The 283,301-nt window shown below is 31.6% G+C and overlaps 10 protein-coding genes across 13 annotated transcripts; 5 read left to right on the top strand and 5 right to left on the bottom strand.

Annotated features, from left to right (window-relative positions):
• The first annotated feature begins 6,730 nt into the window (after nt 1-6,730).
• Nucleotides 6,731-20,332, top strand: LOC137932498 (putative inorganic phosphate cotransporter). Of its 3 annotated transcripts, none has more exons than XM_068776141.1 (9): nt 6,731-6,778; nt 12,777-12,823; nt 13,490-13,713; nt 15,217-15,453; nt 16,402-16,608; nt 17,066-17,239; nt 18,006-18,222; nt 19,030-19,268; nt 20,019-20,331. In XM_068776141.1, exons 2-9 carry the CDS (start codon nt 12,790-12,792, stop codon nt 20,232-20,234), a joined length of 1,548 nt encoding a protein of 515 aa, XP_068632242.1. In that variant the 5' UTR covers nt 6,731-6,778; nt 12,777-12,789; the 3' UTR covers nt 20,235-20,331. The 3 variants fall into 3 exon arrangements, with proteins under 3 accessions (XP_068632242.1, XP_068632243.1, XP_068632241.1); XM_068776142.1 differs by lacking the exon at nt 6,731-6,778 and adding an exon at nt 8,431-8,449 and having other exon boundaries at nt 20,019-20,332; XM_068776140.1 differs by lacking the exon at nt 6,731-6,778 and adding an exon at nt 8,486-8,523 and having other exon boundaries at nt 20,019-20,332.
• A 7,250-nt stretch (nt 20,333-27,582) lies between these two features.
• LOC137932500 (putative inorganic phosphate cotransporter) lies at nt 27,583-36,937 on the top strand. Its single transcript, XM_068776143.1, has 8 exons — nt 27,583-27,683; nt 28,221-28,426; nt 30,632-30,871; nt 32,957-33,166; nt 33,729-33,896; nt 34,128-34,344; nt 34,793-35,031; nt 36,688-36,937. Exons 1-8 carry the CDS (start codon nt 27,647-27,649, stop codon nt 36,916-36,918), a joined length of 1,548 nt encoding a protein of 515 aa, XP_068632244.1. The 5' UTR covers nt 27,583-27,646; the 3' UTR covers nt 36,919-36,937.
• A 24,404-nt stretch (nt 36,938-61,341) lies between these two features.
• Nucleotides 61,342-75,940, top strand: LOC137932079 (putative inorganic phosphate cotransporter). The gene is made up of 9 exons (XM_068775641.1): nt 61,342-61,421; nt 61,861-62,060; nt 63,425-63,661; nt 66,417-66,626; nt 68,125-68,292; nt 68,931-69,147; nt 70,732-70,853; nt 71,172-71,288; nt 74,952-75,940. The coding sequence occupies exons 1-9, from the start codon at nt 61,388-61,390 to the stop codon at nt 75,159-75,161; spliced, it is 1,515 nt and encodes a 504-aa protein (XP_068631742.1). The 5' UTR covers nt 61,342-61,387; the 3' UTR covers nt 75,162-75,940.
• Nucleotides 75,941-85,130: 9,190 nt separating this feature from the next.
• Nucleotides 85,131-101,603, top strand: LOC137932060 (putative inorganic phosphate cotransporter). The gene is made up of 10 exons (XM_068775619.1): nt 85,131-85,344; nt 89,211-89,347; nt 93,851-94,047; nt 95,648-95,884; nt 96,316-96,525; nt 96,639-96,806; nt 97,882-98,098; nt 99,184-99,305; nt 100,206-100,322; nt 100,985-101,603. Exons 2-10 carry the CDS (start codon nt 89,245-89,247, stop codon nt 101,210-101,212), a joined length of 1,599 nt encoding a protein of 532 aa, XP_068631720.1. The 5' UTR covers nt 85,131-85,344; nt 89,211-89,244; the 3' UTR covers nt 101,213-101,603.
• A 3,315-nt stretch (nt 101,604-104,918) lies between these two features.
• Nucleotides 104,919-111,340, bottom strand: LOC137932312 (cilia- and flagella-associated protein 184-like). The gene is made up of 9 exons (XM_068775917.1): nt 111,326-111,340; nt 110,986-111,076; nt 110,354-110,531; nt 109,974-110,097; nt 109,487-109,633; nt 108,707-108,908; nt 107,724-107,899; nt 105,399-105,503; nt 104,919-105,041 (listed from the first exon to the last, which is right to left on the bottom strand). The coding sequence occupies exons 1-9, from the start codon at nt 111,338-111,340 to the stop codon at nt 104,919-104,921; spliced, it is 1,161 nt and encodes a 386-aa protein (XP_068632018.1).
• A 3,418-nt stretch (nt 111,341-114,758) lies between these two features.
• Nucleotides 114,759-144,856, bottom strand: LOC137932389 (uncharacterized). Its single transcript, XM_068775993.1, has 7 exons — nt 144,607-144,856; nt 132,536-132,732; nt 131,229-131,411; nt 118,557-118,634; nt 117,687-117,824; nt 116,932-117,028; nt 114,759-115,902 (listed from the first exon to the last, which is right to left on the bottom strand). The coding sequence occupies exons 2-7, from the start codon at nt 132,714-132,716 to the stop codon at nt 115,749-115,751; spliced, it is 831 nt and encodes a 276-aa protein (XP_068632094.1). The 5' UTR covers nt 132,717-132,732; nt 144,607-144,856; the 3' UTR covers nt 114,759-115,748.
• A 612-nt stretch (nt 144,857-145,468) lies between these two features.
• On the top strand, nt 145,469-154,925 carry LOC137932309 (protein I'm not dead yet-like). Its single transcript, XM_068775915.1, has 15 exons — nt 145,469-145,473; nt 146,386-146,521; nt 147,320-147,472; nt 147,926-148,041; nt 148,546-148,660; nt 148,912-149,014; nt 149,556-149,616; nt 149,998-150,123; nt 150,867-150,981; nt 151,242-151,354; nt 151,748-151,839; nt 152,699-152,791; nt 153,906-154,099; nt 154,545-154,682; nt 154,806-154,925. Exons 1-15 carry the CDS (start codon nt 145,469-145,471, stop codon nt 154,923-154,925), a joined length of 1,680 nt encoding a protein of 559 aa, XP_068632016.1.
• Nucleotides 154,926-155,248: 323 nt separating this feature from the next.
• Nucleotides 155,249-164,754, bottom strand: LOC137932308 (protein I'm not dead yet-like). The gene is made up of 15 exons (XM_068775914.1): nt 164,687-164,754; nt 164,057-164,183; nt 163,792-163,944; nt 163,149-163,264; nt 162,409-162,523; nt 161,771-161,873; nt 161,625-161,685; nt 160,633-160,758; nt 160,446-160,560; nt 159,239-159,354; nt 158,990-159,081; nt 157,312-157,404; nt 157,026-157,225; nt 155,702-155,839; nt 155,249-155,368 (listed from the first exon to the last, which is right to left on the bottom strand). The coding sequence occupies exons 1-15, from the start codon at nt 164,752-164,754 to the stop codon at nt 155,249-155,251; spliced, it is 1,743 nt and encodes a 580-aa protein (XP_068632015.1).
• Nucleotides 164,755-166,397: 1,643 nt separating this feature from the next.
• Nucleotides 166,398-174,416, bottom strand: LOC137932307 (protein I'm not dead yet-like). The gene is made up of 15 exons (XM_068775912.1): nt 174,409-174,416; nt 174,063-174,195; nt 173,785-173,937; nt 173,592-173,716; nt 173,405-173,516; nt 172,709-172,787; nt 172,084-172,144; nt 170,529-170,654; nt 170,041-170,143; nt 169,491-169,606; nt 169,325-169,416; nt 169,142-169,237; nt 168,397-168,593; nt 168,012-168,167; nt 166,398-166,613 (listed from the first exon to the last, which is right to left on the bottom strand). The coding sequence occupies exons 1-15, from the start codon at nt 174,414-174,416 to the stop codon at nt 166,398-166,400; spliced, it is 1,773 nt and encodes a 590-aa protein (XP_068632013.1).
• A 2,202-nt stretch (nt 174,417-176,618) lies between these two features.
• stg1 (stargazin-like protein) lies at nt 176,619-269,985 on the bottom strand. 2 transcript variants are annotated; one of them, XM_068776020.1, is made up of 6 exons: nt 269,909-269,985; nt 183,809-183,932; nt 181,745-181,983; nt 179,386-179,478; nt 178,387-178,527; nt 176,619-177,568 (listed from the first exon to the last, which is right to left on the bottom strand). In XM_068776020.1, the coding sequence occupies exons 2-6, from the start codon at nt 183,913-183,915 to the stop codon at nt 176,781-176,783; spliced, it is 1,368 nt and encodes a 455-aa protein (XP_068632121.1). In that variant the 5' UTR covers nt 183,916-183,932; nt 269,909-269,985; the 3' UTR covers nt 176,619-176,780. The 2 variants fall into 2 exon arrangements, with proteins under 2 accessions (XP_068632121.1, XP_068632122.1); XM_068776021.1 differs by lacking the exon at nt 269,909-269,985 and adding an exon at nt 263,455-263,542.
• Nucleotides 269,986-283,301: the final 13,316 nt, after the last annotated feature.

The raw sequence follows: 283,301 nt of genomic DNA, 5'->3' as shown, positions 1-283,301 counted from the left end.
TTTCCAATTTCCAATTCAAAGATTTAATTTTAAAATAAATTTGTTTCGGTGGACGTTGGATTGAAAATTATTTTTGTACGAATGAATGATAATTTTTTATATTTTTCGAATGTGGCATTGAGTTCCCGAAGCGGCAAAACATACATAATTTAGTATATTACTAAATAATGTAAATAGCATATACAAATAACGAGAAACTTTGATCAGTTATGTTCAGTGAAAGTAAGACGGTAATCTTAAATAGGAATGTTGATATATTTTAATTTTGTCAATTTAAATAGTTGTACGATGAAGTCTGTGTAGGTTTACAAAGTTGTTTTGTATTATATGCTAGTACTATTTCTATCTATTTATAATTAGGATGTTTTGGTTAATGAATATTGCATGTTAAGGCAACGTGTTTGTATAACGTATTTTATATTCTTTCTTTAGAGTATGGACTTATTAATTTTTCTAAAATTCATTTTTGAATAAATATAGATGCTCAAATCTTTATTTTATTCATAATATGAAAACAGATGAACAATTTTTAATTAATGGAATACAAGAGATTATTAGTTTTTAAAAAGTATTGTCACAAAAAAATTTAAGTTGACTACTAATTTTTTTTGTTAAAAGATTTCATGTTGGTCCTTATTCTAAGATTTATTTAGATATTATTTCATCAATATTTATCGAGAACATTTCACCATTTTATGTCATTACAAGTCTGATAAAATTTGAAATATTTCTTTTAAAATTTAAATTACTATGTAAAAAAAATAGTGATATTAATTCAAAGTAAAAACATTACATAAGTTTAAATTTCAGTAGGACTCATTGTAGAAAATCACAATTTTATTTTTTCTTAAATCTTTTTAAAAATATGTCGGGATTGTAAAACCCAGTAACGAGGCACAGAGCTATTTTTGTATCGATACTAATAAAACTTAAAGTTGTAATAAACCACGTCACCAATATAGTTATAAAATTTGTACAAAGGAACATTTATTTCAAGCTATAGCAAATTAAATTGGATAGATCATTGTTAACATTGTAAATTTTTCCTTACACTTTGCTCGCACTTCTCGAAGGAGTTTTTTTTACTACCTTTGGACCTATACCTAGAAACCAACTTTACGATACTTTTCAAACTAAAACCATTAACATAGCGCCGATAACTTTTTGTTTACAATAACGATGTCATCGCAGATCAGGTCAAGTATTCATACCATACCATATTGAGAAAAAAATATAACTCACCAGTTTAAATACTGTTATGTCAGACAGTCTCCATTCGTTTCATTTTTTCGCGAAATACGGAACAAACAATTACTCTGTTATTGTGGTATACTTTTATGACAGAATTTTACTTTTTTTAAATCTTCACGAAACTTGTCTCATGTTATATATATATAAAAAAAAACATTTCAATTATGGTCATACATCATTTAATACTTTTAACTCACATGGCAACCGTTTTTTTTAATAAAATTTTGTGTTGGTTAAAACATGTTAAGTGTTTTTTTATGTATATATGTGCAAGCAAAACATACTTATAATTTATTAATGAAAAATAGACTTCATTTTTATCATGTATTTATTACTTTTTAGGTCTTAATTGAACAATTCATAGTAAATAGATTTTCGATTCGTAACAATAGTACTAGAATTCTTTTATTATTAAAAGTTTATAATCTCTGGTAAGCTTAATTTACATGTGAATTATTTTTTGCAAAATTCTATGAACACTGTGGATTCGCTTGACTTTTTGTTTATCATATACATCGCAAGGGCATCCACAGCTCAGCATGTGTTGAAATTGGATCAGTAAAATTTCATAACTTAACAAAATAGTTGATGCGAGTGAATAATCACAAAACTCTTAAAGCCACTTCAAACATAGCTGTCATTCAATTGATCATATGTTAAATCCTTTTAGATCGATTTAGAGTTGTGTAAACATTATTTATAAGTGGTTCAAACGAGTCGGGTTTGTTTGTAAAAGGTTTTATCGTTATTCAAGGGAGCATTATCAACTTTGTGTGTTACCTAATTGGCAAAGTGACAATTTATGAAGTGTTTATGTTAAAACGTGTGTTTGTCTGGAGTGTTTGGTGTATCGTATATATAATGCTGATTGAATTTTCTTGTCTGCAAAATTATCTTGAAGTGCCCTTGTGGCCGGGGGCCCGGCGAACTGCTCGCAGAATTTAGCTCTAAGACAAAAATTACATACATATTGTACATTGTGAACATACAAGTAATTAATATTCTAATAAATAAGGAAATGGTAAAGTAATCTTATTGTAAACTAGCATTAATCGAACAAGAAACTTATTATCATAACATTTTTGTGTTTTATTTCATATTGTCATAACCCCACAGAATTTTTCCAAAATACATGTACACATTTTTACCAATCGTTTCGTTGCACGTTGAAAAAATTATCTAATCGCAATGGCTGATTTAGGCCTGCCAAGCATAATATGTTAACCTTTTATTTAACATTTTTATTAATTCTGATGCTGTTACAAAATTTATTTAAATTCATGATGGAAAGGGAAAAGATGATCTTCAGAATACAGTTTGCGTTCCGGATTCTACGACCTCTAGAACTAGGATATCAATTTTGGTATGGGAAAGGATATTTACGTCTTTTGAATAAAAATAAAGGGCTGGCGGGCGGTGCACTTTATTGCACGTCTACCGCTACGTAGCGGAAGTAGCTATATATTAGTCCTTTTCTTACTCAACCTTATTTGACTATTTTGTAATAAGAGAATTAAAGTTACTTTGTGTACATTACATACAAGCTTTTCCGACAGACTTAATACTGCTAGAAATTTTTGGCCTGTCACATTATAGTAAAAATAAATGATTATAACATATTTCAGGGCAATCACTTAATACAGGTTGACCGTAAATAGGTGTGAAAGCCTTAAACCTTTTTTCTAACAGATGTGCGATATATTTGCCCCTTAAAGCTTTTATATGTATAAATGACCGATAAAGTTGTCAAATGACTAATTAAATTTTAGTCTGTCAAACGCGCGAAGTTCTTAGCGAACTAAATTTATAATAATAATAATATAATTTTTTGCAGTAAATTTTATTAAATTTAACAAGTTTGTACAGATATTTTATTTTCTTTTTCATAACAATCTTCTATAAATTATAATGAAACTTACGAACAAACGTAACTATCAAGCCCTTCTCAAGTTATAAGGACCAAGGGAAATGGAAATTTATTTGATGTATACAGACATAGCCTAAATTCAAATAGCTTTATAATAAATATTGCAGAAAGATCTTCTTTTGACTATAACATACTAACCAATTCAGCAACAAGGGCAGTGGTAATTCACTCTTTGTGCATTTATTAAATAGGAATGTCACTGCTTATCAAGAAGTTTCCAGAGGATGGCAGCAGCGTCCTTTACGTATCATAATATTATACTGCAAACTGAACATAGTAACCAAACTTTAAAACCTGTTTGTTCTCGTCATGTTTTGACTTAAATTATGAAAGTTTTTTTAATATTAATAGAACCATCAAAACCTTATTACAGTTAAACAATTACGCATTACTTAGCGCTGGAGCAGCGTCTTAACAGTTCAGTCCGATATGATTTCAGTGACATCTATTCCTCAAACATTACTCTTAATTTTCTTATCTGTAAAATAAATCACAATATTTTTAAATGACGTGTAATAAAAAAGGTAAAAACCTTACGCGATATGATACGTTAGAAAGATATAGGCAAGATAATAAGGACCCGAATGATGATTTTATCTCGACATTCGATAGAAATTAAGTGTTGGGTTTTATCAGAAAAAGTAGGTTTTATATAAGAAGGGAAATTACAGAGCTCAAGGTCTCTAATCATTATGTCTTATATTTTATCTAATGTTTTTATTCCTTCAGTATAACACGTTCACATCGTATTGAATGTGAATTAAAATATTGATTTAAACTAGTTAAAATTAATATTAAACGGATACTATTTAATTGTTTGTAATCGGATAAGTAGTAGCGATTTTAAATAATTTCGTTTATTTTACTGTAAGAGGTTTTTTTTTAAAAAAAACATATTAAAATTTCCTTTATATGATTGTGAATACATGGTTGTTATACCAAAAGTTTTTTGCGCTTTATGGTCAACTTTATGGCTTCATGTATATTTGGTAGACATCCACTATAGTTTTTCTCAAATCTGAATCTATTGTCTTATTGCTGTTTACAGATTCCATGGGCTAGAAGAGACAAAGCGCGGAAGGCGGTTACCCTAAACTTCGTTCACGTAACTTAGCTCTAATAGCCTTTAAAATTACAGATCGGGCCCCTAAATCACATTTATGAAAATTTGGTGATAGATTTTTAGGACGCCAAGCTCCTAAGGTCGTCTAAAAAAACAGGCGCTTCATGGAATGGCCTAGCCTAACGGTTTCAAAGGGTATCTACAGTTAAACTATTACTTTAAACGCATCCCGAATCAAATGTGCCGAAAAGGGCCGAATATTAACCTTTTTGGTTACTATTATTGTCTGGATAACATTGCTCTCACTCCGGAAAACGTAAGTGCCGGGACGAAGAAGGGGCGAAAGAAACTCTAGCAACAGTTCTGTCTAGGATAATCGGGTGTGCTATTGTATTCAAGGGTAACTCATTTTAAAATAGACGATCGTTTTCAGTATTTACTGACAGATAGGACTTGATGACTAGACAAAATTGCTTTTTCGGCAACATAGCTAGGACTTTAGCTAGATAGTCGACTAGGCACGATGGATAGACTAGGCAGCGATAATCTTTCCTTTTAGTAAGGTAGCTTGTTTTTCGTCTAATTTCTAAAACATAATTCTAAGAATTCTACTGAGAAAGATAGCTTTGATCCAGTCATACTCAAGATAACCTACAAGATAGGGCACGTGCTTTGTTATTCTTTTTATCAAGAATGACGCTACTATCAACAATTGATTATGTCCTGTTAAACCCCTTTTGAAATTATCACAAGACGTATGAGAAATACACAATGTATTTTGTTATTGTTTGTTTGTTGCAAATATTTATTATATAAATTATTAGAGCTATGTCTGTGAAATTAAATACTGCGAAACGTGTTGATTTATTTTTGTTTTTGAATAGTTAGAAGATTCAAGAGCATTTAATAAAAAAATGACTCTGATCTTGTAATGTGATTTATGCTTTGAAATACCTAGTAGCAACATAGTATAAGGTAAAGAGTATTTATAATATTATTAAAAATCAGAAGATTTTTGTTTTACATAAAATAAATATTTTCATCTTATAGCCCTAATAAAGTTGGCTTACAGACTTGAACGACCTAGCTTTATAAGTTCCAGGCTCAACTCTTTTAATTACTGACGACTGGGCTGAACATATAGCGCACAGAGCAGAAGGCTGCTGGAGCCTTAAGCTTTTGAAGTTGAGACCGCGGACTGGCAAATGCAGGGTTCAAAGTCCACCCATAAGGTCCTGATCGACGAAAAAAGCTGTATGCAGAATGATTCCAACCAGCCTATTTGGAAATCTAAAAAGGAGACGTCCAGAAATGGACGCCCTTGGTTGAATGATGATGATGTTGATAGTCTACTTTTCACTCCCCAGGCCCTACTAGCGTTGGCCGCTCTACCAGACAAGTTAAATCTTCTTTTTTCCTCCCAAAAGTACAATACTTCTTACATGGTTTATGCCACTCAGGACTCAAAAGAAGCACAAAGCAACACAAGACTCAAAAGAGCGATTGTAATACACGGACGAGTAACAGCTTTTCTGACATCCCTGCATTACATTGATCAAATCAATTAATTATTGTTAAATCTTTGGCCCCTCGGCTAATGATAATTCGACCTTGAAAGATATTTATCCCATAAAGGTTACACAACTGTTGCAATTTGTTTTTATCCAGTGGTTAATGAAGAGAACCTATTGATTTTTTTCTCCTTTCGCGAATCGCATTGCATAGCATAAACAAGGCAGTGGAAACCATTGCTACTTCGTTGCTCATTAGGCTGGTAGAGCCCACTTGGAGCCATTTGGATGCAGATTATTACTTAGTATTCATGGAAAACGCCAAAGCTAGAGACGTATTGTATGGTTCAAGTATTTGGAAACTTAGCTCAATATGAGTACCAAAAGGAAAGATGAAAGAAGGTTAAATATAGCTGAACTTCGATAAACGATGGCACCACACAAAGAGGATGGGTTTATATTAAAGCACTATGCTACTGAGAACAGAATCTAATAGCCGCTCTTTATAATCTACTAAGCCAAAATATTTTTTTAAACGTAATAAAGGATAAAATTTAATTGACACAAAATTGTACCTTCGAAGAGTAATGAGAGAGATTGCAATAAGTCTCGAGTAAAAGAATCTTAAGAGTTTCATCTTATATCAAAAAGGTCTTCTGAATAAAATTAATTAATAAAATTAAATTTACTTTTATATTATAATATTGCAATGCATAGTCATATGGTAATATTTTAGAGTTTGATGATGTGATAGTTCTTTTATGGCCTTTGGAATTTTGATATAAAAACTAATAGACTAAGTAAACTTCAACTAGTGTCCGTTGACAACAAAATATAAATAAGTTAAGGGGGGGTAATAGCAATAAAATCGGCGTTATATCAAACACATCCAATGAAGACGATAACGTCAATCATTTTGATAAAGGGATAAGTATCCGAAAACTACGCAAAACTACGCGAAAGAGATCACTCAGGGCTGTTTCTCTTACAAAGAAGATCGATCCGCATGAGACAAAGAACAAAATAGTAAGTGAATATGAAATTTTGTTTATAATATAAATTTAAAATGAAAATATTTCATTAAATAATACTTTTTAATTAATAGGGATTTGATAAATGAGAAGAATATATTTTGCTCCATCAATATTTTTTTAAATAATTTTTCAAATAAATTAGTGAATAATTTAAGTACTTGGTTCATTAGTAATTGAGATATATGGGAATCCTGAATTTTTACCTGATCAAAAACAATTTTATAATAATATTAATGAGATATTTTTCTATGCATTATTTTCTACTTATACTATTTCATAATATAGAAATAATATACTATATTTTTAAATTTATGACAAAATCCTTTCAAGTTAAAAAAATAATTACTAAAGTGTTAGCGAAAAAGTTATATATTTTAACGATTAAAAAAATAAACATTGTCGCATCGCATTATCGCGTAAAAAAAAGTCGCAGAATAAATAATTAATCACAAAACGTAAATCAAATATTTTAGCAAAGAACGTATGAATATCATCACAATTTACATTTTGTTATATAAATATTTGGTATTTTAGACAAACTAGTAAGACTAATATTGCATTACGCCTGGTTTTACTTATTTTTAATAACTTAAATTAACTTTAAAAAGATTTATTTTGAGGAGGGTGATTGGTAATAGGTGTAAAACCTTTAATTTTCTTTCAATTAATGTATTCTTAATTCAATCAATTTTTTCTAATCATCGGTTTTATAATTAATAAATAACCTAATCATGATATAGTAAATAAAATCGACTTTAAAGTTCAGATTTTTATTTGTTTCATTGGTTATATTTACTATTTGCCCTTACAGATTTTTTACTATCAGAAGTTATTAGACTATCGCATTCCAATATAATAAAAAATAATGTAACATATTTTGGAGTCACATTGCATCGGGCAGTTGAAAACAGTCGTTAAAGTTTAAAATCATTTTGCTGAACGCTGAAAGCTGAAGTTCATATTTAAGCCCCATTTATGCTTTTGCACCCTCAACCAATCACCCTATAAGAAGCTAAATATTATAAGCTAAATTAACTTTACAATATTGACTAAGTTAACTATATTGTTTACCAGCGTATTTGCAGCGTAATTATACTGCAGAGATAAAATTCAGCTTTAATTTGTAGAGAACTGGAACTTTAAAAATAAATTTTCGAGTTTTGTTGCATATCTATACATTATTACTCGTTTTTGATTGATGAAACAAAACATTTCCCTTTTTAAAAATATTTGTTACGGCTACTAAATTGACACTCCAAGGATAAGCCTAAATATATAATTTCTTAAAGGCCTGTGATAAATGTAACCTTTTTTCCATGTTCGATAGAGTTCCGGGTTACATTTTAACACTACGAAAATAAGTTAACTCATTGGTCTTCATTAGTATTTAATTTTTTAATGATATTCCGAAATTTATCTTAACCTTATTAGTCAAACGTTTTGTTTATCCTTAACAAAACCAAATATACGTAAAATGTTTATAGCGAAATTAAATCGCCAATAAGAATTTGTCGTTAATTTAGTCCTGTTAGATGACTTTACACCATACTACGCGATGTTCAGTCAAGGCACTGTCGTGTACAACCTCACACGTTGATTATTCATTTTATATTACCATTCAAAAACTACACATCTTGGTAAAGAATTGTATTAGGGGTTATGTGTAAGTCACGGATTTATTTTAAAGTGTAAAGTGAGTACACTTTATTATTCTAAAAAATCACGACGACTTGCAATGTGAGTATTTTTTTAAAGATTTTATCAAACAATGTTTCATAATACTAAAAATTTTTTGTGTCCTTGAGATTTTTGTACGCCTACGCATCAAAAACTATTTATCTTTATTGACATATGTAAAGACAATAAAGATAGCAAATCCGACAAATATTATCTAAGAATGTTGTTAATCTGACATAAACATGTGATTTGATTTTAATGATCCCATATCATAGTAAAATCATAATTGAAATTTTAAATATCATGAATATTATCTTTCAGCATTATAGCAAGAAAGCGTTTTTTTTTTTTAATTTTTCTCTTTAATACGCTAGCGTAATCAACCTGCAACATACAGAGAGACATAATAATTAGAAACAAGAGCTCAACAAAATATAAACTAGTTTTGATTTTAATAAAAAAAAAAAAAAATAAAAACAATTTTCGGTGATTCTAAAGATGAGACTGGTGATCGATCTTGCGTACGATTTTAACTCGTTAAAAGAAAAACTTCCTCATAATCTTACATTTTCATTATGCTACTCGAGACCAATGTGTCGACAATTTAAAATTCAAAACTCAGTTGATAACTGCGATTCGTAAAATTTTCATGTGATATGAATCCTTTGCAGTGCAGTGCAGTTATATAAATGAAAGTATATGTGATTGTATAATATTAAAAAAATACCCTTAAAGTTAGCAAGGCATGGGTTTATTTATCCTCATGAGGGCAGGAAATATACCATAATTGTCACATTCAGCAGGCGGGTTGGCGATCGCAGTGTGGTATTATGGTATACAGAGAACGCTGCTGTTCATTCTCTAGAAACTTGTTTGCGAGCAGCGGCAATTCTTTATAATTTATGCACAAAGTGTAAATTATATAAGATTTTATCCCGGAATCAAACTCTTGCTACCATTGCTCGTATTGATTAAGCTAATAGGCGTGTGTATATAGCTCTTTGGATGTGAATGTGTGTACATAGCTGACTCGGCGAACTATTAAATGCGCAATGTTTCTATAGCTATTATATTTTGTAGAAATTATTATGTTTCAGTGCAATTTTAAAATTTTATGAGTAGGAATTTTCTGTGAAGCATTATAAAATTTTACATGAAAAACGTTAAGGGAAATTGGTAATCGTTTTCGACTTACGTCATCGCAAAGGGAAACATAGATTTATTTCTATGTATGAATAAATAATATAGATTGCAGTATGGTCATAAAACATGATTATAGGTAATAGGAGAACGCATTATAAACAATATAAATAGGAAGGATTTAGCTTATGAAAGTTTTGATTTAGTTGGTTCATTGTAACGTGCTCATTTTGCATTTAAAAAAAATCATATTCTTAGTTTAATTTAACCTGAAAGCATTTTATTATTACGGGAGCAGTCAATATCTATTACGTATTACACAGGTGACGATGCAAACAGAAATTTCCGTCAGTATTTGACATTGGTACTTTAAAAAGTATGATCATCAATCTTATCGTATTGATACAGATCGATAGTAGAAAATTACGTTCTTCTTTTATTTGTTTATAAAATTTTCATTCATGCTGGATCTATAACAGTATTTTGAATAAAATGTATGTTCACTAAGTCTTATAGGTATTAAATATTTATTATTTTCAAATTACTTATTGATCTGTCTTTAATAAAATCAATTTGAACCATTTATTTTCGCTTGTTTTTTATATTTTTTAATATTTCCACATACTATGTTATTATTGATGGCAGAAGCATTACTGGAGTTTCTTCCACCCCTTATCTCGGCTGAAATCTAGAAATTTATTAACATTATTATCTATGTAGGATAATTTATGTAAGTCATGAGAAGAGTGCTAGAAGAGCCAAATCTAAAAGAAACCAAAATTAGATTTTGTTTTCCCCATAAATGTATCCTTCAATTTGAAGCTACGAGTGTTCCAAACGCGTCCTAAATAGAAAAGAGTCTACATCCAATTGAAACAGGTTTTTTTGTGTTTACTTTTATAATATCCTTAATATACCGTATTAAGGATGGTGGTCTGCAATTCACTTCGATGTTTTATTATTATTTAACTAACTCCTGAATAGATTTTTAACAGGTTTTATTTGATAAACTTCTTGAATTTTTTACATTATAATTGTCACTAATCGAGTCATAGTTCTGCCTCGTCAAGCGTTCTGAGTATTCTGCCTCTTCACTCCCAGTAACGCAGTTAATGTCATTGGGAAAAAGTGATTCTGTTTAATAGTGAATTATAAGGCTTGTAAAGTGCAATATAAGCTTCTGCGGTTCTTCAAGATAAGGCACAAGCTGCTAGAAAATTTTACACTCTCAACACTAGGTGTAGGAGTGACACTAGGAAGACTAGGTACCAGGGCTTAGCTGGTTGTAAATAAGGTCGACGAATAGAGCGACGGTTAATTAAACTACTTAAGCGATTTAACTGGACCCTTACAATTTATAATGATATTATTATATCCGATTCGTTCTAAACTTGATTTGGTTTATGATTTAGAAATTCAAATTTTTATGACAATTTTCACGTTCGATTTTATAAAGTTATAAAAATATTTTCGGTATTAATTAATATATGTTTATTAAGGTACGACCCAGACATACTTTAATCGGAACATCAGCTTAAGTATGTCTTGGTCGTGTTTTATTTTAATTAATGAATGCTTACGTCGATGACATTATTCCAATAAGAAAACATGTAACAGAACAAGGTAACGCGTGTGTAATGTAAAAGTATCTTTATTACTTTACTGGATTTTACGATATAAAAGCTGTGATCCTACGGTAAATGAGGTAATCTTACCTTAAACATATAAGGATAAATACTCGTCGATTTTTAAGATTATTTGCATGTAATCTTTAAAAATTATTAATACGATATAATTTTGTTGGAGGCTCATCTGATATTAATGAATTACACTGGTAAAGAGTACTAACCTTTTTACGTTAGTTGTTAACATTGTTTAATATTATATGGACTTCGGATCGGTATTATTATGCAATAAATTAAGTAAATGAAAGGAAAACTTATTAGAATATTATCATTATTATTAAACATGCAAGCACATTGCCCCACTCAAGGTTGAAGTATATATACATAAGATAAAAATGGAAATAAATATTAGAAGAAACATACCTCTTATGAATTCAACACAAGTTATGTAAATTAAAAAACGTTTACATAAATCTAATTTTGTTAATGTTGGTCTTCCATCATTCGATGCTTTTTTTTAGTATTTTGGCAAGTAAGAAAGTTAATATTTTTAGACTGAAAGAAAGATCCCAATCTAATTTCATAACATTAAAAGTGTATATTCATATTAACTATAATTTAATTAATCTTGTGGCGTTCCTTCTATTGGAATACACATATACATATGCCATTTCTCAAATTGAGAGTAAGGAACTGTGATGCAAGGCCGCAACACATTGGATGTTAGATAAATTTCGAAAATTTATTCTTCTCGACATTAATTGTTACCAAAAACAATGTTCTTAAGTACGACAATATAAATACAGGAATCGAAGTTGTACCAAAATAAGTCTTCAATAAGCTGCCACCGCTCAAGAGAATTATTTAGCAATTTCATTTTACTCGTGACCTATATATTTACATTGAATTACTTATTTTACAATTTTATAATTTCAAAGTAAAACAAAAACAAATTTTAAGCAATAAAGAATAAGAAGTATATTAAAGAAGCCTCAATAAAAAAATAATACCGTTAAGAAAGAAAAACTAAAGGTTTTTTGTAGTGAGGTTCATGTAGGAACATTTCGCAGCATAACGAAGGAATCACGTAACTTTAATTTTTTTAAACGATGGAGTTTTAATCTTGTGTCAGATTTGACAAACCTTGCTTGAAAAAAAATCTTTTAACCGAATGGCGACCTTTCCGCCTTTTGTTTTCCGGTAACGATAATTCATTGAGCGTTGTGCAGACGTGAACATGATTAATGATTTTGTGGTCCATAAATTTACAACAAAATGAACTTTATTCTTGAAACGATAGCGATTAAAATCGCATGTAGAAGTACAACAACTTAAAACTGAACTTATTCGCTCGGGTACACACCATCGGTACATTTTTTCCCTATTAACTTTTCATCAAATAGTCGTCTTTGTGGCGTCTCGCAAATACTATTGTTTTAGCGACCAAAAGTGACAGTTGTTGCTCATTAAATAAACCGTTGATACAAACATTAATATGGTGTCTAATGAAAAGAATATATTTAATAAGAGTGAATTTGTTGATTTCAGGCACAAGGACAAAATGCTTAAAGGATGGAGACTCGTTTTATCAAAACGTGAGTAATTTTTTTCAACCTTATTTAAATCACGAGACAAGGTTTAATTGCTGAAATATAAAATAAGATACATTATTAATTTTTTTTTAAATGATAATGTAAGGTTTATTCGCTTTTACCATATATACACATAAAATAACATTTTCACTTATTTATTGAGAAAATTAATATTTTCTTTGAATTATTTCTTTGAAAAATTTTATTTTTAAAGTCGTAGATAATTTTATAAAGTTATTTAATTTGAATGTTGATCTAACTATGCGAATAATTATTTAAAAATTAAAATTATTTATTATACAGACAGAAAGATAACAAAAATTTTGAATCTCGTAGGGATGTTTGGTAGAAAATATTTCAAAAACATTAAATCTGCGCTTTGTGACACTTTTAAATTAAATTAAAAAAATGTAAATAATTTTTTTTTAATTGGTAAAAACTTTGGATTTAAGATAGTTTTATGATGAGTGTAAATGTATCCAGAATTATTACGTTATACCAACTGCAGTAAATATTTACATTATATGCATATCAGGTAGACAATGGTTATTTAAGACTTAAATGTATGACGTTATCGCAAATATAGTAGTTCTTATAAATTACACATTTAATTTCTCTAAAGTTCAATATTATGTTAATGTATACCTGTAAAGTATATTTCTATTTTAGTGTTTATAATACCCCAGCGGTATGTATTGGCTATAATGGCTTTGCTAGCTATCGCCAATGCTTACACAATGCGAGTATGCTTGAATCTCGCCATCACGCAAATGGTGAAAAAGACAGTAGCAGTTGAAGGCGATGCACATTATGACCCGGACGCGTGTCCCGACATGAATGTTGTCACAAACACCAGCGTAACCGTCCTTCAAAATTATTACAGACAAGAGGAAGTAAGTACCGTTTGTAGTAATAGTTTTATAGCTCCTTTGTCTTATATGAAGGCGATGTAAGTATTTATTGTGTACATAGATAAATAGTTTATTACATTCTGATCCCACCTAATGTTACATCAAAAGTGCATTCTGTTGCGTTATATAGGATATTGTAATAGCAAACTCACTGTAACTTTTGAATAATAGTTTTTAAGATACAGACTATAAATCTTTATTTTACAAAAAGTCTGCGAAACTCTTCAATTCAATGTAGTGCAAACGGAAGCATTGTCTCGTAATTACTTTTCTGTTAGATCACAGATCACAGATGCCCCTGTTAAATAGCGGCAAAAAATAAAAGATACCATTTACAGTTGGTAGGAGTCTATAAGAGACTGTGTTGATGAAATTAAATATGAAAGCAATAATATCGTAATAATACAGTGCTGCTGAATTCTATTAAAATTATTCAGCTTATGCAATGCTTATGCAAAGGTTATTCTTGCCAATTATCATGTTACTATCACTGACCTAGGCGTCAAAAATCATCGTCATCATTATATCATCCTTTCAAGCATAGGAAGTCCTCGACATGGACGATGTCTATTTCCTCTGATGGATATAGGCCTTCTCCATACATTTCTAATAGGATCGATAAGAAGCGATCAACCTGGACTAGGTTACCAGACTACCTTAAGATTGTACGCTACGTCATTTACCGGTCTGTGGTCTCCACCCCCGAACTTTACCAGTCCTGGGCGCTATTTGATTCAGAAATATCAATTATTGTAATGTGCGCAGTATCGCTATTTTTTAAAAAGATAAATCAAAGTAACAGTTAGTAATTTTACTGGTTATTTTACCCATCAAACTACGTTTACTTCTATTTATATATGTGTTCGTCAATGTAAATTATATAAAAAAAATATTTATTGAAAAAGTAAAAGACTGAAGGAGAAACCTCTTGACGCGATGAGATAAACGCACGTGCGAAATTACGTGATATGTTTTTATCTAAATTCTAGTTAAATACATTATCTTGAAATATGATTAAATGTCATACGGATCTCTGGCTGTAGTGTTTGCTACTACGACACACGATGACATGATATATTACGTGAATAAAAACAAAAATGAGAAGGCTGCATTCCAAATATTAAATGAGATAATAGAAATATTTTGTGTCAAAAAACGTTACAGATTAATAAAAGACATGTTAGGTCAGGTCACTCTACTCTAATTTGTGAAACACTGATACAAAAATTAAAAAGAAAAACTGTTTTCATTGTGTATTTAATTTTTAATTGTCGTAATTTACCTGTGGTAAATTCTAAAGAAAAATTCTTGAAACCTAGAATTCGAAATAATGATGATGCGATTTGTTTATAAAAATAATTTCTGGTTTTCATTAATTTTTTATATACAGTTAACATCTTTTTATTATTAGATTTCGATACACGAACTTTGACAAGTAACATATAGAATGAAAAACCCTTAAAAAATGATTCCTGTTATTCGTAGGTCGTTCTTTTTGAATGGAGTGAAGCAACACAAGGTTTGCTTCTCAGCGCATTCTACTACGGCTATGTCTTAACACATATTCCTGGCGGTATGTTGGCGGAGCGTTATGGAGGCAAATGGGTGCTCGGACTTGGCTTATTGTCAACTGCAATCTGTACCTTTATTACTCCTATTACCGTCAAACTCGGTGGAGCAACTGCACTCTTCATACTCAGGGTCGTTGAAGGTTTTGGAGAGGTAATTTTTTTGTTACTAATTATTCATTTTCATCCGCTGGTACGACTATTCTATTGTACTCTTAGGTTAGTTTCGTCCGGAATGCAATTAAATATTAGGTTGAGGTTTCGCGTTTTATGTAATTAAACATCACTTTAGTAGATTATCAAGTCAAGTACGAGAAAAAACTCCACGACAACTGTCATTAATATTATGATCTCTAACAGTTCTTAGAATTATGCTAATATTATTCATTATAATATAGCTAATATTCAAATGATTTTATAGCTGCTTTTTTTTCGTTCTCGATATAATTATCGCGTATTAAAGCGTCCAAATCAATAAAATAAAATCAATGAAAAGCTAGTTTTATTACACTTTTTTAGTAGTTTTCATGTTCTATATATTATTACAACGAAAGAATGTAATAATATAGAACGTGAAAATTTGTCAACAAATTTATCGAAGATGTGCCTATAAATATACGGTTATCCATCATTTATTTAATCATCATTCTTTCTGTCGTAGAACGTCAACTGTTAGTCATAGGCTTTTTCCATGGATTTCCAATATGACCTGTCGGAAGCGACCTATATTCAGCGTCTTCCGACTGACTTGTACAAGGTCAGTCAAACCTATGGGCGGTCGTCCTATGCTGCGATTATCGCTCCGTGGTCTCCGCTTCAGAATCTTATGCATCTGCGCCAATAACACAGTTTGAAAATCCGCTGAGCTATAATATCCTTTACTTTCGTTCGCCTACGAGCTTTTTCATACCTTATTCCATCTGATAGAGATTTTTTGAACTTAGCCAGCTTCATGCCTCGGAATAATTAGAAATTTATATCCATGAATTAAAAAAGTTGGGGTAAAGAATACAGATTGTAAAAATACACGAATTACGGGGAAGAATTACTATACTTACCCAATCTAAAATATCATTGTTGAATTAATTTATTGATATTTCAGGGCCCAACAATGCCTGCTTTAATGGCGATGGTTTCAAGGTGGTCGCCAAAGGAAGAAAGAGCTCGAATGGGAGCAATCGTGTTCGGTGGTGCACAGATTGGTAATATTGCTGGGTCATACTTCTCCGGTCTAATCATGCACGAGGGCACTTGGGAAAATGTGTTCTATTTATTCGGAGGACTAGGCCTAGTGTGGTTCTTGTTGTGGGTGTGTATTAGAAAATTTTTATTTTATATCATTTTTTTATAAAGTGATACCTAATATTCCAGGTCTATAGTATTTTCTTCAAGGTTTAATTTTTTTGGTTTTTTACCTTATATAAGACTTGGTGTTATCTATTAGGGGAATCGGAAAGTAATTTGCTTTCTTAAGTTAAATTCACACGACAACATTTTTAACAATTTTTATTTCTAATCAACAACATATTCGCCTTCCATATTAACAATATTTTCCCATCTAGTATACAAATTTTCAATGCCGGAGCGGTAAAAATCAATCGGTTTTTCTGTAAAATATGTAATATATTTCTTTAACCTTTTTAACGGTCCCATTACTAATTAAAATCATGCATATTAACAGATAAAAAAATAGATCAGAAAAGATCGTTTCTACTTTTGCACTATGATTTAGTTTTATGAATAATTAAAATTTGATTTTTTTACAGACGGTCCTCTGCTACAGTACACCGAATACTCATCCGTATATATCAGACAGTGAAAAGAAATTTTTGAACGAAAATGTTGATTCGCTCATACATAGCAAGAAGCAGGACTTGGACCCGGTCCCGTGGAAAGCGCTTCTAAGATCAGTACCACTTTGGTCTCTCATTATTGCAGCAGTAAGTCAATCAATTATTATAACTAATACTATTTTTATAAGTTTCTATTTTATTGAACCTATGTGCATATATTTAGGGTAATTTTATACGGATTATAGCTGTAAAAGTTTTAAAGAGATCAACAACCGATTTGGCATCAAAAAGCTCTAAAATCTTTTAAACCTATTTGCAATCGCATTGTTTAAAGTGATTACTCTGAAATTTGTAACAATAAATATTTTTTACTATTAAAATGCGACAGGCCTAGTAGTACAACCCTAAATTGTAATATTTAATATTCAGAATTTTGAAAAAGCTTTTTATACGCTATCTTATTTAATAAGGTGTACCATAGTATATATTGTAAAAGTAGCATTGACATTGTAAACAGATAAAATAAATAGTAACCCCCTGATCATGATAGAATTAACTTGTGTTATGAGCACTGATAATTGTATTTAATAATATAAATAAACTTAACAATTAACTATATGCAACAAATACACGAAGGAAAATTTTCACATATACTAACTACTAAAGTAAACGTAAATTCTGTGTGTTTGTATGTATGTGGGGATGTCGTTACAGTTATAAAAGATTTTGATTAAAGGTTCTGTATTTTCATAGTTAAGATCAAGGAGACCGACATAAAGTTTTTTTTACATAAATAATTAATGACAGCATAAACATTAGATACTGTTAATTTACTGTTAAATTACTGTCAAATTACATTAGCGTTGAAAGAAGTTAATATCATAATAACAAAATATTTTGTGTGTTTTAATAGATCGGTCACGACTGGGGTTACTTCACGATGGTCACAGATCTGCCTAAATACATGACCGATGTTCTAAAATTCAATATTAAATCAGCTGGCTTATTATCTGCAATACCTTATGTTGCTATGTGGATCGCATCGTTCTTCTTTGGACTTTTATGTGACTTCTGCGTTAAGAAAGGCTACCATAATATTAGAAATGCCCGGAAAATTTACACTACAATTGGTGAGTATTCCGCTGAAATAACTTTTCTCCTTTTTTAACTTTTAATAGGAGCCAATTTTTTTTAAAGAGCCGTTCTGAACTTTAAAAACTTGTATTTCAAATTAACGAAATAAGATACTTAACTTTAATTTTTCTGATATTCTGTAGTACATTTTAGAAAATATGATTACAAGTTCCCGCGTTAGCTGCATTGGATACTATATCTGTCGTAAAATTTACTTATTTATTTCATATTTAATAAAACTTGAAGTGTTCGATATAAAATATATTTTTTATTTCAACGCAGCGAGCTAATTACTTTTGGTTGCATAAAATCTAACCGAAGAGCTAGTTAATATTATCATTTCGTGTTATTAAGTCATTTATGTGCTGATATTTGACTACGATACTGAATTAGGAAAGAGTAGAAGCATAGACAAAAGACAGTCCAGCATATACAGTTCGGCGATTGGCAAATTGAAGTGACAGAAGGCAAGCGTCATAGCGCGCAGAACAGATGGCCGTTGGGCCTTTGAGATTCCAGACTTAAGATCATGCGCTGTTAAGACCAGAGTAGAATATCCACTCACAAGGTGGGCAGGTGACAAAAGTTGTCAAAAGACGTTGAATGCAGTACGCTTTTAACTGTACGTATTGGAAATCTCTGGGAGAGGTTTATATCCAATAGTTGACGTTCTACAACTGACAAAAAGTGTTTTCATAATGTATTAATTGTAAAAAATTAACTTTAAACATGATGTTATTCGGTTCTATTTAATGTACCTACAACATAAACGGCCAAGTCATTAAAAACTATTTAAATTTTAGCGGCGACGGGTCCCGGAATTTGCATTATCCTCGCTTCATATTCTGGCTGCGACACTACTTTAGCAGTTTTTTGGTTCATTTTTGCGATGACACTCATGGGCGCTTACTACAGTGGAATGAAGATCAATGCTCTCGATATTACGCCTAACTACGCTGGTACTACTACCGCCATGGTTAACGGTATTGCGGCAATCTCCGGCATAATATCACCATATTTGATAGGTTTATTGACACCAGATGTAAGTAACATTTTTGAAGATCTATATTTGTTTAGTCTCTTATCTCTCATTAAGGTTCTGGGATGGGGAACACGACCCGTTCCAGTTACAGGCTGGATGCAAGCAGATACGAACCGTCTCTATTGAAAATCTATGGGGAAGTTTATGTCCAGCAGTGGGCGTTCTTCTGCCTTTACTTTCAACAATATCGAACAGGGGCCCGCGGACACAATTTGCGAACTATTTATTTCAAATTCACTTTCAAGTTAATTATGAATTAATTATTAATACGTAACATACTTTAAATGGAAATTTTTTAAATTACATTCTAAAATTATTTACGTTTTCATAAATAAATGCAAAATACTGAAAATTATAACGCAATGAAAATAATAAAAAATAACGTAAAGAAATATAAAATTAAACAATTTTCGAGTAAAGAAATAATACCACTGTTTTTTATAATTTTAGAATATTTATTAAATATTACCTCTTAGTTATCAAACTCGTCAATTTTTTCGTACAATGTACTATTTTTTCTTCACTTGAAGTAATCATCAACATTAAATGCAATTAATATTTGGAAAACAAATTGTTGTGTTTTTTTTTTTTAAAAACTAACAGATATGTTAATTAATGAAATGTCTATTTAGTGATGCCAATTTTTGTAAAAGAAATATTTAATATTTTAAACAATATGTGATATTATGATTACTTTAAATTATCATTAATACTCCTTATTACTATTATAAAAGTGAATTTTTTTTTCAGTCTACTCTTAAGCAATGGAGGGTTGCCTTTTGGGTTTGTTTAGTGGTACTGGTAGCTACCAACATCGTCTACCTAATTTTTGCGAAAGGCGAACAATTATGGTGGGACGATGTAAAGAAATACGGATACCCGGAGGGATGGAAACACGGTCCGCTACCAACGAAATCAAAAGACACAGAGGAGTCAAATAACAGCGAAAATACGGAAAAAGCGTGATATTTGTGCAAAATATAAATTAAAAATTAGCGTAAGCTTTACTTAAGATTATTTTATTATTTATTGTTATATTTATGAACAAATTAAAAGAAAACTTAATTTCAATTTTGATGCTTTATTAGTGTTTTCCTCGTGTAGGTTTTTTATTTATAACAATTACAATATTTTTTTCCAATGGCTACTTTTGAGAGGGTATTTTAATTAAGATAAAAATACTATTAGCAGCAGTGGTAAACCAGCGGTAGGTAGGGTACTGAGACTTGCGATTGTAAGTCGCGGATTCTCGAGATACAATCATTAAAATTCATACCTTGTCCATTTATTATACAGGTTTGGCATTACTCAGAAATGAAATTCCAAAGAATGAGCAGTGTAGTATAGTAGCGTCCTCTGAATATACGTTACGAAAAAGACGGTGTTATACCAAGCGGTCCCTAACCCGCATACAAAGCGTGGTGATTATGGTATATCTTTCATAAACCTTTTGGGGGAAGCCTATGCCTTGCAGTGAGCGTCTATGGGTTGAACGACGACGATGGTAACCATAAATATGGGTAAATATCAGTACTAGTATACAAATTCGGTTAAATTTAATTAAAACTACGGTGAAAACCAAGGAAAAATGTAGGTAAATAGTCGTTAAATGCGTGGGAAGGCATTTGCAAGTGTGCCTTGCTATGGGCGTCCATCTTAAAATAAAAAGAAGAAATAAAACAAATTAAATATTAAATTAAGAATAATTATTTAATTAAGGTATCGAAAATCAACCTTACAATGTATCATAATAAAAAAATATTTCTCAACAAAGGTGCGTAGTTTGTAAAATACTAATCTTTAGAAGGATGTTTGTCTATGATAATCCATTATCTTTGTCAATGACACTTTGGTTAACTATGTTATTAGGGCACGGAAAATAAACAGACTAATTTTCCTCAATCATTTTGAAGGGTTAGGGATTACTTACGTTTCATTGGAAACGTGTTGTGACATTTTATAAATCTATAGCTTTTATATAGTTCGTCATCCTACGTTTTTAAAATATACGAATATTAAAAATGCTACTTCTAGGCCGTACGGTGACGAAATAAGTGCACGTAGGAAAAAGATAAGTACGATTCTAGGATAAATAATACATGCAGCCTTTTAAGCCGCCAAAGAGATTTAGTTCTTTACTGCTAAATTCATATCAACTTGCCGAATAACTGTGTGGTAGTTCATAATTTCTAACTCGAAACACTTGAATGGTCGTAGTGATCGGAAATGTGCCATGAGAGAAATATATGCAAGAAATTAAAAAGGAAAAAATAAATGATTGGAAGAGCTCTTTTAAATATGAAGTTGAAGGCTGACAGCTTGCGGGTCTCCATTGACGCACTAAGTCGTAATTCTCATAAGAGACGTAGAGTATTCGTAGCCTAGGTTGAAACGGAATTGAAAAGAATTGAGTAGGCTGTTCTGGTTTTTAAAAAAAAAAGAAGAACACGTTATGAATCAAAGAAATTAATTATTAAGAAAGGATAAGAAGTAATTAGTCTGGAAAATAAATAATAATAAACCAATTTATGCAGTCATTTTCTACTGCTTATGAAACAATCTATAACATATAAGTAATTTTTTAACTTAGTCGAGAGATTAAAGACAGCGTAAATGTTTAATACTAGTTGATTTAGTGAAATTATTAAAATTGATCAAAAAAGAGTCTGAGTCCGCGCAAATATTCATCGCATAAGATTAAGTATTTAATACTTAATGATTGATGTTTGAGGAGATTTTAGTAAATGAGAGTTAATCTTTGGGAGTTGGTTTTGTTACTGTGAACATATTGATGCTGTGCGTGATTTTGTTGCAATGTATACAAATCACCAAAAAATTATCAATTTCAGTAAATTGTTCGCCGCTTATATTCAGACTTTGTAACCGCCTCTTTGAGCATTAGCGAATGCATTTAATCGATTAGTCAATACATGCCTATGCAGTTGCTGTAGTAGATTACTAAGAACTACTGCGCTAATAGTTCTAAAGAATGAAAACACTGCAGTCCAAGTTTATGTGATAAACGACGTAATTGAAGTCTCTTATAGTTCAGTTTAAAACCCAGCCATCGTCTTATGGAATAGCTCCATCATATTTGTTTGCGTATCTTTAATGGACTTTATTAGGAACGACAAAAAGTGCAATGTCAGTAGAAAACACTGCTCCGAAAACTAGTTTGTGCTTTTTTTTTTAATGGCCCCCGCTATTGGAAGCCTCTCGTATCTTTAACTTTTTGGGATTAGGGTTAGTAGTTTGTTAAAACTTTCTACGTTTATCGTTCAAATTTACTAATTATAAATATTTTAATTCGCACTCATTTTTTTAAACTATATACGGGCGTATCTTTAACGATCTTCATTAAGTACGATATAGTGTCAAAATAAAATGAAACGAGAAAACCCGAGAAGTAGTTTTTACAAATATTATACGATAATCGTTAAATTTACTAATTATGAAGATTTTAATAAGTTTTTTATTTCTTAAACTATCTGTGGGCGTATTTAAGGCACTTCATTAGGTATTCTGTAAAGTGCAGTAATAAAATAAAATGTTAGGAAAAAACACTAACCCGATAAGTAGCTATTACAAACAGAAAGGTTTTTCAAAAATTTATTGATAATGAAAATATTAATTAATATTTTAGTTTATAAACCGAAACATAAATCTCCAATCTCTGATATATTGACTTTTCTTTTCCTATGTTATGATTATATATTACATTAGTAGTTTCAACTTAGTTCATTCGTTATCAGTGTTTCTTACAATCCTTGTCGTATTAAGTATTCCTCGCCGAGTGGATGCATTTTTTAAGGAAATTTGTGTTTTGTAGTCTGTATAATTTTTTAATAAGTTGAGGAAATTTTATAAATCAAGTGAGGACATTTTTTTTTATTCGTTTTGTCAAGCAATCTGTTACGGACGAGGGCCATCGGTACACGGTTGAGCGACCTTATTTCGGTCAAAGGTGAAAACAGAATAAATCAACCGAAAATTACCGAGCTCTTCCTACCGTATTTTTTTAACATAAAAAGGCATTTGTAGATTAATTTAAATAATTTACCGCTGTTTAAAACTATTTATATCTAGGAATATTATTTTATGTAAGCTCTTCAACAAGTAATCTAATTTTATGTACCTAATAATATCCTATAAAAGGAAGCCGCGTGTTTTATAACTATTTATTAAATGCAACTTATCAGTATTCCTTGGAAGGTAGGTAGTAATTTTTTATCAGAAGCCCTGCTTGCCAAGTTAAATTTAGGAAACAAAAAGTATATCGATAAAATTTTAACTTACTTGTTAGTATTTTACGTTTTGTGAAGAACTAAAAATTGTTTAATTCGCCCTATATTGCTAATCAGATAATTGAAGCAGTAATTAGTGTCTGAATTACCATTTAATTTTATATAAAATAATGTCAATATCTTATCGTGTCCGTGAATATAATTTGTACAAGCTATTATTACACAGCATTTTTTTAATGAAATGACTCTGTAGATAACAACGGTGTGAATTGTTACTTTAAAACATTCTTATAGAAGTTAAATAACGTATTCCTAAAAGACGCATTTTGTTATGGTTTATAATACGATATAATTAATGTTAAGTTTTATGAAAGCCATTGTTAAACATGAAGAACATCTAAGCCTACTATTAATACATTTTTAAATTATAGTAACATGTGATGTAAGCAAACAATATGTGAATGGATTAATCAACAGATTCTGATGCAATTTACAGTAGCAGTTGTATCAAAAATTTTTACTGGTACATGTGAGTCAGAATTACAAAATTATTAAATCTTTGTAAATAATTTTGTGTTTATTATTTTGAATATTTGTTGTTATTTTATCAATTTTTTTACTCATTTTCGACAATTATTTGCTGGATAGTCAAAGTGTATATCATTTTATTATAAGAGTACCACATCTGAAACGTGGTCTCTCACTTGCGGTCATTAGCAATCTTTCAGTCGCTCTACGACTCACGGTTATGCTCGAGATTTTTCTACGAGATCGAATCAGAGATGAGTAGATCGATAGACGAACGAAAGTAACCGGCGTAAACCTGGATCGATAGGTTGAACGTTGATTACTATTCATAAGATGACACACGACCTTGTTAAGGATGCAGGCCGATTGTAAATCAATAGGAGAGGCTATATTCAGCAGTAAACATCCTTCAGCTGAAATGATAATAATGATGAAAATACATTATATAATAATTAGGTGTACACTTTCAGTTGGTAAATTAAAAAATAAACACGAGTAAAAAAAGTGAGATAATGTTAATTCAGGTGTACAAAACAAGTCATGGCATTAATCTGATAATTCGTAGTTGCATTTAACTATATGAACACACAAATAAATTTCAACGATTCGTTTGGTAACAGTCAACGCAAGTGTCATTGTTATATTATTATACAGATCGCCTTTGCTATTTGGTTTACAGTATTTAATATGTGTTACCTAGTATGAGACCCCCAGTGGTGTATTCGTAAGTGCTTGTAAAAGGCTTAAACTTTCAGCTCCCTAATAAATATACTCTTAGCTCTCCAAAGAGATAGTCCAGTGCTGTTGCTTTTCGGTAAGAAGATTAACTATTACTTAACCATCTAGATATAAGTAAAAAGTTCTTCCTGTGAGCTAAAGAAAATTCCAGCTACTCACGGCTTTTTATTTGAAAACCAACGCAGGATGAAGTTTTGTACATCTAAAATTTTAATGTATATAAGAAATTACAAGAATAGGGACCAAATCAGTGATGGACGATCAATTTTAAGTTAAGCAGTGCAGTGTTTCTCGGTAATTTTATATAAACCAATTAATAGCTATATATGCTTTATTAGAAATCGGGTTTCTAAGATCAGAGTTAATAACTATAGTTGATAGCAATCAAAGGATAGGAGAGTCCAAATCAAATATCGGACGACATCAAATTATTCGATAGTGTAAATACTAAGGTGTCTACGAAAAAGAGTGTCCATTTTAGATAGCTTGTGCATTCTAGATTCATATACCCTAACTCGAACGAAGCTGTGATACCCGGAAATGTTAAGCACCGAATAAAAACTGAAATAGCCTTACAGCGGTACGGCGATTTCAGTTAATAAAGTGCGTTTTTTTAAATAAGCAATTTTTATTAGGTAAAGGTAAATTGTAATAATATATTTAGTCTTGCCATAAATATTGTTACAAATAAAAAAATATATATATATACGTAACATTTATTTCAATTAAAGTGTGTTAGTTTAATACATAAATGTTTAGCTTATTCGAAAGAGTCTCCATTAGCTGCTATAAACCTTGAGGCCAGTTATCAATAGCAGTTCTATAGGGAAATTCTTCACTTTCAATCGTATGGATTATTTTAGGGAGTCCAAATTATCACGACTATTTAAAACTGAGCATAAATCATAATCTACTAGATTAAAATCAGGACTAGACGACGGCCAGTCTTCAGCTCTGATGAAATTAGATGTAAGTTTGTAATTTAAAAATGAATGAAATTAATGAAGATTAGGTGGATCGAGCTGTAAGTCCCGGCGCATAGTCTTTCTTCGTCATTGAACATGATGTTATTAAGGGCCTTTAATGCCTTCTCAAAAAGGGTACCTTATTACTCTTGTGCCTTTTTCCATAACTATGGCACTTCTTCTTATCTAATAGCCCGCCGAACAATTGAGAAGTTTCTTTAGAGGTTTCAAAATAAATACGTTCATTTTGTTTGTTAAAGTACTTCATAATTGTAAACATTTTTAATTTTCCTCTTTTTGCGTTCTGCTTAAGTAGTAGTTTAGATTTTAACCCCTCATTCTTAGTTATATTAAGAAAAGACCAGTGCGTTTTGCGTTCTAGGTGCAATTTTCATCTCCCGAGATGAAATCTTTTGCTTTCGGACCGCATTTGTTCGAATTATTTTCCTTACCGAATTGCCCTCCTTTTTCGTACGAACACTATGTGGGCGGCTAGTTCTTTTTCTGTCACAAACAGAGGAGCTTTCATTGTGCCTATCAATCACCAATTGTATTTGGCATCATACCTACGTTATGTGAAGCTATAATAGCGATTCGGTTCTCTTTATCGCCCCTCTCTATTTTAATATTACAAAATATTGTACAACGTGTTAGCGCAAAAATAAGAAGCCATAATGAACAATCATAAAAAAATGACACATTCCAAATTTAAAAGTATTATCTTGTGTATTTTTAATTACAACAGTATTTATTTATGGCCAGACTAAGTATACAGTGGTCTTAACTTTAAATGTTTAAAAATTGAAACATTTGCAATCTAGTTATAATTTAAGAGCAAAGGATGCGGAATTTATTCTGGATATATTTGAAGTTAGACTATTGGCTTTACAGTGTATCGGTTTGAGGTAATAAAGCTACCACGCATTACATTGTTATGGTTGTGCCATATCGCAGTCCATCAAGCGGTCGCTTTGATAGCCTCATAAATTTCTGCTACGAAAAATTTATGTGATTTTCACAACATTGTTCTTTATTAATAAATTTATATACTTTATTACAGTTACAACAATTACAGTTTTGAGCATTGACAATAACACTTGTGTACGTCATGAAAAGAATACCAGAAGAGCCCAATTTGATAAAAACTAGAAACATATAACACCCTCTATAACGTCCTTCAATTTGAAACTACGTTGGTTCTTAGCGCGCCCTAATGTGAGAAGAACCCACAAAATACTCAGACGGGTTCTTCTTGTTGTCACTTTTACTATATCTTTAATACAATAGTTCAGCATTTCATTCTTAAGCTTATCATTACTTAAAACAAAACATCTTTCACTCTATAGCACTATTTTTTTTAAAAATTTTTGTATAATAAATTTCTATATTCTATGACAATAATTTAGGGACATGACTTGGGAGTATATTGGTAAACCGTACACAGTTGCTCACAAAAATAATTAATAATTTTAAAGAGCCTAGAGAAAGTAACAAGCTTGTTCCATTATATACTGGTAACGTTCTGTAGGTCGCAATTTGTCTTAAATTTATCAGTATTCTTATGTCTAGAGGTCAGATTTTTTTCATTAAACTTTTTTCTAGAGACCATTCTTTATGCTTCTCTTTACGATTTTAAAATAATGAAGTAAAAGAATTTTCAAACCGTCGCTTGAACACACCTACTATAACAGTTTACTTTCAATTGGTCTGTTTCGTTTTATCTTTTACGTATAACACATTGTCATCTTATTTCTATCTCAGCGGTAAAGAGTGTTAGTATCAGTATTTACGTTCGTTGAATTTGACAGCTCGTACTTCACATGTTAACGATAGTGAGGATTAAATACATTGAAGTTGCAGTGTTTATTGACGAATCTGCAGTGCTATCCACATATTTTTTTAAATGACTTTAAAAGGATGGAGACTTATTCTAAACAAAGGTATTACTATTTTGGTATTATATAATTGTAATGTAAAAATTTTCATATTTTGTTCGGATACTATAATATATTTAATACTAAAAAAATTCGTCCTTGTGAACAAATTATTCTTGTCCTTTATAGAATTAACACTTTTATCATTGTTTATAAATTATAAAATCTGTTTAAGCACTTCAATATCTTTTTCATGACGGATGGTCACCGTTGCTCCATTGACATTAATGGATTCAACGGGTTTGAGGATTATTTGAGGCGCAGATGCCCTATAGCCTAAACTTTGTTTTAATTAGCAAAGCTAGCTAATACGTTATATTTAGCTCGGGCTGGTATATATTACTTTAACAACAGGAATAGGACATTCCCGTGTTCATAGATCGCTTTGGTTGTCGTTCCTTGAAGTGATTTTGAATGCGTTTTGCATTTCTTTTTAAATTTCAATAATATGCACTAATTATTGTTACGTAGTTTTAGACATAAAAACAATTGTTAGTGACATTCATATTGGCAAATTTGAGACATTTAAATTTTCTCTTTCAGTTATTTTCATACCACAGCGGTATGTACTGGGAATTATGGGTCTGTTTGCCTTGGCAAATTCTTTTACAATGCGAGTTTGCTTAAGTATGACCATAACACAAATGGTTCTTCACGCTGAATCATCTGAACATATAGTTGGAGAGACGTGCCCTGATAACAACGTTGTTAATGTTGCTGAAGGAAGCAACAGTACAGCATTCTTTGGGGTATGCAAATTGCCTCATGGCCTAAGTTCTATTAATCAAAATATATATCAATTACCAACTTCTCTAAAGCGTGCAAATCTTGCGTGAAAAGTTATAGATATTTGTGAAAGAAATCATAAAACCAAAACTCGATTGAGTTATACACTTATTTCATTCACTTGATTCATGTCACGAATCATGACGCGTTTCTAATTGAGTTTCTTTGACATTTTTCTTTTTACTTACACGTACGTGGTCATTATAAAAATTTTTCCAATAAAATTACCCTGCAAGTATAGTTTTGACATTCTTTTTTAACTAAATAAGACAAGTTTCTTATAAGATGATCATAAAACTATGCATAATAACCGATTTTACACCGATATATGTATTCGTCAGTGTTATATTATTGTTCCCTCTGAATAAATAAGGATTATAAAATGTACTTGCACTCTATTAAACCGAAAACCTAATTCGCATCATCTTATGTTACTTATCTTGTCTATGATCTGTACATGTCACTCACATCGTGAGATAAAATCAATATCTGTATCATACATTGCGTAAGAGATATTGCATAGATAAAATTTGGAAAAATAATAGCAGTCTATTAACATAATTTTAGCAGATTAAGCTTTGAGAAAGAAATTAAGGTTATAGAAAAGAATAATTACATTCGAAGCTGCGTGAGTATATGTACCCACGAATAAAAATATGAGCATATTTTTATTTATTTTTTATTTAAGATGGGTAGCCAACATGTTGAACACACATGCTCTTAACACATCATTAACAAAATTTCAAGAGCCACTGCGCCCTAAAATGACCCCCACTTAAATTACGTACTACTGCTTGACGTCAAATTAATTATTTTATATATAGGCCGACACACGCAACAGATCCACAAGTGTTCAAAAATGTAAATCGACAAATCATTATATGAACTACTATTATATACTTCAAAAATGAAAAACTACTCGTATTAAAACACGAGTGGCACTATTTACATTCACAGGTAAACAAATTATTCTTAACTTTATGGCATTGTAAAGATAAATCAAATTTAAATTCTTTTTCGCGAATTTGCTATCATTATCATAATGGAAATGTGCTAAAGTTGCTACATATTTATACGTATGTATTTGTATGTATGTACACCCTAAACTGCCCTTTCCTTCATATCTCTCATCTCCACCCAGAGGTCGTCTGGTAGAGATCGCCTCGAGCGATAAGACCGCCTCTGGTAGCATATAAGTTGTTTCTTTTTATGGTGTTATCTTCTTCATTTATAGTGTAGAAAAAAGTGTTAAAAAATAATATTTAAATATATTTTTATGTTTTGTATACTTTAAAAATATAAACGTTTAAACGTCTCACTACTTATACAACTTGCTATAATTTATAAAGAAAATAGCTATGGTTATTTGAAGAGTTCAAAAAAATCCAGTACTTCTCATGATTAAATTGGCGAAAGGTTACTTTAAACAACAACATTTTTGTGAGTATTCTTTTATATCATGGAAAAATATAAAATTTAAAAAAAAAATGAAATTATTATCGTTTTGTTAGAAAATTACTCGTAAAAGGCGTTGTGTTTTCCACCTATTCACCTAGTGCATCGTGTTGTAAGGAGAAGGAAAGGTTCTCGAAAATGAAGACTAGGGACTGTATTGGCATCTCCACCGATCAGACTCCCCTATCTTACCAAATTTTAAATGAACCCTACTAACGCTGATTTAGAACCTTGTTCCCCAAATAAGCTGATGTTTGCTTATGACAGGCCAAATCTAACAGCAGGATGTATAAAGACTTAGCTGTTAAAACTCACACACCTAGTTTCATCGCTTAAAAATTCACTATGAACTAGGTCGTAGTATTTATTTACTTTAGTTGTGTAGGCTTAAGGAATATTTCTTTCAAATAAAGAGAAAGTTTTAAAATAAAACGTAAGAAGTTTTTGAAGAGTTTGAATATATGTCTTTATTAATTTTATGATTATTTTAAAAAAAAAAAAACAAGTAATTGTCTGTTATACAACTATTATAAGAGGTAACAAGGATGTCATAGTAATCAGTCTAGAATTTTTAACAGCGCAATTATTTTTTATTATAATTAATAGAATTGTTATAATAATTGATAAAGATAACATAAATTAATCTGCTCGGTTAAATTATTATTCTGTAGAAGTCCGCTTCTAGCTTCCTCGTTCGATATTTCTTTTAACAGGGCCGGGAACGTTACGACTGGGACGAAGCGACGCAGGGTTTGCTGCTGAGTGCCTTTTACTACGGGTACGTGATCACCCACTTGCCCGGCGGTCTCTTGGCCGAGAAATTCGGTGGAAAATGGACGCTGGGATTAGGCCTACTGTGTACATCCATAGCAACAGCGCTGACCCCATTGGTGGTGGATATGTGGGGAGCTGTAGGTCTGTTCATAATTCGTGTTGTTGAAGGATTTGGAGAGGTAAGATTTATGTTAACTGTACCATACATTTAAATTTAATATTGCATAGTCAAGCATATACGAAGTAGAAAACAATATATAAAAAATATTTCGCTTTAGTTAAAGTTTCAGAATTCACGAGTAGTTTATACAAAGTTTTTAAAACATTAGAGACACCGGAAAGTAATGTCGTTTCTGCGCATGTCAATATATGATTGTCATTTGGTATTTCATTAAGCACTTGACAGACTTTGTATACTAGATGGCAAAAAGTTGTTGGTAACGAAAACAAAAACTTGTTAAAAATGTAATCGTGTGATTTTAACTTAAGAAAGCAACATTACCGACCTTCGCATAAATATTTTTTCCTTCCTTTAGCTTAAAAATTACAATTATTCTTTAGAGCTGACATTTGGTTCCCTCAGGCATTTTTGAATCGGAATGCTAAAAGCGTATTGAGTGATACTTCAAACTCCATCTGGCCATGCGATTTTAGATCTGCACAGCCTTCTATTCCGGTGAAATAATTAATGTACTGGTCCGAACAGTTTTCTGAAAGACCACTTGAGCTTAATTACTAAAAAAAAGTTTAGTTTAACGGCCCTCCGCGCTGTCCTTAATAATTGTACAAAAAAAATCAATTTAAATTATTAATATATTGAACAATGTATGTCACAGCACTCCATCAAGTACTGAGTGACTATTTTTATTAAATCCTCGGGTCCTCTGGCCTAGTTTAAGGATTTGTCATCTTTTTAGGCGAGGTTCAAAGCGGTGGTCAACTTTATTAATTACTAACAATATTTTGGTGCATAAAGAATGTTTGTCAAAGACTGTGTAGCATCACGATATTATGGACGGATCTATTCCTTGAATACCTGAAACCATTATTGATATGTTTTAAATATGATGTGAAGATGGGTGCAGTGTTACACTGAGTAGTGTGGTAATGTTTTCTGCGTAAATCCATGTTTGGACGCGTTATCTTAAGACAAGAGATAATATTATCCACAGTAGTAATAGAACTGCAGTGGAGGAGTGACAGAACAAAACATGATAATTCTATGTAAATTTTCACAAATATCAAAAGCCGTTAACTACTTTGCCTTTGTGCAATTAAAAAATATGGGTTCTTATGAACAGATAACTGTAAAAGCTTATTACGATTTTTTATTCCCCTTTTTTATTCTAAATTGTGTATCTACTCATATGTAAGAACGAAAATGTTAGGTTCTGATCAAATCTTATGGAAATATCTATACATACGAGTATAATATATTTGTACCACTAGTTTGTTATTATTTGGAAATAACGTTGCAACTTTTAACCTACGTATTATACTATTTATGAAATGTATGACTTTTTTTCCGATTTTGTTTATTTACATTTTTACACATGGAAATATAATTATTTGCGTTCAATTTTCAACAATAGAGGCTATTTCATACAGGAGTAAGCACGATTTAAACCACTCTGGCTTAACGGGACGTAATTTTATAGTATTCTGTCGAATGTTATTGCTTACTTTATTTTACAAAAAGTTATGTTTTGTTCTGTCTTTAGTTATTATGCTATTACATTACGAATTGTCTAAGTAAGCTAAAAAGAGACCTGGAAAGAAACCTCTAATATCAATAAATGGAGGAAGTTCATCTGCATAAGACGGTAGTATTTATTTTGCGGTATTAATTTTATACAGTAGTGTTAAAGTCATACTAAAGAACCTTTACATTATAAGAATGATATAATTCCTACTTATTCTACACTGAATATTTATTTGTGTTATAACACTAACGCGATGACATCTTTAAGAATACATACTTAATGATACTTTTCGAATTCGTCAACTGTATTCGATATGAAAATTTCCATCTAAGTATGAATAAATTATAAGTTTCAATCTTCTTTCTCTTTCTTACTTATGTACATATTAGGTAAAAACATCGGAGCAGTTTTAGCTCATGATTAAGAATCAAGTCTTACAATGCCAGGTTCGGTTTGCTTCCTGATAGAAATGCGCTCATTGTACGAATTATCTTCGACTTTATTCAACGAGGAAAGATCGTGAGTAAACCAACAAATACTAAAAACAGTAATAAATTTCAGGGCCCTGTTACACCTGCGTTTGTACTGTTATTAGCGAGATGGATACCACCCTCAGAACGTTCACGCTTCGGGGCTATGATATTTGGTGGAGCACAAATCGGGAACATATTTGGCCCTTATATTTCCGGCTTACTTTTGGCCGATGGAGGCGATTGGGCTAACGTTTTTTACGTCTTTGGAGGATTGGGAATAATCTGGTTTATATTTTGGGTATGTTAATTACAATATTTTATTTAAAATAATATTTACATAATTGAAACGAAAAAACAATTAGGTACTATCCGCCAACGAAAAAAAAAAATAAATTTGGGTACATAGTTATTATTGATAAAAACTTTATTAAACTGATTAAAATATTATTAAAAATAATGTCATTAAAATATTTCCGACATATGTAAGAAATTCAAATATGTAAGAGTAGATCAGTTTATGAACGAAAATAACCGACATATCCCAGCGGAATGATAAGTGAACATTAAAATGGCAGTAGGCAGGTCAAATAGCGCGTACAATAGATCACCAGTTCTTTCATTGAGACTTAAGCTCAGGAGTGGAGACCGCAACCGACAAGCACAAAGTCGACAAGGTAGTTAAAAGACGCTGGATGCTGATCACTTACATCAGATCCTATTGTAATTCATAGGAATATAGGAGAGACCTATATTCCGCTATGGATGTCCTACGGCTGAATTGATGATATGATAAAGATATAATTTCATCTGTAAAATAATGAATGACAATTTTATGAAAGTCACTATGATGAAAATTTCAGGTCCTTTTGTGCTATAGTACGCCTAATTCCCATCCCTTCATTTCCGACGAAGAGCGAAATTATCTGAACGATAACGTGGCCGCTTCAGGCTTACACAAGAAATTAGATCCGGTTCCATTCAAGGCTTTGATAAGATCTGCTCCGCTTTGGGTTCTCATAATGGCAGCCGTAAGTTGTATTTACAGAATTCTCAACATAAGAATGAGTAGTCTTTTGAAAAAAATTCTTTATGTTTTCATTGTTAATAAGCTTTTTCATCCGTGATCTTACTTGGAGCAAAAAGGTAAACGATCTTCAAGGTTTATTTACTCAATAAAATGTACTAACATATTCTCTATTTAGAAGTTATTATAAAAAATCGTTATAAAAATATCTAAAACTATATCCCGGAATTTACAGATTGGCCACGATTGGGGATATTTTACGATGATAACCGATCTACCAAAATATTTCTCGGACGTACTAAAATTCAATATCAAGGAGACAGGCTTAATGTCTGCCTTGCCCTACATTGCAATGTACATCTGTTCGTTTATATTTGCTGCATTATGTGACCTATGCATTAAGAGAAAATGGCACAGTATTGGAACTGGTAGAAAAATTTACACAACCGTATGTAAGTAATTTTTTTAAGAAATCTTTTTGTATAAATAGTTTATGTTTCGTAATTATTAACAATTAAAACTTTGTGTTCTTGTATAATTATCGCCTTTTTTGCTAGAGTAATTTCTCTTTACTGGCTTGGGTCATATCGCTTCTGTGCCAAGGCTCTGCATGTAGTATAACGCTATTATTTTATAATAAAACACTTGACTCTTAATAATTATATTAATTTACAATACCGTCAATTTCTACTTCAATTGTAAACCATCTTGATTACTTTTTTGACTTATTTTTGAGTTTACTTCTGTCTATATATCAATGTCGCAAAGAGTTTATATCCAATGCGAAATATATATACTTTTATAAGTATTGTAGTTCTGTATCAAAGATAAACAGAGTGAATATATTCCGACAAGTGATTTCCTTGAAATGATTCGTATTGAAATAATTTTCCTCCTTAGCCTCTTCCGTGCCAGCGATTTTTATTATTCTGGCCTCATATTCCGGTTGCAATCGATTGGAGGCTGTTAGCTTGTTTATAGCGTCTATGGCTTTCATGGGAGGATTCTATAGCAGCGTGAAGATAAACGCCATGGACATTGCACCTAATTACGCTGGCACTTGCTCGGCCTTTGTGAATGGTATAGCTGCAATATCCGGTATCATAACTCCTTATTTGATCGGACTGTTGACGCCAGATGTAAGTTTAACCATTGTTTTATTTTAATTATTTCATTATTTATTCTTGTTAAGGTAGTTGAAACACGGTGGAAACAGGCCGATTTCAACCGGTCTTTTTTGGAATCTATAGAGAGGCCTTTGTACACTAGTAGATGTCTTATGGCTGATATGATGATTATAATAAATTAAAGGTGTTACACCACGTGGCATTATATATTGAATGATACAAAGATATGTTTGTCGTTTTATCCTATAGACGCCCACTCTAAGGCATAAGCCTCCCCCAAAGATTTAATGGGGTATATACCATGCTCGCCACGCTTTGCAGGCGGGTTGGCGATCGCAGTATGGTATAATGGTAAGCAATTGATGCAAAGACGTCTTCTGGAAACTTGTATGTAAGCAGTGGAAATCCTATGTAATTAATGTACAAAGTGTGAATTTTATAACATTGTGTTCCGGAAATCGAACCCGCGACCGCAAATGTCTGTCCTTTGCCGCTGAGCTACCACTGCTGAAGTAAAAGATACATTAATATAGGCGAAATAAGTGAATATCATAAAAGAGAATGTATCCTAAAACGACTTAGTTCGACTTATCAATTAGTTTGAATTTTTCACGAAAAACTAATTATATGATATCATAGGACAAAACTTACGAGGTTAATTTTGCTGTAGTCATATTTTTAAAGTAACAAAGTAATGTAAAAAGATATAATTTTATTTTTGACTCGCTGCCTCTGGTGTGCGAGGGATATTAGTATTCGGTTGAGAGCCCCTATTTCGGTCAAAGGTGAAAATGGAATAAATCAACGGGGAATTACCGCGCTCTTTCTACATTATTGGCTTTTTATGTTAAAAAGGCGTTTGTTATTTAAAATAAATCCTATTAGCGCCTCTCAGAAATAGAATAGCAATAATTTTTTAATAAAAATTATTGCTAAAACTTAAGATGTTACGTACCGTTTCAATGATTTGAAAGTTATGTATGCAACATGACAGTCATAGTAATTAGTCATAGTATTAATAGTGTTCAGAGGGGTGTTTTAAAAACTTAAAAGAAAACAATAATTATTTCTTCCACCCTGTATTAACCAACAGAATCTTTTCCGCAATGTCATGTTGATGGCTTTATTTTTATGTATACCTTACTGCACGTCCTTTTTTAACTAACACATGGTAGCAAACAAAATTGCAATTGCTAGATGCAAACAAGAGTTTAATTCTTTTTTAAAGTGATAGAGTTTCCATCTCGTATTAAATGATACAAGATGTAGTATTAATGGCTATCTCATGTCAACAGTCGATTTCTTTCTGACCATTATGTCAATGAAGAAATCATAGATAATGATTTTGTACTACTCAACAGGCAATATTGGTGCCTTGAGGATACTTTTCAAGACGGTCTATAGAAGGTGAACTTACGTTTTACGAAGGCTCAGTTAAGACTCACTTTCCATACTACCAATGTTGATGAGAAAATCATATAATATCATATAAATTTATATACATAAGTGGTTTTCTTGCAGTAAAACCCTCCTAATCAAATAAGTCTACATAATCGACAGCAATGATTACATTTTGAATTTAATAATTACAGTTGAAAAGATAATGTAGCCATTTCTATGTAGTGTAAGTTATTCATATTTTCAGTGATTTTTAACTTATGTTTTTAGCAAACCGTGCAACAATGGCGCATAGCGTTCTGGACAGTGTTCATAGTACTGGTTGGCACAAACATTGTGTACCTCATATGGGGTTCTGGAGAACAACAGTGGTGGGACGATGTAGATAAATTCGGATACCCACAGGGGTGGAAGCATGGTCCTTTAAAGAAACGACCACGAGACAATGAGAAGGAAGTTGTGTATCCAAAACATGACCATTCGCCTATATCAAATGACTAATAAAGAGTTTCAAAAATAATTAACATTCTGTTATTAAAATTATATAATTAACGTAAGTTATCACTTCGTAATTTTTTCAATCAAAGACTTTGCAGTTACTGCAGAGATTTAACCATTTTTTAAATTTAAATAAAATCCCGCTAAATATATTTTTGACTAGTAATACAACAAAAGTTAAAATACCATCCGATTACGAGCACTGAGTTGTGTTTGACAGCTGTGATTAACTGATAACAGATTTCCTAGACAAAGGAATTATAACATTGTGCCATAGTTGGTGTGAGTCAAAGTGACCTTTCACGATTAATAACATAGAAGTTACTGTAGAATCTACTCCAACGGTTTTTACCAAAAGTCACCAGAAAAAGGAAATAAAAAATCACTGAATATAACCTTTAATAAAGTATTGATATGAATATTAGATTCGTAGTGCCAAAAAAAGATAAAAAAATTTAAAACAATAATTTTTAACGTAACAGATAGAAGGTAAGTAATGTAAAAAAAAAACAAAATTGGCGTTTGAAAGTAGAACTATTGAGTTTCTGGTCAGGTTCTTTTCGGTAAAAACAATGTTCTGGATGTGATATTAGTATATGAAGAAAATTGACACCAAAAATACAATTTATCAGTAACTTTTTATATGACTGCTTTAACGTTTCGTAGGTGCTTACTAAAGCCTATTAGAAAGCATAAATATCTATTTCATTGTTTATTTTCCAATATTTTTTTGACATTGTTCTAGGACCAAAATTAAGATGAAAAGAACTTAACGGAAAATGTTCAAAACTAGAATGTTCTATGTTTAATGACATTAAACACGATATTAAATGGTACAAATATTACAAAGCGATTTATACAAGAAGGATTAACTTTTTGCTACCTTAAATGCTAATGGACAACATTTTTATCTTGATTTTAGTATGGTCCTCGAAAGATTCTGGATGCAGGCCGCTTTTAAACCTATATAATATATTAAGTCTATGATGGGATCTATGTCTAGCAGTGAACGTACTACGACAAATAAAATAGCGATGATTATACGATGACGTAGACATTTTTATTTCTAATTTTAAAGCCGTGAGGTGCATCATTTTACTAGTGGATATTTCTTTGAAAATTGTGCATATTTTTGTAATATATTAATTATCTTATTTCTCTATACTTTTTCAGTTCACGCTAAAGCCAATATAACATATATAGTTGTTTCTTTAATATGTCTGCTATTGCAAATGGCCTTGATGTGTCTACGATAGCGTGTGAAATATTCAAGTCAAAGCTTAATTGTATATTATATAAATAGTATTGTTAGCATTCTTTAACGTTATTCATATCGAAGCTAAGGTACAACAGCGCATTGTATGCTGTAAATTTGCCGATTTTTGAATCTCAACGAATGAGCTAATATTGCGGTATAAATTGATAGGTTAAAATTGTTTATTTTGACAGTGTGCTTTCAACGACAGTTCTCAATATTTGCCACCTCTATATTTGTATATACGGCTTATTACAAAATATTATATGCATTTCTATTTATTACGTTTGTTAACACAAATATAATTAGTTATTATACAGTATATTTAATTATTTGTCTAATATCTATGTTTTAAAAATTAAGCTGAACCTATCTACAACTGCTTACCGATTTTTTTTAAATAATATTCATACATCAGTTTATTTACCTATAATTTATATTAAAAATAATATAAGTACTATACAATGTAATTAAAAATGAGAGAGACTAAACGAGAGAATTAATTCATAAAAGGAATTTGATTGATAAACAGATAATTTTTACAATTGATGATATGATTAACTGCGACGTCTTTTGATACAGCAATGTTCATAGCATCACGTATGCTCCTTTCTTACAGTTTTAGAATCGACACACTATTATTTGTGAAATCGTGAAAATTTCTCTTGGAGCGTCCGTTAAAGCTAACCAAGTACTTATCAGTCTCATAATTCTTTACTCTGACTCGACCTGAACCCCGAGAATATGAATGGATGAGATCAATACTACGTAACTTTTGAGCTCAGCCATCTTATACCCGTCGAAACAATTAACATCAATGCCACCTGTATTCAGTGATGAATGAATCATTCTGCGGAACAAACCCCAAAGACAATTGGTTTTAGTCTTCATGATTCAACTGCTTCATCAACTCTTAAAGATAATTCTTTTTTTCCTTTTTTTTTCTCAAATTTCTGAACGAAAATACCGTAACAAAGTTAGTAGGCTGTATTGCATAACCTGTGTAAGATATGGTCAGATGTAATGACTCGAAGTTTAATTAGATTCCAATCTTAACTGTGCAACAATCATCGAACCGTGCTATAATTAAACATTCACAACTTCAAAAAATTTTTATACCTGCTTATTACCTTTAAATATTCGCTAGAGTCTAGAATCTAAAATTAGTATTTAGAAAATTCGCAGCAGCAATTAACCACATAATTAACCTACATAAAGTGAAGTAAGTTGCATTTTTATTATATTATTTTTAGTAGTGTTCGTCATGATAATATTTTTTTAATAACCTTTTGCTATCTTTTATTGCTTTATATTGATAACGTCAATATACATTTAAACTTTACAGTGTAAAGCCTAGTCTATCAAAATTATAGACATATAAGAATAATTGAGTAATTTTTTAAATGCAAATCACACAGCCCATTTTCACGAAGCTTTAAATTCAGAACTCCATTTTTATCAATATGTTTTATATTGTTGATTTTTTATAAATGAGCGTATAGCAAAATTAATACGACGTAAATACAATGCATTTAATCTTATAATCGAGTCTACAGTGACTTATGGCGGGATTTGATCCGAGGTTGAGCACGCGCAGCGAACAGTTGAGTTGCGACCGCTCTAAAGACACTTGTTTTAAGACGCACATTGTGTTTGTGACATTAGTTGAATGGAAAATCGTTAAGTGTAAAGAGTATAAACGAAATAAAAATTACTGAACCAGAAATTTGTAAGTATAATTTAATTTGCAATTCTCTTGTACAAACTTTTTTGTATTGTACACAGTTATTTCGTTATTATATATATTTTAATCTGATGTCCATATTTTTTAATTTGCGTAAAATTTTTGTTAGTTATTATTTTCAATAAATTAAGAAAATCTGTGTTTTCGCAGTATGAAAATAGAAGGCTTTAAAAACGTTTTTAAAAATTTATTTTAACTACATTAAGCAAAATAAAAGTAAGAAGATTATTGAAAAATAAAAAAAATATTCTGTATATTAATACGTATAAAAATTCATGAAAAGAATATTCATTGAAACACATGTCGTTACAGAAGGCATATGTTAATAAACTCTTAACCATGTACTTATTGTAGTCGTTTAAATATTTTATAATGATATTATCATTGCACTTCCTAGCGGTGAACTATAAATATGAAGTAGAATACCGTCTTGACATGATCTTTTCCGCTATTTTATGTAATCGATTTACTCATTTACAGACGCTTTTTATATGTTTGATGATATAATAATATTTAAGACGTATGTTATTATAACACGTGAAAGCAACACCGCAACCGTATCATAAGCAAATAACACGTAAAGAATAATTATGATTAAAATACTTTAGATAAATTATAAGCTCAAAGATGTAAAGGATTAAGTGGTTTTTTCATACTTCATTATCACTCAGTTATAGACTATGTTTATAATTTAAAATTAACTAGTTAAACATTTTCTTTATAATCTTTAATTTTAAGTAAACCAGGTTTTTCTGTACAACTATATTGCTTGTCATCGAACATATTTTTTACTCACAGAACATGATTATTAATAGTACAGCGGATTAAATTAAAATTAATAATATCAATAAAATAGGCTTAATATTTTTAAATGTTAAATATTTGTCTGAATTAAAATAGTGAATTTTTAAGATAAATACTTACTTTTCAGATTTGTCAAGTTACTATTTGTAATACGAATCGATGTTTGCCGTGAGATAAGTGTTAATATATTTTATTTTGATAATGTAGAAGATATTTTTACACTTCTATTTGTAACAAATATTTTTTGGTGACATTTTTATACATTTGCTTTTGGATTTGATGTATTTGTAGTTATGCTGCTAGGCAATCTAGGCTTTGTGCAGCTTTATCGAAATTGAGCCTGTGGAAACAGAGTTACAACGAAGACGTGCACACGCGTAGGACTATACCCGTGTAGGTGTAGTGTAGTGAATGAGGAGGGTAGTTTATACATTTATAAATTTGTAATATATATAGAAGTTATTATTATTGTCTGTTGTTGATGCAGTGCTTATATGGATGCTAAGGATTTATAGAGCGAGTAGAAATATAGGTTCAAGGACTAATAAATCTCTCTCTCTCTCTCTCCTTCCTCCCTCTTTGACTCTTTCACTTATTTCTGAAGATCATGGCTCTATCTGACTCTATTACGTTGTTGGATGCTCTTCAAATCTGTACTACTCTTGTGACTCCAGGACTTCGGCCCCTTGGTTCCTTCCAGCTTCCAGATAATATCAAGACTTTTAGATTACGATTAATGTGCCAAAACATTTCAGTATTAATTTCAAGTTGATTCTAGTATGATGCTCCAACAAATTACAACCTACGTTTGTAACTACAATACTTTACTTTTATTTTTAAATGTAGCCGTGAAGTTCTTAATTTAAATGATAACTAATATGTTGCTTATGTTATAAAATTTATACAATGTCTAGATATATTTAAAGCAATTTATTTAACTAACATAGCTTATAACGCTGTTAATCCGAAAACCTATGGATATTCCTCATTCTTATTGATCCATGTAGTCTCCGCTATGCGATATATTAGAATTATATGGTTTGAAAATAAACCACATAGCGTCTTTATTGTAAATATTCGTTGAGAACAGGTTGTATTTATTTATGAATCCACGTGTTGGCGCGTGTTATTTAACAACGGTCGCTATAACGTGACATTCCTTTATAAAACTAATGGTCTAATTTTTTTACATCATAAATTATCATCATCATCTACATTTCGGGCGTAAGACGTACAATGCTACACATAGGCCAGTCCTATATTTTCAACAAGATTGGTTAGCGGCTTTATTCCAGCGTCTTCTGTAGGCTTTAACAGGGTTGTCTGTTTCTCTTATGGTTCTTCTACATTGCGCTAACTCATGTGGTGTCTCTACTCCAGAACCTGAAAGCCTAAGCAGTTATCTGTTCTGAGCGCTATGTAGCCTTGTTGACACTTCAACTTGTCAATCAAGCGCAGCGGGCTAGGTCGATTATTTTCGTTGTTCTATGGATGTCCTTATTCCGGGTCCCTTGCTCATCTTCATGGCTCGTTGAGCAACTGTAGCCTTGCCAATTTTCTTAAATATGAAGAAAAATATGTTAAAATAAAACTCATTTATATAAATCGTATTCCTGTATATGTTTATTACTTTTACAATCCATTTAATTACGCCACTACATGTAAGTTATATGTTATACTCATACTTATAAGAAGGCAATGGTGCGAATACCATGTATGTGAAATATTTTTGGTTGGTTTTATTACTATGATAAAAATTTGTATTAATAAATAATTGTTACCGGACGGACTAAGACATGCGGGTTCGCATACCGGGATACAGTCTTATACAATTTACACATTATGCAGTAATTAATAATATAAAATTAATTTAAAAAATTAATAAAAATTTTAAAGGATAGCCACTATTCACAAATAAGTTTCCAGAGAATAGGCAACAGCGTCCTTTGCATATTCCCAGGCGGGTTAAGCGTGTCGATTATAGTACATCCCACGATAGATATCCTTGGGCTGAAACAACGGCGATGAACATTGTTACGAAAATCACCCACCAACGATATATACTCCTACTAAAATATATGTAAGGCGAACATTACCGTATTGTTGCTCAAGATTTTACATTTCAGAACATAAAGTTGCAACACATTCTAATTGTCAGCACTTATTGCTTGAACTTTATATCAGACTCGTTCTTTTAAGATGAAAAAAAAACTGATTTAAAAAACCTTAATCGAAATTACTATAATTATACGGCAGTATAATTTACGTCTTGCCATATGATACGTATGCGAGTTTTTGTCATACACCACGTAATACAAATTGCTTCTTGTGAAATTATTCTCAAGTGACGAAACGCGAACATCCTTATGCCAAATTCAAGCTGTAATATAATGCGTAAACAGTTTGTGTAAATATTTTAAAACACTTACTTAAATATCTTAAATCTTGCTCACTTATTACGAAATCCGCAGAGATCTGATAAACAGATTGCTACTATCGCACTTATTTTAATATTTATTCACGTAAATAATAAATTACGCTAAGGTGATATTTTTATTGTACCTCATTTAACATTTCGCGACGGATCAGTTAATTGCGTTTTTCCTTATTTAAAAACCGTGGTTGTCTAGTGATCAAGGATTGCAATTTAGGGTCTTTTTCTACAAGTTCAATTGCTGTTCTGTAACTAAATGTTATTTAAATTATGTTACATTAGCATCGCTTACGTAGTTAGTATAAGAAAATATTATAGGAAAACCTGCATATTTTAGAAGTAAAAAGCGAGAGCATATTTCTGAAATGCGGTTTTCGCTGGTACTGGCTTCCCAGCAACCAGCTTATTAAGGCTCAAATAGTTATTTAAGACGCTAAATAATATCAGCTATTTTACATATACCAAACTAAGTTAATTTATTTACTTTTTTAGTTTAGTACAATCAATGTAGATATTGTTCAATTTTTAGCTAAGTAGTCTCTTTTATAATACTACAAGATCAAGTCAGTAATGAAGAGATGTGTGCTTGGTTTCGGTTGAAGTTGATGCTGTTAGCCCGGGGGCTTTTACAACTTCATCGGAACTGAGTTAACGTAACGGAAGTAGTCGAGTGTAGACGGCAAAAGGTAGCTAACTGAGCCCAACAGTGGGTAGATCACATTGAGCGAAGAACAGATGGTCACGGGAGTCGTAAGCTTCTAAAGTGAAGTGATCATGGAAGGGCAAGTGTAGCGTAGGATGTCTAAATGTTTGTATATATATACATGCTTACAGATATGTATGTATATGTAAATAAACATGTATATATTTGTATTTAACTTCAAGGATTATTACACTTCTTGAAAATGTCATTGTACTATATGCTTTTAGTTAAGTAGGTAAGTGGACGGCGTGTTTAATCGAGTATTTCTGTTATCACAGACCATATCATTAAGTAACTCGCAACCGACAGCTATTACGATTGACTATTTAAGAACATTTGACATCGATACGTACAGATTGTAGCGACTGCGGTGTACTTAATGGCAATTGGCACATTGCAAATAGTGTCACATTTAAAAAAAAGTTTTCACTTCTTATTAACCATATATCTTCTTTGTAGTCGGTCAGTTCTTCGTACTCGGTTTTATAATATCCACTGAAGTGCTAGTCACTGCCTTAGGTATATAAGCAGTAGGACGGAGCAGAAGTGATTTACGAGACCCATATGATATAGTTAAGAATGGCGATTTGAAATTTTCTAAGTTGTTCGTTTTTCAAAGAAACGATGCGTTTCTAAAACAAGAGTTGCTGGGCAAGCCTTACTATCTAAGTAAAGCTGATAAAATTATTAAGAAAGAAAAAAATATTGTTAACGAATGTTATAAAAACATCGGTTATTGTGTATATCTGTATTAAAGAAATTTGATTTGGTTAGCCTTCTATTTTATATCCGATTTTAAGCAATCAAATTATTTTTCAATGACACTAATCTAATCTATTTTTGTTCTTAACTTGTTCGTCGTGTTCTATTAACAAAATTAAAAAGTTAGTTTGGAGATTTTATTGTAAAGTATATCATCATAATTTTTGTAGTAAGACGTTAACCGCAGGACATATGCCTTCTCAATATGTTTCCAGTAGAACGAGTTAGAAGCGGTCTACATCAAGTCTTTTCCAAGACCTTGATAAGGTTGCCTGTACTCCTTGTGAGCAAATAAATCATAAAAAACTAGTGATTTATTCTTGTTGTCTGATAGAAGAAAAGAGATAGGGGAATTAATACATATAATAAAAAAATAAACAGAGTGATAATGATGAATAATAGAGATGTATTGTAATATTTAATCATAAAGAAGTTAATGTTGGTTTACTAAAGGAACTTTTCTGAGTAACGAACTTTAGTAGCAAATATTTTAAATAAACATTGTTAATGCTAGTGTTATTTTTGTGGCAAATACACAAGACCACAAGTCGATGTGAAAAATCTATCACATTACACGTTAGATGTAAATGTCAATATTTTTCCTTAACTGATCTCATTGTTTGTTAAGATGTTAATTTAGGCATTTTACTTTTTATGTGTATGTATTTATATTATTATTAAGTCAGCTATATTTTTAAGAAACTGTTCCTTGTCGATAAATTGTAATTTAAGGCGTAAAAATCATGTAAAACAACATTTATTTATTATAGTAGCGTAAAAACTAAAGCTTTGTATTTTCCTTCAGCTGACTTAACTTGTGAAAGGGGAATACCCTTGCAATCATTAGGGTAAATACCTTTTGTATTGCACCATTTCAAACTGTTTATCTACCTATAGAATATTAAGTTCATGTTTGTTTTATATTTAATATCCTTACAGAAAAGTAATATGATTTAAATTTTAGACAAATTAAGTGTTAAGGTAGTTAAAAATTTCAATGTAATTAAGTTTTAATGTAAAATTTAAATCATTTTTTGATTAAACCTAGCTCGTAGATAATTTACAAAAGTTTTTACTTCTTGTTATTACATTTTAGCTCATTTTACAATAATTTGATAATATATGATGCTTATATTTTTAATTAGAGATATCATGCATATCCTATAACATATAAATTTCATAATATATTGTAGCCTATAACAATTCTGATTTTTAGTTTTATGTCGATTTAAGTCTGTTAGATAATGACTTCATTAATCTCATTTACTAAAAAACATTACAATTATGTTGCAAGTAATCGCTTGTAAACGACAATACGGAAAATGTTATAAGAAATGTAAATGTTTTACATGTGTACTTCAATTTTCCTGATTTTTTTTTTATAAATGATTAATAAAATAATCATAAATTTTGTCGTCCTCAACCTCACAGTTCTGTCTCATTAGCTAAAGCTTCACACGACAAAAGAGTTGTTAATGAGCCATCAACCGATTGCCAAAAAGGGAAAGTAAAATGTTACTGGCTAATAAAGTTACACTACAAAGGTGGCTTTGAATACAGCCAAGCAGTAATCATATACGCAAGTCGAGTTTTTGTTCAAATTAAACTGCGAGTCATCCACAGACTATCATACAGAACTGGTTGTACACTGGGCCACGGGAGCACCTTATTTCATGCGTAATCAAGACGCATACAGACCTGGAGCACAAAAGTATAGCCTATTTAATCAAACTTCTTTTTTGTATTTTCAAAATCCTTAAATAACTTTCATAAATACTTTGACAGTTTATAGGGTCTGTAGCCTAAAAACCAATCCCTCCGGGGACAACAAACGGCGCGATGTAAGAAAGAAAAAAGATCAATTTGCGCACAGTTAAAATTAAGCCCTAAACTGATGTCAATGCGAATATTTTATACTGCAGACAAAAGAATTGCTTAGCAGATTTAACGCTTTTCGGACCAACAGTAGTGCTAGTTAGGCAATAGCAATCGCACCTTTACGGAATGCTAAACGAGTCAGGTCACTTCATGAAACATCTGCCTGCATGAAAATATGGCTATCTGAGATAGGACTTAAGAGAGTCCTCAAGCCTTGCTACCTAAAACGGTCTTTAGCACGAGGTTTAAGAACATATAGTGACTTCTCGTCAAAAAAAATTATCTATCGAGAAATCGTTGGAGGTATTACAAAGTGCTGTACTTGCAGCCATTTACTAATGACGCAATCAAACAAAGTGATAATTTACATACCAACAGAAACTTCCGTTGTTCGCAGTTGTCACTATGATTGACTATGATGCATCTTTTGACGCATGCTACACAATAATAACTGCTACATAATTAATTTCATGATTTTACACGTAACAGAGTAGTTACAGCTTAAAGATGCGATCATCTTAACTGCACCGACAGACTGTTAAAAGTTTAAGATTTATCGTTATCTATAACGAAACAAATAAATAAAATACATTTCAGAGTGATCACTTTATTTATTAAATCAATGTTCTAATAATAATCAACGATTCCTTATAAATGTTGAGTTTTTTTTTTCAAACAGTGCAAAATTTATATAATAAAGTTTAATTAAAAAGAAGCTTGCTGATGAGCAGTGGCATTCCTATATAATTATGCGCAAATTAAATTATACAACATTTTATCCTGGGAATCGAACTCATTAGCCACGATCGCAAGTTTCAGTCCTCTGCTCCTGGGCTATCACTATTCAACCAATAGGTCTTTAGTTACGATATTTTTGAATACATCCTCAAATTATATTATCCTTAATTGATTTTGACCGAAGTAAAATATTAGATAGGAATCGTTGATTTTGTTTCGTCTATTTGTCTATGATTTATATGAAATTTTCTCCCTCATAATTCATCCCTTTTTGGGGAAAAAATTTCCTCGTGCCTTAATGAAAATATAAAACAGGCGACTTGTAGCCGATTTCGAATTTCACGCTCAGCAATACATAAAGTGATTTATTTTTATTTTCATATGCTAGTAACAGCGCGTCATGGATTGATATTAATGTTTCTATTACATTTTTTCCCGGATAAATCAGACAATAGATTTTAATTTCATTTTACTTCAGTGTACGTGTGTTATTTTGGACATCAATGTTCGATCGATGCTCTTTCCGTACAAATAAGTCGTTGGCAATTTCGGCACAAACGCAAATCCTACGTTGTAATCAAATATAAAATATATTTTTTTATAAACATAAAGAAACCATAATTATTTTTTTTTATTAATAGTGACAGTTATTATTAAATCACTAATTAGTACAATGTAACTTGAACGCGCATGAACTATTATAAACAACCGATTTCTATTTTGTTTCTTTGTTTTGGTCACTACAATAATGGTTAGCGTGATTAGGGGACCACACTTTTAGCGGAGCCTTAAAATGTTGCATTTGATTTCTCACTTTCATGTCCATTGAACTGTATACGTTATTAGGCAGTTGACCTTGAAAGCTTCTGGTGGCCTTGTGTCATTTAAAATCAAATTCAACAGGCTAAGCGTATTAAATTAGACTAAAAATAGATTAATAGTGTATATAACTCCTAAGTTGTTCATTTCATTGTATAGTAAAAATATGTTTATACTAAACCGAACTTCCATTTGTACTATAAAGTTCTTATTGGTAATTTATCTTGTACTCATAAGGCAGTAAGGTTTTTACTATATGTAGAAACTTTGTCATCCACAAATAATTTATTTAAACCAGGCGACTGTATAAAATAACACAAAACTAAGTTAACGAGAAATGCTAAATATCCGTATTGACCCTGTTTAACAAGGCTATCACATTTTCCTCAAGCATTTATATAAAACTGTGCAAACATTTGAAGCAAATATATGTATATTTTTCTTTAAATTTTCGTATAAACGCATTAGCAAATCAACCAGGTAATCATATAAAATAAAACCTACGGAATTGGAAATGTTTAAGTGACGATCGAGCTTGTTATTTTTTGTACAAATGAATTATAATTACTTTGAAGAAATTCGTGTTGAAAAAAGTGACACGGAATTTCAGGCGTTCAGTTTCAAAGATTCAGAACTTTTACGAGGTCGTCGAGTTGATAACGAAAAAACAGTTATATTATATTGTTAATTCTTAATATATTTAATGGGTGCCTCTTAGGTAATTGAGTGTGTTCATTTTAGTATTTATGTAAGCACTAGTGAATTTGTGTGATTGTTGGTATAATGGCTAAAGTGTCCTCTCGGGTGTTGGACATAGTCCGATTCAAATATAGGTAGGTGTTAAAAACAGATTTTTATGTAAAAACATTGCACCAATTGTGGGGTTTGCTTTAGTGTTTGTATGACTAATTGTTTATGTTTTATTAAGAACATTATACAGTCTTGTTATCAGAATTACGCATATAAAATACGCACACATTTACATTGCGAATTTAAAAGCGTAAAAACTACAGACATCGAATTTTATTGAAGTATTTTTTATACGAAAATTCCGCGGATACATTTTCGTGATAGCGTCGTCTGTTTTTAAATACACTAAGCATGTTATGAACATGAAAAAAATGTATATTATATACGTTTGTTTATTTTTATTTCAAAGTAAATTATCTACACTTTATTTAATGAACGTAATCTATACAACGGTATGAGCTCTTGTGTAAAAAAATTAGATATTTTACTGTTATATAACAAAAACTAAATGGCGTAAAAGATTAATTATAACAGCAAGTGATACTTTTTATTTCAGAAGAGACTTGCTTGTATTTATGCGTTTCTTAAAATCTGGAGGTTACGTCATTGTTCATTACTTTTAATTTTTTTTTGTATCTGTACTGTCGAATGTGTAAAGTTTATACAGGTTGATTGGTCATTGGTGTAAAATCTTCAAATGTTTGAACGTATAGCATATTTATTGTCCTATAATGTATAGTGTACGAAGATATGGTGTCTTTATCCAGAAACCAAAAGTTTCAGAATTACAGTAAGAAAAAGTTATTATTCTAAATTTGAATTACTGCATATTAAAATTAATTAACATTTTCTATCTGTCTCTGCAAACTTTTCACAGGTAGTAGTTATTGGCGTATTTCTTTAAATTAAAAAACGTTCAGTATTTCGAGTTTACTCTTTAAAATTATTTTGGAAATAGCAAGGAAAGCCTTTACAACAAAGCTCAAAACTTTTAAAACTATAACCAATCACCCTGTGTAAACTTTACACACTAGACTACATAGCAACTAACAATAGCACACGCGTACGTTCAGTTTAATATACTGGAATATCGAGTATTTAAATGATAATGATAGAATTAATACACACATTTTTAATTTGTACCTGAATGTTATTAACCTCATAAACAGTGTCCTAGTTTAAAAATTATAGTTATCGCTATTTGCCTTCATTAAAGGCATTTGCAAACATGAGTCTTCAGGTTTAATCGGCTACTATTGCTAGTGACTTGGTATCATCATTTCAGTCACAGGGCTTCCACTACTAGACTCAGGCCTTCCTCACAGATTTAAAATACGATTAGTTGAAACGGCCTGCATTCGGCGTTTACGACGACCATAACAAGGTCTTCTTTCACAAGATGGACGTCATAAACATGCTGCGCTCGTCGATTCGTAGTCTCAATCCCCAACCAAAAATTCTCGTGTTTTTCAGTTTGCATAATCATTAGTAATAATACCCTGTAAACTGTAGACAGATTATAAATGAATTGGTTTATGAACATTAAGGCAAATAATGAAAATTAAGTCACAAATGTGTTTTCTAACAAACTAAATGTTTTTAGCCACCAATATTGTTTTAATTATTTTTTTAGCAATTTCCGTAAAAGAACTGTTAAGATCCCGGGTGTCTTCCAAGAAATAAGATTCCTGACAAACTAACGAATTTGTATTTTTTAAGTTGCTTTTATATTTTGCGTTCAATTGCTTAAACAATACAATCGACATTGATACAATGATTGAGTAGTGGTAGCCAAGCGGTAGAGGATTTAGACTTGGGATCGTAGGTCGCAAGTTTGATTCAATAATTCACACTTTGTGCATTAATTATATAGCATTGCCACTACTCATAGATAAGTTTCCAGAGGATATATTATGATACCAAACTTGCCTACCAAACAGGGCTATTATGATATATTGCATAGATATCATTGGGGAGGCTTATACCTTGATCTGAGCGTCTACGGGATGAAAAGGCGAATACTATTAACTTAAAATTTTAAAATGGCTTTGTTTTTAATTATATAAATTCCTAACATAAATTATAGCGTCTATTTTGCAAGTTTATTAAAATAATGAACTGCGAAACCAGTATAATATTTATGATGTTTTATAAAAGGAATCCGATTAAATGCAACTAAAAATAACATTTCTATTATGGTTTCTTTAAACATTCGTTTTCCTCTAAATATAAATACATTGCGATTTTTAACACGAGGAAAATGATATAGATATGTTTAGTTTTCGTAAACCTAACATGTTCAAAATCAATACATTACGTATAACCTTCTAGAAATTATATACGAGGATCGTTAGTGGTGTCGCAATAGTTAAAAGCTATCGTAAAATTTTAGGTATTTTGGTTTATTGAACCTTATAGTATTGTGAATATTTTATTAAAAATAATTATAACATTGGAATCAATTGGATCAATGTTTTCAGAGAGATTTTATAGAGATATAACTTCTCGGCAAACCAAGGATTCATCACGGGGGAGTTGTGTTCATCGTATTGTATAAAGGGTGCCATCCTCAAGGTTGATGAACCGTTCAGTTAAGTGTTAATGAGGATTAGGTCTTTTGGCATTACATTAGCTTTGACATACACTGACTAATTTGATCTTCCTACCTAACTAAAACTTTAACGAATCCGCCATTTTTGCTTAGTTGGCTTGTTCCGTGAACTGAGTTGATGTTGGCTTCTCACAGGTTTAAACCCTTCAGCACCTAATAACAAGATTTAATAAATTAAATTATTAGTTGTAGGTAATTCAAATAAAATTAATTATGTTATCTACGCTATTATTGTTTTACCGATCAAACTATATGCAAAAAAATAGTCCAAATATAAAGATATTAAGAACGATTCAGTAAGTACAAAATTCCGCGATAAAACAGCAAGTTGGCTACATTTTATGCATTTAAGGTACATAGTGAATTAAATAAGGTAATGAAATTAACTTTCGAACTTGGTACGCTGTAAATAAATCTAGTTTTTTTTAATAGGTTTGTCAAATTATTTATTACAAGATATATGAAGCATGCGGAAAAAAACTAATTATTTAATTCGCACCGACTAAAAATAAAGACAGTAATAATAACTCCTACGTCTTTCGAGCAGAAGCCCTCGAAACAAGCGAATTTGAATCCTAAGTAAGTGCAAAAAAAATTGAAAAGAGAATCATATTGTCACTCTAATGTCATATTTTAAACATCCTTTCATTTCATTTATAACGAAAATTTTAAATTCTCGACATAATTGTTCATAAATATTCATGGAACAATGAAATATTCATTGTTATGTATTTCTATATACGTATTAGTTTTATTTATCGATTCTTAGAATATCACTCGCACTATATGACATCTAAAGTGTTTCAAAACATAATAACCGGTTAAAAGCAGTTAAAACTACTATTATGCCAAATTTATTCACTATAGATAATAATGTATTCATGTTTATAAATCAACTCAGAAATTATTATTGAATACTCTACTAAAGCAAATATAACTGGTTATTACTGGATCGTAAGCGTTAGCAATAGTACAATGCCTTTTTATTGACCTTAAAATATAAGAGGTTCTTGAAATTGATTTGATTTGTTTCTGCCTTGACATTAATATTTGTAAAAAAAATTAGATATTTTATTGTAACGGTTAAAAGAACATTAGTGATCACAAATTTTAGTGTTATTAAAGAGATAAATAATACTTCGATTAACGTTCAAACTAGCCGTTTTACGTCAGACGGTTCGTTCAAAAAAAGGCTCTACAATGTAAAACAATTAAAATTACTCAAGTGTTATATAATAAATATTACGATCGTAAAAAAATGAAAACAGGTAGACAGGTTTGAGCAAGTGTCCATATATGGCTAACCTACATTTCATCGATAAAGATTCACTTAATATACAATGCAAGAAATTGCACCATTACTGCAATAAATATCTTTCAATGGTCATTGGCCGAAAAGATCTCGATTAAAAGTCGCTGTATGCGAGCTGCTTAAGAGCGGTCATTGTGTAAAACTTTTGAGGAGGCCTAAACTTTGCCATGCAAAAATAACAAGTTTATATTGCTCAAGACTGATGTTACATTATTTACTTGGTAATAGTCATTTGTGCAGTAGGATGTCGACTGCTGCGTATGTCTGCCCCATATATTTCTTATAGGTTGAAAATCCAGCATCTAGGGAGTTTTGACACCCTAGGATCGTCTTGTGATCAGCTGGACGATCTTCGCTGCGCTTGACGGTCTTTGGTGTTCACACCGGAATCGTAAGAGTCCAGGGGATAAGTTCTGCACGCTATGTGGCATTTATTTTGTTATAAATGGTTTATTATGCATACATTCCCAAGCTATATTAACATTACAGGAGCTATGTCGAATATCTAATTACTTAAAAAAAATCTTTTCTTACCATAGGTAAATGTTAAAATAATTTAACTTCTCATCATATACTTTCGTGGGTTCTGTGACGTCAACGTTTGGTCACGTATATATAGTATAAAACCGCAAAATTATTAATTTGGTCTGAAAGTTGTCGACCTCACGGACATTATTGATTGGTCCCAAGTTACTTGCCGTCGTCGTGTTGCCCAACACTTGATCGGAATACGAGATCGGCGCTTACACTGCTCCCCGAAATGCTAGGTGTCGTGGCTTTTTGCTTCATTGTGCTATAAATGTACACTAATATTTATACAGAATATTTTAACCTAATGTTAGTAATAATAATTTTAACTGTCGTATATTATTATTAGTAATTATAATCTAAATCTAAGAAAGATGCGTATGTCCTGTTGTAGTAGTCCGATAACTGAGGCGATGATGGTGACGACATTATTATATACCTTAGCTAAAACTGTAATTATCAATTTATAACATTTTAAATTATTTTAAGTACTCCAAAAAAAATTACAAAACAAAAAATAAAGCTAGCTAGCAAGTTAAAATTGAAAGTACGGTTCAAAAGAATAAGTATTTTAAATATAAGGAGATACAAGCAATACGTGAAAAAAATAATTAATCAGCAAATAAAAGACTAGGTCAGTCGACATCAAGGTCGCGGGATGTCACTGGATGCGAGTATTCCTAATATAACATTAAAGAATAAAATTTTTAAAATCTAAAATATATTTTCACACAATATATATTATATTAATACAAAACAAAGAAAATTAAAACTACATAAACCGCTCATCAATCGAATTGCACATTTTTGAAAGGTTTGTTGAATAAGGCTCTATTCATCTTAAAACGTTCTGTTTATCGAACATGGAACATGCACACAAAGTGCGCGCCATGATGTAATGTACAGTCATTATGATACAATAGGTAATTAAGTAATGGCAGTAATATTTTAACATTCTACCATACAAGTATCATAATAAATGTTATTTAACATATAAAACACATTTGAACAACCTGAATAAAAATAGATCAAATAATAAAAAAAAATTGTTTGTAATTTTGATGAATGTTTATTTAACATTGTTAATCATAAAATTAATTTATGTATATTTTAATAACATTTCATCATTTTATCAATTTCATCATTGTCATCATATCAGCCGTCCACTGCTGGGTATCCGTAGTCCGCCCGGCTTGTCTCACCTCGAAGAGTTCCACGACTTAACATCCTACGGTTCGCTTGCCGGTTCATAGTTTTCATTTTAGAATCTTAAAGGCCCCAGGGTCATTTTTCCTGGGCCTTACGTAGTCTGTTGACTGCCACTGCAACTTGTCAATCTATGTTCACATAAAAGCAAGTCTGTGTGAGTAGCTCGTTTACTACCTCAATTGCTAACATTTGATATATCTCAACTGTCAGGTTTTGTTCGTAAGGTAAGTACGGATGGACACTAACACCCAAATACCCGGTTTTAGGGGTTATTATTCAGTTGAAGTAACATCACGGGATAAATATGACTGACAGTGCACGCTTAGTGATCACTCGAAGGATAACGTATATATGTATATATAGTTATAGCTTTACATTAATAATAAATTTGTTTCTTAATAAGAATATTATTTACGCAGTATCGAGATTTTTGGCGTCGTTGTCTATTATTGTTATGTGTCGTTTGTAGATTCAACGCAAATGGAAAAACCATAAATTGTAATCAAAGATAAGCTATAATAAATTTACAATAAACATGGGAATGAAAATAATGCTTAAAGATATGTTACAACATTAACATTAAAGTAATAAAGAATAATAAATAAAATTCCAATATAGTATAATTAAATTTTAATAAATTAGTTAAGAGAAAATTCATTTATTAATTATGATTTTGTTTTCCTTTGTTTTATAAATTGTAATGACTGCTATGTTAACAGTATTATGAAAAAAGATTTTGAAATGAGTTCCAAAGCTACAATTAAATTGTGTCAATTTAAAAAAAAAATTTAGTATAGTATATCTAGTATATAATTGTTTTTCCAATAATTTGGTGTCGCAATTTGTCAAATCAAAATATAACAAAACAGAAATGGTTTAAGTATTTGATCCTTAAAAATTTTAGGTTCAGGTCCAGAATTTGCACACAGCCTCTTGAATTTTTTATACGTTCGTTACATCTATTCTCCGCGATGATTATATGATAAAATATATTATCATGAGTATAATGGAGCTAAGCAGAATTCTATGCTAAACTCTTAAATATTTAGTCGGTAATAAGGGATAAAATTTATTTACAATTTATACGTCGATTTGAAATTAGTTATTTATTGGAAAAACACGTTAAATTATTGAAACTCAAATACAGAATTTTACTGAATTGCCTTTTTGACCGAGGTTAAACCATGGATATTTTAAAATCGATAGTTATATAATTAAAAACCGCTAAAGCAAGATGGTTGTCAACATTTTTTATACAATAAAACGGCCCTTATCAATGTTGCCCATGGCCTTTTCACATCAAATTCGAAATAGCCTATAGAGTAGAATGTTGTAAAACTTCTGTTATGGGCTTATTGCACAACCCAAACAATATATATCGTGGTAAATCAAGATCAAATAACAAAACTCTGCAATATAATCCAATGAAAATGGATATATTTATAAAGAAATGCAATGCAAGAAATATTTCATTTTACGACCTATTACCGAGTTTAATTGTATTTTGGAAGGAACGAGGCCATGGCTGCAATAACAGCAATGTGCAATAAAAAACCATTTAGTATATGTCATTTGTTACGAGTAATAATCTATACGTGTTCATGTGACTTAATTTAGAATAAAGAACACCTTGCACTTTTATAGTATTACATATCCAAATAGGGGAATAAATTACCAATATCGGTAGCCACGTGTTGGTAGTATCAATTTCGCTTTACTGTGGCATATGAAGGTTCTTTTTAAAGAAAGAAAATTTCTCTTATGTTTTACTCTATTAATCACAGTGTAAAGTTGAGCACCCTAGTTATCTTTATATATATTTGTTATTTATTAAGAGAATGAATCAGTTTATAAAGTTATAAATTTGAACGTCTTATTTACTTTTTTCTCTTAGATTATTAGATTGCGGCAGACTGAATAACTTTTGATAGTACCAAATACTTCGTGGCAACTTGTAAAAATAAAAATAACTGATTATTTCATCAAGATTTTTTTTAATTTTATCATTAAAAATCTACCAAAAGTAAGTATAATAATGTAAAATTAATATATTTTTTCTGCTTACGGTAAATACTGTCTATCTCTCATAATCGTGTAAGGAATTGTGAAAACTAGGCTTTAAATTTTTTTTAATTGATAATGATACTTTTGAATCAATAAGAACTTAATTAAAATAATAAATACATGTGTGTAGTAACGAAAATAACCAACATACATCCAGTATATTCTGATGACTGAAATAAGGTCGATTTGGACAATCGATTCTTTTGGGTCCGTGTTCTTTACTCCAGAACCTAAAGATCGCAACGGTCATCTGTTCTGCGCGCTCAGTGTCCTTTCTATTGCCACTTCAACTTGAAAATACGCTGGGCTATGACAATTGCTTTTATGTTGGTTTATGTACAAAGCTGGATATCACATTGAAGGAAATGTTTTTAACCTCTTCAATGTGGCATCATTTAAACATTATTAAAAAGAAGTTTGAAATAAGTTTGCAATTAAGAATAACGTTTGATATGAGACATTTATCAATTTATTGTACATTGCAATATTGTAATACCATTAAGCGATTGTAGAAATTACTTCTAATTTGATGTTTGAAGGCGTTGCGGCATATAAGAGGCCTTCACTATAACGCATTTCAAGGTGAAAAGTGAAAACACAGCGTTGTAAAGTTAAATGCTTTGTAGGGAGCAAATCACTTTTACAAATAATACTCGTTTACACTTATGGATATTATTGATTTGAAAAAAAAAAACAAAGAAGTACGTCATGAAGAAGTACAACATTATTAAAATATGTATCAAGTGAAGCTTATGAAAGCATGTATAACAATAAAAAAAGAATGATTTGAGAATTTATTCAGAAATTGTGCGATAGCCTAAGATACATTTATATTAGGTCTATCTATATTTTTATCATGAAATATTAGGTAGTAAACTATGGCATTAATCATTCTCAATATTGACAACTTTGAACACACAACAAATTTGGAATTATAAACTAAAATTGCAATCAATTATAAACTAATGCTAGCATGATAAAACCATGTTATGGGATGAGATAAAGACCAATGAGTCTATAAAAAAGGTATTTTGTTCAATGAAATTCCAATAAAGTGACCATATATATTGGTAACAATGGTGCATATCTTGTTTTTATTACACGAATTTCATGTTCTATTAATACTTAGATGCAATACGCCATTCGAAATTTAAAATTACCTGAATTTAAAAAAAAAATTAATTTCAGTATCACTGACTGCATATACTTTATCATGGTACATATTTTCATATATCTTTTAATATCATTAGAATTATTAAATTTTACGTTACTTTTTTCAATTATTTGTATTGAAGTTTAATAAAATGGTAACAAATACATGCTGTATATTTTAGTTTGACAATAAAACTGTTACGATTTAAAAATAAAATAATGTAACCTTTAAATTGGGAACACTTCCTTTGTCTTATAATATTTGTTTTGTTTTCTCGTTTGTGTGCTGAATGATAATATAATATAATAATATAAAGCTAATGATAATCGAATGTTTGTATAGCAAAATGTTAATACGTACAATGAAACCTCTTCTATTTGCGACAGAAAAAGAACTGAACGTCCACGTAGCATTCGTTCGAACAAGGCAATCAAAGCAGTGAAGGAAAAAAATCTATAAAAACGTGTTTTAAAGAAAAATATTTTATCTAGGAAAATGAACATTGTACATGTTAATGTTATTATATTAAAGTCTAAGCCACACATTACAATAATAAATATTTTACTTATGGCTTGACTAAATAATTTTCAATAATCGAACGAATTAGAAAAGCTCTGTAAATCCTCTTATATATAATACTGTATATAGACACTGTATATAGTATATAATACTGCGTATTTAATAATAAAATTCCGCTTGTAAACACTTTGTGTATAGTACTGATTTCTGATACAATGCACTTGCAATATTTTACTAGTAATGATTATGTTAATTCTTCTAATACATTATGTATAATGTAACAGGAAATTATGCTATGTATAATTTATATGTAATTTCTAGAAATAATCGACATGTTGTATTAAGAATCTTACATTCTTTAAAAATATTACTTGATATACAAACAAGGAATGTTGGTCGAAAAATCATCATCGTTTTTTTTATGTCATCGATAGGACGCCCGCCCATACAGACCTCCCCCGTAGAATTCCAAAAGGACTGATTGGAAGCGGCATCCAATGACTTTTGACGATGAACTGAACAAAGTCATTCAAGGTCAAAGTGGACTTAGGGTGAACATTTTACTCTTTCTTACTGATCCGGAGCATTCGCGTCAGAACTCCGTGGCTTCAGCAGATATCTGTTCTTTGTGCTATACGGCCTGGTCACTGTTGCTTCAACTTGCCAATGTGATGGTCAATGTCGTTTACTTTCATATACGGACTGAATTAATTATTACTTTATAATGTAAAGATGAATTCATTAAATTCGTCATTCATATTGATTTTAAACCAATTCATCTTCATTTTTTATTTTAATAGTTTTATCCTATTTTTCGTCAAATGATTTTCCATTTTTAAAACACTATTGAAAGGTCATAAAAACAGAGACTAGTTTAGTTATCTTTAGTGAATACGGTTATAATCTTAAACAAGGTAATTCAATATCAAACGATATCACAAGATATTCCTCTCTAAACTGTCTGATTACATTTATTGATTGAAGCAACAGCACACTTGAGCCACATTCAGTAAGTCAATGTTTATTCTCACCAGTTTAAAAGCACGTTTAATATATATATGTTTCTTCAAACAATGTCGTTATCTTTATAACCCTTAGAACTAAGAAATGCTTTAATCTGACTGTAGTAACATTAAAGCAATAAAATAATTTGATTCCTGTGAGGGATAAATAGAATAAATTACAACAAAATAAAATTGTTGTATTATCAAAACTTAAACAATTAATATCTAATTTTTAGAGGCGTGTGAAATTTATTGAATTATATAATATATAGAATTCAATAAATTAATAAAAGATAACAGTAGCATGCACAAATGCGTTCTAGTCGTATTTATAAATACATAAAAGCGGGGAATTTTAATATTTATATAATGCAAACAGATGCAAATGTTTAATTTAAAAAATTAGAGTAATTCGAATATTTTTTACGAATAACAATTCGATTTTTTTTAATATGAGCGTCATTTTCAGAATCACTTTGAATTGAAAATTATTTAAGTAAAGAATGACGCTTGAATTGGTGAAGACCAAATATGTACAATAGTTATTCAGAAGACTTTCCATTTAATAATAAACGCCCTGTCATAAATTGATGTCGAGCTCTTCCATTATGTTCTCCCAACTTATTATGTTGTAGTAAATATTGTTGCTATAAGGAAATTCTATAATGTGAGTTAGATTTTCTCCTATCCGCAATTAACTGAAGGTTCCAAGACAAGGTCCAGGCATATTCTTTAATAAACCTTCAGTAGCAGATAATATTAGAACAAGAAAATTATAATATTATTAGAATCTTTTAATAAAGTTGAAACAATAATTTAAATAACAGTATTTTACTATTCAAAGTTAAAAATGATTTTTATAAAAATAAACTTAATGCAGACTTTAATGAGAATACAACAGTAACATTTAATGAGGTCTTGATTTCATTTTTTTTGTTATTAATTCAAGAACATTTTAGTTTCTACGTGTTAATCTGACGTAGTCATTTGTTTGTGTTTACGAAGCATAAATTTATTTATTTAATATTTAAACACCTATTAAATATAGACCTCAATTACCTTCCATTTTTAAACTTACCGTTTTAGTTCTTTATAATACTACAAGATCTATTTCCGCGTCAGCGACAAGAAAGCGAAAAATCTCCTTGTCAACATGCTACTTTCGTATCTCTTTGACAAGTTCCACGAATAGGACAAGATACGCAATCAAATAACCAGTTAAATAATCAGCTGTTACAATCATCCGAAGAATTCAATAACCATTGTATCTTGTACATATTTTTATTCCGTTTTACACTCTAATATACCGTATTAACGATCATATGTTATAATTATAAGTTTTAATATTATATTGCAAAATTAACTTCGCAATAAAAAACTCCACAGAGCAAAATAGCGAACTACTTTCAAGACGGTTTGTGGCAATAAAAATTCCTACATTCCGTTTCAAAGGATATACGATAAAAGAATTTGTTTCTATTTGTCATCGTAATAGATTCACAAATGTTTTTTTTTTTTATAATTTCCCTTTACATTAAAATCAAATGTCTTAAATATAAATAAATATTAAAACATGAAAGAGAGCTATTCCTGGGTTCTGAAAACGCCTTGAGATATTTCATAATTCATTCTGGATGAGATTTATTACATTAAAAAAATATATATATTCTTAAGTTTTCTCTGGTTAGTGTAGTTTTAGTTTGTAGTTGAGTTTTTTTTTATTTTAGATTCCGTATTAAGCTTAATGTGCTAAAAATATTTTATTATTTTTTTGCGTAACACGCAACATGTAAAAATACCGGGTATTTCGAACTGTTTGTAATTTTGTCATTTTCGGTAATTACATTAGTTAAATAATAATGCATAAAAACTTCTTCTTCTTAGTCGTTTCCTCGTGAATGCTGGTCATAGCTAAATATTCTCCGCTACCATTTTTCTCCGGACTTACACATGTCCTCAAATTTAAAAAGAAACTGCATATGGTTAATGTTTTTTGTAACGCAAATTCTCGCAAACCAATGAATAGGCGTCGTTTCTTACAGTATCTCTTAATAAAAGTCCAATTTTTTTAAATTTCCTACAAATCATGACATTTATTGGACTTACCTGTATTAATAAATCTTCCGTTTTCATTTTCAGACCTCAAGTGACATTAGTTTCCCTGCTGTATATATTTTACATTGAAATGTTACCACGATGGCGGCGAATAATATCGAAAAGTAAGTATTTGTTACCACGTAATGGCTTCCTATTTGTCCTTTTAAGCAAGTGCAATTTAGAAAAAAAATAATTTTAATCATGTGTTTAAGATGTTTCCAAACGAAAGGTTGAAACTTAATAGTTTTTTTGAAGGTTTTCATTGTTTATAATACTTATAAAGTATAAATAAACTTAAGTGCTTTATTATAAATAATAAATGAATAATTTTTGTCCTTTGGTAATTTTGTTCATAAATTGATAAAGCATAGAAGTAAAAAGAGATAAGGAAATTATTACCGCAATATATTTCAAAGGATGGCTTTGAGCAAATTACTTTGTGTTTAACCTTTTAATACCGATAGCAGTGTATAATGTTGTATGAATTACATTTTCATATAAATGTATTTTGTATTTGTAATTAGATGCGAAAATTCAAAAGTTTTCTTTTGTTTCGATCAGTGTTCATAATTCCCCAGCGGTATGTGCTCGGCATCATGGGTTTGCTGGCTGTGTGCAATGCGTACACAATGCGCGTTTGCCTCAATCTTGCCGTCACACAAATGGTCAACAACACGAAGAACGAGGAGTCACACTTCGATCCAAATGCATGTCCCGATGAAAGTGAAATATTAGTAAACGGAACAGTCAGCGCAAAAGAGGTTAGGAACGCATTTGATAACATACAATTTGATACAGAGTTTTTAGGCACTAGTTGTGTAATATTCTTAGTGAACCACGCTTTTTATCAAAAACAGAATGTTGACAGGAATCCACGTGGATCCAGTGTGGTTTGGATGGATGTCATGAAAGTTTTAAGTCAGAGTTAAAAGTTAGAGTTTTAAGTCTACGGACAAGTCGTTTCGATTATGATAAAATCTTTTTACTTTACGAGCTGTAGCCATGTTTACATATATCATGTAAAAACTTTGCATGTAAAAAATCGAATCCGTGACGTATAATTACAAGTCAAAGATAAACCACTAGGCTATCATCACTCTTCATTTTGTTGTGAAATAGTTTTTCTTTGTAAGTGACATATTTATATTAGATCAATTGCTTGGTTGTTTATCCACAATATAAGCAAGCTATAAATATAAACACAACAACATGAATTATTAAAAAAAATCAAAGACCTTATTTTAAATAGGACGGGGGAAAGGAAATTAAAAAAAATAATAATGAAAATAAAAGATTCCATATACTTAACTAAAATTCAATAAAATGAAATATTAATTTTATTGAATTTTAGTTAAATTTTGATTTATGTCTTAAAGTACGAAAGCAATGCTAAATAAACATAATATATCGCAATAACGTAGATGAAAATCCGAGGTCACTTGTTTAATTTATGATACAGTCAGTAAAAAAAATTAAAAAAAGTAAAATGAAATAACTGTATGACAATTACTAGGCGGGCTTGGATTATTGAATTGATAACATGTGAATTATTATTTAATAATTTTAGTTTTAATTTTATTTTGGTTGTGACGTACTTAGTATGCAATACTCAACAATCGTTTTAAGTTCAGAGATACCACATGAATTTTTCATTAAAATTTTTGTATACGGATATAATTAAAGTTATGCTAATTAAAGTTCATTTAAATTTAATACGGTTTTTTCTGTTTTTTGCCGCTTATTTATCCGTAATATCGTTTTTTTTAAAATGTCGTAACTTCTCAGTACTCCATGAATTCAGCGTCTGACGATACGACCAGCAAATTGAAAGATGCCTTCTTGCAATGCATTAACACTCACCTTTACAAGCTAGACTTCACACTCTTCATTACCAAATTTTAAAATAGCCCCACCATTGACGCGTGGTAGCCCGTTGCTGAAATAAGCTGTTACTTGTTCTTGATAGCGTCGTAGATCCATAGAGCAGGTTCCTCTTGCTCTCTCGAGATATAATCGTATACAAATTATATAAATTTATTCTTAGTCATTTTGTTGATTACTTAGTACTTGTCAATCATAGTCGTGTGACATATTTTTTTTTAAATAGCGCGTATTTTTTTTCCAGTATGCAATTTTCGAGTGGTCAGAATCAACTCAAGGGTTAATATTAAGTGGATTTTACTATGGGTATGCTATAACTCATGTACCTGGTGGATATTTGGCTGAGAGGTACGGTGGAAAATGGACACTCGGCATTGGACTACTTAGCACAGCCATCTTTACTCTACTCACTCCGGTTGTAGTAAAGGCTGGAGGAGCAACTTGGCTGTTTATACTACGTGTACTCCAAGGAATGGGAGAAGTAAGTCAAAAATTATGTAATATGATCCCGAAAGGAATTGTATTTGTTAGAAAAATACCATCAACAGTGTTTTTTAAAAACGTGATGTTATAAACTATGACATCAAAAACTCGATATGGGTGATTACAACACATTTCCAATGCAAACATAGTTTCGGAGAAACTTATATTCGACTCACAGTGTAACTATGTCTGCAGAGATTAACGAAACATAACTCCCTCTTTGTGTCCTCGTTGTGTAGTTATTTATTCCCTTCTACTCATATCCGTCGGAGCTTCGCTGTGAGATAAAATGAGTCGATGATTACACAAATGAGACTCGCGGTAGAATCAGTCACTGAAGAATCTCGGTGAATTTGTCATCTGTAGTGGCAGTAGGCACATCACACGTGCAATCAAAGGACGTCATGGATAGTGAGGCAGCGCAATACCGGTCAAAGTGGCGATCTTTGACTATGCTTTTTGTGGATATCTATCGGCAGACAAGATGATAACGATATATTTATGCATCTTACGAGAGACGTAATTACTTTTTAACAATCGGGTGTTTACAGTAATTGTGCCTATACCATTAAAGTTCGTTTTTAATATTTACGCGAATTTACTGAATGAGATCTCACCAACATTTATAACAATCACTTTATTTCAAAGAAATAGTAAAGTATTCTTTAAGAGACTTACGGGACGCTAGTGTATATTGCGGATTACTTAGATAGGAAGCCCAAGAGCAGATTAGAGACATTGACAGAGCTTTGGGTCGTAACGTGAGCTTAGTTTAACTTTAAATCTACTTTGTTAACCGAATGCTCAAGTTTATCTTTAAAGATAAATTTATATGTATAAGCTATATTATACTCTTGCAACTTAGAAAATATATTTCACAACAAGTTTACTTACAGTTAAATATACTCGTAAGTTAGACTTACAAAAACAAATTACGTTGCTCGGTTTGAACGTGAAAGGTGACGGATATACTGCGACTTATATAGAATATAGAATCGTGAGTAAGGATAACAGATGGAGCGACAAACAACCGCAAATAGGTTTATTGTTTTACTTGAATTGTAATTCAAACAGCGCAAAGCTGCTCGGACGCAGAACTGTCACGAGTTATGAGTTAATACCCTTATTTATTCAGATGTTTTTAAAATTATTTGCTTCGGCTTTTACAAACATGACTACATTTAACGTTTATATTTTTGAATTTACAACTATCATGACGGCCTTATTAATAAATTTATTTGTAATCATTTTATAAATGTTGATATTTTAATCTCTTGCATGTGATTTTATAATAGTCAATCAATTTCAAAATAATGAAGAACTTTATAATCAGCACTTTAACATTAAAAATAATTAAAACAAAAGAAATCAAAAAGTGCCCAAATATCTATTTCGGCACTTGTTACTATAGTGTTATCGAAACCGCTGTATCGCGCCTTAGGAATGTGCGCGGCAAGATGAGAGGAGTGACGGTTGCTCCCCAGTGACGCACGTGTTCACTTTTCTTTGGCCCCCATCTCACCACGCTTACCTAAGGCACAGTACAGCGGTTTCGGTAACTCTATAGAAACTTATAAATAATTTTGCAAAATTTGTAGTAAATGTTTCAGAAACGTTATGAGTGTAATAGAGCAGTTGAGTATATTATACCAATGTAATTACCAATGTTGAAAATTAGCTGTCGAAATTAGTATACTTTTCTGAGGTCAATAACCTTAGTTAAACTCATGAGTCAGCCTAAAGAACATTATCGGTAGTAAAAACTAAGTATGTATTGATTAAAATAATCAGTGGGTATCAGTACTTTTTTAAATTATTTAACCTTTTCAGTTTGTCTTTTAATTTTTAATTTATTTAATCAATCGTTATGCACTTGAAACATTTACCGTGGATACTCATAAAAATGCCAGAAGAACCTAATTTGCTAGAAAATAGAATAAAACTAGGCTCTCCCATAACAGCATTCTTTCACTTAAAGCGACCACTTACCAAATGGTACGAAGTGCTTTTTGCTTTAACCCACAATTAACTCAGCTGGTTTTTTGCCCATACTCACTTTTACTATACTCTTAATATAATTAAAATAACTGTTTTAATTAAATGTATTTTTCATTTGAAGTAATTACAATTATTTTTTGAAACAATACGCTACTATTACATACTGTTTGTATAATTTCATCTAACTATATAGCTTCCAAAGCTATAACCCTTTTTAACAGCTATTTTCTTTTTACACCCCTGAAAGTAAAACACTTTATGTTTATATTATAGTTAAAAAAAATATTCCTGTGTGGTGTGAATAGGGACTTTCCATTGTATAGATATGGCAATCTTTGGGGACAATGATATGACTACAAAGGGTCAGTGTATGTCTCATTTGTCTGCAAAAAGTTCCAAAGCACAATTTCCAATCATCTTGTATAAAGTGATCACTATGAAAAAATAACATTAAATATTTCTTTCCAATGTAAGGCGACAGGCCAATAAATAATATTAGTAGGAAGTCTGAAAGGAGAAACAGTAAACAATAAGTAATTTTAATATGTTGTTATCCAAATTATAAAAAGTTTTTTCTTACTATATTATTATCACTCTATTTATTGTGTCTATTGTTACCAATGATTTTTGAAGGAGATGCACCAGACGTCAATTGACGGCTAATGAGCTTTACCTCTTTAAAACTGTTATATCTACAGCCAATCACCATGTATGTATATGAAGTATTATTATAAACAATTGTTATTATGATGCAGGGTCCAACGATGCCGGCATTGATGATAGTGTTGGCGCGATGGGTACCACCACACGAAAGGTCACGTCAAGGAGCTCTTGTGTTCGGAGGGGCTCAGATCGGAAACATTTTCGGTTCCTTCATGTCAGGCTTCCTCATGGCTGGCAATGGCGATTGGGCTAATGTGTTTTACTTCTTTGGTTGCTTTGGCATATTGTGGTTTGTTTTCTGGGTAAGTATTAACGATACGGTAATATTAAATATACCTTCGACATTGCAACAAAACTGATTTGTGACTGATTTGTGAAGTGACTAATATTTCTACTATGAGGTTACAAAATCTCAGAAAAGAAATAACAAAATTATATTAGACTTCCACTGGGCTACGAGACGAATATGAATATTAATAGTGGTTTTTGAAATATACAATCTTGCAAAATTCTTACTTATACCAGACATATTGTGGAAGAATGGTGTTAATCTTAACGTTGTAATGTCGTTTGGAAGCTTTTTCTTAGAGTTACATGCCACTAGTAAAAATTTTTAGATGTAAGTCGTATTGCTGTTATTAATGTACCTGAGGCAATAGCATAATAAAGGGATCCCACAGTCGACATATTGTGGCAACGTTTGTCGATATCGTGTGATGTTACACTTGAGTTAATACTCGAAGTCGTCTGTATACAAGACGAGAATTCTTTCTTCGCTTAAAGTGTGTCATCGATCAGAACTAGCGGAATAACAATTCGGTTGAAAATAGTTTTAAGTGTGGTAGCTAAGAATGTAATTTGCATGTTTATGATTCAAAACACAGCTATATCAAAAAAAAAATAATTGTGTAATAATCCCACACGATAATTTTAAAGAATTGAGCTTCACAAACGTGTGTGATTCGTTTTAAAACTTACGGCTCTGTGATGCGTTTAATTTTGGACCAATTGGGACTGACAATCTAATACTGGTACAAGGCTGGCTTTATTAGGACTCTTAACGACAGCTACATCTATCCCTTAAACTCTGGTGTCCCACATCTCTTAAGTTTTTAAACACCACGCGTTCTACACTTGTTAAAATATGATCGTTTTGGAGAATGTTAATATAATAACTTTTATAAAGTAGTTTAACAATGCTTTTAGGTTTTTTATTGTAATCCTTTTGGTCTACTTAACATAACTCAAATTCTGTAGTATTTTAAATGTTTTCTTAAAAGATGGAGCCCGAATTACACGTGCTAAGAAAAAATTGGCGGTTACAAAGATGACCGTGAATTCAAGCAGACTCGGAACAAATGTCTGTGAAATTATGCTATTATTTATCCGGCATGCGTGTCCAAGTGTGTTACTTGAAACAAAAAGCAACAACCACAAAACTGTTATAAAAATATAATGAAGCAATATTGTTAAAAAATCATTGGATGAAAGAAATAAGCATCAATAGCTTTTTTTGCGTTGACAATGCAGTGAATCACTGTCCGCCAGCCCAGGCATATTTTGTAAACAGAAAAATCAAACCCAATTATAAAATCAAGTTCACAGTGACCAGAAACGATTTGATTGATTACGGGGCATAAAAAATACGTCATTGGAATTAGAAAATAAAAAAGAATGCAGAATAAATATACCTATGCAAAAAAATGAACAATTCCCCTTATTATTTTTTCTCTCATATTGTATTCATAGGTTTGAGTTTATACTTTCTTTGTAATAACCAATTGTGTAATATTTTTCTAGAGTATTCTCTGCTATAGCACGCCGAACACACATCCATACATATCGGATGAAGAGCTTAAATATTTAAACGAACACGTCACAAGCGCTGATACTAAAAGCGTGAGGGACCCGGTCCCTTGGAAGGCTATTGTTAGATCAGTTCCTGTGTGGGCACTTTTGTTTGCTGCGGTAAGTTATATTTAAAAGACTATTCCATAGTTTAATGTGGAATATTTTATATTTACTCTTCATCTAATGAAGTGATATTATTCACTTCAATTTATGTCTCCATTCAAACTTACTTTCTTCTGAAGTAAACGTTTTATAAAACTATACCAATAAGTAAAGAATGGGGAACTTTTTTTCACTTCCACAGGCTTTGTAAAATAACAATAAATAAAAAATAAAACGTACACTTCTTGCAACTCAGGTTATTCTAAATAATTCTTTGTTCAAATTTAAGAATATTTATTTATTTATTTACACTTCCTTATAATATACAAGTAAGTTTCTTTAAAATTGACAGTTAAAATTACATTAAAATGTATTTTATTTCACATATTAAGGTATTTATCGAGTCTGAAGAGAAAGTATACTTGTTCGATCAAAAAAATTCAAGATTAAGTTTTAAATTTTTAACCAAGTAAGATCACTCTGGTATTTTATTTCTGGACATAAAGTATTCCTTTAGTGATTTAATGAGAAGTCTGACGCAAAACTGGTAGCTTCTGAGGCTTTAGAGATCTGAAGTGAAGACGAATTGGAAATTTATGCAAGAGGGTTTGTTCTGTTTCTGAAATGACAAAAGGTAATAAATCTTATTTTAGGTTGGCCACGATTGGGGCTATTACACAATGGTCACCGATTTACCTAAATATATGACGGACGTGTTGAAGTTCAATATCGCAACCACGGGCACTCTAACATCCATACCTTACCTTGCTATGTGGATTAGCTCGTTCATATTTGGATGGATATGCGACGGTTGCGTCAAGAAAGGGTGGCATTCGATTAAAACTGGACGGATAATTCATACCACTATTGGTATGTAGAAATTACCCTGATTTGAACCTCTATTTAATATGGGCGTTTATCTTTATTTTTCCTCATTGCTACATTTACTTAAGAACGTATATCACCTAGACTACATTTGAAATCTTGTATTTACGATGATCTTTTGTTGGATTTTAGCTTGATAATTTTTTTTAGAAGCACGCGGTTTTTCACTGTGGTGAAGTGCTTTAAAAATAAATACGTATTAATTTACTTATTTTTCATTAGAATACATCTAATGAAAAATCAAACACGTCCATAGCTACATTATATCGACGTAACAAACAGCGAAATATTTAATACATTTATCGAAGTCTAGATAGTTTTATTAGCTAACTAGGCTTCAGCGTTTCGGTAGGAAGATCCTTATGATCTTCCCAATAATCGTTCTCAAAAGTAAAAGTAAATAATTCTTAAAATAGTAAACACCAAGATAGAATAGAAAATTACGAGAAATTTTGCATATATAAGTAATAAACAAACATGTAAATGTTTTGATTAAGATCAACGCTTTTAGTTTATTTGATCTCTTCTTTGTTCCTAGATATGGAATAAAACTAACGGCTTCATTTCAGTTTAATGGTCCATAATCGTATTAAAGAAAATTGATTCTCCATGCCTAAATTATCAAATCACTAAGTTAGTCATTGAGATTTATGCGTCAAAAATGAGGCTTTCATAATAAATTTTACGAAAAAAATGAACTATTTTGTAAATAATATAATTTTAACGTTCTATTTACAAACATAGATTTTATTTGTTCTATGTTTCATTTTTGGTTAAATCTAAGATCCCTAAATAAATGTAGATAGGTCTTAAGTATATGTATATAAAGATATTGTATAGGTCAGTGCTAATAACATGTCACATTAAATATGTAACTTAGGTTCGTCATGTAATTTATTAATTTTAAAATGTTAAGAAATAGGGTGAGATATAAATGTTAAGAATTCCCGAATTAAATAGCATAGGGTTACATTTCTTCTAAATCCCTGCATCTTTACTCATAATAATACAATGCTGTGCAGGTTTTGAGATTCCAATAATTGTCGACGCCTTATGACCGAAATACAATAAGTATTACACGCAATTGCTCAATAGCAGAGACAGGCGCCTTCTTGCAAAATAAACCACACATCCGTAACATCGCTATTTTTGTTATAGAAATTCAATTGCATTCCATGATCAATATTGTCAAACCAATACTTAATACGTGTAGTTTGAGAAACCTTCGATAATTTGAATGGCATAATAGATTTATTTATCAAACTTTCGAATATAATGGCAACTACTTGACTCTTAGCATTGTACGGTGAACTGTTCGTCAAAAAAATGTCATGTGCATATTTTTTTATGAACGGTACTAGTCAAAAAACATGCCATGTTCATATTTTTTTTATATTTATGTTTAAAATTTTTCTAAAATATAAGCTATTAGTTTAATAACGACGTTACGCATTCGTTGTCATATAATATGGTGTATATTTACAGGTGAGATATTTCCAAAGAAAAAAATACGTAAATTACAAAACTTTATGTATTATAAAATAAAAACGTTTTCTTTTTCGTTTCTAGCTGCTACGGGTCCTGCCATATGTATTATTCTGGCTTCCTATTCGGGCTGCGATCGGTTTAAAGCCGTCGCTTATTTTATTGCCTCCATGGCCCTTATGGGAGGCTTTTACAGTGGAATGAAGGTAAGCGCGACCATTACAAAGCTTGCGTTCCAAGTGAAGTACCCAATTAAACTGCTTATGCTATTTGCAAACGTTTGCTTTTTAAACTGTTATTGTACGAGGCAACAATGTTTTCAAAAGAAATGTTTGCTATAACAATTTGAATCAAATGCCGATCATAAAAATAAATTTTCCTTGTACATTATAAACATTATTACAATAATATGTATAACGAAACAAAAACAGATGGTGCATTAAAAAAAACCAATTTTCCAATACTTTTATATTAATTTATTGGGAACAGAGAAGTAAAACATATTTATCTTATTGAAATTTCAGGTTAACGCACTTGATTTGGCGCCAAATTACGCCGGCTCGTTAACGGCGATGATCAATGGTACATCGACCATTTCGGGTATAATAACACCTTATCTCATTGGATTATTAACACCTGACGTAAGTATTTCATAATAATGTAAAAAAGGAGATTTAAAATAAAGTACAAAAAGAGGAACTAACGTAAAAATTTAGAATAGTGTCCGTGAGTGTGTGCGTATATACATTTGGGCCTTTGTGAGTATGTGCGCGTATGCATGAGCGTGTGTGTGCGTATGCGTGTGCGAGTGTACGTGTGTGAACTCAAGTGGATTATTCAGCGTGAGACAGCAAACAAGCCAAAACGAGCTGATCTTCCATAAGCCCGTTCGTAGTGTTAAGTGTGCACTGAATTAGATAGTTGTAAATGATAGTATAATATCAATACGAGAAGGCGTTTAGCCAACGCTTCTTCAAACTAGAGGGCCCCGCTATTATTTATTTAATCGGATAAAGAGGTCACTATTCTCTCTGGTGGTTAAGAAGAATTTTCTAAGGAAAGACAAGATGCAAGCGTTCCAATGTGAGCATAAATCTCAATCCACAGTTAAAGGTAATAGAAAATCGAAAGATACAACAAAAACAAAGATGAAGATAGAAAATTATATTCATTGTTACATTTCAACGTAGGTGAAAGCGTTGATATGTAATGAGCAAAGCTTGTAAACAATTTACAAACCGAATTTTAGCAAATGCTCAAAAATTTAGATGTATTTTCTAGATTAAATTTACTGTTCTATTATTTATTACACTTTTTTACTAAAGGAATTGAAAATTATGTAAAAAGACAAATTAAAATGCTTGTCACATAAAGTAAATATTCCGAGTTCATTTAAAGGTTTAATATAAACGCAACTAAATCTGTTTAAACTTTGCTACGTTACAAGTACCATTCAACCTCCAACTTCTGAACAAAGTTTAATGAAGAGACATGATACTTAATAAAGCACAACGATGAAGTGGTATTTATGTTTGTACTTTGAAATATTGAAGAGGATCAAATTGTATTGTTTTCATAAACACTGAGTGAAGAGAATCGTTTTGAAATTTGTCGCGTTTTCTCAAAATTGCCACTTTAGTGAATAAATTACGTAAAGGTGCGACGTAATGGTTATAAATGAAGTGATTACCCTCGGTACTTTTTCAAGTACGTCTGAAATGTGGGTCGACAATATACTACATTTAAACAAATTGATGCTTGTTTATTTTATTTATTGCATGAAAACAATAAGCGTGTTTGTGAGTTTATTCATTCTATTTGGCGTATTTCTTCATGATTATTTAGTAACGGTCAGTTATTGAACTAAAGTCCGTTTCAGAAGGACAACGGAACATTAAGTTTCCAATAACAGTATAGTACTAGTGTTATAGTGTACTTGTACCTTCATCACATTATCATCATCATTACTTCAGCCGGTAGACGTCTACTGCATGGCATAGGTGCCCCCAAAGATCTTTACGATGATCTGATGGGAGGTCTACTCACGCCGCGTGCACCGGCTCGTGGTCGCCACTCGCAAATCTTTCCACCAACTGCAGTCAATATGCCGCACAAATTTTAACTCGCATTTTGACATTGGCTAATTATGTAAACTGATTTTGGACTAATTTTCAGGAGAATAATTTTGATTTCATTTAAACAAGTTCTATTTTGTATTCTCTTTACATAATTCATTATTTTTTTCTTTTGAATTTAGTTAACATAAATTGTGTTGTTGCGTTATTGAATTTTATCTCTAACCCGTGGATCTGGAACTCATGTGAGAAATTGTTGCGCTTATGTAAATACATATCTCTTACTTACGTCATAGGCTCCTCAATAAGTGTAAACGACATTGAGTCGTATCCGCAGTGGCGTAGCTAGGGGGTGGCAAGAGGGGCGGTCGCCCTAGGGCACCACGGGCAAGGGGGGCACCCAAATTGAAAATATTTTTTTTGATGAACAAAAAAATTTTAAAAGAAAAATGAAAACCACGATTTTAACTAGCGATGTCAGAGTTCAGATCTCCAGGGGGCCCTTTTTTGCCAAAAATGACATATTCAACAGATTAGTGGGGCCCTAAGAACATTTACAAATTTAATATATACCGAAACTGGTTCGGTTCGTTAGTCAGAGATTTTTATTATTTAATTTTTTTTGGGAGATGGTATCTTTTGTGGCCCCAAAATTAAAAATCAAGAATTTAATGAAATAGGCCAAGAATTTATTAAAATAGGGAACTAGCCGCATATTTTTTTGAAAACGAAACGGTTTGCAGCTATTTCAATAGACCTAAATCATTTGTTTTAACGCAAACAGTCGTGAAGACTTTCCATAAACATTCGATATTTTGTGTATGAATTATTAAACCGTTAGGGTCAACAAAGTGTAGATTGTGGTGACTGTTTCGCGACGTAAACGTTTGAACTTAATTGGTTGTATCACCTCTAATAATAAGTCACTATTTGGATACCGAATTAACATGTACTTTAACAAAATATACACAATCTACAGTACGATGTCTATGTGTTACTTTCAGAGCACTATTCTCAGTGTATATGCAAATTGCCCAAATTATCCATATTTTCTCATTTTGTAAAATTCGTTTATGTTCATTTATTTTTTGCATGTAGGGGTTGGTCCACCTCCACAATCGTATCAAACGGCCCAAATTTATCGAAATAAGTATTAAAAAAACCATAATCGAATTTATTAAAAAATATAAAGGCTTCTAAAACTGAGTTTCGGACCCTCTAGCGTGTATCCTGAAATTTTAGGGGGTCGCGAGATTTCGAAAATAAGAATTTCTATAAGACTTTTTCCTTTTTTTTTTAAAGGGGGTCGCTAAGGAATCTTTTATTGAATGGGGTCGCGAAAAACTTATAAACCGAAAGGGTATCGTGAGTTAAATAATTTGAGAAGCCATGAATTATACCATAAATCGCAGACCTGCTAACATCTGTTTCATCCGAAATATACTTCATTTTCATGCCTAAACAATTTACATATAAAATGCGCATAGTGGCCGAAATCGCCATATGTTAATTTTCGAAATTGTGTTATAAAATAGAGAAGTCTTTTTCTACATGTTTTCTGTGAACACCTCATTCGTCCGTCAATAGCGTGGCGAATCTTCCCTTTTCAATATGCGTGGGTCAGCCGCATTCACAATATTTTACAGAAACATTTACTAGTCGGAGTTGGTCATCAGGTTCAAATGCATCCTGTTCGGTTTGTGTTATTTTTAAAATTTCGGCTAATTTCTTTTTACAAGGTAATTTTTTCGTTTTATATTTGGGACCCTCCCCCCAAAGCTACCAACGCCCGTTTTTTAATCCTTTAAGATAACTAAATATGTGTTTGTTAAAAGTTTTTCCTTCAAGATAGCACCTTATATTTTTTTGTAAATTTTGACCTTCAAGATAGCACCATGTGGCGTTTTCAGAAAAAAAGATTCATTTGAAGAGAACACTATATGAATTTTTAAAAAAAACACCCCAAGAGAACACCATATGGTCTTATGTGAGTGATAAGATAAGGCCATTGGTTTCTGAAATCTAAAAATTTTTAAACTCAGTAAAAAATGGAGGGTGGGGGGCACCTGACCACAATTTTGCCAGGGGCCCCAAATATTCTAGCTACGCCACTGCGTATCCGTTACCGTTTTTTTTATTTTATTTTGTTATTTTATGAAAAAAAATATTATCTAAGCACTTTTTGTGTCGACTGTTTAACAATTTATTAAGAATTTAATCAATTTCCAGTCGACGCTTGTACAGTGGCGAGTCGCATTTTGGGTTTGCTTCGCTGTTCTCGTGGGCACTAACGTCATCTATTGCATCTGGGCCGATGGTAAGCAACAGTGGTGGGATGACGTTAGGCAATATGGCTACCCGCCTGATTGGAAACATGGCAGTTTGCAATCTGCCAAACAAGATAAAGAGAAAAATAAAAAAGTGGAATCGTCTCTGTAGATTTTAATTCTCGATTTAGTTATTAGATTTAATTTAATTGTTATAATGCCTCGCAATAAATGTGAACAAAGGTAAAGGTTAGAAAACATTTATTCAATAAATATATGTAACCTATTATATACATTCAAATTACATATGAAAAAATTTCAGCGCTCGTTAACAAGAATTATAAACAGCTGGAACATAGCTTTAAATAAACAGTAAAATAAAATCTGAATTTATTAGTGTCTTTGTATACATTTATTGCCCGCATTTAATTATAATATGGCTAAAATTGACACAGTTTAAAGCTTTATTATAATTGTGCCATTATTGGAGTAATGGTGAATGATATCATTTGTTATTGCATTTTATTAATATTATTACAGAGAAGCATTGACACTAAGTCGTATATTTTCTTTAGTACCTGCTAAAGTTGATAAATCATTACAATATACAGAGTAATTGGAAATAGGTGTAAAAGCTTGAAAGTTTTTTGCTGACCAATGAGCTTTCCCTTTTAAAACTTTTACACCTATACTACCCTGTATTTTATACATTTTTTCATATAACTATGTACGTTTAAATTATATCATTAAAATAATTAAAGCTTAATTGTTAATAGTCATAAATTATTGTCACTATGACACGGTTTAGTAATTTTGTAGAAAGATTGTAAATATTTAATACTAAAATCATTTACTAGTTTTTCGAAAGGATTATATTTATGTTACGTAATAAAACAATTCAAATTCCAGTATTATTCAAAAATTATTACCACTTCGTCTGTACTTATTTAACACGTGTTTATTGAGGTCTAATAAACTTAAATCAACATTTTTGTGATATAGTATTTTATTACCGTTGTGATAGAGTTAAATGTAAATGTTTAATTTAAAATTAAATAAATACAGAAGTAAACATGTATTTTTATTTTTTTGTTTTATCTTAATCCTTTCAGCCGATTGACGTCTAGTGCTAGGTATTTTTCAAAGATCGACATAATGTCCGATCTTGCGCCTACTTACCTGAAATTGCAAAAGTTTTATTAAGCATTATATTAGTAATATTTTTGATAAGGGAAAATATAATACAAAATAATAAACATCTTTTTAAATATCTAACATTGAGTGTATTAATTACAACAATAGAGCAACTAAGTATAATGATTTTTGGTATATATCGATGTGGTAGTTTTTAAAATAATAAAATAGATTTTTGCAACAATGACAACAATTCGAACGATACTAAAATAGTGCAGTTTTCAAGTTCCTATATTGCTTGTGGTTAAGGCTATGGCTCAATTAAACTAATTTATTTAATATTAACTGAGATTAATGATACTCTTAATTAATGAAGGTAAAATTTATAACAAAAATTTCTTAAAATATTGTTATTGGCAGCCAACTTAGATTAGCATATCTGGACTGATTTACCTCGAGATACTAGGATCCTTGAGTTTATCCTAATTTAATTTAAAACTCTTTATTGTACATGCTAGAAGATATACAGATAATTGCATAATTGTAAAGACAAAAGTACAATGAGCGGTCTTATTACACAAGACAATTTCTTCCAGACAATCATCTTAATAAATTTCTGATACTTATTATCAACTGAGTTTAACTTTGGTTAAGTTTTGAGCTTAAGGGCTAAGCAAAAACAAATTTTCAGTGCCCATTGTTATTTAAGTATTACAACAGCGAAGCTTAATTGCAGATTATATGCGAGCTTCATGAAAGCATCGATTTAATGAAGTTCGTCTAACTTTATACTTAATCCGCAGTGAGATCATCTAACCTCTGTGTGTGTAGCATACTAATCCATCACTTAGCCTTGTTCGGAATAAATTATGCAAATGTTAAGGCGACATTGTTTGTGCTCATTTTATCTGTGAATATCTTATCTAAATTATTTATTAATGAATGAACGGAGAGCTTGGGTTGTCATTGCTCTAATATTTAAACTCTCTGATATTATCGTATTCCTTTTCAGAATTACGTATTAGAAAGAGATGGCTGTATACATTATGCGTAAACTTCCATAAACGGAAACTTTATAACGCATTATTTGAATGCTACTAAGTTATAAGATTTAATGTTAAAGCATTTTCATATGTAATAAAAAAATGAATATGTTTATAAGAATTCACATATGAAATATATATTTTTTATCATGAATTTTTTTTTGAGTTCAATGTACCCATTGTTACGTTGTGTAACTGTTTAATGACCATTGTATTTGTTTCCAAAGAGACGTAACTTAGCTTCACTTGATTCACTATCTATAAAAAGGTTGTCTGTTCTTGTTGCGAATGAACGTCTTACGATCACCCTTTTCGCTCCTATACCCATCGCTTAAAATTTACTATGAATTTATTGCTGATTACTTCGTCAAGTACGTCGTCGTATTTTAGTTGTACATTACAAGTTGAATAAATTTTTTTGATATATTTTTTCTCAGAGAATAGAAGGTACGAGTATATTCTTTATAATTGTAGTACACAAATTTTGTCTTTTTCAAGATGTATTTATAATAAAGTTTTTAACTATTTTTAATAGATTTAATAATAAGTCTTTGAAGATAAAACCAATAACCGTAGATAATCCTAATCAAAACAAATAAGAAGAATAACAATTTAATATATATATATATATATATATATATATATATTAAATTGTTATTCTATACATACATATATATATATATATATATATAAAGAGAGAAAGAGAGAGAGAGTGTAACTAATATATCTTAATCGTTGAGACTTCTTGAAACAAAAAGTAACAGTACATGTGAAGTATTAAAATAGGTAAAGTATTCAAAGTAATAAGTTTATCCGATATTAATCTTTTTCTCGAAGTGCGTATAAGAGAATATACACTAAATGATATGCTCTAAGAAAATATGTGATATTACAGGAATATTCTTTTTGCTCTAATCTCCTTGCATTTTACTGTTTCTCGCCATTTATTTCTAACCTAAGCATTTTGCACACAAATAAAAAAAAAACATCTCTTTTAAGATTAGCTTGGTAGATCAAGGTTTATTTGCGTAATTTTTACGTTTTACGTATTAAAACTGAAAGAACAAAATAAAGAAAAAGATTGAATTAGAATTTTGTCGCCAAAAATATATATTTAAATAGATTAACAGATTCAATATGAAAATGCTTTACACAGGAATGGTATTCCTGAAAAGAATACATATTCTCCATTACGGTTTTTTGGGAAAGCCTGTTAATCTCCAGGAGTTAAGAGAATAATTAAAGCTTTATGCTTAATTAGGCTCAACAAGAAGAATTTATTCAATACATTATTCTAAATCCGTTAATGTTTATTACTAGCATAGAGATAAACCACTGCTTTTCAGTAAGTATGGTTCTTTTCTGATTTTTAAAAAGGTAAGGTTATAATATTCCTTTTTATACGTATAAAATTCATGTGAAAATATAGAGTGGTTAGTGTGAATAGTTTTATTAAATGACTTCAATAAAGAGGCGCCATGAATGAAGTATCGACGCTTAACAACAAGGAATTCTAGAATCTATGTCTGCAGAGAATTCTACAATTTATATGTGTATATAATTATGTTCCTTGTTGCGTCCTATCATTGCAGATGTGATGGAACAAAGCTGTATAGCATGTGCATACAAATAAAACATGATAGAAGAATACTAAGTCATAGCCATTTTAGTGAAAATTGCAAAATATTTAAAATTATTATATTTAAAAGACTATAATCTAGTCTTAGAGAGACTAGACTCTAATCTCAGATTCCAAAATTCACTTACAAAATTTACGTACAGGACCGTTTTAATGTATTAATGTGTATTTTGTGATAATTTGGTAATTATTTTTCAAACACATTGCATTTAAAAAATCAGGTGCTTGGTATTAGTCAGTTGTTTAATCTTAGGTCACTTCCAAAATTTCACAAAGTATCTAATTTTGAAAACATAACAATTATGCGAATATTCGCTATACCAGTGCCTCCAGTCTGAACAGGTCTAGTCTGCTTAGCCTTCAACTTTTATATCATCATATATACATTCATCCATCTGTCGCTATTTCTATCCAGCCCAATCACCATCACCATGTCAGCCTTTAGACGTCACTGCAAGGCACAGGTCTCCCCAAAGATCGTCACAGTAACCTTGCGTTGCCCGCAACTGAAACTATGTCGTCAGAATATTGATCAAAAAGTAACGTAAAGTTGTCAGTATTGTTTGCCAGGCTGTTGGTTTTCAAAAGGTTTCATTATCTCCGAGTTAAACATGTTTTTGTCAAATTTTTCAATGTTGTCAAGCCTCGATTGGTTCAAAATTTTTTTCTAAAAAAATTTCGTAAAAAGCATCAAACATCCATGCGTCTTCTGCCTATTCAGGAAAGTAATAAGGATAATGCGAGGACGCCACTTTTACACGATTTAGGAGAGAAAAACTCGAATCAAGAATCGAATCAGGTCTCGGAGGCTATACCAGAAAAATACTATTGTTTTATTTGAATTGACTGTTTTGAGGATTGGCAAAAGCATTGGCAAAAGTGCGTTCTATTGGACGAGGATTACTTTAAAGGAAAGGAAATTGATTAAAAAGAATAAATAAAGAATTTACATTTTATAAACAAATTGATCTTAATTTTTGATCACAGCATTATATAAAATTTAATAATTTGCTACCTAAATTTTGAAAAAATTCGAACGCCTGGTTAACTTTTTTGGATTTCGCATGCTGATAGGGAATAATTATATTAATTAATAATACAGTGACAGTAGCTATCATTTACTAACTATAAATTTGGTTTATTTGCATTGGTTTCAATTTTCGCGTAAAGTAATTGATTTCAAGTCTTTTATACGCAAAGCTCCAAGTTAAAAAGATTAAATCTGTGTATAAATCATGTAATAATAATGTACCGTGTATAATAACGGAGATCGTTTGAACTTATGATATCAGTTTAAGCTATTATTACGTCGTACGGTTTGTTGACTCCCTATTACACTTATTGTTAAATGAAACATATCACACGAGAACACGCATGAAAAGAATACAGAAATTAAAATGTCCCTGACCGTTTTATTAAAATTTTCATTACTGTTAAGACCGAGAGTCTGTTGTTCAATTCATTAATTATTGTATGTCGTCAACGGTATAATTTTACATAATAAACAGTGCTGTGGCACTTAACATTTGTAATTATTTGTCTTAATATTTATGCTTATTGCACAGTTGAACCTATAAAATAAATTCATATTCATATTCACACAAATGAGATCTTAGAATAAAGTTATTCCATGTCTCAGTTATACACGGCTTTAGCTTTTACCATTAGAAAAATATTATCATTGTCAATCTTAAGAGTATTTAAAACTAGATCTATTTATAACATTTAAATAACAACAAAATGCATGATCTTAGTATCAGTGTAATTGTATTTTTATTGTAATGCTTAATGATACGATTGAGATAAGATTGAACTTACCTATAATGTTATACTTCTCCACAAAGCTACGAGAGTTATAAATGCGCCCAGATTTGAGAACAAAATAAAACCAGACGGTTTTGTTTGTGGTCACTTTTAAATTATCCTTCATACAGTAGTAGAGCAATCTATTTTTAAGCTTCACTATCACTTAAAACAATTTTTACAAAACTATTGAATGTTTTTGCAAGTTCTTTTAGTGGATATCCTAAATTTATTGCAAGATAATTAAAATACATTAAATGAGAGATTTTGTGACGTACACAGTAGTCCATCACAAAGTTACTAATTTTTAGAAAGCTAGAGAAAGTTATATGAAGCTCATTCTGTGTTCCAAAAAAGAGGGATATTTGTGCAATTTCCTTACCAAATTACATTATTACTTTACTTTTGCTGGAATACTGAGAATTCCGGCGGCTTAATAAAAAAAATATAAACAATGCGGAATTTGTCGAGCCATTGTCGAGTTTTGCGTTTAGCAACACAATTGACGATTTAATTTTATTAATTTAAATTAATACGTGATATAACACATAATATACTACGTAATGGTTTACATAATACATTTAAAGCAGCCAGAACTAATAATACTATTAAAATATTATGTACAATTGACTTTATATTTCCTATTTGCTGTTTTTACTATTTGCTGAATATTGTTTTGTTGGCTTAACAAGTTTAAATTATTCAAGTAGTGTATATTTAATATTCACAATACAGGACTTAGTCAAAATAAGTTGAGTCAGTAAGTACCATAAAATGGAAAAGTAAGTGAAGTTATTCAATATTGTTATTTAAGTTTCAAGCCTTTCTACTTTCATTTAAGTCAGTTACATAAAAGATATATCCGTTGTTTACTTGTATGTTGACTAATTTTATATGTTATTGTTGTAATAAAAACAAAAATAAAATTAACATTACCAACTCACGATTTTTCTGAATAAATTACTATAAATATAACTTAAGTGTTAACCAAATTTGTAAACTATCAATTCATATTTGACTAAGTGACCAAAAATTTCATCTAAAAATCCAGACAGAGATAAAAATTTCAATTTTTTTTCTCCTTATTATCGAAATTATTATTATTGTTTGTTTTAAAATTAAAATAAATAAATCTTTATATATATCTTTATATCTTTATATATAGATATTACTTATAACTATATGTACGCTTCCATTCGCATTACGATTAAAAAAATGTCGTATATCTTATATAATTCGCGTGTTGCTGTGGAAATTTTGTATACAATCCTATTTTACATACATTTTATCTTTATTAAGGTTATCAGAGGTTCAATACTAAAAACCGTTTTATTACTAAATAATCTAAATATCATTTTCCGACGGTATAATATAGTATTGTAGAAATACGTTAACACGCCATGGATCAAAAAAACATGTACCATTGACTTTCGAAACATTTTTGATCATGATCGCAATAGTTTTATACACTTTAAAAATAAGCAAAACTGTTAAATTTCCAAAAATAAAACGAGGTATTGTTAAAAAGACCTTTAAACAGCAATTAAAATTTAAGGAAGTATATTCTTATTAATGTAACTTGAAAATACTGCACCCGTCAATGATAAAAACAAAATATTTTGACATTCCTTTGTTGGGTGCCAAAAATTGTTGCGTTATGAATTTTTGTGGATCTTCGACAAAAAGTACTTGTTATATAAATTAAGACATAGTTTTGTAAAGAAATACAATACAATACTCTTAAATACAATACAATCATTATCAATGTAAGTCTTATTTCAATAAAAGGTTAATGTTTCGAAAAAAACCGGTTGTGGGGTAAACGTAATAATTCAATTAACTTTATTCATATTCTAAGCAGTATATCTCGCAAGCCTTGTATATGTTTACTCTATCGTTGATCGGAGGTCAATTATTTATAAAACAATACTTAAAGTAACAACCGTCGGATTTATGTACAATGTATTTAAATAAATTGAATATAAAAGTAACCTCCAATTGATTTTAATACAAGGGCAAAGTTACATTGTCTCAACTTCTGTTAAACGTGAAATAAAGGTCTCGTTAATTATTGATTTGGGAAAGGTTGCTATTAGTAAAATACTGAGAATCTGGCAAGACAGAAAAATCTCCATATTAAGCATGTGCGGCCCATGAGAACAAACCTCACTTTACTAGAGTTGTCTATATTCCTGTTCGAATCTGAATTCTGTTTAATATACGCAGTGCACTGGAATAGAGAGTGAGAATGTAATGTGGTGTCGTGAAAAATGACACTTCTATCATGAAAAACGAAATACACCAACAAGTATATCTGCGACCAAGTCAAGATTAAAACCAGTCTCTCCACAATTTGCTATCAACGAGTCCTAGGTTATTTTGGTCATGTTGCATGCAAATAACATATATAACAATACAAACATATTCGGCACTAATGGCTTGAAGATAATAGAATCGGTAAAAGACCACGCAGACAAACAAACCTGCTTTAAGGAAAGCAAACGATGGGATGATATGAACTTGGCATCAATTCTTTGTAGTATTTCAAGACACACACGATATTCAGAAATAAAGATACGACTAAGAAGAAGTAGAAGTATTACCGGTTTAGGTCAGCGACTAGGAAACATTTTATTAGACATACATAACAGCAAAATGCTAATTTATTATTACGCGATCAAAGCTATTCAAAGACACCCACACCCAGCTCCAACAATAAATCACGGCAAAGGTATTGCCATCATACGAATAATAATATGACAAACCTTTTCGGAGCTTTTTTGTTTTTAATTGGGTGATGAAACATGTGCTGGGCATTGTTAAATAGCATAGACATGCACCGTTTTGAAAATCGAATAGTGTATTTATTTACCCTAATATTATGCTAATACTATAATACTTCAAATTAACTTCAATAATCTCTACTTTATCAGTTCGAACAAGGTTCATTAATTACAATGTGACGGCAATATCATTATCGCTATGGTGATTCTGAATGACATATGACATTCGCGATTTCGTAAATAATTTTATCAATTGCTTTGTGGTTAATAATATTAGACATTCCCAATAATAAATTTTAGACGTTTTTTTATTGGATTTACAAAACTAGTCTACACTTAAACATGTGGACATAAGTTATAAAAATAAGTCACATTTTTTGCATATTTTATAAACGAATAACATGCATAATCAAAAAGTTTTTTTTCCTTGGCAGTTTCAATGAACTTGTATATAATCCGGTTATTAAACGCAAAACCTAAATGAATACTCATCAATTCGTCTATTTATTACAAAGGCACCTGTCTTTTTTCATTATCATTATTTTTTTTTAATTACAACAGCTTTTAATAATCATGTTTTAACGATTACATTTTCAAAATATGACTATATCAATATGTAAACAACTGGTATTTAAAAAAAATGTTCCTGGTACAACCGTAGGCAATAAAAAACGTGAGCGGAAATTTTGGAAGTATCTACAACGTCGTAAATGTTTGTTATGCCAGACCTTCATGGTTAATTTAAAACAAAAACAGATCATTCATTATTCTCGCTTGCGTGAAAAAATGATGATTATATTAACGTTTAATGAATTTATATAAGTGATTTTATTTTATTTTTACATTTTTCTTGTATATATTATAGTTTGTTGATCCCTCAAAATTTATATCGTGCGGACCGTGCTTTAAAAATGGGCTCCCAAAAACAATTCTTTTATTAAAAAATGTAAGTTAACACAAGACATTGAAGTAAATTTCATCTGAAACCAATCCCATCGCACGGCTGATTGCGCATTAGGCTATCACGCTACGGTTGTGTGGTCAGGTCTACATTACGATTAACGCAATTACTATTATCTATCTATATTTATCAACCTAAGTATTAGTTTCCTTCTAACATAGTTTTATTTTTCCAAATTTGCCAAATAAGCTATTACTAATGAAAAGTACATTTTCGTTTATCGTTTATTATCTACACATGTCTCGCATTCGATTTTAACAAAAGCATGAGGTGAAATAACTTTATAAAAATTGTGATCTTTTAAATTTGTTTCATTTCAAAATTTAAAGTTCTTAAATAGAATTATAGTCTTGCAAATAGAACGTTTTCTAACTGTTATTTTGCGTTAAATAAATGATATGTTATATACAGTCCATTATCATGTCATAAGATTACCTTATATATTTAAATATATACTGGTCGATTAAGAATTGGATTAAGAATATTCTAGTCAATATTTTGTGTGTTTAACAAAGTATTTAAGGTAATGTAAATAATTAAAAAGTTTTTAAAAACTAACATTCTTAAATATTACGAAGTTTTCAAGTTCTCTATGTTTGGATTAAATTCACACCAACAGCATAACCTGGTACAGTTCACACGTACCAAATAACGATTTCGCCGACTATATAACTGGTATCGCCAGTTCACACATGATGGACCAAGAAAGCCAATCCACTCAAGGCCGACAACCTCGTGCTGGCTTAACGTTTAACGTTACGGTCCATGACAATATTCGCCATGTGGCCACCGGCGACACTCGTATAGTAGAATATTGCGTATACAAATAGATGAATCACAAACGATAAAGTTAATACTGCTTGTGTTGCCTATCGTAAAACTTGAACGCTACTCGCTGTCGTGTGTGATTGAGTGACTGCTATATCGTTGTGTAATTTTAAATCGGGCGAATGAAATAGAAACAGTGTTTATTCACGTTTTTTCCCCCTAAGGTAATTATGCCGTATTCTCTTATCTGTTATCGGATGCATCGGTCTCTTCAGATGTTTAATAACGCATGGGATATGCGCAGTACGGTATAAAATAGAATATTTCTCATAATAATATTAAGTAAAAGACGTATTTCCGATTCAATTTATTCAAGTAAATAATTTCAATGTGTATTAAATCTTTAAGTTATGTTACAAAAATATTTATATAACATGACCGCGTATAGACAAGTGAAGCAAAAACAGAATAAAATAAATGTTAACATTGTATGTAATAGGATAAATATAGGAATACTTTTGTTTGATATCCTTTAATGGAGTAATAATAAAGTGATTACTTTAAAAATCACGTACGCCTGATATGCATATTCAAAGCAGTTTAATATTTTATGTTGCGATAAATGCGATCCAAAGTACAGTCTTGTATCACTATTAAAATACTAAACAGTTTTAACATTTAATTTAACAAGGGAATTTAATTTTTTTAAAGATTCATATTTTAAGATGTGATATTAAAAAAAATATAAAAAACCACAACTTTCTTTTTTTTTAAAACCGCATCATATATCGTTGAATAATGTGCGGCAGGTATATTGAATGTTATAAAAACATTGCATGATTGAAAAAAAAGTAGTTAATTTTGTATAATATACAACTTTTAAATTGTTTAAGTGTGCATTCTTATTTTCTAGTCGTGAAACTATTACAACATTGGATTACTTGAAAATTTAACACAGATTTGATTAAATTATCAACTCTTGTGTCGAAACTTAATGGTGCCTTTCAGGTTACACTTAAGATAAATCTTTATTTATTGCTCTATATAAAGTAACTTACACTAAATTTATTCACAAACGGACGGACACAGATGGAATCAATGCTTTTAATTGTGTAACTGTTATCTTTACATATATGTATCTTACGAGACAAATTTAATAAATGTTATGTCGCTATACTATGTAGCAACACGATATCCAGAGAATCGCAGAGTCTAAAACAATAACAAAATGCACAAAAAGTATATAATATGCCCTCTTATATATATTGAAAATATTTTTATAATTTCATTTGAACCCATAAAACTTTTGGCTATATTAATAAAAAGTTAAAAGAAAATAAAGTTATTACATTAGCAGACTTTTCACGAAGTACAAAGCTATAAATTGATAATGAGGACTACTAAAACATGTTGCATTTTGCCGACAAGTTTTTGGTCGAAAATGACAAAGAACCGAAATGCTATTTCCAACGATATTTTATGAATGATTTACTTTAGCTATCATTAATGCAACTTATAACAAGTATTGATACAAGCTTATAGTAAAAACCAACGTTATATAACCTTTATTAATATTTTTATCAAAAGGTTAATAACGGATATGTTACAAGTTAACAAAAAAAACGACGCCCGCTAACGTGAGCGTGACGTACACTCAGTTTTTGAAAAAACTTTAAAAGTATCCGTGGTATCATTTTGTTCCACCTAATTTACTCACATCAGTTATCGATAATTACATTAGCTCTAATGCCCTTGTTCGTAAATAAAAAATACTTTTAAGTAATAAAAACAAGTCACTTCCAATAATTTTTCAAGAATATAAACCAAAAATTGATCATCTTATAATTTTTGGTGTAAAAGCTTTCAAGGGGGAAGGTATAGTATATTTGCTGTCAATTCATATACATATATTCAAAAACGCGGTTTCAGAAATAACATAGTCAGAAAAAGCGTTTTGTAAATTTGGACTACTATGCATTAAAATTACTGATTGATTTCTATGTGTTCCACTAGAATTCCTTATGCCAGAAGATGGTGGTCTATCGCATTCTCTTAAAAAGTTAACTCGATGTAACATATTTTAGTCATTACTTTATACACGGTGAGTAGTTGTCATAAAAGGCTTTAAAGATTTTTGCCGACAAATACCAAATGCAATACATTCTCCCTTTAAAAGCTGTATCCAATTATTTTGTATACGTGTAAGTAGAAGGTAAAACGTCTGTAATATATTAAAAAATCATCACACATCAAATCCGGCTCTGTTAAATTTTGTGTTAAAAAAATCTAACCATTTTGCTTTTGTATAAACATCATCTTACGTCATTTTTAACGATGTCATCACTGGCACAGATGGATTTTACAAAAGCTACAGATACGATTCTCATAAAGATTTTATAGCTGTTGCGTGAGTATACAGTACATAAGTTATAAATACCGTAATTAAAACTACTAATGCATAGGTGGAAATTTTAAACAAGCATGTTGATCATTTATGGGTTTACAATTAATGACATGAGTTATTAATATGTAAAATAAATGAAAAATAATAAATACATATTTTTAGCATGCAGTCTATAAGTTAAAATTATATAGTACTTCATGTCTCAAGTTTTTACTTTACTCTACTTAATATCGATCCATCATCATAATTTCAACTATAGGAAGCTCACTGCTGAACATATACCACCCTCTAATATTTCTTACAGACCGGTAACGGCCTGCAATTAGAACCTTCCGACGACCTTAACAATGTTGACTGTCCACCTAATAATTAATAATATTTTATTATTCGTTTCTAATCCATTGATTATATTTAAATATAATAATCTATAAACTAGTTAATTTGTTATAAGAATCTAAGTGTAAGAGATAAATTGGAAGAATAGTAATAAATGTGAAATTAAAAATTATACCAATTAAAAATATAAGTATAATATATGAATATACAAAAGAAGGTTTACGTATTTTGACGTTGATCGATATGACACATTTTGATTGAGAGTTTTATTACAACATTTTGTACCAGACCACATCTGCGCTTATCATGCTAAGACGTGAGATATATGTCACTATCAAAGTAATTACGGCGCCCTGAACTAGTAACACCCACACAGCATTATTCGACGACAGACGTAGGTGCTATGGTGTAGGTATCATGTACAGCTTCTAACGATATTAGCCTGTTAGTGAATCAAGAATAAATTATAAACAGAAATTTATTTTCTAATACATAAAAGTAAAATAATCTATATTTTCCCTACCATACATTTTATTCAGGTTTAAACATTTTTGGTCTACTAATAAGGTTGCATAACGTAGGGAGTTAATTCAATTCATACACTTTTACAAGCTTAATAAGTTTAAATATAAATGAAATAGACAAGATTCGTATGATTTTCAAAAATTGCTACATCTTTTCTTTAATCTTTGTTGATGCGCGTGGCCATGATTATCAATTACTATCAAATAAATAAAAACTTTTTATTTTTATTTTAGAGAATAAAGTTCATCATCATTCATATTTTGTCAGTCATTCTTCTTCACTCCAGAATTTTAAGGTCCCAGTGGCTATGTTTTGACTGCTACTTCAACTTACCAATTCGTATGTACAGATTTCCTTATTCCTGCTTTGGTGTTATAGAGAAATTCCGAGCATAACCCTCTTCGTGGCTCATTCGGCGATTGTGAGTTTGTTAATAAGACCCGAAGTGACAGACAACTTGTTTATCAGAAATAAGGGCACATATTGTTTTTAAATAATAATAGGTTCGGACTGACATAAAATTCAATGACCTATTTAATTTTTAGGAAAGGAATCGTATGTCGCGTTTTGTATTTGACGCAAACAAACAAGGACATTTGAAACAATCGTAGGGAAATCGACATTTTTACGACTTGAAATCAGAATAAATAATAAAGATACGTGACATTGCATTGATTCTGCATGTTTGGAAATTCATTTCTTTTGAGAAGAATCAATATCCTATAAGCGATAATTGAAAAAGAAGTTTTTATGACTGTAATACTACAATATTAGGATAGTACAACAAACAGTTTAAAAATATTTATACAATATTTTTTTTTTTAGTTACAGTTAAATAATAAGTAAAACTTCATGAAACATGGAAGATCTCAATGTGGTGCAGGCGCATAACTTACTCGGACAGAAAACACAAATCCCACCGAAAAGAAAAGACAACGCATTTACAAAAACGCTTCGATCATGTAAGTGTTAAAAAATTAAGCGAAACTTTGCGCAGTGTTATACTAAAAAATTAAAAAATATATGTATATATTTACATACATTTCCCTAGTTTTACAAGTAAAAAGTCGTAGGATGTCGACTGCTGAACCTAAGCTTTCTTCATTAGATTTTCAATAAGATCGGTTTGGAGCGGTCTGCACTTACTGTCTTACGACGACCTTAACGAAGTCTCGTCAATTCTCTTTGTGGGTGAACGTTCTCCGCTATGTTTGTCGTTTCTAGATCTGAAATGCAGAACCTTAAAACTCGGCATCATATTTTCTGCGCACTATGTCGCCTTCCTACTGTCTTTTAACTTGTCAATCTTTAAGGCTATGTCAATGACTTTTGTTCATCTGTGAATCTCTGTATCGTATGGCTAGTATATAACGTCATGTAACTTTCAATAGGCAATTGCAGTTGATTTCTACTTATTTATACAGACTTTCCTAAAATATGTTCAATAATTAATCTACGATCTAATACGGCTAAATATAGGAAGTTATAAATACTTATAAATGTTCTAAAACTATATTTAAATTAAAAGCAATTGTTTATTATTGTCTTAACAATATTATTATGTTAATTTGATGCAAAATATTTTCATTGAACTATGATGACATTTTGTATCTTGTTCATATTAATTAGAGACCATTCAGAAGGACGATATCAGTGCTCTTATGCGAGTTTGAGATCATAGATAAATATTATAATTAATAATTTTAGTAAATAGTAGATTAAAATAAATTTAAATGATAGACATCTAATCATCAGTATTTATTACAATCAGTCGCGTTCAGCAGTAGAGACGGTGTTGCCACATAAAAATTATTTTTAACATGTTGAAGCGCCACCGTGCAATTTAGAGGCGCTAGTATTGTAGGGCCAGTGTTTCTTATCGCAATAGAAGATAGTTTTCGTTCACAATGAAATTAGTAGAAGGATTCAACACATTTCGCTTCGAGTACGTTTTCTCTATCGTTTATCGAAATGATAAGATAAGATTTTATCGAAATGAATTCGTGACTGTTGTTTTCTTTACTACAAAAAAAAAATAGTTCTGTGCGACTAAATTTAAACAAAATCTATATGTTTACTGTAAATTTCATAAAGAAATGTAAGCATTATTCTATATCATGTTACACGCTGCCAGCAGTCGAAGACGTGGTCCAAACTGTCAGCTACTAATGGTTGATGTGACGCACAAAGTGTTAACAATAAAATTGGACAGAAAACATCGTTCCATTTTCATTGTTAATACTCAACCGCTGTTTTGTTAAAATAATGATTAGCGTTGATTAAAGACATTGTTAAGATCACGGAAAGTCGCAGGACCGGTCAGGATCTTTTGAGGAGGCTATATCAGGCTTTATGGTGGGCGTTTTTCGGCTAATATGATCACGATGATTAATTACATGTGCGTTGAGACGACAAAACGAGCGATTTACAATACAGTTACAAAAAATTGAAAGTATATCATTTAAATATTATAATCATATTGAAGAATTTTCCTTGATCTAAATGTGTGGAACTTGGTTGGTTGAATTTTTTGCAGCATTGATACTAAAATGTTGTATACATGAAAACAATGTTCAACTAAATTTAAAAAATCGTAACCGTTGACCTTCTGGCCAGCTCTCCGAGCCAATTGTAGCTTACTACCTTTTATGTTAAATAATAGACTATGAAATATAGCAGTAAATGCCTACTTGAATTTGTATTTGCAAACACGGTATTTGACAACATATCACTTAACGTTTCTGTCTCCTCCGTCTATCACTAACTTATCTCAGAAGGTAACTAGCACTTGCATGCACATTATAACATTTTTTTTTCGAATTTACACAATCTTAATTTCATTAATTCGAATTAAAACCAAAATACAATTCTGGAAAGTTCCCAATATAAATAATTCGATACGAAGTTCAGCTGCACAACAAAACGGAACGTTGTTTGGCACAAAGTAAAACAACGTACCTAAAATTTACACTCACAATGTTAAGGCGAACGGTAAAGTTGTAAGCGGCAATACTGAAGTTTCCTAAAGTTAATAAAAACTTTAGCAAATTTCAGTATTCTATTATTATAATTAATATTTTACTACCATTTTAAAATGTAATATTACCTGGTATGTCTAATTAGAAATATACCATAAAGATCATATATATTCAAAACAATAACATAGTTCCACTGCAAAGCATTCTCATAACGATCTTTTTTTTTAAAAATCGTAACATATATAACTACAAATTATACATTTCCGAAGGGCATGGCTTGAGTAACAAAAGTGGGATCATTACAGAGCTAATAATAACAAAACAAAAATATATTTAATGATTAATTAGCCTAGGGAAATGTGCAGCTTGCCAGGAAGTCGGACTACACGTTCGAAATACAAGTCCACTGCATAGATAATGTTCAAGAAAAGATCGCACAATAGCCAAAATTTAAAATCATTTTATATAAACAGATCTGTTACAAGCTGCACTGTTATATTATAGTCTTTACTAAATTCAAAGAGGAGTATTATTTACCAGAAATGGAAATAATGCGGCCCATGATTTTGTGGCTGAACCTGTCTGTCCTTTAAAATAAATCAGTTATTGCCTGCGAATTCGCCTACAAGATTGTCTTAAAGTAATATATTATATATCACATCCCTGAATGAGGTTCGAATTAAAAGGCCTCTTGTACGCTAAAGATGTGTTTATTCACGGCGCCAAAATAACAATAGCCATGAACGTAAACTGACTACTCGCGCACAAATTCGTAACTACGCGATCACTCAGCTCCTAAATCTATATACGGATTCTATGCTCACTATCGCTTCGTTTTCGCTTCGTTTCGCTTACAAGACGCCAGACGAAAACGTCTTTCTCGGGACCCGTCCGTAAATACAGCATGCAGCTATTTTCGAGACGGTTCGACGCGGGGGGGGGGGGACGTAAAGTAAAGACACAAAAAAGATACCTGCAAAACCATACGTAAAAGGAGCGTAGTTCAGCTTGGTTACGGAAAGCAGCCCATAGAGACAAGACAAGACGAGACACACCCGAAGAAGCCTCTATTGCAGTCCGTACTTAATTAAATCTTACTGCCTACTCAATTTAGTGAAAGTTGCAATAAAGTTAGGGACACACAACAGAGCCCAAATAACTTTATTGCCTTAATTAATCAACCTGCCCCTTTTTGATGATGCGCCGTCAGCCCCGACTGGCTCGTTTGTAAGATTTGTCCTTTGTTCCCAGCGGTCTTGCTGGTGTCTGATATTTGAGCGGTCGTCATAATACTGAGACGTGACGGTGTGAACATTTAATAGACGAACCACAGACTGTCAAGCGAAACCCTTTACCATCATCATTATCTATCATCATTTTAGCCGTAAACCGTACACTGCTGGACGTAGAGTCTTATTCCCAATAAAACCGGTAGGAAAGGATCTGCAGAGTCTTCGGGCGACCGTAATTTAAGGTTGTCCTCATTATGAGTCATCGTTTAGCCTTTGTCAATTTATAGCTGAAGTAATCCCATAATGAAATCTCATTTTGTCTCTTAATGCAATTATTTTAATTCTAGGAAATTGTTAGTATTTATTAAATTTAATATAATATTTTAACCAAATTTTGACGTTCTTGTGACTTTTAACCCAATATTCAAAGCAAACAAAAATTATTTGCAGAAAAGTCATAACTATAAAAAATCGTTTGTTAAAATAATTGAAAAGAAATTACGGGTTTTTGTTAAAGCATTTATAAATTGTGGCAAAACATAAAGCACAAGAAAGATACATCAATGTCGGCGCGCTCATAAACTAAGCTCAAAATTTGTGGTTTAAAATAACAAAAATAGAACATCAGAGATCGTATTTTATCGTACAAAATGTAATTTTATCGGCATAACTGTTTTTTTCTTTTAAGAACGCTTTAAGCAAACACGGCAAAGAATTTTAAGAGGTATCCTCTCTTCAGAAAAGCAGTCTCTGCGCATTTTGGAATGAGGTCTATTACGTTATCTCAAAATCTGTGACAAGATAAGGTTTATAAATTTAGCGTTCCCAATAAAGCTTTATAGCTTTTACCGTTTTAACTTTAAAGATCAAAATCGTTTAAATTTTCTGTGAAATAAATAACATCAATAAGGCAATTGTTTCCCCAGTACTTTCAAGTTCTTGTCATTATTTGCATATTGCGTTGTAAAGGTGTCTACTTCGTTTATATTCTGTATCCATTGCGTACACGTAGATATTTATATCGATAGTAACAATTCGTTTACATTTGCAACTATGTCAGCTATGAGATAATAATTATTAAGATTATGGCTGGCGCCAGTAATAGCCTGTGTATTAGTAATCATCACAGAATGGATTCTATTTGCGTCCAAACAAACTCATCAACAGCTCGCTAGCAAAAGTTATGATGAAAAAGCAATTAGAAGCTTACCAGAACGGACATAATAGTTTGAAAAATGTAAATTTTATTTTTCAGGCTGCATTATACCACAAAGGTATATCTTGGGTGTCATGGGACTTCTTGGTGTGTGCAATGCGTATACAATGCGAGTATGCCTAAATTTAGCAATAACACAAATGGTGAATCATACCAAAAACAGTGGTGCACATTTTGATCCTGACGCTTGCCCTGAGGATGTGATTGTTGGTAACGCAACTTCGGTGGAACGACCTGTAAGAGACTTTATTTTTATTATATCATAATGCGATTCAACGCACATAGAGCATTCAACTTATGGAAAATGTGCCTCATTCATGATAATATTGTGCTATTTAGAATATTAAAATGGAAATTTTATTGAAAACTGGTAGTCGAGTAATAAAGGTTATGATTTACAAACTTTGCATACTAATTCGAGTATTGAGCCATTTATTTAAATTATATGTATAATATCGCTACAGCTCAAATCTGGAGAGGTAAAATATCGTAAGGAATCAGGCCCATTCTAGGACTATTTGTCTACTCGCTTGTGTTCTCGTGTGGTGAGTTACTATTCTGTATCCTCACTTTCACAAGGGAAAAGTTTTTACATAAATTTAGTACCTGCTTTACTGTAATGATTTTTTGTCTGAGGATGGGAATAGATAATAGTCTCGATCATATTAAGCATGCCCATATCGAACGACTCGCTTCTTCTTTACAAACTACTTCTTCGTACTAAAACTGGTTTACCTCGACGACACCATCAGTGTCCGACGCTGCCACCCCCCGGTATAATATCGTCTGCTCCTTCACCGATCGCCGCATTTCTTTTGATGAGGATTGTGCTAACTCCGTTGTTACTGACGTTCAATCCAAACCAGCTTGTAGATCACCAAGGTTTGGCAGACAGGAACAGGATGATTTTGTCATTCATCATCATTATTTCAGCTGTAAGACTTCCATATCGACAGGTCCCCCTGTGTCCTCTTCAAAGCTACATCCAGCGTCCTTCGACACTCTAACAAGGACGTTTGTTCACCATTCTGGTATTTATTTCATAATTAATATGTCTTGTTAACTCATATCAAGGACTCACACATGACATGTCAAGGACTAATTCTGGTGACAATAACACTAGTTTCTTCTGGAGACTTGACAGTCTAGAAGCACTAAATGAAGTGCCTCGCTCTTAAAGAATCCTAACATAAATAAAATTACCAATAGGCCTTCACATAATGACAGACAGAAGAACAGAGTAAATAAAATAAGAACACAAATATATTATTTACAAACTTGACTGATTAAAAAAGAGTTATTATTGGATTAAGCTTTATGGCGGTGTTTGATGCTAAAAATAAAATATAAAATGTGTGATAATCATATAATTTTGTTATTAAAAACAGAGAAGATGACGATTTCATTCCTATAAGTTATTCTAGGTACTGGCGCTTATTTTATAAGAGATAAAATACGCGATCAAATAAAAAAGTTTTAAACTTTTCATTAACTGATGTTGCGCACGATATTGTATTTCGTATTTCTTTATTTCACTGAGTTTTAAGAGATAAGTTTGTACTTTCCTTTAGTTGAACAGAACATTTATTACTTTCTTATGTTTAAGAGTCGAGAATAATGAAAATCCTTACCTTTTTGATTAAAATTATTTAATTATAACTCATAAACGGAATTTAATTCTAATTAAATTAAAAATGAAATACACATTTTTCTTTTGCGCTAACTTATCTAAATAAAGGTAAAATAAGAAAAGTTAATAATATGTTTAAGTTACATATAACACCCGATTTGATTTCCAATAAATGCACACCCATAAATCTATTCTTTTACTTTCAGTATGCTACATTTGAATGGGATGAGAAAACACAGGGACTTATTCTGAGCGGTTTCTATTATGGTTATGCGGCGACACAAGTGCCAGGAGGTTACTTGGCAGAACGATTTGGTGGAAAATGGACCCTCGGTGTCGGTCTGTTAAGCACCGCTCTATTTACATTCCTAACTCCCATTGTTATCAGAGCAGGTGGGGCGACGTGGCTTTTTATACTTCGGGTGCTTCAAGGAATGGGGGAGGTACTACTTTTTTATTACATTTTTATAGTTATCTGGCTTTTCTAAAAGTTTGCACAATTTCAAATAGGTATAGGAGTTCCGTACTCACTTTTGAAAAATTTCATCTTGATGTATTATGTAAAACATTTCTGTCATTGTTTTTTATTACATGTGCGAAAATATCTTACATTGCTTCGTAAAAATTCAAAACATGTACCTCCTTTAAATCCGTAGCGAATTAATAAACTAGATCTTAAATGTTTTGTTAAATTAAAACGACATAAATTACGGATAAGCCAGTACATGTACAGTCTAGAAATTTCAGAAGTTTAGAACCTTCGTCCTTGTGTTTTTTTTTAGAAAAATTTAAGTAAAAAGTTTTCTATAAGCAGGTTACAGTTGGCGTTTATTGTGAACTATTATTTCTTCTTTAACTTATTTTTCTGTTACAGGGTCCAACGATGCCAGCTCTAATGATAATGCTGGCTCGGTGGGTTCCCCCTCACGAACGCTCGTTTCAAGGTGCACTAGTGTTCGGCGGCGCACAAATAGGCAATATATTTGGTTCTTTTATGTCAGGTATATTGTTAGCTGACGGCAGAGATTGGGCTTACGTGTTTTATTTCTTCGGTGGTTTTGGTATATTTTGGTTCACTTTATGGGTAAGTCAGTTAATTAAGTTGGTTAATTTTGATCCTAGTAATAAGTTATAGAAATTGATGAGTAATGATCATCTAGCTATTATCGAGTTAATGTGGATATGTGGAAATTTCAGAGCTTGCTTTGCTACAGCACACCGAACACACATCCTTACATATCTAAAAAGGAGTTGAATTATTTAAACAAGAATGTGACAACGGCCGAGAATAAGACCGCGAAGGATCCGGTTCCGTGGAAGGCGATATTACGGTCAGCGCCGGTCTGGGCGCTGGTGTGGGCCGCTGTGAGTCGTTTGATTTTATTGCTCCAACATTTGTTTTTATACACGTTTCGTTTGCATTTAGATAACTATGTAATAGACGTTCCATCGAACGATCACGTGAAAGCATCGCTGCATTTGCAATTTATTAAATCATCGCGTACGTTTTCCTTGCGTCATAGAAATTGAAAAGATATTCTTTTTTAAATCTTAGTAATAATTTACAGAGTATTATGATCGTAATAAACTACTCGAGTTTGTTAATATAATATATGCCATTAATCTAACTAGCTTTGTTTCAATATACGAAAATAAAAATAAAGATGATAAAACGATATTAAGTATGTTGTAAGCGGAAGGTTACGCTGTTAAAAATGTATACATAGTTGCGCAGTCAATTAATGTCTTTGTTCGACATGGTTTAGGCCTTGAGCAAAACGTAGAACTAAACAAGACGAACTTCGTGAACATTCGTTTTGTATTTGTTATGGGAATACGTACTGTTTTGAGTTACAATGATGTTTAGTTGTATAAAAAATAATCCAAGTTATTTAAAGATTTTGAATCTCTCTTTTCGAACTATAAGTTTTGGTATTTGTTGCTTTCTTTTGATTTACTCAAGTACTATGATAGATGGCTGAGATTTTAAGTCTTCTATTTATACAGGGTGATTTCTTATAGTTGTAAAAGCTTAAAAGTGGTCAATGTATGGCTTATTTGCTGTTATTTTGTTGTTATCTGTTAAACCCTTTGTAAAAATTAAAGGGTTTCAGAAATAAAAAATATCGTAATATTAATATGGTAAGAAAATGCGATATCAAAGTTCGGATTATTACATAATAAATTAATTATTGTATACAATCTGTCTCTGCAGACTTTATACTGATTGAAGTTATAAACTAGTCGCAAATCGATAGAAAAGATGAATTGACGTAACAAGTTTCAGAGAGACCACTTTTTACAGGATAATTTGGTTGTAGGTGTACAAGCTTGAAAGCTTTTTGTTGCCAAATGAGCTATAAACAAACCTCTTTTAAGCTTTTTAACCTGTAATTGATCAACCCGTAGGTGTAGTTTTTATACATTTTAATCTTTTCAGGTTGGCCATGACTGGGGCTATTACACAATGGTAACAGATTTACCGAAATATTCGCACGACGTACTTAAATTCAACATCGCGACGACCGGTACCTTAACAGCTTTGCCGTACATTGCCATGTGGGTCTGTTCATTTCTGTTTGGATTCGTCTGTGATTTATGCATTAAAAAAGGCTGGCACACAATTAAGACAGGCCGAATAATTCACACAACTATCGGTATGCTAGTATTTTTATTAAAGGGTTTTGTTATTCTAATTATTAAATAATTTATTACTGCAATTTTTGTTATGGTACATCCTTGTAACATTTGAACTTCCATGAATAAAAGCTTGAGAATGCAAGTCAGTGGCTTATCTTCGTTAACCAGCCAACGAAGCGCTTTGCAACGTTCGCCAACGTCTTAGATATGAATTAAACTAGTTTTCATAAAGTGTTTCAAGTCTTGAAATTTTAAATTAGAAAATATTTCTTATTACCTTTTTTATTTCAGACGAATAAAATTTACCGCAAGTATATTCTATAATAAAATCTTCTTCAAGTTATAGTTGACCAAACATTGTATTGCGCGTATAAAATATGAAGTTTCATTTTAAGAAACTGTTCATTTCTTAAAGCCGGGTTCATTTTTGAAACAGATTTGATACACGTTTAGGCCTTTATCTAAATACAAATGCCTTCTGAGACATTACGACTACAGTTTCTTAGTGTCTCGAGGTAAGTCAGTTCGGCCAAACTGATTGAACTTGACTACCGGAGACAATACAATTGGGAAATATCATCAGTCTCGTTATCAGTAATCGTAGTACCGATAATTTAAGCAAATAATTATTAAATTACTAAAATAACCATTAAGTTGATGTTAATTAAGTTATTATAAATCTCATACTCACTCTAAACTAAACTAAGCTCTAAGCTCATCTCTAAATTACAAGTAATGAATAACCAATAACCAAAATTTCATGCATTGTATATTATTAAAAAGTCTATCTGACTCAGTCAGTCTAACTGCTGGTCTACCTACAGACCACCAGTTGGACTTTCTACCAGGTAGCAGGAAGTTGTTGGATGCGGAAAGCGCGATAGATACACCGGTCATCATAACGAGAGACCTATGAATTGCAACGGATGTCTATCAGCTGATATGATGATACTATTATTTGATTTTCGATCTTGAAATTGATAGATTGGACGGAACATAATTTTGAATAATTTTAACAATTTACGTTAAAAATTAACTGATGAAACAAAGACAGATTTAGATAGTAAACATATGTATCCATTGAATCTTATATTACTTGCAGCTGCGACCGGGCCTGCAATTTGTATCATCTTGGCATCATATGCGGGATGTGACCGTACAGCGGCTATGGTTTATTTCATTTTATCAATGGCACTCATGGGTGGCTTTTATAGTGGAATGAAGGTAATAATAGAAAATTCTTTATCTAAAATTTGTTATACCCTTTATTTATCAATTATTTTATTATAAAATTAAATTGTTAAGATCAGTGATTCCCAAAGTGGTCTATATCATCTATTTAATGTTACGTATATTTTATATAACAGATACAAAATTTTACTTTGAGTAGTTTAAATTTAAATTCAATTAATAAATTTATAAATTAACAAGTGCTTTTACTTTAAGTTTTTAACACTAAACTTCACTACGGTTAGAAATTTACAGGAAATCAATATCAGGTAAGCCGGGGGTCTACCCAACACGAAGAAACATGGCAAGGGGTCTACGACACAAAAAAGTTAGGGGAACTCTGGTTAAGATCATCGGAATACGCTGGATGCAGGCCGCGTCCAATCGATCCTATTGGAAATCTATAGTCCATGTCTTTAATGATGACGATGACAAAAATTAAAATTTACTTTTTATCACTACTTATTACATATTTATTTCGTTTAATGTTTATAAACAGTGTTATGCTAACTTTAAAATTAAGTTATTCCACAAGTAATTCATTTGATGTACTTACTGTAGACTTTAAACGCGGGCTACTATAAATCGGTACTATTGGAAATCTCAGGTGGAGTCCAGCAGTGGAGAACTTCAATATTTTGGAGATATTATTAGTCAAATTACGATGTAGAATGTAGTTATTATTATTTATGTGGGTGAACTTTATGTCATAAAATTATGAACAAATTAAAACGACGAGTAACGTCGTTTTAATTTGTTCTTGATTGTGACTTGGTCAATTATGAAACCAAAAATGAGCGCCAATATTGGAACAGTATGAAACAAAATTACGAAACTTATTTAATTTTTGTAAGGATGTAAACACTTGACAATATTTTCTTTTATGTTTATTAGGTTAACGCATTAGACTTGGCGCCAAATTACGCCGGAACATTGACATCACTGGTGAACACAACGTCAACCTTCGCTGGCATTGTGACGCCTTATTTAATTGGGCTGTTGACACCTGACGTAAGAATATTATTTTTTTTTAATTTACACATTGCTTCTAAATATTATTTTCGAAATTAAATAAAATCCGGTACAAAGCATTAAAATATAGATTTTTATGCATTCGAAATTAAGAAAATGGTCACTTATTATATATAAATATATATATAAATATATATAGAAGCCCAGGTTAACCCGTTTCCCAATAAAAAAAAAGTTAATTAGAGAATAATCGATAGAGCCCAGTGGGTTGGCTGAAACCACCACAAGGCCAAAAGTTGAACAGATCATCTAGATGGTCGAAATACTCTCGATGCAGACTGCTTGGTACCAGTTCTATGGCTAAAATGATAATAATGATAAAATTAGAAAACCATTTCCACTTTGCTAAATTGAAGAAAACTCTTTAGAAAGTACGTCAAGATCATAAAGTACATAATTAGCAATTTTCAAAAATTAGATTGTTCCAGATCTATGGATCAAAGGCGTAAGCTGAGTAACAACCACATATCACTATATTCTTTATCCGAATTATTTTCTAAAATTTTAAAACCGATCTCAATATTTTTCTTGCAATTTTGTCAATCACGGGCGTCAACATAGTTTTATTAGTGTGATCTAACAAAATTTATTCTACGCAGGTTATTGCCAAATTATAATAATGATATTAAAATTTATTACAGTCGACACTGGTGCAGTGGCGTACAGCCTTCTGGGTTTGTTTTGCGGTGTTGGTTGGTACCAACGTCGTCTACTGCATCTGGGCAGACGGTCAACAGCAATGGTGGGATGACGTCCGCCAATACGGCTATCCAGCGGGCTGGAAGCATGGTCCTTTAGTGCGAGAGGAAAACCCAGAACAACCGGAGCTTTCAGAACAACAAAAACTTTCTGATAGAAATGATGTATGACCATATTTTTCTAAAATTGTCGAATAGTCACGACTTTACCACCATATAAATAAAAGTATAATTAATCGTTTATACCAGACAATTTAATCAATATTTAATATTTATAAGACGTTATTAAATAATATGGGACCAAGATGTTTTCCAAAACCTCTTACTGGTTTAAATATAGTAAAAAGTTACCTTTGAGGTTATTTTAGTTATGGCAGACATTACGTCTGACCTCGATACTTACGACATTATTAAATTATAATAAATAAAAAAATTGCAATTTGTAAACAAGCTTTAAGATCTTTCTAATATGTACATAGATTTAATATCAAAACCAGTTTAACTAGTCAGTGTTCAAAATGCATGATGCCTATAAGGTACAAAAGGTTACTTAATGCTTGATATAATGATTAAAATGTTTATATTAATATCATTTGTACTAGTATATATTGTTATAATCGTTCATAAACTATTTTTATACATTTTAATCTTTTTTTTATTCCAAACCAATTTATCATTTACTCACATTAACCTTGTGTATATAATGAGAAGAATGCCAGAAAAACCTAATTAGGTAAAAACTAGAAGCATTGACCTCTTTTATAATGGCATCCTTCAACTTAAAGTTACGGGGGTGTCATGCCACGTGTCACCATTGTGGTAGCGAAGAGGCACACTCACTCAGCACACGTTAGAGGAGTGTATAGCTTGGGTGGAGCTGCGCCGATTACTTACCGAATGACCTCTCGTTACCTTCTTTCGCTAAGGCTAAGGCTTCGTTAGGGCGATGGTACAGAACTAGCGGTCATGTAGCGCAGGAAGTGCCTTTGTGAAAAAGTAATGTTGCAGAAAGAGGCTGCAGAGAAAGAGATAGAAATTACAACTGAGCTCCTCATCCATATTCGAAGACTTGGACGTCGATGAAACTACGGTAGTAGGTAAAGGTGTACCCGTAATTTAAACAAAAAGCGTCGAAGTAGATTGTGAGATTTTAGCTGTTAGAAGTCTGGAATATAGGGACATTCCAGATTTCTAACAGCTAAAGGAAAGGGTTCCTTGCCCCAGTAACGGAGGAGGAGGCGAGACGTATTCTATGTAGGAATTCCTGACAAAAAAAGTACACTGGAGTGTATTGTAATACCTTACATAGTTGCCAACAAAAGAGTTACTAGTTTCATGAAGCCTAGAGAAAAGTAAAACAACTTTCTTTCTAGTGCCACCTTTTAATAAATCCAAAAGAGGCGCCAGCGCAATCTGTTGACTATACCAGGAATAACTTAAAACAAAATCGACTGACACCGACAGAACTAGTAATAGAGCTGATAGCAGACCCAGTGTCTGTCTACAACTGTTTTTATTACGATATTTTAGTCCAATGTGACTTAGCGGGAACGTCAATAGATTGAAACACATGATAAAGATTATAAAAATGTAAGAAGAGATACTGTGATGCTGAAGTGAAAGGTGAGTTAGCAAATATTATTGCACTAAGCAATGAAACGCATCCGACATAGCTGGTTGAAGGAATCAGAGGAGATTGAAATCTTGTAATGATGAAATATGGTATTAATTTATTTTATATAGGTATCTTTGGTTTAAACAAAAAAAAATAAAAAATCTTTGGTCTAAAATCTCACCATCGTTTAATATTGTTTGGTTTTACAGTCGAGCGCTGATATTTTCATTATAATCAAGGTTGTTTTTTAAAAAAAATCTTGTCTTCATTGATGTGTTAAAAATTAAAACAAATCATCCCACGAAACATGTATAGAGATCGTAATATTATTGAAATTATTCTGGTACCTACAACTAATCAACTTTCCGATAACGTGCGCTTGATAGTAAACTTGTCAATGTCGATATATCTAACACAAACAGATGTTTCGCAATAAAAGTCTGTGTTCTCATTTTGTGTAACAAATATGGAAAACATTTAGGTTACGATTTCGTCATAATAAGATTTTATATGTAATTTCTATAAACGTTTATTACAATACATTGAAAAGGACTTGAACATATAGATATCACTACAGTTAACATTTTCCTCTAGGATTATTTTCACTAATATTATTAAAGCGGCTTTATTTCTATAATGAATAACATATCATATAAAAAAGTATAATAAATAATATATAAACAAATATGTCATATGATTAATATATACATAATATGTGCATACATTAAGATAAGAATATTGCTATTAATAATCAAATTTAAGATTAAATTTAAATTTCAACCATATCAAATAATTTTAATTTATTTAAATTTTAAGTAAAAAATAAATTAAAAAGAATAGAAATTAAAATTTAATTTTATAAATCATAAATCATTATGGACCCCTTTACGGGTAAAAGCCTCCTCGATTTTGCTCCACATGTCTGTCTATTGCTTTGGTGGTCCAGTATTCATCAGCTTTTCTTTTTATTTTATCCAGATATCACTACTGTAATATTTTCATCCAAGATATTGTACGCAAATACATGAGTTTTCCGATTTGTGGTTACAGTTACTGGGTTAATGAGAGGTTCTATTACAAGAGAATGATTACGTGGTGATGTTTTTTTTTTAACATTTAATGACAATACGAACATTAAACGGTAAGCAAAAATATCATAGGGCATTTTCAAATAAAAATAGTTTTACATCACCGACTTTTACTTATACCGTCTTGAATGCCATAACATATTAGTACTAGTTTTGATATCGCTCTCGGCTGTTTCCAAACTTGAATACGGCAAGAAATAATTAGTAGTATTTTGCGGATAATACTTCTTCGTGATAAAATACAATGGAACCTCAACTGTAATAAAGACGTTCATCTGTTGTTGCATGTTTATTAGCAATGTTTTGAAAAGATTTATATCTTCTATGTAGACTATTACGCAATAACATTACAAAACGCTGAACTTGTCAGAAACAGAAATCGTTACCTTTGTCGAATAGATATTTATGGGACAAAGGAATTCAATTTAGCAATTATTGCATGATTAAATCGCTGTTAAATTATAAAGCTAATAATAATAATTCAGAGACACTTCTTGGTATTGTTTTGTTATAATGTTCACAGTTGCCCACAAAAGAGGTACCAATTTTATGAAAGCTTCATAAAAGCTTATATTTTTCTAGTGTTACCATATATAATAGCAATTTTCTTAAATTTATAAATTTTCTTATACACATAGATCGTAAAAGTGAGAGACCGTAGACGCGTCGATGCCACAGTAATTTGTTGCCGGAATGTTGCGAATATCTTGATTACAGCGTCGTTCTCGCCGAAAACATCGCATCTCTAGTCGCCAAGAGCTTTAGAGGGAGCTACCTTTTTTCCGAATGTATGTATATTTTGGCAACGTTATTCGAAAGAAATAAGACACAGTAGAAAAATTTGTTGCCTAAGTTAGTGTGAAAAGCACTAATGGATGAATAAACAAAAACTTTTAAAAGACCGTTATTAAGTAACGGCGTAAGAAACGGCGAGGTAAATAACGACTCTAAAAAGGCCGTCCAACAACCCCTACTCTTACGAATAAGACTCTGTTAGTAGACGACTAAGAAGAAAAGAAGATAGAAGTGAATTGAACAGCAGTAATAATTATTGATAAGTCTTTAATTAAACTTTTAACAAATAACAATTTAACATTTTTTTAAAAAACACGCATGTAAATGATAAAAATAAATAAGCAAGTTACGTTACAGAAATGTTTCATATTATAACCGATCAAACAGACTCGTCGTCCTCAATTCTATGAAATTGGTATTGCTTACGCGCCTCCTTCAACTTTTCTTTAATGTTCGACATTTCCTTGATAAGAAGAAGTTTTATTTCTCTTAAGTTTACAACCTGAAATTATTGTTAAAGTAGTAACACTTTTACGCACAAAAAAGAGAACTCTATATATTTTATGATTTTTTTAATATAGGTAATATAATATACTAAATAACTTACATGTTCAGGCAAATTCATCCTTAAGAGTCAATAACTTAATGGAGTTTATATTCATTCGGTTAAAAATGGTAGAATGCTTAGTTACATAATTCCATTTACCCACATACATACTCGTAGCACATACCACAATACATAGTTTAAAATGTATTGATTTCAATATTAGTAAAATGTAAATTACAAGTTGCGTAATAATATGTCGTACGTTAAACGCAATTATTAAGTAACGTTTTGCGTGTTTTCCACAGTATTTACCTCATCAGTCGCGTCTTGAAAATCACGCAACAAATCCTTTCTTGTCAGTAAACCAGCCTTTAGTCGTTCCGCTTCCAGTGACCAACGCAGTCTATTGCGATGATTCTATTTTAAAGTGAAGTTTTTCTTTTAATTTCATGAGTTAAGTGTACTATTTGGAAATGAAATAAAGAGTTGAGTGAATATATTGCACTGACATAGTTGTTAATACAATATAAAAACAAAATAAACACAATGTTTCTGTAATAGTAATTTTAGATTTTATTTTATGCACAATTGCTAAATGATTATTAATTTAAATTAAATAGCAATAGAACATAATTTTTTTTTAATTCAATTCGAACTGTTTATTAAGATAATGTATGTAGTAATAATACATACTAAGTTACAATTAAATAAAATGTTTCGTAAGGTGTAGATAAACACATGTTTGTATGTACATACAAATTAAAATTATATTTCATATATTTAGATTTACTGACTTATTCAAAACCGACACATAGCGTGGTAGAACCAAGTAGATAAGCATGCATGTTAATGCACGCCTAAATAAACATTGGCATATTTTTCAAAAGTAGTAATTTCACTAAGATATCGCCTTATTTATTTTAATCACAAAGCTCAGTCTTAAATACGGACTAAGCAGTAAAGTTATAATGTAGTATAAATAAGTAGCAGAGAGGTGGTATCTCAGTGGAGGACTGATACTTGCGATTGTAGGTTGCGGGTTCAAGTCCCGCGATACAATCTTATGAAATTCACACTATGCGTATTAATTATAAAAGATTGCCACTAACAAGTTTCCATAGAATGGACAGCGTCCTCTGCTTACCAGAATACGACACTAATATCGCCAAACTACCAGCCAAGCGTGGCAATTATGTCACATTCCCGCATAGATATCGTTGGAGGAGGTTTATGCCTTGCAATGAACGTTAATGGGCTGAAATGACGACGACGACGATAAATATTGTACGTAAATCCATTTATTTATATATTAACAATATTATCAACCAAGTATTATTTAAAGTAATCAGTTTTGTATGTCATGAGAAGCATGCTAGAAGAGCTCAATTTAAAAGAAACTGTAATCAAATTTGTACAATGACGTCCTTTAACTAAAAAGTTATGTGAGTTCCAAATTTGTCATGATTTAAGAATAAGCCTTGATTAATCTCTAGCGGGTTTTTTTTCCTTCTAAGTAAGAAAAGGACCAATATTTAGCCACTTCCGCACATGCAGTGGTAGCTGTGCAATAAAATGCACCGCCCGCCAGCTCGCTGATAAATGCGTTTGCGGCAAACAATGCGAATCACACAACCGCCACCGCCAAATCACTCAACACGTGTTTCACCCCTCCACGGGGCATCTTCAGAAGTTATGTTACACCGATTAGTGCCAAACACAGAGTGATCTTCACTCTGCGTGCGGAAGTGGCTAAATATTGGTCCTTTTCTTACTTAGTATGGACTTCCGCGAGGTAACGCCTGATTCCATTAAATATTTTTTCCTTCGATCATTTTCATCATTTCGTTTTAAATATGACAACCCTTAATAGCCTGATTTACGAAAGAGATTTTTTTAATAATACTGTGTTTGCTAGAGGGTCTAGATAAAGTGTAAAAAAGAATTTTTTTTTTGATTTCGTTGGAAAGAATATTATACAATAGTAAAATTCGTACAGCCAACCTATAAAAAAAACTAATAATAATGTGAATATTCGGTTTAAAAGATTGGTATCAAAATTGAAACTCTAGGCTATTAAGGGTTAAAAATCTTTTTTACCATTAGTAGTTTTAATACGATTAGTAATTTTTAACTCAATAAAACAATGGTACACTTTTGTATCTGCTGTCTCAGAGTTTACATTACCTTTATCATTAACATCATTATACCCCTAGGACGTTCACCAATGGTTACAGGGATTCCTTGTAGATTTACAAAACTAAATAAACTTTAAAAAATAAACTAGTAGTATTAATAACACGGGAACTTAAAATGAAGGAAAGTATTATAAAACCGTTCACAGCTGCCCACAAATATATTACTGATATCCACACTTGTTTTTTTAATAGTTTTAGTCAGAAACATTGTTAGATACACAAGCTATTTTGAACAAATTGATCGAACTAAATTTGAACACCGAACTAGGTTACAGTACCTAACTCATATGTTATATCTAATGTTAAAAGTAAAAACTTTCTTGATTATTACCCTGGACATGTAACTTATATATATATATATATAACTAATATTCACTAACGCTTGTATTAGAGATAGTCCTGTCACAATTAATGTTAAATGGAATTAAATAAAGTAACTGACCTTCGCACGACCAAGTTCCTCTCTGGCTTTTAAAAGATCTAGTTCAGCGTCACCAAGATCGCCCTCAGTGAAGTCGATCACCTCATCTGTGTGGTGCATTTTTTCTCGTATATGTGCTAATATCTGATTATGCTCGGTACATTTCGTTCGATTCTTGATAAGCTCATCGTCGCGTTCTATGAATAATAATAGAAAGTCATATATATAATAATGTAAATTACGTTAAGTAGATTATAGTAAACAAATACAATATATCTTATTGGTGGAAAGTTTACTTTATATATCTTAGTCCTATTTTGAAACTCAGTTTTGCTGCTAAAAAGTAATGTACTAATATCTGTGTTTAGTTTAGAAGCTGAACCGCTAGAAAACAAACAGCAAAGAGTTCCGATCATAATATACCATGAAACGGATTACAAATTTATTTCTGTTGTAAAAACAAATTCTGACATAGTTTTCTTGGGTCTTTTCTCTTTGTAAATAGTGGAAATCAAATACTTCTTAACTTAAAAGGGAACATTGCAGAAGTCAAGTACTACCTTACCTAATTGTAAATATTAATTCTTTTGTATATTTGTACTCTCGTTTGCTATTTTTGTTTTGGACTGGACTGTCTCTGCTGCCTAAAAGGCATTTAAAAATTTCGCGGGTAGCAGGGCGCAGAGGGTACATAGTCTAAAACCACTTTTAAGGTAGAGAAACATGAAGGGTTTCAGGAGAGTCGGCTTTGACCTCTATATAATTCTATATAGCTCTTAAATCGCTCCATGAAATCAGGACTCAAGGGAACCGAAAAGGGGACCTCAGTTTAAGCTGTCACTCATTCGTTTGCTAATAAGATTTGAGATTATTTAAAGTTTTTTAAACTGTAAAAATCTCAACAAGTTTTCTTTTTTTTTTGAACGCACTGTTCATTCTACTAAGAAGTTTGTGATATTAAAAAAGTTACAGGGTTATGAAACGGTATTTAAATAAAAGCTCACCTTCAATTTTAGTCATTAGGTTCTGTTTGTCGATGTACATCTGTTCGTAGTGAGCAACATAAAGCCCTGGTCCAAGAGTTTCTAATCTTCGGACAATTGCTTCTAATTCACTGACGGCGTTTCTAACTCTAATATATCTCAGACACAAGCTTGAAGAGTATTCACTTTTGTGTTTTTGCAATATTAATAATCTTTCAACCGTCTGTAATAAAATTCATATTAATATAAAATTAAACCTTAAGCCAGTATTCAGTAGACATTGGTAAGAATCTAAAAGACGTTATGTTTGATTAATTAATAAACAGGTTCAATGGTCTACTAGAATTTTAATGTTTGTATTTCGAGCTGTGAATTTCTAAATTGGTAAATATTGTACTGTTTATTCTAATTGTATCCCAGAAATCGAACCTACGACCTATGATCGCAAGTCGCAGTTCTCTACCGCTGGGCTAACCCTGCACGAAAAAATCAAAACAACATACGAAGCATTAAACATTATTTACAAATTTCTTACCATTCATAGAGAACCTTATTCATATACTATTTTATGTATTATTTGTGAAAAAAGAGTAATTTAGATTTTACATTATCATTATTATCAACATTATAACCGCTGTAGGATATTCATCGATGAATACAGAGTTTTTCCGCATTATAACTACTATTATGCAATAGGTTATTAAAATTTAATCCGAAGTTCATCCATTTACGTCATCATTAAGCTTAGAATTATTAACATCAAGACTGAGCGCTGTAATAGAATAAAATTTAAGCAAGAACCTTTTCAGCAATTGGTTTTCCTTTCTTGGAGTATATCAGCCCGGTTCCAGTACTTCTTTCCAGTTGCTGAAGCTCTTCAAATTTTTTTGTGGCGATTTCTAGACGGTCGTTGTATTTGTTTTCCACGGTTTGAAGTTTTGATTTTATCTTTCGTTAAGAATGTTTACATTAGTGTTCATTCAATATTTAAAACAAGATATGACTTTGTCTATTCTATTTGATTAGCTATCCGCTTTCACCCCGTTACAAAAAAGAAGCGAAAAATCAACAGCAAATAAAGAACAAACCTTTTAAACATGTAAAGAGATTTTGTAATACAATCCATTAAATATTTATATACCATATTTAAGATAGATGAGCACATAGAATGTAGCCGTCGAGGGTAATTGTATTGTAAGATTATTGTAACCACTTGGATAGTTTTAAAATAAGATTAATAGATAAAATAAATCAAATTTTGAAAAATAAACTCAATAAAATTGCTTACGTCACTTATCTCTTTTTCTTCCTTATCTTTTAATTCTTCGTAAGCAAACAACTTCTGTTGATATTTCTCTTCTAAATCCGCAGAATTTTCTAGAGCTTTCAATACGTGTTCAAGTTTTCTTTTTCTGAAACAAAAAATAGATAGATTTTATATTAAAATCACGTTTCATAGACTTGCATAGTCACAGGATAATCTACCAGAAATAGGGTGTTACTTTTCCTTTACTAGGCACATATACGTTATATATATGTACATATATATAACATATAACAGAACTTAAATGCATCCCAGAAAATTGCAAATTCTTTCAAGTGCTTTAACTTTCGAAAGATGAAACGTAAATAATTTGTAAATACTGTTTTCATTATCTGCTTCCATACTTGTAGTATTCAGCAAATCTGCGATGAAGAAGATTATTCTTTATTTTAAGTTGTTGATAGTCATGGGTTAAGTCCCTGTGAGCTTGTAAATATTCATCCCTGTTTATTGCAATCGATCCTTTGGAGACATCGCGACCGATTTGCCCCACCTCACCTTCCGTCTCTTCTACGACACTGCCTGAATTAAAAAAAAAATATTTCAAGTTTTACTCCAGAAATATAATCATGAAGTATGAATATATCAGAACTAGACTTAATACGATTAATAAAAATCAATTGACATGATTCGAGAATGATCACAGGACTACATCAAGGCGTGACAAAACATTAATGTATGTCTTTCTACAACCAGTAAAGGTGACTGAAATCTCAAATTTTAATAACGATCTTTTGATCTCGATACTTGCGCCTACATTAATTTTTTTTTAAATATCGGGAAAAAATGTTTACAAAAATAAAATGTTAAGTCATGTGGTCATGTAGACCGGGCCGGTAAGCGCAGCGAACGCCGCCCGCCCATTAGGTAGACAGACCTAGTTAGGTTCCTCGAAAAACGCTAAATACAGACCGTTTTCACCACTACTATTGGAATTTATGAGACAAATATATGACCAGTAGTGAGTAATACTTACTGTTTGATTCTGTAGATTGTCCGTGTTCATGATCATTGTTAGATCGGACCAATGTTTTTAACAATTTTGATTTGTTTTTCTTGAGAGAAACCTGTTGGAATTTTTACTTCTGATTATAATTTAATCTTATCATAGTATTCTAATAATGAAAATTCAGTCATTTCAAGTCAATATTCGTGTTGTGCACTAACAAAGGGAACTTGGTAATCGCTCGTTAATCAAAGTCGAATATTCCCTCGAGGGTAAAACATTATACACAAACATGAAATAAACTGACATAGCGACCCTCGCTTGCATGTCTCTGAGTCACATTAATTAATGGAAGCAACGTAGGGTTTACCTTCGTCTCGGACATATCGCGTGATCGGCTTGAATTACCTCGGAAAATTATTTTATTCCATTATCTTTGCAACAAAACATGCAAAGACTATTACTTCGGTCGTCATGGTTACTCGTATCGAATAACAATGTCTAGACTTGCCTTAGTTACGGCAGCGATTTGTTACCAGTATATGAAATGAATAATGAATTAATTCAAGAAAATATTACTGAACCCTGCAATATTTAGTCTCTGTAGTCTTCTACAATTAAATAAAATTTCGTTAAAATAATTAAATTAAATAACGAAATTTGCTTGTATAGTACTGTATACAACAATAAAAAGTACGATCTCGACTTCAGAGTCGAACATTTGAATTGTAAGTTAAAAAATTATAACAATATTTAAAATACGTTTCACTTTCAATAAAATAAATCCTTTCTTTCCTTGATAACGCCTTAACTGGACTATTTTGTGAAGAATGTAAGGAACGGGGGAAGAAATTTGTGAGGATAGAAAAGTGAGAGAATAATAGAAATAAAATATGAAAAAAAATAATAAAACAAATAAAATAAATATAATTTCTAGAGGATTCTGAAAAAAAAAAGAAAATTGTGCCGAAACATGATAAATTTCAAAAAATTTATTGACTGTTGAAGCTTTGCAGCAGAATTTGATAGTTCGCTATGTATTTCACGGGTTTAACTGTACACGTAGTGTAAATAAATGTCGCCATTAAAATGAGTTACTAGCTAATACAATAATTTGGTATTTTATTCTGTTATTAGAGTTAATTTTAATTTTCTAGAATTATCGTTAATGTTCTGTTAGTTTAATTAAAGGGTTCTCCTTAATGTAACCTCCTTTATCCTTTTCCATAATTCTCCATCTCTGGCTGATCTTAGCCAATAATTTTGCTTACGTGTCAAATGACATCATTACTCCATCTTTTGGCCGGTATATCTGTAGATGTTTTCTTTTAAAGAGGAATCCATTTTGTAGTATTTTGTGACCGCCTATCTTCTTTTGCCCTTCTATTTAAGCCTTAGTGCACGTTTGATAGCATCTTTGGCTCTCGTTCTTACTAGTTTATAATATAACATTTAATTGACATTGAAATGTAATAGATATTGAATATTTTATATTAATATTTTGCTAAAATAAGAGAATATTATAAATTGCAGAATATTTCTTGAAAATTATTAAAATAAGACTAATTAGCTACCTATCAAGATAATCAAGGTATAGGTAAATCATATGTTGTTAACAAAATAGTAAAGAAAGTATGTTTTAGAAAGTAATACGCCTATTTTTCTAGTAACATAGTTTTTGGAGACTAAATTTCTTTTCTTACATAACACCTTTTTTCTTACCACTAGAACGATGACGCGGTTATATAATTTCAGTTCAATATCAAAGAAAAATGTTCATGATATTGCAGTTTTGTTTAATGTCCTACTAATCGTTTTGTTCGTAAATTATAGAGGATATCACATTTTTATTGTAGATATATGCTACGTTAAACAATCTATAAGAAATAAGGAAATATCACACAAAGTACATTAATAAAAGTATTTTTTTTAAATTAATTAGTTCAAAAATAAAGTACGTCGTAATATGAATTCTATTGATGCCAAAAATTTCCCACATAATGCTAATCACAAGGTTTTCTTCAGAATTTTATCTATAAATAATCAATTTGCTTGAAAATATAAACCATGATTTTTGGGTCTTTATCAAATAAGAAAAACGAGTTATAAGATCGAGGGATAGAATATTTCGTTACTGAAACATCCACTCTAGTAAGCTTAGGTAGTAGAAAAATTTATTAAATTTGTGATTTGTAAACATACGGAACACAATTTACTTTTCGTCTGGGAGTCGCTTTCAATTTGTTGCACTCTGTCGATTTATTGTATTTACTAAGAGAAATTCACTGAATAATTTATAAAGAAGGAATGAAAAATCCTTCTCCAGCGTATATCGTCTAGGTACAAGGCCAGAATCGTTGAACAACAAGAGTATTCCAATAGTTTTAAGAGACGTCATAAAAATTTGATACCTTCGAAAGGGTGTAAGAGCTGCAAATGGGTATCACTTGGAGGGCTTGTTTTGTTAACTCATTTACATGATTAATATTGTCATGAAGATATGAAAAAAATGTTAAATTTCATTTTAACGAACAGCTGCTGACTTTCTGGCCGACTCTTCTTAAAAACGAACATTTCGAGCCAGTGGTATCTTACTACTTATAATGTTAAAATAACTGACGTTTCAAAAGCATGTTAATTCCTACTTAAATAAAAAATTTTGAATTTTATTTTAGTATAAAACAAACTATACATAAAGTTGCTAACATACAGTAACAATTTTAGATTTTTAGTTGCGTTGTGAAAAGTTTTTAAAAAAGTTGTTAAAATATATTAAATTGTTGACAATTGTTTTGAAAATTTCCCACAGCGCAACGGTAGTAATTTATTACAGAATCCTGTCTTCATTTTCAAATGACGAAAAACAGTTTTGTTCTAAACTAAATTTACTTTTTGAAAGATGAATAAAATGGTGACGTACTTCTGAGCCCTCAAGGGAGCACTCTGAATACTTCTCCTACAGTTCTTCATTAGGATGACTGGCTTTTCCTTCAACAGTTTTTTTTAGGACACTAACCTCTCTTGAGGTTGGCAGTGTCACAGTCCGGTTCTGGGCGCCTGCCAGCTTTCGACAATGCATGTCTTGAAATAGCAACAGACGAAAAGTGTATAAGACATTTTTTCACCTTCAACGTAATATTCCGCGTTCAATTATTTCCGGTAGTTTTTTTCTGTTATCTTTTAGTACAAAAACTATCTATAATTTAATAATTAGACATAGTAGTCCTTTTATTTTTGTTAAATATTTTTGGTTACAAATTTATCATAAAAAATTTTATGTATATGCACGTCATATTTTTATAGAATCTGTATTTTCCTTCGCGTTGTTGCTGTATGAATAAATAAATAATAATATAATAAAAAAACTACATACTATATTGAGGATAATTAACACGCCATAGAAATGCTATTATTGTTAATAATAAGCATTGTTCGAAAATCTCGCTTGTCGCAAAAGACGTCATAATTTATTTAAAAAATAACATAGATCTGGAAATATGTATCGATGATCTAGGTGAGTGTTTACGAATTGCACCATTTTCTTATCAAGTGGGTGGCCCTGGTATGCTCCTAATTTATATTCAAAAACAAATAGAAAGAAGCTAGAAAATCTCATTACTGGGAAGGTGTAAACCGCCAAATACATTAAAAAACAACATTTTCAAATTATAAGAAGTTTAATACACTTCACATGTATATTACAACAATAGACACGACAATGCAATAGCTTGGAATAAATAGTAACGCACTCCATTTTAAATACAATGGGTTTTTATATAAAGAAAAATCATTCCGACAAGATTTACATAATTCATCTTATTTTAAAGATGTATAAAATAGGTCCGTGAACATATAATATGATCACTGAAAAGCTTAACAAAGTTTTTGATTGTGTACATAAACAGTTGGTTAAAAAAAGTTTAATTTTTTTAATATTAGGGGGACCGGAAATTAGTGTTTCTGTCGACATATTTTACAGAAAAAACAGAATGATTTTTACTGCTCTGGCATTTTAAATTTGTAAACTAGATGGAAAAAGGTTGTCGATAACAAAGGTGAAAATATTGTTGATAACAAATAAATCCTAGTTAAAATTATAGTCGTGTGAATTTAATTTAAGAAAGCGACATTACTTTCCGATTCCCCTAATATATGCTCAATTTATGTAACGGTAATATTGAGGAAAAATAATAACTGTACAGAAAATATTAATCGCTAAATCTACGATGTACGTTAAAGTAATTATCTCGAACGACTCACATTACTATATATATGACTAGATACGAGATATACAACAGTAATTATTATATAAATAGTCTTACGGCAGCAAAGTTAAAGGTAAACGTCATTAGATCTTAATCATACTTCATTTGATAAAACTCACCAATAAAAGTACGAGTATGTTCTAACTTCGTTAATCCCATAAGTTCAAGGAATATAGAAACGTAGCTTAAACGTTTTAATAGTAATTAAACATTTGAAAGCGAATACAAAATATCAGACCAATATATTTTTTTCCAATACTTATAAGATTAACAAAGCAAAGAGAATAATTGAGATTGCACATTGTGTTTTACATTGAAATAACTATGTTTTATTAATTTTTACAAAAATTAATTAGTGAAAAAAGTGGATATTTTTATAGGTATATTCTATGTTTATATAAGTATAAATATATGGAAGACTTTTGAAACGTTGATACAGCTATTGGTCATTTGAGCACTGTTCAGTAGAAACATGAGGAAGTTTCCGTGCGCCCGAGCAGGTCGCGTGGATTTGAAATCTCCGTGACGTCATCGGCCAATGATCGTAGGCTCATCAGCCATAGCGAGTTCATCAGTAGCCGCTTTGTCGCCTTTCCTTTTTCTTGAGTACCAAAGAAACGAAGCTGCAGCGAAAAGGTTAACAAGGACCACAAACCAGGCCAGGAAGAAACTTATGTGGTAACTGTGGGAAGATAAAAGCATCATTTAGTTAGCGGAACATCGGAGCATAAATATAATAATTGAAATGCATTAGGTAAGTTACAGAACATAACGCTACAAGCAGAAATGGTGGAACCCTTATCGAGTACGATCCCTTAGCATTTAAATATTTTTTTGACATTTTGGGAACATAGAAATATTAACTCGTAGAAGTCGAGGCTTAGGTATACAAAATTTGTTTTGTTTCTGGTGTTTACATTGTGTACACATCCTGAAACAATCGGTGTATTTGTGGACATACGATACGTTTTAAAATAAGTTTACGTATTGAGACGAAGTGTAAACTATTCTTTTTTTATATTTTCTTTTAACAACAATTTACGACACGTACTTATGTAAAAGGATGTAACAATAAAACATTTTGACTTGAAATGTCAATATTAAATAAACTCGTCTCCTCCGCATACCACAGTATATTGAAAGTGTTTACGGATTACGGCGCAAATCGAAATTCTGTAATGATACCTCGAGCGTTTGCATAAACAACTGGGTATCCAGTCATCATCACCTTTCTGGACTCGATTCAATAAATTTGTGTACGCAAGGTCTGTGGAATGTATAATTGCTTAAAAGAGAAAGTTCGAGGTTGAATCTTTATGTAAATATTATCGTAAATGTTTCATAGATTGAAATTTTAACCAATTCCAAATATAATATAATTTTTTTTTAGACAACACTATTAATTCCGACCAAAGTTTTTTTTTACACTTAAAAGAATACTCGTTTATTAACTTTGATACCTTCAATCTCATAAAACGTATAATAATGTATATATTTAAACCGATCCTTGAAAATATAAATAGAATATAACGAATTCATGTTTGTAAATAAGTGTTCCCCGATACTTTAATGAGGATATTATTTTGTCATTTTTTTAAATGATCATTAACTTCACGTTCTTTGTTACATGAACTTAATTAAATTTATGTTATATATTGTACAATGCGATTATGGTTTTTATGTAAATAATAAATATCAAAGTAACGCTTACTAATGGTAGGCACGTTCAGGGTACACGAATTTGAGGTTCTTCTTCATGTGATCCACACAAGACATCGTAATTTGCACAACGACAAATGTACAAGATGCTGAAAGTAATAAATTTATTAAATTCTACGTTACATAATCCATTATCATCAACTACAGTAGTTTAAAGTTAAAAATAAGCCGTTCGCCAATGTTTATATGATTAAACATATACATTCTGTATATTATAGATCCAATATAGTTCCTAATTAAGTACGATTATTTTTTATCGATACTTCCTCAGAAATAAAAAAAAAATGCTAAACACATAGCTTAAAACATGTAATGCCGATTTATATATTTATGTAATATGGAGGCTGTCGTTTTAGATCACAGACGCCCAGTGCGAGTCCCCCAGAGATATTTATGTGGGGATACCGTGGCGATCTTGGTTTGATTGCCACGCTTGGCAGGCGGGTTGGCGTTCGCTGTGGTACTATGGTACACAGAGAACGCTGCTGCCCATTATTTGGAAACTTTTTAGTGAGCAGTGGCATTCTACACAATGATTGCACAAAGTGTGAATTATACAAGATTGTATCCTGAGTATCAAACGACTACCGACCGCCAGTTACTTGTGTCACACACAGTCACTTGTGGTTTTAGAAAGTACCAAATATTTTCTTAATATTTAGGTATTCAGGTACGTCGTCAAGTGATTTAAAGTGAAGGATAAAATTAGTAATGAATTGATGTAAAACCAAAAACAGCGTTACTTACTACTGATGAAGTGAATGCCTGCAGCAAGACGTTTGAACATGTAACGAGGGTTGCGGAAAGTATAGGTTGAGAAACCGCAACCCATTGCCATCACGAATAGACTTATGATTCCGAAAGATACCATCGTGCGCACATAGTCTGTAAAAGATATATTTTTTAAAAAAATTTATAGTAATCAATTTTATAGTTTTTATGAATATAGTTTTTTAAAAATAAAGTACTTCATTCGTAAATAAGTATTAAAACACATTGAATAATTATGGTCATCATTACGAAATGAAATTGCACTGCAACATTAAACTTTTAAAGTTAATAATATTAAGTATATAAATCAATAAAAACATTTTTACATTAAATAAACTTATAGAGGGGACTTATTTTTCAGCTTATAATTGTAGCATTTTTCTCAAGTTTTTTTGTCTGCGACGCGACCAGTAAGTGATATATAATATCATTTATAAATTATTATCTACTTTGTCCACAAGCTGTTGAACATGTTTCAAGCAAATAAGTATGTAAAAGAGTAAATACTGAAGGTTTATAATAAAATTCATTGTAAATATGTTAAAAATGTTTTAGAACAGATTTCAATAATACTACTAGTTATAATTTTGCAAGTTGTGAAAGTAAATTATCGGGAAGCGAAAATTTATAGTAGAAAAAATATTTGATAGTGTAAATATCCGGTCTTTAGTGGAACTGGGTTTTAGTAGTTTCGTAGACTTTTTCTTGATATTTTAAGGGATAATTTGTATGTAAATGCATCATATACGATTTAGTAATAAACGTGCAGACCATGTGCTTGCAATGTGTAACTTAGTAAAGATTTCTTGTCAAATGTTATGACGTAATGCCTTTTGATATACTTACTGGCTACATCAATGTCGTATGCAGAATCTTCTGGTTTACCGTGGCTCATAACCGGTTGCGCTAAATAATTCGTACAGTCTGTAACAATCAACCACAAAATTAAACATTTTATTAATAATGCTAGATTAAAAAAAATTAAAATTCCAAAAACATTTATAATCGACATTAGATGAAGGAGATTAATTTGCAACGCGTGAACGCGTTTAAGTTCACGAACCCTTCCACTCCGTGAACTCAGCTTTGATGAAGCTGTAAAGCCCTCGGCCTAACAGCAATAACATCAAAATAGAATAAGTAATTGTCATTAAATATTTACGTATTTTTAAAGTTGCTGCAAAACTTATAAACATAATAAATATAATTTTATTTATGAATCTTTTGCAAGTATAAGGAAACAAAGATCATTAAAAAAGACGAACGAATTCGGTAAAATTGTTCTCAAATTATGGCATGATTGGATAAATAATGTTTATCTAAAAAAATTAACTTTAACCTTTATTTAGTCATTAGAAAAATAATTAAACGTCTAACAAGTTCTTTCACCATATTTATAAGTGAACTTGTTGGCGTATCAAATATAATATTACTTTCATAATAACAACTTGGTGCGCCATTATTTTAACTAACAACGGTCTTTGTTGTAACGTGTCGGCTTCAGTTTGTTATTAAAACATATTCAAACTTATTATTACTGGACACTTATTCTTGTTAATTCTATCACTTAATGAGCAATAGAAGCTTGGGATTCTATGCGAGATCGAGTCAGGAATAACGAGATCCGTAGACTAACAAAAGTAATTGACATAGCTCAGAGGATGGGCAAAATGAGGTAACAGTGGGCAGGACATATAGCGTGCAGAAAAGATGGTCACCGGGGCCTTAAATTTCTGGAGTAGAGATCACAGATGAACTACCGCAGAGCAAGTCGTCCATGAAGGTAGACCAACAACCTTGTTATGGTCGTCGAAAAATGCTGTTTGTACGCTCATTCCTCCTAGTTTTATTGAAAACGTGTAGGAAAGGCCTATGTACAGTGATAGAAGTTCTGCGGCTGAAATTAGGATGATAATTCTTGAAAGAGTAATCCAGTAGTCCAGAAATAACAACAGAATTGACATGAAACACGTAGGAAAATATTCTAATTACAACTTTATCTTACAGCATTTACATCACTTTCAAATATTTGATTTTTTATAAACAAACTAAAAAAAATAAAAATCATAAACTTTTCGAACTACATATAAGCAATTGTCTAAAAAGAATAAAATGGCTTTACAATAAAAATAACATGCGTTGTATGAAAAATGTGTTCAATCATTTTATTAAAAGCCCGAGATATACTCTTAAGTGTATTGATTTAAGCTTTCAAGATGACCAACATTATTTAGGTCGATGTTGTTTGCTTGGTAAACGTTGGGTGGCTCCGTCATATGCGTAAATCTTGTTTGTACAGTTTTTATTTAAATCTATACGATTATAATTTCGCTTCGTACTAACAATATTTATGGGGAAATATAATCAAATATTAATGTCACAATTCATGTAATTAACAGGTGTATTATCGGTGATTATTCATGATTTACAATGTGTAAATAAATATTTATCGGTTAATTTATCAAGACTATGAGTAAATTCAATTAATTTTGTATAACAACGATATTTTAATTCAAAAATTGTCAAATAACATTAAAATATTGATCATAGTAATTATTATTTATAAACTTCACGATGTTAACTATTTTCCTATCGTGTAATAATAAATTTCACAATTAAATAGCCTTTTTGTACTTAACATTCAATGGATAACTTCTTCGTCATCATTTTAGCCGTACGACTTCCACTAATGGATATAGGTCTCGAAGGATTTTCTGAAGGACTGGCTGAAAACAGCAACGTCGCCTGTCTACCTTGTGGGGGGGACATCTTACTTTAAAGCTCCAGCAGCCTCTATTCTGCGCGCAATCTGGCTTATCTGTTGCTTTATTAAATATATTACTCTACCTTGGACTGTAATTCAAAAAAGTTTTGAACACTTTCTTTAAATGGATCAACGATACAAGAAACAATGAACGTAAACATAAAATGCTACCTTATGAAAAATATATATTATATTTGTTCATTATAATTAACTGTAACAACATTATGGCTTATCGTCTTGAAAGACTTGTAACTTCTTGAAATCGAAATTTAGGCGTTACAAGTTTATTTTTTGTATTTATTATGTATGTGGCACTATTTTTCATATAAGATCTTCAATGAAGGCGCATAAATAATGTGTTATTAAAATTGTGTAATTTCATTAAAAATACTTCTCAGGGAAACTTTAGCTCTTAAATTAAGTTCTTAAGAAAATACGTGTAAATTAACATGTAATTAATTTTTAGACCACTGTGTCTCTACATATTTTAATCGTTAAAGTAAAAGTATCTTTAAAAAAATTACTACCTTTTTTAATGATGCCCAAATAAAATATTCATAGCCATCATTCAAATAACAATAACACATGAATGTACATTTTATAATATTTTTAAGAAGAAATGTTAGTAAATGTTATGGCAAAGAAGAAGAAAAAATTGGAGCAAAATGAAAAAAAATGTTGATGAAATAGACATGAAATAGTAAAAATTAAAACTTTAACAGATTTATTTATATTTGCTACTTGTATTGCTTGCTACATAGTTTTCTACTGCTAAAGTTCAGCGTCTTCCTACATATTGTTTCAGATTGAAATATCTGTTATTATTAAGTAAATTATCTAGTTCTTTTACAAATTTTCTCGTGACTGATTTAATCACGCAGTGATATCGAGGAATGAACAACTAAGTGATTGGAAATTGTAATATATGACGCATAGAATATATTGTACTGGCTGCCCCGACAGACTTCATCCGATCAACTTAATGGCTTTTAGATATCAATAAAATACATTAATAAGACGTATTTCAGAGTGATACCTTTATTAAAGATAAGTTTTCTTTTTCGTACTCTACTAGACTTCAGTATTAATATTATTTTAATTTAATTGTCATGATTTTTGGTACTCATGTTTAGGTTGTCTTGCTTATTACACATCACACTCGCGCTGATGACCTCCAAGATTTAACCAACTCCGCGCTTGGTAAAATTGTTGAGTGAGGTGAAAGTGTTAAACTGACCTTTGGCCCAGAAAACACACAAGTTATTGCATTCACACCCAAAAAATGCTCAATAGGAATGGGCCAATACTGCCTTCCGTTTATACACGAGTTCAAACTTCTGGGAGTCGATAACGAGACTTGCCCATGTGACGATTCCACAGTACAGACTTTTCATCACTTACTCAGACACTGCTCCCGATTCGAAACCAAAAGACGTAACCACGTGAACTTAGGTGAAAACCTTAAAATACCTCCATTCAACTTACCGGACCTTCTCAAGAAAAAACCTACAGCAGAATCTTTTGATGAGTTGTCCCGGCACATTGTCCTAAACCTCAAGGCATTTAACAGTCTGTAGCGCTTGGGCAGCGACTTGAAATAGAATAATGTACCAACTAATATATAATTGAGTAAAAAGTCGCGCTTTAACAAAAAACATGCGCAAGAATATGATTAGCCGCATTTTGTGTCCACATTAGTTTATTAAAATTATTATCTATATTGGATTAATAACACGTGTGACCGCTAGTACGTTATAATTATGCTAGAAGACCTGATAGATGCTAAGAGTACTCAAAGCGACAAGAAGTCCAAAGGCTTCTTAGAAACGTTAAAAACAATTCAGACAGTATTTTTGTGGTCATATCAATTTCCTACTACATTGGCTGAGCAATTGGCTCCGGAGATTTATTGTCACTTAAAAATACTAGCTAATAACAGAATTTTTATGAGTTTTCAATTGATAAATTCTTGGCAGCATTGATCGTGCCGCTCATTGATCAAGTTATTCAATTTTGCCTTTATTAACTCTCTTGGCTATTCCTTTTATTTTTTATAGATAAGTAATGAAAAACAAAGAGTAAATAAATCTTGTAATTCGTCTTTATCATCAATTCCCGATAGATGCTCACTGAATGCATAGGCTTAATCGCTACGCTTTTGAGTTTGTAGTCAGTATTTGATTCGATGGATTAAAAAAAAATAGTATAATCTTTTTTCGGCCATCATACATGGTAAGAAGTCAAAAAAAAAGAGCTGAATTTTTCTTAAATTTCTAATTTCATTACAATTTTTTCAAAACGATGCACAAATCGACATGCGTGTTCCTGCCCTCATTTAGTAATCTCGTTTCAGCCCATAGACACCCACTGCAAGGTATAAGCCTTCCCCTTGCAGGCGGGTTCATCGATGTCTGTCTATCTTCATGAATTCTTTTTATAAGCAGTGGCAGTATAGGATTCTATATAATTATCAAATAAATAGTATCCCGGGAATCAAACCCGTAACCAACGATCGCAAATCTCAGTTCTCTACAGCTGGGCTCCATTGCATCTTGTAATTAGATCTGTTTAATTAGAGTCCGGCGTCTGTTTTAAATGCTTAACTAATTACGTTCCTAAGACTTTCAGGTCATTGGAGGACCGCATCCTACTTGAAAATCAAGGGATTAGGCCTATGTCCTGCTGTGTACGTGTAACGGCTAAGACCATAATGAGGAATTAAAAATTTTGCGGCATCGATCTTGCAGTTCTGATTTTGCAAGCTATTCATTAGACCCATATGCTGTTGGCACTTTGCCGTTATTCTATTTCAATGCAATATAAATTCACACAATCTAAACAAATAAATTTTGAACAAAACATTCCGACGTTTAACCCCTCAAGTTTATTTATCTTCGCATGTAAACACTTTTTTAATACCGAAAAGTTAGTTGTACGTGCAACTCATAACAATGTGAAGCTATTAATAGTAATAGAAATTTAAAATCTGCAATTTTAATAGTTCATTTTCTTTTATTTTTCTAGTCATGTAGTGGTTTCACGGATATAATATTTTATAACGAAACTTTTACTTACATTAAAATGCCATTTCTTTGTAGTTGGCTGACGCATAAAATTTAAACTGCGACATTACAACTCGCCCGTACTCGTCCTATCCTTTAACTATTCAAACATTGTATTTAGGTTAATGGGACTAAAGATCTAAACTGTTAATTCTTATGTGTTATTTGTATAACGACGAATCGAGGTCATCATGCATAATTTAATTTTATATAGATAAAATATTAAAATATTAAATATAGCAGTGAAGTTTTTAAAAGCTCTCGATTTTCTGCTTAAAGATCTCGCCTAAGTTTATACTTGTCTTTGTACTGATTGTCTGTGTACAATATTATCAGAAAAAAGATATCGGTTCAAAGTCGAGTGTTGTGAATTGATTTGTATTTATAAGCTTGCAGTCGTATAACGAGCCATGGAGAAGGCAATGCTGGGAAATTTTTGCGAGATCGAACTAGAAATAAGCAGTTGTAAACGAAAGAAAGTAACCAACAGAGCCACGCGTATTGGTAAGTTAAGATGGCAGTATCAAAACGATATGGTATTAAAACTCGTCCCACGGGCCTTTAGTTCTGGAGATCATGGGCCGGCAAGCGCAACGTATGACGTTCACTCACAAGTTCTCCTCGTTTAAACTATGTCAAAGACGAAGGAAGAAGCTAATCAACAAAAAGATGATGATAATGATATTAAAATCAACAACATGTACAACGCAGTTACAATTTAAAAACGGATTTGCAAGATTTACTTTTATGGGACTCTTACTTTGTGTATTGCCATTAACTATTCAAAAGAAAAAACTTTTTTAGATATTACGACGATGGTACTATTACCTATATACACATTGTGAAATTTTAACATCAGTACTTGATTTTGCAATGCCAAACAAATTATATGCCGTAACTAAATTAAATTACTTTTTTATACACTTATTAATGTGTGAACCAATTCACATTAGAAAAAACACATTATAATGTTATACGATGCATTTTATATGATCATGAAATATGTATTATTGACGTCAACAAAGATATGAATCGATGAGAAACCGCTCGTCGAACTTAAGCAATTTAGATCTATCCCATACTTTGACATATCGCAAAGTGACGTTTTTATTACTGAGCGCTTTCATGTTTTGCCGAGCACATTTATGTATTTCTTATAAAAGTTCCTATTTTTGTTCATATAAATGTCAGCTTAAGTAATTATTCCTAAGGAGAAAAATGAAATACTTTGAAGTGCCGTTCTGAAGAAATATTGAACATTAACATAAAGATATAACTTAGACTCTACCGCTTAACAATATCTGATTTTTTTTATTTTTATTTTCTAGGCAAAGAAATTCGGAATCGCAATATATTATGTTAGCAAAAAGTTTTGTTATTTGTTTCAGGCGCCGTACGAAAAGAAAGCATATCGCTGATACATTGTCTAGATGGTATTAGCATAGTACTTTAATCAATTACTTAAAATTTAATGACCATACACATAAATCGAAGAAAAAGATTTCGTAAAGAGAAAATTTATTATAATTGGAACTTCAAATTATGACGATTTGTTATTAATGTGTCCAAAAAGCAAAAAGGTTAAAAGTTTTAGACGAACTATTCGAAGGTAAATCTATATGTTTTCGTGAATAAATTAAGTCAAGTTTAATTAAAAACAACTGCATAAACACGATTAGCAAAAAGCTGATTTATCGAATACAAAACTATTTATTTTGAGAAAACCATTTTTTATTTAAAAGTCGTAGATACGAAACGTAAATTAACGAATATTTTTTGAAGCACTTTTTAATTCTATTTATTTATTAGTAATCTGTGTAATCAAAACGCCTTTAATATTACAATGTTAAACACTAAGAATTAAAAAAAAAATTGTTGTAGAAGAACTAGTTTAAATAGGATATCATAATTTGCATTTACGATGAGGACTCTTAGGCTCTAACGGGGGTCAAGTTTGTCAACCGGCTAAAACCACAGCGAGGATTGGAACAAGCCTTCGGCATTTCTATACGGCAATTTCAATTTGAACTTTTTTATAATTGTTAGTACAGTATAGATTACAATGTGTTCTCTTTTCAAATTATATTAAATGTAATGCAACCCACAGGCATCAGATGATATATAATATATATACATAAATAAATAAAAGATAAGAAGTACCTACACGGATTAATTTAATTTCAAGACTTATTGTACAATTTATATATTTTGGCGAACCTGAAGCCGCAAACTTTCTCTCCCGGTTAAATAAATTAAGTTAGGTTAAACAAGTTAACATCTTAAATTGCAAAAAAGGGAAAAAAAGAATCAAATTGAGATGGAAAATAATCAACCACCAACCACTTGCTATTATTATATATAAATGTACTATCACACACACACGCACAGACACACGCACGCACACATACATACAGACACACACTATCTATTTTTATAGATATTGTACAATGTACCTTTAATTTATACTAAATGATATACCATTTAAGTAGTCCGTGTAAACGAGTAATTAAGAATTGTTTGGCAAGAGTTCTCAGATGAATCATGAATGACGAAATGTATGTTGTAAATATTATTCGTAAGTCGATTGGCTTACAATATTGTTGCCACCTATTTAAATAATTTAATCGGTGCTAGACATATAAATTATTTACAACTGTAACAATTAGGAGGATAAAATTTAACTATTTCATCGATAAACTTTAGATTCTCTACTAAAGTTTTGTAAAAAAACTGTTAGAGTTATGACGTTGCAATGTTTCTGATACTACTAATTCATTAAAAGTGTCCTATTTTGGTAAAAACGTAATATAAGATACTTAAACGAAAACTTAGATTAAATGAGCATCGGACTAAATTTTATTTTTCGCTGCATATATTATTTGTATATTCCTCGCTATATTTCCATTTTATGCTCCTTTATACGTTTTACATCGTATATCATCATACATGTATAGCGATGAAAATTTTCTAAAACTTTAACAAATAATGTATACCGTGTCAGAAATTGTGTTTAACAGACGTGTTCGAGCTTGACGGATAACATTCTTCTGGTAGTTTAAAAACGAGCGAATTATTTCTGTAGACATATCTGTTTTCCTTACGTTAACTATGCGCAGCGAGCCATTGTTTATTTATTTGGACCATACGTAACGTTGGGTAGATACCTAAAAATAAAGGTCGGTGGCGATTCGTAAGAAACCGATGTGGTATTTTCATCGGTGACTATAAATCTTATTGTGTGCGTCCGACCAAGCGGATTGTTTATTTTTTATGAATATTCTGCTTGCGTTCCTTGGTATATACAAGTCACGGTATTGACATCTTGCTGATATACAACAGTTTGTGATTGTAATGATAATCAAGAAAAAGTATTTTTGCAATACAGTGAATATGTTTGGAATTTGTATACATTATAGTAGTGGTATCATCACAGCGGTAGGAGGCTGGAAGTCTTCATAAACTCTAAATATGTTTCCAGAAGATTGGCAGCAACGTCCTCTGTCTACGATAGTACCACAATGCGATCGCTAACCTGCTTGCCAAGCGTGGTCATGCAGTGTGCGTCTATGAGTTGAAACGAAGACGTCGAAAAAAGAGTCGGGAATTTAATTTGTGTTATTTTTAAGTTTCTTCATTTGATTTCAGTAGCACTTTCGCCATTTTCTTTTTGTGTACACTTAATAAATATATTTCGTTTAATTAAAAAGAAAGTCTTCTGTAATAAAAATTTCTTTCTCCGAAACAATCTCGTAAAATCCGTTATGTTTTATTATACTATTTAACAAAAAAATGATATTCGTAAATTACTCAGTGAAAGAAATACTAGATGTCACTAATAACATTAATCCGGATTCCTCTAACATCTACAAACAAGAATATTATACGGACAGAAACTATTTATATTTTTATGACAATGAAATAATAATAATTTAACAGTAATACAATTACTGGGTAATAAGGAAATGTTACATTTATCAATTTCAAAATTACATTTTAAAATTAAAATCGTCCATAAATATTGTTAGTGTTATAACTAATTTTAAATAATCAACTAAAAAAACAAAACAAAATAGGCGTAAAATCTTTACAAAAGTTATATTTAAGCTTATATAACTTTTACATATCACATACTTCTTTAATATTTAGAGAATTTAGTACGCACGGAAGTTAAATTTAACATCGAGGAATCGTAGGAATATTTCTGCTCATTGTCACGGCCCTCCTGATGCTAATTTTGGATTAACACCTGAGATTCTCTCCGGAATTTTAAGCAATCAATATTATCTATTAAAATAAATCTACGCCACAAATAATATACATTCATTTGAAGAAATTTGAAGTGATATTTTATAATCCTATTAAGCATTATTTATAAATTGTTCTTAAACAATATTATATATCTATCATATAAAAAATAAGGTCGATAGAAGTCATTGAATGCGAGCAGGGCGAGACCGATCATCTCGTCGATCTTTGGGAGAGGCCTATTCCTTGCAGCGGAAGTCTAGTGGCTGATATAATGATGATAATGATAATCATTTAAAATATCTCTTCATATGTACTGACTCATAATGACGTCTCTGAAACCATAGAATCTAAAGACTAGAAATTTGATAAGAATATATCTTTTGCCAGGTTGAGATCAATTAAGAACGATCTTTATGAACTTCTACAAACAAATGAGTTGAGGATGTTTTTAATTAGTTTAAATCGGGTAGAAGACATCTAGTTTTATTATAAAACAATTACCAATAGCTTTAATCGCTCCGTTAACGATACCAATAAACTGATATGATTCGCAAACATTGTTTTCTAAAACATAAAACGTTTTTATATATTCTTTCTTGCTACTAAATAGTGTGTAGTTATATGAGATATATTGTAGATGTTATTCATAAAAGGAAGTCTTCAGTTACGTTATATACATACGTCGCGGTTTAGAATCACATAGGCTAGGCGGCCGCTCTATGAATGGATTAAGGATCCTTGGTATAAATTCCTGAATAAGACAGTCATTTCAGATCAAATTACAGCTGTGTCGGTTGATATTAATCGAATTATTAAGAGGGTTTTTAATAATAATACATCAGAAAAGTAAAAAAAAAAATTCACAGAAGTAAAATATAATTAAATCATAATCTTTATTTTAGATTTTCAATACGTACATGAATATGTATTATATGTGCACAAATACTATCAATTTTCCCATGAAGTATGAGAGAGTATGAGCAATGTAAACACAAGAAGCAGAAACAAAATTTCTGTACCTAATACTCACATTCATCGAGTTAGTTAATCTTTCTATAATCAAGGTACAAGTTTTTGCTTTTGCTAGATAAAAAAAAAATTAAAGAATATTGTAAAGGTTACAACACGACAATTGACTTCATAGAAGAAGCACATCTTAAGAATGATTTGTTATGGTCTAAGCTAATAATATTAATTAAATATATTTTTGATATGTAACTTTTAATTCTTTTAATAAAGATTAACTCCTGCTGATTTTTTTTTCGACTGTTCCTACCTAACTTATAGTATTTTGAATAAAGAATTTTAGAGTTTGAATTATGAATATGAAAGCGTTAGCACTGGTAAATTGGCGGGAGAATCAGCACCATTTCAATCATTAGTAGCGGAAAATGTATCTAATAAGTGGCTGTAAATAGAAGGGAGTATTCGCCGGACAGTTATGATACCGATTAAACGACCTCACGTTAACCTACACTTAACTTTGTGCTTAATACCTATGTAATCATTAATGTTAATTTTTAATCTCATACAATTACAAAAAACCTTTTACAGTATTTACTATCGTTTACATTTAGATAAAGCTATCCCATTCGGCTTAATTGAGGTACGATTACGAGAAATATTTATTTAAGTTTGCTATGTTATACACATGTTGCGTAGGAAAAACTGGCCAACTGTTTTTTCTTCTCCGTGCATGTTACGTATCTAATGTAATATATTAATGACAAAAAGGTCTGTTACGCTCGCAAACAACACTCTGTTAATGGAGTAATGAGTGTATTAGTCCATTAAGAAGATTGTTGCTTAAAGGTTAGAGGAGTTTTGTTTTATTTTTACAGAACCGCCTCCTGTTTCAGCTCAGTCCATTAACTCCCGCTGGTTTACTTCACTAGCGAAGTTATTTTCTTAGTAAAAATACCTATTCAAACAAACACCGCAGAATGTTAGTTTAAAATCAACTATCCATTTTTATGTTAGCCGTCTAAACTGTGTACGTGAGGCGAGGTTCTTATACTCAAATTGTTTTCATGTCATGATTAGTTGTATGTAAGAAGAATTATGATATTTATATTAATACATTCTTGTAATTTGTATATAACACGATAAATCAAACTATTGGATGGTTATTTACTAAGGTAATATTTACAAATTTAACACAAGAATATACGGTGTATACCATCCAAAAATATTCGTTATAATCAATGTACGGTAATATCTCGAAGATTTGTAAAAAATAAATAAAATAAGTACGCGAAAAACCATCAACCAATTGAAATTCTTCTTATGATAGTTTAAATGTTGCAAATTTTTATTGTCATTTAAGAGTTGCGTCGATCAGTATTTATCGATCACTAAATATATTTTTCATTTTTATATAATCAATAAATGGAGTGTTCTATTTTCAATCAATGTAATAAAATTAAATTCAATCAAATAAAATCACTCCAAAATACTTAATGTTAATTTACTTTTTTATGGGAAAGCGATCGACCAAAACGGTCTGGCAGTACAAAGACTTTCGGAACAACTAGTATTGATCTAACATTGTCTCCTGAAAAATCTCTGATGTAACCATAGTTCTGTGTAAAGCTTAGAATCATATGTATGTATACTAAAGGTATATTGAAGATAATAATATATACTAAATATACTAAAGATTTGGATAGTAATCGAGACATAATAGTCAAAAGGATTTGGTATCAAACATGGACTTATATGTGCACAATATTTTCCTTTGTAGTAAACGTTCATACTCAGACGCAACATTATATTATTTACGTGGTAAAACTTCTATGAAAAGAAAATGACACTAACCTAATGTTAAGTGATAAAAAAATTTCCTTAAGAAAAGTGCTTATTTCGTCATATATCTATCTATCTGTTTAAAAAAAAAACGGTTACCACCAAAGTACTGACTCATCTCTTTATCTCTGGGACCATAATGTTTCGAGACTTGAGGTTTGGTAAGAATATCTTTTTTGTCAGGTAAAGATCTGTTAAGATCGGATTTTTTGAAATTTCATTCTCCGGGGGCTAGAAGGAAGTCATTGTTCGCAAAGGGGGCTAATATTACGTATAATAAACACGTAGAGATGGTATATATTGATATGTGTTGGCGAACATGTGGAATGTATAAACCGATTGAATAATGAAAATAGTGATGGTAATTCAATAATAATTTTACAAAAACTGGGTAACAGTAGACTAATACGTAACAATAGCCTCACAGAACAAAACTAATATACAAAAACTGCACGGGGACACAAACTTTTATTAAAAAAAGGTTAAAACAAATAAAAATATAAAGAGGTTCTTAATGCCCTAGTCGGTCGCCAACAATATGAAACAACGATGTATTGATTTTCGAATATAATTATTTTATTCGTATATCTACGAGTTAAAGGCAATGTAAAAAAAAAAGAATTAATAATAATTACTCACTGGTAAAGTATTCTCCGGTTACACTTTCAACGTCGTATGATTTTGCCGTTGTTGTTACAACAGTTGCGTTGTGCTTCGATGAAACCGGCGAGTTCGTGGTAGGGTGAAATAAATACCGGCAAATTTCCCACATACCAGAATTACTCCACATCAAAACAACATCTCTTGACGGGAGGTAAACATCTGGAACAATGGACCAACGATATATAAGATTAATACAAAAATTAAAATGTTTGTAAGAAAAAATTAATAATAATGTATACATACAAGCTGCCCCGATAGACGTAGTACTGTCAAGTTGGCTCAGTTCAATAGAGAAATACAAATAAAAAAAATATATTTACTATAATATAAACAATATTATGAATGATACAGGCCACCCATAAAATGGAATATTAAACAAGTTTTTGTTATCAAAAAGAGGTAAAAGCTAAATTTAAAAGTTCAGAGTAAAATAAGTTGCTTTTTACGTCGTATGAATAACTTATATTTAATTGTGCTTATATACAGGTCAAACGCTAAGTTACTGTCATCGCACAAAGCAAGCCTAGTGAGCCTTTCATCATCCACACTGTTCTTCAAGTAGCTTTTTAGCCTCTTGTGAGGATAAAAATTTCTTTCTTTGGCGGGCTCTCTTAGCTTCCACTTATACACGCTCATGTTCTCTTAGGTTTCAAATGCTTAATAGCTGCTTTGATTACGTATTATCAAAAAAATTGTATGCTTTATTATGTATCGTCTCTATAAATACATAACCATACGATAACGTATAAAGCATTTAATTTTATGTCAGGTATTAGATTACTATCTCTAAAGATGGTTAAACATCATTAACTAAATAAATTAGCGTTAATAATTAAGACTTCTGAAATAACATTTCCGTATCAGTAACTCTATGTGTGATCACTTACGCGATCTGCGTACGGTCTTGTACCAAAATAGAGCAACGTCCATCGACCCCACCGCCACCACACGTTCGTAATTAATAATATACTCACGGGTGTACGTTATGATTTAGTCCAATGCGTTTAAAGTGACAACCACTTCACACGATCATGATGTAAAACATCACACAATAACATATAATTACACAGAAAAATTTAGGTCGTGTTCGCAGGTGGAACGATATCTAAATATTTACAATACTGTCGCCAAAAAACCATTAACTTATTTAAAAAAAGTATTGTGGCGGGCTGTTGAAGAAAACTAAAACAAGTGAATAATATCTGAGATGAGAAAATACTGGCCAGTAAAATAATGTACTGCACATGAGCAAAAAAAAATATTTGGAATGTTTTGTTACTTACCTTTGCCACCTTCGATGTGTACCCATTTTTCTGTACAAACAGCCGTAATCCACACAAACGTACAAAGACCAACGAGAACTGTACAAGCGAAAAGGATGCGTCTTTCGATGACAAGGGCTTGTAGTAAAGGCCGCCTTTCAGCGCCTGTGGAAGATGCCGTTGACATTTTATCAGTCTCCATCGTTGAGTCAAAGGATCTGTAACAAAAAAAAAACTATTAATACTGTGGATACTTCCTTCACCTAAATATATAGGTTATTGGTTTTAGATGGTGGTTGACTTGGAAAAAAAGGGATAGGAAAAGATGATGCATCCTCCATGTATAGCTCATTTATCAGTAAAAATTGTAAGAAATTTCCTCCTATTTCCTACCATCCTGTTAAAAATGATCACTCAATGCCATATCATCATAACTACTTGTAGTATATATTCTGCAGGGACAGATAGACAATACCTAATTTTAAAGTGAAGTAATCCAAATTTTGAGAAATTTTTTTTTTACTATATTATCGTTACATAATTTATTATTTGTGAAATCGTTAATAATAATCACATAAATAATAAATATCCGATAGCATAGGATATATAAATTAAATGATAACAAATTATCTATCTATTCATGCCTATAAAACCATTACGCTTAAACAATCACTTTGTATATATATTTACAAGAATGTCCCATAAAAGAAATTAGGTCGCAATTTTCAGACTAGTAATGCAAGGAAAATGTCTTAGAAAATCTATTTCACATGTATATGGTTTAGCAAAACTTGCTAGAACGAACGATCATCATATAGTGCAATAAAAATACAACAGGAAGTATATAACATAAGTACAGAGTACAAAAAAAAAACGTGCAAAATAGTGTCGGTACTTGCAAAGCGTACGAATGTTTTTTTTTTTTTAATTTTGTGTTAGTAAGTTATAGAAATAATTTTATTAATATTTTAACATAAAACAATAACATTCTTAAAAGTTTGTCAAATGCCATAATAAAGTACGAAAATTATGACAAAAGCTATATAACACATTTCATGTTATTTTATATTGAATCTGATTATTTAACTCCGCAGAATTTATAGCCTAACACTCTCACTTTTGTTATATTTGGCGCGATCGCGGAGCGGTTTTAATGCATTTGCGCGATTGAAGTTCATGTAAACGAAATAACAAATAATGAATTAACAACGAATAAATCGAAAGAAATAATTTAGTAATTATAAAGATGTCACTTTTTATTGTAGTCTTGTTAAAAGAATATTTTAAATTATTTGAGATACGATTGTTTTTATCTGTCAACATTCAGAGGAAAGATACAAACTGAGATCTCCATCTTAACTAGAAACTATAATTTCATATATTTGTTACTAAAATAAAAAAAATTCAATTAACAAGCAAACAACAATTTCCAGTCAATCATAATCAGCTTCATAATTTCAATCGAAAATCATTCACTGTTGGACAAAAACTAACCCTATAAATTGTTAATACGAACCGTTGGCAGCAGTATGTATCCTGTGTTTTTAGAGGTCATTAACAAATCAATAATCCCTGTAAAAATTATTGCAAAATGTCTATCCTTTAGTGCGATGTTGCTCCCTTATGTGTTAACCCTTTAACTTAAAATAATAAACGGGAATATAAATTATATTGCTGTAAAGATTCTTTAGTCATAAAATTTACAGTATTCTTTGGAGCCGAAAGGTTCTCGTGTGGCGACGAGTCGTTAGACACGGCGTTGCTAGCCCCCGTCACTAGGTGGACTTCCGTCATAATCAATCTTCATTACCTGCATGCGAGTGATGGCATACCGAACATCGATTTTTGGGGGAAAACCTATGCCTTGCAACGGGCGAATGAAAACAATTCAGTGAGCGTTACCAGATTTACAGCATAATTATTTAGATTTTCATAACGACGTCGGAGAGCTTGATCAATATGTGAATCGTTTGATTTTTAGTTAGTCTATTTTGCTAACTAGCTCGGGGTGTTGACAACAAGTATGATCATTTCCTACAGACGCAAGAATAATAAAACTTTATATTCGATGTTCAGTTTTTTAAGTACTACATTTTGTTTGGTGTTAATGATTTCAAATTAATAAAGAGTTATTTTATTATCATATCTTCGAAATTTCGGAAAATTAATGACAGATATGCCTGCTTATTAGCTTCTAGAGCTGAAACCACGGAGCGCAGCGCAGGACAACCTTGTTAAGGTCGGAAGACGCTGGCTGTAAGCTGCTCGTGACCGGTTCTATTAGAACTCTATAGGAGAAGCCTATTTCCAGGACATAACCGTGGACGTTCTATGGCTGAAACGATGATAATGATGGTGATGATACCTGTATTATACTTATAATAATGTTGAATTATATTTGAATGTGTTAATAAAATGTAATACATAAAAAGTTTGTTTATTTTTGAGTAAAAATATGTAAATTTATAAATTAATTTAAACTGTAAATATGAACTTTAAATTGAGTAATAAATTTAACTTTATTTTAAAAAAGTTGAATATTTATTAAAGTGTCATGTTTTACTGTACATTGTTTACCTCGTCTGCTCCAGTCGACCATGTGTTTGCGTCCACCGCTGATTCTATCTACACGCAGGATATCGTAAAATGACGAAACGTATACGTCGGCATGGAGCACGGTATGTCTAATTATAAAACTCGAATAGACAACTCGCGCTTACGTTGTACTAAATTAGAATTCCGAGGATAGAATTAACAATATTATTGAACAATTTTAGGCTAATGACTTGATGAAGCTATCACTTAGTCATGTGAACAATTTACTTAAGTAGTAATAAAAACTAGCGTAATACATTTCACTAATCCCATTCGTGTACTTTGAGGGGTGACATTGTCAGAGACTTTGGTTATCCTAGCGACTAAAACTCTATTAAATGTATGTAGAATACAGAAGAATATTAAGGCACTTCATTAGCCCCATTAAGACTGACCAGATCGATCCACACTTTAATGAAGTTGTGGTTATAATGATGTCGTTTCAATAACACGTATTCAGCGCCTACGAAACATTTAAATTAGTATTCGTTTAACAATGTACGACACGGAATTAGATTTATAATCTTCAATTAATAACTCTATTATCCCAATACATAAAAAATGCAATCGAATCGTTAGATAGTGGATGAGCTTATTCGAAAACCAACCAAACCTTCAGTTAATAGCATTTCTAGCATTGTTCCTAAGGTAACTGTCAATTTATGCTTCGTTAGCTACAGAAGAATTTTTAATGACATAAAGTAAAAACAAGATTGAAATTATACTTGTGAGGATCTATTTTACATCAATGGTCTCTCGTATATAAAACCTACAATTGTAAATACACTGAAAGAACATAACCTTACATATTTATGTTACAATGTTAAAAGAAATAAGAATCGGTTAATAAATTTTAATTTTTTATCACGGGTAATTTAACTCTTTAGTTTTGGATAAGACGTATAATATTCTAAAAGGTCAAAGTCCTGAGATATAAATATAAGTTTAAATAGCTCCCGTAATATATTAACTATCACCAAGCAAGCAGTCGAATTAAAAATAATAATTTTTTTGACTGCGCATAGAGCAGTAATAAACACGTACAAAATGACTATTCCAAACATCTATAACCTTGAAGATCGATTCGTATTTCTGTGAAGAAAATTGAAGTTACAATACGAGCGGATTTACAGCACAAAGTCTATTACGCCCACGCTTGTCTATGCCATCCACGCGAAAGAATTTTGCGTTATCTCCTAAGACGTTAATTTAAAATTTATAGTTCACGCACAATATAATATAACATTACGTGAAACAATGTTGCCATCATTATATTCTCAATCCTTTAGTAACTATTTAATAATAGTTTGTCTTCTTTATTAAGTTTAATACACCATATAGCAAACGAAAACAAGGTCTCCGTTTCGCAGATTTGTTGTTATACATTGAAAGACCTATACAATGCTTAACGTAACTTGTCACTATCGGAAATAATGTACATAGAATTTTCCTACAAATTCTATAATAAAATTATATAATACATAATTAATTTAAAATAATTAGAAATATGGAGAACAAATATAATCAGAAAATCCAAGGTCACTGACATAGCTCGAAGAATTGTTCGTTTGAAGTGAAAGTGGGAGAAGCAAAGCTCTTGTGCAATCCATGGCCCTTGGAGCCGAAAGGTTCTCGTGTGATGATCACGAGCAGGTAATGCGACGTAGGTAGGCCCCTAAGTAAGTGTACCAATATAGTTATAGGTCGCGGTAAGTCATGGGTAAGTCATAGGTCATGGGGATCTTTAGAAAAGGCCTCTACCTTATAGTAGGCATCTATCGACTGATGTGATGATGAAAATGGTAATTTAATACAAAATTTGTTTCTACGATCAAGGGAAAAATTACCTTATGTACATTATGTATACACATGCATACATACATGCGTAATGCTATATTCAACGAAGATCTGAACTACTGAATCTCTTCTAGGCTGATATTACAGAGATACTTTGAACTGTAAATAAGCAGTCGTAAAGATATTTTAAAAAACGCAACGCCGCAGCTGCACAAAATATGAATAGACGGCAACAACACTCAAAAAACTAAAATAAAACTGGCCAATTGCAGTCTTCTCCGTATTCAGTTACGGTTCAAAAACGTTGACCTTAAAGAAGGTAGAACGAATTATTATATAGAGATCTTACTTTAAAGGAACAAAGACAACATTCAACAGCAACAAGTCTGTTCTACGCGAAATAAAATCAGCGTTTATATCATCTACAAGCGTCACATACAATAGAGTATATATAGGATGACATAGTATAGATAATAGAGTATTTATAAAGGACTGAATTCGTACAACACGATACCAAGATTCATGCTGCGCTTTTAACGTCGCTAAAGAAAGGTGAAGGTGGCGCAAAGAAGACGAAGTTTACTCTGTTTTTCAACGGATCATAATTCTTAGCAATCAGAAAAATCGATGCAAGAAGCTGGTGAACCTTTCAGTTAGCATGCAGTAGTACGTAGACTTTATTTTGTTCTAATTTTAGTTCTCTGTTGCTATGTTAATGAAATAAATTTTCCATATAATTTTTTAAGTTCATTAGCGCTTATATTGTTTCTGAAAAGACTACCTTGTACTGCACTATTTTTTAATAATTTCTTTTCGTAAAAATTAAAAATACGTTGCATCAAAATATCGTAGGCAGAAAAAAATATTGTTTTTTTTTTCTTAAAGTCAAATGTTGCATCAAAGAGGTGTCACGTTTGCTTCGGATGGTGGACATTTGCCAATTGAGTAATCAATAAAACATTTTAAGATCTGGCACTAATTATCGCGGACGTTGTATTGTCAACTTTGATGGATTAGTTGACTACTTTTTTACCAATAAATAACGGGATACACTGCATTCACGTTCACCTAGGGCTATAAAACGTTCAGTTCACGCTTTACCTTTATTCTATCGTAGCTTATTATGTAAAGTTTATTTTATATGAATTATGGTGATAATAAAAGAAGGTAGGAAGTATATCATCAAAATATCTTTATAAGCTGCTAATGATTTAGGCTTGTCAAAAGTGAACATCAGCTTATATCTTGAACAGGCTTCTGAAGCCAGGTTCAAAATTAAATTTTGGTTAAGGAATAGGAGTCTGGTTAGTAAATATGAATGTAAATGTTTTGCAAGAAGACCTTTCTTTTTCTTCTACGTAGATTGACCACAGCACTCGCACAGTGAATCCAGAGAATGCGTAGAATTTAAGTCTATTTGGTTTTCTATATACGTATATAATTAATTACGAACGTATGTTTATCTATGTAGAATAATATGGCAAAGATGTAAACATAGACAAGTTCTTTCAAACTATTAAATTAAAATTCTTTATTAGAATGAAACGTACGCTTTCATGGTATTAACAATGGTGTCGCAACTATATAAATGAGAAAAGGAATGTTTATGGTGTGCAGACGATGTTTTATGAATATTAAGTTTCTTTATTGCTCATAAATGACAAAACGTATTAGTTGATGAAGTCAAGACACGATAGTGGGATGAGTGCATGACGGGCACGAACGCAAGGCGTCGAGGGGACTGGAGTCTGAGACGACGACCGTCTGACGCGCCGTCACTGTTTACAGTCGACTAACTTCGTCCGAACACTTCATGTATCGTTTATTGCTATTCTTAGTTTTTATTGTTTAATCTTGCCTATTGGAACTACGGATAATGTTTACGAAAGTAAAAACAAATTAATTACAACATGACAATAACCTTTAATTTGATATTCTTGTATAACAATTTTATTTTCTAATCAAAATAATGGAATAAGTTAACAAAGTTAAATAATTAATAATTATTTTTATTTCAAGTTTAAGCCTTTCTGGAATATACATATATTTTGTAGCCTTATATAAAAAAGAACGTGAAATTAAGCTTCTATCGGTTTAAAATTGTAATAGAAAATACTAAAGAGTGGAAATATGCTACCATTGCTTATATAAGTCAGTGAAGAGGTAACAGTGTGGTTTTGTGATACGAAAAAATCTTAGATAAGATGCACATTATTTAATAGCTCATTTAAAACTATTTAAATGTACCAAGTACACAAAATCCTTCTCCTTCTCAATCGTGAAGTCTTGCTAGAGTGGTCGTGTTAATACCACAATCGGTTCTGGCGCCCCTACTGCTCTCTCTGTGTTTCACCATGTAGCTTGAAACGCGTCCATGAGATCGCATGTCTTCCACTTAGCCTTGTATCACCAAACGTTCCATTTGGTCCTCATTACGAATGATATGTCCAAAAAACTTGACGATTAATATTTGGACTATCAACGATAATCTCTCTTTTATGTTGAGCTGTTTAATGGTCGATATACAAAATCCACATATCCTCAAAATGAAATATAATTATGGATTTCCTTACAATTTTTTCTTTATATTCGATAGAGTGATATAATACCAGAAGCTACTGACCTATCGCGTTCCAATAAGAAAAGTAAATGAAATATATTTTAGTATAATCACTAAATTTATTCATAAAATATGAAATTATTAAATTCATTTTGACATGCAGCTGCATCAGTCACTATTCAAACGAAAATATTAACTTGCAGCGAGTGAATAGTTCATATATGAAAATGCTCAAAGCATCAATAATTACGTAGATTTTTGGGCATTGTCGCTTCTTTCTACTTAATTAACTTTTTTCCCTGAATGTATATAAGAAAATTTTAAAAATAAATAATGAAATTTGTTGTTATTCTTAAGTTATAGAGTGATAAGGGTAAGTAGGGATTTATTTTGTTATTACACATTTTGATTTTTATTATTCATTTGAAGCGCTTGTTGATCAAATGAATTATAAAATTTTTAATCAAATTTACGACAACTTGTAAGTTTATATCTTTAACTTCGTCCCTGATTATGACTTTGTAGTCAGTAATTTATTTAATTGATTAGAAATTGTGTGCATTTTCGCTCCCCATAACAACAACGAGCTGAATTTTTTACATTCATAATTTAATTAATGCGTGCTCCTGCCCTCATGTGGTAATATTGTTTCGGCTCATAGATGCCCACTGCAAGCCACAAGCCTCCCTCTGCAGGTAGGTTGCAGTGTGATATTTTAGTACGCAGGGGTCGCTGCTGCCGTCAATCTGAAAACTTATTAGTGAATAGTGGTAATCCTAAACAATGAATGTACAAAGTGTGAATTATATTAAATTGTATCCCGGAATTGAACCCGCGATCTCTCATCGTCCTTTTTAAGACGTGTTTATTGAAACACTTTATACGAGATATGAGTTGATGATCCATTGCATGATTTATTATATTTGTAAAGTAGCTCAAAGTTATATTGACATTTGTCTTAAAGTGTGTCGCTCCCGGTCACATCCATTAAATTTGGCCGTTCTTTATTTGACTCGTCTTTCAACGGCTAATGTCGAACGAAAGAACTCGTAACGCAAATTAAAATAAAGTCTCGTTTGAACCGAATGTCCTCATTAACCGGATAATGGCTTTAAACGTGGGACCTGCTCGACTTATCTCTTCTTTGCGCTGCTAATTTCTGTAATAAAAATTGCGATTTGGGTAGGTGTATAGAAATCTCTGACTTTGCTTTTCGAAAAAATATATGTGTACATGTCGAAGGTACAGATTCAGTATTTTGCTACTCTATCTTGATATCATTACGAGGTATAATCCATGTTACATTAAAATAACATAATTTTTCTTTAAAAAATCATCTTATAGTCCATCAACGGCGTAATGCCTTCACAAATCGATTAGACAAACCAGTCTTGTGCCAACGTAGTCAACAAGAAGCAGGTTGCTTATATGCATCCGCCTACAATAATTACATTTCTACAATTCGTCGTTTCAGCCGATAAACCCCCCCGGAGAGACATAAACCTCCTCCAAAGATATCTATGGGAGATATGCTATGATCGTCACGCATGGCAGACGTGTTAGCGATCGCATTGTGGGCAGTATTGTACGCAAAGACTGCTGCCACTCCTTTGGATACCTGTTTGTGAGCGGTGGCAATCGTATAAAATTAATGTCCTAAGTGTGAATCATACAAGATTGTTTCCCGGGAACCAACCCCATGACCTACGACCGCAAGTCCACTACCGCTGGGCTACCACTGCTCATTAAACTATTTCAACTTTCTCGACAATTGCTTATTTACAAATATGTGTCTGCACTACAATAACTATTACTCAACAACACTCTATTTTACAACGCAGTCATTTTGACATACATATAAATAAAAATGCACATGGTATTTACTACTTTCAAATATATGTCATAATTATAGCAAATTTTCTACCTAATACTCGTGTTCTGCCAAGTTTGGTTAGAAACAATTTTAAACTTCTCGCTAAACAAACTTGACACCATTGTTAGTGAAACACAAAATTTATAAGTTAAACAAGATATAAATTTATATTGATAATTAAGCAAAATAAAGCTTAAATGTTCAGTATCGTTTTGTTTAGTATAATCATTGATTGACCAGTAATTGTAATAATTAATGAACAAGTGATTTGACGAATTTTTCGTAATTATTTTACTCCACTAATAGAGTTTTCTATAGCAATTCTGATGTCGCACAGATTTGATTTCAAACGCGTGAAATGCATAAAGCTTGAGCAAACAAACCGTATCTCTGTTTAAAGAGGTGAATATTGAAAGCCCGTACGTCCGCTACGGGCACGCTATCAACTTCACACTCGGTATCACCTCGTGGAATCAGCTAAGTGAGCTATAGCTTGTTGATATCGCTCAGGTGTAATAGATAGTGAACCTTGTTTTAGTTCAAAAAACATATAATTGAATACACAGACAAAATTAAAATAAGCTTTCACCTATTTGAAAAAATAATGTTACACAAATATATATATATATATATATTTAAGTGCGTGTGTGTCTGTAATTTGTATGAATATATTTAATCTCCTTTTATTTAAACCATTCATAACGATTTTAACATGCCAAAAAGAATATTCTTGCCCAAAAAATTTTTTGCAATTGTTTGAAAATTATTGAACGCTTTCTTAACTCTTGTTGTGATTGAAAATTCGTAAAATTCGTTTTCAGCCGACCTTAACACAGCAAAATATATATTTATACAATAAATATCATAAATTTTATGAGTCTAAGCCTTATGATTCTGAAAATATCGTGGTGGATCGGTACATGGCGGAAATATATTTAAATATATATAAATTTTGTTAATTCCTTTTATTCGACATTAGGTTAGGTCTAGTAGCATTTAATTAGGATAGGCGCCTATCTGTTCTTATCGAGAATCGATGTAAATTACCGCGGACTCAGGTGATCGCGTAAGCGAAATTGTTAACTCTTGTTTCTACATTAAGAAAATTGTTATGTAGTTTGTCACGCAAAATTAAGTTCCATTAGGAACTCAAACATTATAAGATTTAACGCTCTTAAATCATAGTCTAAGTATGATAATCGTGTAATTAATATCTAATCTTCATATGAAGTAGCATTTAGTGATACGATAAATTATTATTTCTGGCTTTGCATGTCACTCCTGATGTACAAGTTGCCTAATCGTTAAAAAGCTTCTATATATAATTAATGTTTGCGTTGTGTGAAAGTTGGCAGCGAAATGAAGCGTTTTCAATGTCTTTATTTCTAACGAACTCGTACTAAGATTTTAATGTAGGAAACAGAAAACATTAATTGAGTAATAACATTTACTATGAGTCATATCTTATCAACATTTAGAACGTTCGTAGAAATTATATTTCTCTGGACAGGTTTTCATGAAACGATTCGAATTAAAAATCTCTTTTAATCGTTAATAAATCTAAATAAAATATGTTTACCGTGTACTAAAATTAAAATACGTGAAATACATTACAACTGAATTTTTTTTATATTAAATTTAATTTTTTGTTATAAATTAAATTAAGCATGTGAAATATCAATTTATTAAACCAAAAAGAAAAATCTAATTTAACATTGTTTAGGTGACATTTGGCTACGAAAAATATGTCTTTTCACACCCAACGACATTAAAATATTCGGAAGTCTAACTCTGAAATTAGTTGCATTATTTAGTTACATATATTGTAAAATTATTGGGTAAGTCGTAAATGTGTCGCCTTATTCAACCAATACAAAGTCTGCTGTTTCCGGTTGAATGGCACTATTTTGTAAATCGCGTATTTATATTTAGTTTCAATAATTTTCAACCACAGTTTTTTTTTTCTTGAAAACCTTTTAGTACTTACAATATAAAATAGGTATTACCGAGATAGAAATATAACTTAATATGTATCAACAACTGATTTGTTTGTACATCACCATCTGACGGGGTGAAATTCGTTTCACCTAATAGTCACTCATCATCATTACATGTCAGCCACTAGACGTTCAATGCAAGCTACGCTTGACCACGTTGGCCAGTCGTAAGCTGTCTGCATCCATCGACTCCCCGCGACCTTGACTTTGTCGTCGGTCAATACAAAATAATATATAACAGTCAATTCCATTTTTAAAATTACATAGTTAAACGTTTTCCACGGCTAAACTAATGTTTTTCAATATAATATTTTCTAATTAATGAATATCATATATTAATACTTCCTATCCTATACCAAAAAAAAGAAAGATGTATAAAAATTATAAAAATCCTTTAAATTGGTCCAGCCGTCCTCAAATATTATGTCGTGTAACGAATACGATTGTTTTATGAAAATTAATTCAAGCGTGAAAACAGTTTGAATTGAAATATACATTTGGTTACAAATGTATTTCCCTTGTTGAACGAAATAAAAAATAATCTCTGAGAAATAACGTATTTTACTGCAAAGTATTAGTTAAAAAATAAAACAGATTAAGAGTGTATTTAATGTCGTACTATTGTAAAAAAATAAGCAAAGTATTGTCATCTAATAGCTAAGTATTTGTTGTATACGGTTTCATTGCTTTAACATGTTACTATTCCGATCTCCGAATGTAAAGAAATAATGTTGCTGTAATTATAATCTCTCATTAAGATTAATATTATGTTTATTGCTGGTAACACTTAAGTTTAATATTAATATCTAAGCGCCATATCGTTAATAATCTTTTAAAATAAATAGCTTATTTGTCTTATTATGACTGGTCAAAATAAAACAGCAATTCTGCTACATAATTTAAATAATCGTATTTATCTCATTGGTTACATATATTTTTAAAGTTAATGACTTAATTGTTAGAAAGATTGTGTTCAATAAATATATATTTTTTTTAAATAAAATTGCATGCATCTCAAGTTGGTTAAACGATATAATACGAGAAACATTGGTAATGGTATAACTTGAAAATATTTTCATTTCTTTATTGTGTACAATATATATCTATATACACATATATATATATACATATACACATACACACACACATACATACACATATATATATATTATTTCCAAAATTATTTTAAAATAAATCAAACCGTATATTTGAGTGCATATATACAAAAACAATTAATAATACAGGTGTAAATTAATGAAAGACATCTGACCTGTTGATGAAATTCAAGCTGTCCACGGAAACTGTTGAATTGCTATCATGAATAATTAACAACTTCAGGCATCTTTTACAACGAATATGTCTAATAACACCATATATCACAAACCGTTACAATTTCTACATATTTAATATTCATATAGTGAAAAGTGAACACCGGTAAATTGATTTAACTTCGATTAAATAATAGTATTATTTCGATTTTCGCGCTGTTTACGTCGAATGGAATAATGAAGACGCGCGTTCCGGGCCGCTGAGCCGCCCAACTGACGGGCGGGAACAAAAACTCTCACGTGGCCCGGTTACCCTGGGCTGCGCATACTCGCTTGTTGCTGGGTTTCGAGATATCAACGTCGTCGCTCGCTACCTCTACGTGTATTAAATTGTTAATTATTATCTAAAATTATCGTACAGCGTAAATTAACTAAAATCACTTATATGCATTGCACACCTTTTACTATTATAAAAATATATATTGAAGGCAAAATTGCGGTATATTTTGCATAGTCGAATACAAAACAACTATTCACAATTCTCTAAATTTTTTGACAAACTTGCAATGTTTTAAGTATGATAAAATACCCAATATTCAATTAAAATACGTTAAGCCTGAACTTACTATAACTCTCTTGAAAGATAATTTTTTTGAGTGACCTTTTTTGATAAATTGTTACTGGCCGTTCGCCTATCCGTGTTCTTTTAAATTTAAAACAAATCATTTGTTCTTCTTTTAATATATGTCATAAAGATGCTTTCAGTTTAATTTTTAAAGGAATTGTGTATAAATACATACATTAATTTCGGGAAACATTATAGCTGTAAGATCGTATAGTGTTAATTTAAAAGAATAATCCGCCATGGTGTAAGTAAATTATACATAAATCAATAAAATTAAAATTTAGACTGACAGTTTGGTGATCATTTGGTGATCATATTTTCAATTCCATATTTTCTTGTGTTGAAAATTTTCTTAAAAACTTTTCATTATGATATTTAGTAGAATATAGTTTAGTATTTTTAATGTGACAAGGCAAACTGTAAAGTATGCTTTTATTCTGTGTACCCTGAAGCTCTTCTTAAGACTTACAATCAGTATTAGGAATTTTAAAATTCTGCACAACATTTTTTTGTTCTAACCTTTTTTTATACTCTAGAAATGTAAAATTATTAACTGTTTGGTTTCGTTATAAACCTTTTTTTACGTCATGGTTCTTTTTACTGTATACTAAAAATGTTTTAATCTTAAAATGTTTTCTACATAGTCTTTGCTAGCGGCTAAAGAAATACGTAAGAATGAAGTAAAAAAATATTAAATGCATATGTGCTCTTTGTCTCTTGTCGTTTCTAAATAAATTCTTGCGTAGTAGTTCTAACAAATAGAAAACTTTACTCTTCCTCACGAACGATTTTCATCTAAAATCATGTCACGTAGAGTTCTCAGAAGAATAAAGGATGAAGCTATGTATTAATGAGTCTGTTTATGAAGAGTAATATTTAAGAATATAAATTTTAAATTGAACATCAAGTTTATTATTCAAATATGTTACAATAAATTAATAATAAGCGTTAACATTGTTATTGTCAAAGGTATAAAATGTTAATATTTATAGTTATCGTTATGCATGCAACTATTTTGCATGTAAACATGAAATTATTTAATGTTCTGAAATTATTTTAGGCATAATACCGATCTATGTGCTAACAAATACAAAAAAAGAGTTAGAAGTTGATTAACTGTACTATTGACTGTTATAAAATGCTCTTTCATTTACAGTTTCGGCAAAGCACCTGAAGACCCCGTGCTTACTTTAAAGCAAAAAGCGAAATTGTTCTTTGTGGCGCATTGGAGAGGAGCAATGTCCGTAATTGTACCGATTGTCGCACTGGTTCTCGTGTTACCCGAATGCCTAGTAAAGTTTATTCCCATTCCATTTTAATGCTAGTCGTTCCATAAACCATATTTTAAATATAACGACCACTCTTAGTACTCATACGAAAATTTTCTGATGTACAAATGCTTAGTTTGGTCTATCGCAGAATGCACAGATATCAGAAGAGAATATTGACAAACCAAAATTTACATTTGGTATTAGTTACGTTACAAAACTGATGAATTATGTTGTACGTTGATTTCAATAATGATTACTTGATTTGGTCCGTCTTTACCCGCGTTCCGTTTTGTTACTTTGGTGAATTTTTTTTTAATAACGAAAACGTTAAACACACTTGAATTTTATAATTATTGAACGATTGATAAACTTTATATTTAAATACCTTGCTTCGATGATAAGTTTATATTAACATTTACCGTTGGGTTTTTTTAATTAATAATTATCGTCGAAGCTTTGTTTTACTTAGTTCAGTAGTACGTTTTTACGACCGACGCAATTGGGACCGAATGAACTTTGCGTTAACAGGGCGAAATGACATTAAGTAGAAATTTATCTTCATTTATAAATGTACGTTTTATAACAGGAGCTTTTGTTTGGTTTTTAAACTCTACTTAGGTTTAAAGTAATGTTCGAATCTTACTTAGTTCCAATTATTAGTAAAACAAATGTAAAACTAACCTAATTCTTAAGAATTATTTTCGTAACAAGTTAATTGGACCTGTGAACATCGCGTCTCAATATCTGTCCAAATCGTCCTGAAAATCACACAGCTTTCGGAAATTTGGAATTTTGTATATGGAATTATGATTGTTTCAGCCTCACCAATGGTGCGCTTATTGTCTGATTATCATGGCATTCTTCTGGGTGACCGAATGCATACCTCTACCCGTTACTTCCTTCTTGCCGATGATAATATTTCCCATAACCGGAGTCAACAGCACCTCTGAAACTTGCAAGGCTTATATGAGTGTAAGTTAATTTATTATCTATCCTAAGTAAGAAAAGGACCAATATTTAGCCACTTCCGCACATGCAGTGGTAGTCGTGCAACAACAAAGTGCACCCACTGCCCGCCAGCCCGCTGATAAATGCGAATGCGGCAAACAATGCGAATCACACAACCGCCACCACCAAATTACTCAACACGTGTTTCACCCCTCCACGGGGCATCTTCAGGAGTTACACAGAGTTACACTGTGTTACTTGTTGTTTACACACCGATTAGTGCCAAACACAGAGTCTTGACTCTGTGTTTGGCACTAATCGGTGTAAAATAACTCCTGAAGATGGCTAAATATTGGTCTTTTTCTTACTTAGGATGGACTTCCGCGAGGTAACGCCTGATTCCATTAAATATTATCTATCCGTTTAATACGTATCTATAAATAAAATTTAAATTTATAAAACTTAAAATGCCCACAGGACAGTTTGATGATGTTTGTGGGAAGTCTCATTCTAGCTACGTGTGTTGAACAGTCAGGACTTCATATTCGCCTAGCTTACTGCGCCGTTCGTACTATTGGGTTTACTCATTTTAGGTAAATATTTTCTATTATCATTAGCGCTTTGTTCAAAAAAATTGCTGCAGACAATGTTAAAATTACGGCATATAAGGGACACCTTTTTCATAATAAATAAATATTATTTTATGTAATGTAAATTTGAGAAAGATAAAATATATATATATGAATGAGCTACGAAAATGTACGCCAATAATTTCTTTTAAAATTGCTTTAAGAAAGCATGATTAAATTTTAAAAATGGCTCTTAAAATTTATATAGATTTTTCGATTCTGATAAGGCTAATTTGAATGACATTACAAGTTCTTCGCTTTGATACAAGGCCCGTAAGTTCAATGATTACTGAAACTCCCTTTTTTAATTGAATGTATTAAGGTAATTTATAGTGGACTAACGTTTCTGTTCAACATCAAAAGATTGTTTTGATAGTTGTGCCACGTCACCAACGTTTAATAAGTTTGATTGCTTTAAATAAAAAATTAAAGTAAAATTAAAATTTAAATCGATTTATTTTCCCACAGGCTTTTGCTTTCAATGTGCTGTGTTACAATGTTTGTTTCTATGTGGCTAACAAATACTGCCGCTGCGACAATGATGGTACCTATTAATTTTGCTGTATTGCGAGTTTTCGAACAAGTGAGTTTTCAGATTAATATACTTCAATATTACAAAATGTATATATCTGTCCGTAGTCCATGATTGTTTTATTTTTTAATTTATGAAGATGGCAGGTGCTGTTTCAATGACAATGTGTCCTACTTTCTTCAATAAACTTTAGGTTTATAGTATGAGCTTACTGGTAAGCTGGTAACGTAGCACTTCAACATAATGACAGTATTTTCTGATTTATTTTCGACATCTGAACTAACCTTATTACGTTATTGTAGCAAAAATTGTTGAAAATCTATGATACCACTCCTGATGGGGAAAAGATTGCATCTGACATAACTACATGCTACTTTTGTGCAGCTGCATATTCTGCTACAATAGGTTTGTATTAGATGCAAATAGTTTTATTATTATACAATTAAAAAAAACTATTCGATTTTTTAAAATACGAAAGTAGTTATTAGTAAGCCTTTCTTCGATATCCTCTATCAGTTTTCTCTAAAGTGTTTATTATATCTGTTTTTAAAGTTTTCTCGTTGTAGTTCAAATTTTGTTAAAAAATTTCAGGATTTTTATTACATTTTAAGCTAATAATTATACCAGTTTCTAATAGAATCAGGCGTTACCTCGCGGAAGTCCCTCCTAACTAAAAAAGGTCTAATATATACCTACTTCCGCTATGCAGCAGTAGTCGTGCAACGAAATGCACCGCCCGCCAGCCTGCTGATAAATGCGCGTGCGGTAAACAATGTGAAATACAACTACCACCGTTAATCTACTCTCTTTGAGTAGATATTTTTCTTAATATATAAGTATATTACTTCAAGTTTAAGTTTTGAAAGTATCGTTCGCTTCAAGTAGCAATCGACTTTTATTTTCTTATAAAGAAGAAAACTTTAAACTATTCCTGTGGTTTTTGCAGGTGGCATTGGCACGTTGGTCGGTACTGCTAGTAATTTAGTGTCAAAAGGACTTTTACAGAAGTATGTTGCATTATTTTAATGTATTTTTAAATTTTGAACATAGTTATTTTAACAATACATCCGCCGTAACGCAACGTATTGGAGGTAAGTGCAGGTGGGCACGCTAGATAATACGCTGAAAACATGGTGCCTTAAAGTGAGTGGAGGTTTGGACCTGCAAGTGCAACCAAAGGTATCCCATCACAAGTTGGGCAGACGATATCGTAAAGGTTGTCGTAAGACGCTGGAAGCAGCAGGTCAATTTCAACGAGTCCCGTTGGAAATCCGTGATCCTGGTGGGGGGGGGGGCTATGTTCTGAAGTACACATCCTACTAATAAAATAATAATATTTTATAGTTAATATTTTGTATGTACCTAATAAAATGTCTATCTGCTTGCAGGTCGTATCCCGCATCCCCAGAATACTATTCCTTTCCGAAATTCTCTGCCTTTACCATCCCATTAATGATTCTTCTAGAGGCTTCTATGTTCTTGTCATGTATAGTAGTGTTTCTTGGATGGATGAGGTAACGTTGTTTATTATTATTTTTTGTCTTACTCAGCCAACAGGAGACTTTTAAATTTAGATCAATGTATTTAATATGACTGTCTAAGCTGACGTGAAAAAAGTTTCAATATAAATATCACGTCATTTGCGATAGGCGCGGCGCCTTTAAACCGGAAGAGTTATTAGCCACAACTGTTTTAGTTGCAGATTTATTTGTTACTGAACTAGGGCGCTAATAAGTTTTTTGCTTAAGGACAAAAAAAATCATCAATAATCAGTTCTCGGAGATTATTTGTTAAATTGGGCGTACCTCAAAGCCTAAATAGGTCTATTTTTATACCTCACTTATGTTTGACAATAATAGCTTAGCTTTACTTTGTAATCGCCAACCATCACAAAGTAATCTTTGCAGATGATACATTTTTAATTATAATAAGGTGACAAGTAATCATAGACGACGTAAACAGTACTCCCTCAAAAGGGGTACGTTAGCTTATTTTCTAATATATCAATCAGATCCTCTTAAAAAGATTGAGTTGCGAGCATTCCTCTTGCTTCGCCAGTACATAGTATATACTAATATATTAAAAATCTTCAAAATGTGCAAGTCAATAACCGAGTAATCATATTTCAATATTGCAGCTTTATTGGACTAGCATTAAACGTAAAATAGTGTTGCCCCCATTCCGATGTGCCATTTGCATTAGAATATATCTTTCTTTGTTAATATTACATGTATATTAAATTCAAGTTTTATTTTAGGCCCAATAGCGCCGCTGCGAAAAAAGCTATAATAACTCCCGAGGGAATAAAAGCTGCCAAAGCTGAAGTTGAAGCCAATTGGATAAAATTAGGAAAAGTGACATTTTGGGAATACGTTAGTTGTACAATATTTATATTCGTTACTATTTTTGTAGATTTATTATATTTGTATGTACGTTAAAAGCATAAATTAGTAGCATATGTGGCATAGCAGCACAAAGTTAATGTTAATATGAAATACATGCACAACAAAACAATATAAGAGTTCGTGGTTAGAGTAATAAATAGAATCATACAAAAATAAAATTACTGTTCATTACAAACAAACGAAAATTAAAAACAAGGATGCTGTGAAATATTTTTAAAATGTTTCAGATGGTTATTATATTGTTTGGCGGCTCGATGGTTTTGTTCTTTTGCCGTTCGCCACAAATGTTCACGGGATGGGGAGACTTCCTAGAGAAGACATTTAAGACTAAACCAAAGTTGTGAGTTCCTGTTAATACTACATTTTTACTATAATATTAATTATGTACATATGTTTAACTAATAACAACTATGTAATGCACATTGAATTTATATATTACGATATTGATCTAAGGAATTAATAACGAGCTTTTTTGTACAATGCATTTTTAATTTTTTAGTCTATTGTTTTATCTGCAAGAATATGTATTTTAAATGCTTATTACAAATTTTCATCTTTATATATAATAGATTGAATGAGTTGACTTAAAATGCATTCGAAATAAAGGTGTCTGATAAATTGTGTGCCAAAATTAATATCAATATAAGTTTCAATTATTACTAATAACTCTATGTAAAATGAAAGATCGGCTTTAATTTTTTATGATTAAAATATACTTAAATATTTATTACAGTATACGAGACTCGTCTTTGGCAGCTTTAGTAGGCTTCCTTATGTTTCTAGCACCGTCGAATTTAAACTTTTTCAAAAACTTCACTGTGAAATGTAAGTATATTTAAATAATTACACTTAAAATCAAGCTTGCTTAATTTTGTGGTTGTATAAGATTTTATCGTTTGCTCAAAAACTCTTAGGACTCTGTGTTTGGCACTAATCGGTGTAACATAACTCCTAAAGATGCCCCGTGGAGGGGTGAAACACGTGTTGATTAGTTTAATGGTGGCAGTTGTGTAATTCGCATTGTTTGCCGCATACGCATTTATCAGCGGGCTGGCAGACGGTACACTTTGTTGCACGACTACCACTGCATGTGCGGAAGTGGCTAAATATTGGTTCTTTTCTTACTCGAAAATTTTTGAACCGTACAGTCTGAAAGAATTAATTGTTTAATCAGCAATATTTTTATACTCGAATATTTTACCAAACGTATGTAAAGGTACTTGAATTTTCTCTCTGTTAAATCCAACATGTCAAACTCACTTTTAAATAAACCCACGTTTAATGTCACGACCATCACGGTAATTAAAATTATTTTAAACTTGGAGCATGGTATCGCTCCTACTCTTTATGATTAAAGCTAACTTCATGATCGGCTATACTAAAAATCGAAATGCTTCACCAAAGAAGCGATCGTAGATATCGGTAGTTACTTTACTCCTATAAGACTTAAATCTTATGAAATAAGAGAAATCGTGGACTTCAAAAATTAATTATATCGAATGCTTTTTTATCAGAAAAGATATGTTATCATGACCAAATTAGAATATATTTACTTAAGTTTTTATTCACGAAAAGAAAAGTTAAACTAACTCAAGATAAATTAATACTTGTAATTATCAAACAACGTAATTCTTCAAATCACAATTTTAATATTTTTCTATTGCATTTTATTTAAAATTTTCAGACTACGAACAGTTATCAAAGAAGCCTGTCACTTCTGTAATTGATTTTCCAAAGATGGATGCTACATTGCCATACAGTTTTATGTTTCTTTTGGGTGAGTTTGCACATGTTTTATGATTTTTAAATCAAATTACGAATAACATTTATTAGAGCATAAATATAAAATCTCTTTCTAGTTAAAAACCTATTTGGAAGTCAAAAATATTAGAGACTAATTATATTTATGCATTTATTAAATTAAAATTTATGCTGTTTTTAAGTGAATTTCTTACATAATCTAAATTGTATGGTAGACAAAAATAGATTTGAATTGTAAAATAAGTGGATCACGTTTTTGTTCACTGATAAACTTAATTAACGTCAACAATTGAAAGAGAAAAATTTGTTACATTTCTACGGCCTTACTAAAAATCATGTTAGATTCATCAATTATTTAAAATATGTCAGTCTTATCGTTGATTAGCAATGAAAATTATGTAAAAAAAATATTAATTTTATTAATGGTTAATTTTCCAAGTATAGGATTGTTGTCTATGTCTTTCATTCCTATAGTATTTAAATATATAAATAGACCCAAAGTTAAAATTTTTGTGGCCAATATATTGGCCCGATAGAAAAAACGAGGCTCGATACCTATCAATTTCATCCCCATATATGTTGAGCATTTTTTAATGGTTCGGCTGTTTTGAGTGATTTTTTGTGAAATTATGTGGTTCTTTCAGACAGTTTAATGTAGTACATTGTAACTGTTAGGTGAACAGTCGTAGTTTTTTGCCTCAAACCAGCTAAGGTCTAGCTAGGTCTAGGTTTAGGACTTCGGTATTATGTAGCCACAGTCAGTCATTGCTATTTAAATTTCGGAACGATACTTGATATGAATATTTTTTTTAGCAAAGTAACTATTAACATTAACTTTGCAGGGCTTATGAATAAAAAAATCACATACGAAATTTTTCTCTAACCTATCTTAAAAGCTGCTAGAATTCACGTAAAATAATTTGTATGAATTTCATTTGTTAAGTAGCACAATATGGTAAAAAAATTAATTCTCTGAAGCTGCTGCAAAATTTAATGTTTTAATTACGGTTCGGGCAAAGTAAGAGTATTTGCGAATCAGTAAACAGTGGTAGTATATATAGTGATAACATATTGGTTAATAAAATTAATGTTATAATATTAGTTTAATATCTAAATAAATATATTTACAGGAGGTGGATTTGCGCTATCGGATGCTGCTAAAAAGAGTGGTTTAAATGAAAAAATTGGGCAATCGTTAAACATGTTAAAAGCTTGTCCTAATGTCTTAGTTATTTTGTTTATAATTATAGTTGTCGTTTTTGTGACAAACTTTGCCTCGAATGTCGCTGTTTGTAACGTGTTCGTACCTCTCGCCATGCAACTCGTAAGTTTAAAATATTTGTTATTTTTTAAGACATCTCAAGTTCTCCAAAAAATATTACGAAAAATATTTTCAGATTAAATCTTAAATTTAAGAAGACAACATACATTACCTAAAAATAGTGTCTATCTGTTTATATGAAATATAAAAAATATGTAATTAAAAACAGAAACGCTTGACAAACACCACTATCCCGCGATATTTTAGTTTATCATATTCATATAGTGCGAAAAGAATATTAAAATGATTTGGTTTATGTAGTCGTTTGTCAGCTAATTTATAAAAAGAATAAGACTAAGATCTTTTAAATGTTATTTAATATTTTAAATGCTATTTAATATTAACTATCGAAATATTCGATGATATTTATTAAATTTTCATTACGTATTAAAAAAATATATATTATTTAGTCTTACAAATTTTTAAATAATTCAGTTGTATTATACAGGCTAAGCAAATTGACAGAAATCCTCTGTGGTACAATTTAGCCGGAGGACTCTCTTCCTCGTTTTGTTTTATGTTGCCAGTTGGGACGCCTGGCAATCTCGTTGTACAAAGCGCTGCAAATATACCTACTTCAAAAATGGTATCTTTTTTACTATATCTATATATTACCCTGTGTTAAATAGAACTCTTATCATTACAATGGGTTTATTAATTTTCTTTTGAAAGTTTTATAATTAGTACAATGTATTTTTTTTTTCCACAGATAATAGCAGGATTTTTGCCGACGGTGTTCTGTATTATTTTAACTTGGCTACTTACTTATCTTTGGGCGCCCATTATATGGAGTGACCTGTTGACTGTACCCGATTGGGCACATACATAAATATTAAACAATTACGTTATGATTAATATTTTTTCCTCGAATATAATTTTGTAGTAAATCAATGTAGTTTTATTAAAATTAGAATTAAGACCGTCGTATTCCATATATTATAATAAACTTTTACTATTAATGTTGATGGATAGGCTTATTAGGCTGTTACATTTTACCGGCCTTGTAAATATATAAGTGCGAAAAAGCTCATGTTTACAATAATTATTACTACAATAATTTCTGCTGTTAATTATCTAATTTATTGAAGAAAATATTTATTTTATATAAGTATGGTACGTTAGATAAAACTGATTTTATTAAAGTTAAGATAATCAACTAATACTCCATGACGGCAAGGTAAGTACGTCGGGCCAAAGTATCGGTGCCACAAAGCAAACAAAAATCCAAGTTATGATGATTGTTGTCAAGGTTGGTCCGATTCCGGCCTTCACCTGCAAAGAAAGAATATCTTTAAGCATATCTACATTTAAAGTTTTGAAAAAAATTCAAATTTTCAATTAAGTAATATTTTGACGTAGTAATAATGTACATAATAGAGTACATTTGTCTCTATGGGTAATGGCCTGCACGTTACTTAGGCTTCTTTATTACCATAATAGATGGATGTTGTTAAACCATCCATTCAGAAGTAGCTTTCTATACAACCTTTATGGGTAGCAGAGTTTTTGTTAAAACATACGGTATTTGTTAGATACGATATTTCTAAAATAAATAAAATCGAAAAATATATTTACAAAATTAAAGATTGTATGTATTATATGTACCATTTTTAATGTCGGAATATTGGCAGCACTTTGTACGACGAGATTGCCCGGTGTACCAACAGGTAGAAGAAAGCAAAACGATGCTGAATATCCAACTGCTATATTGTACCAAAGCGGATTGACATCTATTTCTTTTGCCTAAAAATGAAAACTTATTAAACGAGGCGATAGACGTCCACCGCAAAGCATAGGTCTCCCCCCCAAAGATCACCACAATGACTGGTCGCGACCTTGATTGTCGTCTGTTCATAAAGCGAGTTGCCTGCCCATGCCACGCCTATCAGCTCGTGGTAGCCATTCGATAAACTTTTGGCCCCTATCCTCACCCGTTAGTTTGGTGTGGAGTTCTCCTGCCTGGAGGAAGGTGAGGAGGCTGCCGGACTTATCACCACGGCTGCCGATCTGGTTATTTATATCAACGGCAGCCGCATAGAGGACCAAGTGGGTGCGGCGTTTAGTGTTATATGGGACGCCGCACAGCTGCACAGTAAAAAGCTCAAGTTGGGCAGCTTCTGCACTCTATACAAGGCAGAACTACTGGCATTAGCGGAAGCAATAGGATACGCGGCCAGCGGGTGTACAAGCCGGTGGCTACACCGAGTATCTTGTTTGGATCTCCTTTCTTACTCTATGATACGATGCCACAGTGAAGCTCATCAAGATATTCTTAATCATGGATTTTTTTATGGAGGGTAAGTTCATACTGCGCTTTAGGTATTAAGAATGTTTAGAAAATGAAAAACCTGTAAAGTTTATTTAGGACTCAAAATTAAAGTGAATTTGGGTGAAGTAGTTGTAAGATGCCACTATAACCCTTTTAATCTGATTTTAGTTTCTACTAAATTGGAAGAAGGCCGCATCCAACTACTTCTTATGCAAATTTATGGGGTAGACATAAGCCAGTATTCGATGTCTTATGGTTGAAATGACGATATTGATGATGATTTAATTAGTCTTTTCTGTCATTTATCTCATGAGGTGCACAAGTGATCACTGAATGACCCTATGGGGATAATAATTCAAATAAATTTATAAAATAAAATTATGAAGTCACTGAGAGCTTTAAACATATAATCGTTCAAGATTTAGGACTCTGAAATGAAAATCATCTACAGGCAAGCGGAACGCAGAACGTCTACCGGCAATGTAGACAGAAAAACGATAGAAGTAGGCCGATTCCTACAAGACCTATTGAAAATCTGTGAGGTGGGCCTATATTCAACATTTAAAATTTTACGGCTGAAATAATGGTGATAGAGATGAGCCTTAACTCAACAGGTTTTACAAAAGCTATTTTGTGTCTCTAAATAAATTGTTTTCTCACCAATTGCATCGCTATTGGAGCAACGACGTTACACACAGCAACGTTAGCAGCGAAGTTCGTCACAAATATTGTAAATATAATAAGTAACAAAATTATTAAAATATTTGGCATATATTTTAAGTTTTTCAAAATCATTCCGATTTTTTCGTTTAAATTGGTATAGTCTTTTTTAGCAGCTTCTGAAAGGGCGAATCCACCTCCTATGGATAGCAAATAATTTACAAAATAATATACTGTTAATTTTATACGTAATTTAAATAGACGTTTTTTAATATAACATATTTACCTAAAAGAAACATGAAACTGTAAGGCATTACTTCATTCATTAGTTTCCAATCAAGCACAGATCGTATAGGACCAGTCGGTAAGTTACTTGTCTCTGAAGAGAAAATAAATATTTTTCGCGTTAAAATGTTAATACACCTATCCCCCGATTTACGCGGTACTTGTTTCACACGTTTTCGCTTTTACACGGTTTTCCAAATAAGTTTTTTTTTTGTTTTTATCGCACTCTACTAAATGCTACTGTAGTGTATTGAACACGTGTGCTCTGTATACATTTCACGGGGAATCCTGAGCTAATGTGCTAACTTCCTGCACACGCACAGTGTGTCTGTATTTCTTCGCATGAAATTAAAGTTTTATCTACGGAGAATAGTATTAGAGTGAAAGTTTCACAGTTTCAGAAAGATTTAATTTTTCACATTCGTAAATTACAAGTGGGTGCATAATTTAGATTATTATAAATTAACGGCTGTGATTAAAGTAAAATTCAGAGGGAATTAATGCAGGAAATTTTGGAGGGAAATGATGGCTGGGAAATGATTATATTTTAACTTCTCAATGCAATTTATTTTTATTTCTGTGTGTACCTAAAAATATTGAAAAAAAATCACAACTGTTGAATAGCAAAATTATGCATTTTCTGCAATTTTCTGTTCGATTTACACGATTTTGACTTGAAAATTTTTAAATTTCGATTTACACATTTTTCTCAGGAACCGTGTAAATCGGAGGATAGGTGTACTGGCAAGTAGATTTTTCTTAGCTAAATTAAAACAATATGCAGTCTATCCAGTGCAGTCTAAATAAACACGAGGAACGACAAAAGAAAACATGATAGCCTGAAAAATTGCAGAGTTAAAGCCAATCGTACTGTCAAATAACACAGTCCTGTCGCAGTTCAAAAGTTAAATTAACATAAAGAAAACGTTTCACAGTGATCACTTTATAATTTTAACAATAAATGAAATACACTGTTTTTGTTTTGATTGACGTTAAATGTTTAACCGCTAGGGATAATGTTTTAATTTTTACTATTTATGTGGCGAAAACTGAAGAAAGACTGTTTTTACTAATTTCCTCATATATTAATACTTGGTATATTAATACTGCGTCTATCTTAACCAAAAAGAGTTAATGATAATATAAAAAATCGGTTAAAATCGTGTACAATAAAGTATATCATTATTTTTTATACATTATAGCTAAAATCTCGAAGTGTTCTAAATACAAAACTTATTTGTGACGTAGATTATCATTACGATATCAAATCAATATTTCAAATGTGCACTCTGATACAAGTTTTTTTTGTGCATTTATAGGAGATATAAAAGAAATTATGTATAAAAGCCATAAAACAGCGGGAAAAAAAATTAATTTTATGGTCTTGGCGGTCACCAAGCGATAGAAGGTATTCGAAATGGATATTCACACTTATTACAGGTTAATAATAAAATATGTATTTAAAAAAATAAGTTCATAATAGGTACTTAAAATTAAAATACTATATTTACACTACTCTATTGATAAGCGGTATACATCTCTACTTTTCATTGTAGTTATAGTAATAAAGCTTTTTCAGAAAAAACGTTGTATGTATTGGTTTTTTTAGACTGGGACAGGCCTATACCGTTTAAAAGTACGAACGCTATCGAAATACCTAGTTAATAAATAAAAATTACCCCTCGGATTAAAATATTTTATGAATTCTAAAGTAGATGGCAAAAGAAGCATCAAAAAGCTAACGAGCATAACGGCTGATGAATCCCGCACACTGTAACAAATTAATGTTATTAATAACCTAAAAAGAAACTGATAGTCTAAAACTGTTACGTTATGTTACAGATTATGTTAATCAGGTACCAATTATGTTGTAGCATACTAATATAAGAAAAGAGATTTAAGATTTATTAATATTGAAAGGAACTTACAACTTGTGATCGGTTAAGTTAAAAGTTTCGGCAATTTTATTTCCCCATCCAGGAAATATTTGTGGAGAACGGCTGAAGAATAATGCGATAGCAAAGCTGAATAGTAAAATAACCATCTGGAAATTTAATTTTCTTAATACTGTAATAGTTTTTTAAAAGGTAGTTTTATTTTTCATTAATGGCAAAACTACTCGACCCCGTCATTCTTTTGTGAAAACTTCAACTAAAAGGATTGAGAGTGGTGAAGTTGAAAAAGCGTTTTGATTTAATTATTGAGTCGGGAGCTCAGTCACTCGTTCGATAACTATCGAAGTGATAAGTTGTCTAGTAGAAATGCTATTTGGCCTATAAGAGTATTAAAATTGAAATAAAAGTATTTACTGTGTTGTGAATTGGAGTCTATTAATCTAATGTTATAATACCTTTGCATGACAAAAAAGGATTATTATTTTTAAATCATAAATCTCTTTTTTAAAAAGATAACATCAAGTTTACAAAACATTAATACCGTCTGCTTCGACAGTAATAACACTTAATGATTCGGACAATGTGGACATTTATCATTGTAATCATCGACGTCCTCAAATGGAGATAGGCCTTCCCCCAAAGATTGCCAACAGAACAAGTTGGAAGCGGTATGCATCCAACATCTTCCAACGACCTGAACAGGGTCGTCTGTCCAGCTTGTGGTCTATACTCTAAAACCTGCAGGTCATTATTAACCCTTTTTTATTCTGTTGTATCTGTAGAGATACATCAGAATAAAAAAAAATAGTGGCATCAATTTTGAAAGCAAAGTAATCATTTGTATGTGAATGTTTAGGAAATTTCTTAATTTTCGAACGCATCTTCAGTTTTTTCTGTTCGCATCCTTGGGTCTTAAAAGTCAAGTGGTATCATTTAAAGAATTAAGGTATTTGAAAAGTTCCCAAAATGTAATTAGTGTGTAAAAGCAAGAAAATTTATTTCGCTATCTAATTTTATCGTATACAATGAAGATTACATATTAAATCTACTGTGCAGAAACAATACGTTAATTATTAATTCGTTTCTGAAAATGATTTCAGAATTGTCCATATTGACGTACTTAAATATTTAGACGTTGATTGAAGACTGATTTGAATCATTTACACCAATCTTTCGAAACCAAATACGGTATGTGTATTAAAATAAAAAAATTAAATAAGGTTATTTAACTAATTTTTACCAATTCCCAAAATGTAAGACTTCCTAACTTTTTCCATTCTTCGTTCACTGCTCTTTTAGCGGCTTCTACACCTTCGGGAGTTATTTTAGAGCGCTTAGAAGCTTCGCTATGAGGCCTTAAAATTACTGTTAAATTTAATCTTCGTCGTAATTATAAATATTATATTTATTGAATATAATGCACTTACCTTAAAAAACCAAAATATGCTATAAGCATGTTGAGATACATCAATAGTTCTAATACTAGCATTAACGGAATTGAGAAAGCAGAAAAATTAGGGAACGATAAATACTCCGGTGCCTCTGGATACATTCTGAAATAGAATACAAGACAAAAATGATTCCAAAAAATTAATCAAATAGCTATTTAGAAGAAATTAAAACAATAAGAATCGTTCAACTTGTACTAACACGTTTATACAGGTTGATCGAATATAGGCTTAAAAGTTTTAAGGGGTTGGATGCTTATTTAATTTAGCATATTACAGCAAAAAGCTAGAAACTTTTACACCCTGTTGAAATGCGACAAGCCAATATCTCCTGCCAGTGCTAAGTTCGAATGGACAGACAGTAAATAATAATTAATTAAGAATATTTTATTGCATTGTTCATTATTTATAAAACAATCGATTTTTGCATAGGAACCGAACATTGAACAAATTAACTATACATTCACCCCTAGAAATCTTTACGTCTACTTCCTATCACAGAAGAGTTTATATTAAGTACAAATTAAACGGAAGTGACAGTTTTTAAAATTATGTTGAATATACATGATACCAACATTTTTCTCGGTACTTTTTTACTTTTATTTAGTGGTAGTTCATTAACTTTCATGTTTAATGAGTATAAAATGAACTAAATATTAATTTTAAATTACAAATAAAAAAATTAAATTCAAGAACCGTATTTTATTTTGAACAATCCATTTTGGACAGAGTTTTCGTAATGATAAAGGTATGCCTCTTTTTTCAGTGTCCCTCTATCTACTATAGATTCACTTATTCGATCACTACGATTCGTCCTTTCTAAAACTTTGCAATATATGGATCTTGAAATATTTACACTATTCTGAGCAACAAGTCGCTCTATAGTGTTATCTTTCTGTCCCATATAGTGTTCAAAGTATTTTGTGTATTATATGTGTACAAAAGCATATTGAATTATTGATTATACTTACTTATTAAAAAGTCCTTTAAATACTAAATTGGTTGCAGTCCCAACTAATGTACCAATTCCACCTGAATGAGAAATTCACAATTGATCAATGCCCGTGAAATATTGTCCCGTTTCACGAAACAGTATTCTTTTTGTTTTCATACATACCTATAGTTGCCGAGAATGTGCACGCGCAAAAGTAACACGTTGTAATATCAGAAGCAACATTTTCACCATCAGGACCGACATCATATATTTTAATAATATTTTGCTAGAAAAAAGTAAATAAGATTTCTTACGTAAATTAAACGCGGCCTAAGGTTAGGAGACCTTTTATCTCCTTTCAATTCTTAAATACAATTTAAGAATTGAAAGGAGATGATCGGGTAGCTTATCTCCGCATACAAATTTATGCACCTTAGATATTTTAATTACATAAGCAATTAGTTTAACATCTACGAAGAGTATTTCATTTAGGCTTTGTTCAATGATATACGTAATTTCCCAACAGTTGTATGATTGTAACAATACAATATAATTGTAACAATAAGTTCTCAAATACTTATTCCCACAACATTATTTTAGGTACAATACTCGGCCATATTTTATTTGGGCACGTTAAATATTACTAAGAATATTTATAGTGCCCAATAAAATTTGACCAAGTATTTATTAGTATTACAACGAAATTTAAGAAATCAAAAGGCAGTTCAGACCATGCAAAGCGGACGAGAGACAGCCAGTGATTTTTTTAACATTACCTCTGTTTCACATATTTATATGTATGTAATAAACAAATAACTTACATCTTCAAACACCTGAAGAATGGCAAAATTTATTGGAATCATCATAGTTGTTGCCGCTGTATTTGTAATCCACATAGAAATGAACATGGTGATTGAGGATATGGCGAATAGTAATCTGTAAAAAATATGGCGTGACAATTGTAGACATATTGTGAATTGCAAAGTTTTTGTTCTTACTTCAATAAACTTCTAGAATAAGAAGAATTCGACAATATATTTTAACACATTTACAAAAACCCATGTGTAGAATCAGATCATATAATTCATACTTGTTTAATAATACCGGTAAAATTCCTTTAACCGTAGAAAGCCGCTATTTCTTATTACGTACTTATATAATAGTGAAAAAATGGAGAAAGATTGCAAAGTAATAAAGAAATAACATTAAAAAGTTAAGTACACACATCTACACTGTCAAAAATTGTATTATATAAAAAGTAAGTGATAATATGTATGTGATAATTAGTAAGTGATAATAAAAAATGTACAATAAGTAAATTTACATTAAAGTGAAATTAAGACTTGATTTACGCGTTCATGTTATTTCATAACAATGACTTGACCTGAGTAAACCTTTAAGGTCTTGTTTGAATACTACAATATGACGTCACAGGAATTTAATACTCAAAGTAAAGTACTAAAATATTTATCGGATTGGCAGATTATGATTTAAAGATAACACAGGGGAGACAGATTTTGTAATAATATTACAACAATTTATTTATTTTAACTTTCCGTACCTGTAATGAGAGTATCCAATTGTTTTTATAGCGAATAAAGCGAAACGTTTATGCAAACCAGATTGATCAACAGCGTATGCAAGAAACATGCTACCCAGAAACATAACTATTGTATCCTAAAATAGTAACTCGGTTTAAAAATACACTTTTTTATTTCTTGTTAAATACATTTTTCGGGCTTAATCTCAAAATTTTTAAGCAATGTTGCATTATTAAAAACGTGAGATGCAGAAGCTTCAAACCAGTTTTGTTAAGAATCAATAGGGAAGACCTATATCCAGGATTATAACCTATTGCTAAATGATGATGATGTTGACGCTCTACCCAAAACCAAGCATCAGTGCTCGCCCTATTTTAATAAACGATTAAAATCTATTTGGACATCATGTTTTGCTGCGACTAGCGCTTTGTGGTCTAGACTCCATAACCATAAGGCCCTAACTGGACTTGGCACTTCAATTTGTCAATCGGCTGTGCAATGTTGGTCACTTTAATAGTTTATTCAGAATACTAGAAATAAGGACGGTAAAATCAAGACGGTAAGATATTTACTTTTCTTCGTGTTTTGAAAACAGTTATTTAATTAATTGAATTAATTTAATTTTAAATATTGTTTGAGTAAATCTAGTCATAGTTTACTTACATTCATATAACACTTGCAAGTTAACGAAGTACTCATAATACCACTAAGGGGAAAAATAATAATTGGTAAAATAGACGTTATAGCCAACGGAATACATTCCGTCACCCAGAATAACGCCATCAATACTAACGTGTACGCACACCATTGATGTTTCTGAAAAAGTTTCCGCATTAGATATGTGGAACGATGATTGCAATAAATGTAAATTATTTTTGTATTTTTTTTTACTATCAATATGTGTGAGGAAATTATTATATTAACTTACCTCAGTGGGAATAGTAAAATGAATTGGTAATAAAATTAATGGAATTATTAAACAAATTACACCACGCCAGTGATGAACCAAAAATATTTTAATTTTGCTCTTTATAGACACCAAAGAATCTTCATTTCTATAATAACAAAATAAAATTTCGATCACTACAATGATTTATTAAGTAAAACTACTATAAACGGTGAAGAAAAACGTGAAGTCGCAATGGACAAGCGACATATCGCGGAATACGTATGGCAGCAAGGACCTTATTGCTCTTTAGTAATCGGCAAGTATAGCGCAGGACCTTCTTGATAGACGACCTAGTTAAACCCGTCGGAAAATGATAGATACAGTTCGCTGCCTATCGGTCCTCTTCTCTAAGTTTGATCGGTCTATTATAGGAAAGGCCTATGCGTGGATGCCGAGCGGCCAATATTATGACTATGATATAAATCCAAGATAGGCCATCAAAGTCATGGAATCTTCCTCTATTGACTATAGTATCCATCTCTCACTATGCGTCTCTGTTCTAAGAGATTATTTAAACAAATTAATTTAGGAGCTGTTCTTGTTTGGTAAACAAAATTAAACATGTAATATGTTTTCGTATGTATTATTTTACGCAATTATTTTTCTTACGATTTATCGGAGGACTTCGATGTTGACAATTGCATTTCAGAATTTGTATCTTCATCAATATTTTCCATTTTAATCTTGCTATTATATTAGTAAAGATACGATCGCTTATTTACAGAACTATTATAATAGTTATATTGTTACATGTGATAATTCTATTTTTAATTACATATTATCAATCAAGATGGCAACGTATTTTCATGCTTTACAATTGAATGTCTTTTTTTAATAAATTGGTTCATTAATTACTTCATCAAAAATGTTTTCTTTTTCTCTATAATAAAATATTCTCTAGAATATTAAAAATATATTTTAAAATTTGCAATGTTAAAACTTTGCAAATTTTAATATATAGCAGCTTATTGCCCAAACTCGCCATTTTTATACTAAGATCAACTTGAGAATTCATGATATAAAACTTACTTAAATGTTATGGATTTCAAACTAGAACAAAGCTCAAACGAAAATATCTGAATTAAACATAATATCACTAGGTTTTAAAATTCATTTTTAGTAAATACATGTGGTTTAAATTAGGTTTAATAAATACATTTTAAATTAACATATACCAGTTAGTATGACGGTTTGTACTGATAAAATTATATATACGCTCATCAGCATATACAAATTTCTTAAATAAATAATGCCTCCTGAAACAGTGCCACAGGAATTAGACTAACCGCTTAGTGCGAGAGATCCAAATCTTTGAGAAGCTGAAAAAGAGCAGAGTCTACAAGAAAAATCTATACCCAAATTAATATTTATATAAAGAGGTTTCCACTATTGTACTAAGTCAACACAATTTCTCTAAAATATAAGTAAAACTGATAAATTTTGTTAGGATTATTCCTTGCGCTGAGTTTAATCAGATGAATTGTACATCAACTAAGATCAGGTTTTGTTCCAATTTCGTCCTTCATTAATAAAATTCATGTTTTTTAAAACTGTAGCTCTTATTTTAAAATTATATTATGCACTTGTTAGTATCATATTTTATAATTTTGAGATTTTACACATTAAGTTGCGAAGATAGCTACCGATATAATTTCTTAGTGAATAAGACTGTCAGTTTACAATATTTCCTTACATAAAATTTTTTTTACCTACGCGGCTGAGACGACAGCGTTGAATGTACATTAAAAACAATCACTGCAGCGTCGTTTTTATATTTTCAAACCTAGAGGAGGCTCGTGGATATTAAACTTAATAAATATCGCCTGGTCAAGAGTCTGACGTGTAAAATCACCATTTTAGCCATGAGACGCCCACAGCTGGACGTGGGCCTCGCCAATTGCAAACTGGCTTATTTATTTACACATTAGAACTGACCAGCACAGTGTTTTCCGACGATATTAACAAGGTCGTGTGCGAGAACGTTGAACATTACGTTTGTCGGTTAACAGTCTTGACTCCATAGCATAGCAGAGGCAAGCGGCTATGTTGGCCATTTTCGTAGAGAACAGCACTCCCCATTGCTCGTTGAGCGGCTGTGAGCTCACCAATGAGGCTCAGAGCGAGAGACCATATTTCATGTAATTGAGTTTAAAATATATTAAATAGGAAGTGCTTTTCAATCAATAAATAATTAAAACAATAATTGTACTATAACTTTATTTATCATAATGTGTTTTAAACACGTATTACTTTAACATATACATTAGCATAAAACTAAACAATATCTTCACATAAATAAAAAACAAAACTTTTATAATTCTTACGGTGGTGGTGTAGTAGCAGGTGGTGCAGCACCGCCGGTAGAGGGGGCTTCGCTACTTCCTCCTCCGCCACCACCGCCACCCGCCCCACTGACCGGACTTGCTACCGGTGATATACCCTCTCCCGAAGGGTCCCAAATCATCGGAGCCCAAAAACATATAGACAGCCAAATCACAATCCCACAAATAACCATGCTCAAAAACGAGTACACAGCCTGTAAAAAAGGTATATTAACTTTTTAAACATGAATAAAAAAATCTTTGACAAATAATGTCGCACGACCAATTCAGTATCATAACTTCATCATTTTGGTGAGGTTGAGAGGAAATAGGAGCAGAAAGAAAAATGTAAAAAAAAATCAAAGAAAAGTTTTTAGTATATACTTAGTACATTTAGTACAAATTATTATTATAAGTATACTTAGTACATAAAGCATTACAGTGATAAAATAATCACGATAATTCTTTATAGTGTGTACACACTATTTTTTTACTTCTATTGAACAGTTTTTTTTTTTCTTATTTATCATTAAAGCAAAGTGATCACTGTGTTTTACTTTTTTATTTCTTCTGTTGGACTGTGACAGCAGCTTGTATATTTATACAAAATTTAATATTTGATTTCAGCTAATAAAGTTTAGTATGTACAATCCTAGAGCTTGTATAAGAGTGTTACCCATATAAACTGTTTAAACGTATTGCAATTATTTTTGTACTCTGATAAGAGAACTATCGAAAATATACAGATAGGATATAGGATATATACAGAATATTGGATATAGGTTGGAAAAAGTTTAAAAGGGTTGAGTGTACAACCCATTTGTCAATTAATGTTTTTTTAGTACTCTATTCAAAAATCAATCATTTAAGAAAAGTCAAAGCTTTATTTTTTAAGTAAAAGCAGTTTTCTTAAGTCTTAAATAAATTATTTAAAGCCACAAAAAATAAAGGGGTTATAAAATTACATGGTTTAAAAGGCAAGGCATAGAAGAAAAGTATTTTGTTCGATGTTTACACGTTTTTATATTGTTTTAGGAAATATAAATGTGATTAAATAACAAATAAATCACATAACATCCTCGCTTAAAAACCTTTACTTTAAAGGTGTGAAAAATCCCTAAAAGTTAACATTATTGTTATAAAAATGCATTTGTTTTGGTTGCATTAAAATTGTTTAAATAAACAAATTCCAGTTCTTAGCGAATTTACCTATGTTTGTTAGTGACGCGTTTTTTTGAAGCGGTGTTGGAATGAAAATTAAATTGTTCTCAAATCAAACAATAATTCACATCTTCCTCAAACTGACAGTTAACACAGCGTATATTATATTGACTGGCTCAGGCCCTGGTGGAAGGTGACTCTCTAAGGATTTCTGTCATTATATGCAGCATAAAGTGCCTAAGATGTACCTACCTAATTGATTAATGAGTTATACATTCAATTTTTTAAAGCTTTTACATAATTATTTCAAATAAATCTGTACATTCTTATGTACAGATTTCCTTTTACATGAGGTCTCTTTCCTAGTAGATAATGCTAACTAATTAGTTCATTCAACCTTTTCTTTAAACAATCAAAACATACTAAGACAATTCAAAAATGGATTAACATACCATTTTCTTAGCAGGAACTTTGCCTGTTGTATGACAATAATGAGCAGGTGTATTAGAAAACGGGCACATAAAAGTCATCGAACATGCCATCCCGACGCCAAGAGCACCCAGATATACATTTTTTGGCCAGGGTACAGGTGCATCGGGTTCTACAGCCTGCAATTTTTTTAAATTCTTTTTAGTGTTATTCTATTAAAAGAAAATAATATTTGTGGCATAGATGTGGTGGTATTTTTCTATGCTTCTTAAATGAGCTCAATGCGTCTGATAATCTCCTTACACAAAATTCAAACGTCAAAATCTTGGGATTTTGTAGTAAATAAAATACTCGTATAATGCAAAGTATAACTCGTATCAAGTTAAAGAAAATGATTATTATACGTACCATATTAATAACGAAAGGTAAGAAAATGACGCATGCAGCTACTCCAGGCATAATATTAGAGAGAATAATAGCAACCATTACAACAAGTAAAAGTGAAAAACACCAGCCATGACTAGTGAAAATGTGTCCCGGACCTGCGGAGATCGCTTGCGATAGATTTGTTGCTCTAGTGGCGTAATTTAAAACCGTCCCTGCACCTGAAATACGATTTAATAGATAGTCAGTCAGTTCTGCAAAAGATACCGATAAACTTCATAGACGCCTCCGGAAAAAATTAAACTAAATGATGCGTTTTTGGTGATCGCGAATTTTTACATGATCGTTTTCTACTTCGACTTTAAAAAGTACATTTAATAATGTTATTTATTCCTATATTTGTATTTGGTCTTCATAAATTTTTACTATTTATTCTTGGGTTATTTATAATACATTCTAGAGACATTTACTGTTAATGTATATACATACCTCGCACTGTTACTAGTTGGTAACTTTGGCGAGTACTAAAAAAATGAAAGAAGGCATGTTCTAGAAGAATAACCATCAGTGGAAGTTGAAGATTTTTTATCAGAAACTCGAGTTACTTGGTCGTAACAAGGTACTGATGGGGGATATACTTTTGAAACAATATTGCGAAAAAATATCAGATATTAGTTTAAGAATGGCATTATGGTAAGCTATGATACTTTACATTAACTTCTTAGATCTTTATTATTCAGATCTACAACCTATTAACAAACAAAATTACCGAGCAGGAAGATGTACCCGTAGTTTGTGTACTTGTTAACAAAACGCCAAAATAAGATCGCCGATTCTGGTTTCAATGGTGGCAATTGGCTTTTTCCTGTAATTTTATGGTAAACAAAATTTCATAATGAATATAAGTTATACATAATGATTTAGTTTTTAGATTGAAGAAGGTGACACTCACTTTTGATAGTAAAGTACTTAACAAATCCAAAAGTCTTCGGTAGAACGTGTAATAATATCAAAAAAGTTGAAGCTACAGTAGCGTCTTTTATACTGTAAAATGTAAAAAAAAAAATAAGAAACGGCACTTGTTAGGGAAAATAAAATGACTGAACTAAAAAAATTACCCAGGTATATCTGGAGACACCGTTTCTCTTCGAAACGTTGACCAGCCCATATTTAACCATTTGCACCAACGAAAAATAAAAGCAATGAGTGCTAGTGCCGTAAAGAAAATCGTCAGCTAGAAGAAGTTAAAAGTTGCGTAAAAACAAATAGATGCTTAATAAATTGACTTCTTGTAACATACAATAAAGTTTTTATTACGGTAATATTCATTAATATCCGATAAATTAATATGAACCATTAACATGCTAAAACTGTTATGAAGGGAATGTAATTATTATATTTCCTTAAAAATATAAATGTTACCCGTGTTTAAATTTGGAAGTAGTAGTAGTAGTAGGTAACTAACAGAATTATCCAAAATTTAGAATGTGAAGTTATCCTTCTTATGAAGATGGATCATATCGCGCATTCCGCTCACTCATATATTAGTAAAGAAACATTTTCTCTCAATTTCAGACCTTTAAACCTTACAATTTCAGAGATATTAATGCGTCGGTTCGTAAAGAAATATTTATTCGCAGTTTAGATATCCTTTTGTGGTATACTTGCCTTCTCATGCGTCCCTATTTTTTTTGGTAGGGCTTTCTTTTGTTCTTGTAAAGATTTTTTTACTTCTACCATCGCAGCTTCACTCATAGGCTTCCCAGTTTTCCTAAAATATAACGCTTATAAGGTTTCGTGTTTTTATTACTCAGCATTATAATTAGAAAATTCGAGAATTTAATATACGCAAAACCTGTGTGGATTATAATGAACTAATACATGTAGTATATATTTTTGACAATACACGTTGATAAGAAACAGGCAGAAAAAAATTAGTATCGAGTAGAGTATGGTACACACTATTCATCTCCATATAAAAAATCGAATCGCATTGCTAAATCTGCAATAAATTTCCCATAGTTATGACATTTTTTTGCCATCTTTTAGTTTTATTTTTGTATGACGTAACCTCACAAAGCATAATAAAAACAAACAGGGGAGTATAATTATTTGGATTATAAATAATTATGGAACTTGTTAGTACTTATGATTACCGGTTAATCAGCCACATGTGATAAAATACATTAATTAAGAACATGACCAATGCCGTCGGAATTGCATAACAAGAGTATTGCAAATAGTTAAAAATGTCCGGATATTCCATTCCCTCGGGAGCGCTCCTGAAATAATATAATAAATTTGTGCTATCTGATTAAAGTGTGCAATAAGAAGACAACGCTTGATCCAAACAGTAACGGCGTATAACGTAATATTTCAATAAAGTTAAGAAATATAAATAAGATTGTTTATCTCTCTGCTTTATCGTTATAATCTGGCAGAATTTTTGTCAAACTTCACTCTCCAGTCAAGGAAGATCGGATCGGTGAAATCTAATTTATGGAAAATAAAGGAAAAGTCCAATGTAAATAACCAAAGTATGTGTAACAAAATCAAGTCTAACTTTTTCATAATTAACCAATCGATTATGAAGAACGCACTATAACATTAAATTACTTTGGTTACTTTAAACTTATTGTGAAACAAATCTTTTTATTAGAGAAAAAAAAACAAGTTTTATGTCAATTTTTTATGAGAGAACTAATCAATTTACAACCAAAGATCATCAGAATTGCTTGCACTTCAACGGACTTAGACGACTATAGCTTAATGGTGCTTTGCCATAATTTGTCAATCATAGCGAGAATTTCTTGATTTCCTTGTCTACATTTGGTAAAACGATTTCTACACTTCTTATCTACCACACGGACCTAATAATACGTCGCAAATGTGTATAATTTATTTACGGTTTGTCAGCATGTTTGTCATTACACCAGTAATCAACCGATATAATAAATAGTCTAGTAGTAGTGTACTGTTGTCAGTCAGTATGAAACATTTTGAGGCAAGTAAGAAAAGGACCAATATTTAGCAACTTCCGCACATGCAGTGGTAGTCGTACAATGAAATGCACCGCCCGCCAGCCCGCTGATAAATGCGCATGCGGCAAACAATGCGAATCACACAACCGTCACCGCCAAATTACTCAAAACTTGTTTCACCCCTCCACGGGGCATCTTCAGGAGTTATGTTACACCGATTAGTGCCAAACACAGAGTCGCAAAAAAGCACCACTGCATGTGCGGAAGTGGCTAAATATTGGTCCTTTTCTTACTTAGAATGGACTTCCGTGAGGTAACGCCTGATTCCATTAAACATTTTGAGGCGTTCAATGAATATATTATAGCGTCTATGAAACTAGACGATTCAATTGGTAAACATCCGAAGTAAAGTAAGTAATAAATGTAGGTTATAACAGCCTGTTGACCAATCGCGACCTTATTTTTTTTTTCATAGAATTAAAAAATTGTTTTGGTAATGATTACGACTAATAAAGTTGAAAGATTCGCAATGTATCTATAAACAGGTGGTCAGCAAAAGATTCAATCTATTAGCTGCATGAATACACAGATACCCAGCAGCTGATTTTACTTACAGCGAAAGAATGAACATGAAAACGAATTTCCACGCTTCTCTTCCTTGATGGATTCTGAGGAAAAGGAATAGTACAGTTTCGATGTGGTTAAACAATAGTAACAACTCTTTACTTACACAGACCAGATTCCCCTAAAAAATAATGTTCCGTACGAAGCATGAACTACACAAATACTTCCTGAAAAGAAAAAAATTTGCGCTGGAACACGTATAAGAAATATTTTTGGTAAAGTTCTCACTAGCAGTTATTCTTAAATAAAGAATAAAAAATTAATTGGTTTTTATACAGTTACGATTCTTTTATTCAGGATATAAAAATAAAAGGCCAGGACGGTAGCGCTGATTCTCAGTCTTTACTAACGTGATATATAGAAAGTTTACATATAGCGTTATCTCGTCAGAAATAACTGGAACTATTGCGCTCTTCTTAGTCGTTAGAGTTTGTAGGCAGATGATGGCAAGTAGATATTTGTTTTATTTTACAAATATCGCTTTATGTATATACCTAAAATTACCACATTCATGCGAGATGGTTTTAGTAAAGGCATAATAGGCAATGTTACTTGTGTGTGTATATATATATATATATATATATATATATATATATATATATATATATATATATATATATATATAGATTATTTAATTCGATATTTATTTTAGATATTTCAATGACTGACTGGAAATATTTCAAACCTTGTCAAAATTATTCTGCAAAATTTTAAATTAAAAAAAAAATTACCAATCGATGAAGAAGTTTGGATAGCATTATTTACTATGTAACGTACTTCGTCGTATTTAGATTCACCCTTCACTTTTCCCTAAAAATTTAAAAGTGTGATGATTATTTTTCTCGTATTAGTGAATCTAAATAATTAGGTTCCATACATATTTACGTCTCAGCGATTGAAAGGAAGCACGTTTTTTCGCTTAATCCATGTTTTTCATAGACAAACTAACAGTTATACGCACCGCACTAATCTTTACATTAATCAGGCGCAGAATAAATTTCGCGTCGCGGGAAACGTTCTTTCAAAATTTAAAATGCTTTGGCCACTTTATACAAAAAAAAGACGATGCTATGGGATGAAGTTTGCACTGGAGTAAATGGCTTAAAATCCAGTCGCCGAATTTACGACAGCTATATAACATCTTAAACTTTGCGTGTAAGAAAGAAAAGCAAGGAAATGTCTACTCCCCGATTACTAATATCCTGCCCAGAGCAAATTAGGTAATGAGAAGAGACAAAGAAAATGCAGCGTTGCATAAAATCTTGTATTACAAAATCCTACACAATGATACGTCATCATGTTTGATGTTTATAACTTACCATCTAGTGTATAACACGCTCATTTCCTCACTTTTTAATACAATTGTATAACAATAGAAATAGACCTTACTATCGCAAATTTTAAATTATCGTAGGAAATGTACAAACCTGTTGAGATATTAACACGCGCGTCATAATCTCTATTATGTTTGAGGTAACTATGAATTTATTACAAATAGCAGATAGAAGAAATGCCGCTGTACTGGCCTTATAGACGAGTCTAGAAAAGATTTTTAGCTTCATCATAAAGTAATTAATATAATAATTAAATAGCAATGATATAATTAAAACAAACCTTTTTCCTGAAAATTGTCTCGTGTTGCCAGAACAAAGAAACCACAGAGCAATGCGTCGATCTACTCCAGAATTATTCATTAGTAAATGTATCATATTTCCCACTAGAAATAACCCAGTGATATCCTGAAATATTTCGAACATAATAACACCTTGTTTAAAATATATATAAAACCAAATCCGTCAATACTTACAGTAAAATAGAAATGACATGTTTTATCGCTATCAATCACGCCAGTCATAGGTAACAGAAACATGGGAATGAAACCTGAAGCTTGAATGGTTACCGGTTGCCAAAATAATGTCCAAAATAAAAGCATCCACATAAGTTTCACAGTAATGTCATTCTGGAAATTAAATTGATTTATTAATGAACTATATAAGTGACAATTGACCAAAATGTTAAATAACCTTTACATGGACTTCAAAATTTGAACATAACACTAAAACATTGTCAAATGCCTGAATTTACCTTTCCGAGTTCACCCTGCCAAGATAAGGCGAATAAAGGGACAAAGAAACCAATAATTCCACGAAAATGTGTTAAAGCAGCATTCTGTACACGATCACCATAATTAGTTATTGGAGTCTGTGGGTCAGCTCTCCTATAAATAAATATAAGCTGTTAATTTCATTCTCTTTACAAGACAAATACGATTAAAAAAAAAACGTTTCCCACCTCCAAGAAAGTAACCTGTAACAAAAATATATTATTTCAATTAGTTGGTAATAAATGTAGATTTAAAAAAGTACAATCATAAACTCTGTAGTGACCTAATATATTTAATAATAAAATATAAAATTATAAGGTTACTCACCCTCCCATATTTAAGATGATTAATTAATTGAAACGACAGTTGTCAAAACGAAAAAACTCATATTTTAAATTCAAATATTTTACTTTTTTAAACTTTACATTAAATAAGGTCGCAGACTTAAGGTTCGATATATTTTTTATTATTATAAAATTGTGTTTTCTTATTCGCTATGTGCTAATGTATAATTTGTTGTAGCGGGAAAAATGTTCGTACCATTAGCAAATTTTTTCTTATTGTTGAGGCCTGGTCACCCTATTAAAAGAAGAGCAACTTACTTTGCCGATCCGTAATACAGAGCTTACCCGTTAAGGTTTAGGGGGAGCTTAGCTTTCGTGTTTTTGATATTCTCTGTTTATAAACCAGGTTTCCAAGCTCCGCACAGATCCAGGGGAAAAGTATCCTTCGCGGAACCAAACCCAGAGTTCGAGTGATATAAATATGGTTTAAATAGAAAGTTAAATACATCTACTTAGTAATGATAGTACAAATAGATTCTAACCTGTCTTATTGGAAAGACGAGAAATAGGTTAATATTCGGCATAGGAGTTTAAATAAATAACTTCGAGTTATTAGCGAATTTACTTTAGTCCGTCAATGACAGGCGTTTATTTAAAACGGTGTTGTAATAAAAATAAAATTATTCTTCAAAAACAAAAATGACTTTAAATTATGCTCAAAATGACGGTAAATGTACGCTGACCTAGGCCCCAGCTGATCAACTATATACGCTATTAGCATGCGAAGGAGAGTTACCGCTCCAGCGCGTATCTTCTTTTGATGAAGTGTATGCGTTTAGCCGGTGGAAGTAATTTACCACCCGACCACGTTGGAGAGGAAAATGATTGATTGAAATAGTTTATTCACGTACATGCAAAGAATATTTACAATTTACACAACCCTAACACAACAGCAGTTTACACATCACTGATGGCGTCCGAATTTAAATCGGCATGTTTTTACATAAACGTATGGTGGCCATAATAACCAGCGGTACGTGAACACTACAACTCTTTCATGCAGCAGCAAAGGAGCAAATTGTAGCTTAAGCACGCGGACTTTTCCAGAAACTAAATTGAAAAAATTAGAAATAAAGGGAAAAAGAGAATAAAGTTTTTTTATAACCTACCTACCTGCTGGCGGCTCAGACTTTAAGGTGTTGAAGTGGAGGTCCTAGATTGACAAGCTCAGCGTAGAACGCGGGCCTTTTCCAACCGGTCTTATAAGGAATATATGAGAAAGATATATCTCTAGCTATGAAACTCGTCTTACTGAAATACCCAACGGAAAAAATTGAAATAAAGCCAATTCTGGTGTGTAGACCTATTACTTCCAGCTTCGTATAAAATTCGTGAATAATGTAAGTTTAACGATTTTAAAAGCACTCCGCCACAAATCGTATCTTCATTCAGATAAGTTACCAAAATTTATTTTAACATAATTTATAAATTAACTTTAACAAATTAATTTTAACAATAAAATATAGGTAATATTTTAATGTTTTAGTCTCTATTTCTGTTACCAATAGTAAAATAGTTCTGCTGTTTCTTGTTCAAAAGACGCTTCAACTTGAAAAGATGTTTGAGTGTCAGTGTTAGATGTCTCTATTATTGACTCATTAGGGCTTCATCGGAATATTGCAAAAAATTGCATATTTTTAATCATTTACAACCAATTAGAGACCGTCAGCAAACATAAATGGTTTATTTTATAAATACATAGATTCAAGCTGTAACATGGCACCTAACTTAAGCCAAAGCTATTGACTTAATCGCTTTTAAACTGGTGCCCTCTAAATCTAAATGTTAAATCGTTAAGTAAATCGAAACCTAACCTTTGATAGGCATTTAAACTCTTAATCGATATTATTTTGCCCATTTCCAAATAACTGCTTATTTTTTAGGTGAACGTTGCATTAGATGTTTATTATTAAAATATTTTTTGATAATAACGAACATCTTTGAAGCCTCACCTAACAAACAGATCCAAAAATCCAAGCTAGTACTATTTTTTATACCCTTGTTATAAATATTCATCAAATATTCATGCCTGAAAAGTGTTTAATTTTAATTTGGCAAGTTAAAAATTATACAGACACAGTTAAGAAAAAGCTGATATGTATCAAGTGTATTTCATGTTTATTAAAACAACATTTACACAAATGGCAGTGTTTATTCAAGGAATTTAACAGTTAATCAATTTCTGTAATCATTTCTGTACATACATAAATTCGGAAATCACTTATTTTACTGTAGTCTATTCTTATCTATAAATATAAATAATTAACTAGAGTATAGACAACTGTAAGAATAGAAGCATAGTCACTGTATCACTTAACGATATGCTTTATATGGCGTTACGCCAGATTTCTCGAATCAAACGGGCGTTGTTCTTCTATATGGATCGGTACCAACAGCGCGGTCATGACGAGGAGGTTTATCGCCCGAGGGATTCAAAGCCCGGGCTCCTGCACCGAACGTTACTAATTCTTCTTCCCTTGACGGTGGTGGTTCTACTGCTGAAGTGTCAAGGAATCTTCCGCTAGCAATTGACGCTTGAGATTGAAATATCGAAGCACTTCTCAGACCACTCAATGTATTCGCACTCTGTGGTACTTCTTTGAACTCATCGAAATAGTTGTCACAAGCCGTTGGTCTCGGCGCCGCTGGAAATCCATAGAGTGTTGACGACGATAAGTCTTTCAGCGACGCTGAGCTAAGATTCAATCTTCTGTTTTTATGTATTGAGCAATGAGGCATATCGTCACCGTCAAATACAAAACGACGTCTTTCGTTAGGAGTCGCAGTGGATGAACCAGCTGGCGGGTAGGTATCTCTTTTTATCATGCGTCTTTCAAGTAACGATGAATCTCTTTCTCTGAACTCTGTAAAAGCATATTCCCGATCCCATGCTCGGCAGTCAGCTTTTGCTTTCTCGCATAACTCTGTTATCCAGTCTTTTTGATACCATTGGAGAAAGAGAAATATAGCTGAAGTACCTGCTAATTCTGCAGCTACGAACCCGCTTATGTATAGTCCAAAAGAATACCCGTAACTGTATGACATCCGGGGCGTATCAAAATATGTCATATACCGTAGCTTATGTCCTACTTGCGACTTGAATACTGATATGTACATAACGATACCAGTCAGCATTATTAAACCTGAAATTAAAAAATCAAACTTCATCATGTTCGTAAATTTGTACAACAACATTCATAATTTCATAAAAGCGTGAAAGTATAATAATTTTATAAAAATAATAAGCAATAGCAGTCGAGCAGTAGAAGGATGACTCTTGCCATAACAGATTGGGGGTTCGAATACGGGGATTTAATCTTATATAATTCACACTTTGTGCATGAATTACAGGATCGCTACTGTTCACAAATAACTTTTTACAGTAAGGACAGCAGCGTCCCCTGCGCATCATAATACACCACTGCGATCGCCAACATGCCTGCCAAAAACCTCGATTATGGTATATCTCCCATATATAATTTCATCGGAGGCCTATGACTTGCAATTGCCATCTATGGCCGGTGACGACGAAGAGATGATAAAGGTATAAAAGGATAGATATATAGAATACCTTATTCTTTAATTACTATGTTCTTATGAATAAAAATAATACAAACGGATATTTATTATATGTTCTTGAAATACTTAGATTTAATATATGAACGTATTATTCTATATAATAATTGGGCATAAGTTAGAGTCATGTATAATTAGAATTACAATTCATCATATATTCTTAAAGATCAACATATGTTCATTTTAGTAATTTATTGCTTGATGGTCTGGTCGATGACCTTCATAGAAAGAGTACAAAAGTAAATTGTTCATCATTTATTTAGAAAATGAATAGGTATTGTAAATTCTTTTAATAAAAATTCAAAATTCGATTATCTTTCAGAGATATTTTATGTGGTTAAATAAAGCTTGTATTTAAAAAGGTTGTATTTGAAGTAAAGCTTACCAGAAACTATAAATAAAACGCCTGCTATAAAAGTGCATATTCTTCGGCCCTTAACGCAATGTCCTAAAACGCAGCACAGTGCTCCAACTGCTTGTGCGAGAACAGCCAAGAGCAATGGGGCAGCTGACCGTGTCACCACATCTGAAAAGATTTTTATCATCTATCATTTTATGAATATTCAAACTTAAAAATAAATTACTTCGATTTACTTCATAATGTACTATGATATATAAATAAATGTTTAACATCAATTTATATATATTTTTAGACCTTGAAGGTTATTACAAAATATCACAATAACGGACAAACGACTTTAATAAATGATTTAATCAGAAAAACTTTAAACTTGTAAACTGCTATTTTAATAAACAGCAAAAATATGTGCTTTTACGTAATAAAAATAGTATATAACCGCAAAGAGAAGTAGGTTTTTAGACATGCTTATATAAAATCGTAGTTTATAAAGGAAAAGTACCCAAAAGTACGTTAAAGAAATGCTTTATATATGAATTGATATACAGATTGATTGATTGTACGCCTAAAAGTTTTTCACTGTATTTACAATTAATTAATGTAAGGAACACCATCTGTAAAATTAAAGGTTAGAGAAATATTAAATTTATAATTATAGAATCGTTTTGAACATTTCTATTACTACATAATAAAATTAATAATCGGATTCTTTATGTTTCTACATTCTTTGTACTGCCAGAAGTTATTGGCCTTTTACATTCAGATAAATAAAACAAATCAATGTAACATATTGCAGAGACATTACTTTATACAGTTTAATAAGAAAGATATGTTAAAACTTGAAAGGTTTTTGCTGACTCATTTGTCAGCTGAATATCGTTAAATTTTAAAAATTTTACACCAAAACTAATCATCTTGTGTAAAGAGAGCTTTAATAGAAACCAAAATGAATAAGAGCAATTTATGTCGTAGAAGAACAAAGCACAAAACAATTTTTTCTAGAAATGAAATGAAATAAAATCTTACATGGTATTGCATTTGTAGAATCGCTTGGATCCGGTGCATATTGTGACAAAGGGAAGTACGGTATGTCTAAACATCGATACTCTGTGCTCCCAGCTGTAAGGAAAAAAATATACTTTCATAACCAACTCAACTAAGACTTTTCACAACATTCCATAGAATCGACATATGGGTGACGGGTCCAACGCGTTTTACGTAGACTCTTTACCAATAACGTAAGCGTTCGCCTTTATCGACTAGTCTCAAATCTCTATCTAATCACTTTAATGCCGCTTTTGAAGGCTGTTCTAAAAATAAGGTAATACAGCACGATACGGAGCGACGGAGATGCGGAGCGACTTCAACGGACCTTAACAAGGTACATGTAACAGGCCGCTTCCAACTAATTCTATTGTAAATCACTAGAGAAGGTCTATATCAGTGGAAGTCCAAATATGTATAATGATTATGACTAGTGGTGGCTTCATCATAATCACTATCATAGGCCAATTTTACTAATTTTACCTTTGCTAGCCATGAGGTAGCTTCAGCAAGTAACAGTTAATTAATAATAAGTTCTCTAAATTATTAGACAAATACATAAAAAAATACGTAAAAACTATATCATAAATCACGACATCCGTTTTCGACCTACTGTAGAAAGCACCTTGCCAGACATCTTTCAATATTAATTAATTGAAACTTCACTTATTTACCATAAAGGAAATCTACAAATCTATGACATTACCTCAGTACGTATCAAATTCTGAGATCTGAGATCTGATTCTGAGATCTAACCCCTAGGCATAATTTTTGGTGTATGTTATGAACCAAATCACAGTTGATCAACGCTCCTACGTATGTTGAAGGCATGCGTTAACAAAGTGTCATCTTTTAGGTAATAACGAAAGATTGGCGTTCACGAACGCTTGTGGTACCAGCGTATATTAATAAATTAAAAAAATATCATAATAAATAAAAATTTAATAAACATTTTTGTATCCGCAAAATAACTTTAATAAAATTTATTTACGATTGTAGCAAAGTGTATACCATAACGACAGTTAACATTCAATTTACATATATATGACATACATATAATATATATCTATGCATATGACATTGATTTTGCAAAAGTAGATTGATCTAGCTAATGCAATGCTGATAATGTAAGACTTAGTCGATTCAAAATTTGAAACCTACTAGAAGTTAGTTCCCTTTTCTTTAAAATCTATAAATTGAACTTCTTTTGATATAAAAAATATATGAAAATCTTAAAGTATTTGAGTATTAAAATAAAAAAAATCTAATTATTAGATTATTTGCAACTGTCTCCACTTAGACTACGTTTTTGTAATTATTTAAATAATGTAATGAGAATATCAAGGTTTATTAAATAGTATTTCAGTCATGGAACGGTTTTAAATTATTTATCACCTACGAGGTGTTAGATGACCTTGATTTGACCCCAAACAGCTATTGCTGCTGTCTGTGTCTCCACTCCAGAACCTCTAGATACCAGCGGTCGTCAGTTCCGGACGTTTCGTGGTCTACCCACTGCCACTTTACTTGCTAATTTAGGCTGTGTGGGTTACTTTCGTTTGTCGGATCACCTCGTTTATAATTTTATCTCGTAGAAAAATCTCCAGTATAACTCTCTACGTTTAGTATTTTCAACACTATTGTACTATTAAATATCAGAATAGTGTTAAAAGACCGACAACGACGGCTGCAACTGCGGACTTTGCGAAGCTGTGAAAAGTGGGCCGAGAGTGAGTTTTTCAATGTGCCGCACAAAGCACATCCTGTACGGAACGACGGAAGCGACGCATTGTCGGACCGAGTCGCACGCGGAAGTTCTCCCGCTATTGTATGAACACTGCATATTGTATTCCATTATTTTCACAAAATTTTTTCGTTGTATTTTATTAAATTTGCATCAACATAGAATAGAATTTAAATCAGCCGGGATTAAATTAAAATCATCTATAATTTTTAATTTTTTTCAAACCATGGTAACCTAAATTTTATTGACATGTAAAATTATTTATACTGCCTTTTCTAGTGATTTTTAAAAATTACATCATCTCTTACATCGGGTTAAAAAAATACTACTCCAAAGATCCTCTGGGTTTGATTATGTCGGATAGTGCTCCGAGAGCTTGGTATGCACATTGAATAGTTAAAACCGAGTTAGTTAAAAAATAATATTTTATACAAAAGATATTTCCAAAGTAACTAATGCATCTTACTATAAAGTAATGTTTTTACCATAAACCTTATTAGAAAGTTGATGAAATTTCAATCATAAAGTTCTTTATCGATATCTTGATTTGTTATTAAATTACATTAATAATGTCTTTTAAAATGTGAATACACTTACGATCTGTGTGACATATTCGCCAAAGTCCAGACACTGTATATTTTGCCACGAGTGCCTGTTTTCCAGTACCGTTGTATAAAGGGTTGAGCAAATTCTCCTCTGTATGTAACCAATTGTTAGTTGAGACAGCGACCAAAATCGCAACTACAGCTGTACCCGCCGACAGCGGTGTGAGTAGCCAAAGACACGCCACGGAGGAGTCAATCTTGGCTACTAATGTAGGAGAAGGTGGAGTTGGCCTGGAAAAATAATTTTAAATAAATTAACAGTTTTCAGAGTTTTTCTGAGTTTTTACTCGTATATGATAAAGTAGACAGAAGAATTTGTTAACCTTTAAATGTGGACGCGCGGTCTCACAGACCGCTTGCAGTTTGTAATTTTTGTGTTTACCCCTTTCCCCTTGCTCCCTGCGTTTAATTCTCTCAGTAGCTTTAGTTTTAGCGCCGAAACGTATATTGAGATGATAGGTTGTGTCGGCGGACACAAATTAGCTGAGTTATTTTACTTTATACTTCAACCGCGGTCTGTCGGACCGCACGTCCACGTTTCCTGCATAAATAACATAAACTGTGATTTCGTTTAATTTGATTGTTTTATGTTATTTTCATTCAAAATGTCAATGAATATTGAACGAGAAGATGGTCTATGCTCATTTTATATCGCATTCTTGTCTTGTGCGGTATAAATGCTCACATACTACACAATGAGCATCAGAGCAAAAAAATAAAAAGAGGAGTATTCCTAAAAAAATAGCCCGATTCTTTAGTGATGATCTTCCGCATATGCAAAGACGAGCAATAAAACCAAATATACCAAAAGAATTGAAAATTACAATGAAGCGAGTTTTAGGGGCAGATATGCTCCTAGATGAATCCCCTAGCCAGGAGAGTGATTCATTAAAACGAAAAACATGTCGTCTTTGTCCAACAAAACTAAAGAGAAAGACCAATTACACTTGTATAAGTTGTAGGCAGGTCATATGTTTACAGTGTTCCAAACCCTTGTGCAAGGACTGCCAATAATTTTAAACAATTGGACCAATGTCAAAATTTTTTTATTTTAATTTGAAAAGACTTTTATTCGTTTTTATATTAGGTTAAACCTTAGATTTTTAGTTTTGATTGTTATTTTTTCTAAAAAGTTTAATTCATTCGAGTTTTTCGTCCTACAATTGATCTCTAGTAAATGTATGCCAAAAAGTGCCTTTAATTGTTGGTATGCTTTATTTTATTTACAAATAAAGAAAGATTGATTAAAAGCCTTGAAATTATTTAATTTTAATATACCTAAAAAACAATAAATACAATAGTGTACAAATAAAATTAATATTTACGTAATATTTGGACTTCAGAACATAGCGGTCCGAGAGACCGCGCGTCCATGGTAGTGTGACAAAAAAATGACGTCCATAGTTAAAGGTTAAGGTGGTCAGAAGGCACTTAATACTTCCAATCAACCTTTTTGGGAAACTTATTGTGGTTTACTGTTGTTCAGATAATGATGATAATTAGAAATTATACAATCTGTATTTTGAGTTAATGTTAAGTTACACTCTTTACCATAAGACAACTTATTTTATATACTTAACTGATAACATATGTATATATATATATATACATATATAAATATATATATAACAAGAATATAAGTAGTAGAGTAGAGTAGTAGACTGTCACTGATGTCAATGATCCACCAAGCAGGGCCGATACAGATTGATTAGTATTTTTCCCTCCGTTTACAAGCAACGTCAACGTTAAAAACAAAGTTAGCGCCTGCCGAAAACTAAATCCATTGTTGCGATGAAATTCAGTCGGTTAGGCTATCATTGCTCATTTAGAAACGAAGTACAATGAAGATTGCAATTGAGGAACTTCTGCCATTTATTGTTACTTTTTACACATTATTTATTAAATTATAAAAATCAATTCACCGCTGTGGATTAGTTATTGCTATCAGTTTGTTGTTGGTTTTACGTAAGTCATTTTTGAGTCAAATATTGTTATTGGATTAGTCATTGTTATTGGGTTAGTCATTGCTATTGGTTCAGTCATATCAGCTGGTTACCTGGGCGGGCGACGGCTGGCAATGGCGCCGCTAAGTGTGGGTGCAGGCTGCGCGCGGGTGCAACGCGGCAACGAAGCGTGAACGCACTGCGCGCCGCCGCCCCACATTCCTTCCTTCCGTTTCACTGTAAATAAAACATGGTTCTTTCGTTATTTAAGATTTATTATATTTACAACTTTATATGAAAACGCTTATTTTAAAATAAATTAAGCTTTATTCTTTCGCTTCTTTCGTTTCGTTTAGCCTATTGTTTGATTTAGTAGATACATTCATAAAATCCTTAGTCAGAACGCATTGCTGCTGTATTCTTAAGACTATATGAAGACCACAGGCTGACAAGGGGGGTGTAAGACGTCCATCCACAAGTCAGACAGACGACCTTATGACGTGAGGCGTTTCCAATCAGTCCTGTTGGAACTCTTGTCCATCTGTTGATATAATATATTATGAATAAAATTATATTAATGACTAACAATTTAATAAACTAATTAAATAAGACCATAAATTCTGCGGGAAAGATGTAACTGTATATTAAAATGCCAATAGTGCTTTACTTTAATATTTTTTGGAAATATTTCTGTATACATCGTATCTGCAGTTGTAATTTAATCTTAGCCAATTTTTCATGAACAAGAAATTGGGAAGCCAGGGAAGCTACTAACGTAAAGTTGCATGTTCTATCTGCAAAATGATTAGCAAATAGACGATATTTTTCCTGTAAAATTAGAGTTAATTTTAGAAGCAGAATTTTAATTGAATTTAAAATATATATCGTGTGTTGTATCAGACACGTTCTTCACGTTATAATGTTTATCAAGCTTGTATTGAATTTTTAATGCACTCTTAAATGTAATCCCTTCGATGAATAAAATACAAAATCGAAACATTAGTATTCAACTAGCCGGTCTTCTAAAGAAGCATAGGACTAGTAAAATTTCATGACTGTTTTTTACGGCACTGAAACGTGATCTCTCAGTCTGGGTCTTATTGACAAATTCGTGGTCATTTAACGAGTCACGGAGAGCTTAACGTTCGGAATTTCTTTACGAGATCAAATACGAGGTAAGAAGATCGAGCGATTAACTAGCCTAGGTCAGCGCATTTAAGTTGAAGTAGCAGTGAGCAGACCACATAAAGTGCAGATGGTCGTTTGGGCACTAGAGTTCTGAATTAGAAAGCACGGAGCGATAAACGCAGCGTTCGACAGGTGGTCTTGTTAAGGTCATCGAAAGTAGCTGGATGTAGACCGCCTCCAACTGTTCCTATTGGAAATCTGCGGTAAAGGCCTTTGTTTAGCAGTAAACGATCTACGGCTGAAATAGTAATGATGATGTAGGGTAGAATCCACCAGTACTTTTAAAAGTATTGAGTTCATTGTATTAAAAATTATAGTATACCAGTGTCCTCTGTTAATTGAAGTATTACTACTTAATTATTAATTCTCCTAGAAACACCAGGCCTACTAAAAACATAAAAACAATTAAAATTCTCTGTAGCGCATATGTATGCAGTCATCTAGAGTAAGCGTTCCAAATTCTAAACTCTTAAAATAAAATTTCGTCTAATAACACAAAAATATTTAGAATTCGGTTTTATCAGATACGTTGTTTTTAATTTTAAGCTTCCATATATTCTTTACTGAACAATAAACTAAGTTACTTTTTTCTGACAACGCGTTTGCATATAAATACGATATATCTTATATCTGTATACTTTTAAGCGTATAACAGAACAATGTATATTGTCCGGAATTTCATAGTAATGTAAAATTTATCGCTCCTTCTACTGTAGTAGTCTAGAGTGTGATTCGTGTTTCATTTTAACACAGTGTTCATCGCTCTAACAACTGCTTACCAAGGGTTTTATGTTTGTTTAATAATTTAAATTATAAAAATAACTGATTTGTTAGTGTTAGGACACGATTTTTTTTTAAATCTATAGAGTTATGTCTATTATTAAAATTGTTTGTAAATTGAGTAAATTATTTCATTTGAAATTATTTATAAATGGATACATTTAATTGGCATCTAGTTTAAGTGATAACTTAATTAGTGTAGTTAGATAAAAGCTTTCCGAAATTTTTAAATAAAAATGTGATGGACATGCAGTTTGATAATAAGCTCTTTCTGTGTTTTCGAATAAGCGTTGAAGGCGAATACACGAAAGTGTTTTCAGCTTAGTGAAAAAAAAAGATTACTCTTATACTCCTATATTGCTCGATACAGTAAACATTCTAATGCTAACGAAAAGTTTATTTAAAAAAAATAAGTTAATTGAGTTTTTGTTTATTCAACAAAAAGAATAGATTTTTATAAAAAAAAAAACTGTTGGCTTAGTGCCAAGCTATATTCTATTTTTTGTTACGACAAATTTATAATTAAATATAAAAATTAGAGTTGTTATGTTATTTCCAGAGATTTCTAGTTTACTTGAAACTTTTTCAGCATTTTGAATCTGCTCTCGTTTAAAGATAACGTTCTCGTAAACTCTAGACGTATTCACGACGAACAAGGCATTTTCTTGGCACTGACTGCATTTACAAGTTGATAAAGTTACTTCGGAACGTGCTGTGCATGAAAAGCAAATGGCAGATTCGTTACCGAGACCATAGTTTCTTTTGTTTTTAATAATTGACCTTTGAATAAAAGTTGTTTAAAGTAGTACCTTTCGGCTATTAGTAAAATTACTATTTCCGTGATTTAATCATAAAACGTCTTAAAACTAACAAATTATCATAAGTAAAGAACAGGAGATCCGATCACCAAACGAGACTTTTTGTCTTAGTCCTTGTGGATTATCGCGCCTCGGCAACTTTTCTTATTAAAGGTTAAGCTAGATGACTATAGAACCGTAATTCCTATCTTTAGGTAGTCAATAATTTATTCTAGAAGATCAGGATAATTATAATTTTAACCTTGGACACAGTGTATCTTACCTTAATATTGAGATTTTCAAACGTCTTTCCTGATTATTATTTGCAAATACTTATTACTCTTTTTTTATACATTTATTTATAAATAGAAAAACATTTAAAAAAAATTTGATAAATAATAACTTTGTAATTCTGTTCTATTAAGTCGCTATGTATTATTTACGCATATTTCGTTTTTTTACTTCTTTGATTCCATAACTTTTTAATTTTAAATTGACGTTTATTATATTTACTCTTAAATAATAAAAAATAGAGAGTACTTATCGATTAACGTGAGGTCATTGCAAAGTAAACAATCTTTAGTTTTTTTTGTTTATTATTTTAGCCACTTTTTTAAATATATTGCGTAATTTAAAAAGTTTTTATACACGATAACAATGTATTGTCACTTCTCCACTTAGATTGCTTGTTTTATTCTTTTTGTTACTTCTTTCTTTTGGCAAATGGCCAAGATTGATATCAAGAACAATTTTTATTATTACACCGAAAAGAATTATAGTTCCCAATGTGTTGAATTACGCAATATTAGTAATAATTGGATTAAAATATAAAAATTTAATATATTTTCCTATGATATCAAAGAAACTAATTATAACATTTAAGCTAGCTTTCTACACGTTCGTAAAAAGGTTTTAAGGTAGATCTCCAAGAGAGAGCATGCATTCTAAAGTGACTGTTTATATCCTGATTTGTAACGGTATTATTAATATTAAATTTGACATAAGCAAGTAGTAAGATCGCATAAACACATGCATTCCATCTGGGAATATTAAATTATGTTTTTAACGAAATATTTATTACTTCATTGAATTTTTCCATTTTATTAACAGAGTAAAAACCTAAACTAAATATCTACTAATATTAGCTTAAAGCTTACATAAGATAACTTATTAAATATAAAATATGGTTATTTCCAGCAGTGAATGTGCTATCGCTAATGATTACGATAATATAATTGACAAGATATGCATTGTTCGATAGATGACGAATGCTTCATTTTGATCAGGGGTGGGTGCCAGTACGCGGCATGCGAGCCACATGCGGCTCTTTGAAGAATTATTTGTAGCTCTCCGTGAATGTTTTTATGTATATATTTTTAAAAATATGAAATTCTAACACTGATCAGTATTAACTAACATCAACAGCATCTGAAAGATACTGTCGCCAATAACTTAATCATATTTTAAAGAATTGTCAAAATAAATAAATGAATGGAATTATTTTTTAAATATGAATTCATTACATATATTGCACTATTTATACGATTTTAATAAAAACAACTTCTGAATTTTTACATCTTTTTTGCAAGTTGTAACCAATCACAAAATTTAAAATTTGTTTCGAATATTAAGGAGCTTGGTCACCCATGATCTGAACAATTACATTAGTCATATTGCTAATGTGTTTAAATACAAATGTTTAGAATTTTGTGACAAAAAACTTCAAATAAATATTTTACTTGTGATACTCAACTGTATTTGAAGTTTAACATTAGCACATATTGGCAATCAAGAATTGTGGACGATATTATTGTACCTTGTTATTGTACTTATTAAAGTTACAAGATCTAAAAAAACCTTATTTAAAAAATTAGGAAATTAACAGAGGATAGAAAGTAGTACAAGCAAATATATTTGATTATTTGGACATTGAACAAGGACAAACACAAATACTTACGATATGACGAAAAAGATAATCGTGAAATACTTTAGAAAAATTCAAGTATGTACAACCTGAAATCGATAATTTGCTTCAAAATTTAAAAATTTAACATACTAAAGACTGTTTTACAACTTAATATTCGTCGATTTTTACTTGAAAACTTTTTCTATTTCACGGCTTGCGGATTCTGGATTCTCGATCTTAACTATTACTATGATAATTTTGGTATTATGGTACGCACAGGACACTGCTGCGATCCTCTGAAAACTTGTTGGTGAACTTGGAAATCCTTTATAATTAATGCTCATAATGTGAATTATACGAGATTGTTTCCTGTAAATCGAACCAGCGAGCTATCGCTGCTCATAAATTCGGTGTCAAATCAATATTCTTTGAAACCACACAAAACTTTAGAATTTCTTCCAAATGCTATATCAGGACAGTTTTGTAACTTAGATCTTAGAGCAAACCTATGTTCAATACTTGTTATAAACACAAGCAATTTAAAAATATAAATATTGTTATTTCTATAACCTTGATTTACGTCTAATTAAGCACAACTAAACAAAAGTAACACAATATTTTTTTGTTCAAAAATATAAACTTATACATATCACCTCACGTATACGTGAGAAACTGTAGTGAAACTGCAGTTTGTATTGGTGTCCTATCTAGACCGTAAGGGGCAAAAGGTAAGCGAAGCACGGAAATTAGAACGTTCTATCCAATCTACGTAGACAAGACAAACTACGAATAGCCAATCCCTTGGGAATCGATGACCTAAGAGTTGTTGAATTTGTGATCGCTGCCAATTAATATGTAATGCATAACGAACCTGGACAAAAATAACGTATTTATATAACAAAATTAACGCTGGATCAACATATAATTCATTAAATGCCAAGTGACATATTCTTAATATTTTTTATGTAGCAACCACAGACAAACTGACACAAAAACGAATACGAAATTGTGTAACTAACGGCTATCAAACCTCTCAAAGTAATAAACTCATCTCACCATCTGCTAATAAAAAATACAGAAATTGTTAAGCAGCCTCATTCGCACATGAAGTAAATAGGTATGTAAGTATATGCAACCTTCGTACTTTAAGTATAGTACAAATAATAATAAAGCAATAATATAAGAACTTAATGATTTTTAGAAACTATCGAATAAAGAAAACTAAGGTTACGGAAAATTTATTTTAATCAAACCTTAATAACAAAGTAATCGTATTTCAAATTATTTTTATCAAATCTTTAGCAAATATCAATAACCGTTAATAAAAAAAAACAACAGTTAAAGCATTGATTAACAAATGAATCACGAATTAAATTCAAACCTCAGTTGAAGTTGGCGATGAATAAAAAGGAGGCGATAAAGCCGACAAGTCCTAAAAAAAAGAAATGTGAGGTTTTCTCGATAGCAGCTGGGTCGCTCTGGTTCAAGAAGCTTAAACGATGTTACATAATAAAAAAAGAAACTAATACCAAAGTACAATGAATCGCTGAAAAATAATCAATAAATTTTTATTTAATAACGGGCGACTTTGTGTCAACGGTCTTTTTGATTTGCCCAGAGATGTCACAATGACAGGTCTTGCGCCGCCCGCATCCAGCGACTTCCCGCGATCTTAACTATGGTGTCAGTCCACCTAGAAGAGTCTACCCACTCCTCGTCTACCAACTCTAGAACCTCTCAGCCCCAACGGCCACCTCTTCGACTCGAAGTTCCTCATCAAGGTTTGAAGAACCATGCTTTCTTTTATATTTCTTAGTAATATGTATACGTTTAATTAGGAAATGCACTAATTATTCAGAAACCGTTAAAAAAAAGTCACAAACGAATTCGTTTCGTTTTTCGTTAACTTTATAGCAATCACGGTTACTGTTTATCAAGTTTAATCGATAGATTACAGAAGGGAACGGTGATTTTTGTGTCACCGTTGTAAGACGCTGCACAGCCGGTGCTCTCATCAATCAAACGCGTTTCCGAAACTTCGCCAATAACAATGACAAGCAGGTTCGAAGACGCTCTGGTTGAATATGAGTATATAATGAATGTTCACGTTGACGCCGATTAATTTTCAAAATATCGAGATTTGACACCTAATTGTGTATTTATTTACACAAAGCAACGCTTCATTTATAATCGTTATTTAAAACAATGGACATCCACTACTGGGCATAGGTTATTTTGAGATAATAGATTGCATTTTATGATATTTAAAATAAGCTAAAGGAGAGTGTGGCAACCTAAAAGGACGCGAGCGTTTATTGCCTGCGCTGGCGCATCGGTCAACTTTGGTTATTCTCGGCTGGCTATATTCGAAGGTTGATGCGTGCTGTTACCCGTTTTGGCTTTTACAGATTCATCGGACTCAGGACTCACGGATCCGCAATCCGCAAGCTAATAAACTAAAAAAAATCTACGTCAGATGCGTCGCCTGACGTATAATATTGGCTAATCGTTATCTAGTCTGTTTTCGGAGAAAGGTGTGATCCCATCCTCCGAAGACATTTTAACTGAATAGATATCGGAGCTGGGGGAGGACCGGTTGGAGTTGCCGGTGAGTGCGGACCTGCGTCGCGCACGGACACGCGGGCAGCGCGTTTTAAAACCGATTCGAATGCTTGAGCGCTTAACGCACGCTTCTTGTTACCGCGATTTTCGCCAATACATTTTACAACGTAATAAGCCATGCATTATATTCTTTCGCTTTGCCGTGAAATCGTATTTTTAATATTTAATCATTTTCTCTTTGGCTAAAATAAGTTTCTATCTCTTCCAATCTGTACTGTGCTAAATTCTAAAATAATGATAAATTTTATTCTTTGTTCTTTCTTATCCAACTTTCGAACTTATTAGTTAGTAAATAAACAGACATTAACTATTAGGGTTTTTTTAACTATAATTTTTATGCAAGTCATGCATGTTTTGTTGTATTCAAAAGAGAATAGTTTTACAGAAATGAAAAAATTAAAAATTTTAATGTAAATCGTCCACATAGATCCCGATGTAAAATTGATTTTTATATCAAAATTTTAGTCGCAATTATGTAAAAGCTAAGTCATTACATTAATACTGCATAAAGGATATCGAGAAAGTGCCACAAAAAACCCATCTGAATTATGTACGTCCTCTTTGAGTTAAAGCGCGTTTGGAACCCTCGTATCTTTAAGTTGGGGTATGCCATTATCGGGTAGCTCAATTTGGTCCTAGTTTCTATAAAATAAGGCTTTTCTGGCTTTTTTATCATGACATATAAAAGTCGGCGAGTAACGACTTAGTCAAGTGGGGACTGTATGATCCCATGTGAATAATAAATAATAGGAATAAGTGACCTCAAGGATTTTAACTTTCAAGACTGTAATTAATTCGTTTATCTCTGTTCATATATTTATTAAACATAGCTTCACAAATAATAAATCAACGGTGTTAAATGGAACAATCCGCTACTGAAGCTATAACTCCGATAGTATCAAGCTTTTTCTACTCTATATTTCTTTTTCACTTTTCAATTGTACGAGTACATAGTATTTCTGACGATCAGATGTCACTTGATGCGGACATCGCAAGATCGGTTATAATGGCTATAATTGAAGAAGGCCTATACTTTGCAGTAGGTGTTTATCGGATGAAAATAAACATAAATAGAGCAATCAGCGCAGCCGATTACCAGCTGAATTTCGTAAAACTATGCTCTCGGGAAATTTGCATTGCAAAATAAATATTATTTTGGTGAATGTGACATGTGGCAACGTTCCGTGGAAACAATACGTTAATGTTATTCGTTAAAAGACAAATTATCATTATAAAAGGCTTTTATATTGTATAGAATTGAGGATGGATAAATATTTGTAACCCTTGTAGTCGTGATCGTAAATGACGCACTGCCGGCAAGTAGAGTTACGTCTGGAACGGCCGGAGCTGTCTAAAGACGTTACGCTGATTGTTAAATTAAATAAAAAAACAAAACTTTATTGCATTAGAAATGTTAATTATACAACAAACCGTATACAAACCGGAGGGACCGTAAAGTAATGTCACTTTCTTAACTTAAATTCACACGACTACATTTTAAACAAGTTTTTTATTTCTAGTCAACAATATATATTCACCCTCTTTATCAACAACCTTTTACCATCTAATATAAAAATTTTCAATGCCGGAGCGGTAAAAATCAATCAGTTTTTCTGCAAAATATTTCGACAGAAACGACATTACATTTTATTTATGCATGTATATTTATTATTTATTTTACACACATTATTGTTCATGTATTTAATAGTAATCTCAGAAATAATGTTAATGATGTTGATAAAGTTAACTCGCTTTTTAGAAAAAATACTAGTAAGGTTATCACACTGCCATGTAAATGATTAGCATTAAAAAAAAACCTAATTTAATTTTTACGATATAAATTTACTATTAAGCTTATATTGCAGCTCCATAATATCTCTTAAGGAATTAATAAAAATAACACTACAACAGATCATTTTGTAATAACTTATAATACTTAAAATGTAAAAACTGCCTCTGTACCTAAAAATGATAGAAATACTATATAAAGTTGAAAGAAAAAGAGAGAGAGGGAGAGAGAGAAATATAGAGTAGAAAAAGATGAACTATATTAGAGAAATAGCTTCTGTATGTGGACAGATGAATTTGTTAAAGTTGTTAGAAGACGCTGGTTATCAGGCTGGCCTATTGGGTGGCCAGTGGTCATCCTATAATTATAATCATGATGCATGATGGGTGCTAAATACAATAAAATATTAATTTTATAAATCTTTAAAATTGTATACTTGTCCATCCGTGTCCTTATAAACAATTAGTTTAGAATTTATGGTTAACAAACATATTTAAATATTCGTGTATATAAATGCGTTCAATAAAACATAATAAAGCATAGTTCGATACGGAAAATGCTTTATTCTTCATTTTATGAAGCGCATATAAAACTTAGTACGGCTCGCTTTTCCTAACTTCGTCCATTGTTTGTGTTGTATTCTCGGCTTCGATCCAATTTATTACTCACAGAATTTTCAGATATATAAATATATGTACGAAAATATAACGAGTATTATATTTATTTACAAATAAATAATACTCGTAAAATGTCTATATATACATACATATATATATATTTAATATATATAAATAATTTATATATATACATATATGCATATATATAACGACATTACTTTCTGGTCCCCTTTATATCTACATAAAGGCCAAAGATTAATTTCAGAACTTAATATTACGGGCATTTTTAGCATAACATTGAATATAAAAAAATAATTGAACCTCGAAACTCTGAGCGAAAGAGGAGATTTTTTTCACATATCGTGACATCGCTTCACAGCTATTTTGTTAAATTTCTATATAGTAGATAACATTAATCGCGTGTAATTTTCGATTCAATATTTAGCAATGTTATTTTAGAACATAATCGGAATAATTACTGGGGCTTTGACGATCTCTTTTCACTGTGTTCAGTTTTAAAATTAAGCACATGACGAGGAAGTCGTTTATTTGACTTTGGCTGTATATCGTAGCTTCGCTCTCGTGGAAATTGTATCAAAGATACGCGGCGCTTGTAACGATGCTCTAATTTGTCTATTGTACGTTTTTACGTGGCTTGTTAACTGAATACCAGGTTTTTTGAATATGTACGGAGGTTCACGGAATATCATTTTCACACAGTTTCTAGGCTTATTTACATCCCGACTAATAATTTTTTTATTTTTTTGTTTAAAATTATTGTTTTAAATATAGATAATGTTAATTTATTATCAAGAGACTTGTAAAATAATATTATTGTAAATAATTTTATTTAACTAATAAGTATTCATTAGAATAATAAAATAGTGAAGATAACATTTGAAGACAATAATGGTTGAAAAGCGTATTTTATAAAAAAAAAATCTTAATTTGTGCAACATCCACAAATCATACTCAAATTGTACATAAAAAGAATAGTCTTAATTTCAGACATATTAAAGATTTTCATTTTAAAAAAATGACTTTTTTGATATTAGCAAACTTTTTTTTTGGATGCTATTCGCTTGCTTCATATTAAAGTAATTTTTAACGAAATATTATTCATAACACCCAAAGACAAATAAAGAAAAAAATTATCTAAAAAGTAGTTTTATTAATAACTCTTTCTCGGATTATTTATTGGCAAGTTATTAAAGGATTTATTTCTCTACAAAATAATGAAAAACGTTTTATATTTAATCAAAGAAACTATTCGCTATTCATTCATAGTTTCTAACAATACCGATATTAATATTTACTTTATTGAAAATGTCGGTAAACTGTTTACTTGCCAGTGTGAGGTCGGTAAAGTTTCTTTGCGCCGACATAACTTTCCTTATTCGTAGAAGCAAAAAAAAACTCACGTTCTCTTCTTTGTTTTGCCGACCCATTTAGTTCCAATAAAACCTTTTTTTATTTCTTATTCAAATATATAATGCATATCGAAAAAGTTTTAAAATGATCATAAGAATTTACACAAGTTGATAAATTTAATTTATGACTCACAGTAGATTTGATTTCACTATTTAGCTGTGGCTTTTGACTTACGATTGCAGGTACATGTTGCGGTTTAATTCCCGGCAAATACACACGTTGTAATAATTATATTACATCACCACTGCTCGTAAATAGCACATAATAGGATATACGGAAAGCGGTTTATCATAAAACAAAATAATAAAAACATGTATTACAATCCACAGTAGTAAATTAAAGTGTATTTCATACAAAATCTAAAACTGAAATTATGACCATTTGTTAAAGGAGTAAGGAATATTAAGATCATAGGATCATTTCATAGGTACTATGAAAAGCAATAAAGTTTCTTTTTGATTATTTTCATTGATGAAGGTTCTACCTGAAAAGTCTAGTGAGAATTAGACGAATTGTCTTTAAAAGATTTCTATGAACTACTATTCTAAGTGCTTCTGTTATTGAGAGGTCCGTCATACATAAGTCGTATAGAGTCTACCCGTCGGATTGGTGATCGCCCTTTTGGTCTGTTCTTTTCTACTTTACCTTCGACAACCAGCTTACCGACACTCTCTGGTTACCTCCTAGCTATGTGGCTGAAGTAATCCAAAATCCGCTGGTAGAGAATGTTGGAGTGTTTGAGTTTACCGAACAAATCTTTTGGTTCATCTGGTAGTTCTCGGTAAATATATAGCCTTCGCAGCACATTTGATAAGCATCGCTTATTCTACTGTCTACCGTGCCGATTGTTCAGGATTTAGATACGTATAAGAAGATTGAGATTATCAGAGTTTATATTAGTCTCACTTTTGTGGTTTCGAAGAATTTGGCTTTTCTTGGAGTTATTATATTATTCTGTGATTATTTTAATAGAAATTTTCACAAACGAATGCGGTCACGTTTTAAATGCTAAAATGCCAGTAACTTTTCTAATATTATCAATAGCAGTATAATTGTCATTTAGAGAATAACCTAATATTACGTTTTACTTCTAAGGAGCTCGTCAATAATCAAAATCGTCTGAACTTCTAGTGTATTTGTCTATTATTTGTTCAGAAAAACTTAAATCTTTCGCCTTTACATTCTTATCGTTAAATTCAAAATTTTACCTTGACTGCAAAGCCACTTGATCTGGATAATATCTAAAAGATTTCTTTAGTAAACCATAGCTTGTATGTGCCGATCATCATGTTTTGACGTAAAAACATTTCAATTCTTTACTGTACGTATAAAATATATCACAGAGAAATAATACGTTTTTCAGCAAATAATATCCATGCAAAGGGATAGATGTCAACACATCAATGTTCTATGATATAAAAGGGATGATAGTATTGGACCGTACAATTCTGTTAAGAATATAAGTATGTAACATACTTATTCCTCTAATTTAGTAATTCGATATATTATGATTACCAGAGATATTTCTTGATGTAGCCACGTAAACAGTAAATATATTTTGTGAAAGTTAACAACGCGTGTAACATGAATACGTATTAAGGAAGACATGAAAATGCAGAAGATAATAAATATACATGAGGTGTAATGTTTCTAAGGAAGCAGGTGGGTGAATAGCGTTTTAAGTCTTATATTGTAGCATTTTGTGAAATTTGTATCGTCGTAACTTTGTGTACAATATTTTTTTTAATAATTATTATAAATAAATTTAATAATTTATTTTTATGATTGATGCTTTTATATCAAGCATCAGATATGGAAATGTTTATTCGTCTGGACATTTGTCTAAGACTTGTGTGGAGATGGCTTTAATAAGTTACAAACAGATAATTAAAAACAAACAATATCCTTCAGTATCTTAAGTCAAAGGTCAACAACCTTTGTACGTTATCAGTGATGACATACGCCAGTAAAGTATGATCTATCTTTTCGGACCTCGGTGGCTACTTCACAATCGCTAAAAGTGCTTTTTATGCTACATATTTTTCTACGATACATAATCCGCAGACCCATAAAATATAGGATCTCCGTTGACAAAAAATCTGACATAACCTTGCTAATTTGTAAGTTGAAAAGACATTGGCCAGAACACATACCGCGAAAAATAGATGTCTGCCGGGGCCTCAAGGTTATGGATCTGTGCTTCACAATAATGTATAGTTTTCCGTCTCACGAGTCAATTCGTATTCCGAGGGGTTTTTTTCGATACAAATGCTCTTTCCATAAGAAGTAACTAAATTAATCTAACCTAAGATAAACATACATCCGGAATCATTATCGTATCAGCCGATAAACGCTTATTGCAAGGCATAGGCCTCCAAAAAATATCGCCTCGATGACCTATCTTGCCCTTATCGCAACGAGCGACTTTTCAGCCGAATATTTTCTGCGAATAAGATCTTTCAATATGATATAAAAATATTATGTTATTGTATAAGGAGACAAAGAAGACCAAGTGTTTTGTAACCTCGTCACAGAAATAGTAAGCGATACAAATTTTGCGATCGATGTATAGTATACAGAAGTTATACATAAAAGCAAATATGTACACTATATGTATACCAATAATTCAGATCCTTTTTTATTTATAAGTAAAGTTATATTTTATGCTGGTCCTTTGTGAGTGCGGAAGATTTATTTGTCGTAAATATATCTCAAGCTGCAGTTGTCATTATTTTTAAACGTTTTATGTAATTTGAATAAAAGATCCTTTTCGCTCTATTATCACTGGAAATCTATCTTAAATTGTGAAATAATTGAATAACATTTAGTAAATAAAAAGATTCATTTCAAAATATGGTAAATTAATTCAGCTCGCCGTCATCGATCAAATTTTTTCATGATGTTACAAAAATTTATGCATGCTCACCCAGATTTAATGTACAAAACTAAATATCCTAATATTTATTACTTTGTACCATGAACTCTTATAAATATATTTTAAGAATTGATATAAAGACGATTACAATTTAAATAAATGTTTCTAATATTTCACTAAATTCTTAACTTTGTTCATAAGTTGAAAGCAGACTTTTATAAGACTCAGCAAGCGATAGAAAATATTCAAAATTAAAGCAAAGATAACAGAAGTAAAGAATTACCGGTAATTATCCTGTATCAAAGTTTAATGTTTTATGTTAATTAATGACTCTTGACATCAACACGACTTTAAGAATAGAAACTCGATGTACGTAGTTTGTTAATTTTGCTCTAATATGTTCTTTATACAAAGCGAACGATAAAAATGCCTTCAATATTTGTTTAAAAAGCCCGTTAATTTTAAACGGCACAAGATCCATAAAATAAAAAAATATTAACATAAAAATTCAATGAATAAGCAATATTTTCTTTTTTAGTTCAATTAAAAGTTTATTTTATAAAGATGTAGATTAGTTTGTGGGTTCAGTGAACATTGAAAAAATTAAAATAACGAAGAACAAATATACTTCAGTCAGAAAAGTAATATAAATAAGTATAAAGGAGATGAAATCACAAATTATTCGCTTAAAGAATGCCATGTTGACGACTGCGTATTTTTCTATTTTTATTCGTAATTTTGATATCTGCACGTTTTAGAGCTCCTTTTTCAAAAATTTATGAAACAAAAGTTCGACAAAGAGAAACAAAGTAAAAAATACATTTGTGAGGCAGATAATGTTGTTTATTCAAAATTGTATTTATTATATTTACTGGGAAAATCTGAATTTCGGTTAGATTGGAAATACGGTACACTATGCCTTTTAGGATCTACGATTGGTTATCAGATTGTAACTTATGAAATATAGAAGCTTAAGTGTAATGAGAGGATAGAAACCTAAGTAAAATGAAAGACGATGTAAGTGATGTAAACTGCACGACTGTTGTATACGGAACGCCTTTATAAAATGTTTCTATTGACAAGTTACAAAACCAAGCTACATAGCTAGCATATATATAGTAAGTTACATAGCTATTTATACACCTGCGTAAAATAATAATACTATTATATAATCGAGGGTTCTTCTAATCGCGAGCTGTAGCGGTCAGGGTCCTGTTTCGCTTTAGACGTTACTGTAAATCCGTATTTTCCAAAAAGTCGATATTTTTTCGCTTAAACTATGTCAGCCGAGAGAATTGGGCGATAACATATGTATGTTCAAGTGCGGCAGCTATAGAACAATATATGAAGCGAATATAGCCAAAAAGTCGACAGAATTTGTTAAAATCTCCCGAAAGGCAACAGATAAACAACCAAAATCAGAAAACAATATTTTTCTTAAAATATGAATAAGAACCTTAAGTTTGTTAAACGTGACAAAATGCTGATGATTATTTTCTATAACTTTAAAACATGATGATGCAAAGAGAGACGTTGTAAACTATTAATTTTACTAGGCGGGAGATTCTGAATACCACCAATAATTAGTAATTGTAACACCAGGGCTTTCCTACCTGTGTGTCAATAGATATAACAAGATAATGATACAAAAGAATACAGATTATCTATGATAAAATAACCAGCTGTTTTGGCGTTACCAAGAAATTAATGTAGAGAAAGAGATTAGAGATATAATTTCCAAACGAGAACCACGTGTTGGAGAAACAATAATATACTTCTAATTTGTGGCTATCTTAAGTAATACTTTTATATACCAATTTCTTGTAAAAAGACGTAGACCTATTTTAGGTTTCTTCATTGATTATTGCTTAATAACGATACACCGGTACGATTATTTAGATAAATAAAGTAGGCCGTCGCATAGTATTAAAAAAATCTAAGGTAAAGTAAAGATAAGTTTGGAAAACACAGAAGTATAAAACAAGTTAATTTCAAAATTTTCTCTTGTAATAATTTAAGTTAACCAGGGAACTTGACATACACAAGATAAATGAATTTTATAACAGATAGCTCTATGATGAAAACTTCGGTACGGAAATAGCGCAATCTCAGAGTTAAACAAATAATTGGTTTTAAAATTCTTAGTCATATGCCGTATCTTAGCCATACGATGTTTGTATTTATTACATCAGAAATAATAAAAGTACAGTTACTTATTATTTACCTTTTATCGAGTATAGTTACCATGTAATTTATTAGTTGTTTTGTATGGCAGCGTTTTTAGTTCCTTCTGTTGAAGCACTTGTCCTCTCTACGAGAATTTTCTCGTAGAGAGGACAAGAGCTGTAATGAACTACACCGGTCCGATGCAAATTGGCGGATATCATATCTATCGTATTTGCGTCATGGGAACATTTCACTTTCTTCACATTTTTTTCCATTATTATCATAGTTGATTGGTAAAAAATTCTAATGAGGTATATGGTCCGCTATTGAATCAAGTGTAAAAAGAGTAAATCAATAAATAGATAAACAAATAAATATATGTAAGTAATGGGCCCAACTCACCGTCTATATAAAATATAATAACATATCTGAATATTTCACTCAACTTACTTCAACAAAGTTCAAATTTATAATAGATGAAGCTACAAATATGGCGTTTCGAATAAATTGCCGCCCTTTGTTCTCATCAAGCCGCGACGAAATTATTAAAGTTACATAACATGCAAATGCTGCAAGTAACATATGCCTGGCTTGCGGCACATTTCATCGTTACTTTCTTGTCATCATTTAGGTTATTAAGTAACTTTGGTTTTGTACGATGACATTCGCTATTTTAATTTACAATGTATTATCCATATGTATATTAATTTTTCTTCACATTTATTTTTTATTCATCAAAAATTTTATTATACGGTATGGTATGCCTCTCAGTCGGCAGAGGACACTTCTAGAATATTCTTGTCTTTATTTGCTTGCGTTCTTACTGTATATTGAGACTTAATTTCAATCCCATATCCCATAAGAACCTATTGTACAACTATTGATAAAAGCATTAACTTAATGTCTCTATGACTTTTTAGAGGTCTTAGTTATTTTTTTTACAATAATTTAATTGAAAGTGTACCTACACTAGCAATGAATTCTAACCATTTTAAAAGGAAATGAATATAATTAACTTACCGTATTCTATATGCACGCTATATTTTAAAAACTATTTTGTTTTCATATATATTTATTAACGTATATACATACATTACCGATATAGCGATTCCTGTATCGCTGTACATTTCGTCTCAAGTTGTATTTAAGCCAATGTAACCACCAAATCACGCATCGACGACTCACTATCTTGGTAACAGTTCGAACAGGCTTTCTCTTTGCAAATTGTTCAAATTCCTTAATCTTGTTTGTCAGAACTTTCAGAAGATCAAATTTAAGACGCACTAGGTAACAACGGTAAATTGTTCTACAACTATAAATAAGTTTGACGTATTTTGTGTTCTGTTTGTGTCAGCGGTTTTCCCACATATATTGTCAATAATTTTCTACCCTTTTCTCGCAAATTGGACTTAAAGTAAAAACCACAACCAATAGTTTCGAATGTAGTACTTTTTGCACCATAGCAAATTTTATGGACTTTTCTCCAACGATAAAAATTATCTATATACATATCATCTCCCTAATATAATAATCATATCTCTGCGCTGCTGCATCGAATTTCTTTATTTAACCGAATACTGAGTTATATGCTGTCAAACAGTGCCTAATGTTTCGTAAGCAAAAATTTCTGGTCTTTTATGAGGTTTGTTTTTGTTATTTTCTTGTTAGTTTGTTTGTTTGATGGTCCTGGAACTATCATTTAACCCGAACAGCGATTTTAGTTATAGTAATAATTTTCAAAATCTCTCTTTGCAACAACTTCATCAAGGTCGACGTCCCTTAAACTCACCCCTTTAACGTTTCAAAACCAATAAAATTTCAAATAGTAACTTATCTTCTTCATATCACACGCCATTCTTAAAATGCGAATACCATGCAACTTCTTTGGAAACCTAATTTAATATTTCAACAGGTAATTTATGAACCGGTAGATGCTTCGCAAACTATTGCTAGCTTTAATTGATATCTCGATAATATATTGAAATCACCTGAGAGTGCTAACGATGAACAATTCAAGATTTCATAGTGTTGAAGTCTACATTGGCAGTGATACTTGATTAAATTTCAAAAGTTCATTAGATTTTCATGAATTTTGGTTAGGGTCGATTCTAATTTCAAATTTACACGTATTGGGGACCTTTTCAAATAATTACCTATATATATGCAATAAATATTAATCAGAGCAAATTTAAAAGAAGTCGTCATTAATATTATGTAGCTGGCTTGCATTTGTGCTAAATTATAAATATTTAAAGTCTTTTTCTTCTATTTTTTAGTCGATAGACGCTCTCTGCAAAAGCATAGGCCTTCCATTAAAGATCGTCACGATTGCCGGTCTTGCGCTTCTCACAACCAACAACTTCTCGTGACTTTAACCACGTTACGAGTCCTCTAACTGGGAGGCCTACCCACTTCAAGTCTACCAACTCGTAGTCGCCACTTGAACTTTCCAGCCCAAATGACCAATGACTGCTCAAACGATATGCCCTGCCCACAGCCACTTCAGACGAACAATTCTTCAAGCTACTTCGGTCACGTTGGTCAGGTTGGTATATATATAAGTGACATACATATAAGTCTATGTAGCAATCGACAAATATAGATTCGGATAAAAAAAAATATTGGCTCCTCGTTAATCAGCTTAACCATGGCTCTTGATCAATTATCAATAGGTGAAGTGTTCATTTAAAATTGACCAAAGACGTTTCCATACTATCTTCAGGGATTATTTCAACTCCCCTATGTAAATGAGACTTCCTAATTTACTATTATCTACGTGGTCTTCGGGAGTAGTGTGTTACAATAAAGAATCTCTATTATTTTACTGTGGAAACACTATGATAACAACTTGAAAACATGTTGATTTTATCATTCACTTAATGAGTATGTTTTATCACAACACTATTTATTCTTCATCGTTATAAAACATCTTGCAGTAAATACTGGCTGAATCTAGGAACGTAGATTAAAACAATCTTATATTTTTAAGAAAGGACAGTGTTTTATGTCCCGCTTTATAATCAATCCATCAAATGTGTCGTTGAAACTCCATCAATAACAATGACAAACAAAGTCTTTAAAATGCAGGATAAATATAGTATACAAATTTCAAAACTGAACAAAAAATTTTTGCAATCATACGCTGCGGTTATTGTTCCGCCACATCTTCACCCAGCGCTGACGGTTTCCGAAGTGGCAGTGGTGATATTTGCCAGGTAATAACAATCGACCATGGCGAGATTCAGCCCACCCGGGTACTCTTATATCGGAATATTAAGCGGGTATTATGGACACTCCATGGAGCGTCCTCCGAAACGATCTAAGAGTTTGGCGGCCTCCCAACGCGGTCAATTAGTAGTATGTAGCGGGCGTAGCCGAGACTCCCTATGGAGCCCTCCATTTTCACTACTTACTTAGGTCATAGGCCCATCTGCATCCTGCCACTTACATGCCGCGTGTTCAAATACCATTAAGGCAGCAATTACAATCCGGTCCAAAAACAACAGCTTTAAACAAAATGTACACTATTTCGAAGTGTTTAATTTTAGTACCAACATTTAAAAAACATCTAAAAACGTCTGGTAAATTTTGACACTTGACGGTTGTTGTTGTGATTAGGAAAAGGATTTGTTAATCCGTTGTATTAAATAAAGTTTTAGAGGGAAAATCATTTTTTTTTTCAATTGAGCAAATTATATGTTCAGCATTCATTTTTTTATAATTTGAGTCTTTTTAAATATATGTGTAATTAAGTATGCTTGGAATAGAAAGATTATAAAATGTAAGTCCACATAATATGCAAGTTATATTTTGGTAAATCACCACATATTCGGTAATTCACAAAATTATTTTAGCCTGTCTTTTAGAGGGGGCGTGGTCCAATGTTCCCACGTTACAGGGCTCATAATAACACTTTATTATGTTACAATTGTATTTGTTATTTATTATCGTTATTAAACTATAAATATAATTACTTAATAACCAGACAATTACTGTGCTCGTTTACATGACTGTTTTAAAGGGTAATAACTAATAGTTTAAACCTATGTTTAACCGCATCCAGCGTGGGTATTATCTATAGTATGAATAAAGCAATAAATTTATGCAATTATCAATTTGGTCTGAAAATGAGAACTTGAATTTTTATTAAATGTAAAATATGTTACGCTAAAGTATGAGCGAGACAATTAGACGGAGTACAGTATTAGCGTACCAAGTCACAAATTTCCAAAATAACGATTCTAATCTTTTTCCGAAGGACCGGCAAAAGTACACACAAATCAAAGTTGGAGAAAAAGAAGTAAACCATTGTTCCTCATTGAGATACGAAAAACGGAAAATAAAAATAATGTTAAAACCATTTTTAAACTAGAAACTAAAAATTTGGTGCACGAGATTACAAGTGCAATCCAAACTTTAAATAGAATGGAGTACAGGGCATTACATCCGGTAACAATACTTTGAGACTTAAGACATTGCTTAATATCAAAATAAATTATGTACTAACGACGTCATCAAAACTAAACGCAGTATGACTCCCTCCTTATGTCGTGTCCCCCACTATTCAGCAACGTGACCCTTTTTGCAAAGTTTGGCGCGAACTTTATTACGCCATCTGTGTCGGTTTTCTCGGTGGCTATTGCTTCGGCTACAGTGGTATTGAGAGTGGTTAAGACCTGATCGGACTAGGTCATTGCCACCATGATGCAGGCTGCGGCCTCGTAATTGACGTCCTTCTACTTTGCCTGTGATCAAAAGCTGTTATACAAAGTGTAACTCATCACTACTCTCTTGAATGAGTCCGAGCAAGTTACCTACTAAGTTCTTGTGAATTTCGTAGTAAAATATTTTATAAGAAACGTACAAACAAAGTATTCACGTTTAAATACGCATAATAAATAAAATCACAAACGGATCTAACGCGTTTCGCGCTAAAAGGTCTTTCTCGTTTCAATTTAGTAAGTAGTCTCAAATGCGTGCAATTTGAAAGAGCCATATAAAACAAGTAAGATAAAAGGACCGTCGTCGACGTTATGCCATCCCACTTTGGTGGGAGATTAACGACTATAATCAAGCAATTGAAGAGGATTACAGCGATTTTTATGTCGCTGTGGATGGAAGTGTGCTCCGGCTTTTCTTATCCGTCGAGTGTGTCGTTGAAACTTCGATAATAAGTGAAAATGTTCTACATTTTTTACATAATTTTATCTTTACCTTTCTATTATTTGGAACTGGCGTTTTATGATAATGAATATGCATCTAAATATTCCGTACCTTATGCAGTTAAAATAATCAGTCAACTGATCGGTGTTAGCTCATGTATAGTTTTACAAGACTGGTGTATATAAAATTTTTATACAACATAGAAAACAGCTTGTATAGCTATATACGAGTTATTTTAATTTAGTTTTATATTAAAAATAATATTAATATAACACAAAGGTTTTTCCAGTGATATATAACAAAAAATAATTATAATAACTTTAGAATTTACTGATGATTAAATTGCTCTAACTTTTTTATGGTGTTTGTGATGGCGGTCGTACCAGTCGATTTAGTTCTGGCTATTCTTAGACAAAGACACCTTCAAACATTAGTTGTTTAATTTTTATTTAAATGATACCACTATAGAAGGTCTAATTTGATTTACTAGTTTACTAGTTTCTATAAAATATAATCCTTTGGTCATTTTCCACGTTGCATAACAAGTTTCACCTATAAGCCCAAGTGTACAACACCATAAACATTATTTTAATTGTAGAAGTAAATATATGAAATTCGAATTTCCTGAAGTTTTATCTCGAAAGTAACGGTTTAGTAATTACCTACTCTTTATGTTAAGTTAACCATTAGTCTAAATCACTTGCATCCATCTTCGTTTAAGAAACACAAACTCAAAGTTGTTCATGACAACTAACGTGAACATGTTCGTTAACGATAATTAACTTATCCATTGACTTGAACAAAGCCGTAAAATTCAGGGATCTTAACTGAACTAAACATCAGTCTGCCATGATTGGATAAAATGTATTTTTTTCTAATATCACAGATAATTACTTAAAATAAATGGGCGTGTTCTTTTTCCTTGCGTCTTTCCTTCGACTAACTTCCAACGTATGATGTCATGCCATCGATTCAGACGATTGATTGCGTAGGTCACTTGTATGGCGTCGTATATGATAAAATTATATAGTAAAGTTAAGTATGATTTAGGTTTGATAGGACCACTGTATTAGGCTACATATCTGAGTCTTGCGCCATCTATTTATTTACATCACTAGTTTCTATGAAAGTCAGTCGAACTCCTGGCATTAACGCTCCTTATACGCTCGTATGAACAGTGATTTTAAGTTACTTCAGTATACAGGCATTAGTTTGTCGTGCAGTCCAGTTTATTCGCATCATCCACCAATACCACATTTTAAATTGGCGTGTTATATAAGTATTGCTAATTAAGCAAACGCTAAATAAGGTCAGTAGTCTCTCGTGAAGTATCCAGAAGAACTGCTATTGACTTCATATTCCTAATCAGTACGCTCTGTAAGCTTTAAATATACACTACGTGTTATGAAAATTATACATATTAAAATAACATCTTTCGTCACTGATGTTTTGTGTACACTGGGGAAAAAGTTAACTTATTATGCCTTTCTGAGCATATGTGTAGGGTACAAAATACTCTTCTTTGTGATGACTCTGAATTATCACGTAATATATTTAATCAGTTTAATACCCCAAATTTCTAAATAAATTCTATAACAGTGTACATAATTATATAAGCGATAATAAGGTTTGGGAATGATTTGCTATCATACCTACTAAGAATATTGTAGCCCATCTGAGTTTCTTGTGAACTCTTCTCAGATCAGGGTGCCTTCGGAATCCAAGTAACTTTAAGTTGAAGTATGCCATCATCATCAATATTTCAACCGCAACAAGTTTGGCTCCCTCTGAAGATTTCCAATGGGACCGGTTAGAAGCAGTCTACATCCAGGGTCTCCCAAACGAAGTTCTCAAAGACCGAATCATAGTGGAACTCAACCTGATTCTGTTTTCTATCGAAACTCTATGGTTCTTTTGATATTCTTCACATTGCCTATACAAGAGGTTACTGTAAATGTTCCCTATTGGACAAACAATTTATAAATAAAAGGTCTGGAAATTCCAAAGACTGAATGGGTCTCTATTTGTATAATTTTAGCTTAAATTTTTAAAAACCTGTAATGTTCTTAAAATTTATTTAGAGAATAAAATGGTTAACGTTACTAAAATATGAGTTAATGGAACAAAGGATATTTAACCTGACCGAAATTAACAGCAACAGTAAAGCGTTAAGAAAATAAAGCAAATAACCGAATGTCTAGATTTATGTATAATAACTGAGTAAACTTTAACACACGCTAGTCCTTTGTTCTCTCTTTGTTTGTATATAATGGTATTTTAATTAACTCATAGTTGGAGTAATGGAATGTTTGGGAACAATCACATATATTTCTGAATTTACAACTATGCTGACTGGTATAGATTCATAGCTATATTCTTGAAATTATAAATGTTATGTAAATTATAAATTAAAATATTTAGAACTTCTTAAAAAATTGTAAGGTAAAAAATTTTCACAATTGTGCGATATTTATTGCAATGTAATGCAACCGTGAATTGAATATTATGGTGAAATGGGCTCTTATCCAAAATCAAAATCGCCGGAGGTAATGTACTAAGATGACTTTGATCGATGATGTTTAATTTTCTCGTGTGAAGGACGCACATACACCAGAAAGAATTCAATTCACGTTCCGTATATCTGCTTCTGAGGGTAGATATTCACATAACCGACATCTACATTCATAACTTTACGATGATTCATGATTATAACCAGCCATGTTGAGAATTTTATTATTTCACCGTTCAAAAACATGGCAAAAAACGTTCTTTAACACAAGGTAATATTTATAGAACAATTGTGACAAAAGAGGCACATAATTTATACTTATTTTATTTTACACGGAGATAAGTGATAAAAAATATACAAAATATTTGCGATAGAGAACTTATGTATACGCGAAAGATGAACTAGGGATACTCGTATAAAAGTAAAAATAAATCTTAGTATACCTCAAAATTCTCAAAGGTCTGCTGTTTAAAATTGTATGAAATGACAATTACATATTACACTTTCATACGTAGTGCCACTTTAAACAGAAACTTATCCTATTTAATTTATACTCATTGTGATTATGAGCATCCTTACTATTTTTATTAATAATAAATTTTAAAGTACTTAATATTGAGTTCTATCTGATAGCGTAAATGTAAACCAAAGTTGTAATATTCTTTCTTGAATCATATTTGATAAACGGACAAAAAAACTCTTATGAATTCTAATAATAAAGAAAATTAAAAGTTAATGTTATAAATAGATTAATGTTTTATTTTTTCTAATACGAAGTTAACTCTTCGGAGAGAAGCCAATAAACTCCATTTGCAAAGAGCTACATTTTAATTTCATAAAAGCAATCTAATACCTTTAAAAGCGTTCCAGCAGCTATGTTAACAAAAAATTAAATTAATTACTTTCGTAAAAAATAGTTAAAAGGAAATTTGAAACCGCTAAAACGTAGCTTACAACAGATAATAAAATCGAAGTGAAACGTGATCGTCGTATCTAAAAGGACCCATTCGCCCTGGGAGCGTTACATCGAATCGAATTTATAAAATAGTATCTTTTATCAACGTCCTCTTATTTACTAAATACTCGTCATAAATTATATTATGAATCATGTTTTATTAATGTGTATATTGCTTGTTAGATTTATAGGTTATTCATGTATATACTAAAATCTTTATATAACCCATGCACGTTGTAGATTTATTGCACTAAGGCAGTATAGTCATACATAATACAGTCCTTTTATATTTTTATTTCATTTTAAATCACATAAATACCGTAACCATAAAAGAAAACACTAAATGAAATTTTAAGTTATCCAAACAAAAAAAAGGCACTGTCACCCAAAGAGCTACGGAGAGGGCTGTGTTCGGAGTATTGCTGTAAGGTCGAATCATAAATGAAGATCGCAGAAATACAAATGTAACCGACGTCGGCCAAAGAAGGCCCGTCTATATGAGCAGTAGACTGAACGCATCATTCATGCAACCAACCAGGTTTTAAGCGACCACGAGCCGATAAATACAGCATGGGTAAGCCCACGATAGAACTGACGACATAATCAAGGTTACGGGAAGTTGTTGACGTGGAAAAACCGATCATTGTAGCGATCTGTGCTACACCTTACATAGGGCAATTATTGACTTTCATGATGATAGTGAGGCCTCAAAATTAAAAGGTTTCTAATGGATTTAAAGTACAAAGGCACGTGGGTTTTTCATTTAGAGTTTATACTAATATCTCGCTAGCGTCTTATTATTTTCACATTTTATAATCGTGTAACAGTGTTGTTGTTTTTCCAATTGGGTTTTTTCTACCACAATTTTTCTCTTAATTCCAACAATCAAGCTTACAAGCTTTCTCTTCACACAAAAGATTACTAAGAATACACAGAGAAATGAGATCCAAACATTAACGAAAGTAGCCGATAAATTCTAGCGAATTTACAAGCTGATATGGCAGGGGGCAGAAAGCCTATCGCGCAGAACATAACATGTAATAGTAAGATCTTTAACGTTCTGGAGTGGAAAGTACAGTAAGAAAGCGTAGAATACAATGTCAACCAACCAGTAGGATAAATGACACTTTGAAGTCGGAAGAAACTTTATAAAGGCTGCTGTCAACCGTAGCTATAGGAAACATACCGAAATACCAGCTAAAATTAATAGGATGGTAGTAGTGGTAGTACATCACATATATATATAATAATTAAACTAAGTTATTGCAGTAATCTGAAATTCAAAATAAATAATAGACGTTTGAATAGTTTCATCACTAAAAAATTACTGAAGCATTTTCAGCACCATGCTTAAACCCAGGCTTTTGTTTAACGTATTCTGAAGAACTTTCTATCGCTCGATATCGACCGAGTTTGTCACCGTAGAACCGCAATGAACGCGTAAGTTCCCGAGAAATTTTCTCTCAACAGTGATCTAGTTGGAGATTATGCTTTATTGCCATTATTTTTGTTGCAGTTTATTTTTAAAAACCTTTTTTAATATATTCTCTTGTATCAACCAAACAAGCTTGAAGCAATCTTTAGTTAAATAACTTTAAAGTGTGCTATTTAAGTAAATTATCTTAGGTCAAGTTTTTTTTTTTTAATTTTCAGTTTGCATACATCGTTAGTTTACTTGACGCACTAGGAATTTATAATAGAAGGAACAATTACACAACAAAGAACAATTACTTTTAGACATTCTCAATAAATAACTATTGCGAAATATTTGTGGAAAACATAAGTAATTATATTAATAACTGAAACTGTAAAAATATACCAAGGGTAGTAGCTTAAAGTATAAGAAATGGTGATAGTACAAGTGTAAAACATATTTATGTGATCATTTTTTTAAAATAAGATTTTATTTCTTTACCAAGTGTCTAATAAACTTCAATTAAATATATATTAGGCTAGTAATGCACTGTTTAATTACATACTATTACCGCAAACCGCGTTCTATTGCGGTTCAAGCCGCAACCTGTAATATTTCACCATATTATCGATTAAGAATAAACAGTTCATATAAGTATAGCTTTTACATATTATTAACAGCTACATAGAAATATTATAATAAAGACCGATAAATGAACGAATTTTTGTTGAAACTGAAAGAAAGAAAATTCGCAGCAGAATTTCATTATATCTATAAATATTTTGGGATATCTGAACATTTCACGTGGATTAAACCATGCACTAGTCATTTAACTTGATAAGTTACTTCACAAGAAGGTACAACAAGCATCATCATTATCGTTTCAGCCACACGAGGTCCACAGCTGTAACCCTGATAGTTTTAGGACTTGTTGGAAGCGGTCTGCGCCTAGCATCTAACGATAATGTTAACAAGGCTGTCTTCTTTCCCTTTCCACCTTGTGGATAAATTGTCTTAGGCCAATTCGCGAATCGAACTCGCAGAGGAAACCTGTGTTCAGCACTCTCAATGGCTCCTTGTTACACGTACATTAGCGTTTAAATAAACAATGAATTAAATTAGTTGTTACGTAAACATTGTTTCAAATTTATAACTTACATTTATGTTAGTTATATACTATAACTTGTTGTTATACTTCTACTGAATGTATCATTTTTTATATTTTACTGCTTAATGAAATTGTCGTTGACAGCTGTAACATAGTTTATAACAGTTATATAGATTTACTAGACATGAATAAAGAATTTGACAAGATGTAATAAAGAAATATTAAACAAAGTCGTGTTAGTTACATCATTAATAACACAAGAACGACTGGGAACAATTTTTATGAATTTTATGTGAGAAATGTGTAAAAATCTTGAAATATTCTTTTTAAAAAAATTACAATAAAAAGGAGTACTTCCAGCGAACATTCATTCTGAGAGCTTACGTACATTTTTCGTATATATTTATAAAACAAAGTGGTGTTAATTACACTATTTATAACACAAGACCGGCCGTCCAAAAACATAAAAATTATTTTAAGCATTTGTATGATTTTTGTGTTTTCGGATTTGTCTTCAATAGCAAAAGGAAAGTTAGTATAAAAACATGATTTTTATTAATTAAAAACCTAACATTAAAAACATCAGTTTAATCGTGTAAAAATCTGAATTTAATAATTAAGTGCCAAAGTCGAAGCAGCTTATTAATATAAGTTTATTACAATTGTTTATAATCGTCAGCTTCAAACTAAGTTTATATTTTTTCATAAAGCGAGAGCTTCTGTGAAGAACTAACAAGAAACTTAGAGGAGTGTATATATTTTTTTGTGGAGAATTGCGTTAACAATATTTTTTAAAAATTAAAACAATTCATTTCTATGCATTATCTGAAATAGACTTATGTGCTTTTTGTGCTTAATAAATTTCTATAAATTAAAAGATAAACTCACTCCGTCATTTGTTTATAGAGTCGTATAAATTTGAAATTCCCATCTGATCTCATTGTAAAAGGTAGAACAAAAATCACAGAGTCAGATTTAAATAAATAATAAATATATATAAATTAACAAAGATACTCAAGACAATGATAAATAATTGTGCATCCCCGTTGAGTTTCGTTTGAGAGATAAAACATCAGCAACTACAAATTTGTGTTTACACTATTAGCTGAGTAAGCAGCTGTCTAGTTAGTATTCATAGTAGTCAGCTGATTGTACATTCAAGGGACGGATGAAAATGAAATATGGACTTACTCTATGTGTACTTTAAATGGTGATTCTGTGTTATCAAACTTACTTGTTTTATTTAAAGTTATTTCCCTTTGGGCTAGATGCTATAAATACAATTTTCAATATGAAATTATTTTTATTATTGAGTGACGTAATTAAAAAGTGAATAAGTTTGTTTTACGATTGACAAATATGGGACATATTAAACAAAATAAATATCCAAGGATATCTGAAATATACATGTATCAAAAATAAACGTATGCCATATATTTGAATAATTCTGAGCTCAAATGCAAAAGTATGCAAATGATACATATATACAAATCGTAGTATCCCATGTCCTCGTCTAGCAACGAGATGAAATTATTAAGAAAGTGTAATATAACATGCAAATTTTGAAGCTTTGAAAACTCTAATTAAAGTGAAGACTTTTTAATCTGCCTTATGCTATACAAATATGTATACGTATATAAGTGAGCCGCGTGACCCTCATTTTGTCTCCAACCACCCCCGAATTTACATCAACAGTTACCCTCAAATTGCCTATGATCTATATTAAACATTTGTACATTTAAAATAATTACTTTCGTTTGACCCTTTTGCGGCCACTGAAATGGAATTTCCGACGAAAGTTGAGTAAGCGGAGCATGAAAAAGGTTTTTTAAAATAACAAACATCCTTTATAGTACTACAGAAGACAGATATATTGCTGTTACGTCTTAATCATCAGCCCTAGAATTTCCGCTATTGAACATTAGCTTCCCCAAATATTTCCAATGAGACCGGTAGGAAGAGGATCTAACTTCTTCCAACAACCTTAACAAAGCCATCTATCCTTATGGACAGAAATCCTAGGCCATCTTTATAATAAATCAATGCTTATAAAACTGAAAGCCAGAGCAATAAACTAAAAAAATGTATTCATACGAACATATTTGGTCCTTATAGATACAAGGTTATTATGATTGGGAAGAGGAAAGCTATAAACCTTTCACCTTAATTGACATGGTATCAAAAATAACAAGGAAAATTCTTACATGTGTATTTTATCAAATTAGGTCGACCGCTGTGTTTTTTTATTTTCAATATTTTTTGTTATTATACTATATGTATATAATTTTTAAATTATATATTTAAATATAGTGTAACTTTATGAGTTTGGTGTTTTTATTTATTATTATATTTATAAAATGTATGATAAAGTATTTATTATAATTTATATGCTATATCCGTATGTATACGTGTATGTTTTTATTAATACTTCTACTGTTTCTGTATAATGGTTGTCAGGAAGAGATTGGGTCGTTGGATAAAACCGCCCATTGTACTTTTTTATTTATTAATATGAAAATTTGTACGTTTTTTCAAGCGTTTAAAATAAATTATATTGAATAAATTAATAAGTAAACATTTATTTATATAATCTTTAGTCACTAGCATTTGAATCTCTTCAATTATCACATAAGCACGATAGTGGAATATATATATACATTGTGCTAATTTTAAAAATAATATTCTAAAAAAAAGTCTTTTTTTAAATCACTCTGACTACACGTAGATATGTGGAACCATATGTCGAAATACTTTAATATGCATCGTATAATGCTTCATACTAAGAATTCTAGCCAAAACTACAATTCTACACAAAACTTTAACGCAATCATATAACAAGTTAAACTTAATTCGTTTCCTTATTATCTTTCAAAATAAATTTTACTAAAAATTGTTTTCGTCGGTTCTCTACATCTTATTCACCCTTTATATACGAGTATAGGCGTGTATGTCGCAATATGGTGATTATACATAAATATTCAAAAAAATCTTTTGCATATCTAACAAGCTAGTTAAAATATTTATGAACTAATTTATAGGATGCATATCATGAATGTTCTTTTGTAAGGTCTTTGAAGATAGATACAAAAAAGAATTAACAACTCTTGTAATAAAAACCGCAAGTTCTTGTGTCTTGATTTTCGCCTAAATTTATGTAACAATTTTAATATTTTTGTATATTAAAATATTGAACAGTAAATTTTATTTTATTTTTTTCAAAACTTACATATGACATAAAAATAAAATTAAGAATAAAATTTAACTCAGATGTAAAAGCTTTGTATGGGTGAATGTGATAGCTCACATGCTGTCAATCAATGTGTGTATGCTACAACCCTATCGAATAATCAATAGAATCACAAAAAATAAAGAACCGCAATGATAATGTAATATGAAAAAGCTAATTTAGTTTTAAAAAATGTGATTGTTTACTATCTGTCCCTGCAGACTTTGTACTATCAGAAGTTATTGCCTATAGCATCCCGATAGAAAAAATAAATTATAATTTCATATTTAAGAGTGAACGCTTTATACACAATAGTTAGAGCTTATAAATTTTATGATAATAAATAAGCTACACTTTGACATCTTTAAAGTTTTTACTCCTATAAATACAAATAAGATACAAAAAAGATCCTATAAATATAAATACCTATAAATAAGAATAGAACCCTTTATTATTGTGCCAATAATTTACGACAATAGATTATTTTGGTTAGTTTATATTAAATATACAGTCTCAATGAAACAATCTGTATGGGTGTTTGTCTACTATTCGATTTGTGGATATCTGTCAAGCATTTTTCTTAGCATAAAAATAAAAAATAATAATTTTGTATTTTTTGTTATATTATGATTTGTAACACTGAATTTTGTAATGAAAACCTTATACAATGTAGACAATGACTAGGTATATTTACAGTTTACGTGCAGATAAACTATCTGATTTGAATGAAATTCTTAACAATGCGATTAATCCTTGTTGTTAAATGAAATAATATTTATCACTTTATAAGTACCAATTTAAAAAAAACGTTTTTTATAAAGTACGCATTAATCTCTTGGTCAACAACTCAGCTAAACATTATATATTTATTGTTTTACCTATTTTGAAATTGTTAATAATTTCTTTGTTTTACTATTAAATAGTATTGCTGTTACAATTCGTTTTATTCTTTATTTATTTCACAGCTCTGGTTACACTAAAAACTTTATAATTTAAAATATATTGTTACCAAACACATACAATCGTCAACAAAGATAATTTTTATATTTTCAGAAAGGAGTATGGAAATGATATCTTTATTAGCCAAATGTGGTTAGCATTAATTCACAACTCTTAACGTGATAGACAAAGTAAATATTTTATTCTATGAAAGAATCTCTACCAAAAATGTATTTTTTTTTCTTTTCAACCTTTGTAACTTCACCAATAAATGTAACGTTAGCAATAATTGACTCGCTTACACTACCTGAAGTAGCAATGACATTGGCTCTAAAATTTCACCCAATAATTCCATCGATACTGACACATCAAGCTCTCGGGCTCCCCCGAATTAAAATTCTTAATGTCTTGCGAGTGATAGCTCAAGCTGAAGTATTTTCTCGGGAATTTTTGCCTCCTCTTGAAATATGTTTATAACGGTTCATTATAACGATTTGAGTCGATGCTCCTAAGAAAGCCACGTCGACTACTATCAAACTATATTGTCCACAGCCAATGTTCCCAGAGTCAAAGATCATTGTATTTTTTTTTTGTTATAACAATAAAAAATGACAGTGATTTTTGATCGCGCTCCAAAAGCAGGTACAAATAATATACATGCATCATAAATAATAAGAAACGTACTTGAAATTTTAGGATCAAAAGGAGAAATAGGGTTGTATAACAAGTTTGTGAAACGTTTCAATCAAAAACGAGTCGCTTCGTTTCCGGCTGCCAAATCTGATATTGGTTCCACAAATACGTTTCTACATTTCATCTAACACTACTTATCTTCCAATATTGCTGTATGATAGATGGGTTGACAACCGGGGAATTTATTTTCTTGGGCCTTGGCCACGAAAACACGGTTTTAATATTGTACAATGTAGATAGAGGAAAGATTTATACTTAAAGTTTGCTACATATTTCTTTCAATTTTTAAATAAGTTAAAACATAAAAACTTTATTTTTAATAAGAAAAGCAAGGGCTTTTTTCAGGGTTTGGATATACATAGATTTACGTCAAAATAGTTTAGTTTGATACATTGTGCAAAACATTAAAGACGATAAATATTTAACTGGCAGTGTCAAATATTTAACTGTATCTTCTTATCGTAATCAATACATTTATTTATTTTAAACATTAATGTAAATTTAATACTTTATTTATTCGTCATGTAATAAGTACACTTAACAAACAAGCTATCTAAATAGCTTATTAAATATTTGTAATTTTCTTGTAAGAAATGTGTTTCTTGGAAAATTAATTTATTATAAAATACACTACCCGGCGATAAATATTACAAACCGGCTTTGGAAAGAGACAATCGGCTAATTTCGGCTAAAATTAATTTATTTTTATATGTAGAATTTCAGTTGTATATACCTATAAGAAAAATTGTAAATAATAATCGAACGCTACCGTGACTCGCAGCTGGGTGAAGAAAGATTCGTATCAAATAGCGGCAATCCCTCTTCCAACTGTCTGCGTTCAGTAAATGCGAAAAAAAAATGTAAACAAAACACCCGGGCGATACAAATTAGACTTTATAAAAAACATCAATATTAATAATTTTAAAAATGAACTTACTAGAAAGGTATTAAATAAACATAGCACGAATCGTATGAATTGGTATTTATAGTGAAAATACGTAACCTTTTACGTAATAGAGAGTTATTACAGGGAGTATACAGGGGATAAGTTATAGCTATATCCCTATAAAATTCCCGCACACCTAGGCAAAATAACATATATTTTCTACCATTTCTAATTATTTTTACAAAGAAATATATATATAGCCATTTAAGGGGTGATCTGTTAAAAGTATATAAACTTCAAAGGGGTGAATGAACAGCTAATTTGCTGTCAATTAATGTACAGTACACTATCCAGAAATCCATAGTTACAGAAATTATAAAATAAAACATAATATATGTGTGTGTGTGTATATATATTAGAGTGACTCGCTTCAATTAAATATTTTTTCATCATCTTTGCCGTAGTTTTAACTGTATATTAATTTTAATATAAGTATATAAAAGACAGTTTCTGCTATCACCCTTACTTATACAGTAATTTACTGTACCCAAATATGTATATTTGAGATAACAAGCGTTGTGTTACAAACCATACGAACCTTTGATCCCTTGTTTAAAATAAAGTACCTTTCCTACTTCAAAGTTCGCTTCTAACTGAACTTGCTCTCACTATTTAATTTATTTTATCTAAATGTAGTCAGAAATTAAGAATTACATGCTAGAGAAATACAATCTATTTTCCTTATATATACATAAATATCATTACTGATTTTAATTAACTTACTGCTGTTATTAAAAATAATAATTTCCTTATTCAAAATGTAAGAACAGAACAGATTGCCGCTGAGGCCTTATAGTTCTTAAGAGGAGACCACGGACTGGCCAACTCTGCGATCTAAGCCCGCTCAAAAAATGGACGGACTACAAGTGAAGATCATCGGTCACTTCCTGCCGATCCTGTTGCAAATCTATGATGGAGACTTAGGTTTAGTAATGGATATTCTACGTCTGAAATAATTATGAATATAAAAAAGTCATTGCAGCTATAATTTATTCGCATTTTTTTACCTTAAATACTATATATTTTTAACAAATACCGTGGTGATTTTTTGGAAATACTCTAAATAAGTAAATACGGACTTTAATTTTTGACGCAAATAATGTACTAAAATTACTGTAAACCAGTTTTAAAGATGTTCTTGTCGATGTAATAACCACACTAACGAGTGCCCTGTCTTTAATTTATCTAAACGCAATGCCATGTAACTTTTGTATTAATACTGTCATTAAAAACTTGCGTGAAATTGCTTATATATTTTTTTATTAATTCTACCAAATCAATTTTATCTCCGACAGAATAATCCCCGTTCTATAAAACGCACTTTTGCTAAAACTTTTTCCAATCCTTGTAATAAAAACAAACATCGTGTCAAAACGGCTTCCCCGCTTTGGCCTTTTGAGTTTGCTAAATAGCTATAAATTGCACTGAGTCAATCAGAAGAACGGTGCTTACCGTAGCACCGGAATGATATAAGGTAATGCCTGATTCCATTAAAGATTTAAGATCAGCATGCCTAGCTGAACAGGCGCAATTATACATAATTGTACGTGGCATGTTCACATGAAAAATCATCTGCATTATTTGTTCTTGCGCCGAAAAATGGAAAGAAAAATTTATTTTATCACAAAGTGCTCCAGTGAACTATTTTTACTAATTCCAACCAATATTTAATTATACTAATATAATAAAATACAAAATTAAATTTTATAATTTTGAACAAATATTAAAATCCTAAATCTTCTTCATTGACTGTCATGCGGAACGAAGTTAATTGTAATAATATGATTTCAATATTAAAAATGTGACAATTGAAAATATTTTAACTAAATCTTTCTTTTGCACAGACGGACTTAGAGCGAAAAAATAGACCTGTAGACCAACTTAATATTATTATTTTAATAAAAAGAAATACATATAATCACAGTAAGGGATATTCCCCTAAATAATGATAAATTAATTGTAACAGTAAAAATAAGAAATAATGTATCAAAGAATGGATGTATAGGATTGTGTAATAACAGAACGGAAGGTAGTGGTAAATATAGAATGCGAAAGTGGAATTAAGGAAAATGAACGAAAACAACGAAATAAAATAAAAAATTACAGCCAAAGTTATGAAAATAAATATTGTACTTTTCTTAACTACACACATATTGAAAATCTAGTTAATATGTGAATAAGGCGGTATGAGGTACGGTTTGTATCATAGCTCGAGGCCAAACCCGTGCAGAACAGATATCAATTTTAACCATTCCACTCTACAACCACAGCTAAAATATTGCCTCTTGTTATATTATATAACAGGAGAAGGTAATATTAAACACATAAATTATTAAATAAATTAAATATATTTGTATCATTTTTATGTTTACGCATTGAAAACAATAGTAATGACAAAATATTTTTTCTGGAGCTCATCTGTTTTTTTTTATTATAAAATAATAACGTTATTGAACCTATTATATATTTGTTTGAAACTATTACATATTATTAAAAATTGTCAATAGATAATAAAACTTTTGCTGAATTAAAAATTTAGTACATTTTATGCGATATAGTAATGTTCCTTTTCAATATTGTTATTTTTGTAATAAACGGAAAAATAGCATTTAATAATATTTAATAGCTAATTCAAGAGCAGCGAAGGAATTCTTGCCACAATGGGGATAAATGACTTTGTCAAGTTTATCGGATGGCATTTGATGCAAGCCACTTTTAACTAGTCCTCTTGGAAATTCATATTGGTGGCCTTTACCGAGTAGTGGACATCTTTTTGTTGAAATGATAATGATGGGTTCAACAATTTCATTTATGTAACTTAAATTAATATTATTAGTAATAAACAGTGCAGTTCCATTTGTTCATTTAAAATATAGTGTACAGCTTATAAAGAAATAAAAAAGTGAAAAACGGCACTCTATCCAATTCAACTTGTATAAGATAAACGGGATATAGCGGTCTCTCGGGAAATAGTGATTGCTAAAACTTTTTGAATTTACGACTCAGTTGCGCTTTGATCTAATACTCAATTTAATACTTTGTTGATGAATTTTTATAACTACATTTTAAATTACCTACGATCTTTTAAATACCATAATTATAATAATTTTATATATTTTCTAGATCAATGATTGTCAACCCTTTAATTCATATTATTTCCTTTCTTTGTTTCTTTATATTTCTACTGTTTCCATACTATGATTGTCTGGAAGAAATTGCTTCGGATGATAAGACTGCCAATTGTACTTTTTCCTTTACTATTGTGAAACTATGTATTTATTTTCTAGCGTGTAAAATAAAGAATATCAAAATAAAAAAAATATATTTTTCAGTGTCGATGATATTATTTGCCATTTTAAGTATATATGTGGAATATTGTATTATATTTCTCTTACGGTCAACAATTTTCACACTAAAATAAACAATAATATGCTAAGTTAAAAGACCTTTTTTCATTTTTAAAGAAAAAAATATCTACACCAACTGCAGTGCTGTTGCAGCTAAATAAAATTGTTTTTAATTTACACACATTTCAAACTTAGAAGACTAATAGTGAATAGGTAAAAAAAAGTTAAAATTAATAGATGCTTATAAATTTGCACTAGTACGGAAAAGGTGTTGAGTAGACACAACAGCAAAAAAAGGACTCTAGGAGCTGCAACATGTACAACAGGTAACGGAAGAAAAGGCCTCCCAAGAAATAGGTACAGCGACCAAATGGTGACAAAATCTAGACTGGAGGAAGAAGCTAAGTATATGGAAGTTTGGACCAAGTATGGAGTTCGAATAATAGAGTAACACTTAATGTAGGAAATTTTTAGGAATTTTTTTTTTGTTAAATTTATTGGATATAAATCAACTTGGTCTTAATAATTATATACATTTCTTCTACGACCTACTATAAATGTGAATTATTATCTTTTTTGTCACATTATCAGTAGCTTAAGACTGCGATTTAACAAATTGCGAGGGAAGTGTGCTTTAAGAATTAAACATTTATACCTAACCTAGTGCAGCTATACATAGAGTGATTTTATTATTATTAGACTTGAATTTCAAGTAGAAATGCAACCTAATGGTGGATACGGGGTGCTTCACGAAGTATTATTCCTGGCAGACGTTTCGTGTGAACTATGCCAAATAGTCACTTTTCACTAACGTTATAAAAAACATCACAAAGAAACCGGCAACTAATCCCGAGTCGTGGTTCCCTTCGCTCGTCCCCGAAGAGAAGTCTTGTGTTTATAATAGACTTACAGCCGCCTCGCCAGTAATTAAAATAGTTATTTATTAAATTTAAACAAACGTTATTGAAAGTATCAGACGAAACTTAATATTTACAATTCTTTAATAATTGTCTAGTTTAATAGTTCAAAATTTTTAATATACGACATAATTGCCGACTACTTAATTATATATGTTCCATAAGATTACTGTTAACTAGTAATTATTTATTTTCATTTGGAGAACTTACAATTAAATGAGTAGTGGTAGCGCAGAGGTAGATGATTGATACTTGCGATCATAGGTCGCGGGTTCGATTCCTGGAATACGATCGTTACAATCTTGAACAGGATTTCCACGGCTCATAAACAAGTTTTCAGAGGATGGACAGCAGCGTCCTCTCCCTACCATAATACCATACTGCGATCGTCAATCCGCCCAACAAGCGAGGGGATTATGGTCCATCTCCCAAAGATATATTTGGGACAGGCCTATGCAGCGAGCGTCTATTGGCTGAAACGACGACAATAAAGTAAAATAATAGACATCTTGGAAGCCTAATCAACAATTTAAATATTTTAAGAACATTTGAATAAAGAAGTTGATGTTTGTTACAAAGTTATTAGTTTGTTGTTAAATGCACCTTAAGCATAAATGAAAATATGGAATTTGATACTGTCGCAACTTTAATAATTCCTGAAACTTTTATAGCAAAGTTAAAGAATGTGAATAGCTTCTTCACAGCTTCTTTCCTTCCGGCGTTCAATCCCGAGCAGACTTATCTCTTCGTACTTCATCCGTAAAATCTTTGTTAAAAAAACGACAAGCTTTCAGCTAGACAAAGGATCTGCCTTGTTAAAGAATGCGCTAATTAAACAAGATATCTGAAAAATCGTATTTATTGTATTCTAAATCATATATCTTTATTTACGGTTTTTTTTTATTTAATATTTATCTTCGGAACACTTATTTTAGATAATAATAACAAAACTTATGTATGAGAAAGTCATCTAAAATAGAAACAATACAAAAGTAAGGTCGAGAGGTCGGTATCATAAATATATTGATTTTTTAAGTTACTTATTCTTATAAACTGCCATCTACTTTACTTATAAATACTTTTTTTTTTAAATTGTAATTTTATTTTACTTAAATAATAATTAGGCAGTAAGGCTGATCATCGTGGCGAGCTTTGGAAGAGACCATGTCCTGCAGTTGACGTCTATCGTCTGAAAAGAAGTAAATAAAGAAGAAATGATAATAAAAATAAATAATTTAACTGATGAATTGCAAATATTTCTATTTTTTTTATTAGAAATTTGCAAGTAACCTTAACTTTTTCAAATAAATAATTGAATGTATATTTTTATTTATTCTAAACTAATTTCTATCTTCATAACAAAGGTTAATATTATATTTTATAACTGTACAGAGCTACAGACTTGGTCACTTGACACCTCTTTCATATTTGAACAAAGCGTCCCACCCTACGGACAGGATATCTTAGCCCTGTGACATCCTGTGTACAGAGACAGAATGGCAAATTGGGTCTGTAATTTGTTCGCTACGCTAGCTTTTGGCTTGAACTATTTTCCAACCTCGGAGAAAGGTAAAAGTCACACACAACACGTGAAAATACAAAAGATTTTTCTGCTAAAAGTGATACGAACCTTTTCGTCTTTATAACTTATTACTATTTCTTTTTCCTTTTTGGTTTCAAACATTTATGAATATATTATATTTATTTATTATTTCGAAATACTAAAAAGTCCCATCACTTCTTTTAAAAGTAAATATGCAGGATGATGTTAAAAATACAATAAAATCAATTTTATATCAATAAACATAATTTAATACCTAACTTTTTTTTTAATTATAAAATCAATGCTGATTAACTTAAAATCATCATTATGAGATGCATCGATCTCATTAAGTTGAAGATTCTAAGTATCTTTTTTATTTTAACCTTAACTTTAAGATTGTACTATAAATCAAGCAATATCAGATGTCAAAAAATAAGTTCTAGTGTGGGCTACATTGCTAGTCATCATTTAAAATATATATATATAAATACTTTATGCAGGAACATAAGAATGTAAAACGTTTTCTTATATTTTTATTTATTTAAATTTCAATTATTAAAACAGACGTCAAAAAATTTGAAAAGCCCAAGCGATACTTTTTGTTTAATTTATAAAACTATTATCTTTGATTCATCTAGATATATAAGTATAACAGTCACTGTAATTTTTCTTGTAACACTAGATTAAAATGTATTGACATATTAACAATTTTTAAAAATATTTAAATGAGGTGTTATCATGCCTTCAACTATTTATAGATAGTTTTAAATGTTCCTTAATAATTTGTCAATTCTTAAACAAAAATACAAAACAGAGCACATTAAGAATCAGTTTTACATTGCAGAAGTATAATCAATAATAATTTCCCCAAGTCTGATAATTTTCGTAAATTATGCAATACCGTTAATGAAAGTGATACTATTAGCATATTTCCAAAGTGCTTCACTGATTACAGCGCAGTACATTAATGAAATGAAATGTTTGAATACCGTAAATTTATTTATTTAAAATAGCTCTGTGTAACATAGATTAGAGTTTTATATAAATGAAAAATGAAAATTAATACATGTTTCATAATTAAGAACATCTATATTTCCAAATTCAAAAAACTTTTATTATGTTTTTAATGAAGTAGATAAAATAGTTTTACTTCTCTACACAGATACAGCAAATATTTATTTAACGACCACAAATTGCACACAATCGATGAATCTCTATTTAACACAACTTTTGATAATTTTCTTTAAAATAGTTTAGATAGACAGCTGAGATGCAATAATCATAAAAATAACAACAGTATTTGTACGTGAAGTTGTAATTGCATTTTACAAAGAAACAAGCAATTGTATGGGATGAAATTCCCAGAGCGAAATATAGACAAAGTTTTAAAAAAGCCAATTTGGTCTTCTCTCTCTCAAGTGATCGTTGTACTAGAAGTGTTTTGGTCTATTCCAAGAAATCTAATACTAAAGTATTAATCTTTTATATGGATGTAATCTTTGAGCTTGTGATTAAATCTTCGTAGAAATTTTACGTCAAATGTTGAGAAGATGAATCATTCATTTGTAGTAAATTCATATCTAATTCTAAAAAATATATCAAAGAACACTATAATTATATCATGGTTCAGAACATAGCTCAAACGTAGTCCCGCAAACTCTTACTTTTTATGTTAAAAAAGAATAATATAATATAAACACGAAGAAAACACATTAAAGGATTTTATCACAACTCCGTTTATTTCATTTACTTTTTATAAAACATGAAATAAAATTATGACATTAAATTTAATTGATGACTTTATGCACCTTATGATGACTTTATATCATGTTTTTGAAAACTATTGAACAAAAGGAATACATTCGAAAGCTATAAATGTCAGTAACAATTTAATTTATCGGTAGAACGATATGAAGGTTCCGAAAAGTAGCGCTGACACGTTTGTTTATAAAGTTGAGTAGTGATATAATTTTGGTTTTATAGTTTGTATTTAATTATTAGTTCGTAACCTCTATATTTAATTGGTATTGTATATGACCAATTGTTAATTAACTGCTTATGTACTGTATGTAATAATATTTTGAATGTGGTACACACCTTTCAGCAGGTGTATTAGAACTTTTAATTGTCTATAATGCGCAACTGTAAATATTCTAATACACGAGCTTGTGGTGTGATTTATAGAAAAAATATTAAAAATAAGCAATTCATATTAGTCTTAGCATAAAATTGAAAGTAAATAATTTAGCTTTACGAATTACGGTTGTTTCTATCGATAGTAAAACATAATTTTCTCTCTGTAATATTCACCGTAAAATCACAAATTTCCCAGTGACTGAATTTTAAGGTTCTTCGACTACATGATGTTACAGTAAAATTAAAAAGAGTAGAGTAATAATAAAGATTAATAGTGTAGTAATAAATTAAGGCAAATAGCTTTCGAAGACTTCTCCAGATTTTAATTTTGTTTTATGTTGCCACGGTAGTAACTGATGTATTGATTTAAATAAAATATGAAGTATACATCTACTACAATGTGACGTCGCATATTATGAACATGACAAAGCGACATAGTTAAACTTGCGGGAATTCCCTGCTTGCGGGTAGCGAAAGTCCGATTATTGTGGTGATTTTTGGAGGAGGTATATGTCTTGCAGTGGGCGACTATCGGCTGAATAAAAAGAAGCAACAAAAAACAATAACTTTATAATTGTACAATTATGTATGTATTATTCATTGTTTCGTCAACAAAGCAACAATAACTTTCTCACCGGAAAAAAAATATTAAAGTTATTGCCAAAAGGTAGGGTGAAGAAAACCAAAATCGATACATAAATCACCGATTTCCTTAACTTGTTTTGCTAACCTAACTGGCAGCAAAACATAAGACATCGATATATCATGATGACAGCTCGTTTGTCTGCTCCACGACCATCAAATATCACTTATTAAAATATCTATTCTTTTTCCAACGCATAACTGTTAAATGTAAATAAGTAATGTTGTACAATTTTATTTTGATCATGTATCATTTCAAGTAACTTAAGTGTATAAAAATATGGACAAACATGAGAAAATTTTTCAATTCATTATAGAGGAGATAAATCTGATTCCAGTTTTTATGAAATTAGGCTTTTCGAGCATTCATTTCCCGACGTACCACACAAGTGGTCATCGTTAAAGGCCCTGAGCGGATACTGACACATGTGTAAATAAATAAATTTGTTTATCTTATATATCAATTTGGTTCATATTTTGTGACATAGTTTTATCTATTTCAAAAGAAGACACGTTTCAGCGTCTGCTTTTGTCGTCTTATTTTTTTTAATAACTATCATGATACTATGTACAAAAATTAAAAAGAAAAACTATAAATTCATAAACGTTAAATTTAACTTAATGTTATGCGTAACAAAAGATACTTAGCGGCTTTGTCCTGAGACCTCACTCCCGTACGATCGAAGTTATATAAAATCGTTTTCAGCCTATTATCACGTAATCAAACTTGGTAGGATTTAAAAGTTGGTAAAATGGTTTTGATACGGGATAATACTAACTCGGAAAGTGTCACGCCAGCAAGACGTAATTTTGTGAGCGTTTGATTAATGATTATATTATCAATAACAGACGTCGGTTTCTTTAATTATAGGTACGCGGACATTAAAGAAAAGATAAAAACATCAATGCACCGGGTACTGGAATGTTCTTTAAGTGAAATCCATGGTATAACTCCAAAAAAATTTCAATTACCATTTTAACTTTAAAAACGTCTGCAGCGTAACAAGATAAATCATTTCAAATTTACTACACGTTACAAGCTTCTAGCGGTAACAAGCCAACTGACTATAACGCTTTTAAAAAATATTAAGTGCCTAATATTGTTTTCATATAAAACTTTTATATAAAGTCTTACTTGACTCACTCTCTCTCTCTCTCTCTCTCTGTCTTATTCAATCCAATATTTGGCTTCGGTTAAAACATTACGTTTTCCTTGAAATCCTGGGCTTTAATGGGTCGTACTGATAATTCTGTGAATTTACGGACCTCAATCAGTTACCGTGACTTATCTCTGAATTTTCGTTACTATATACGCTTGATAAGATATAAATCGTTTAATAAAATAAGCTAGTGATGAAAGATAATTATTTTTTTCTTATACAAATAGATTATGAAAAATGTAAATAATATCTAATATTTTACTGATCATCCTACTTGTAATCTGTATTTTTAGATTTCTTCACGCTATTTTTCGAAGTAAATATCGTTTAACATTTTCGTGGAGAGTTCAATGGGGTCGAAAATATTAATACAAAAATAATATTTAATAACTATAAACTTATGAAAGTCTAATACAGATTAAAATCCGCAAAACAAAGTAAACTATAAATATACGACCCTCCGGAATCTAAGAATTCGAAAAGTTTTCCATTGTTCGAAAAAGGAAAAACTTCGCGGTTATCATTGTGACATTTGTATTACAATATTTTTTCAAGAAAGTTTTTAACAGATATTAGATTTCTTATATAAATATTTACAGATATTTTACTATAAAAGGCAATTTCATTTTAGCGTTGCATCATGAAAATACAAAATAGCATGCCAGAGTGCATTATTCACGCCTCTAAGGCGGTAGCAGGAAATCCATCGAGCCGTCCCATCTCGCTAGAATAATAAGATTTTATTTTAGAAAGAAGTTAAAAAATTTCAATGAAACTTACAAAATTTTCGTAAAAAAAATTAACCTTAATATTAATCCCCTTTATTTGCAATTTAACACTAAGTAATTAATTAAGTCCTCATGGATATTTTGTCGTGATATAAGTCGTCAAGTTTTACGTATAATGTGACGTATTAATAAATAGTAAGAATAGGTCAAATCACGGAGGAGGGTATTTTTCTAAAATACTATCGTTAAATAGTCAATTTCCATAACCATATAGAATGTAGTAAATAAATTGCGACAAGGCATCACATTAGACATAAATAAGGCTTTGTTATAATACTATTTATTAAGGTTAATGTCTGTAACAGCATGTCGTCAGATAAAATGTTACTATATATGTATATATATATATATATATATATACATATATACACATATATATATTTTTTTATTTTATTATCATGTTAGATTCATATATCATATTAGACATTAACCTTACCTAAGTTAATTATATGATCATATATATATTAAACGTAATGATAAAATAGTAAGAAAAGTTTTATCAAAATCTGGCCATGCATACTTGTACTGTTGGATGATGATGCGATGCGGATTGTCACGTTCCTATAGAAAAGCTAAATTAATGTAACATATTTCTGATTGATCATTTTATATAAGATGATCAAAAATTAGTTATAAATCTACAAATCGTCTGCCTTACTAATTAGCAAAACATATGCAACTTTAAAACTTTTACACCTATAACTAATCACTCTGTAACAAGTTAACACACAAGTTTTATTTCAAAAAGTACAATAACGTATAATGGAAGCAAAAATTATCCATATATCACTTGCTTACACTGTCTAAAGCGTAACGAGAATTGAGAATCTCATCACATAAAGTGCACAAACATTCACTAATGCTAGTTTCATGTCGTCCAAAATTACGGAAGTTCACGAAAATTTTGCTGGGAAATAGAATACATACATAGACTAAAAATTTAATAATATTTCAAGTACATCAATATTTATTCAACTCTCAATTAAAGATAATCAACGAGAAGATAAACGATCTGTCTTCGTGATATATTGACGTCAAGTATAATTGAATGATCTTATAACAATAGGACATATAGCGAATCGGTAATCTGGTTACGACGCACAAACAGTTCTTGTTAATAATTAATATATTTGATCTCACAAGTCTACACCAACATAACGAAAGTATATGTCTTATTTATTCAATAATAGTAGAAAAACTGTATTTTATTTCTGTGGCAACGTCTATACATTCCATACTACTTTTTATTACTAAATATATACTTAGATTTTTGTTTAACGATTTTAATTTTAGGCCCTTTACCGTGTTACAACATAATTTGAATATTTGCAATAAAAGTTTGTTTTTGTATGCAAGAAATACAAATGTACTCATTTTTTCATAAAGCTCATTGTTTGCTGCTTAAATTGAATAATAAATATTGTTTAATTATAGTAAATAGTAGTTGGTTAATTAGTTTATAATAATCGTCCACCTTGGTTATTCCAACTTCGAGAAAAAGATGCTGCACTTGCCGAATCCAACTCCGATAGACAGCTTTTGGGAAGCTACGAAAAATTTTTTTTGCTAAATATTACTTCAAGAATTTAGAATGCTTCCGAATTTATTATATTATTACCGCAATATCTCTTATATATATAATAATAATGTCTGTTGCCAATGAAAACATTAGGATCCGAAACGTTGTCACTTACGATGGGATGGGAGAAGGCTAAAGGTAACCCAAAGAGCAATAGACAGGGTTGTGTTCGGAGTTTCGCTGCGAGATTGAATCAGATATGCGCAAAAAACCAAAGTCACCGACGTAATTTGTAGAATTGCTCGTCTAAAATCGCAGTAAGCGATGAATAAACGCAACCAATGGTCTTTGGGGCTAAAAGATTCTCGAGTGACGACTAAAAGCCGATAGACGCGGTGTCGGAAGGCCTCTCACTAGGTCAAATCACTGGATTCAGGTAGCGCAAGACTGGCAATCATGGCGATCTTTGCAGGAGGTATATACAGGGTGGCCCATAAGTCCTTTGCTATGAAAAAAATTTATTAAAATAAAACTAATTACATTATGAATTAAATTTTTATTTACAAAAAAAGCTTAAAAAACGGGAATTATTTTTTGAAAATAACGTCTTCTAAATGTAATCCGTTGCGATCACGGCACTCTTGCAAACGACGTCTCAAATTGTCGATGACTGCGCGGCACGTCACTGCTGAAATGCTTGTCATTTCTCTGCGGATGTTTTCTTTTAGAGCCGCAATTGACCGCGGGTTTGTGTCGTATACTTTAGCCTTAAGGTAGCCCCACAAAAAAAATTCATCGGGGTCAGATCTGGACTACGTGGAGGCCAGGAAATGTCTCCTCTCTTAGAGATCACTTTGCCAGGAAAAAGTTGACGAATAACGGGCATAGCAGTGTTAGAGGTGTGAGAAGTGGCCCCATCCTGTTGAAACCACGTCCTGGCATTAAAGCCTGAAAAGTTTTGCAATTCTGGTATGAAAAACTCTTCGATCATAGCCACATATCGCTCCGACGTAACAGTAACTGCGCGCCCTCTGCCATCCTCAAAGAAGTAAGGCCCTAGGATACCATGGGCTGACATAGCGGCCCAAACAGTCACTTTCGGACTATGTAAGGGCTTCTGACGCTTAAGTTTTGGATTGATGGGGCCCCAATAGCGGCAATTTTGTTTACTAACATGCCCGTTAAGATGGAAATGAGCCTCGTCAGAGAACATTATGTTATTGAAGGAAGTAAACCGATTCAACATTTCATTCGCATAATTTTGTCTTTGAATACCGTCAGTTTCCTTTAATTCTTGAACCAACTGAATTTTGTAAGGGTGCATATGTAAATCTTTCTTCAAAATCCGTTGTAACGAAGTCCTGGATACGTTTAATGCTCTGGCGCGCTTACGAGTTGACTGTGTCGGATTTTCGCGAATAGACTGTGTCACTGTGTCTATGTTTTGTTCCGTACGTGACGTCCTTGGGCGACCCAACCGCGGTTTATCTAACGTCGGACCGGTCTCCTCGAACTTAGCAACCCAGTTCTTAATCGTTTGAAGAGTTGGAGTGTCGTCAAAGTTGTGTAAACCTTTGTGTTCTCGAATTTACGCCGCGCAACGGTTGCCGAATTGTCGTTTTTATAAAACTCGTGCACACAAAACGCACGGTCCGCTCCGGTAAAACGCTTCATCTCGACTAAATTCCCAGAAACCGAAGTTACTCCCTCCCTTCCCCTGCACCGCTCACGCGCGCCCTGTTCGTTTTATTCAAATTTTACTTTTCAAAGGACTTATGGGCCACCCTGTACTTTGCAGTGAACGACTATCAGCTGGAAAGAAGAAATAATAGTTCACCTAAAATAATGAAAGTATTCACTTTCTTTTTTTTTAATTAATGGACGAATTTTCAATTAAATGTATTCATTTATTTTATTTTCAACGTCTTATACAAGCTGCTGATAATTAATCCTATGTATTATGTTGTCATATCGTATCTCAGGCGAAAACTAAATTAAATTAACACAACCTAGAGGAATAATACTCGTAAGACTTTTATTACATTTTTAAATTATTACTGTCATAAAACCAATACTTCGTTACAAAAGAAAATACACTTATTAAATTCTTATAAAGTGAATACTACCAATATGTATATATATACTAACAATTTAATAAAATATTTTTGTTAATTAATATTTAACATTTTTCAAATATTCGTAATTTATTTTTACTACCAAAATATACTGTGGATACAACCCTGATCACATCACACGGGAACAATAATTTCAAATAGTTTCGTAGTTTCTAATACTCTCGGGATGTTCGTATCTAAATTGACTACCGTATATACTATCTAAATAATTTAACAATATAGTGCAAAAATAAGTAATATATTTATTTCGTGCCTTAAATTATAATCGCTTAAATAACTTAAACTACTCAACCTCAAAAATTTTTAACTATTTGAAAAATAATTTGTGGAACCTATACCGTAATTAGTATAAATAGGTCTCATCTGTATTTAAAAATAAATTTTCATTTTAAATTATTTTTTATATTAAGGATATAGTTTTAAATAATATCGATAACTTTAAATGTATATAAAATATGACAACCTCAACATGAAAACACAAGGTAAGTTTTATGTGTGGGGGTTTCATTTCAGAATTTCGTGAAAATGTTAATCAATCTCTTATGATAATACATTACTTTCTACTCAGACGAATAATTGAAATACATATAGTATACCTAAGTTAATTATATGATCAAAGTAAAAAAGTTTTGTATTGTTAATGCCGACTAAAGATCATGTAAATATTTAAGAAGAAGAATATGGGTCGCTGCCTACAAGTGCTATAGAAATTCTTTGCGGGAGACCTAGCCCAGCAGTGGACGTCAACACCAACGCCCAACGTCGACCAAAAAACTAATCAAGAAACTTATAAGTACTTTTGTAAAACATTTTGCTTGTGGTTGTATCTACAAAAGTACACTTCTTCACCCCACATATAGTGTCCACCACAATAGCTGCTAATACTACCGTTAAAACATAGTACAACAAACTAAAAGTAAATTTTGCAACATACTGATTATGTGTTTTATTATGTATTTATATAAATACGAATATACTAATATGTGTGTTTAATTTGTGAGTATCATCCTGTTTTATCTTGGGCTATTGCTAATCAAAGGAAACACACTATTTTTTAAAAAAAAAAACTAGCAAACGTGGTAATGCGCAAAGTTTTGTATTTAAATAGTTTGAATAGCACTGTTATAAGTCGCAATATTCACTATCAAGTAAGCGCCTAGTTTATATTCACATTTCAAAGTAAAAACAAGTAAATAAAAAAAATCTTCATTTAATATTTAAAAATATGTATTACATGCTAGAATAATAACAGCAGCCTAAATATTCCTAAAAAAGCATGCATTCTTCAGAGTTTTTAAGCTCTATTCACGGTCTGTGTCAATTTTCCACGCGCATTACCAAAAGTCGTTTACTTAACATCTCCGGGGGGTATTTTTTATGAAGTGACAGAGCTTTACAACTTTTCTGCAACATTTACGTTTTCATTTTTGCCGTAGATCCATAATTTATGAATCTGAATTAATAATTGAGTTTGTATGTGTACGCAATTTATATCGTAGTGTTAACTCAATTTTTCGACGGTTGATGCAAATAAAGCCCCAAAAGAGTTAACAGGAATATTTAATAACAACGCATTTTTATATCTGCTTTCCACGTTCGCTGTGATTATTGGAAGATATATAGGAGATTTTTTTTTATTAACGTTAATCACACTTTTGCGAACATATCATCGTAATAATAATTAACTTAGCAAGTAACAAACAAATTATTTTTAAAAAATCAAATTATATTAAATGTTTGACATTCTATCTACCAATACACATATATATAATATTGTAAAGTATAATATATATAGTAGTAGAATATATGTTAAACCGCTAATTTTCAAAATTTGCGTTTATAATAAAACTTATACTACTTATTTGCGTTAATAATAAATGCTTTGCAATTTTCCCAAAATCGCGACATCATTCAGTTTTCAAAGACCGGGTACGAATGATAATCGACCACGCAGTCCCAATGGAGATTGTCCAATTTCTCACTTTGTTTTCCTTTACCATTAGTGAGCTGCCTCGATGTTGTCTACTTCATATAAAGTGCGTGCCCCTAAACCCGCGATTCACGATAGTGTCCCCTAATCTACTTATTCCTTATACTTCTTTACTCAAAACTTTCTTAAGATCTTTATGTTCAATTTCAGCGTTCATTTATTCACATTATTATTCACTAAGAGAACGATCAAGTGAGTTCAAGAGAAGTATGCCAGGAACGCCCTATTTAGTGGACACTAGAATCAAACTCCCCTGAAACAACGTTTTACTTAAAGCTACGAAATTTCCTACCGCGCCTTCGTCTGAGAAGACCCTGCAACAGACATTTTTTTTTATTTTATGATTACCTTCACCATATCCTTTTTTCAATATCAGAGTTTTTCCAAGCTCTCTGTGGTCACTTAAAAAATCCATACCACTGTTGAAGTTTTTCTTAATGAATTTAGTATCATCATGATATGAGCCGGAAAATCGACAACAATGTGTTGCAATGCCCGCATCTAGCGACCGTCCGCGACCTGAACTATATTGTCAGTCTGCCTAGTAAGGGATCTTCGCTCGAGAACGTTTTGGCCCTGATGGCCGACACTTGCACGAACGATGTATTACAATAACGTAGGTATAAAATGTGGATTAAATCAGAAATTTCTGGTTAATTTTTGCTTATCAAAATCTTACAATTTGTTCATAATACTATAACTTATAATTGGTTAAAATAAATAGTCTTTACCTCTTGTACTTTTGTGATACTATATGAAGAAAAACTATTTTCTGTTATAATTACATAATGTATTATTTTCATTATTGGTACATTAAAATATTAAAATTCATTAAATATATTTAGTTTTCACGCATTAACTTTCTTTTAAATTGATGAATACGTTGCTATTTTTCTTTCATTTTCAAAAAATATTGTTTATATGCTTACTACTCAATAGATAACATGAATTAAAATCGATATTATAGAATCTATTTTGGTAAGTCATCGATTATGTTACCTATATAAAGACATACGTTTTAAAAATATACACTTATTATTGTCATTAAAATATGTTAAGGGAATATTTAAAATAATTTTCCTTTGTTTGCAAATACCTTACCTTTTTCCCCTACAGATTATTCCTTAATTAACTAAGCTGCGATGCTTGTTTATGTTATTGGATTTAAAGGTTCAAAGGGATCATCCTTTTTTAGATATTATAGGGAGATATATAGGAAGTTAATTACTAATAATTTTGTCTAAAATGTATGTATCGTAAGCTTTACCTATTGGATAAAACAATGGATTGTTATTTCTAATGGATTATTATTTCAAACAAACAAACAAACAATTTATAAAAATTAAAACAAAATATTAAGATGTAAATAAAACATTTGTATAAAAAACCTTATGAACAAAATTTAACTTAGTGAATTGACATTGAATATTAATTTTCAATTGTTTTGAAATCGAATCATTAAATTTCAAATATATTCAGTAATAAATTCTACACAGTGAAACAAAACAGAATGTAGAATATATTACCATTGTTATTGAGTTATATATATCTTCTTGCTGAAGGGCATACAGCCTAGCTACTATTGTCTTACCCTAGAAAAAGTGTATTAAATAAGAAAAAGGCCCCGAATACTCCAAGTCGTAAAGGAAGCACTCAGCAGTGACGAGTTGAACATACAACGTGCTTTTATCATATTTCCTTGGGTTCTTTACGATATGTAAAGTACTCTTACCTTCTCGACGGAAAGAAAAATATTTACACCTATCTACTCTTTTATTGTTCATTTTATTGATATATTAAGGATTTTCACTTATACTTTTTTGTCATATGAGATTAGAATTTGATAAGTCATCATCTTTTAAGCCATAGAACGTCAACCGCTGAAATAATCTTATTCCAAATATTTCTAACAAGACCGATTGAAAGCGACTTGCTTTAAAAGGTTATATTTCTTCTTTTTAATTGTACTTCTTACGGTGCGCTTGCCAGTCTGTGGTCTTCACTCCAGAATTTCCAAAGCTCTGTCAAATCTGTTTTATGCGCTATGCGGTCTGCCCAGTGCCATTTCAAATTGTCAATTCACTTAGCTGTGACTGTTACTTTCAATCATTAACCGACCTTCTCTTGATACTGAAGTCTCTTACTTAAAATGATAGCAAAATAATGAATATAGTATATTATTTACATCTTTTTAAATATAAAAAAGGTTTTAAATAAAATAGAAATTCCTAAGTCATTACGAACTAAAGTTCATTAAAACAACGAAAGTTGTAGATACGTAAGTTTCTACTACGTGTTAGAAAATGTTAGTTCTATGAGTTCCATAAAAAAACAGATCCAAAGATTCCGGCTCGACACTGCCATTACAGGAAGCAGTTGGCGCCAGCAATTTATTTTATGAAACCTTGAGAGTTTTCTTTCGATTTTTTTATTAGAAAAACAGTATCCCTTTTTTACTTACCTTTTTAAGACTAATATAAAACGGATACATATTTTTATACGAAAATAGTAAAATTTAACTAAAAATTAGCCACTCAACGGTCATTAAACATCACGTGATCTTGCGAATTTGTAAAAAATCATGTTGTTTTATAGCTAGACGACTATACTTGCCGATCCGTGATCTCCACTCTACAACCTTAAGGTCCCAGCGGCCACTATAACCTTGAATTATGTAAATATAGGCAGTAAAAATAATTCATGTTTATTGCGCTGAAATATTACGGTGTAATAAAAATAAAGTTTTAACGCCTAATTATGTTCGAAAATAAAACAAACATTACGAATGTTCTCTCTGAATTTTGTTAATGTGAAGCGTATTAAATTGATATCATTGTTTTCCTTCACGAAAAGCAATGTAAGAGGCAAATACTCAGCGAAGCACGGAGCACTCAGAAACGACAAGTTGAACGAAAACACGATATGGCTCCATCACATTTCCATACATTTTCTGACTTAACTTCTGAGTGACGCGCAAAAAGAAATATTTACGTTTTACGTCTTTATTTGTCTCGTAAAAGATAAAAAGTGCTATTTACATTAGAAAACCTTTAGGCACAAATCTTGTTGAAACAATCCAATGTTTGCCGTGCTGCTTAAGGCTTTTATTTTAATTTGATATTTCATATTATGAGAACAAAAAAAAATACAAGAATAGCATTATAGAGCAACGTTACTTGTAATTTTAATATCGTCTTCTACATAAATGTTTCTTTTTTATAAATTATACAACAAAAACATCATTTTTTCTTTGTTATAGTCATCTAAACTATACATGTGATTGGTTATAGCTCTAAAAGCTTTAAAGAGATGAATGGACTTATTTGCTATCAATTAATGTACACCCTATCCAAAAATCAATCGTCACGTGAATAATAAATAACGTAATGACATTATAGTAAGAAAAATTGATTTCAAAATCTGTATTAATTATCGTTTACCATCTATACCTGCAGACTTTGCACTGTCAGAAGATATTGATTAGTTGCATTTTTATGTACAAATGTTTTTAGAACATTATTGGACTACCATTTACAAAATTCAAAAGGCGAATTAAAAGTTAATTAATGTAATAGGTTTGTTATTCAATAAAATAATACTTAAAAGACAACAATTCTTGGCCATGATGTCGTTTGATTATTTTAATTTTATTTAGGCTATATCAGATAAAGTGTAAATAAATCTGTATTTTTAAACTTAATTAAAAGAAAAACGAGAACACATGTTGTTGTGGAGTTTCTTCCTGATTCTTCTCCACAACTATAACACCTTACGAAGCAAATTGGAGTCGAAAATATCATAGATTAAAACAAAATAAATTGACGATCAATAAGAGTTCTATTAAAAGTAAAAGAGTTGATGAAATAAATTTTATTTTTGTATATATAAAAAAAATATATTATAAAATATTTCAGAGAGATTGCTTTTTAGTGACAAATATGATGTACATTCACGCCTTTCCAGCTTTTACACCAATAACTAATCACCTTGTGTATTATTTTACCAGCGGAGTAAATACCCCCAATTACTACAGGTTCAGCAATTAGCAAGTATTACCTTTAAAATTTATTACATATTTTGAATATGTTCAGCAAGGCTACACGTATATGTTAATGGCAAATATCATCCAGTTTTTTACTGAGTTGGTCCAAAATAAACACTTAAAATTCAAATTAAACTTAAAATTTGTTTGAATTATCTAAGAATTAATTATTTTTTTTATATCCATAGGGATTTCATTATTTTGGCAACAAAATATTCACAGTTTTGGCCACTACTAATTTTAATTTTTTCAATTACTCTCTTCTAGTAATGCAATTTTCATTATAAATGTGGAAATATTTACATGTGTAAATTTTCATTTATAATAAAAACACTGTTCAAAACTTTAGTGATTAACAGATATTTATCTAAAACTAATCGGATATAACCAAGCGAAATTATTACTAATTATGTGGTCGCTCATTTCGATACAAAGCTAAATTATTGTACATAACATCCGCACATATAACTATAACAATAAATATGTATTGCTAATCAACTACTAATATATAAATTACAATTTATAGCGCTAAAGAATTTTTTATAAAATAGTTGGACATGAATTGATAGATTTTTTTATTAATTATTCTTATATTAATTTACTTGTATTGCTTTATACTTTGAAATATATTCATATTACATAAACATGTACGTCAAGTCATAATCAAAAATCACTTTTGTCAGAAAAGAATACAAAAAGAGACAATTTTATTTAAAATAAGATTTAAATTGAGTTCTGTAATGACATTTTACGTAAAATAGCGCAACGAGAATTCAATACGAGTCCTGATCAGGGATCCAAAAAGCCCAAATTGTTTTTTTTGTGATATCCATATAATTTTTGGTTACGTAAAAAGCTCTCTTATACAGCAAGGAATTGTATCCATGTTATAAATATATGATATGATATTTAATTTAGTCTTAAATACGAGATCTGAAGACTTTAACAGAAAAACTGCATTATTAAAAAATGACAATGCTTAGTCGATACGTCGATATTCAATTCAATGTGCGCTACCTTTCTCTAGGTTTTCTAAAGCTAGCAATTCCTTTGTGGGCAACTATGTACGTTTTACAGTACACTTTCCTATAATGTCTGACTTACGCTGCATTTGTTTTATTAAAAATTCTTTGTTAAATTTTTTAGTTATAATAAAGCCTCAAAATAAATTGTTTTATTTACAATTTGTATTAAAAAAATTTTTTTTGGAAATGATCACACAAAACTCGCTTGAGTTATTGCAAGATGTTCTCAGATTAACGCACGTTTGGGTTCAGAGCTTCAAGTTGAAGTATGCCACTGTAGAGATCCTATTCTGATTCTAGTGTCTCAGAAATTGAGCTTTCCTGATTTAGTTCTCATAATGTATATACTCGCAAGTGGTCACTAAAAACGACCCTATGCGTACAAATCCCTGAACAAATTAATGAAAATTACGTTCAAACTGATGTGATGTTTAAACACATCTTATCACACTTAAAATAAGTCTACGAGGCTTTCAAACCAGCCCTGATCAGAGAAGAAACAAAAAAACTCGAATTTTTTTGCAATCACTTTTACAAATGTCCTTACAGTAGTAATGTGTATTTACACATTTGAGAGAACTCATAGTAACATACATATCTTAGTTTAATGTTTGGTGATTTTTTGTACAATGTTATACTGCGATATCTTTGTCTTCTAAAACTGTGCTAAAATATTCAAGTACGTATTTATGAAACGTAGACGAGACGCTTACAAACTGCCGCTGCTAACGCCCCACGAGTCTTCTTTTAAATATTTGCGTGAGATAAATGGATATATCAGTAGTTACGACCTTTGCGAGGACTTCATTTGAATGTATTTTAACGTAACAATGCCTTTTAAAAGCTATACAAAACCACCAAAAGAACGTTAATATTATGATAATGTTATTACGAGTGATAAGGTCTGGCCAATTTGTTAATGAGATTTTTCTGACTGACGTTAGTTGTGAAACAACTCAAACATGACAAAACGTATTGGAATTTGAAGATGATTTCAACAAATATTAAAAATTGAAGATTGCTTTTTTAAATATCTCTAGTACAAGTTACTTAAAAAAAAACTAAAGGGGCAGGGATATGAAGAAGAGGTGACCGTCCGAAAAATAAAATATTCCTTCTAATTTATAAATAATTGATTATTCACAAAGGAACAAAACCTATGGAACAAATTTTTTAAAGTGTATGCAATAGCAATTTACATTTAAAATTAACTTAAAACATATTTACGAGGACAACATACGGTCAGGTTGTTTAAACCTCTACAGCACATTTTAGAGGTTTAAACAGTATACTTTTAAAATCGACAACATAATTTTAAAATCGATGTATTGACGAACTTTGTACGCATCGCTCGCTGACCACTGTTCTCTGGCTGAGTTCCAAATCATACACGAAACACTAATGCATGACTAATACCTGTTAAAACTGACGAATAATTATAGTTTTTGTCAGAAGAAGCTTGTTTGTAATGATCCTTTCAGAAAAGACAGAATAACAAACTACTAGTTTTTAAATTGAATAAATTTGTATAATAAATAAATATGAGCCAAAAATAAAAAAACATTTTTTTTACATTACTTTCTCTGCTTATCTATCCAAAGAAAACCATCTTCTGTATTCATTACCTAATTTTTATAATTTTTAAATAGTCATGAAAATGTGTGATGATAATGAGACACTAGGAAGAAACGATTAACACTTTTTTGATAATCCAAATAACTTTTTTTTTAATTAATCGGTGGTAAAGGAAAAGTGACCACCGCTGTTTTTCTCTACAAAATGTAATCTTCTCCACTCACCTCTGCTAATTTAATAATGTACAATTTTGATAAAATTCTTAGGGTTAATTAAAAGAAGGCTTTAAAGTAGTAGCTTAAAAGTAATCTTTACCATTATTTCAGCTGTCGGCTGAACGACTGAACTGAACATAGGCTTCGCACATAAATTTCCGGTAGAACTTGTCCGAAGTGCCCGGCAGCCAACAGTTATTTGATATAAGATTCTAAACAAAAACCAATCATTTTCTTATTTAACCCTTTCAGGACCATAAGGTTACGGTACCTTATTTAATCAATTTAGCTAGATGTAATGAATTAATAGGCATCCTAAAAACATAATTTATACAAAAAATTCAAAAAAGTTTTACATTTTTTTTGGAAATTTATGGGACAAATATGTCCCTATGGTCGCTAAGGGTTACTTTCTACTTAAACATCTAAATTTTGGTTTTCTTATTAGTAAGTCTGTTTTGTTGTAAATAATGTACATTTGTTACGTAGTGTACTTTTTTTTACTTGTTTATGTATAATATAAATATAATAGGGCAAGTTATTTGTGGTACTCGGCGAAACAATTCCTGTTGTTAGATGATTGGGTAATGATTAGATGGATTGTTTTTTTGAGATGTTGAAGGTTCAGGTGATTCTTGCCGTTGAAGAGTCGTCGTTTCTTCCACCTCGACATCAAATACCCCTTGGTCATCATCCTGTACTAGAAGTCTTTGGTCTTCGTCATCAAGCACTAAGTCATCTTCCTCATCGCTATTGTCACCCACAAAAATTTGAAGAATTTTATTTTTTCGAAGCTCAAAAACTTCACGTCCCTTACGAAATATATTTTGCGAAAAATATCAATAAGAAAATGATAGCATTTTGGTATATCACCAAGCCAAAAGTTAAGAAATTCCGTATAAAAAGTATCCCTTTACGCCGACAGGGACATCCGTGTCCCATAATCTTTATAACGATTTATCACAGAATACAACATAAACACATTACTACTGAATATCTAGAATAACAATTTACTTACCAGGTAATGATAATTTGACACTGTAAAAATTTGAAAAGCACTTTTAAAATATCAATTATTTATTCCAAACAGCAGATCATTTGCGCCAAAAGAACTCTAACGTTCTGGTGACGATAGACAATAAACGGTGTTAGTTATCATGTATTTCCAGTAAAAAATCATAAAAAGGTACTTTCCGAAATGTTAAAACAAAAAAATAATTTACAATGATTACGTAAATATTTAATTAATCCATGATTTTTGCTTGGGACACCGGCGTCCCCGTGGTCGTGAAAGGGTTAATATATATTACTTTAATATATATTACTATTTGTATAATAATTCTTATTAAATTGGTTTATTTTTTCCTAACGACGGTTCCAGAATTACTATTGAATTTCTTAATGTATACATTGTTGTATTAAAAACAAGGTTATACAATAAAACAGTAGCTGAGCAGGCGTAACTCAGAGGTATGTTGGGAATTGATTCTCAGGATACAACCTTATGTAATTTACACTTGTGCATTAATTACATAAGATTACCTCTGCTCACATACAAGTTTCTAGAGGATGTGCAACAGCGTTTTTGGTGTACCTTAATGCCATATTGCCAATCCACCTGACAAGCGTGGGAATTATGGTATATCTTCCCATAGATATCTTTGAGGCAGGCCTATGCTACATGCAGTGAGCGTCCATGGACTGAAATGAGAACAATAAAACAAAATAATAAATAATTCCGAGGAAATAAAATTGGCGTATCTCCAATTTAAGCAGTACAAATGAAAATAAATAGAATTACAAATATCATAATTTATTTTATAAATCTTAGCATACGTTTTAGTGTCAATTTGTTAAAAGTATTGTTGATATTTAAAATAATCCTGTGATATCGCCATTAAGGAATACAAAAACTTTTAACATTAACTTTGTTACAAAAGATAACTGCTGCAGTTCTTAAAAATATGATTCTGTTTTTTTAGGTCTTAAAACTTGAACCAACAATCAAGCACCTAAAAACAAGTATCGACTTTGACTTAAGTATAAACAAAGTAAGCAACTTGCTCGAGTTGAACGCTTTGTTCCACTTTTCTACAAAAAAATTATTGCATCAATGTAATAAAAAAGATAATGTTCTCTAGGCTACCAAGGTTTGAAATGCCTTCTGATATGAAAAGACTCCACCACAAACAAACAATAATTTTGTGTATCACTTTCACTATATTCTTAATACCAATTTAAAAAATTGTTTACTCTGTTTTTGTATGCGAATTTTTCACGAAATGATGAAAATACGTTTAAACTTGTAACATCATTAATCAAATTACACGATTGTGTATCGTAATACCATACACAGTTTCCCACAAAATAGTTACTAACTTTATGACGCCTAGAGAAAGGTGTAAATTTTATAGTGCTTGTTTTTTATAGTGCTCATATTATACATCTCTCATTTTTTCTTATATTTGTTAATATTCATATTCGCATAGATTATCATATCTATATCAACTATATTTATCATATTTTTGCACGGAAAAAAATTCTCTTACAGAGTCTTTGGTACTCATATCATATAATAGATAGCACAGACAGCTATCTTTTACAGCACAAAAATAGTAGTAATTGCTTCATAACTGTTTATAATGTAATTATTAAAAATTAGAAACCATAGTATTGCTAAGAGTGCACTTGAGAGCACCCGTATTGCTCACATGTTGCGTAATTAAACTTGCCGGATCAATTAAAATAAAGGGCACGGAGTAGAGTGTAATGTAATTAGAAGTAACTGTCTACGTTTGAGCCTCTCTGTTTAACATGAATATAACCTTGCAAATTTACAGAGTGTATGTCTTGTAGTAACAACGGCCTTTAACATATACTAGGATTACATATACAGTGTCCTGGATCGACTACTTTCTAAAGTATATATGTACAAGAATACTTCTCTTTAGATACTTTTATTGTAATCTCTCTTACGGAGCACATAGCTCTATGTAGTATTTAAAAATGAACAAAACTAACTACTATGGGTATAACTGTCTAAGGCACTGTCTACCTGAAATTTTAAAAAAATATTTTTATAAAATTCTACTCGCTTTGACAGACTTTCTACAAATGTTTTATAATAAACTTAACAGCATATAACACTTAATTTTTTTTTGTTTTCATTGACATTTGTATAGTATTTTTTATATTTGTAGTGGAGTATATAAAACGGCAAATGCGGCGAAGGACGTTTACCCACATGTTGGAGAGACATTAAGTTCAGACGCCACTGGATGCAACCGCTTCCAACCGGTACTACTGAACATCTAAGAGGATAGAACTCCTTCTAGCTGTGGACATAATACAGCTATAATGATGATGATGACTTGAAATAATTGTCAGCTCAGGACTAAATTTTAAACTTACTCCGTTGTTGGTATGGGGTAAAAAAAACATGTACTCCACTATTTTCCCACTAAATTTTGATTTTTTGCTCTAATTTTTTTTACAAATTATCCAGTTTGGGCCTTACCAATATAATAGTCAATTCATTTTTTTTCACATATATGATATTATTTTTATATAGTATATTTCTTTGTATAAAATACCTCAATGCCTTTCAGAACTCGTAACAAGCAGTAAAGTACCTTTTCCAACTATCAACAATAAATGAACGCTAGCAGCAATGTGAAATTGTAGGTCGCACTCCCATTATTGCATCAATAAAACCGCAGCGCCAAATTGAAATCGGATGCGTAACCGGAAAGGCACTATATAAAACAGATAATTATCTCATATTGCCAAAACGTGGTAGATTCCTATCAATATCTTATTTGACTTGTAATATTTATTTTAAGGCACAATGAATAATGGAAAATATCTATTTGAAATAAATTATTTACAGAGTATTAAGGTACAAGGTACAAGGTATTTACATTAAAATTTACTATACACAAAAATATAATAAATCTATTTAACTAATGAACACTCGCCTTTCCTATGGGTTTTTTGGCGAAGGAACGTGGACGGCTAAAAGAAGATAACGAAAGCAGATCGAAACTTTTGAAACGCAACTCTGATAAAAATTGTTATGAATATGGTTAACTTCACACTGCAGTAAAATAATATCTTAATACTCAAGAAGTTACGGACAAAATAAAAAGAAGAAACACATCTCGGCAATCGTTGGCACCGGGGCACTCTAAAATTTTATTTTTTTATTGTGTAGGGTCAAAGTGTATACCGCAAAATGCCTAATTTTTACCCTGAAAAAGATCACATTTACTCTGCCAAGAGCATACGACTAAACAAACAATCAATTTTAAGTTTTCAGCAAACGAAAACGTCGTGTATTCAGTAATAATAAGTATACTCGAATCTATTATAATCAATTTATGTACTCAAATTTAATTAACGGTTTAATAATAACCATAAACCGATGAGGAGAGCCTTAGACTGATGAAAGTAACGGACAACGGATTGGAAAATTAAAATAGCCGAGGGAAAGCTACAAAGAGCATATAGCGATAACCGCTATAGCGTCAAAGTTCTATGTGTCGTATGAAGACGTTAGATGCGCAACCTCAAATGTACCAAGATGGACCGACGTCCCTGTTAAGATCATCGGAAAACAATCGATATAGGCCTACCGGTGCCATTGAAAATAGGACATTGAAAATTTGAAAACCTACGGGGAGGGCTAATAAAAAACCAATTATTTCTCTTTTGTTGAAAATATATACAGCCTGTATTCAAAAATAAAAGGTTGCGTAAAATTAACAAAGATTACTTCCTAATCCGTATATTTGTGAGTAGTTGCAGAAGGTACATATTTTATACGCAGTTTTCCTTTGCAAATATACTGATATTAGACAAAGAAGTAGTGGAGTGGCGATCAAAATAAAAACGGGTCACTAAAAAAGTACAAATAATAAATAAGTACAATAATATGAAGCAATTTTCTACAGAACTTTCTAATAAGACATCATGCTAGGACAAAATAAACCAAAAGTCATTTTGCAGAACGACTTCGGGAATTGGAACGATCTATGACTTCGGAGTAAGTCTAGAAACTAATCTCTATTAAATATATATTGCTACATGATATCACTGCGTATGTCTACAAATAGTTAAACAAGTTGTCACTATCTTTAGTTAGTTACATTAATTTAAATTCATAGAATTATTAATAAGAACCCTAAGAAAAAAATGTGACATTAAATTGGCTTATTAGTTAAAAGCTTGTGTCAATGTAACGGTTTCCAGTTCTGGCGAAATATTAAAAGCTTCAGTGTACCGGCTGAAATCCGATGTGTTTCGAAATGTTGACTGTGATAGATCACACCTTTTCTTAAACGAAATTGTCAAGCCAAGTCCCTGGCATCAGGTGAACTTTATTCTCATTTTTCATCATAACTCCCTAAAGACCATTAAGCTTTAGGACTTGGGCTAGGGATTTATTATCTCTGATCATCAAAACTTTCGTGTAATTTACAACAAAACAGTCTAAAAGTTCTTGTTTGCACGATTAAGTGTTCTCCGCTTAGTATTCATGGTACTCGACTCATTGTATATTCAAGAGGCGGTCGGAAATGAAATATGGACTATTCCCTGCGCATTTTGAGCACAAGATGATTCCGCGATATCCGCACAACTTATTACTGTCAATTACCCTTTACTTCAATTAATTTCTTTATTTGTAGTAGTATGTAAAATATAATTATATTGTACATACTACTACTATACTAAGTGCTTCAATAGACTTCATACTAAACAAAGTTATTGCCCTGTCCCTGTCCAACAGAAAATGTAAAAAAAACGAGAAATCATTTTATTTTAGATTTTACGTATGAAACAATGCTTATTTACAAAAATAATAATTCTATTTCATGCACTATAAAACTTCAGTAATATTGTATATATTTTTATTGTAATATCCCTAAACACTATTATACAATACATATGCCAAGCTTTTTTTATAATTTTCCGCGTAAATTTTCATTTTTTCCTCTTTTAAGAATCCGAAGAAAAAAATTGACTTGGAAAATACGAGCATTGTAAAGTATCTCAGTCTAGGGACCACCTATCATTCAATATTTTTAAACATATCGATTTTCCGTAAAAATAATGTGAAATATAATAGTAAAAATGGCAAATGATTTAGTATTAATAAAAGCAACGATACAAGTCTAACGGTGATTATCATTAGAGAAACAAAAACATTTGTAAAATATAAAAATAGAATTCGTCGTTTCACTCTAGCCCCCATTTAAAAATTATATATCATATCCTTTACTTAATATAGAGGCAGATGCGGTTTTCCCTTTAATAAACGGACTCGCAATTCACGATATACTTGACATGTAACTGGAGCCTATTTCTACTACGCAAAAAATATAGAACAGGTGTAGGTAAAATTTTTACGCAAGCGTATTTTTTTAATGTTAATTTTACTTATGTATGTTATTACATACATAATTTTTTTACCCGTGTTGAAACTTGATGACGAAAGGCTTAAATGATTGTTTTAAAAACACAAAGATAACGGTTTGATTAGGATTAATAGGTGTCCAATAAATAGACGAAACACTAGTGATATAAGAAATTTATCTTTAATCACCTTAACCATCATCATAATGACAACCGTAAAATATCAACTGCTTGACATAAGTCCCTTCCATAGATTTCCAATAGAATCGGCTGCAGCTGGTGTCGATCGTCTGTCCACCTTTTCGTCCTATGCTACGCATGGGGATCCATGGTCTCCTCTCTAAAACCTTAAAGCCCACCGGTAATCTATTTTGCGCGTTATGTGGCCTGCTCAACGCCTCTTCTACCTGAAAATCCGCTGGGCTAAGTCGATTATTTTCATTCCTCTCCGCATCTCATTCTTAATTCAAATTAAATTTTACAAATACTTTATTTTTCTTTACTTGAATAGTACTGATAATATGATATCCATGAATCATCTTTTATATTTCTCTATGAAAAAAAATCGACAAACAATTCATGAAACGATAATGACATCAATAAAAGTTCTCATTAACCATAATAACGCTAAACTTGACGCTCTGCTAAAGCCGTAGCCGTCTTATCGGAGACGCAAATTATAAAAGTTATAACACCCATTCCGAAGGCGCTGAACTTTGTGCTCAATTTGTGCAAAATTGTATATCAGTTTTAATATAGTTTATTCGAATATTACACATTTCCCGAGTATTACGTATCTTATTTTTATTAAAGTTCAATGCAAGATGAATAACACATTCTCCCTAATTTTACAACTATTGCAAATTGTAAATATGAAATTTGAAAATGGGAGCTTAGTATTTTAGATCTTTCTCGCAATCTCCAGACCAAACTCTTATATTTTTATACATAAGTTATAATTTATAACCACATTAAAATACTCGCTAAATAGCAGTTTTGTAATTGTATTGGCTTTATAATGGTCCACCCATATACAAGCTTTTGTTCAGAGAGAATATAGGTATATATCAGTTTCTTTAACATTTCTATACCGTCTACAATCAGAGATGATGTTACAAAGGTTACTTACCTGACTTTTAAGAATTGAACCCAAGACCTGCGATTTAATCTGCAACCTCAACTGCTTACACTATTTTCATACTAGGCGTTGAGTGAAAACTAAAACAAGTGCAAGTTGTAGCATAACAAAAAAATCTCATGGTGTTACATTATAAAAGAGAAGATTACGTTACAGCCATGAAGCTGCAGTCACGGCAGGTGGTAGACGCCCGTAATTTTGTTAATACGGCTCGACGAATCACAATATTTTTTATTTCTTCAAAATCAACCCACCTCGCCTTGTACTGCTGTTAAGTTTTTTGAGTGAACACGTTTTTTTTTATTCTCAACAAGTGTTTCGTCTTATATTAAATGTATCCGTTATGTTTAGTTTATTACAATAAAATGAATTCATTAAACATGTGGTTCATAGAGACGGATTAAAATTTTATTGTCTACAAATAAAAAAAGACGCGGGTCTACGACCAATTCGTGTTACCAATGATGACTAATGAGTCTGATGCGTGGCGTCTTATTTTGTTCATCAGTGGCATGCTCACAGTTTGACCACTATCCATCGCAGATCGAATCAGGAAACAGGAGATCAGTTAAATGAACGAAAGCAATGGACATTGCCCAGTGGCATGGCAGGCGTCAGTGGCAGTGGACAGTTTACATAACGTGCAGAGCAAATAGATACAGGGGTCTTATGGTTATAATTGTATTCGATACACGATAGATTGACAAGCGCAACGCAAGACATCCACATACAGGGTAGACAAACGACCTTGTTAAGGTTGACAAAAGACACTATATGCAGGTCACATTGCTTTCAACCGATCGGTTTGAAAATCCAAAAGAGATGCTTACGTCTAGTAATAGAGGTCCCATGGGTGAATTAATGAAAATGTTGATGATGAATTTAACATAAAAATAAAAAATAAAACTTTTATTTTATCACATCGATTACTTCTTGACTTATAATTTCACAAATAAATACCTACTTATCAATGTAAATATTTTTAACATGCGCACTCTACGATATTAATTTGTTAAAAAGTAAAAATTGTTACCAAACAAAATTAACAGTGATATAAATACATAATAATGTAAGTATTTTATATTTTCGTTTGCGTGTGTTAGAAAGTAATGTTTTGTATTTTTATTATTAACTTATATCCATTCTTACTAAATAACTTCGCTTCATTTTTGTATAGACGAAAACATCTTGGCTCTATGACATTGTTTGGTGACTGACATGTTTTGTGTTTCATAACAGAGACATTCTATGAAAAGGGAATTAGATATAATTTTATTAAAAGAGAATGCACTGATGAAGGTCGACAAATATTATAACAAATGTAATATTTTTTGTAGATCATTTGGTAATTAAAGTTGTATCAACGTCAAATATCGTACAGTACAATTTGAGATTAATACAAGAAAGCTAATGGTTATTATACTAGATATTAGAATATCATATCCTAGAAAGTATTTTTTTTGAACAATTTAAAACAAAATTCAAAATAAAATATAATTTGCTAATGAGCTTTAAAAATGAATAATCTATACTTGTGATGTGGAAAAACGTTTGTTTAATTATTAAAACAATTTGTGCGCGGAAAATGAATAATTCGCCTACGCGCGGTTGCGCATCGAACCATGGCTCAAATCCGACTCTCCGAACTCCAACGGCCGCGGGCGCATGTGCTGCGCGTCTTGGCTACCTGCCAAGAGCAAGCAAGAGCGCGTTTCGTGCACGCCGTGCGAGTGAGCGAGACGAGTGGGCGAGACAAACAAAAGGTTAAGCGTTGTGACGACGTCCGCGGGAACTTTCACATCTGGCGGCTTTTTTATATAGCAATATTATTACATACTCCCCCTTTTGACCAGGACCAGTGACCTCACAACTGGTCAAACCGACACAAGCTTTCGCGGTCGGCCGCGAGGACGTTTTGGAGCCACAGGCTCAGGAATCTCAGTGCATTCACCCTCTCGCGAATGATAGCGTCTTAAGTCAGAGACATGATACTTCCCAATGGTAATGTCGGACTTATCAGGAAACGCTAACAGGTACGTAGTTGGGCTAACTTTCTTCTGAACGACGTAAGGCCCGTCTCGTTTAGGTACGAACTTAGCGCTGACACCTTTTGCAGAGTTGCTGAGAACGTGCGTTTTCATCAATACGAGGTCGCCGACGTCGAGACTGTCACTTTTACAAATTTTATCTTTAACAGCTTTGCGGAGGTCTTGTTGGTGTTCAACACTTTCTTTGCTGGACTGGAGAGTATCTGCGAGTCTTAGCAGATAAGGTGTGATTTGCGGCACGTAGTTCTCCGCTTCGACAACTGCACGCAAGTCCGTCTGAGCTGCAATTGGTGAGCGAAGTTCGCGAGCAAAAGTCAGGTATGCAGGAGTTTGTTGGGTTGCTTTTGTCAACGATGTGTTTAAAGCGAAACGAATAAATGGCAGAGCTTCAGGCCATTTTTGATGGTGATTTTCCACGAGGATAGCCATTTGCACCTTAAGGTCCCTGTTCTTCCTCTCCACAGGATTCGCTTCTGGATGATACAGGGGCACCAGATTCTGCTTAACACCCAAAACAAACATGGCTTTCTGCATAACATCGGCGACGAATTGGACACCATTGTCAGAAATTAATCGCCTAGGAACACCAAAACGAAGGAAAACCTCCTCTATCAAGATCTTAGCACAAGCTTCAGCAGTAGCTTCAGTAAGCGCAAACAGCTCTACCCACTTACTGGCGGTGTCTTCGACAATAAGGACCCAACGTTCACCCTTGGGACCCTTAGGAAGTGGACCGAACAAATCTACTGCTACAACTTCGAAGCGCTGTGCGGGTACTGGAGTCTGCAACAAGCCTGAAGACTTCTCATTCGAAGGCTTGTAACGCTGACATTCAGTACAAGACTTGAGATACTCCGCTACAAAACGACGCATTCCAGGAAAATAGAACCGCTGGGAAATACGATGCAAAGTCCTATCAACACCACCGTGACCAGCTGTTGCAGCGTCGTGACATTCAACCATAACTTGCTTCCGACGGTTGACTGGTACAACAAGCTGCGGTTCTTCCGTTTCTGCTTCCGTATATCGGTAAAGTATCCCCTTTGACATATGATAACCTCTATCTGTCCACCTACAAATCTCCACTTCTTCCTTTCCCTCCAGGCCCAGGATAATCTTCGCGATTTCAGGATCTGCGAGCTGATCTTCACGAAGAGCGGTTGCCTCCCATCGTGGCGTCTCAACCACCACCGTACAGACGCCACAAGCATCTCGAGCCTCCTCAACGCATGGCGGTCGACTGAGAGAATCTGCGATGACGTTTGCCTTTCCTGGGGTGTAGTCCACTTGGAGATCGAAAGACTGCAACTTCATAGCCCAACGGACCAATCTACCTGCAGGAGACTTCAAGGTTAGTAACCACTTCAAGGGCCGGTGGTCGCTGGCGACGCGCACGGGATGACCATCGATGTAGCCGCGGAACTTCTCGACTGCCCACACAACTGCAAGAGCTTCACGCTCGGTGGTTGAGTAGTTTCGTTCCGCCGAAGTCAGAAGGCGGCTGGCGTACGCGATCGGACGCTCCTCGCGCGGCGACTCCCCCTGCAAGAGAGCTGCACCTAAAGCATAGCTGCTCGAGTCAGTCCTAAGCACAAAAGGAAGACTATAATCTGGCTGGATGAGGATTGGAGGAGAGGTAAGTGATTTCTTAAGTTCCAAGAACGCGGTGACTTGAGCTTCGCTCCACAACCAAGACTGATCTTTCTTCGTCAGCATAGTCAATGGTTGCGCAACCTTTGCGAAGTTCGGCACGAACTTGCGGAACCACGAGCACGTCTGTAAGAAGGATTTCAAGTGCTTCACATTCGTCGGCTCGTTCATATCGACAACGGCGCTGATTTTGTCAGGGTCCGGCGATAGCCCTTGAGACGAAATCACGTGACCTAGATACTTAACACTTTCTCTAGCAAACACGCATTTAGCTCGATTGGCGCACAGGCTGAAGACACGAAGGCGATCGAAAACAGCTCGAAGATCCTGTAGATGCTGAGCAAAGTTTTCAGAGATCACGATGAGGTCATCTATGTAACCTAAAATAGTCACGCCTTGCAAAGCAGACCCCGAACGAAACCTGTCAATCAGGCGCTGGAACGTCGCTGGAGCGTTGCGCAAGCCAAAAGGCATACGCTTGAATCTGAAAACGCCAAATGGTGACACGAAGGCGGTCTTGTCGCGATCCTCTTCCTTGACAGCAACCTGCCAGTAACCTGCCTTGAGGTCGATGGTGCTCATGAAACAGCTTTTTCCAGTATACTGCAGTAGATCGTCGATCACCGGAAGCGGATAGGAGTCGACCTTCGTGATGGAATTCAATTTGCGATAATCCACACAAAATCTGTAGGACCCATCCTTTTTAGGTACCAACAGCGCTGGTGCTGCCCACGGAGACTCACACTCTTCGATGACACCCTCCGTCAGCATCTTATTAATTTCAGCCTCCATAACTTCTTTTTTCGCAGGCGTCAGGCGGTACGGCGGGACGGCGATCGGCGGGTGGGTGCCGGTGTCAATGCGGTGTTCAGCGAACGACGTCGGTCCTCCCCCTTCTCGGAAAATGTCCTCGTATTCCTGCAATGTCTGCGCAAGGCTTGCTCTTTCAGATGGTGACAGCATCATACCCTCGTCCGAACGCAACATGTCGGCAGAGGCGCACCCGATGAAGTTACGTGATTTCTCACAACGCAAGGGGTGAATGACCTGAGGTTGATTAGCTGTGAACCACGTTTCATTAGAAATATCAATAACCAAACCAGCTTTACGTATAAAATTAATGCCTAGCAATGTTTCATTGTTAACTGCATCTGGAAAAATTATAAATGTGATAGGTATTGATGCGCCCGCGAGCATCACCACAACGTCCACCAGTCTGACTGTCACGTCACGCACTACACCGTCAGCAAGTTTTACAGTCATGACGCTTCTACGCATCGGCTGCCCTAACTTAAGCAACAAGGAGTACAGCGTGGATCCGGCAACGCTACGTTTAGCCGCCGTGTCTAATAGACCGGTACCGCGATAGCCAAAAATCTCTATGTTCAAAATTGGACGGCCTTTGGTACAAACATCCGGACGCAAGCGCTCGGTACGCGAGTTATCCACTGACCGCGCATCAGGCACATCATATACATTACAAACAGAATTTAAAAAAACAGTATTACAATCAAAAGAAACATGGGCTTGACATTGTGATGCCTTGGTTTTGGAATATAAATGCCTATTTGTTGACATAAAATCGCATGAAAAGATCGAATCCTTAGTGTCCGTATTTTTTGTATTACAGTTAACACAATTAGCACGAATAACACCTTTCATACCACAACCGTAACACGAAACTGTATGCGGATCACTTTTAGAATTAAGCCTTGAGCACTCATCGCGATCATGTCCACTCTTCTTGCAATAAACGCAAAACCGTTTACCTCGATTCGGCGCATTCGCTGCGCTTACCACAGCAGGTACAGCGGCGGCGGCGGCGGCGGCGGCGGCGGCGGCGGCGGCGGCGGCGGCGGCGGCGTTGCACGTCGCACGCGCGCGCGAGCCCACACTTCCTGCTCGCTGATCTGACGGCGCGCGGGACTGCGCGACCGATGAGACCTCCATCAGCGAATCTTCTATGTAGCGCGCCTTTGAGACCAACTCGTCAACGCTTTGTACACTTTCACGTGTTAATCGCTTCCGAATACGCTTATTTAACAGACCATAAATCATGTCTAAATGAATTCTTTCGTCCAATGCATACGGGAGTTTGGCGATCGAGGCGCGTAAACGACCGATGAATACTTCCGATTGCTCCCGGTCTCCTTGCTCAGAAGCGAAGATGTCTCGGAATATTTTATGCGGGGGGCGGGGCGCTCCGTACATAGCGCGTAAGCGCTGCATCGCATCCTCCCACGACGCTATCGATGATTTTACGCCTCGGAACCATACAGCTGCTTCTCCTTCGAGTAGCATCGGTAAACCACGAAGTGCATGATCGTCCGCGATGTTTATACATTCTTTGTATATCACAATCGCGTCGATAAATGCTTCCAGAATGTCAGAGTCGCGTGAGGCGCCATTGAAACGAGCCGTGCAACCGGCGAAGTTTCCCGACGGAGACGGATGAGCCGAAGACGACGATGGTGATGGTGATGGCGAGGGCGCTTCTGTGGTGAAGGCCGGCGATCGCAGCAAAAGACTCTCGATTAGCTGGCGGTTTGACTCCGCTTGAGCCTTGGCGAACGCCGCCATGAACGACGATAGCTGCCCCTCGGTCATGAACCTGTCCGAGTCCTCATCCTCGACGTTGTTACGGACGCCTGGAGCCTTGCGACGCGGCATCGCAAACAACAGATGCAAACCACTGACGAAATTCACTCCGATAACGCACAATTGTTAAATTTTCGATGGGATTCTTCTATGACGCTAAGATGGCGAACGGTTGAATACGCGATTTCGTCGATAATTAGCGTGTAGGCCACGGGTTGGGCGCCAGTGTGATGTGGAAAAACGTTTGTTTAATTATTAAAACAATTTGTGCGCGGAAAATGAATAATTCGCCTACGCGCGGTTGCGCATCGAACCATGGCTCAAATCCGACTCTCCGAACTCCAACGGCCGCGGGCGCATGTGCTGCGCGTCTTGGCTACCTGCCAAGAGCAAGCAAGAGCGCGTTTAGTGCACGCCGTGCGAGTGAGCGAGACGAGTGGGCGAGACAAACAAAAGGTTAAGCGTTGTGACGACGTCCGCGGGAACTTTCACATCTGGCGGCTTTTTTATATAGCAATATTATTACATACTGGAAATAAGGCAACATTGTTAACTGTAATATTCACTGATTGAGAAGATCATATATCACAAATACAATAAATATTAAAATTCTGTACCATTGTAAGGCGATGAAAATATACTATGTTTGGCAATAAATTGTGGGCCGCAGGATTGACGATAAAACAAAATGTCCGCCTCTTCACTTTGCAATCTTAAGCTATGAAATACATCTACTCATACTATACTTCTTATTTATAATATGATTACCAGATAATTTATAAATAAATTCGCTAATGTGTTACATTCATGAAGGGCGACAGAATAATAACAATTAAAATTTCTTAATAGGCATTCATAATAAAAAATCATTATTTTGTTAGATTTATGCGATTGGTTTTTTATATAAAATAAGCTTTCTGACGACCTTGATGAGGATTACGGCCAGCATTAGACTTTCAGCTGAAATTATGAGGTTCGGATCACATAGCGGATTATTTTATTTTAAGTGTCATAGTTATTCAGAAGTACGAGTATCTTCAAAACGTAAAAAAATATAGTAAACTCTCTCATTTTTACCGTGATTGTTCAATAGACTATCCACAGTATAGTGACGAGTTTTAACACCAAACATGTATGTTTTTTTCACATTAACTACCCGTTATTTATTCTTCTACTGTTTCCATACTATGGCTGTCTGTAAGAGATTGCTTCGTGTGACAAGACCGTCCATTGTACCTTTTTTCTTTACTATAATTAAACTATGTATATATTTTCTATAGTGTACTATAAATAATTTTAAAGTAAATCATTATAACTCATTAAATAATGCAGCTAATGACGAACTTGAATGCTTTTGACTCCTGGTCCCACTCCTAAGTGAAGATGGTCCTTTTTTAATCATTTCGATTATAATTACTAGAATCGTAATCGTTCGGGATACAAGGTACCTTATGTTCATTGACAGCAAATGAGTTATACCTCTTAAATCTTCTCATATATAACTAATCATTCTGTATAAACAGGAGTTATTTCTAATGATTTCTTCTTTAATCAACAATCCAAAATTGCAACTTATAATTTTAAATAAATAAAAACAAATGCAATCTGTTAAGATTTTTTTTTCATTTCATTGAAAATTGTGATGGACATAATAACGAAATAACAATATTATTTATGTTTCTAGTATAAACAAGCGGCCGAAGGCGTGTTTATTTAAATCAAAAAATGTTCATACACATACACACGGCTTACTTTGGCGATGTAATGAAACTCGTATTGAGGTTTCAGCGCTTTTAATTAGAAGTATAATTACTTTTAGCTCACGGTGGTAAAATGAAGCGTAAACTTAATCAGATTTAGGTATTTAAACTGAAGTTAAACATTAAGATACTATAATTAGTTTTGATGTATCGTTTTACAAATAATTTATTTCTTCATTTATATAATTATTCACTTAAGATCATTTAAAATAATCACTCATGAACATCATGAAGAAAGTGCTAAAGGAGTCCAATTTTATTGAAACTAAAATCAAATTGAGGTACTCTATAATGGCATCCAACAATTTAAAGCTAGGAGGATACCAAATGCTTCTCGTTCAGAGAAGTCCCCAGAACAAACGCTAAAGATTTTTATTTGTAATCAATTTTACCATATCTTTTTAATCAAGCTTCCTTATCATTTAAAAATGTTTTACACCATTATATTTTTAAAAATTTCTCTTTAATTTTTAACTCGTAGATATTCCATGAAAGTATATTATAATAGCTTACTTAGTTGCCCACAAAAGAACTTTTTTTAATACCCATAGTAAGGTATTCATTAAAAATTATGAATTTTGTGAATTATATAAATATAATTATTATTGTTTATTATAAATATTATATTTCAAACAGAAGGCAAGATAATGTTTAAATGGGTGCCACTGTGTCCTCTATTCCTAGAACCAAGCAACAATACACAAAGATTACTTTGTTTCAGAATGAAGAACGGTAGCGACTGAATTTATTGAGCTGTGAAGAGTCTCCCATATTTCTCTATATAGCAAGTGTAAATGCAGTTCTATTGTGCGATATAGATTTTAAAACCCTAAATGGCTTATAATTTTATTGAAAGTAAAATATTTACAATTTAGACACTTGCGAAATGTATGACGAATTAGATATATTAAATTGATTGCAGTATTCGCGCAGAATTGATGAACATTGAATCCTTAATGTTTTGGAGAGGAAACGGTCCTAGGACGTCCATCAGTATGGTAAAAAGACATCCTTATTAAGATCGTCGAAAGGCCTTTATTTCAACCGATCCTTCGTAATATCCATTGAAAATATATGGGTAATGCCAGCCATAATTGCACATATTACGGCTGAAATCATTAAGATGATAATTATGTATGCATGACACGATGTAGGAATTGCACACTCTTTCATTTAAGTGTCTTTACAATCAGTTTCGCTCTTTGAATAGAAGTCGTAGAAAGTTTAAGTCAGATGGCAAGCGATCAACGCCACACGAAAAGTTTTGCGTCACCAACGAACAACGCAGCTGCATATTTGGATAATAAACTTTTTGTTCTTTACAGTGTTTAATAAATATGACATATTTATATTACTATAATAATTAATATAATCTCTTATTATTCCAAACTCTCCAAGTTAATATACGCCCGAGGGAAACACGCTTCATAAGGTTGTGTCTGTAAATCTACTTCAATAGCCGACCAAAGGCAAGCCGCACTTTGCCAATTAGTGTTTTGTTCTACTGCTCACCGTGAACTTTGTTCGGAACTTGTAACTTATAACGTGCGATTATATATCTTCGAGCACACTAAAGGAATAAATTAACCAAAAACGCCTTTTATAAAGTCATTCAATACTATATTTTATTTATTATTATATTAATTATAATATTAAAATATGGTACAGGTTAATAAGTGTCTTAGATAGTAGATACAGAATGTATTGCATAAAGAAATATATGTTCGGCTAATATATGATATTTAGTTGTTACAAACTATCAACACTTCAACTATAAAATTATTAAAGAAAATAGCTTAACAAACACTACTACGCAATATTTACACTCCAATTTTTTAGGTAATATATTGTATAAGTATACACCCCGACACTATACATAACGATTTGTTTTATAAATAATAATGCATTCGCAATTTTAAATCAACTTTGATTATATTATAGTAAAAATATATGGCATAAAGTTACCACCCTAGTTCTTTATTACTTGGTTTAAAAAAATTTAAATTAATTATAATACTTTTACATTTTTATTAGGAAAGAATCAAGTATCAGATTGTATCTAAATGTTATATATAGTAACACTTTACTCTTTATTTACTATCTTCTTCGATTACACCAATGAATTATATTCTGGGCATTGTTCGTTAGATCAGAATTTAAAAATGAACTTTTTATTAAAATGCACACAAAAAATCTAAATGGAATTTTCGTGAGGCATGCGTACGTTTAAAAGCAATATTCTTTTTTATTCCATATCGGAGTGCTGTGATATTTTGATAGGGAAAAAAACGGACATTTATTTGAAAAATATTTGAAATTTTCAATGGGTTCATAAACGTTTCAAAAGTTTTTGTAAATAAAAACGAAACACTTGTTTATTGTATACAGTTTACACAAATGCTTCAGATTAGAACTAAATCTTTTTACGACCCTGTGTTATCCGTCTCTTTCACACCCTTTGAACAAGAAATCCCATTAGATAAAGGCTCTATTGACGTGGAGTAGATACGTGCGTTATTTATTTGTAGACCCAATAAATGCTTCTGGACAATAACGGTCTTATGAACCCTTCAACTACGCAGTATTCGTTACGCTCGATCTATAACCGTTTGTATTTTGCTGTAAGGCAGAAAATAACATTAACATTTTAATAAAAATAATTATTAATATTTGAATGCCTAAGTCGATTAGACAATGCCGAAAATAATAAAAGACATGATAGTTACTATCATCATTCCAGCCGAAAAACGTCTACATAGGCCATAGGCCTCTCCCAGAGATTTTCAATAAGGCCTGCCTCCAGCGTCTTCCCACAACCTTAATAAGGTCGTCTCTCCACTTTTTGGGGAGCGGGGGTCGTACGCTACGTTTGCCAGTCCGTTGTCTCCACTTTAGAACCCTAAGGCCTCAGAGATCATCTGTTCTTCTGCCTATATGCACGTTATATTCTCGTCCATTGAGCGAATGATCGCCAATAAGGCACAGAGTCAGAGAACACGTTCCAGCACCGTAAATCAACTCTGGTAACACAAAATGGTCGTATACTTTTTCTACGAACTACTAATAAAGATACCATAAAACACAACATCTAAAAGTAACAGTAACATTGAAGTCTTGATTTACTAATGAAACTTATCTTCGATGTCCTTCATGATATGAGTGGTCTTCAACTTGCCTTCATGGCAAGCCAATTACAGTCACTACTCGGGAATGTGTTATGCGTCAAAATCTTACAGTAAAACGTTTAAAAAAATAGAATAGATACACCGAGGTAAGCAAGTTTCTTATGTAATGCAGTTTCTTTGATTATGTTTTCCCGTTCGTGCAATCGAATTGTTAAGTGATTACTTTGTTAGAAATACATTAGAAATTCTCTTATAACATGAAGTATCACTTTTTGTATTGATTATGTATCATTTGATCTGAACTCGTTACTTACCCAATACATATCACGTGGTGTATTAATAAGCAGTTTATGATCAATTTTTTCAAGTCTTTTTGTGGCATCGTTTTCACGAAATCAGTTCGTTGAAGTGATATTTTTTAATCACACCTTCAGAGTTCTAAGTTCCGATAAACTTTAATTAAACTTTATTATTAGGTGAAAGTATTGCTAATCACATCTCTAGTGATATATTATAAAGATCTCCTATTGAATTGATTTGTTATCTTTGGGGTGTAGCGCAAGTGTTTCAAATGGCAGTCCCTACGGAATACAGAATGTTTACGACAATAGTGATCAATTTAACCCGAAGTGACGAATGCTCTATCCACAGTTCGTTCGCCAGTGGAGTCTGGCACGTTGCCAAATTACGCGCTCTTAGCACTGATTTAAAATTACACACCAGAGAAGTTGAGACAGAGTATATTTCTAATGAAGTATTTCAAATAAAAAACGTAAAACAATGAATTTTGCTTGTGTCTTTTTTATAAATATAAATGAGATAATTTTTCCATAAGTATTCATTAATAGTAAGAGTCATTTGTTTCTACAAATTGTAAGGCAAGAGATGCAGGAGAGTACAAATAAAAATAAATTCGAAGGACGAACGAATAATATAAAAGGGTTTGAAACACTAAACACTAGCTAATTTCACTATAGTTCATTCGCGACGAGAAAATAATGACCCGTCGTTATTACATCGATTAGCTACGCTTCTAGAAAAATTAAAGACAAATAAATTATAAAGCTGTATTATAATTATCAATTAAATTAATCGTATCATCTACACTCATGATCTATTGATCAATGGGTGTGGCTAATTTGCCTAACGATGAGTGACTATTTTAAAGCGAATAGACTATAGCTACGAGATCATTCATAAGCTATTTACGCGCTAAGTTTTGATTCAAATAGAAACCTAGCCGATATCTGTTCTACCAGTATATTATTCCTTTATCTTTTATTAATTATAAATACAACAGAGACTAACCAATTATGCAATATTATTCTAAGAATTATCTTTAATTTTTCTTGCCAATCCATTCACACGCGCTATCATAAGAAATACTAAGATTTATACTGTAGACAATAAATTAAATAATTTAACCTTAGCAGTTATTATAACAAATACTACGGGATAACCCACAACACTCTAATAAATATAGATGAGGTATAAGGTCTCAGGAAGGCAGTAGATGAACATGGTACGTCACGTACTGTATTGTTATTTACTGCTTCATATTACTTTGCGTCGTACATATGAAAAGGCGCCTGTAAACCTGATAAAGCTTAGCAAAAATTGTTATAATTTTGAAGTAATATTTATTTATCCATCAGCGATGTTACAAAAATATTTTATCAAGGGAAAAATATAACGTAAAATTAAGATTTATGAGCACCGACATTATAAATAAGTCCCAACAGCTACATCACAATTCCTTATTTAGAATTAAATTAATATAAAACAGATATTTAGAGAAGTAAAATAAAATTTTGAATCCTCACATATAATTCAAATAAAACTTATAATAAGTAATTAGAGATATATATATTAAAAATTTAATCATATTAAAAAATTAAGAAACAATTTTAATGAAAGAATAATATTAATAAATTGGTTTAATTAATTTGAACAAGATTATAAGAGCATCGTAGTGTCTCAAGTCTTCCCTTTTATTTAATCATATAAAATTTTTATTTCTGGCTTGAAAACCTTACTAAAACATATGCTAAATGTGTCCGAATTGCTAGATTTTAGGTTAGTATTGGCTGTCTATGTAATAGTAAAATAGAAGTATATAAACATTACTTTGTTGATCTATTGGGATCAGAGTTAATCACTCGTGGTACTCGATTCTGGTGAAATAAGCAACCAAACCAAAGCAAAACCAGCAATGGATGGAGCTGAGCTTTCCGAGAGTCTACCACCTTACTTCAGATCCCTCATATAATTCCAATAAGACAACTAGGTGATTTCTCCACCTTATCATAGACGGCCAAAGTCTGGCTAGCCGGTCCGTGGTGTTTTACATTTAGCCTTCCTTACTCTTTGGCTTAGGCACTGCCACGAAAATTTTAGTCAAGCCAGTCGGCCGAGTTATATTGGCAACTTTTTAATTTACGGTTCTCCTGATTCGATCTCGAAGAGAATCCCGAGTATACTTTCTCCATGACTTAAGCTAAATATTCTGATGTTGTGAGGCCTGAAGCCATCACCTCTAATTTAATGAAATAATAACTACCAACGGTCGCCCGAATCAAATTGTATCCAAGAATCTTGTAGTGCAGCTTTCATTGGGTGTTTAATACCTTCCTAAAAATTAATCAAGAAAATGGATGCCGTCAGAGTTAATGGAAGAAAATTGAATAAATGTATTTCTAAAGAAATGATTCTCAAGACGAAAACACATTATCGTTATCTTTAAGCTCTTACCATAAAAATATTTTTCTCTTGTATATTATAACACTTCATTATATTCTTATTAAAAAAAATTTACAAAAATCTCTTTTCTAAATTTTTTTAGGCCGCGAAAACAACCTACGGAAAAAATAAAAGAGAGTAGGTATAAAAGCCGGAACCAACAAAAAGCCATTCTATAATATAACCTTAGTTTAATTAAAACGAGAAAGCGACCGGCTTTTCATTCCTTACTATATAATAACTTAGAGAAAATTAAATCGTAGATGAGAGCCAATTTTTACAGAGACTCGCTTTTATATATTTCGGTTCTGGATTCCTAACGAGGTCAGTTAAAAGAGCCTAGGTCAAATGTAGGATACTGAGGTTGGCTGACCGACGTAACATGATTAAGGTAGCCATTTTTTTTAAAAAACGTAAGTTTTTTTACTATGCTATTATATTAAATATGTTTCAATAAGCGGTTTAACAAGCCGATTAATATTTTAATCATAAAACTTATTTTATAGATCTCCCCCAATATTTCTAATTGGACATATTACTAGTGATTTTTATCCGGCTTCTTTTCCAACTACTGAATGCGGCATTTAATATAGACAAAGCTAAGCGTTCTAACATAATTGAGAATGTGATAAATCAAAAACTGTAAAATAGACCTAACTGCGGTAATTGCATAAGGATGAAAGGTAATTGGAGTGGAAGAGTAAAAGAGAACGAATTGTAGAATGAAAGAGAAGCAAGGTAGATATTGTGAAGAATGGAAAAAGAGAAAGCAAATACTATAAAGAATGTGAATAAATTAAATAAAGAGAATTTAATCTCTATTCCCAACACAATAGGGGGTGGAACGAGAGGCCCCCAAAAGCGGGCCTCATTTAAAAAAACGTAGTTGAGAATTATTAACTTGTACAGTATATTGATTTATTAAAATACACATTCATCTCCATGTTAATATAAAGAAAGGTAACCTCGAAAATTAAAAATAAGTAATGTAATAACAATTAATATTTATAAAAATAGCAAGTCATTTCTCAATAATGTTTGCTCCATTACAAGTGGCTATTAGAGCGAACGCGCGCTACATCGCGTTGCCGTTACAATTCTTTGATCATTATTATCTTGGATTTGATGCAATCATCCGCATTTCGTAGTAATAAACGAAAAGATTTAATACATCGATAAATTACATCAAGACATATTTTATCGTTCAAAATATTTTGAATAAGATTAATAAATAATAAATAAAGTACAACGGTTATTTCAAACGACATACGTATTGTGTTGGGAAATATATATTAATTTAATCAATTATTTATCTCAAAAATTTAATGTAATTAATATCATGTTAAACGGAATTTCGTTAATTAATTTACGTAAATTCGTCCACTAAAAGCTAAGCCTTTTTGTTTTTCACTTTATTGGCATATTTGAAATGGCTTACCAAATGTGGCCGGTCAGTTAGCGTCGAAATATGTGCGCGCATAGAGTTGTTGCTTTGTTCAAACAAAGATATTTATGTCTATATATTATGAACTTTTTTTATCTGCGTCTGAATTTCTATACAAACAATTTATATTTCTCATTTCACTCATTGTATTATTAAAAACCATAACACGATATATACAATAAAAATTATATAAGATTTGATCTTTATTTTATGTCATTAATACAAATTCACGAAAAAAGTTATATTTAATTGTTCCTTGTTTCCTATATATTTAATTGTTCCTTGTTTCAATGTACTATATGACAAAATGAACCTCAACAATGTATACATTTTTCCAGAAGCCGTTTCGTTATAATATGTATTTTTATGTAGCAAATCTAAAACTGCCAACAAACTATGTGTAGAGTTTAGTGATTTTGTATATACTTATTTTTTATCAATAATAATTGTGGAAAACAAAAAAAAATAAAAACTACTGCGTATTTTGTATGTTATTTACAAATTATTGGAAACAATCAAAAAAATAATGATTATATTTAAAGCGATTTTTTATCTGAAAGTATAATATTACTTCTGAAAACTATTAATACAAATTTTATGGTTGTTACGATATTTTAAATATCTTTGTCGAACAATGTTGAAGTACAGCTTTTTGTTAGAAAAAAGTAACGTTAATTTTACTTACCATATAACAGATACAATAAATTGTAATTAATGTGTCTAGAATCCTTCTTTTAAATCACCAAAGCACGCTTAAACTTCACTACAACTTTTTGTTCACCGGATTGTTGCCATTTCTAGAATACATTTAAACCTCCCGCTACGGTGCGTAGTAGCGCACTACGACGGCGATACGTGCGACCCTCGTAGCTGCGTACTTACACTGAAATGCAGCATCTACGAACGAAGGAACCGAATTCGCCCGACTTCTCCCGACCTGCCCCGAGAAGATGTAAGCCGTGATTGATATGAAATGTGAAGAATGAGTAGTTTCAGGAGGTTTTTGTTTCAAGGATTATGCTTTTAGTTAGTCGACAAGTAAAAGTAAAATACCAGCTATATACGTTGTCAAATACAGTAAAAATGTATCTTAATGTCGTTACTTTATTCTAATATATAACAGGTTGTCAAATATCTCCCTTCCGCTTTTTTGCCCTTTATTCCATGCTTTATAAAAAGTGTTACAGTGATCGGATTTAGTTCAAATATGCGCCGTTTTGTTCGATAATCTGTTTCCATCTAGACGGCAACTTCATAATACCTCCCTCGTAGAAGCCCCCCTACTTATTTGCGAAGAACTCGGACAGCCACTTTTCACAAACCTGTTTTGAGTTCAACTTTACACCACCAAGGGCGTTCGCCATGGACAGGAACAGGTGGTAATCACTTGGCGCTATGTCCGGGCTATATGGTGGATGTGATAAAACCTCCCATCCGAGCTCCCGTAGCTTCTGACGAGTCATCAACGAAGTGTGTGGTCTGGCGTTGTCCTGGTGGAACACTACACCCTTCCTGTTGGCCAATTCTGGACGCTTCTGGTCGATCGCTTGCTTCAAGCGGTCCAGTTGTTCGCAGTAGATGGTAGAATTAAGCGTCTGGCCATATGGGAGCAGCTCATAGTGGATGATTCCCTTCCAATCCCACCAAACACACAGCAAAACCTTCCTGGCCGTCAATCCCGGCTTGGCCACTGTTTGGGACGATTCACCGGCCTTCGACCACGACCGTTTTCACTTGATATTGTCGTATGTGATCCATTTTTCGTCGCCAGTCACCATCCGCTTCAAGAATGGGTCGAGTTCGTTCCGTTTCAGCAGCATATAGCAGGCGTTGAACCGGTCCAGAAGGTTTTTTTGCGTCAAAACATGCGGCACCCAAACATCAAGCTTTTTTTTGTATCCAGCCTTCTGCAGATGGTTTAAAATGGTTTGGTGACTAACTCCCATCTCCTGGGCGATGTCACGAGATGCCACATGCCGGTCTAACTCGATGTAGTCCATGATTTGATCGGTATTTGTCGTCACAGGTCTTCCGCCGGCTTGCTTATCCATGGTGTCGTTTTCGCCGGCTCTGAATCGTCGAAACCATTCCTCCGCGGTTCGAAGTGATAGAGTACCATCCCCCAAAACACCATTAATCTCACGGAACGTTTCTCTAGCGGATTTGCCTTTAACGAAGGAAAACTTTAAAATAGCGCGAATTTCGGCGTTAGTGAACTCCATGTTTACACGTCTATAACTGTTGAACGCAATATCCAAATTAATCATGCATAGCGTCGTTTTGTAGGTTATGTCAAGACCTTTCAAATTATGTATAGTATTGCCAGATACGAGCTCTGTAGCGCTTTGTACATAGCCGCGAAATTCAAAAGACAAAAAGGCGGAAGGGAGATATTTGACAACCTTTTATTTACAGGGTGAATATACAGCGTACTTGTAAGCAAAAATCTAATAATTTTTTTTTTCTCTGGGAACGTAACAGTAGATTCTATAAGTACAGTCTGCAGGGACGAAAGAGTAATCAATAATTAATTTTAATAATATAATACATAAAAAACTGTACAACGGAAACCCTTTTTTTACTTAAAATGATATTTATGGCAACCATTTACCATTTGTGTTTTATAAATAATTTGTAACACTACAACAATAATGTCGTATATTCGTTTTATGGCCTTCGAAAAATTTTACTTCATATGTCCATCATATACAATATACAATTCTTGGTACATATATATTTGAAGTGATCAAGTAGAGTAAAATAAAGCTAATTTCTAGTTAAATCATTTACTACTTTTTATAAAATAACTGGATAGACGAAGTCACCGATGAAGCCTTGCGAGTTTCGATGCCTATTTTAAGCACCCACGTGTAACGCTAAAAAGATTATATGGTGCCTATATTATTAGCAATTTATATGTTTAACTATATATACAAAACCTGTGAAAGTAATAATAACTTTTCTGTAAGGTAATTTTTCAGAACGTGATATTATGTATTCAAGTAATTTAATGTCATTTCTGTTTATGCGGACTATGTCAAATTCAAATTAATTATTTCATAATTGTTTAAATACGTTGCCTTCCCCTCTGAAATAAAAGACCATCGCCGTTACCACTTTTATCGGGTTTTTAAATATTTGTAATCCAATACAGCTTGTCAATTAATTTCAAATTTTTCCTCTTAAATGGCAGAGTTAGGCAAAGTTCTCTTTTTTTTCTCTAAATAAACAAGGCAAAGTTCGACAAAAACAAAAAGATTATACTAAATATGTTAAAACTTTACTCATATTTGGTCTGGAAAGAATGAACAATTTTTTTGAGATATTACTAATATTTTGATTTTCATCTCTCCAGAAAATTTACAATTTCAGACTTCACGTTTTATTTAGTGGTGGTGGCGATATGTAGTCATTAGAGTAGAGGTTAAGGACCGGCAAACGCAGTAGGACATCCACTCATAAGATAGATAGATAACCTCACTGCAACCGTCGGAAGACGCTAAATACAAGGTTTCAACCGGTCCTATTCGAAATCTCTGCGACAAACCTGTGTCTAACACTTGACGTCTTAGGCTTGAAATGTTTTTAAAACTGATTACATATTTAAGTTTACAAAATTAACAGAGTGATCACCTGATTATTAATGCAACCTCTCAGTCAACAAACTGTGATAATAACGTCGTGTAAAACGAAATTCCACGCGACACTACGTCATCAGTACGACAGCTCATTAGTCCAGTAAATACATTAATAAAGCGCCAACAAACTTAATCAAAATAATAACTGCGCAATACGAGAAGGCGGTCTTAGACCGCAATCGATCATGTTATAATGCTAGATTTACTGTGATTTCTACGGAACATATAAAATATAAACGAACAAAGATATAATATCTTTAGTTGCAATTGCGACTTTAAATAAAACTGTTAAGATTTAATATCAATATGTTATGCTTTCAATTACGAAATGTACATTTAACATAGGTTCAGATTCTGTATCAAAGTGATGTTAATGTAATATAATAGAGGTCAGGAGGCAACATAGCGGATGCCTACCGCTTCAAGGTGGTCCTATTGGAAATCTATAGGAAAGCCTATTTCCGCAAAAGATGTCATACATCGAGATATTAAGGATGAATGTAAAAATAATGTGGAAAGATCTTAATATCACAGAGTAACATTTTTAAGTGTAGTATCTAGTAACGAATTTAGATTGATCTAACATATTTTATAAATAATACATATCATGTAATATTTTTTGTTTAAAAAAATTGTATTAAGACTGATGAATATAAATATATTGCATGATCATCTTTACGGTACAGACATTTGCCTACATAAACTTACATTACTGCTTACTATATATTTTACTAATATTTATTAGGAATCTCATGCATGTAGACCAGTTGTCGTTTGTATATCCAGATAATACTATCATATTTTTTCTTTATTAAATTTCTCTCTGAGAGTAAGGCTCTCGTATTATAAATTACAGATATCAGAAGAACAGATATCTTCTATATCACAAAAAATACAATTAAATAAAATATATAAAATTAGTGACCAGTGGTAGCCAAGCTGTAAAGGATTGAGACTTTCCATCGTAGGCCACGGGTTCGACTACTGGGATACAATCTTATATAAATAATTCTTTATATTAATTATTGTTAATCTTATATACATTGTTATTAAAGGATTGCCATTGGTCACAAACAAGTTTACAAAGGGGTTGCATCGTCCTGCATAAAATAAAACATACATACATACATACATATATATATATATATATATAAATATATATACATATATCTTTAGAAGAGGCCTGTCTTACAGTGGTCGTCTATAAGATTAAACGATGACAACATGGAATAAGAAAAATTCAAAATTATCAAACCTTTAACAATACCCATAATTTTATAACGACTTGACTGATTCGCTGATATCAATGAACAATCTGCTTTATTATACTCATTTAGTATCCGACATTTATGTAGGAGAACCGTTCAATAAAGGGCTTCCATGTCATTTGTGTTCATTAGATAGTGTCCAATAATGGAAATGGCTATGGGTATTGGAATAGCTGCCGAAATGGCAACGAGGCCTCTCTACTGCGTACCATACAAGCAGGAATTTCGGTTTATAGTTATCATTCTGGCAAATTATTTCCACTATTTATACGACTTTTTTACTTACATAAAAAGAAATATTAATTAATTTATTTTTTCATTCTGTTATTGATGTGTATTGTATCCTCTAATATATATTTATTTCTAGTGCAGAATACAACTAAATCTCTCTTAAACTACTTAAAGGTTTAGGCCCGTCAAGACTATGTTCGGTCTTGACGGGCCATTTCTGGACCAGACTTCCAAAGCAACAATGATAGCATAACTTAAGACCTTGGTTATGTTGAGTCTGTTCGGTGAAGCTAAGCGCATTGCATAGAGACCTCCTAAAGCCTACTATACGAGTCGTCGTCTCTGAGAACCTTACTTTATACCTAACCCTACAACGCAATGGATCCGTTAACCTCACGGTTAATTCATGGTAAGTTGAGAAGTTTCGTCTCTAAAGATAATATGATATAATCTCTAAGGATCTATAACGCTGTAATAAAATTTAATTTTAAAATATATACAATACTTGGTGCATCAGAATTATATTTTTAATATATTACATACTTATTACATATTTATCCTAGTTGATTGGTTAAAAGTGTAAAATCTTTAAAGACGTGAACGTATAGCTCATATATATATTATTAAAAATGAAATAGATTTAGACAAAATATAAAATACATATAAAATAACGTAATGATAACATAATAAAACGTTGTTTTCAGAATTCGGATTAAAATATAATAAAATTAATTTTTGTTTAGTATTAAAAGCCAGAAGTAATAGGCCTTTGTCATTCTAATAAAAAAGTGTACATTAAAAAATCAAACTTTTTTTTATTGCATTAAATTCTGTCAAACAAGAGGTCTATTTAATTTCAACCTGATTTAAAATACGCAGTGATTAATTGCAGAAAATTGAAATGTACGTGTAGATAAAAATAATAAAACGATTTATTTTGATTGAACATAATTCTGAAGAGCTCACCTAACGATATAAACCTGAATCGGGGACGATAGATAATGTCGAAGTCTCTGCACATCTAACAATTATGGCCCCGGAATACGGCTCGCCACAATCGCACCAACGTTTTATTACATTCAATTTTATTTTACGTCCTTTTCATTCTCGTATTGATCATTCAATGGATCTCTTTAATGTATTTGATTCTTTATTCACCTCCAGCGATCAATGAATTTAAGAGGAATTGCTGAGAGGTACATTTGAATATAAAAATGGTAAAGTATATTTTTAATTAAAATTATCAACGAAACTCTTCTAACACTGCGATTATTTGATAAATTAAAAATAAAAACAATAACATCATGCAATGATTTCATATTTTTTGGTTCGTATCATTAATAATATGTTTTATATTCAAGTTTAATCGGTGATTACTAATAAGGAAAAATGTTATATAAATTCTAAGGCTGGAAGCCTATAAAGCTTAAAAAGATATCAAAAAAATTAAATATATAACTGAAACTATGCATTTTTAGTTTTGTCAACGATTTACTAGTCTAATCACAACGAAATAAATATTATTCTGGTTATTATTATTTATGAAGGAATAAATTGATAATTGGATTTTGAGTTATTTAACCGAATACTAAAAAGTTTTTTTTTTCTATTCAATAAAAAAGTCTTAGCTAATTTTGGCACAAAACCAACTAAATGTTTTTACATCCGCCGATTAGTACCTATTTTTAAATCATATGTAACAATGGACAAATTAATGATAATTTTTCTTTACTTAGCGATAATTTTGTGTAATTACTGTTCATTTTCATCAATTATTAAAAAAATAAAACATTTTATGGATACATTTTGTACAAGCGTAAAACGGTAATTTACTTTTAATGACTAATAACAAAAATTCTTAGATGAAAACACAAAGTATTTTATTTTATTTTTACTACAATTCCTTTTTCACGTGAATTTTATGAAAAATGTTAATGTAAGATAATTAATTAAACAATCAATTGTACATCTGTTTATGCTTTTAATGCAGTTTTATATTTACCTTTCGCTGCCCTGGAGTAGTTTTTAGTAGAATTACGGGTACTGGTATTTCGAACTTTAAAAGAACTGCCCGCGTGGTTAAACATATCTCACGTATAAATAAATATAGTTTTATTGAAAACTTTCCACTAACAATCACAACCTTCTTCAAGAACACTACGTTATAAAATTCGTCCGCAAATAATTTTAAGTGTGCGATGAATATAGCAAGCGTGTCAATTCTGAATTTCGTAGCGAGCTGGGCATAGACACGTTATTTTTGTTTCTTCTTTACTCTCAATGTTTGTATATTAATATCAATATATCACAGTAGTGAAGTTTATTTGTTATTTTTAGGTGGGGGAGAAGAAGTGTTATGTGTATGTACAATATGGATTATTTTTTAACTTTTTTTTATAAACCAAGGGACTAGAAGTAGTCTAATCATTGCCACTTAGTTGTCGTCGTCCAAGATAAGATATATTATTACTATTGATATTACTATTAGGGGATATACCATAATCGCTTGACATACGAGTTGGCGATCGCAGTGTGGTACGCTGAGGTCACTGCTGCACATCCTCTGGAAATTTGTCTGTATAATCAATTCACGAAGTGTGAATTATATATAAGACTGTATCCTGTGAATCGAACCCGCGACCTTTGGACCGAATCACGATTAGACTCCAGACCGCCGCCAACCGCCTAGGCGAATGGTTCCGGAAGTGGAGGATAGACATCAACCCGGACAAGAGCGAAGCCGTTCTCTTCGGCCAGAAGTTCGGAAGGAAGCAAATGCCCCGACTCAAGCCAATACCCGAGAAAAGGAAACTCGGGAATATCACACTCTTCGACCGACCAATCCATGGAAGGCATCGGTCAAATATCTAGGAGTCACCCTGGACTCCCGCCTAAACTTCTCACCTCACATCAAAACCGTGAGGAACAAAGCCGCCTTTGTATTGGGTAAACTCCACCCTCTACTCTGTGCCTCCAGCAAACTAGCGCTGAGGCACAAAATCCACATCTACAAGGCTTGCGTACGACCCATAATGTCGTACGCGAGCGTAGTCTTCGCTCACGTCAGTGAGTCAAAATTGAATCACCTGCAAGTGATCCAAAACCGCTTCATCCGGAAAGCAACCGGAGCGGAGCCCTACCAGAGGAACGTCGATCTTGACAGCGACCTGAACCTCCCAACCATTCAAGAATTCTTCGGAGAGGCGTCAAGGAGATACTTCCAGGACGCCGTACATCATCCGAACAGTCTGGTGGCCCAAGCGGCCGACTACGAACCAGACAGCAACGCAACCACAGCAAAGCGTAGGCCCCGCCACGCAATACCGGACGAGGACGCTCCGACCCCGAAAGGTATTAAAAAACGCCCCCCGAAAACACCAAGGGGGGCCCCCACCAAAAAGGCCACTCTCAAAGTGGCCAAGACACGCCCAACCAAGAGGGCACACCGAACAGCTACTGCCAGGAGGCAGTAGCGAGAAGAAAATCAAGATCAAGACAGAAGACGAAGAAGATAACGCCGACGCAGACTCCATCACCGCCATCGAAGGAGGAAGCCGCAGCAATACCAGCAAGTCCCTCGCAGCGCAACCACGCGTCGAGAGACGGCAGTAGGATAGTCTAAAAATTTAATTTCTTGCGGGTCTTCGACCCGCGAGCCCTGTATCCGACGAAGCTGTGAAAGCCCGCAAGGCTAACAGCAGAAACATCAATAAGAAAACTGACGCGACCTTTGGTTGTAAATCCCAGCCCTCTACCACTGGACCACCACTGCTCGGTATACATTGTGACTTAAATACACTATATTTCTAAATTACATACCGGTCTTAAATATAATAAGAATGATATTGTTAGAAAAATCTTTCAATTTGGCATGGCGTTGTTTTCAAACAAGGCAGGATGCTTAAAAACTTTTAGTGATATACTTGTAAATTAAATTATTCATTAATAATAATCAATAAAAATACTGTAACGTAAGCATACCATGCTTCATAATCAATTTAGTATTAATTATTTCAATCTTGTTTTTTACGCAGAACGGAAGGGCGTTTGGCTTTAAGGTTCTGGAGTTTTGACCGCTGTTAGTTAGTTAGTCCACCCACAAAAGTGGACAAACGATCTCATTAGGATTGTCTGAAGACCGCCCCAGGCCAGGCCCATTTAGGCGGCTACGGACCTGTCCTTTTGGAAATCTATGATGATCTATGGGAGATATGGATCTCAATGGACTGTATATACTATATATTACTTATAAAAAAGAGCTTCTGCCTCAAATTTCATATAATTAATGTTTTTAAAAGACATCTTTTTAAAAAGATGTAAACTGTTTTCAAACTTTTAAAAATTAATATACCATAACGCGTACGATGAAAAAAGTTTTACGTACCTTTAAATAAAACGTCTTCAAATGTATTTTAATTCTAATACTGTCACAAGAAAATGTATAATAGCCTTAATTTTATTTATGTAATTGTATAAGCAATGCCATGAAGAAGAAATGACACCAAGTTTACTGATGGAATTCGTTACAAACTCACTTTGACAACCAAAAGATTTTCGGCGAAACTTTAGTAATTTCATACCTTCACGGCTACTTTAGCTTGTCACTTAGCCATCCGTTAATGGTTGACATTTAACGTTTAAATCACAGCAAATACATTTCAACATAGCTACATTATTGGTATATATACGTATATATTATATATATGTATTTTTAAAATCTTATTCTTCAGAATTAAACTGCGGTTTTGAGATTAATAGATTTATTATATAACTAAAAATTAGGGTTATCTTAAAGATATGCTGGATATTACTTTCTCTATAAACAAACCATTTAATGCACTTTTGGATCAACTTTTAGTGGCCAATTTAAGCGTCATAATACGTTTTGTTTTTGCAAGAACAACGGAGTTTTGCAGATCAAAACACACGCCCCCCACAAGGCTTATAGCTGACTTTTTGACGACGAATTTTTTGATTCATATTTTATGTGAAATAATTCATATTTGCTTATAAGTTTTTTTTAAGAAGTTTTCGAAAAACTTTTCAAATTAGCACAAATTAAAAAAAATCTGTCATTACCATGTGATGTCAATGTAATTATAAAACTAAAATAAATTTTCATTTACTAATATTAATGCTTAAATAATAAAGTGTCAGATCTGATTTTCATGCGAATCATTTCCTATTTATTAAGTCGTTAAAATAAAATGAAGTAAGGGTGAAAATTGGATGATAAGTTTTAATTTAATTACGTGTGCAAATCCAGGGGCGGGGAGCTTGAGTAAGTTAGTTGGTAAATGTGAGGATGAAATCCAACGCCACCTTAAGACTTTACACTCCCAACTCGAGAAAGGACTTAGTTAATTTTATGCCGTTCACGGCTACTTAAATTTCTCGCTCGGCTGATAATTTTCTGGCGCATAGCACCGATGGAGAAAATCCGGATAAAAGTTTTGTTATAACGTCGTTAAACACAGATCCCGCTCACATTTTTAACAGAATATAATATTGACATGATTTGTTTAACCATTTGAAAACAACGAAAATTATTGTAAAATATCATTTTCTTTCTTTTTCTTCCGATATACGCCAACTGCAAGACATAAGTATCCTCACAAGATCATCACGATGATTAGTCATTACAATCATTACGTCATTATTTCTATATTCATTTTCTCTAGCTATAGTATAAAATAAGTCTAAATAAGTAAGAGAACTATCGATTTAGAGATTTGAATTATTTTTTTAGTGGCGTAAAGGTGACTGTTAGAATTTAGTTTGTAAGAGGAATGCAATTTTTTTATAGAAGGTGATTAATTTATTTTATCCTAAATCTTTAAATGGGTGAATGCTTATCTGCTGTCAATTAATGTATGATACATCCAAAAATAAAATTCAATAGTTTCAGAAAGTAAAAAGAACTTAAATATAATATACGTTTTCAATTTCAGGTTTTAATAAATCGTCTATTTAATCCTTTATATACTTAATGTGAAACCAATGGTAAAGTCTTACTTAAAATATTGGGTGATAAGTGAGTCATACTTAAAGTGAAATAGGCTACTTAAAAAGCAACTTACTTATGTTGTAGGACTTTGTGTTTCATTGCCTTGACTTAATGTGATTTTCTGCGAAATATTCTATATGTTAGCTGGTGGATTAATAAATAGGCTATTAGTATGCGTTGAAAATAAGTTTGTTTATAATTTACTTACTAATAAATTAAACTTAATTTTATAATTTACAATTTTTTAGTTAAATAATATATGAATAATAAAAAAGTAACATTAATTCTTTAATCAAATTTGTAAATCAATTAAAAAATTGACAACCAACACACGAAATACGTGAAAAATAGTGTTTTACAACAAAATATTGTTCATCGACTAAAAAAAAATATTACAAGTATCTAATTTATCTAATAAGCCCGGCATTTGATTTTTTTCGATATTTTTCGAGGGACAATTTGTCCCGTCGTCTTTTATAAACAGATTGCCCTTTTTACATATTAATTGTGTTCCAATTCAAGCGACGTGTACCACAAAAATGTACAAATAAAAAGATAGTAGAAGAAAATTAATTACTTGATGACAACTGATAAAGTGAAAAAACTTCACAAAGGCAAAGACTTACCAGATTTTTGTTTCGTAGACTTCTTTGATCTGTATCCTGAGCTGGCGGGAAAAGACGTACTTGTATGACTAAACATTTTTTTTAATTCGCGGTAAATTGCTAATTACACGTTTACTTCAATCAAAATAATCGCAGTTTTATCCGACTTCAGCTGTAATCTCGGAAACTTTTATATTCACTTCCACAAATAGTTTTATTGGCTATCGCGTCAGGTTTGCGTAAAACGAGTGTAACGAATCATCAGTCCCGCGTGCCCGTTCTGATGCGTTATTTTTATAACTGCAACATCATTTTCCTTTTAATTGCACATCAAAATTCGAACATCACAATCGTTCTTTCAAATTAGCTTACCGTAACATATTTCCATGCAAACTTTATTCATTTTAATTCAATTAAATTCCTATAAAATGTATGTTTATGCTAAGGCGTAGGATAGACGCATTCTAGATGTGGTTTTGTACGCCTACTGTTAAAAATCTCGTAGCAATCGCACCGCACTAATTAGTCTGTCATCAAAAATTCGAAATAAGAACATGAATTACCACAATTCGCTTACGTAAACTTCTCAAGCCACATAGCACAGAGAATCTCAGAAAATTATTATTTATATTATTGTCGGTAATGTACAAATTAAAAGGACTAAAAGACCAGCACCTACTTTCTAGCATGACGCAATTACCAAAGTGCAAGGAACAACCGTGTACGGCTCCATTAAACTTTCCGATAGCAAAAAAGCCTAGGAATAACTGGTAGCGGACACTGTGGTTCTCATTATAAGAAACGACTAAGAAGAAAGAAATTTATGTATTTTACATGAATATAATATACAAGATATTTATTTTCACCTTTAACAGTTGGTACGGACTACTTGACCTGGATAATTTTCATGATTAGACTAACTCATTGAAAAAAAAATCCTTACCTTTAGTTACTGCATATTATGTATTTATTACTACTCTTATTTTATATTGACTTATTGTTTAATATTTTGCTTTGCTTATAGTTTCAATAAGAATTAAGTATTGTTGTACTTGATTTAAATGAAGATGTCCACATCTATTATTAACGTATGCAGTTTTGAGATAACCTGTAATGTTTTTCATACATGTTCTTATTTACGATGTTAATTCACTTTAAAAATAATGTAAATTAAAAAATAAAAACTTGGACGCATAACTAAAGAACCTTACACTGTTTCAGACATATCATACAAAACCTCCGAATAATAATAAATAAAAAGATCACGGGCACGCAAACCAATGCGATGAACAGACCAAGTGAGATTTTTTGGAAGCCATTAGAAGATCTGAAGACTACATATCCGGACAACTCTTGGAAACGAAGTCACTGTACGATGAAGTTACGATCTTTACATATGAGGAACTGGCTTAAAAAAATAATTATCCAAGTGCAATTTGTATGAAGTATTTATAAATTACCACTGGATATAGGTTCTTCATATCTATTTAGCTTTGCACAAAGGCAGACCGAGCGTAAAAAAACAGGTCAACTTAGTATAATAATCATAATTTTCATATTATTCACTGCAAGTGGTGTAATTATCGTTTAAACTTAATTAATCTCAAGCCTTTATAGTTTTTTGATTACAGATCCAGGTCACGTACGAAGCGTTCTCATTAAACAAATAATTTAATTAAAATGTAAAACCGTGGATATATTTTAAATTTATAACATAATTTTCTACCTCCTGATCCATATAATTGTAAATAATAATAATTAATAGAAATAGGTTTTGTAAATAAAATTATATTTTGATTTTACAACAACATATATGATTAAAGATTAACACATATACTCTTAATAATAAACCAATGAATATATGACCGACAAACGATTCATTGTCTTACACAAGACTGAATTAAAAATTAAGGTTTAATGTAACATATTAATAACAATATATGTATATAGGATTAAATATAGGTAATTACTATTGTAAAAAACTAACCTAACCTATGTTTTACTAATATTACAGGTGAAAAGGGCTGTTCCATCGCTTGTTTGTCTCCAAAATGTCGCCTCAGCGATGTGTCTTTCGGCAAAATGGCTTTTTTATATTATGTCCTTATATGAAGAGTAGCAGTGTATTGATTAAGCCAGAACATCGTCTTCATCCCTACTGTCTTGTATATAGCGTGGACGTTCATTGCGCAACCCGAATGCATTGAAGTTTCTAAGTTATACTAAGTGATAGATTGTATCCTGAAAATCATTTGAGTAGGCTCCGGCCATTTCCGAGACATTATACTGCCACGACAATTTCATTAAAAACCTAATCTATTTAATAAACTCGTTAATACAATCAGAATAGTGGTATCCTTGCGGCAGAGGCTCAGTCCACGATCATAGTTCACGAGTTAGATTACCAGGATACAAAAATATTTCATTCATAATTGTGAATTATATAAGATTTATCCCTAAAATCGAATCCGCGACCTAGCCATACAAAATCCTCTACCGCTGGGATGCCACTGCACACTAATTATTTTTATTATATATATGAATCTGCTGTACCGATTCATATTTCGGTGTTTAGTTATACAGTTGACTACCTAACGCGATTCCGGTCGAATTAATTTATTTTATTGCTAACACTAATTTCTATTACTTTTCAGAAAATTAAAAAGTATTTTGTTATTAACTTTATGTTATGAAAATTATATTATATTAAATAATAGTAAATACTAATAAATATTTAATTAATAAGCAATAATAAATCGCCAAATGTGTTGCTAAGAACAAATTCAAAGAACCGCTTGATCAATTTTGCAATTTTGATTTCATTTTTTGGAAATGGAATATTATGGCAAAATAGTTATAATAACAAATAAATAAAATTAGACACTCTGAAATACGTTTTCTTTGTTTACTTTTCGTATTGGACTATAATAGGCCTAAACTTTTGTCTGTTTGACAGGAACTATAAGGAAAGAATTAAAAAAGAAGAGATCGATTTCTGATAATTCGGGAGGAAACTTTCGAAGAAACTCCATACTTTTTAACTCTAGTATAAAATCACATACGTAAAAATTACCATTAAATTATTTGCAGGTCTAAAAATTAACACAAATTGTAGCGGATTAACTAAAGAAAGTTTACTATTTTAGTTTGTTTCTGTCACGCTACATACACACTCCATAAAACGCAACGGACGCTCAAGGGTGCGAAAGGGGTCAGCACAGTTGAACGATCATAATTTCTCATCTCATTTACTGCGGGTGGTGCCAACGCCGCTTACACTGGATGGACTTCAAGCTTCATTAGTCGTTCTCTGTTAAAGTTATTTCTGAAATGCTAAAAATAAAACTAAACGATGCTCAATTATAGGTATTTTTTAAGTACGTTAAAATACGTAACACTTAAGGCCACTATTTTGAAAGATTATTTAATATCATAAATTGACATTTACATGCCCGATTCATGTGGCCAGCCAAAAAAGGTATTTTCGCCAGGCTTTATTCTTATAAGAGATATAGTTGGAAAACATGATGTATTATGAACGCCTTGTAAGTAAAATTTTGTAAATTTAGTTCTTAACTGAGCTCTAATAGATAAAAGAAATATTTTCACCAAATTTCAAGTCTCTCCCGCTTATTTTTCCAGAGATATCGTGATGAGCTAGTACACATAGAGCGACAGCTTTTTTAAGTTTTTCACTTATTAATGTTTTAAAATAGATATTTCATTAAAAGTATGCAAAAGTTAAATCTATTCTGGTGAGTACATGTAATAAAAGATCTTTTTGTGACATATTAAATTTCCTTTAAGTTTAACTCTAAGTTAATAAAATAATATTTGGCATCGTAATGAACGTGCCTAAAAATTTAAATAATAAACAGGTAAAATTGTAAAACAAACGTTACGGACGTTGTTGCCTTCATTTTCGTATGTAGCATTGTTTACTTCAAAAATACAAAAAGACTTTTGAAATTGTTTTTTTAACTTTGTGGTTAAAATAATTATAAAATGATTAAATTTTCTTCAATTTTTTTTAAAAAAATACATAGTTTGTTAAGAACCGTAATATTGATATATTTATTTTACCATAGAAATAAGATCATTTACAATGACCAGGTGTGTTCATAATGAAAAGAATACTAGAATAGCTCATTTTAATATAAACAAGAATCACATTGAACCCCCCCCCCCCCCCCTAATGCTATTCTTCAACTTAAAACTCTATTGGTTCCAAATACGCCCTGACTTGAGAAGAGCCCACCACAAAACTCAAACGGGCTTTTTTATGTGCTCACTGAAACAAAATCTTTACAGAATTAGAACAATTTATATATGCTTTACTATAGAATGAGTAATTTTATGTAAATAGTTATGTAGTGCCACAAATAATACGCTAGTAATGTTATTAATAATTAACAATTTATTAATAATTAACAATTTCCTTTAATGTAATGTAAAAATGTGGCATGGCATAACCATACAAACACTAAATATTTAATTCATGTAACGTACATTGGCGACTTTCTTCCCGGTGATTCCTATGTATTTTAGTAATTCAACAATTAACCTTAACGAAATATGGCAAAAGATTTTATTCAGGGGTAAAGTATAAGAGCAAAGGCAATTTAAGATTTACTTATAATTTTGTTGGTTGCTGAACTTCAAAATCGAGGAAAACGAAAAAGGTACAGAGATAATTGAAAACTAACGAACTGTGAAATTTCATGCAACAAATTTGTTGACGTTACCTGAATACAAACAACTGGACAACTCTACATAGGAACACGAACGACAAAATACAAGGTCTTTTTATCAAGCAAAAGCGGGTAATTTTTACGGAAAAAATATCATTGAAATGTTTTAAATCAAATTGACGATATTCTTTAATGGAGTCGTGTATGATGTGTCTATAAACTAAGTTTTGTGTATTACATTAGACAAAGAAAAAACTACTGCTGTCCATGATTATCTACGAAAGTACAAGAAACCAGCCGTAACGGCTTACCTGAGGTAATATTTTGGAACGAAAGCATTCTAATAAGCAAGGCATATAAAATGATTATTGTTCGTCATTATCATCATTTGAACCGTAAGACTTTTACTGTTGGATACAATTCTCTTCAATAAATTCCTAATAGGAGCGATAGCATGTCGCCTGCATCCAGCGGTTTCCCATGACTTTGTTAAAGTCACCTGTCTTCCATGTGAGAGGACGTCCTCAACCACGCTTCTCCTTCTTCTTTTTTTCAGCTGATGGCCGCCCTCTGCCAATCATAGACCTACGCCAAAAATCGCAACGATGACCGGCCTGCCGCTATCTGGGTCTACGCTACCCGCATTCAGCAACTAATTGCGACTTTAACTAGGCCGTCGATTCACCTAGTGGGATGCCTACCCACGCCGCTTCTACCGACTCGTGGCTGCCACTCGAGAACTATTCGGTCCCAACGGCTACCAGTTACACGAGCGATGTGCCACGCCCACTGCCATTTCATAAGAGCAATTTGTCAAGCTACGTCAGTGATCTTGGTTCTCTTACGCATCTCCTAATTTCTGATTCAATCTCATAACAAAACTCCGAGCTTAGACCTCTTCGTTGCATTCCCTTCCACGCTTATCGGCCATCTACTTTATATGCTATGTGGCTTGCCCACTTCTGCTTCAACTTACCTATCAGCTTTGTTATTCTGGTTACTTTCTTTCGTCTACGGATCTTCTTAATCCTAATTCGATCTCGTAGAGATATCCTAAGCTTCTCCCTCTCCGTGGTTATTTGAGCGACTGTGAACTTGCCAATGTGACACGAAGTGCGAGACCAGGTTTCACTGTCATGAGTCATCATTGATAACACGCATTGGTCGCAGACATTTATCTTTAGGTTCCATGGGATATTGGAAGAGATATTTCGTAGTTACCTGAACGCCGCCCAACCTAATTGGATTCTACGATTGGCCTCTTTCTCGAGTTTTTTTATTAATCGATACTAGTAAAAAGTTGTAATAAGTTTTTAACAAATATTAATCGGAGAGCAGTAAAGAAATGGTCAATTACAAAGTTGGTTTCATATTACAGTAATTATTAAAGCAAATTTACATTTTGTTATAAAAGAACTTATTCAGCTCGAAAAGTGGTTGCTGATGCAACCAACTGTTTGGATAACTGCCAGCAACATCGGTACTCCAGTCTTGTAACTTCCTCATTTAAAATGATATTAACAGTATGGATAATATAAATACTGTTAAGCACCACTTATATGTTATTGTGTGATAAATTTAAACCCTTAGTCAACTTAACCGGAGTATATATAAATATGAGATCCTCCATTTATAAATTGAGATTAAACCTATTAGTTTCCTTAATGAGACTTTGCAGTAACAATCAACAGCAACTATATAAAGTGTATACTGTATTAAAAAAGTTTACATTTACATTGTGATTAAAAATATATTTTAAGGCTCAAAAAGGATAAATGTATAGCTCATTTACTATCAATTAATTTTTAAAACATACTTTGCAATAAGTAATGGCTTCAAAAATAATTAATGACGTAATTATTGTATGGTAAGAAAAAGCCTTTTCTAAAATCGATGAAAACGTATTAAAATTAATTATTGCTTGCTATCAGAGACTTGCGATTGTAGGTATCGGGTTCGATTCCCAAAATACAATCTTAAACAATTCACACTTTGTGCTCTAATAATATTGAAATTCCAGTGCTCTCAAACAAGTTTCCAAAAGATCGATTTTATTTAATTATGTTAACTTACAATTTTTTTATTTAGAATATAAGACTTTTACACTTGTTTATAATAAGTTGCACAACCTACACAACGAACTTATAATGAACAAAAACAAAAATCAAATAGCAAACCATTTTTTTTCTCTGTTATAAACAATTTTTCCGTTGATAGATATAGTAAACAAGAGACCGTATATTTCACCAACATAAGACTTATTTCTACCACCGTACACTATACTGCAACGTTGGAGGTATCCCGGTTAAAATGAGCCATAGTCATATGTTTTATATTTCTAAATCTTATATTGCAACCCATGAGCAGAGAACTCATATACTTCATGAGTGACAAATGTTTTGTCATTATTTACATTTTTTTTTCAATACATGATATGATTTGTAGTACATCGCGCAAAACAGATGACCACTGGGGTCTTAAGGCTGTTTCTAAAATTGACGTTACGGACTGCAAACCGGTCTGTTTTGAAATCTGTAGCTTCTTCATAGTAGTGATTTTCCTGCTAGAAAAATAATGATAATGATGATGATAGATAGAATTAAAAATGCAAACTTATTCAATTAATAGTATGACTATTATTTTTTTGAATAATTATATTTGAAGTCTAGTATCCGGGGATCTTTAATATTATATATACATATATGACGATATATGGTTAAACAACGTCGATTAAATGCAGTTATGAAAGTACATATAAGCGTGTGAGGGTATTAATAACACGATCGACGTTCTCACTCATCCTGGCAACGCTTCATGCTTCATTAAGCAACTGATGCTGAAACCATTCAACTGTAACTAAAATGCTTCTATTAAAGGACCAGAGGCGTTGAAGGTACAATATCAGGTAATTAACCAAAGCCGGGAGTTTCAAATCGAGTACTCCCGTCTAGTTTATAGTCTAGTTATTATGACCAAGATTGAACAATATGCATTTGAATTGAGTTTTCGTTAAGGTTTTAATGAATACGTCAAAAAACTATAACGGCTGAATTGTGATATAATAGTGATTTTCTAAATGGACTCCTATTTGAAAGTTTTGCTTTCTATTTTCAAGAAGTGTCAAGAAATTCCATGAAATATACACAAAACAAAAAACAAAAAACGCGATAAAAATAAACATTAATATTTGAATATATTTCAGCCAAATAAATACTAAAATATATACTATTAAATTATAAGTCTAAAATATAATATTTAATGTCATTATTATTTAAAAGAAGAAGTAGTGTTAATTTAATAGATACACCAATTACCTTTAAACGATAATTTGTCTATATAAAATGAAATTATATAAAAATCTAAGTGCAGACGTTCACTTCGTCTCTTAGTGTTATGACCTCGATTCTAACTGTTGACCACCTGCATATGTACGCAACATATTTACTTCTATGTACGTTGTACATAGAAGTAAATATGTTGCGGATAAACACAGACCACCATATTAGGATTTATTTATTTATTATCAGCTTCTTCAGATAGTCATTTGTTCGCCTAGTACTATGTACAAGATTCACAAGTACTCGTTTGTGGCAGACGATTGAGTTCCTAGAAGTGACTTTTAGGTATTATTGGTAATGCCAGTCAACTAATGCGCAGCATCCTCCTTCAAAATTAAATCTTAAATGCATCAATAAGATTTTTGCAGCAGCCCTTAGGGTTTAGAATTAGAATGTACTATTTATCTATGAGAAATACCTTTTCGCTGCGAGACAGAAATGTAAATATCCGCAGAAGAACCATCATCGTAGACGTGGTTCAAATAATCGCTTGTCTAAAGTATCAGTGGCTGATGCACATCGCTCTTACACCCAACCAAAACTGAGGCCTAAACGTTTTGATTTAGCGACCACAATTCCGTTGATGCGGCGTGAGTAGTCCCCACTAGTTGGACGGACAACATAATCAAGGTCACGAGGAGTCGGTTGATGCAGGCAGTACAAGACCAATCATTGTGGCGGTGTTTGTAAGTATCTATGCTATGCAGTGGGCGTCTATCGGCTGATATAAATAAAAATGAAAATATCTCTACGC

This window comes from Battus philenor, unplaced genomic scaffold (assembly GCF_028537555.1).
Source record: "Battus philenor isolate CCGP_79_NKW_IND1 unplaced genomic scaffold, ilBatPhil1.0.hap1 SCAF_9, whole genome shotgun sequence".
Classification (NCBI taxonomy): domain Eukaryota; kingdom Metazoa; phylum Arthropoda; class Insecta; order Lepidoptera; family Papilionidae; genus Battus; species Battus philenor.
Note: the sequence above shows the minus strand (reverse complement) of the source record. Positions and strands in the feature narration are given on the sequence as shown.

Coding starts and splice junctions, on each gene's coding strand:
- LOC137932498 (XM_068776140.1), top strand. Junction 13,714..15,216: donor ATTATTACAGACAAGAGGAA/GTAAGTACCGTT, acceptor TGTTATTCGTAG/GTCGTTCTTTTTGAATGGAG. Junction 19,269..20,018: donor TAGGTTTATTGACACCAGAT/GTAAGTAACATT, acceptor TTTTTTTTTCAG/TCTACTCTTAAGCAATGGAG.
- LOC137932500 (XM_068776143.1), top strand. CDS start 27,647: ATGACTTTAAAAGGATGGAGACTTATTCTAAACAAAG. Junction 27,684..28,220: donor GAGACTTATTCTAAACAAAG/GTATTACTATTT, acceptor TTTCTCTTTCAG/TTATTTTCATACCACAGCGG. Junction 33,897..34,127: donor GGGTTCTCATAATGGCAGCC/GTAAGTTGTATT, acceptor CGGAATTTACAG/ATTGGCCACGATTGGGGATA.
- LOC137932079 (XM_068775641.1), top strand. CDS start 61,388: ATGTTACCACGATGGCGGCGAATAATATCGAAAA. Junction 69,148..70,731: donor GATAATTCATACCACTATTG/GTATGTAGAAAT, acceptor TTTCGTTTCTAG/CTGCTACGGGTCCTGCCATA. Junction 70,854..71,171: donor GCTTTTACAGTGGAATGAAG/GTAAGCGCGACC, acceptor TTGAAATTTCAG/GTTAACGCACTTGATTTGGC.
- LOC137932060 (XM_068775619.1), top strand. CDS start 89,245: ATGGAAGATCTCAATGTGGTGCAGGCGCATAACTTACTCGGACAGAAA. Junction 95,885..96,315: donor TGCTTCAAGGAATGGGGGAG/GTACTACTTTTT, acceptor TTTCTGTTACAG/GGTCCAACGATGCCAGCTCT. Junction 99,306..100,205: donor GCTTTTATAGTGGAATGAAG/GTAATAATAGAA, acceptor TATGTTTATTAG/GTTAACGCATTAGACTTGGC.
- LOC137932312 (XM_068775917.1), bottom strand. Junction 108,909..109,486: donor GAAAACCAATTGCTGAAAAG/GTTCTTGCTTAA, acceptor ATTTTATTACAG/ACGGTTGAAAGATTATTAAT. Junction 105,504..107,723: donor AGGAACTTGGTCGTGCGAAG/GTCAGTTACTTT, acceptor ACTTTAAAATAG/AATCATCGCAATAGACTGCG.
- LOC137932389 (XM_068775993.1), bottom strand. CDS start 132,716: ATGGAGACTGATAAAATGTCAACGGCATCTTCCACAGGCGCTGAAAGG. Junction 118,635..131,228: donor AACCGGAGAATACTTTACCA/GTGAGTAATTAT, acceptor TGATTGTTACAG/ACTGTACGAATTATTTAGCG. Junction 117,825..118,556: donor ATACGACATTGATGTAGCCA/GTAAGTATATCA, acceptor TATCTTTTACAG/ACTATGTGCGCACGATGGTA.
- LOC137932309 (XM_068775915.1), top strand. Junction 148,042..148,545: donor ATTGGGTTTACTCATTTTAG/GTAAATATTTTC, acceptor ATTTTCCCACAG/GCTTTTGCTTTCAATGTGCT. Junction 151,355..151,747: donor TTTAAGACTAAACCAAAGTT/GTGAGTTCCTGT, acceptor TATTTATTACAG/TATACGAGACTCGTCTTTGG.
- LOC137932308 (XM_068775914.1), bottom strand. CDS start 164,754: ATGGAAAATATTGATGAAGATACAAATTCTGAAATGCAATTGTCAACA. Junction 160,759..161,624: donor TTTAAAGGACTTTTTAATAA/GTAAGTATAATC, acceptor ATTCTATTTCAG/AATGTATCCAGAGGCACCGG. Junction 157,405..158,989: donor AAAATATTTTAATCCGAGGG/GTAATTTTTATT, acceptor TTTTCTCTTCAG/AGACAAGTAACTTACCGACT.
- LOC137932307 (XM_068775912.1), bottom strand. Junction 170,655..172,083: donor TTTAGGGGAATCTGGTCTGT/GTAAGTAAAGAG, acceptor ATATTATTTCAG/GAGCGCTCCCGAGGGAATGG. Junction 169,417..169,490: donor GTGTCTCCAGATATACCTGG/GTAATTTTTTTA, acceptor TACATTTTACAG/TATAAAAGACGCTACTGTAG.
- stg1 (XM_068776020.1), bottom strand. CDS start 183,915: ATGTGGGGCGGCGGCGCGCAGTGCGTTCACGCTTCGTTGCCGCGTTGC. Junction 179,479..181,744: donor GCGAATATGTCACACAGATC/GTAAGTGTATTC, acceptor TTTTCCTTACAG/CTGGGAGCACAGAGTATCGA. Junction 177,569..178,386: donor CGTTTTATTTATAGTTTCTG/GTAAGCTTTACT, acceptor TTTTAATTTCAG/GTTTAATAATGCTGACTGGT.